General features: G+C 38.1%; 1 protein-coding gene across 1 annotated transcript; it reads right to left on the reverse strand.

The window, feature by feature from the left end:
- Positions 1–61,424: 61,424 nt before the first annotated feature.
- On the reverse strand, positions 61,425–191,661 carry NECTIN3 (nectin cell adhesion molecule 3). Its single transcript, XM_060149048.1, has 9 exons — positions 191,502–191,661; positions 149,469–149,810; positions 140,111–140,407; positions 136,878–136,995; positions 132,664–132,815; positions 113,403–113,541; positions 111,165–111,249; positions 63,028–63,090; positions 61,425–62,237 (listed from the first exon to the last, which is right to left on the reverse strand). Exons 1-9 carry the CDS (start codon positions 191,659–191,661, stop codon positions 62,058–62,060), a joined length of 1,536 nt encoding a protein of 511 aa, XP_060005031.1. The 3' UTR covers positions 61,425–62,057.
- Positions 191,662–211,724: the final 20,063 nt, after the last annotated feature.

Here is a 211,724-nt window from a genome sequence, read left to right on the forward strand (position 1 = left end):
TGGTAGAATTCTCCAGTGAAGCTATCTGATGCTGGGCTTTTCTTTGTTGGGAGGTTTTTGATTACTTAACTCATAATCCTTACTGGTTATAGTTCTGTTCATAATTTTTATTTCTTTGTGAATCATTCTGGAAGGTTATAAATTTCTGGGAATTTATCCATTTCTTCTAAGTTATCTACTTTATTGGCATATCATTGTTCTAGTTTCCCACTATGACATCAATTATAATGTCTACTCTTTCATTTCTGATTTTAGTTATTCAGTCTTCTCTCTTTTTTACATACTCTAGCTATGAGTTTGTCAATTTTATTGATCTTTTCACAAAACCAACTTTTAGGTTTGTTAAGTTTTTCTATTGTTTTTCTACTATTTGATTTATTTACACTCTAATCTTTATTATGTCCCTCCTTCTACTAACTTTAGGTTTAGCTCTTCTTCTAATTCCTTGAGGTATAAAATTAGGTTGTTTATTTGAGAAATTTCTTCTTTTTTAATGGATGTACTTTCCACTATCAACTGATCTCTTTTTACTGCTTTCACTTTATCCCATAAGTTTTGATGTGTGTTTTCATTTTCATTTGTCTCAAGATATTTTCAAACTTTCCTTGTGATTTCTTCTTTGACCAATTGGTTGTTTAAGAGTATGCGGTTTAATTCCCACAAAATTGTGAATTTTCCAGTTTTTCTTCTTCTATTGAATTCTAGTTTCATTCTACTGTGGTCAGAAAAAATACTTGGTATGACGTATTATGACTTTTAAAAGCCAGTCCCCAAAAGCTATATACTTCATGATTCTATTTATATAGCATTCTTGAAATGACAAAATTATACAAATGGAGAACAGATTAGTAGTTGCCAGGAGTGAGAGATGGGGGTGAGAAGGAAGTGAGTGTGCCTGTAAGAGGGTAACAGGAGGGTTCCTTGTAATGGAACTGCTTTGTATCTTGATTGTATCAATATCAATATCCTGGTTATTGTACTGTACTATAGTTTGCAAGACGTCATTGGGGAAATTGAGGAAATGGTATACAGGATCTTCTCTGTTTTATGTCTTACAATTGCATGTGAATCTACCATTATTTCAAAATTAAAGGTTTAATTTAAAAAATCTCTAGAGAGGCAAGTATAGCATTTGAGTTGAGAGTCAAGTATAGAATACAGAGTTTGTTGTCACACAGAACAAGTTTCCAGTCCCAATTCCATCATTAGTAGTTGTTTGATTTTGTCTTAACCTCCCTGAACCAGAAATCCCTCGTCTTTTGAATGGGTTAGTAATAGCACCTATCCCATAGGGATATGCAAGGATTCAATGAATTAAGGTATAGAAAGTCTTATCCCCAAGCCAGGCACATGGTAACTCCACAGATGCCGTTCCTAATTATTACTTCACATTTTCTCTCTCTCAATACAGTCCACAATTGGTGAGTATCATTTTAGGAACACAGGAGAAACAACAAGATATAAAAATAGGAAGACTTTTTTTTTTTACATTGAAGCTGAGCAAAGACTTAGTGTGAACATCTCAAATGCGTAAATTACAATGAGACACAAACGCAGTTATAATTAAACTAAGCTATTTTATTAACTAGAAACAAAGTCACTGCCCAGGTTTATGCATCTCCTTTTTCTTTTTTTATGAAACAGAGAACCAATTAAACAGCCTGAGTAGAAGTTTGAATTAGCATTAAATAGAGGCACAAAAGTGATAAAGATAATTCCTTGCTAGTTCCCCAAATTGCTAACAATAATAACTAAAATCAATTAAAGTTTTCCTAAGATGAACTTTTCCTTGGAAAAAAATTTCTGTGATGTTCACACTTTTATGAATTCAATTGCCCAAGTTTTTGTGCTTTCGTCCTCCAAGGAGTACTCTTTTCAAAATCAGGAGAGGCTGTAAGAGCATGTGAACCCTCTCTTTTACAGAATAGTGGTGGATGGAGATAACAAAGGCAATTGAAGTCCCTTGAAAAAAATGTAAATTTGTCTTAGCAACTATTTTTATCTTCTTCCCTAACAAGCAGCTAACCATCAAACACATGGACTGAACAGCATTTGCATGTTTATTCTGACCTGATCACCAATTGCTAAAAAGGGAGGAAAAGAAACACTCTAGGTCAGGATAAAATTTAAACAGTCTGTAGAGTTGAGGATACCATGCATCCTTTGCACTTTAAATCATCATGGATTCAAGACATCATAGGGACTTCCCTGTGGCACAGTGGTTAAGAATCTGCCTGCCAATGCAGGGGACACGGGTTCAATCCCTGGTCCAGGAAGATCCCACATGGCACAGAGCAACTAAGCCTGTGCACCACAACTACTGAGCCTGCGTTCTAGAGCCTGCAGGCCACAACTACTGAAGCCCACATGCTCTAGGGCCCATGTGCCGCAACTACTGAGCCTACGTGCTGAAACTACTGAAGCCCGCGTGCCTAGAGCCCATGCTCCGCAACAGAAGAAGCCACTACAATGAGAAGCCTGTGCACTGCAACAAAGAGCAGCCCCACTCACCACAACTAGAGAAAGCCCAGAGGCAGGAATGAAGAAGACCCAATGCAGCCAAAAATAAATAAATTAATAAATAATAAATAAAATTTATTTTAAAAAAAGACTTTACAGGAGACAAAAATTAAATTTTAAAACAGAGAACAAAAGAAGCCAGCAAAACATGGAGAATATGATTTTCCTAATGAAGTTTTACTATTGGTGAGGATGACTCTATTACCCTGGTGAAATGAACAGAACACGCACATTGAAATCAGACAAACTTTAGTCAAAACCCAAGCTCTCGAATAGCCAAAGCAATCTTGAGAAAGAAAAATGGAGCTGGAGGAATCAGGCTCCCTGACTTCAGACTATACTACAAAGCTACAGTAATCAAGAAAATATGGTACTGGCACAAAAACAGAAATATAGATCAATGGAACAGGATACAAAGCCCAGAGATAAACCCACGCACATATGGTCGACTTATCTTTGATAAAGGAGGCAAGAATATGCAGTGGAGAAAAGACAGCCTCTTCAATAAGTGGTGCTGGGAAAACTAGACAGCTACATCTAAAAGAATGAAATTAGAACCCTCCCTAACACCATACACAAAAATAAACTCAAAATGGATTAAAGACCTAAATGTAAGGCCAGACACTGTCAAACTCTTAGAGGAAAATACAGGCAGAACACTCTATGACATAAATCACAGCAAGATCCTTTTTGACCCACCTCGTAGAGAAATGGAAATAAAAACAAAAATAAACAAATGGGACCTGATGAAACTTCAAAGCTTTTGCACAGCAAAGGAAACTATAAACAAGATGAAAAGACAACCCTCAGAATGGGAGAAAATATTTGCAAATGAAGCAACTGACAAAGGATTCATCTCCAAAATTTACAAGCAGCTCATGAAGCTCAATATCAAAAAAGCAAACAACCCAATCCAAAAATGGGTGGAAAACCTAAACAGACATTTCTCCAAAGAAGATATATAGATTGCCAACAAACACATGAAAGAATGCTCAACATCATTCATCATTAGAGAAATGCAAATCAAAACTACAATGAGATATCATCTCACACCAGTCAGAATGGCCATCATCAAAAAATCTACAAACAATAAATGCTGGAGAGGGTGTGGAGAAAAGGGAACCCTCCTGCACTGTTGGTGGGAATGTAAATTGATACAGCCACTATGGAGAACAGTATGGAGGTTCCTTAAAAAACTACAAATAGAACTACCATATGACCCAACAATCCCACTACTGGGCACATACCCTGAGAAAACCACAATTCAAAAAGAGTCATGTACCAAAATGTTCATTGCAGCTCTATTTACAATAGCCAGGGCATGGAAGCAACTTAAGTGTCCATCAACAGATGAATGGATAAAGAAGATGTGGCACATATATACAATGGAATATTACTCAGCCATAAAAAGAAACGAAATTGAGTTATTTGTAGTGAGGTGGATGGACATAGAGTCTGTCATACAGAGTGAAGTAAGTCAGAAAGAGAAAAACAAATACCATATGCTAACACATATATATGGAACCTAAAAAAAAAAAATGGTCATGAAGAAACTAGGGGCAAGACGGAAATAAAGACACAGACCTACTAGAGAATGGACTTGAGGATATGGGGAGGGGGAAGGGTAAGCTGTGACAAAGTGAGAGAGTGGCATGGACATATATACACTACCAAACGTAAAATAGATAGCTAGTGGGAAGCAGCTGCATAGCACAGGGAGATCAGCTCGGTGCTTTGTGACCACCTAGAGGGGTGGGATAGGGAAGGTGGGAGGGAGGGAGACATGACAGGGAAGAAATATGGGGACATATGTATATGTATAACTGATTCACTTTGTTATAAAGCAGAAACTAACAAACCATTTCAAAGCAATTATACTCCAATAAAGACGTTTTAAAAAATAAAAATAAAAAAAAACAAGCTCTACCAATTACTTGCTGTGTGACTTCAGACAAGTTATTGGGTTGGCCAAAAATTTCATTCGGTTTTTTTCCATAAGATTTTACAGTAAAGATGAATGAACTTTTTGGCAAACCCAATACTAACCTCTTCAAGCTGCAGGTTTTTCATCTGTAGAACTGGGGTTAAAGTAGCTGTCTTGCTGGTGGCCCTGGAACCAAGTTAGAGCACGTGGACGACACGCCCACCTCAGTCCCTGGCTCACAACAGGAGCTGAGGATAGTGTTAGATCCCTTCTCTCTTCGCTCTTGTATCTTCTGTTTCTTTTGTTATTGTGGCTTATTGTTGGGTTCAAGTTACTCCCCACTACTGATTATGAAACTATTCCTTAAGGACCAAACCCTGACTTTTCATGGCAACACTGAAGGAAAATGTGATGCCTGGCAAGTCTGGATATTCCATTTCCAGGTTATTACTGACAAGTAAATCCTTCTGAATCAATTGCAATCCACACATGCTAAATAAAGTTCACATAACATTCATTCTTTGGAATATTAAAAAGGAGAGAGAAATAGATTAAGGGAATGGGGGTTGGAGAAGAGCTCAACTCCACTGACAGGAGGCACTTTATAGATCCATGGGTTCATTCCCATAATCTTGCAAAGTGAGTGGTCTCTCCCATCACCTCAAGTGAAGGCCCCTGAACTCATGCAGAGGAGCTTGAAGGTCTGCCTCTAACCCAGTTTCAGTGACCAAAAATTCAGAAAATTGATAAAGTGGTTGTCTCCTTGAAAGAGCGAAGTTAGATGGGTCTCTCATGGGCCAAGAAGCAGGAATCTGGGTTTAAGCCAAGGTTGAAATCTCCTTTGATTACTTATCCATTATGCCTTCACTTCCTTATGCCTTAACTTTTTCCTAATTGAATAGAAGCAATGTACCATTGTAGGATGTATTCTGACATGAAAAAATGTTAATAATAATGTGCATGAATTAGTACACGGTCAGAAAACTCTGATCCTTTTGTGTGTCTCTGGTTATCCATCCTGGCATGTATGATACGTTGTTACAATAATGGCCCTAATGAATGACGTTTTCCTGTGTCCACTTCTCTTTGCAGTGTGGCTTGCCACTCCTCCTCTCAAGTAGAATCCACGTCCCCATCATTTGAATGTTAGCTGGGCTTGTGACTTTTTTGGACCAATAGCATGTGGTAAAGTGAGTGTGTGACTTCCAAGGCTAAGCCGGAAGATGCCTTGCAGCTTGTGGAGAGGCCCCATCGAGAGCCAACACCAACCATCAGACAAGCAAATGAGGTCATCTAGGAATGGCCTGGCCCCAAGCTCATCAACCAACTCTCTGAGAACATGTGAATGAGTCCAGCCAATACTAGAGGAGCAAAAGGATTTCCCAGCTGAGTCTAGTCCTGTGACACTATGAGTTATAATAAATTTGGTCTTGGTCTCATGTTTCTGGTAGAGCTCCTAAAACCCTTGGAATTTCCTAAGTGATGAGAGTAACAAAGGTGTCTTTTGTTATGTTAATGAAGTTACACTGGAACTGCACCTAAGGATGGAGGCTGGTTGTGAGGAGAACCAACCATGTTGGTTAGAGGATTAGGACTTTCAGTCCCAACCTCCTGACTTCCCAGGAGGGAAGAAGGGCTGGAGGTTGAATCAACTGCCAATGGCCAATGATTTAATCAAATCTGCTTGTGTAATGAAGCCTCCATAAAAAACCTAAAAGAATGGGGTTTAGAGAGCTTCCCGGTTGGTGAACGTGTGAAGATGTAGGGAGAATGGTCCACTGGAGAGAGCACAGAAGCTCCGTGCCCCTTCCCCATACCTTGCCCTGAGCATCTCTTCCAGTTGACTGTTCCTGAGCTATACCCTTTTATAGTAAACTGGTGATCTAGTAAATAAATGTTTCTCTGAAATCTGTGAACTACTCTAGCAAATCAGTCAAACCCAAGGAAGGGGTCATTGGAATCTTCAACCTATAGCTGGCCCATCAGGAGCACAGGTGACAACCTGGATATGTGACTGGCGTCTGAAGGGGGGCTGCAGCTTTATAGAACTCAGCCCTTACCATGCAGCACATGACCCTATCTCCAGGTAGACAGTGTCAGAATTGAGTTGGCATGTAGGACACCCAGCTGGTGTCAGAGAATTGCTTGGTGGTGTGGGGAAAAAACCCACACATTGCAAATGGGTGTGGAATCATAAGCCCAAATCGCCAATGCATGGAACTGTGATCACATACACAGTTATAGTTTTAAACTACTAATTTCTGGCTTGTTTTTTTACTCAGTAATAGATAACTGACACACTAGGGGAAAGGACCTAGTGTGGCAAACTTTTGATTCAGAATAAAAGTGAAGCACAGGAAACCAATCACCCCCACCTCCCATTTTTGTTACATCCAGTTGCCTTTTTTTTCATTCTTTTTTTTTTTCCCTTGGTAGTTCTGCAACTTTTTTTTTTTTTGCGGTACGCGGGCCTCTCACTGCTGCGGCCTCTCCCACTGCGGAGCACAGGCTCCGGACGCGCAGGCCCAGCAGCCATGGCCCACGGGCCCAGCCGCTCCGCGGCATGTGGGATGCTTCCGGACCGGGGCACGAACCCGTGTCCCCTGCATCGGCAGGCGGACTCTCAACCACTGCACCACCAGGGAAGCCCTCTGCACTTTTAAGATGACTAATCACCCTTATTTTGCGATGCCTCCTGGATTTTCTTCACTACTTTCCTCCCCCGACCCCTGACCTCACAGTCTCCTTCCCCACCACCTTTGCCAGCTTCTTTTTCCTCTAGATTCTCAGCATCCCAGTTCTTGACTCTCTGCTATTCTCTCCCCGTCTCACTCCTTTGATGAGCTCACTCACTCGTGTGGGTTTCCCCGACCATTAACTCTATTCTGAAGTCAAACAAGTATTTATCTATTGCCTGATCTCTGCACATCAATAAGCCCCTGTCAGTTGCTTTTCATATGGACCCATATGGAAAATAAAATACACACATGGACTGTGGATCTCAGAATTATGTTGGACAAAACTGAAAACATCTGAAAGTCTCTTACGTGGTTCTGATTTCAAGAGATTTCCCACCTGACTGTGAAAGTCTGCATATTAAATTCCAGTCCAAATATTTCCCATCCACAATGAGGAAGCCAAAAAAAAAAACACAACAACAAAAAAAAGCCAGTAGGAGTACAACTCTTATTGTCAACCCAAAAACACAAGATGAATGAACGACTCAAGTGTTAAATACTCACATGTCACTCTGGCTGCAATACCTTTTCGCAATCTTCAGTTAAGCACTCAGAGATGCTTCTGCCAGTTCCAAACAGGAATGCACATGTAGCTCTGGGCTTCAAAGCCTGAAATAAAACAGTAACTTCAATGTTACAAGTCCTCAGAGTGAAAACAACTGAGATGTAGCCTTTTCTGGCTGTTGTGTGTTTCAATCCCTGCAGGCCAATTAAGTTCTTTCAAAGCCCCAGCAAGGGCTTGAAGGTTAATTAAAATGTGTGATTTAGGAAAAAGGGGAAAAACCAAACTGAGAATGGTATATAGGCACAAACTCCACCAGCTGCCTTGGAAGGAACATTTAATTAACCAGCAGTGAGGCGCATCACCGGCTTTCTCCCCATCTCTGCACAGATACCAAGGTCTCAGTAGGTGATGTCTGCAAAGACAGCAAATGGAATGTCTCTCCATCCCCCACTCTGTCCCCTCCTCTTAGACAGGGATCTTGCTTTTCAGTGTCTTTATTATCATACTGGGCTGACTTCCTCCCACAAATAGTAGATCCTTCCCCACTGACCCTCCTCCAAAGCCCCACAGAGGAATTTTTCTCATCTCTCCTATTCCTTCCACACACAACTTGCCCATCTATTTTCTGCTTTTCAGAGTAGCAGCTATTTGGTTAATTAGTTAATGGCCTGTTACTATGTTAATCTCTGGAAACACCTACATTTAACTGAAGGGCCCATAGGGCTTGAAAGCCCATCAATGGAAAGGGGTGGCCAGCCTCGGAGAAAGCCCCAATGATGCCTGCCTCCTGGTATGCACACCTGTATGTAATCCCCTCCCACATTTTACCAGGGCTGGTCTGGGTGATCAATATCATATAACAGAAGTAATACTGTGTCACTTCCAAGAGCAGGTTATTTTAAAAAAACCCTTCCTCTCTCTTGTATTACCTTCCTGTAGGGGAAACCACAGAGTAGGAGCCCTATGGAGAGACCTTGGTAGTGAGGAAGTGAAGAGTCCGGTTAGTAAGCTTGGAAGTGGTTCCTTCAGCCCCACTGAAGCCTCAGAGGCTGCATATTTTATTGATTGCTTGGCAGTGACTTCACGAGAGATACTGATCTAGAACCACACAGTTAAGTTGCTCCCAGATTCCTAACCTACAGAAACTGACATAAATATATTGTTGCTTTAAGCCACTACATTTTGGGGTAATTTGTTATGCAGCAGTAGAGAGCTGATACAGGAAGTCTGGATCTTTCCCAAACTTTTCCTACTGAGCAGCACACAGAGGTGACTTGCTGAAGTTGAGTGAGCTGAGCACCATTTTCCGGGTGTTTCTAGGAAGAAAAGAGGAGAGCAGACATTTCGGGAAAAGTGTCACATGGGGAGGGGAGGGTGGGATCGAGAGGAGAGTGTTGCTGGGCAGAGTCAGCAGGTGCTGGAGAAGGAACAGGTGACTGCTCAGGAGTCCAGGTTTTCTCCCTCGTCAGGTTAGGCTTTGAAGCCTCCTCTGTCCCACCATTTCTCTCTTCCTCATGCCTCAGCCACCATGAGGCTGGTGAAAAGCACGTCTCAGGACATGAACCAGGACCCTCTGAGGTTCATGGCAGATGACTGGGGCCAGAGCCAGGACCCAGGGAAGAGGTCTAGGACTGGAAGGGACATCAGTTACTTTGGATGCCAGACTGAGGGTTCCTTCAATACTGAGACTGAGGTCAAGGTAAGCACAAACCAGCTGTCCCTGAAGGGTACAAGCTCAGCTGCAGACTGGCTACATGCTGCTCTCCACCAGCCTGCCTGTCTCCCATGATCCCTGCCAAGGTGTGTATCTCCTTTCTTCAAGGTCTCCTTTGAGGTGATGATACACATCTTGTTCCTTTTGCATGAAATGAGCTTTTGTGTGATGACTGCCCAGTTGTTAGGAGAAAGGATCTGGGGCGTGTGAGAGAGGAAGGTGGCAGTCTTGTGGACTAACTTGCAGAATCACATGGGCATTTACTAAAATGCGGATTGCTCAGTCCTATTCATGCATTCAATCATTTAATACATAGTGGTCAAAAGGTTTCAGGCATTGGTATAGGTGCAAGGATACAGAAGTAAATGAATCAGATATTCCTGGGTGAATGAAGCTTACATCAGAGATTTTGATTCAGGAGAACTGACTCTTCCTTCTGCGGCTCCAGGGTGCAGCCAGGTTGATCAACCACTGGCCTAGTCCAACCTTAGACCCAACAATGTGACTGTCTTTTTTTCAATACTCACTTTTTTATTATGCAATATTTGATACTTACTAAAGAATATAACATACATGTTATAGAATATAATAAGAGAATGAATGCTTGTGAACCCACTACTGACATATACTAGAACATCATTCAAACTGTCCCATCCACCCTTGCTTTCACCTCTCTCCTCCTGCTTCCACCAGAGTCCTTCACCTCCTTGGTTAAGTTTATTCCTAAGTATTTTATTCTTTTTGATAATTGTAAATGGTATTATTTCCTTAATTTCCTTTTTGGAAATAATGAGCTCATTATTAGTGTATAGAAAGGCAACTGATCTTTTTAATGTTGATTTTGTAACCTGCAGGTTTACTGAATTTGTTGATTATTTCTAACAGTTTAGGACCATTCACTGTGACCAAATGCAATTTATCTCTAGGATGCAAGGACTGTTCAACATATACAAATTAATTAATGTGATACACCACATTAACAGAAAAAAGGATAAAAACCACATGATCATCTCGATAGATACAGAAAAAGCATTTGACAAAATTCAACACCAGTTCATGATAAAACTCTCACAAACTAGGTATAGAAGGAACTTACCTCAACACAATAAAGGCCACATACGAAAAGCCCACAACTAACATCTTGCTGAAAACTGAAAGCTTTTCCATTAAGAGCAGGAACAAGATAAGGATGCCCACTCTCACTACTTCTATTCAGCATAATACAGGAAGTCCTAGCCACAGCAATCAGTCAAGAAAAAGAAATAAAAAGGGTTCAAATTGGAAACGAAGTAAAGTTATCTCCATTTACAGATGACATGATCTTATATGTAGATAACTTTAGACTATACACACACACACAAATGTATTAGAAGTAATAAATGAATTTAGTAAGGTTTTAGGATACAAAATTAACATGCAAAAATCAGTTGCATTTCTATGACGTTCAAGTATGATAGATTAGTGGCAGTGGATTCCTCTGATTAGTGGAAGATGTCTTTGGACTGAATCTCAGATAAAGAAAAGTTGCCACCTACCTGTGGTATTTTGTAATTGGTATTGGGTGCAGGTCGTATCTTTTGGGGAGAGGTGCACTGTACAGTAGAAAGAGCATGGACTTTGGAGTCAGACAGACCTGAGTTTAAGTTCTCTTCCCATCACGCCACAGTTTCTGACTTTGTGAAAGCTATTTTCTCTCACCGAGCCTTTGTTTCTCGTCTGTAAAATGAGATTATTAATATTTACTTCACAGACTTATTGTCAGAATGAGATATATGATGTATATGAATATAGAATGCCTAAAATTTAGTAGAGTTTCATAAAATTTGGCTGTGAAAGGTGGCAATAGGAGAATAAGTATAAACAGTAAAAGCAAAAGTATTTATCAAGCACCCAAACCTTATGTAAGAATTCTTCCCTCTGAATGCCCAGACTTTTCAGTCACTCCTCCTTCCTCAAATTTCTCAGAAGCTCTAAACAGAGGAGAGAGTGTGAGCACGTCAGTGTAGAAAGGGGAAAATATCTACTCCCCATGGTGTTCTTAAACTTGGCCAAACCCACAGTAGCTTCCATGTGTTTGTGACTGAGAAGCAATATAGTAGAGTTGGAAAAGCATGTTTTGCCACCAGATCCCTCTAGCTGCAGATGTATTCTCTGCAGCTTACTAGTGGTGTAAGGTGAGTAATTCCTATGAGCCTTGGTTTACTCATCTATAAAATGGGAATTATGTCCAGCTCGTTAGCTTATTTTAAGTAAGACAGTATACATAAATCTCCAAACACAGTTCCTGGAATCTAGAAAATGCTCACCAAATACTGATGTCCTCTCTTTCTGTTCTCCCATCTGAATCATTCAGAGAAACTCTAATAACTCCCAGAGATGTATAAAGAACTCCAGGGTTTATTGCATGATTCAAGAAAAAGGTTATATTATAACCTTTTTGAATGTACAATCACTTCTCAAGAAAGAGGAAATCGGGCTTCCCTGGTGGCGCAGTGGTTGAGAGTCTGCCTGCTGATGCAGGGGACGCGGGTTCGTGCCCCGGTCTGGGAAGATCCCACATGCCGCGGAGCGGCTGGGCCCGTGAGCCATGGCCACGGGGTCTGTGCGTCCGGAGCCTGTGCTCCACAACGGGAGAGGCCAGAGCGGTGAGAGGCCCGCATACCGCCAAAAAAAAAGAGGAAATCATTTGTATGCCCTAATTTTTATATTATTTTTGCTCCACTTCCAGATAATACTTAAAATACACAGGATTCAAATAAATTTATGAAATTATCCAAAGCACAGATGAAGCCTATATGAATGTTTAACTGTTACTTATAGACCAAGAACTAGCTCTATGGAAAAGATTTAGAGATGAAAGGGAACTTAGAGCACATGCAGGCTAAGTGCACACTCCATGTGGGAATCCCAACCAGACCACCTTTTAGAGACAGAACGGTACTGGAATACCTGGATTCAAATCCCAGCTCCGCCCCTAATTATCTGTGTGACCTTGGGCAACAAACTCTCTGAGCCTCATCTCCTCATCTCTAAAATGGGAATAGTTATAGGACCTGACTTTTAGGGTTGTTGTGAGAATTAATATATCTGTATCTAGAGTGAAAAAAGGAAGTACAAAACAGTTTGTATAACCTGTTCACCGTAAAAAATGCAATTATTGTGTGCACTCATATGTATGTACACATAGAAGAAGATTCATTAGAAACTGGTATCATTGGTTCCTTCTGGGGAGAACAGCTTGGCATTAGGGATGGAAGGGACACATGCTTTTCATTATACCCTCTATCTTTTCAATTTTGTAAAGAAAGCTTGTATTATAATGTATATATATGTAATATATGTATGTATCAACAGTGTCTATTTATACTAATGCCTGGTAATCAGTAAATGTAAGTGGTCACTGTCATTTTCAAGTGGCCATTGAGCTCTAGCTTGAAACTTCAGGAAACTCAGCCCCTTACAAGGCAGACCTTCCACTATTTGACAGCACTGGTTCTGTCTTCTGGGACTGAATAAAGCAAGGCTACTCTATCCAGAGAGGCAGACCTCCTGATACTCAGAGGCAGCTAGAGCCATGCTCTGCACTGTGCCTCCTGTCATGAAGGGTTTCCAGACCCTCCATTCCCTGGATGACCTCCTCTAACTGCTCCCAGTTTGTCAGCGATCTTTCTGGAGTGTGTCATGCAGAATTAACTCAGTGCTCCAGATGTAGCTAGTAAAATGGGACTAAGATTTCCATTAACAAAGAGTAACTCTGTACCTTTACCAAGACAGAATCACATTGTGTTAGGGGTTTTTGTCTCTTCGTTTTTGTTTTGTTGTAATATTATAAGGTCAAGTTTATTCGGTACTAAATATAGGTCTTTGTCTCTTGGATTTTATCTTATGAGTAAGATGCCCGTGTTCTATCCTATTAATAACACTTTGAATTCTTTCTATTTTTCCCACTTTTGTGTCAGCTACAAAGCTACAAACCAACAAGAAGCTTTCATCCAAGTCATGTGGAAAAGGGCATTTTCTTAAATTGCTGCTAGTAAGTGAGTAGCACTACTCCATCTCAGCGCGTAAGAAAACAAGGGTAGTGGGCATCTTTTGGACATACTCGTGGATGGTGTGGCCCAGAGGGACGCAATCTCTGCAAGGAGACAAAAGCCGCTGATCACAGAAAAATCAATCAATCGATCATTAAGGAGAGGCCCAGAAGAAGAAATACCCAGGCTAAAATTCACACTGAACAAGAAATGACCAATATTAGATACTCTCTGAGAAAATGGGTTTTTTTTGGAGAAAAGTGACTGGATTCCTAAACAGGGTAGAAAAAAGTTATCCAAAAGAGGAAGCATTCAATGGAAACTTCAATTAATTCACAGTTCAGTGAGCTCTCCTAATAAAAGCAGACTCTCTTTCCTAGACACTTTGGAGGAAAAGGCTTTTTTATCTTGTAGATGAAGACTCTCAGACCACATGATTTACACCTTCCACAAATGCAAATAACTATTAGATACAAAGGACACAGATTTCTTAACTTGAGGAACCTGCTTTACAATTAAGGAGAGTGAATGAAAACATGTAAAGAGAACACAGTAATATTAAACAGCAACAAGAAGCCATGGGAAAAAAATAAAAGGAAAGTGGGAAGGAAACCAAAACATTATTGAGAGCCTATTGTGTGCTAACTGCTTTCCATATATGATCTCTTACATTCCTTCCCAAGATTCTTTAGTGTAAATAACCCATTTTTTGTAGATGAGAGAGGTAATTTTCTCAAGGCTTATAGGTAATAAGAAGCCAAATATGCCTCGAACCAGGTTTGCCTGACTCTAAATCCTGTACTCCCTCAATGCAACACATTGCCTCCTTGGGTTGCAGTCTATTTGGAAAGAGTAGATACATACAAACTGAAGAAATCAAATTATGCCAGCTATCGCTGAACTGATAATTGACAAGGTTGGTAACTTTTGTAGCACAGATTAGAAATTGTTTTGAAGTTCAAAAGCAAAGAAAACCAAAGAAATCTAGAGATGTCAGAGAAGGTGGCTCCACAGAAAGCTTGACCATGTGTTGATCCTTACAAGATGGGTATAGAACTTGACTCGTGGGGAGAGGGTAAGGAAAACAGAAGCCATCGTAGGAAGATAGGAGAACCACTTCTTAAGAAAATTCGTTAAGACCTAGTGTGGTGCATGACATGGAGTGTGAAGAATATAGAAGAAAAAAATGACAACTCCAAAGTGTAATGGTGGTCCCACTGACAAGGGTCAAAAGAAAGTAAGGGGGAGACTTCCCTGGTGGTGCAGTGGTTAAGACCCCATGCTCCCAATACAGGGGGCCTGAGTTCGATCCCTGGTCAGGGAACTAGATCCCACATGCATGCCACAACTAAGAGTTGGCATGCCACAACAAAGGAGCCCGTGAGCTGCAACTAAGGAATCCACGAGCTGCAACTAAGGAGCCCACGTGCCGCAACTAAGACCTGGCACAAATAAATAAATAAATACTTGAAAAAAAAGACAGTAACGGGAAAAGATGCTTTTAGGTGAAAGATGATAAATTCTTTTTAGAATTGTTGAACCTAAGATGACAGTGAATTACACAAACTAAAATCTCAGTAGAGGAAACAAACTAAAACTAGTGAGAAAATTGGGCTTGAAATACATATCTGAAGGGTACTTCACCATTGAGGTAATAATTGAATTTAAAGGTATTATTAATGAAGAGAAGAGCATAGTACAAGAAACAAGAGTACTGCTGAAATTCCATAGTTACGTAATTAGAGGATCCAGTGAAAGGTCCCTGGAAACATTGTAAGAGTCTCAGAAGAGTGTAGAGTCACAAAAGCCAGAGTAAGAGATGGTCTCAGGTGTGATACCCTGAATGGTTGGCTTCAATTCCCTGCATCCAACCTTTGCCACGGGCTCATCAGAGATGAATGTACCTTTCTGCCCCAGACTTTGAGTTTACCCATATGACCTGTTCTGACCAACACTGTGTGGGAACATGTGACAAGGTGGCAGCTCCAAGCCTAGGCTCTAAGAAGTTTTCCATGTTTCCACTCAGCTTCTTGTGTCTCTGCCATTACCGTGAGAAGAACATGCCCCAGCTTGCTCACTGATCATGGGAAGAGGATGGGAGAAATGTGGGGAAGAGCCTCCTTGGCTGACCATAGTGTGCAGCAGAGCTACCCCAGCAGCCACAGCCTGAAGCAAGAGCCACCAGCCAAATCCATCCGCTATCAGCCAAATCCCTAACAGCCTGCAAAATGTGTGAGCAATAATGTCTGATGATTGTTTTACATCGAGTTTGGGGCTGGTTTGTTACGCAGCTATAGCTAAGCATCAGGATAGCTGACTTGAGCAAATATGTCAGAGATGATATAGAGAAAAAGTACTGAGTTTGGAAACAGGGTAGCCCATAGAGATGTTTAAGAATGAATGCTGATGTAGTTTGTAGTATTTGTTTGACAATGAAACATAGTCCCATTAGACTGTAAGGAGAATACAGGCTGGCAGTGTATGAAGACCAGGCTTTTGAGAGGGGCAGGGAGTTGGAATTCAAACATACCATCGGGGTGGACTCTGAACATATTGCTAGCTGAACACATATAGTTGTTGCAGGCTGGATTACCTGACGATAGAGCCTTTTTCATCAGCTATCTTGAATAAAATGTGTCTGTGCTCCTGAATCAGTGCTGTCGGTACAGAATTCTTTAGAAATGCAGAATTATTATTTAAGAGCATATAGTCTAAAATGGCTCTAAAGGAATATCCTGTGATAGACAGTGAAAATGTGTGTCTCTCAAAAAATAAATAAATAAATAAATAAATGATGATGTTTTAGGCAAATTGCAAGTGCAAAAACTAGATTTCAAGGAATAAAGAACAGTGGGAAGAGTTAGGAAATGCACTCATAAGCAGAGATCACTTAGTTGAGAAGCCTTGAGGTTAAAATATAGAGGATAACTATTAGCAGGATATTCAAAGATCACATCCCAATCAAAGTGGCTTGTGCATTATTTGGAAGCACAGGGAAGGAGTCTGTGGGGTGCGGGTGGAGGAGATAGGGAGGCTGGTGTTTGTGGAGCAGGACAGCCTCGATGTGGAGGGAAGGGTCCCCAGACATCAAGAGAGGAACGGTGTACAGCACAGAGCATAAAATAAGTGATTCTGCAATCTCCAAGGGGACACAGTAAAGGAACTGAAGTCAGTTCCTGAATCAACAGGCCACAGATGGAAGGAGCATTTTTTCGGTGAAGTCCTTAGATTGTGTTGCTAGCAATGATGGGGGTGTGAAGGAGTATTACATATTTGCCTGTGAAATTTCTGTTTTCCTTACAGTGAATAGTATTCTGAAGAGTCAAACATCTAACAAAGAGACGCATCCAAAGAGCTCTACAGTTTTTGTGGTGAGAGAAAGAATTTGACACCCTACATAAAATTCAAGACCATGGCTTTGGGTATCTTAGGGTACTTCTCAGTGACCAATCATGATGTCAAATGGGGAAGTGCAAGTTAATGGGGTCACTAGGAGAGAAGAGAAGCACGTTGTCTCTTGGAAGAGAAGTATGACGCACTGATGCTCTGAGCTGTTACTGGACTACCCTAGGCTAACAAGAGTGCCACCATCTTCATGTTCCTATGACCCAGGAGGACATGAGACTTCCTTTCACTGGCCTGCCTTCACAATCTCCAGCCAACTATATGACTGTATCTGTCTGAAGGCCTTTCAACATTACATAATATAATAGGACAATGAAACAGGCCTGAGAGCAATTCATAGATGATGCTGGTTCCGTTTTTGAACACTGGTTTGCAGGATGTGTCCCAAACTAGCTGAGACCAAAGTCTCCAAGCTGTCTGAGCAAATAGGAGCCATTGTCCAAAGATCTATTCCTGGCAGGGCTGCTGCTGACTCACCAGGAGAGGTCACAAGCACCACGGCAACCACGCCATCACCGGCAAGCTATTCTGCCTCATTTCTGCTCTAATGCGGAAGTCAGGACAATACTTACTCTGCCTGCTCTGACCTCCGTGGAGTATTATCAAGGCTTCCCTCCGGCTCAGCACTCCTTGCTTCCCTCCCATCTCAGCCTGTCTGGATGGTCAGGGAAACGCCGAGACCTGGATGCTTGGGGCCACTGGCCCATTGGCTGCAGGCACACCTGCAAGCAAGTGGAGCCAAGGTTATTCCCAGAGCACCTGTCAGGCGTGTGGGGGGGGTACATCTGAGAGAAAGGGATAGTGCAAGAGGTTGGAGGGAAGAGTTTCTTGGGTTTTCCAGTGGAGGAAAAACAAACGCACTGCACTCTGAGGAGGAGGGAATCCAGTGTCTGGCACGCTCCCAGACACGCATTCCAGAGGCACATTTGGAAATGCTACGTGGGACAAAGAAGAAGCCTGTAGGGTGGTTCTAGTGACATGAGCCAGGACACCCACTAGCTACCCTAGGTTCAGATTTTAAAATTTGCTGTTGCAGTATGTCAGGCGGCTTATGATTGGCAGGAATTCCCTAATCAACGAATGCACAGTCCACACTGGATACTGTTGTTGAAAAGCACACCTTTCCAACCTTTCTAAGCTCTCCTCTGTACTGTGGGGATGAGAAGCTCAAGACCCACGGTTCCCAGGCTCCCTTGCCAGTGGACCCAGTTAGATTCAGCCAGTGAGAAGCATTTGCTTGAGACCTTGAGGCAGAAGAGAAGAAGAGCCAGTTAAGCTCTAAGTGGCAGCCGCAGACCAGGACGTGGGTGCGTGTCAGCAGATGACAGACGTGGCAAGGATTTTACGTGGGCTCTCAGGCATCCTCCCTAGAGCCATCCACTTTCCCATGCGGAGGTCAGCTAAAGCCACAGTGAGGGCTTCTTGTAAGCCTGTCTTCCTGGTTTCTAGACAGAAATCTTGCTTCCCTTTACCCTCCCCCCACCCCCAGCCTTCCAACCTAAGGCCTTCCAATTATGCTGACTCCAGTACCATTTATTCAACCTTTTCCTCCTCCAGATACCTGGGGTAGCTTCTGTTTTACTGACCAAACCCTGACTGATACACAATCTATATGCTTCTGATTAAAGAATGTTCGCAAATATTGACATCCCTGGGTCCTTGACCCAGACTAAGCCCCGGCAAGCCACATCCTCATCTGAGTAATAAAAGCATAGAATGAGATGGGAAACTGCTGGATAGTTTCGAGCATGTATTGCTTTCATACTAAGGAGAAAACAAAGAAAACTTCACATCATATGCCATCAGGGAAATTCAAATTAAAACAATAAGAAGATACTACTACACCTATTCGAATGGACAAAATCCAGAATCCTGACAATGACCAAATTCTGGCAAGAATGTGGAGCGACAGGAACTCTCCTTCACTGCTGATGGGAATGCAAAACGGTACAGCCACTTTGGAAGACAGTTTGGTCATTTCTTACAAAACCAAACATACACGATCCAGCGATCACACTCTTTAGTACTTACCCAAAGGAGTTGAAAACTTACGTCCACACCGAAATCTGCACATAGATGTTTATAGCAGCCTTATTCATAATTGCCAAAACTTGGAAACCACCAAGATGCTGTACAGTAGGTCAAAGGATAAACTATGACATATCCAGCCAATGAAATATTATTTGGCATTAAAAAGAAATGCCAATGAAGGCAGAAAAAGACACGAAGGAAACTTAAATGCCTATTACTAAGCGAAAGAAGCTAATCTGAAAATAATAATCTGTATGATTCCAACTATATGAGATCTGGAAATAGCAAAACTACAGAGATGGTCAAAAGATCAATGGATTACCAGGGGTTGTGGGGAAGGAGGGGTGAATACGCGGAGCAGAGAAGATTTTTAGGGCAGTGAAAATATTCTGTACGATACTATAATGGTGGATACACATCTGTGTATATTTTTTCAAACCCATAGAATACACAGCACCAAGAGTGAAACCTAAGATAAATTCCAGACTTTGGATAGTAAAATATGTATCAATGTAGGTTCATCAATTGCAAAAACGTGCTACTCTGGTGGGGGATGTTGATGATGGGGAAGGCTCTGTATGTGTAAATACAGGGCGGTAAATGGAAATCTCAGAACCTTCTGTTCAGTATTGTTGTGGACCTAAAACTGCTCTAAAAAATAAAGTCTATTAAAACATAAAGCATGAGAAAACACAGGCACAGCATTCTATTCTCGAAAGCCACCTGCACTATACTTCCCACTGGCCAACTACTCCTCAGATACAATCTACTGGCTTCTTGGCTTTGGTTTGCAAACACCAGTTTTTGCCATCCTAACAACCTGGGTTATAAAGTGATTATGAGCTGTACACCAAGCTCTTACCAGAATTTTCTGCAAATTGCAAAATAAAGGCTTAGTTCCCCAGATGGCTACACGATAATGTTGGATTTAAGGAGAGGCAAGAGGCTAAAAAATAACAATAACAATGCTAAGAGAGAAAGTTGTACGTAATTTGGCTGAAATGGTTTCCCCGGAAAGAATGCCCACTTCATACTGGAGAATGCCTCATGGAGGGGGCTCCAGCACAACGAGAACACGAGCGCTCCCGCAGCTGCACTCCAGACCCACCACGCTGAGGAAGACATCAAGACAGAGGCATTCTGCTCCAAGGAGCGCACTTCAGGTCTTAAGGGCTGCACACAGATACTGCGCTAAGACAGCCTCGTCCAAGCCTCCAGCACAAAAACAAGCCCCTGAGACAAGCAGCTGAAAGCCAAAGGAGATGGCAAGGAAATGATAAGAAAGGGAGAGGAGGGGACGGGGGAGGAAAGGGGAAAAAAAAGGAAAGGGAAAGGAGAATTAGACTGTCTCAGGTAATACTCAGGGGCTGTAAGAAAAATTCCCAACAAAACAGTGGGAAACAAAGGAGAGAAAATATCTGAGTTTCATTAACTGAACTTCACTAGGACTAACACAAGAGGAATTCCAGCCTGACTTTAGAAACATTTTTAACTAAAAGGATGAGAGAGGTTATTACAGCTTCTATTTGCTGTCTGGTTCAACCAAAACTTTTCCCCAATAAGCTTCTCACCTAAAGCCTCATTTAGGAAAATATCATATAGTCATTTAAAAAAAAAAAAAAAACTTCTAGCTCTATGTAGACATGAAAATTGTACAGCAGAATTCAAAGGGCTGTTAACACACAAACCACCCAAATTTTGAAAAGGCACTCCTGGCTCTAACAGCTCACCTGGTCAAGCTCCTCCTGTCCACCCCCCAACTACACACGCACGCACAATGCACACCACACCCCTTTCACTCCTCCCGTGGCTCTGGGCATCACATATTTGAAATCCATACACAAGCTTGTTGCCCTCAGCTACTTCAGTGCCTGACACAGGTTGAACGGGTGTGTTCAGCACCAGGGTACTCTTGGCCTCAGGTATTGTGTTCATGGCATGACTTGAGAAGCAATGAAAGCCCCCTGTGCAGAAGTGTGGTTTCTGCTCATCTTCTAGAGGTTCTTGCTTTTCAAAGCAGGAGCATGGACCACAGCATCAGCATCACCTGCGAGCTCATTATGAATAAAGAACCTCAGGTCCCACCCTCAGACCTACTGAACCAGAATGTGCATTTTAACAAGAACTGCGCGTGTTCTGTCTGCAAATGAAATTTGAGAGGCGCTGCTCCACAGGGTCCCACATTTTCAGCCGTGCAGAGTTAATCACTCACTAAAGGTACTGCTCTCTTAAGGGTTCAAACTGGAAAGAGGGCTGTGGGACTTCTTCTACTCTTCACTGTGATATCACCTTACTGTGGACTTTAGGCAAGTCCAAGAGATGTAAAGGCAAGCTGCAGAGGTGATTGTACATTTTCTAGTAGCCACATTAAAAAGTAAAAAGAAACAGGTGGAAATAATTTTAACACTATATTTCATTTAACCCAACATAGACAAAATATAATTATGTCAACATGTAGTCAATATAACAACTTATCAAAGAGATGTTCTACATTTTCTTTCCTACTCTGTCCTTGAAACTCAGTGTGTATTTTACATTTACATCTCAATCTGGGCTGCCACATTTCAAGTGATTGACAGCCACCTGTGGTGAGTGGCTTCAGTGTTGCCCTATGTCCCTCACAAGATGGGTGCATATGACTAGATAATTTCTGTGAACACACCTTATAAGCTCTAAATGCTGTCATCCAGATAGAACTCATAGGTTCAAAGACCACTTGAGTCTGTCATGTATTATGCCAACTATCACGGGTTCTATCGCCCAGTAGTACTTTCCTCCAAGACAGTGAGCTGTGATCAGGACACGCTGCCAAGTGTAGTTGTATTTGTCACCACAGTTGTGGTCTCATGGAATGAGCACAGAACGTGGAGTCAGGACACACAGGGTTGAGTTTTTCACCCGTATCTTAGCTGTATGACTTCGGGCAAGTCCAGTTTCACTTTTCAGCCTGAGTTTCCTTAACAGTAGAAATAATATCTCTTCTATGTATACAACAGATAATTGTGAAGACAAATGAAGATGGTATGTGGGAGTAAACTATAACATATCATAAAATGCTGGATATTATCGTTCTTGTATTTACCAAACGTAGCATGCCCGCACACAGCTGTGGACCGGGTACTAGGAACACAGATGATTATAGATCTTTCCAATTTTGAAATAAATTTCCTATTCATTGCCTCCTCTAGGAGAGAGCAACTTTTAAGGTTCGGTGGGCTGGGCTGTGCTCTGATGCGACGCTTGCAGATGCCCCTCTGCCGGAGCATGTGCCCCTGTGTGGACTGTTTCTGCAGTGGGTAAAGGATCGCGAAGGCAAATCCAGGTTAGAGCGATGTTAAGAACAGGTACTGGGGGTCAGAAAGAGCCAGGTGAGAATGCTGGGCCTGCTACTTGCTCTCTGAGTTATTTTCCTTTTTGAAGTCCGGTTTCCCCATCTGTGAAATAAACTATTGCCTAGAACCGTTGTGAGGCTTCCAAGGGAAGACACAGTCAAATACTCAGTACTGTAGTTGGCCCACAGTCTACCCCCATTAATCCACAACTGTTTCTGTCATTATCTCAGCATAGCAGACGCCTGACATGTCATCCTGGAAGAGGGAGGAGCTTCGGTGAAGTTCCAAAGTAGCCTGGCCATTCATCTTGTTGAGGGGTTTTGAGTGGAGGCTGCTGGCAGGTTTGTTGAGCAGGGACAGGCCCTCAGCTGGCACTCAGCTTGATAACTTCAAGCCATTTAGTCACATTCCACCGGACAGACTCATTATTTCTAAAGAGCTAGAGAAGCAGCTCACAAGATTGATGGCTCCAGCCAGTCCAGCCGGCTCCCACGGGGCCACCCTCAGAGCGTTTGGCTTCCCAGGGAGAACCTTTCTGCTAGATTGACTTGGGCAGACTGAGTCCTGCCTCACGAGTTCTCATCCCCGACAGGCACTCAGTGAGTCTATGACAGCCATGGTCATTATTCTGGCTGGATATTTGTAAGAAGTTCTATCAGCCCAAAGGATCTCAAATTACTTTCTAGGAGTGACATAATCCCTGGGTGACAGTGGGAGGACCGGAGAGGGTGGCACAGGGCCAGAGCAGTGACATCTAGCAGGTGTTTATAGTTATAACTAACTGTGCCTTTGATGACAGAAGGCTGGAGGACCAACTGTCCTGGTTTATTGGAGACTCGGGGGTTGCCTTGGCTGCAGAACATTTGCCAGATTACTGAGAAGTCTAGACAAAAGGTCTCCTCCTCGGGCCAACAGGGTAGAGCAGTGCTTCTCAAAATTTAACGCACACGGAGTTGCCTGGGGATCTTGATAAAACGCAGATTCTGATTCAGAAAGTCTGAGGTGGGACCTAAGATTCTTCATGTCTAAGAAGCTCCCAGGTGATGCTGACATTGTCAATTCGTGGACCACACTTTGACCAGCATTAGCAGACCTATAGGAGGCTTGGCCTGGTATCCCGGCCACACCTCTCCTCAAATGTTATTCTTTGAACTTCACTTTCCTCATATGCTCGAACCAGATAGCCCCTGCAGATAAAACTCACTGTCGAGGCTACTCATAATTCTGTGTTTCTGATCCCTAATCTTCAGTCTCCCCATGCAGCCCCTACCCCTTACCGCCTCTTGCCCTTCCCTATTTATGCCAGTGTTCACACCCTCCAGCAGGGGGCACACAATCAAACTCAACAAATGCCAGCTTCCTGTCCCCACTCCTCACACCTTCAGCAGTGGTGATTCCAAGTCAGCACCTGTAAAATGCCCCTCCTCCTCAACCTCACCCACTTCACCCATTTCCAACATAAATGTGGATGACTTGGGTCTGAGTGTGCCTAAGGACATTTAGCCACAAACATTCCTCTCCTACATACAGTCTATTCTAGTTGTAGGTTTCCCCACTATGGTAGGCAGAAATCTAAGATGGTAGAAAGTATTCCTGCCCCTTGGTGTACGTACACCCGTACAACTTCTCCCAGTAATTCAATCAAATGCTAATCTAGGTGCTGCTATGAAAAGATTTTGCAGGTGTAATTAATTCCCTAATCAGTTGACTCTAAGATAGGGAGACTACCCTTGACCGGCCTGATTTAATCAGATGAATCCTTAAAAGAGACTGGGCCCTTCTTGACGTGAGAGATTAGAACTACGAGAGGGATCTGATGTGAGGAAGATTCTCCATTGCTGGCATTGAAGACAGAGGGTGCCATGTGGCAGGGAACTGCAGCAGACTCTAGAAACTGAGACTGGGTGATAGTCAGCAAGGAAATAAAGACCTCAGTCCTCCAACTGCAAGGAACAGAATGTGGCCAGCCACCTGAATGAGCTCGTGATCGGATTCTTCCCCAGAGCCTCCAAATAAGAACCTAGACCAGTCAACACCTTGAATTTGGCTTGTGAGACCATGAGCAAAGGATCCAGTTAATCTATGCCTGGACTTGTGACCCACAGAAATTATAGGTGATAAATGGCATTGTTTTAAGCCCCCAAATTTGTGGTCATTTGTTTTGCAGCAATGGAAAATGAATACACCAATACACCCTCTCAGATTACCAAAACAGGAGAGCAAACGACCACCAGTCCATTTGGCTGGACGCTACCTTGTATGATTTCCCCCAGGAATCAAAGCACACTGGGTCAAAGTATGAGTGAAATGATATGCACACAGCATCTAAGAGAAATGCTTACTAAAGTTGAGAACCGTGATTCCTCTCTGATCTCACCTCTTACCATTATTTTCCTCACTTCCCCTATTCTAGCCATACAGGCCTCTTTGCTCTTCCTCAAATACGTCAAGCGTGTATCTGAGTCAGGACCTTTGCACATGATGATCCTTCTGCCTACATCACTCTCCTCCAGATGGCTGCATGACTCCCTTCCTCATGTGCTGCAGGTCTCCACTCACATGGCTCCTTATCACTCACATTTATAATCTGCATGATTCATCCCATATATGGTCAGGCCTTCCGTGACACTACTTATTTTATTTATTTATTTTTGGCTGCGTTGGGTCTTCATTACGGCACGCAGGCTTTCTCTAGTTGCAGCGAGTGGGGGCTACTCTTCGCTGCGGTGTGTGGGCTTCTCATTGCAGTGGCTTCTCATTGTGGAGCACAGGCTCTAGGCGTGCGGGCTTCAGTAGTTGTGGCTAGCGGGCTCTAAAGAGCAGGCTCAGTAGTTGTGGCACACCGGCTTAGTTGCTCCGCTGCATGTAGGATCTTCCTGGACCAGGGCTCAAACCTTTGTCCCCTGCATTGTCAGGTGGATTCTTAACCACTGCGCCACCAGGGAAGCCCCCTGACACTATTTAAAATAGCCACCCTCTAACCCTTCTGCACCAACACCCAGCAACATTCATACATACTCCCTATGCCCCTGCTTTATTGTCTCTCCTTGCTTTTTTGTCTCTTCCAAGCAGCTATTAATATCTATTTAATTTATTTGTTTGCTTTTTTCTTTGCCTCCATTCACTGGACCATAAATTCTGAGAGAGCAGAGAATTTGTCTATTTGTTCACTCCTACAGCTCCAATGCTTAGTAGATGCCTGACACATGGTAGGCCCTCAAAAACTAATAATAAATGGCTACTGTAAATTGTGTGACATATTAAAACCTTCCATATAAGAAAATAATCACAATTAGCCAGATTAATGCACATATAAACTACCAAAAAAAAGCATTCTGACTTCAAATCCCTTTATAAATTCCTTCTATACTACTTATAACTTGTTTCTGCACCTAAAAATGCCTAGGTGTCTATGAACTGTCACCTGTGTTTGTGGGCACACATTCATACACAGATACATACACACATACACACACACAAAGCTTAATACAGAGTACAAATAGTATGCACCATAAGTGTGTTTTTGCAGGGAGGGAGTGAATTCTCTGTGAACCCTGAACAGCACGGCACCCACCACCTTAGTGCAAAGCAGCAGACACTTCTCCTGCAAGGAAAAGTGGTCCTAGTAACCATGTTTCTTCAAATATCCACCTGACCAACTCAGCTTAACTTGGATGAAATCACCAAATCTCTGTGTCCAGCAGAAAGAGAACAAAGCGTATCTGTATCTAAAAGATGTCTTGACTGTTTCACAATGGCCTTAATTTAGTGCTAATGGTTTAACTTCCAGGTTGCATGTCCTCCCTCCTTAAATAGCACTTAGTGTAATTGACGCCAGGTTAATCACTGTGCCAGCCAAGGGAAGTGTCCACAGGGCAGGAATCACACGCTGTTCTACCTGTGCTTAAAAAGAAACAATGCTGTCTGAGAATAGTACCGAGACTCAAATGAGATCTTTGAGAAAAATAAAGCATGAAGCAGAAAGTGAGAGAGACAAAAAATCACCACTATCTAAGAATTCAGATGAAGTTTAAGGTGTTCATTTTTTCTTCCTTATATTATTAAGTAATTTAATAATTATTAAATAATAATTATTAAGTAATTTCCAAAATTATAACAATAGATGTATATTATTTTATAGCTATTGAAAATATAGTGTTATGTAAAAGAAAAAGATGTATTATAGGGAACACATTCTTAATTTTAATTGGGACTTGTCTTCGTCCATTTGAGTCGCTATAACAGATAATCATAGACTGGGTGGCTTAAAAACAATAGGAATTTACTTCTCACAATTCTGGAGACTGGGAAGTTCAAGAGGAAGGCACTGGCAGACTTGGCGCTTAGTGAGGGCCAGCTTCCCAGCTCATAAATGGCTATCCTCTTACTGTGTCCTCACACAGTGGGTCGGGGAAGCTCTGTGGGTTTTCTTTTGTAAGGATACTAACCTCATTCATGAGAACTCTGCCCTCATGACCTAATCACCTCCCAAAGGCCTTACCTCCTAATACCATCACATTGGGGTTAGGCTTCAACATATAATCTTGGGGGGACACAAACATCCAGTCTATGTCAGGACTACAAAGAACTGTAAGGCTCTAAGGAAGCACACTAAAACGCTAACAATGAATATCTCTGAACAGTGGGATTATTGCTAAATTTTATCCCTCCCCTCTGTGCTTTTTATTATTTTCTAAATTTTTTAGTATGGGCTACCTTTTCAATTTAAAAACAAGTTGGTTAATTCTCTAAAAATTGCTACCATCCTGTTTTTGCAATAACTAAGCATTTTATTTGTTTGTTTGCCTTGGGTTTACTTTAAACAGATTTTGTCTATGATTCCTGGCATTATATACACTAAGAGGGGGAAAGTTTTTGTCCTGGAATGGGAAAGGGAGTGTTCCCCTTAAAGTGTCATCTTTTGGAAGGAATCTTGCCATCCTGCCTTTCCCTAAGATTTCCCCTTCACTAGTGGAAACAGGGCAGGTAAGGAGAGCTGCACTCCTGGCCTTACACTCATCTGAACACACAGCTGCGCGGCCTTGGAGATCAACCGGCACCAACCCCTTTCACAGAGGAGGAGACAGAATTCCTAAGAGGAAAGGATTTACTCAAGGTCACAACGTGTTGGTGACATCATAACAAACCCAGGTCTAGAATCTCAGAGAGAACCTGTATTCTCTCCGTTCTCTGCTTATCCTTTGGACTCAGATATAGAATCCTCATGAGTTCTAAGCACAGTACTTTGTATGTAGTAGACCGTCAACAAATGAAGGCTGGAAGAGTAGAAGAATAAATTTTTAAAGTTTTGAACATTAATGATCAAGACTTTACATGGAGAAAAAGGAGGCTCTGAAAATAAACATCAATTCCTTTTCTTAACTTGACATGAGAAAAGAAAAAGCAGAGACAAAACTACCTTAAAAGTAGAACATCGACTCCTGTCTGCCCCCCATGTTGGCATCAGGTATCTGACTCTGTCCCCAGAGAGAAAGTTAAGATGACTCTGGTGATGGCAACGCACAGGGAGGCCCGCACAGATCCATCTTTGGGTTTAAGGTCCCAAGAAACTGGAAAGAAATGTAAAAATGTCTATCTTTTCCTGGTGGGTAAAGAGAAAACCTCATTCAGTGGCCACAAGGGCGCTCCAGCAAGCAAATGATTGAGGAGCCTCCAAAACCCAACAGAGTATTGCTCAGCTCAGCAAAAACCGAAGTGGCCAACACATGACAAACTTCAGGTACTAAAGGGACGTTTAAATGTAGCTGGAGGCAGTAAAAGGAACAGAAAGAACATTTAGTCCCCAAAGTGGGGACAGTTTTAGAAACAGCACGTTTTCAGGATTTAGTACAGCTTGCTAATAACAATGCAAAGGCTTCTCCAATGACAGGCTGCACATAAAATGCAGGGCTTGCATTTCTTCTGTCGTTCTGTCATTCGAACCAGCTAGATTCTCCTCAGTAGCTTTGTTTACTCTGAGAGGCACAGTCATTTCACACAACTCGGTAAACCACAACATTCTCAGAACACAGCAGCTGCCAGAGTTGATGGAATTTTTCCATCATCCCCATTATGAGGGCTTCCAGTGCTAGTTTTCATATTTTCCCATCTAGAGATGCTTTATCTGAAGATCACCAAATTGTCTTTTTAACCTCAATCTTTGACGCAGGTGAACCGTAAACATGATAACCATGGTATACCAGATATCCTTTCACGGAACATTTTCTCACCCAATTCTGAGATTATGGATTCAAATTTTCTTCATGGGATGAGAAAAAAAAAAGGTCACTGAAAACAAGGATGTGGTATCGCTGTCCTGTGTATCATGGGGTGGGGGCAATGGGCAACGATATGCATGTCGTTCTCATGGAGCTTCAATTTACTTAGATGCTCCCCTTATTGGAAGGTATGCCCCTCTTCTCAAGATAATCTCTACTTCTTTTCCTTTACTAAAACCATTAACTAGACTCATTTGGTAAAAAGATGGCTTTCCAGACAGTGTGGTCCAGGAACAACTATGGAAATCTATCATGGGCTCTCAGCTTTAGAAAAGGGGCTTACATACAGAAGTCCCTTAATATGCATTATTAGATTTAAATAATCTGTGGAAGGCAGAATAATGGCCTCTGTAAAGATGTCTATGTTCTAATCCCTGGGACTTGTGAAAATGTCTCCTTACATAGCAAAAAGGACTTTACAGATGTGATGAACTTAAGGACCTTGTGATGGGGAGATAATTCTGTGTTTTCTTGTGGGTTCAATGTGATCACAAGGCAGGAAGGTCAGAGTAAGAGAAAGTTTGAAGATGCTACACTGCTGGCTTTGAAGATGGAGAAAGGGCCACAAGCCAAGGAAGGCAAACAGCCTTTAGAAACCAGAAAAGGCAAGGAAACAAATTCTTCCCTAAAGCCTCCATAGGGAATGCAGCTCTACTGACACCTTACTTTTAGCCCAGTAAGACCCACTTCAGACTCTGACTTCCAGAACTGTAAGAAACTAAATTTTGTGTTGTTTTAAACCTCTTTGTTTATGGTAATTTGTTACAGCACTAACAGGAAGTTACTACATAACCCAATTGAAAAGGCACATTTGAGAATTACCCAAATTATCCCTCACCCGTTTCTATCAAGAGATGATTAATAGACAGGAAAGCAACTCCAGAGACTTCTGGTGTGGACTCTTCCACTAGCCTCTTGCAGCAAAACAGTGCCACAGTGACCCGCCAACATGAGCACATAAAGCTGTTATCACCCCCACTTTGGCTAATATGCATTTCACAAAGTCATCTGCAATCAGAACAATCAATTTTAAATTACAGAGCTCTGTGCTCTGTCAATCACCTCTCTGGCCTTCTTTCTTCTCCAGATTATAACAAATTCAAATACCTCAGTAGCACATGAACAAAGACACAAAGACATTGCCTAATGTGTAATTTGGGAGGGAATTTAATGATACATCTGTCTGTTTTGACAAAGCACAGTCTTGAAGTATCTACTTAAAATAAAATCAGCAGATTGGCAGCGATTAAAAATGAAAGGCTATAAAAAGTTTAGGGAAAAAAAACATTAAAGTCTAATAGCTTTTGGTTTATGTGCCAGAAGTATAGTAAATATATTTCCAGCACCAAATTTCTCTCCTGAAATCTCAGCATTAGCTACTACAAAAAATACCACCATTAAACACATGTCAAAAAAATCCATCCTTCATAAAGATGAGGCAATGAGTCCACCTGGGATCCAGTAAGACTGGGTATGTATAATGTTTTAAGCAATTTACGGCACGTCGCTGAACTCTTATCTTTCAAACCAGTAAGGTAGGAAAGATATGCTACTACTTTGTATAAATATTGCCTTCAGATCTTTTTGATACTACACTAACCAAGCAATTTTTAAAGGAATTTTGGAAGTTTGTAAGTTTAGGATATTCTAAATGATCATTTGGAAATATAATAACCATATAATGTATTGATATCTGTTCCCAAAAGCTTTAATATAGTTTACATCTTAAAACAATAATGTAATGACAACCAGAGACAGCTACTATCAAAATGTAGTTTTTAAGTAAAGTTAGTCATAGAATCACAGGAATTACCAGTGACGGAATGACACCTGTAAGAACTCTAAGGGTAAAAGCTACTGCATATGCAATAGCCCAGGACACAGAAGCCCACCCTGAATCACACGCCAATGCAGACCTCAGTTCCCTCCAGAGATTAATCTTCCTTTACCTTCTGGCTCCAACTGTACTTAATGTCTCCTTAGGTCACCTGCATACTTTCCCCAACTTATCTTATTGAAACTGTTGGAGATTTGTGAGAATCTAGTCCTAACCTTATAGATCTCTTAGCTGATATAAATTCTCTTGCACAAGCTCCTTATGTCATGGTAAAGCCTTATATGCAGTAACTCTCCCAAGAACTACAATGGGGACTTCAAAATAATTCTATAGCTTTAAAAAAACCTAGTTAATTGTGTAAATGGCTAAAAATGATCTATGGCATGGCATAGGACTGTGCAAACGTGGACCTTTAATACCTCTAGTATTATAACTACTTCCTTAGAATATAGCTGGCCAAAGCTTCTCCAAGAAGAAAATAAAGGCAGGAAAGAATATAATCAAGGAAATTATGTTTATTCATTTATTTGGTAAATATTAAATTTTATAGCTACTATATGCTATGTCTTGTGCTAAGTGTAGAAAATACAACGGGGGATAAGATGGACATGGTTGTGGCCTTTTCCCTCTTGGTCTAAAATGACTGAAAAAGCTCCAGCGATCACAAATGCATTTCAGGTATTTGGATGTAGGAAAGGATGAAGAAGAGCATGTCTTCTCCATTTAAGGGAGGAATTGTTCACAATGTCACTTAAATCTCATTGATAAAAACTTAGCCACATATTCACAGTGCGCTGTAAGGGAGCTGAGAAAAATAGATTCTTAGATGTCTGATCTGTGCCCTGTGTAAAAGCAGTGTTCTTATTTCTAAGGAAAGAGAAACAGATCTTCCAAGTTAACTAGCATATTCTGACACAGTATTTATTTCTTTTATATCCAACAGCATACAGTCTGACTTAAAAGCATGGGAAATTCTCCATTTAGTTTGAATAATAATCAAGTGTGACAATATAAGAAACAGCTTTGTAATCTCTAAAGTGCCACATACATGTAAAATATTATCTTTGAGACAAAAATCAACTAGCTGTTAATTCAGGAAATTGGTACTTTCAAAACCCAGAGCCTGAGAGGTGTTATAGGACAAGACAAAGATCAACCCATAACATACCGAATTTTTTTGTTAACTTTACAGTTTTTTCATTTCAAGTATTTATTTAGTTGCTAAATTAATTATAACTAATAGTTATCTATTTACAGATTGGTTTACTTTTTAAAATATTTAAATATCATTCTTGTATAAAACATCTGTCCTCAGGCTTCTTTCTAGAATGAACTGCATACTCTCCTAAATTATGTAAATGATTCAGAAATAAATTCACTCATTCAACATATGTGTTCTGAATGCCTACTGTGTGGCAGGCACTGTTCTAGGTCCCAGATGATAGAATATACAATAAAAAACAAAAACATGCTTTCAGAGAGCTAGTGTGGGAAGAGAGAAAACAGAGCAAAGAAAATCTTTCTAGCTTTGCAATTTCTGCAAGTGATACAAAAACGAAGAAAGAAACAGAACCATTTAATGCCCCTTTACCTCTATAATGATAAAACAATCATACATGATTGTTAATAAAGACGAGAGAGAGAGAGAGAGAGAGAGAGAGAGAGAGAGTGCAAGGGGGTAATGGGGTGGTGAGAACATTTGCACGGCCGAATGAACCAGTTGAAGAGCATGGCTACTGAGCCTGCGCGTCCGGAGCCTGTGCTCCGCAACGGGAGAAGCCACAACACTGAGAGGCCCGCGTACCGCAAAAAAAAAAAAAAAAAAAAGAGGAAAAGAAAAAAGTTGGTAAATGTTGATGAAAGAAATAAATTCCCCCTACCTTGAGACGTGCCCCACAGGGTTAACAGAAACCGATGACTAACAGAATTTCTTGAGCTTGTCTTACACAACAGCAGATAAGGCAACAGCTTGTTAAAAACCTCTCCGGGGCTTCCCTGGTGGCGCAGTGGCTGAGAGTCCGTCCGCCTGCCGACGCAGGGAACACGGGTTTGTGCCCCGGTCCGGGAGGATCCCACATGCCGCGGAGCGGCTGGGCCCGTGAGCCATGGCCGCTGAGCCTGCGCACTCCGCAACGGGAGAGGCCACAACAGTGAGAGGCCCGCGTACCGCAAAAAAAAAAAAAAAACCTCTCCGCTTACAACGCAACAAAACTGGCTAAAACTGGATTGAACCTATGTGGCCGATCAGAGTCTGCTTAGAATAAGCTTGCTTGTCCAATGGGTAACCTTTTTGACAACACAATCCAAATTTTCCCCACCTGTTTCATACCCGCTCGCCTAAAACTCGTACACGCGACTCACGGAGACCTGAATCACAGGTCTCCTGTGATTGCGCCTGCGCGTTAAGGGAACCTGATTGCGCCTGCGCGTTAGGAGTTCAGCTAGTCAATAAACTTTGGAACCAGCCTCTCTCATCCTTTTTCTTCCTCGTCCCACAACCCTGACTCTTAAATAGCCACATCACTCTGCCATGGGGAGACAGAGTTGAGCCTTGCCTCCTGTCTCCTTGCTTGACCGCCCTGAAATAAAGCTTTTTCTTTTCGCGGAAGGCCTCCACAGTATCTGGCCTCCATGTGTCTTTGGGCAAGGGGCGCTTTGCTCCGTAACAGCCTCTGCACCAACCAATGGTGATAGTGCACAGTGTTTTGCTGATGTGAGTACGACTTGGGATGATGATGATTAGGAACCTTGCAAGTCTCCCCCCGGGTGAAATCTGAAACTGGCGCTCGTACACGGAGGAGATCTCTGCATCCCTGGCCAGACTCTTAAACGTTTACACAAAGGCCTTACCTGGGTTCAGTCACACCTACCATCCAGATGGTCTCAACGCCACCTTGCTCTCTCAAAGCTGCATCCTTGAAAACGGCTCCAGCTGTGGGAAAAGGTGGGCAGAATGTACATTCCAAGGACAGGGGCGGGGGTGAGCGGCCTCCGACTGCCCTGGTCCAGCTCGTGGATCAGCCAACAGTCACGTCCTCTCCGTGACCTCCTCTAACAGATGAGGATGGCTGGAAAGGCAATAGCTTCTTTTCCCCTGTGATATCTTAACAGACTGAAAAGCTCATGGGCCAAGTGAGAGAGGAAGGGCCACCCCAGTGCAGAAGGAGGTGAATTTATCCATTCATTCATCGGGCTGCTGGGGCTAGAGGGGGCAAAATAGACCCAGTCCCTGCCTTCACATGGTGTCCAGTCTAGAACAGGCAAAGAGGAACAAAAAGAAACGTATATTCATAAGTTGTATGTCGTACTCTGAAGGGAAAGTCAGGACTGTGGTGAGAAAATACAACATGTGGTCCTGTGATAAGTTGGGTGTGGCGGGATGGAGGCTGCTGGTCCATGGAAACTAAGAAAGAGGCATCTGAGCACGACAAAAAGGATGCACAGATGTTAGCTGGGGGAAGAGTAGGCTAAATCCAGGAAAGCATTAAACATTGGAGGTTACTGGTGAGAAAATAGGTTTTGGAGATTTAAGTCACCGAAAAACTCCCATGTGCAGATGACTCATTTGAATTTGATATATAGTAAAACATTTTCCGAATTAAATGTAATATATCCCTAGCACTGGTGTGCTGGAGCTAGCTCATACTGGCTCACTAGAGCCTATTGTAAGCATCTCTTCCTGAATCTGCATTTGGTGATGTCAAAATGGTAGCTTGAAATTGGCCGTGATCAGAGTCTTTACATCATGGAAATTGTCAAAGGCTATACATCATGGCATTTTTTTTTCCTTCTAGACAGCTTGCTGTTAAACATTTACCAGCATATCATTGCTCTTACGTCAACTAATGCCAGGATGGCTAGGCAAGAAACACCCAGAGAGAGGCAATGAAAACCAGTAATTTAAGCCATTCTAATTAAAAATCTGATACAGTATTTTGATATTTCTGTAATGGTTTAACGTCTTCATAGAGAAAGTATCAAGGTTATTTTGGGAACAAAATAGAATAAGCACATATTTGCTGTATCTGTAGTAAGTTGCTTAATAACAATGGTTCTAGAATTTACCTAAGTGTGATAATTTCACTTCTGAAAACAAAGTTGGTCATTTTTTGAAAACTACAACACATTTCATTGATTCATATTACTTTTTATCTATTCAACTTGAAAGACTTAAGGGCTTCCCTGGTGGCTCAGTGGTTAAGAATCCGCCAGCCAATGCAGGGGACACAGGTTTGAGCCCTGGTCCGGGAAGATCCCACATGCCGTGGAGCAACTAAGCCCATGTGCCACAACTACTGAGCCCGCGTGCCATAGCTACTGAAGCCCGTACGCCTAGAGCCCGTACGCCTAAAGCCCGTGCTCCACAACAAGGGAAGCTACCACGATGAGAAGCCTGCGCACCGCAGCGAAGGGTAGCTCACTGCAACTAGAGAAAGCCCGCATGCAGCAACGAAGACCCAACACAGCCAAAAATTAATTAATTTAAAATAAAAGATTTTAAACATTCAGAAACCTATTTTCTGATTACTAATTATTGTACCAAGCTCAGCAAGGGAAATGCCAAAGGAAAACAGCAATCCTAGGACTCAGTTTTCAGTGTAGTTGGAAAGAGGAGGAATATTTAAAAATTGGAAGACTACAAATCTTAATGAGCAGTAAGATAGAGAGAGGTAAGCATAGATAAAAATGATGAGGGAGGGAAGATGTCACTGAGAACTTGATCTGGGCTATCAAAGATGTGTGGAATGTCATTTTATTATGATAAGAACAATCTAACATACTGCTGGTTGGAATGTAAAATGGTCTAGCCAATCTGGAAAGAGTATGGAGGTCTCTTACAAAACTAAGTATGTGCTTACCATAAAACCCAGCAATTGCACTCTTGGGCATTTATCCCAGAAAAATGAAAACTTATGTTCACCCAAAAGACTGTACATGCATGTTCATAGCAGCTTTATTCATAATAGCCCCAAACTGGAAGAAAACAAAAACAAAAACCCAGTTTGCCTAACCATTTTCCCTTCAATGGAATGAATGACTTAAAAAAGTGTAGTACATCTACACCATGAAATACAACTTGAAGAGATCTCAAGGGAATTATGCTGAGTTTAAAAGCCAATCTCAAAATGTTAGATACTATATGATTCAATTCCATTTATATAGCATTCTTGGAATGACAAAACTATAGAGATAGAGAATAGATCAGTGATTATGAGGGGTTAGTGAGTGGGAAAAGGGAGGGAGATGGCTGTGGCTATAAAAAGATAGTAGAGAGATCCTTATGCTGGAATTGTTTTGTATCTTGACCATAGTGGTTGTCATATGAATCTATACATGCAATAAAATGATGTAGAGCTAAATACACACACACACACACACACACACACGCACAAAAATGAGTGCATGTAAAAGTGGTGAAATCTGAATACGGCTCATGAATTGTATCAATGTCAATTTCTTGTTTGTGACATTTTACTCTAGTTTTTTCAAGATTTTATTATTAGGGGAAACTAGGTGAAAGATATACAGGGAACCCTCATTGTTTCTTCTGACTACATGTGAAACTATAATTATCTCAAAATAAAATTTTATTTAAAAAGTATAACATAATAGTGAATAGAAATGAAAAAATAATCTCCATAATGTCATCACACCATTAAAACAATAATGGCCGTTTCTTGTATTCTCGTGGGTAGTAGTTGGATAAACACACAGAATAGGATGGGGTTTATTAGAGTATCTCAACTAATAGTACATAACTCTAGTATGACAAAAATATCAGTCAGTTATTCTCTGTTAATATGAAATATGAGAAGAAAACAGTACAGAACTGCATTGCAGACTCAGTTTCCTCTCTTATGCATCCTATTCCACCTTTGATAAATATGTCATCCTGCCTACACCATCCTTGGCTCTTCTGAGAGGATGTTAAGAGTAACATCAGGGCTTCCCTGGTGGTGCAGTGGTTGAGAGTCCGCCTGCTGATGCAGGGGACACGGGTTCGTGCCCCGGAGCAGCTGGGCCCGTGAGCCATGGCCGCTGAGCCTGCGTGTCCAGAGCCTGTGCTCCGCAACGGGAGAGGCCACAACAGTGAGAGGCCCGCGTACAGTAAAAAAAAAAAAAAAAAAAAAAAAAAAAAGAGTAACATCAGATTGTCATTTAGGGCAGAATTGCTGTACAAACTGAAGGTTTCTTTCTTCATCTTTCTTTTAATTTTTTATTATACAGAGACAATCAGTAATTTTACAGCAGAGTAGATCCCAGAGTCTTGGCCTGCTGTTACATTGGAAAGTAAAACTTCAGGCTCAAAATGGCAGTGAAGTATATTTTTCATCTGATAAGGCACAAACCCATGCATGAATCTGTCTGTTTAGCTGTACGCAGACTCACAGAGTTTGGATCTTTATGTACAATACCCCACCACCACACACATGTACACAAAATGTATACATGTTTTAAGTTCTTCTTATAAATGACTATAAAAATTATTTAGAACTTACTGAAGAAACTAAACCATAAATTTGACATTTGAGTGCTCTCTCCTGAGTTACCCCAGGTAACATCCAAAAGCCACAATTTAATTTTAGACCCAGAGTGAAAGGTTTATGACCATGTTATTCAAACAAACACATGTTGCTGTGAAATGCCACTCTGGTCAGGCCATCTGTTTATCTGGGTGAATTCATTTAGTACACAGATCTAAAGGATAAATCAGCTGCTTTTTGGCATAAGAGGGGCCTTCAGAGAAGGCTAAAGTCTGTAATTCAGTTTCTGCTCCTCCCTGGTCAAGCAAGAAGCCTTAATCAGAGTAGAGTGGCAAAGGGCTGATTTGAAACAGCAGGCTCTGGGCTCTATTTTTAAAATCTCTCTTCCTAGAAGGTCCTTCAGGTTAGGGTGGACAATTATATGTGTGTCTCTGGTGCTTGTATGATATGACCAGGTATTATCTTGGGAATGTGAATTGCACTGTTTATCCTTTCAGCTGTTTTTCATGCTATTGCTTTCAAAGCAGAGGTGCTTACGATCGTAGGTTGAAACAGAGTAGTTTGTGTTAACTGACTATTGTTATATTGTTCAATAAAAATTTCATCTGGTAAATTTATTTATTTATTTATTGGCTGCATTGGGTCTTCATTGCTGCGTGTGGACTTTAGTTGCAGCAAGCGGAGGCTACTCTTCTTTGCAGTGCACGGGCTTCTCATTGCAGTGGCTTCTCTTGTTGCAGAGCATGGGCTCTAGGCTCACAGGCTTCTGTAGTTATGGCACGCAGGCTCAGTAGTTGTGGCACATGGACTTAGTTGCTCCACGGCATGTGGGATCTTCCTGGACCAGGGCTCGAACCCGTGTACCCTGAATTGGCAGGCAGATTCTTTTTTTTTTTTTTTTTTTTTGCGGTACGCAGGCCTCTCACTGTTGTGGCCTCTCCCGTTGTGGAGCACAGGCTCCGGACACGCAGGCTCAGCGGCCATGGCTCACAGGCCTACCCACTCCGTGGCATATGGGATCTTCTCGGACCAGGGCACGAATCAGCGTCCCCTGCATCGGCAGGCGGACTCTCAACCACTGCGCTACCAGGGAAGCCCAGATTTTTTTTTTTTTAACATCTTTATTGGAGTATAATTGCTTTACAGTGGTGTGTTAGTTTCTGCTGTATAACAAAGTGAATCAGCTACACAGATACATACATCCCCATATCCCCTCCCTCTTGCGTCTCCCTCCCAATCTCCCTATCCCACCCCTCTAGGTGGTCACAAAGCACTGAGCTGATCTCCCTGTGCTATGCGGCTGCTTCCCACTAGCTATCTATTTTACATTTGGTAGTGTATATATGTCCATGCCACTCTCTCACTTCGTCCCAGCTTACCCTTCCCCCTCCCCATGTCCTCAAGTCCATTCTCTATGTCTGCGTCTTTATTCCTGTCCTGCCCCTAGGCTCTTCAGAATGGTTTTTTTTTTTTTTTTTAGATTCCATATATATGTGTTAGCATATGGTATTTGTTTTCCTCTTTCTGACTTCACTCTGTGTGACAGACTCTAGGTCCATCCACCTCACTAAAAATAACTCAATTTCATTCCTTTTTATTGCTGAGTAATATTCCATTGTATATATGTGTCACATCTTCTTTATCCATTCATCTGTCGCTGGACACTTAGGTTGCTTCCATGTCCCGGCTATTGTAAATAAAGCTGCAATGAACATTGTGGTACATGACTGTTTTTGAATTATGGTTTTCTCAGGGTATACGCCTAGTAGTGGGATTGCTGGGTCATATGGTAGTTCTACTTTTAGGTTTTTAAGGAACCTCCATACTGTTCTCCATAGTGACTGTATCAATTTACATTCCCACTACCAGGGGCAGGTGGATTCTTAACCACTGTACCACCAGGGCAGTCTGGTAAATTTAATAATTATGTATTTTTTTGTTTTCTTTTGTAAAGTTTGTCTTTTTTTATTGAAGTATAGTTAATTTACAATATTGTGTTAGTTTCAGGTGTACAGCAAAGTGATTCAGTTTTATGCTCTTTTTTAGATTCTTTTCCATTATAGGTTATTACATGATATTGAGTAGAGTTCCCTATACAATACAGTAGGTCCTTGTTGGCTACCTATTTTATATATATAGTAATATGTATGTGTTAATTCCAAACTCCTAATTTAACCCTACCCCCCCTTTCCCCTTTGGTAACCATAAGTTTGTTTTCTTTGTCTGTGGGTCTGTTTCATTTTTGTACACAATTATGTATTTTTAAAACTAAAAATCTGAGAACAAAACAAATTTAGATATTGCCTGTGCTTCTTAGTAGAAGGGACACAAATTTGAAATCAAACAGACACCTTTTCACATGTCCACTCTTTCTTGGCCAGCAGTAATTTGGGCAAGTTATTTCACCTCTCTAAATCTGTTTCCTCATTTGTAAAACAGGAATAAGGAAAACTACCCTCAAATTTTATGAGAATTGACCCAATAACTGGCACACAATAGGTGTTGAATAAATTCTCACCAAAGTCTTTTATTGAGATTTTCTTGGGTAACAGATTGCCTTGAGTTGTTGTGAGAATTGGCTCAATAATTGAGTAGGGCCTCAATAAATGCTTGTTCTAGTCCTTTACTGAGATTTTCTCCATAACAGAGTGCCCGTCAATTCAAGGCAGTGCGTGTAAGTGCTGAAGAGTGCAGATGCTGACGCCAGACTGCCAAGCTATGAGCACCAGCTGTAGCACTTTCTACTTAAAAAACCTTGGACAAGTTATTTCATCTCTCTATTCTGCAGAGTCCTCATCTGTAAAGTGTGGATGGTAATAGAACACCTACGTCCTAAGGACTAAATGAGTTAACATAAAGCACGCAGCGCAATATCTGGCACCTGGCAAGGGCTAGATAAGGGTTAACTGTCAGTATTATTATTACCATGGGTTGCTTGAAAACATATTTCATGGCTTGCATTTATTACTTTCAAAGACCATTTTTTTCTCTTGGTTATTTAATAAAACTAATATTTTCCATTGTTTTATATTAAAAATACCTGGGTTGGGCTTCCCTGGTGGCGCATTGGTTGAGAGTCTGCCTGCCGATGCGGGGGACACAGGTTCGTGCCCCGGTCCGGGAGGATCCCACATGCCGCGGAGCGGCTGGGTCCGTGAGCCATGGCCGCTGAGCCTGCGTGTCCGGAGCCTGTGCTCCGCAACGGGAGAGGCCACAACAGTGAGAGGCCACAACAGTGAGAGGCCCACGTACCACAAAGGAAAAAGTAAAATAAAATAAAATAAAATAATAAAATAAAATAAAAATACCTGGGTAAGGGACTTCCCTGGTGGCGCACTGGTTAAGAATCTGCCTGCCAATGCAGGGGACACGGGTTCGAGCCCCGGTCCAGGAAGATCCCACATGCCGCGGAGCAACTAAGCCCGTGCTCCACAACAACTGAGACTGCGAGCCACAACAACTGAGCCCACGTGCCACAACTAATGAAGCCTGCATGCCTAGAGCCCGTGCTCCGCAACAAGGGAAGCCAACGCAATGAGAAGCGTGCACACCGCAACAAAGGGTAGCCCCTGCTCGCCTCAACTAGAGAAAGCTGGCGTGCAGCAGTGAATACCCAGTGCAGCCAAAAATAAAATAAATACATAAATAAATAAATTTCTTAAAAAAAATACCTGGGTAAATCTGGCTCTCTTCCTTCCTGCCTCATCAAGTCTTCCTGGATAACATTATACTTCAAATCTGGGATCAATGACCTTTATAAGTCTCTCCCAGGAGGGGAAGCCAGCTCGAAGTTTCTTTTGAATATCTGAATAAAAGTTTCTTGGTTTTTTTCTTCTGGTAAATCTACCCTCAGGCTTGACATTCTCTAGGGTTCCTTCCTGCATTAAAATTCTGTGAAGAAATCCTTTTCCACTCATGGAGATGATTAGGGAGAAAGAAACAAGTTTATCTAAATCTCTATAGGAAAGAACTGAATAATACAAATGCGACTAAGACATCCTTACTCCCTCCTCTTCTTCAATGATGAGTCCATTAATATATTTCAAGGCAATTCTATCACAATAGCTTGAAAAAAAAACTTCCTTTTTGCTTTCCATTTTTATAAAACAGCATATTTAATTATATTAAATAAAAACCTTAAACCAGAATAATAGCAATGGTCTCCTTTTCAGAGAGAAAGGTGCCACTGCTGTTCTCCAAGGGTAGGACAGATCTTTTGGGTGAATTGACATTGGGGTGACGGATTTGCACTCTTCCTGAATACTCTTACGCTCTGCTTCTCTTCGACCAGGGTAAGATGGCGCCCCAGGCTGGGAACACAGGTTTTCTCCACAGCCATGGCACGAAAGGCAGCTGCCAGGCTGCACCCTGAAGCCCTGAGATGGTGGTGACAATTCTGTTCTTTACTGATCAGCCAAAGATTCAAAGTCAGCATTAGCCAGAGAGGGCAGAAGTGGTACTTCATCTCATTCAGTTTGGCTATCTTCTAAACTAAGGGGGCCAAGACAGGGGACTATCCTTAAAAGAACATCCTGAGATTTTTCTCTTTCTTCCCTAAGAAAAAAATCCTGCACTCTCATCCCAATTCAGATCCTGAGTCACATCACAAGATCCATGGGGCATTGGAACCCTCCCAGAACTTCTGAGAGATAGTTCCCACTTCAGTGAAAAAGAGCTATCTTGGCAGTAAATCCGACCTTATACAGAAGGAGCGCTCACCCACCCAGTGTGGTTCTAGGGGCTGTGAAAAGCCCCCTGAAGTTCCTCCCTCCCTGGCTATGCTCCCATCAGAACTGATTATTCAGATTTGGGGCAAATAATTTGCAATTTGAGATAAATTGTTTGTCTCTCGTTGACCTTTGGAAAAATGAAACTATGCAAAATAAGAGAGGACAGATCTAATTTTTTTTATTGCTTATCAGATGTAGAGACTGTTTTAAAAACTTAGCAGTGAAAATACTAAAGCTCCTTTAGAAATGTTTGGCGATGGCTGCAAACTGCTAGCCTCTTAGTTCATAGGCGGCCAAGTAATTGTGCACAAAATTCTCATGGGACAGGAGCGTCAGCAAGAAGAAAGGGCTGCGTCCCATTTAGGCTGGAGTAGCCTGACCTGGGCTGGAAGGGAGGCTGAGGAAGACCCTGCTGCTTCTCCAGGGCGTCTTCAGAACGGTCAGCCAGAAGTACAGTGACCATAAGAACCAAATGTGCTGGGACAGCTCAATTTCATGCATTTTTTTCCTCAAAAGAGGCATTTTGCTAACTATAACTAAATATGATCTAATTTTTATGTTGAAAAGACTTTTCCAAGACAAATCGGGGAAAAGTGTCCTTATCCCACATATTCTGGTTTGAGGTTAGGAAAATATAGCCTTGATAGTAAGGAATGCATAAGCCAGAGCTGGGCGACTTGGTGACACGGTAAAAGGAGTACGGCTGAGCCCAAGCCAAGGCAGTGCAGGACGGCGGGGTCAGAGCCGTGCCCCGCCCACTGGAACCTGGGAAGGCAAGACAAGGAGTCACGAAGACCACCTGCAAGGCCTGCCACCCAGATCAGGTCTGCTGGAACAGGGAGGAAGGTGGTGAAGCAGCCTTTTACACTACAGCTGCTCTGTGGCCTAAAAAGACACAGCCACATGTGGGACCAGACCAGGCAGGCGGCTGAGGTTTGCGTCCCTCCTCACTGTGTGCCTGACTCCACCCGGCTATCCATCCTCTCCCTCCTCAAGCAAAAGACTTGGGGCAGTTTTTCTAGGAAGCTACTCAAAGTTTGTTTCAGGGAAAAAAGAAAAAAAAAAATTTTTTTTTTTTTTAAATAGAAGACACCCATTGTACTAGGAGTTCAAAATTGCTTTCAATCTTCCTGTATATGTTCTGAGTTTATTGGCATTTCCTTTAGCGAACGTCTCCAGAGCGCCTGCCAGACATTTTGCACCTGGGGAGGGCCCAGCACGTAGGCCAAACCTGCACTCTCCTTTCTGTGACTCCGGCACGAATCACCAGGACACGACGGTAAGTTTAAGTTCCTGCATTTTTGCCGCATGGGGTTCATCTCAACAAACACAAATTTATACCATTATGATTGTCATGCTCCACCCCTTAATTGTTCCTCTTTTCTTTTCTTTTTTTTTCTTTTGCATTACGCGGGCCTCTCGCTGCTGTGGCCTCTCCCGCTGCGGAGCACAGGCTCTGGACCGCAGGCCCAGCGGCCATGGCTCACGGGCCCAGCCACTCCACGGCATGTGGGATCCTCCCCAAACCGGGGTACGAACCCGCGTCCCCCGCATCGGCAGGCGGACCCTCAACCACTGCGCCACCAGGGAAGCCCAATTGTTCCTCTTGAACACGAGAAAATATGAATTCCACACGTCAGCTAAGAAGCTGAAAGGATGTAATTTCTCAAGCAACATGACAGGCAAACTCACTGACATGCACATCACTGTTCTGCTTGAATGACCCTCCTCTCGACGCGGAGGGTGATCCCGGCAGCCCCTCCAGTTGCTGGAAATGTTTACATTGAAATCAGCCCTAACTACCTGTTTTCAATGCTGTTTTTGAGACTATAAAACTAATACATATTTACTGAAATGTAGAATATCTGACAAAACACAAAAACAAATAGAAAAATCTATTTTAACCTCATAAAGGAGTGCTGTTAATGTTTTAATGTATTTATCTCAGCGTTATTTATACAATGTGCACCTACACAAACATTTACACGCCTTACCACCTGTGACGTAATTGAGATTACAGGATATAGTATTTTGAATCTTACTGTTTTCACCCAATAATATATCATTAATATTGTCCTACGTTGTAAAATATTCTTCGAAAACATTTCAATGGCAGCATAATGTTCCACAGAATAAATGTACCATTATATATTAACTTTATTAATGAGTTTTTGTATTTTTTCCAATTTGCTCTTTCAAATAGTAATTTAATAAACATCTTGATACAAGCATCTTTGTCTGATTGTTTTACTATATCCATAGAGTAGATTGCAAAATGGGAAATGATTGAGTCAGAGAGTATGGGCTTTCTTTTTAGAAAAATGTATGTTTATTTTCCTAGAAGCAGTGTATGAGAGTATTATTTCATTATCCTGTTTCCAATACTGAATAGTATGATTTAAAAGTTCTTTATTGCTATAAGGAGTGAAAAATAGCCAAACCTCATAGTTTTTAAGAGGTTTTATTTTTCTAAGAAAAAAAGAAGCGTGATTTTGTGTATGGCATACTTTCTTCACAACATCTATAGCAGTTCTACCCATAGGGCCGTCCTTAACTCTCACAAATGGAACTATTTGGTGGTAACAGTGATATTCTCAATATAGAGTTAAACTCACCAGTCTCTGAGGCTGTGCCTTATGGAATCAACACATCAGAGCACCGGCTGCAGAAAGGAAAGGGAAAAGGGACAGGGCTGAGAAGGGGGCTGTTTTCAAGCTTGGCGCCGAGCAGGAAGGGCAGCCCTGTCAGAGTTGCTGTAGCAGGAGGACTTTGGACACTGGGAAAGGAGGTGCTGGATGATAGAAAAGAATCTTAGGATATGAAGGTATTGAGACAAACACTGTCTAATAACTTGTCTTGTAAGGATGTTCCTACTGAGAGGAAAGCCTTGAGAGGATGCTGGAATGGCAGAAGTCATTAAACACTCTTATAGCCATGGGTGTCAGATGCAGATGCTTGCTAGAAATGGAAGAGGTCAGACCTACCCATCTGGTGGGCAGCCTCCTGTCAAGCAGCACACAGTGGATGGACATCCAGCTAGGAAGGCAGAGCGTGCCATCCCAAGTGGCAGCTCTTGCCCAAGCAGATGGCACTTGGCATTGGGAGTTCCTTGGGTGATCCCTGGTGGATGTCCCTGACCTCGACAGGGATGCAAAGCTGAATACACTGTCAGCTCAAACGTGAGGCTTAAGCAAGGCGTTGCAACAAGCAAAGACAGACCCCCAGCTCTTAACTGTGGTTCGGGGAAGGACCAGCAAAGGTAAGGGGGACCCTGGATGATTTGACAATCTGGACAAGTTAGGTCAGATCCTTGGGCCTAGACGTCCAGACAAGAGGCCAGTTTCTAGAGCTCACATGCAAGGTGCAAGCTGGGCAAAGAGATCTGCAAGAGCTGGGACTCCACGCATTCTTGTGGTGACAGCTGGGATTGAGCCCAGACTCTGCCTCCAGATGTGGTTGAGAGGTCTTAGCTACAGGGACTGGCAGGCGGAGGGGGCAAGGAGCCAGGGAATGGCAACAGAGAAAACAAGCAGAGAGCCCTTGAGAACTCCCCCAATGAAACTCAAAATATTGCATTTCGTTCTCACCATTCAAGTTCATGTACAACTGGATGCTTCAAATGATAAATTGCAAGAGATTCACGGGTGAGGGGAAAAAAGAAAAGTACTTGAAGAGGCCCAGTGGGGAATTAACAAAACCCATAACTGTTAAAGTAGGCTAAAAGGAATGAAATGAGCAACCAAAATGAAGTGTATTGTGACACCAGCAAGCGGGGGGCGCTGAAAAGCAGGAGAAGGATTTGCAGGGAAGCATTTTTTTAAAAAGCCAGCTTATAAATCAAGAGCATGAGACTAACGATGACTTTAAAATGGCTAAGGTATTGAACTGATTTTCTTAATCTGTCTTTAATAAGAGAAATGGAACCAAGCCGCTGTTTCAATTAGGTGGTAATGTAGAGTTTGCAAAAATGTCCACAGCTGGTAAGAAAAACCTGGAGACTGTATAAAATATGCAGCTCAGCAGATCCTGATGAGATTCATCTTTGAAGTGATGCCTGCAAATAATCCACACAATGTGGGGAAAGGGTAGGCAAAGTGGGGAGGAGCCGGGAGACTGGAAAAAAGGAGGGAAGGCAGCTGGTTAGAAGAGTGCCCTGCAGCATGCTGGTGGAGATGGGTATCAGAGAAGAGGTCTGTGAGATGTCCTCAGTACAGTCCTGGGAAGCAGGCATTACAGCGTGTCACCACGCCAGGAAATACTCCTTAGGGTAAATTAGTTAGGGACACGGGGAAGGAGTTGTACGTGGTGGTCAACATCACCATGTTTTCCTGCGTGTCTTTAACAAGTTCAAGACAGTTTGCCACGAAATGCAACGAAAGGCATTTTTTGGAAGAGCTACCCTAGTTTTGAAGTTCATATGTTATATTTTGTTCAATCAGTAAAAATTTGCCAAATACATATTACATGCCTCACCTGTGCTGGAGGGGATGAAGGTGGCAAAAATATATTATATCTACTCTTTGTTGTTTTTTTAAAATGTCTTTATTGGAGTATAATTGCTTTACAATGGTGTGTTAGTTTCTGCTGTATAACAAAGTGAATCAGCTATACATATACATATATCCCCATATCTCTTCCCTCTTGCGTCTCCCTCCCACCCTCCCTATCCCACCCCTCTAGGTGGTCACAAAGCACCCAGATGATCTCCCTGTGCTATGCGGCTGCTTCCCACTAAGCTTATGAACTCATGGAAGTAACCAAACCAAATGAGAAAATAGTGCAAAATGGTGTCAGCTAAACTGTCAGCATGTGAGGTGCAGGACCTGAGGGCCAGGCCCAGGGACAGAGGTGCTCAAGTGGACTTCCCGAATGGGAAGACATGAAGAAGGGGGCACCTGAAATGGGCTTTAAGGAGGGGAAAGAAGGATCTAGGCAAAGAAGAGAGCGTGGGCTTCCCTTGCAGAAGTTAGAATAGCAGGTCCTGTGCGTTGGGGGAATAGTAAATAAGCTGATGGGAATAGAGAGCTCAGCTAGGAAGTAGGAGGGGCTCAAGTACCATAGATAGGAAGAATGCCAACTTGCAAAGGGTTAGAGTCCTCGAAAAAAGAACAGAACATGATTTGCTCAGCAAGGAGTTATTTTGCTGTTTTTGAGTGAGAGAGTGACATGAGAAGAGTGAACTTACAGAAAGAGGTCCAGCCTTGGAGAATTCGGGGAGGATTAGAGCATGGACAGACGGTTAGGAGGGTGTGCCTTCACTATAAACATCACTTTTACTGCCCCCACCCTGATCTAAGCCACACAGCCTCTCAGCTAAATGTTTGAACTGTTCTCTGAACTGGACACCCTACTGGAGTCCTTTCCCTCTTTGGTCAGTCCCAACATGGCAGCCAGAGTGATCCTGTTAACATATAAGCAGAGTATATCACTCCTCTGTTGAGAACCCTCCAATGACTCCTAAACCACACAAGGAGAAGCCCAGTCCTCATAATACCCCACAAAGTATTACCTGATCCAGCGCCTGCCTCCCATTCCTTCTCAGACCTCATCTTCTACTTTTTACTTACTCATTGCTATTCCTTAAACATGGTGGCCATACTCCTGCCACAGGGCCTTGGCACCTGCTGCTCCCTCCGCCTGGATAGTTCTTTCCCCAGATGCACATCCCTCCACCCCCTTCCCACCTTTACTTAAATATCACCTTCTCAGTGAGGCCTTCCCTGGCCACCTTATCTAAAGTTGTAAAGCCTATGCCCCCAACATTTTCTAACTCCCTTCCCTGCTTTGTTTTTCATTCATATGTATCACTTCCTAACACACAACTTTCTCAATTAAACTGTTTCCTGTCTCTCTTACCCTCTACACCCAAGAGGCAGAGTTTTTTGTTTGTTTTGTTCATTGCCATATTCTCAGCACCTGGAGCAGAACTCAGTAGGCACCCAATCACATATATCAAATAAAGGAATGGATGAGTGCATAAATAAACATCACAGAAAGCTGAGGAGCGTTAAGGGTGTAAAGTGGATGGGAGCTCTGGAGAAACGGGGGATAACTATAGAGAGCTATACGAAGGTGCCAGAGGAGGAAATAAGGAAATGCATGTCCTCTCCTCAGAAGCCCTGCTGTTACTCAGAGTGTCTGAACCACGGGCTGATAAGGCCCAGTTTCATAAAGGAGAATCATCTTCGAAGCACAGTGAACATCTGATTGAGACCCATTAAGTGACCTGCTACATGAAAAAATCTCAACCTTTTCTTTCCAGGATATTCCTAATGAGGTTTGGAAACATGTACTTCTCCCCCTCTATCTTTAATTCTGCTTGATATTACTGGGAAAAAAATCCACTTTAATACTGGTCAGAAATCAGTATTAGTATGTTTTAATCAAGAGTTTATTTTTAAAAGAGTATTTTGAGGTTTCTTATGACAAATATTATAATCCATTGTTTTACAATTAGAAGCCTCAAAGAACCTCAGATACGTGGAAATTGAAAATAAGGAAGAAAAAAGATATGAGATGAGTGATATGAAGGAAAGGAGCATGAACGTGAGAGTGAAAAAAAAAAGAGGATAAAAATAAGAAATGGGTGGAGTCAAGCTTTTTCTAAAGTGCCGCTATAAAGAAATACTGGTAGGACTAGAGTTGAGGTTAGATCAACGCGAGCACAAGCCAGTGGGTTTGGGGTTGGTGATGGGGGGTTGGCTTGCTCCCGCTCTGAGATGGACAAGAGAGGAGCTGGAGGGAGGCTTTGCACGAAGGGCCTCATATCCTCTCCACATCCATCTGGTAACATGTGGTCCAGATGGCTAAGGGCACAGAAAGCATGTGTGGAGGGACTGGGAGGCTTAAAGGACCTGAGCAATTAACAGGGTTTGGGGAGGGATGGGGAGACTGACGTGATGGCTTTTCACATGTGCGAAGCAGGGAAGGATCAGTCCCTGCACATAAGAGTACAATAAATATCACATCTCTTTCTTTTTCTCTAGTCAACTTTTTCTAAAACCCTGCTTCCATCCCAACAGGTGAGTTGAAATTTGAAGTTATTCTTGCAACATTCTTCTCTTACCTTTTCTGTCTCAAGGTTATTTCAAAGTCCTGGGGTCTGACACAGTGGTGAGGTGCGGGTAGTGTCTCTTCAGGCTCAGCACTGTGCCCTTCTTTGCCAGGACTAGGACACAGAACAGTCTCACCTCCCATATTTCCTGGGGAACCATTTCCTCCGAGGCTCTGCTACATACACAGAAATACCAGAAACAACATGCATGTCTGTATCTCTTTTGAGACCGACCATCCTAGAGCATCTTTTTTTAGTTTGAGAGAAATTGCCTTTCTCTTCAAACTTTGTTCTCAGAACAATGGTTTTAGGCTTCTGGGGAAAAAACAGAAAAGAAAAAAACAAACCTGCCCTGAGATGAAGAAACTATCCCCTTGAATGGGGAAGAAGAAAGGGGCAGAATATAGAGAGAAAGCATAAAAACTTAAACATTATCTTTCCACTCACAGAGTCTCCTTAGTCCATAAATAAATGAATAGTAACCAAACTAATGAAAGTAATCAGCTTCCTCCAATTTCTCTCTTGGTGTGAGCAGTGGAAAAGCACTACCCACATTCCCTTTCAGGGAAGGACTTTTCACCCCAGCCCTTAGCTCCAGGGTTGACCTGCTGCAAAGGGCCTCCTGACCCAAGAACACGCCCTTTCCGGGCTGCCCACACCCACTGACTGAGGGAGGCTGAGCATGGACACGGGCCATTTCTGCTCAGCTCGGGACATGATGCTTCAGACCCCCCCCGTGGGGTGGATCGATGTTTTGCGGAACTGCATCACAGTCCTAACGTTTCTCTGCCCAATTTTGCTTCAGCCCCTTCCCTTCCACAAGTGCTCATCTCTAAGAAAACACCCTGCACACCCAAATCCATCTCAGCATCTGCTTCCAGAGAACCCAACCTGCAACAGTGCATCCAGGAATGGTCCTAGAAAGTTTATTAATAATATGGGATTTGGGAGCCGAATCACTAGCCACCCGGCAGGTAATGAGGACCCAACTGATGACAGATGGAACACGGGCATCCTCTGGCCCAATGTGACAGTCCTAAGGGAGAAAGAGTCACTGTAAGGACAGTGGGATTACGTGAGTTTTGCTAAGAGCCACTGATACAAAAAAGATAATGGAAAACTGCAGGCAGTTAATAGGCAATGGAAAGTCAAATATGAAAGTCAGAGGATCTCCCTGGTAGTTAACAAAGAGGCTCTCATATCCTTCAGCTGAGGCCCAAGCTCAGGAGTAAATCTAGTGCTGATCTCCAGAGACGGTTAAATACCTAACCAAGCAGACCTGTTACTCACTGGGGGAAAGGAGGTCCTGACACTCGGGATGGGAATATCTAGGAAGATTCCCCTGAAAATTTTGAATCTCCAGAATCGTAGGGTGACCAACTATCCTGATTTCCAGTGACTGAGGGGTTTCCAGGGATGTGGGACTTTCTGTGATAAAAGTGTGACAGTCCTGGGCAAATCGGGGCTGTTGTTTGTTCTCTAATTCCTCTGAATTCTCTGAGCCTCTTAGCACTTCCCTCTTGCTTGGAATCAATACGGACACCACTGCCCCCCTTCAAGCGCCCTACTCAAGATCTACCCCTACCTCTCCTCCTGGCTATTAGGCCTCTAAGGAGGATTAAGTTCCAACATAATCACCCAGGGTCATGTTGGGCCTGTTACGGGAGAAAAGGGACTTGACTCCAAAGAAGCTGCAAGGCCTAGCCAACATCCACTGGCAGACGCAGGGCGGTACCAGTGGGACTGGATTCTGAGGCTGCTTCACTGAGAGGAGCTGGAATGTAAGGCTGGACGAGGGAGAGTTTATCGATTTGGGAACACACCCCAGAGATACAGGATTTACAGTTTGGTAAGAACCCCAGGACATGGTGTCTAGGATGGTACCTAGAAGCATGGAAAAAGCAATGGCCCTCATACTAAGTGAAGTTGGAATGCCAGAATGTCTTGGCAGATTGAGGAGGAAAGAATTAAAGGGCTCAGGATGTGAACATACCACAGTAGCTATATTATATATTATGTGAGGCCTGAAAACCAACGCAAGAAAGGCCTGGAGGAAATACCATGTACCAAGGCCATCAGGAATATGCCAGCGAGGAGCTCTGGCATCACTAAGGTGTCCAGCAATGAGGAAAGCACCACAAATGGGGGTAGGATAGTACTCCACGTGATAGAATCCCACATAATAAAGGGCAGGTGTGCAACTGCCTAGCCAGGCAGGTGGATGCAGTTATCCTAATAAGCAGCCAGGTGAGGTAACATAATGACCACTTCTGCCTAGCAAAGCATCTTTTTGCTTTGCTTTGATTTGAGCTGACAAATACTGGTCAACAGCATCAATCCCACACTGTAACTTGGGGCTTTACCATCAGTAGGAAGGGAAGTGTTTAGAAGCAGAGAGGCAGGAGATTGTGGATAAGAAGGCTGGTTTGTTCTTAATCACAGTCCATGAACTAATGCCAATTTGGAAACATGTGAGACTAGAGTTTCAAAGGGCTAAAAGTCTGAGATATGAACTACTTATTTTCTGGATGATTTGCCATCTAATTTCTCTAGAGCTTTCTTGCAGCAATTTCAGGTGTAGCAGGAATGTTTTCTTCCTTATGTGGTGCTTTTTGGTAAAAGCATAAATCTCAAGTTGAGGCTTTTCCCAGAACCTTTGGGGAGAAGAAATTCAGAGGCAAAACATCCGATTGCAAGAATTCACGATTCTGTATCTAAACGTGAAGACTCATCCGACTTTTTTTTGACTCCCACTTTTGAATTCTTGCCCAAACCATCAGTTTGTGTGGAATATGTCTGCTCTTTTGTTTACCAGCCATTTCCTATCCATTCAACACCCAACTAAATATACTTTCCAGTAAGTTTTCTGGATGGATCGTAACATGTTCCTCTTTGTTGCTCTGAATTCATTCCAACACTTTTTTGACATTCTGGGGAGTGTGCATGTGTACGCACCTAGCTGTCTTGTGGAAATGTGGCCATGATTCCAGAGTAATGAAGGCTGAGAAAGAGTCAAAGGCTATTTGGGAGTCTAATAATATAACAGGAAGGGAGATAGTCTCCCTCCTAATGGTTGTAGGAGTGGAGGAGAAGACCGATGACAGCCAGGTAGATGGTAGCTCTAGTTCCTGATTACTTCATATCGTATGTGCAGTTAGAGACGGTTTACATCAGCAGTGTGCTACAGTCAGCTGGCACCAGCTTGCAGGTGCCAATTGTGTATGTCCCTTCCCAACTTCAAGTTCCTTGGTATCATGTCGATAGCTTAACGCTGGCCATGGTCAGAGTATTTACACCATGGAAATCAACAAATGTTGCAAACCAAGTTTTTTTTTTTTTTAAATCCAGCAAGCCGATTTATCAGTGCCCTACCACATGTATTCTTTTTAATATCCCACATCTCCTTTTAAATGGCTCACACTTTCCTCTACATTCTTTTTTTTAAATAGGATTTACTCTTTTTTTTCCTTAATTAATTAATTAATTAATTTATTTAGGGCTGTGTTGGGTCTTCGTTTCTGTGTGAGGGCTTTCTCTAGTTGTGGCAAGCGGGGGCCACTCTTCATCGCGGTGCGCGGGCCTCTCACTATCACGGGCTCTCTTGTTGTGGAGCACAGGCTCCAGATGCGCAGGCTCAGTAGTTGTGGCTCACGGGCCTAGTTGCTCCACGGCATGTGGGATCTTCCCAGACCAGGGCTCGAACCCGTGTCCCCTGCATTAGCAGACTCTCAACCACTGCGCCACCAGGGAAGCCCCTCCTCTACATTCTTGAACATACAGAGGGTATTTATAATACTGCTTTAATGTATTTGTTTACTAATTCTACCCTCTAGGTCAGAGGTTGGCTACCTGTAGGTCAAATCCAGCCTTCAATATGACCCATGAGCTAAGAGTGGCTTCACATTTTTAATGGGTTGTAGAAAACAAACAAACATCATTGGCAGTCAGGGAAATTAAAATCAAAAACACAACGAGATAGCACTTCACACCTACTAGGATAGCTATAATCAAAAAGAACAGACAACAACAAGTATTGGTGAGGATGTGGAGAAACTGGAACCCTGGAACCCTCATACACTGTTGGTGGGAATGTAAAATGGTGGAGCATCTTTGCCAAATAGTCTGGCAGCTCCTCAAAACGTTAAGCCAGAGTTTCCATATGATTTAGCAATTCCACTCCTAGGTATATATGGAAGAAAAATAAACACGTATGTTCACACAAAGACTTGTACATGAATAATTCATAATTATTTCCAAAAAGTGGAAACAACCCAAATGTCCCTCAACTGATGAATGGATAAAATGTGGCATATCTATAAGATAGAATATTATTCGGCAATAAAAAGAAATGAATGATAAATGCTACACCATGGTTGAACCTTGAAAACATTATGCTAAGTGAAAGAAGCCTACACATTACAGGATTCCATTTACATATAATGTCCAGAACAGGCAAATTCACAGAGACAGAAAGTAGACTGGTGTTGCCAGGGACTGGAAAGGGGATGGAGGAATGGAGGCAGGAGCAGCTGGGAGTGGGTTTCTTTCTGGGGTGATGAAAATATTCTAAAATTGACCTTGGTGACGATTACATAACTCTCTGAATAACTAAAAAGCACTGAGTTTTACAATTTAAGAGGATGAAAATTATGGTATCTCAATAATATGTTTGTTTTAAAATGGTTCCTAGATTTTGAGATTTCACAGACCAATAAAGCACCCATCCCTAGAACAAAATACAGGGATCCATCAGAGATGCCAACTCTTTTTAAAATAACAACATTTAAAAAGTTACCATCTAGCATCGATATCATTTCATAAAAGAAGGGACATTTTAACACCTAAGGACTAATCAGGAATGATGAACAATTCTTTAAGTGGAATAAATTTAGTTTCGTTAAAAAAGTATTAAGTTTTCCACAAGCAATTACAATAATATGTAACTTGTCACATGTTTTAAAAATATTTCTAATACTGTTTGTAGTATAAAAGTACTATTACTATTTTTAAAATCATTTTTTAAAAGGACTCCAGTATAGAAATCTATTTCTATAAAAGGTGTTCTTTAAATCTTGAATTTTACAGTCATATAATTAGGCTATTAATTTTTAAATGTATTTTAATATTTGATTTATTGATAATGAAAAAGTTTAGTTGATAAAAGCTTTATTCAAAACATGTCAAGAACCACATAGTTCAAAACTTCAAAAATAAAAGACAATTTCTGGTAACTTAAAAATAAAGAGTACCTAAAAAAACAACCACATTAACATCTACTATTTATAATACAATCTCAAAATCAAAGCTAATCTTAGAATTTCTATTTCTTGCCACATTTGAGCTAGAATCCTCCTCCTTATCCCACTACATTGTTATGAAACCCTTTCAGTTTTAACACTTAAAATACAATTTGGGTATTTTCTGTATACGATTGATCTCTTCCCATACGGAAAAATTAAAATAGTTCAAATGATTAGAAACTAATTTTCACTTTAAAAAGAAAAAGAACAGTTTAGTAAAACATTTCTTTTGAAAACAATGGGTGGATTAGTAATCTGAATTGAGCTACACAAGAACACATTTCTACCCGAGGACTCTGCAGATTATTCACTACGCATTTATATAGTACAGGACATTTGAAAAATACTTTTCATCATTTTGTTTTTCTTTTTTTTTGTCAAGACTCATAACACCCAGGTGCTGTGAAATAGCAGAATTAACCTTAGTTTATACAGGGAGAACCAAGGCACCATGGTGAGATCTTGCCAGTGCCAGAGTGAGACCTCATTTACCTTCTGACTTATGTCCAGAGCCAGATGCCTCTTTTTGGAGGACATTAATTTATTCGATCATGGAAGTAAAAGCATGTGGGATTTGTTGTGGGATAACTAGTTTTGGCTCTGTAAGTAAAAAGTTCAGAGGATGGACAAGGTAGAGAGGACAATTTCATTGTGAAAGGGGGTAATGGGAAGAAAGTTAAAACCAGGGTACAGACTCTATTCAGACAGAGATCGCTTTTCAGAAATAAAAACAGCAAAACAAGGATAGGCAAAAATATTAGCTATAGAGTTTCTCATTTCTAAGCCAAGGGGCTTTTATAAAATCACTTTAAAAGTAGGAGCTCTCTTGAAGACAACCCTTAAACATCTTATTTTTCCCCCTCCATAAAACCTCTGTGAGGTGGAGAGTACTAACTTACAGGGATGAAACTGAGAAGTAAGGAAGTTAAGAGGTTAAGACCACATGGAAAATGAATAGGCTGGAGCAGATGTTATGTCTTAAGCTTCAGCTTAGAAATAGAAACAGAAGGTAGAGGATAAACAGGAACTTTTCTGGATAGACAAGTGGAATAATCCAGGGATTCAGTAGCAACACCACCTACTTAACATTTTTTTACAAAGGACGTGGAATTTCAAGTACACAGTGAAACCTAAGATGACAAATGCTCTTCTGGGTATTGAAATGCTCAGTTGAAGGGAATACAGCAATAAGTTCTCATGAAACCATGTGAAAAAAAGAGGCATTAATGAGCCACAGTGTGGGTAAGTGCAAACCAATGCATTTAGGACGAAATACTGCTGCCTGTAGTTAAACTATGACGGACATGGAGCCATCAACATGACTTGTGAGAAGAAATTAACTTAGCCTGATCAATGTGTTAGGGTGGATTTAAAAAAAAAAAAAGAAAAGCTGGTCATTATTGGCAAGAATAATGAAAACCAAAATAGTGGTGCCCATGCATTTGGGAATCAGTGGAACCCTGGGCTTTATAGACCCATTGTGAGTTATTAAGGCACATTACGAATGTTTGAAGTTCATTCCTAACCTCTGGAGGAGACACATAAAACATTTCTTCATGAGTGTCAGTCATATTTGTAGCAGGATAAGCCACAGTTCTAAGCCAGTGTAGCCAATCTGATGTTCTGGATTCCCAGGGGGGCTTTCCCTCGAGGCCTCCTCTAATCGACTTTACAGTTCAGTCCTGTGTCATGATAATAAATACAACCGGTCTAGGCCATGATACCAAGTGTCCTGCTGGGCTACAGGGAACCTGATCATAAAAGCTTTAAATGGTAAGGCTGGGAAAAACCTCAAGAAGGGAACTGTTCAGTCTCCTGTCTCTAGATGGGGTAAAACACTGAAACATCTCAGGAAGCTGTTTTTTGTTTATTGAAGATTGTTTGGGATGGCAGTTGTAATCTAATAATAACTTCAAGTCCATTAGTCTATCTCCTTGGGTCCAAAGGACATGCCATGTCAATCATGTGCAAGTGGCAACTGTAAACAACACAGCTCTAGAATGGGAGCACTTAGAGGACATGGTCCTGCCAATCTTTAATTCACGGAGATGCTGCTTTTTTCCATAAATATTCACAACATCTGTTCCCCTCAAACGCAGGCATTTATCCCCATACCTCACAGCTAGAGGTACCAGATACTGCATATAACTAGAACTTTTTGGTGTAGGGAGGTATGTAGGTATGTAATTTGATATATATCATGGCTTTAGCCCCCAAACACTGACTATTCTGGGGAATGGACAAATGGAAGTGATTTATTCCCAACCAATGGAATGGAGAATCCTTTTATTTGTCAGTGGTGGTTTCCCTTCTCCCTGAGATATAGAAGGAACTTCCAAATCATGGTCTCAATTGATAATGTTTGATAAAAAGATGTTTAGTGTCCTCTGAATTTTTGACATTCTCTTTCATTCTAGTCTACTCAGCTCCAAACTTCCACAGTCATACAAACGTGAGTAGAGAATAACTAACCTAATAAGTGGAAATACAGTAGAAATAAACCTAATGTTTTATATATTTCCACTGTCAAGGTAAATATGGCCTCTGTTCCTACCTCTAACCTTTTTACAGAGATAATGCTAAAGTAAAGATAATAAAATGGGCCTGAAATAGATGTTTGTAGATGTGAGGGTTCTGTTGTATGTGTGAACTCCAAAATTTTTTTCAACTGTGAATTTTAAGTCGGCTTCTCTCCCCTCTGCCTGTCTTTCTCTCTCTGATGCACACACACACACACACACACACGTGCGTGCACACACACACGCACACACACACACACACACCTCTAACAAGGTCACTACTAAGGAGAAATGCCAGCAGGCAGCAGGTGGTTCACATTAGAGCAGTGACTATACCTTACCCCAGTGTGAAGGTGTGATAACACAAGGAATCCTTAAGAAATTCTGTTATGTTGAATGTAATTTGAATTATTTTGGCACATGTTAATTGGTCTTAATATACACCCTAGGAGTGTTTAGTTAACATTTAAAGTTTCCTAGTTGGGAATACACCCTCCAAAAGTTGTTAGTTAGCACTTGAAAAACTCAAGTCACTTCAGAGGCTACTACCATAAGAACTCAGCGCCAGAGACTTTGTTAATAAGTGATTTTTTTCAGTGGTCAAGTTAGTGGTGTTAAATGTATGTGGATTGGCCCAAATACCATAGGGCACTCCATCCCTTTCACGAACAGGGCATAAAGTTCTAGCAAGCCCACTAGCCCTAAGATTCCTAGATTACTAACCTGTTCTATGTCTAGAAATTGAACAGAAATCAGGCTGTCTGACACCGAATCTGCTGTAATATTATTGGATTCGTTTCTAGTAACCCTTTTATATAAGATATCATTGGGTTCTCTAAAAGAATGGAGTGGGGACGTTTTCAAGCTTACATGACAGGTTGACTATTACAGGATGTCTTGTTCTGGTGCCTGAGTGTTTATAAAGATGAATGATGCAGACACTGGCTTAAAATCTGATTTCAGTGTAATATACCACCTGGTAAGGTTAGCGGGGAGGAGACATATAGCCCTCACCCAACTCCTACCTACTGAAGGCCACTAAACCACCTAATAATTGCAAGTGACCAAATTGGCAAAGTCCAATTTACAACAATTTTCTTTAATGGAGGGAACACAAGTACCTTTCAGGGGCCATAAGATTCATCCAGGCATAGTCCACAGTTAAGTAGGCTTACAAAGAGCAGTTTCTAGTTTAACAGAAGAACCGGAAGTCCCTGGTCCTCCTAGGTAGTCTGTAAGTGGCCCAAGGATGAAGGGTGTTGCCAGTTCAGCACAGGAACAAGAGAAGCATAGAGCTGAACCACAGACATTTCTACTTTCACACCCTTCCTCCTATTCTTCTGGCTTTCTACCAGAGCCAGCTCTCTTTCCAGATGTCCACTGTAACAGTGCCACCATCCCCTGGGAGTTCAATAAAGGTGAAACAAACTCAAAGGGGCAGTAAGTATATCAAATTACTGAGCTGAGGAAGAGATGTTAGAAGTCTGTGCCCTCTGAGACCGAACCAACTGGGATGGAGTGGCTTTAATTATTCGCTTGGTTATTTTTGCAGAGATGGTTAATCTAATGGGTATGAGACTCTTTACGAGCATTTTGAGAAGTTCGAAAAGTAAGTAAAAACGAGCACATGCAATTGCTTTCTTCTCAGTAAACTTTTTTTTATGGTTTTCTTCCATGTACCCTCTTACACCTCTGTTTTCCAAAAAAATCAAGAAAGCCTCTTCCCTAACAGCACTCCCCAAAAGCAGACTTAAAAGAAGTAACAGCTGACTGATGGTTAGTGTGGTCTGTGGGTGTGCAGCGTAGGAGTGGGAGCCTTTCTGTTCCCACAGGGTCTCCTGGAAGGGGATAAAACAGGAGTTTGGTTCTAGTCAGTGAGATGATTCTTGTAAGGTGCTTGCCCTGGAATCCAGTCCATAGGACACACTCAGTAATGGTAGCTATTATTAGCAGTAATTTGTTAAACAAGAGCAACCACAGGTCAACAGAGCTTAAAAGGCTAAAATCCAGATATCAAGCTTTCCATATGACAAGTGCTTATTATAGAAAAGGGATGTCTTCCACTTGCACTTGGCTATACTCAAATTAGCTCGAAGTGAAATTTTCATCTGCCACTTGGTTCTCCCTGGGGAGACGCTATGGTACTCAAAATGCTGGCAAGGGTGCTGGGAGTTCAGGTTCAATATGCAACAGTAATAGAGTCATGGGTATTTCCATTTGAAGAGAACTTACAATTTCCCAGCCATTATTATCTTCTTTAACTCTCCCCACATTTCTGAGAGGCTGACAGGGAAAGAATTACAATCTCTGCTTTACAGATAGGGGCAACTGATGTCCTAGACAGATTAAGTGGGAGTAGAACCTATTCTTCTGATTCTTGGTATAATGGTCTATCCTCTATGCCCCAGGGAAAAAGAGGCTTGAAGAAAGGCTCTATTGGATATAAAGAACAGCACTGAGAGACCAGCACACTGCAGGGGAAAATTGCACAATGAAAAACAAAATAGTAAATTTTACACTACTGTGAAAGAGGAATTAGGAAATCATTCTCAAAAGATGGATGAAAAAATATATTATCCCTATGAGTAAACAAGGCCATAAAAAATTAATGAGGGGACCAGTTCATTTAGTTTACAGCACATTTCTTTAGTATCTACTAAGTGCATGTTACAGGGAGGCCTAGCACAGGTAAGAATTTTATATTACATGTCCTAAAGAGCACGGACTTCTTCAATTTTAGAACGTATAAGGCGGCCAGGGATAGGGGAGTCCTCATAGAAAATAAATCACTGCCATTTAAGAATTAACCTAAATTCTTATCCCATTATGTCAGAGCAATCCTAACTGGTACAGATGCTTTATTTTAGTGCGGTGTGCAGAGAACCTGGTGATCTCCTACTGCAGCGATGATGCACGCTCCTGGAGCTTGGGCCGCCTACAAAATAGGCATTCAAGGCTGTGTGTTTAAGATGGAGCATGCACACTCCCCCTTGCAACGCAAAACTGCAACCGTAAGTGGAAACACACTCTGGGGATTTATTTCTGTTTCAGTGTGTTTTAATAAACCAGTTATGGGAAGAGTATCTAGTATCAGCTGTGGCTTATATCCTTAAGCCTCACTCACTGACCTTTAGGAGTCTAACTTCCAAATTTAAATGGCCATCGTCAAGTGGTCTAGCCTCCAAATTTAGAGATCAACAGGCTAATTTTGGATGGCATTTTTTCCTTGAGGGGGCTGGCTGATCAAACCCCTTTAAAGCTCCTTTAAAATACTGAGCTCTATTCCACTCAGTATTTAGAACAGATGGGAGGCACCAGGATAAGTAATTATATAGCTTCTGTGACCCATGTAAGGGAACAACAGCTATAAAATCTACTAGTCTGTTAAAGAAATATCATAGCTGACAGAGAGGCAAAGAGGGTATTGAACTAGCTGGCTGTTGAGAGAAGTGTCTACATCCTGAGATTTCTTTTCTATAACTACACTGAGAATGTTAAAAATTGCAATAGTGGCTTCTTGATGGTAGGGAGGGTAGAAGACAGGTCAAAGGGCTCTGAAACTCAGTGCTTCCAACTCTCTTTCCCTAGTGCAAATGAAGACATCTCAACTCCCCTCTAGATCCAGGGTCTACTTTTGTGACACTAATTCAACAACCTGCTTCCCAGCAGCACCTAGAAACCATCCCCAATGTGTAAGACATTTTTAAAGCTCACTAAAGGAGGCAATGCACCACAGTATCCTCCTCTGTAACATCTAGTATGTGTAAAACACTTCCTTATCAAGGAGAGCTCTGACTAGAGTCATGTTTCTGTTGGAAAACAACTGCAAGGATCCCAACACCTTCAGTTTACATTAACTCACTGATGGGATTCCAAGTAATAAAGTCAGATATCTTCTTTCTGTGTCAGCTTGCTAGCAAGGGCAGTACACTAACTCTGAGGTAACATAGTGAAACAGCAATGATGGTCCTTGGAATTTACCCTTTGATTCCACGTAACCATCATCTTTTACAGAATTGCTGGTCACCCAGGTAATGGAGGGGGGTGGTGTATTACTACTGTAGAACAACCTGGATAATTTGTCTGACAAAGCATGGCAACTGAAGAAAGGAAACAAACACACAAGCAAGAACTACAGCCAGCAAAACGTGAATCATAATGTATCTTTGGTATCCCATTAGAAATCTATGTTAATATTCTCCTATTCCCTTGAAGCTTAGGTTGGAAACGTGTACTATTTTATTTTAGTGCTTATGTCACTCTTTCCTAATACATGACAAGTCTGCAGTGTTTTTTATATCTGTGACAGACCCATAATCTTCCAGAACACATAGTAAAGCAATGCTTTTCTTAAGATATGAGGGCAGATGATTGACACTTGCACATGTACCTGTGTTTCTTCCTCTGCTCACCCCACTATAATTGCTATCTTCAAGCTCATCGAGGAGAAGTTGGCAAAGGGAAGTGAGAAAACTCCAGACTGGTAAGTCAGTCACTGTATTATTTGCATTTTAGTATCTCTTTACTCTTATTATTGACCAGTTAAAGTAGGGGAAGAGGGAGCAAGGACCACATGTGGGTTTAGCACATATGCCAAATTAAAGGCACTTTTTGTTTTTTTAGGTTTTCAAATTCTCTAGCTGGGTTTTAAGAGTAGGGGTTATTTCATGGTGATTTTCCAGCAGGCTTTTTTCTGAGGTAGATAAAACACAGACAATAAAAAGTCTGAAGAATGCAAAGGGTAGCCAAAGCCTGTGCGGACAGGATTAGCTTGAAAGAACTTTCAGTAGTGAAAGCTGAGTCTGTCATATACAATACCACAGAAAAGAGGGCTCAAGGCTCAAGGTTGTCCACCATTTAGCCAGGGCTTCTAGAATTTAATAGGTGGGAAATAGGCTAATCTGGACTATAAAGAACAGAACTGTGGGAACAATGACCGAGTAAGAGAAGAACCCTGGTTAGCACACAGCTCATCAAGATCAGGCCGATAATAGCAAGAAATACGCATCCCTCAGGACCTTGGTGATCAGGAAGGAATGCATATTACAATATCACAAGAGTCTAAACGAAACCAACAGACTTGAAGGTCCGAACTGCCTTTTGTTATTGTTTCTGGGATAAACAACAAATTTTGTCTCTTTTCTCAGGCCTCCTGTTTGTAAGGAGGTATTGTAATTGTATTAAGCATGTCAGGAAAAGCCAAATCCCAACTAAATAATTAGTGAGATGGATTTTGAGCTCCTTTTCCTGCCCATTTGAGTTACAGATGAACAGGCTGGTCTGCCTGAGACCCAGTGAGGTTAATACTCCCAGCTGGGGCCTTTCGTTCTGGAGAATCACTGCTGTCATCCCAGGCAGATGCTTTACTTTTAAATGCACATGCCGTTGTAGGCCAAATGTTAGTAGTTAAACACCATCATCACAGAAACACACAAAGCTAGAGCCAAGTTCAAAAACACAGCTGGTGATTAAGAAACTCTTAATGAAAGGAAGAAATGTGCTATTGGCTCCAAGTCATTCATCACTACTTCTGATATACTTAGACTGGGATTGTTTTATACGAGACAGAATAAAAGCATACCTATTGGCCTCAGTTTCTCTCCCTCAATCTAAGAATAAACATTTGTTAGAACACCATTGGAGAAAGAGGACAATCACACGTAATGCTCCCGTGGGTTGATGTAGACTCTCTCCAGGTCACGACTTGGATGATATTTGCCAGGACTCCCGTCTTGGTAGCCCATCTGATTGTAGAGGGGGTACATCTGCTGAATCCCATCTTCCCCCACTGGATTCTCATCTTCGTAGTCAAATCTTCTGCTATTCAGTCCATTCTAAAAATTCAAACATTGCTTACATTATCAGAGCAGCTGTTTGTGTTTTTTCTAGCTCTTGGGTAAAAACAGGCAATAACAGAATTCATTACACACAAGCTATTGAATGGCAAGGTAAAGTTCAACAACTTAATCATTTTCCAGTCACTTGTTGCTTACAATACCTGTACAAGAGTGGTGGCATCTCCTAAATAGAAAATTGTGACTAAGGAGGACTGTGGTCAGTTTCAGGTTTCAAAATTTGGAACTGGTATCAATTAAGGTAAACTGGAGAAAAACAAGGCTGTGAACTGCAGGAGTCTCTCAGCAAGGTTCAAGCTTGCAATCCATGCATGAGATAATAAAGAGAACTAAAACAACCAAAACAAAACCAAAAGAAGCTTCAGGATTCAGCACTGGGGAATTAGGGAAGAGACACAGTGAAATGAACTGGTATTTGACTGTATGCCCAACGTGGCTGAGGATTAAGAAATGCTGTCAAAAAATAGCCTCTTGTCTTGACCTTTCTTCCTCGCTTGACTCTGGGTCACAGCTGACACCATAAAATGAACCTCCCTGATGCTCTATGGTGTGTCTGGTACTGAGCCTCTGTCAGGTTACTGGTTTCGTAAAACTTGATTACTTCTAAGAGGAATAAGCAAGCTCAAGGACTTTACAAAATCACACCACAGATGGTCAGAGAGCAGAGGTGAATAAAACAAAATTTCATGGAAATAAAACAGTATTTTAATAAACATGGTGGTCCCCGGCTCCGCCTGGGCTGACCCTACTAGAGGACCATGTTACTTACAGAGCGCTGGAGACTGCCAGCCTCTCTTCCTTTGAACTGAGTCTGCAGAGGCAAGTGTTCAGTCTGGAGGGAGAAGACAGAAAAAGACATGCACTTTAAAGCTATGATAAGACATAGCAACCAAGACCGCTAAGACTCCTGTTTTTAAAAGAGCCAATCATGTGTTGTTAAATGTCTGCCAACTAAGCAAAATGTTCCACATGAGGATGGGAAAAGCAACTACATTTCCTGAGAGTTGTCTCTCTCTCCTGGCTCCAAACTTCTTGTAGAAGGAAGAAAATACACAGAACATCTGCTACAGAAGCTCTCATGCAAACTTGTTTACATCTTACCTGAGGTAACATTCAGCACAGGTCTCTTGCCTTTTCTCAGTGGAAGAGTCTGATATTTTGAATTGACTAAAAAGGGTTTGGAGTGGCAATGAAAGGTTTTATAGACGTATACATGGTCTGCTTTTGTTTCCTGTTGCTACTCCCTGTCTTCCAACCCCATACAGATCATAAAGGGGTGCATCGTTTTCAAATCTCAGCCTAAGAGAATCTTTCTCGGCTTCCCTTTCGCTTATAAACACATACTTACCCTTCAGCCCCAAGTTCAAATATCATCCCTTTTTAGGAAGTGAGGCACAAAACCCTCAGACAGAGAGCCACTCTCCTTTCCGTGCTTTCACAGCATGTGTTATCACAATTATTTATTTGCTTTCTCCTTCGCTGGATTGAGGGTGTTGGTTGGAGTATTTATAGACATTACCTCATTTAACTTTTATATTAATTCTGTAAAACCAATGTCTTTATTTTACCGATGACTAAAACTGGGGCTCAGAGTGGTTAAGTAAGGTGTCTCCAGTCACACAGCTGGTAAGTGGTAGATGCTTTTTCTCATTCCTAAACCTATACTTTTATACCCATGCTTCTGGCTCAGTGCCTGGAAAACAGATGTTCAATAAATATAACAAAAGAATGCCTGAAAGTCCCAGCATGTAGGCATATCTATCAACACGCTCTTCATTTCACTGTCTTTGCTCATGCTGTCCTTTTTGTCTGGAAGGTCTGCCACTTAACCTCTGGCACTTGAAATACTACCCATCTTGGTCTGAATAAAGTCATTTTTTTTTTTTTCCTAAAAGACTTTTCCACACTACCCACCAAAGTTTATTTACTCCTACTTTTCCTATTGTTCTTGTTTATACCTCCATTATAGGTATAAACAAGCAGACATCATGCTCTGTCAGTTTTATGGTTCCTAATGTCTGTATCTTTCAACCTAGTAAACAGTGAACCTCTTTTGGTCATCCTCCTCCATCCCCACACCCTAGCCTGTGGTTCTGCAACAGTAAGAATTCAACATTTAACCAATAACTTCACTGAAATATGAACTATCAACTCTTGATATTCTATATCATATGCCACGTTATCCAAGTTGTAAGTTATCTGTGACAAATTCATTCCCCCTGTCACATTCTGCATGATTCTAGGGTGCTTCCCACATGACTATTGATACTGACAGTACACACTGGTAAAAGTCCAAGGCAGGGCCTGCTTCATGGACCTTGTATCGCCATCTTGACATGCTTAATTTTTAAACAAGGGGCCCTGCATTTTTGCTTTGCACTGAGCCTCACAAATTACATACATGGTGCTGGTCCAAGGAAAACAGACTCAGAAAAAAAATAACCTAAAATTAAAATTAGCATTTTCTTTTGTTTCTTGGCTATTTTAGATGAGCCATGGCTTTATGAGCAATAACAGCATTGCTAACCTTTTCTCATGGCCTGAGATATAAAATCAGCCCGAAGCGGTACACTTGAAAATACTGGACAAGAAAAGAGAATTCCTAGGGCTGAGCAGAAAGAAATGGTGTCTGGACACCATGAATAGTCTTCACTCGCACTGAATGGACAATTAGCAAATGTTAAGTTTCTTCTTCTCTACCCAATATTGTAACCCTTCATCAATAATCATTATACCTCACATGAGCCCATGAATTTTGTAGTACAATAGTTAATCAAATTCTTTATACAGACAGAAGCCCCACACATCCTAGGGATGGCCCTGCATTAGGGACCAGGGCTATGCAACAGCATGCTGTGCTTGCCTCCGCATTACGTGGCCATTTAGCTTCTGACAAGATACCTAAGGAACTAAATTCAATCTAAATTCCGGGTACCTGTGCTCTCTTTCCGCTAGTCCATAAACTACCCTAAACGTTGCATATTCTGACTTTTTAATAACGTTAATCACCACAGTATACAGAAAAGGGTCTTGCATGATACCTTTCATATGGTTGGTGCTTGGTATATATAAACTGAATTACCTACAATACTTTAACTGATGGATACATGATATATATTATTCTATTATTCTTGTGGTTTTTTCCCAGAAAGCCTTGGGATACTCTGAATCTCTAATACGTATTTTGATTTCCCTACTTACATGTACTGTAACAATTTCTATTGAGCTACAAACCCATATTCACTTTCCTGATTTACTAAAGTCATGCAGACTTTCATTCCTGTCTTCCAAGGTGCTAATGACACTAGTTTTTCAAGTTTTATTATATATTATCTTAATAAATATTTTTACTTTCTCTGACTCAACAAATAAACCAAAACCTCTGCATTTTACTAGGTGTTATATTTTAATCTGTTTCCATATAGATAATATTTTAAAACCCCATAAACAGAGCTTTTAGAGTTACTAAGGTTTATTTTCAGGGACGACAGAACCAAGATTTCAAGTTGCTTTTGTCAACAAGTCTACAATCACCCTGGATACTCTGCTTGCTCTGGCAGTAGAAGAACTTCAAACTAGAGTTCCATTTGGAACCATTATCCCCACTACCAAGTTGGAGTCCTTTTGGTCTTCTCTCTTGTTTCATAATTTCACCCTCAAAATGCTCTGTACTTCCTTCCATGTCTCCCTTTTGCTCAGACTCTTTCATTGTGATCTGTAAACTGTAAACATTGTTCTTGTTAAACACATTCTCCTACCTTCCCAAACTTTTCTCTAAAATGTTCCCTCCAATTCCTAGCCCCAACTGACATCTGCCTCTTCAAGAATTTTCTTAAGCCTGGAGGAAACAGGATTTCTTCTAACTAGTGCAAATCACTCCCACATCTACAATAACTTCCATATCATTCTCTTATTTTTCAACTCTCTCTTTTTTTTTTTTTTTGCCATGGATTCCTACCTCCTGGCATGCAAACATATTCAAGAATCTGCCATCTTAAGAGATAAATGAAAATATCTATTAAAACTTTGTCTTAAATTCTAAAAGGTCATTATTAACTTACCTCTTAAAACCTCCACTTAACAAGATACCTAAAACTCATAACCTGCTGAAGGACCATCCATCTTCCCTCAGTTCCTAAGGTTGTAATAAGGGAAGGTAAACTAAGCACCCCACAACCTCATACCTAGTTTGTAATTGGTCTCTCCTCCATTGCTACCTTCCCAATTCAAGCATCTGCATCACATCCTTGGGTAACTTTACACTGCCACTTATAGCACACCAGACATAGCTAAATATTTTAATGTTCATTATTTTTATAAAACCAGAGAATCTCAGAGTAGAGATTATATGAAGAATGTATGAATAATGAATTTATTAGTAAACTACTATGATTCTACCTGTAATGTCTTGAAAGACACAAAGTTCTTTCTACAGGGAAACTCCAGGCCCTGATGGAATCACTAGTAAATTCTACCAAACATTTAAAGGATTAATACTACTCTTAAATTCTTTCTGCAAATGGGAGAAAAGAGAACACTTTGTAACTACTTTTATGAGATTAGCATCACCCTGATACCAAAACCAGACAAAGATATTACAAAAAAAGAAAACTAAAGTTTTTATTCCTTGTATCCCAAAACCTTAAACCAAAACAGCCCTCAACAGTTGAATGTCTAAACAAATTATGGTGTATTCATAAAATGGAATACTACTCAGCAATGAAAGGAAATTAATTCAAGCAACAACATGGATCTCAAAAATATAATGCTAAAGAAATTGGACACAAAAAAGCATGCTGTGATTCCCTCTATGTGAAATTCTTTTTAAAAAGCATAACTAGTATGTTGTGATAGAAGTCACATTAGTGGTTGCCTGAGGTGTCAAGGAGGGGTGGTCGTGGTGGAGGGTGTGTATGAGAAGTTTTTCAGGTGATAGAAATGTCCTTGATTGAGGTAGTGGCTGCATGAATGTATACAATTGTCAAAGCTTATCAAACTGTACACTTAAAATGGGTCACAGTGTTATGTCAATTATATCTCAATAAAGTTGAGTTTTTTTTTTTAAAAAACTATACCTTTCCATTTTATCACAGTCATTCCGTTTTGGAGGAGCATGCACGTGGAGGTGAATTCAAATGGGAATTCACCAACATAGTCTGGAATCTGGCGTGATGCAAGGACACAGTAAATTCTCAATAAATACTTTATAACAGATTGTCCTTGATGCAGGAGTTTCTCGACTCCAATATTCAATTGCTTACTTGTGTTCTAATGACTGAGTTCCTAATCCATAGATATATGATTTCACCACACTAAAGGAATTAACACATGAATAAATGGTTATCATACATCATTCACTAAGTATGGATTCCTCAAGGCATAAAGGATATTACATTCCTAACCATTAAGTACCTCTCTGAGCCATGACTAAAACTGTGAACCAAAAGTCAATTTTCCCTTTCACTTTTATTAATAGTTGTGAGGGCAGCCAGCCATGTTGTATGAGCAACAACTATAGAGACTGTGTTCTAATCAAGCAAAATTTACAACAACATTAATTAGGCACTTGTTTAATGAGATATATAATTGTTACTGTTCTCCACGATAATTACCGAAGCTACTCGCATGAATGTCTCTTATTATTACAGTAGACCCTTGGCATTCACAGATTTAACATTGCTGGTTTTAACCATTCATGAGTGAATTTTACAAGGTTACGACAGGTTTAATTTGTAACTTTGTTGAGACACAAATTTGAATGAAGACTGAGGAGATTTCTGACATGGAATAGTCATTTAGCTCGTTAATGAGCATAGCAACTGTTAAGCTGTCTCTGTTATTCTCAACTCATATATGAATTCTATAAAAGATAGGGGTATTTAAGAATGTAGGGTTTCTCAAAAGCCTGTGAAGTTTCCTCTGTGAATGTCAAAGGGGTGCTGTTATTAATCAACCTTTTCCTTTCAAATTGAGAATTTTTTTTTTTACTGATTTTTAGTCAATTCTTAGGTTTCTAATATCTAGAATCAATCATGATCAATGCAGATTGCCACTACACATTATACAGATTCGATGTATAAAGTGTACCTGGATGTTATTCCCCAAGACTTGAGATTTTATTTGCTTATAACTCCTCTTTCCCAATTTCTGAGAGAGTAAGGTTCATTTCTGTGTTCCATCCATGCACTCCATCCTATAAATCCTTTCCTGTTAACACTCTAAGAAGGAGACTGGGAGGTTTCCCCCAAACCTCACATGGTGCTATCACAGAGTAGATAGATGTTCAGTGACTCCCACTCTCAGTCAGCGGTCACCACAAAAGTCTTGGGTGCTAGAGTATGTTGTGAAAGCTGTGTCAGTTGGACTAGAAACCCTGGGGTCTAAATTCCTAACTGCAAAGAATAGGGCAGAGTTAGGTCTGAACATGTTCAAGAGAAGGGTGTGAACACCATGAAAATAGGTTCTAGATCCTCAATACTCAGAAATCTATAAAGACTGGAGGAGAGGATCTAAGGTTAAAGGAAGAGAAAAGGGGAACAAAGAAGTTGGCTCAATAATGTCAACATGGTTAAAATAGACATCATTAGGCTCTGTGTAGACAGAAGAACAACTGTAACTTGTAAGGACTGACAAAAGATTCTTCCCCTACTCCTTGCCCCTTAAGGTAGGTGCTGTACAATATGCTTTAAATGTCCTCATATTCTTATATCACGTCCTAAAGGTAATTTTATTATTGTTCCTATAATAAAGATGAGGAAGCTGAGGCTCAAGAGAGTTGAAGCAATGTTCCCAGTTCATAGAGCTAAGATTCACATTTATATTTATGTAATTCCAAAGTCTGTGTCTTAAACCATCACACAAAGCTACCTATCTTCCTACCTTGAGTATATCCACTATCTTCCTAATTTGACTGCAGAAGGGGACTCAAAAGCAAGAACACAATGGGCACTTGAAAGGGGAGAGGGCATAAAACTGAGGGGAGAGACTGCGATGCTCAGTACTCGACAATTTTGCAAGCTGCTCCGAGTTTTCTTCATCTGAACTGGTCAAACAGAAGCTATGGCCTAAGTTACTTCCCCTCCTGCTTGGGCTCCAGCCTCAATGAAAGAAAAACAAAGGCAGGTCTTTTCCTGAGCAGTTTAGGACTCTCAGAGTTTTACCTCTGCCTCAGCCCAGGGCTGAACACATAATGGTCATTTGCTGTAGGATAATACTTTATAAAATTAATTTAGAGGGCATTTCCTCTCCTGTTTTATTGTTTGTCTATACCTTTCAGTGATATATTGATAGTTGGTACCTTGAGAGCAATGTCCAGTCCCCTAATTTATAATGTTAAAGATTGCAATGACGCAATTACAAGCAGAAATGACTACAGAATGTCCTCATGGCAAACTTTTCAAATGTATGCTTAATCATGAGGCTTATTATAAGACAGAAGAATATTAGATATCTTATCCTACAAGGCAGCATTGGGTTTTTCTTAAGTCACCACAGAATTATAACTGCCTAGTTGTTGTTGAAACCGTTTTCTTATCCAAAAGGAAGACAGTGTTCCTTCTTATCACTGGTAAATAAATTTCATTACTTCTACTGAGTATACATTCTAGATTTTAATTTTTCAATGTAAAATTTGGTATGACACATTTTAATGAAATTTCTTATCTTGGCTATGGTCTCACTAATGCTTACCTTAAAATACACAAGAAAATGATACTTCACCTAAATTGTAATATGTATGCAAAGCAAAGTACCTAATTAAGGCAGACAGATGATAAAGATGATGGAAAATTACCTGCAGGCGAATGAGACACCCACATACAATACTAAGATGTCCCCCCAAGCATAAATCCTACCCATTTAAAGGACACAAATCAAATGATTATGCATTCATATGTGCTACTTTCCACAACTAATAAATACCTGCACATGTTAACATCAGAATGCTGTGCTGTCCTTGTCACAATGGGCATCTTTGCTCTTCAACCCCTTGCCTTAACACTGCACCAAATTACCCACGCATATCACTTTATCTCCAAATTTGCCCACAAGGTAAACCTTCAATCCAGAGCCGTTAATGTATTTTCATCCATGCACACAGATGCCCTCAAAGAAGGTGTTAATTACCTCTTCTATATCAGGCACAGTATTGTACTCCAAGCCACTATGTGCAGAAATACTATCTTCATAAACCAAATTCTAATTCCTCTCTAGAAACTATTAATATGAGCCTTCCCAAATCTCATATTTGATCCAACGTTCCTGAACTCATGGCACTGGGAAAAGATACTCTCATAAGAACTTCTTTGTGCTTAATAAGTTACGCTATTCTTAGCAAAAAGATAAAAAAGTAAAAAGAGCCTCCTAAAATCTTTAACACTAAACATATTTTAGATTGTGAAACAAAATGCAGTATAATAAATGTAGAGCACCACTACTCTTATAGTCCTTCCTACTGAAAGGTGAGATAATACAGGAATCATTTCCCTTACCAATAATCTACCGCTTCTATTGAGAGTGTAATTAAAAGGTAGAAAATAAAATATGAATAGGTCTTTATCTGTTTGCTTAATGATTACTAACCCATGAACAATCTAAAGGATCCTTGAATATATTTAGTTAATAATTACATGTATTTTTTCCCTTGGGGTCCTACATTTAATTGAAAGGCATTTTTCATCATTTTCCTGAAAAGAAAAAAGAAAATCTAGGTAACAAACACTATTTCTTCTTCTAAAGGAAGATAACCTAATAACAGTAAAGAAGGCGAGACAGAAGAGAAATCATCTGCTATGGAAAGCTAGTATTAACCTTCAGGGACAGCAATTTTGTAAATATAAAGCCCAAAGTAGGCAGTTCTGTTTGAAATAGAGAAGTAGCTGTAATCCCAGTTTGGCATTTCCCTGCCCACAGGCACTAACGTCTTGAGCAACCTGCCCTAAGGTACCTCGGGCTGGAATCCAGCTCCTGGGTTAAGCATGACCAGAACATGTCAGTGACTGGAACAGAGTTCACAGCACCAGTGGTTTAAGGAGGAGGATGAAGTCGATGACACAAAAGGAGGGGAATCCTTCCAGTGGAGATAAGAAAATGAGTCAAGGATCTTTTGTTTGCCTTCAGTTTACTCAACAGAGTCAGAACTGAGTGTTCAATATATGCTCTTATTAGATGCTGCTCCTCTATCAGGCAAGAAACACTGCTTACTAAAGTAAATGACAGTTAACATAGCATTTTGTCTTCATGCCCACATAGTTTAAATGGCCAAACAAAGCCTGAGTATTTTCTATTAGCCCCTAGAACAGGCTAACAACTACAAATAACAGGTCATCCGCCAAGTCTGGGATCTGTAAATACCACTTCAACTGACATTCCTTCACTGGATACTGAAAGGAGTCGGTCTGTTAGGACATGATCATTTCCATTATTTAAAACAAAGAACTAAATGTGAACTTCTGGGGGAAAAAGCAGAAGGAGTAAATCATATTTTTAAAATATCAACTTAAAAGATATTTAAATTAATTCCATATTAATGGCATTTAAGGTGACATAGTTACCTAGTCCCTGCCCAAGCTGGAATAGCCCTAGGCTGTGGGTGAGCCTGGCTGGAATGGATCTTACCTAGAGGGGCCTCCTTGGGGGCCACCAGCAGGTGCCACTGAAGCAGCAGCAGCTCCTTCCTTAGTCCTGCGTCGTTAGTTCAGACACAGTGTTCGTGAGAGGTGCCATCATGTTTGGGATGCCTGGTCTGAGAGCTGGTGGGGATTTTGGTGCTGCTGTTTATGACAGCTGAGCTCCAGAGAGGTGAACTTCAGTCTTCTCTAAATGGGCTGGAAATCAATAGTCTGTCCTCTGAAATAACCTCATCATTAGTAATACTCTACCAACAGGAATGCCAAAGAACTTACCTGTTCCCCTGCCCTCCAGGAATTTACAACCTTGCTTCACGTGTCTTGTCTTCCAAACAGTTAAACAACAAAGCAACACAGTTTGAATGCAAACCACTCAAAAGCGGGAAACCTGTCTTACGCTTCTACTTTTTCTCTTCTACCACAGTACCTACCATGCCGTAGGTATATAAACACCTACTGATCTAATCTGATTATAACCTCAAAGCGCTACAGATCCACAATTTCTTATCTGAAAGTTTTAGGAACAGACGTACTTTGGAATTCAGAAATTTTTCAGATTTTTAGAAAGGTGATATGCACTTATTCCATATATTTGTAAAACATCTCCAGACCCTTCTGGAGAAGGATCTGGAGATGTTTTATAAATATAAACCCCATACAGAACCCCATAATCAAGCATATAAATATTTCTGCAATGGAAATATGAGCATTCATATTAAGTAAAGAAAGTAATGACTATGTACAGCTTCATGAGAGTCAACAGTTCAGGTCAGATTTTGGTGCAAAATGAGTTTAAAAAAAAAACTTCAGGGGCTTCCCTGGTGGCACAGTGGTTAAGAATCTGCCTGCCAATGCAGGCAACACGGGTTAGATCCCTGGTCCAGGAAGATCCCACATGCCGCGGAGCAACTAAGCCCGTGCACCACAACTACTGAGCCTCCCGCTCTAGAGCCCGCAAGCCACAACTACTGAGCCCAAGCATCGCAACTACTGGAGCCTGCACGCCTAGAGCCCGTGCTCCGCAACAAGAGAAGCCACTGCAATGAGAAGCCTGCACACTGCAACGAAGAGTAGGCCCCGCTTGCCGCAACTAGAGAAAGCCTGTGCCCAGCAATAAAGACCCAATGCCACCAAAATAAATAAATAAATAAATAACTTAGAAAAAAAACTTCAGATGCCTAGAGATTTTTATAAATGTAGATAACAGATTGTGGACCTATAACACACATCATGAGAATGACGGCAATTCAGAGGCTAGAGCAATCAAGATAAGCTGTGGAGAGGTGAAGGTGAAACAGTGAGAACCCAGACTCTATTGATGGGGTGGGAGGACTCATCTGACCGCACTGAGGGTATGGGGGGGGGGTATGACCACAGAGCACCAGGCTGAGAGTCCCAAGCCTCCAGAGCCACCCAGATTCTAGGCTATGCGAGCAACACAGTGAAAGCAGGGCCTGAGAAATATCCATCTAACCAGTGGTGATGATCACGATGATGGTGAGTGTGGCTTTTTAGAGAACAGGAAAATCCAGGATTTGACCACGAATAGCAGGGAGCAGAGAAGGGGAAGTGAGAGAAGGCAGAAAACACCAACAGACCTACAGCTATACACCAAGTCTGCAGATGCTATAAGCATGTACAAAAAGAGAAAATAAGAGGAAAAAAGAATAAACGTAGGCCATGTACTTCATTAAAGGTTTATGGGACAGAAGGTATATTTGTCCATGAAAAGAGAAACAGTGTAGATAATAGCAGAGATTATCACTACAGATTGAGTTGAATCATGAGAAAAATCACATTCTATCCAGGAAAACAGATCACAGATTTAAGAATGATAGTTCTTAAAGAGAGCACAAAGGCTGTAAAATCCCTGGGTGGGGAGTGAGCTGCTCATGTCACAGACATTGAAGCAGTTGTGAGGCTGGGGAGGAGGAGTAGAAGGAAAAGGGCTGCTGTGCCCCCAGAAGATGGGTAACACTTTATGGGCCCCCATGGAAGATTAAGGCAAATCAGAGTTGAATCAAAGAATTCTGACCGAAAGCATCGTGTGTGATTACAGGTGAAAGATCCAGAAGAGGTGAAAGCCGCTGGCCTGACAATGACAAGATGCAACAAAATGGGAGGGGTTACACGTTATCACATGGAGGAAAACACTGCTGCTCGTGTGAAGATGAGCAGCAGCTGCAGGTTCAGAAATAGACCTTCCATGCTCACAGAGATGAAGCATGTTGTATTAAAGAAGAGTGGCATGCACTTGGAAGAGGAGTCGTGTTTTCCTAACAGACTCAGAATGGGTAACAGATCAAACAGAGTAAGCACCATCTGTGTATTCAAGGAAAGGGCATAATGTTTGCTTCTGATTGTAGCCTGTTGTTGTTGTGTTTTTTTTAATGTTGCATTTCTATGTAAGTTGCTTGGAAGAGAGGAGGAAAAGAATATACTCAATATAACTAGATTCAAAAGCTCCAAAAATCTTCTGTCACTTTCCCCCCAAAGAAGCTCAGAGTGCTTTGCTAGAATCTCATTTTTACTTCCAAAAGGATTTGGGGAAACTCAGCAGTAAGGGTTAGAACAGACAAAGGTTCTCTGAGAGACTTATGCAGGGTTTCACAGTAAGTCTAGGTGCTTTATTGTGTTCACAGAACAAATGAGGCCTCCAACCAATATGCATGGTACCTGGCAGATCAAAGGAAAAGGCCAACAGGAATAATGTCCTCCTGACAACAATTTGTGGGTGGAGAATTTTCTAACAGATACCATGGCACCATTAAGGGTGAAAGTTTTACTTCTTATGAACCTGAAGACCCACTTTAATTTTCTCCTTCTAAAATCAATTTTGAATACCATATCATCTTATTTTTAGTATGGTTTGGAGAAATATGAATTTTTAAAAAAAAAATAAATAAAGAAGCTAGGTAATCCAAGTTTCTTTTCTGAGAAATAAAATCCAGGCTAACTTTAGACCCTTTAAATGTGCAGAAGTAGATGAAAAGGATCTAGTTTTTATATTCATCCTTCCTCATCTAGATTTCGGCAAGTATCCAAAAGAAAAAGGAGATGTAACAGTACAAAGTCCTCAACTTATTTATTTTAAAATATCAGTTTAGTTGAATGTGCATTCAGTTCAAAACAAGAAGAGATCACTCAGAATATTTAGATGATTAATGCCAGCAAATGCCTGAATGTTTCCCTATTTTGTGAAATGTTGAAAAAAAAATCTACCTCGAGAACTTGGCTACTTGGTGCGAATGTAAATTGATACAGACACTATGGAGAACAGTATGGAGGTTCCTTGAAAAACTAAAAATAGAATTACCATATGATCCAGCAATCCCACTACTGGGCATATACCCAGAGAAAACCATAATTCAAAAAGACACATGCACCCCAATGTTAATTGCAGCACTATTTACAATAGCCAGGACATGGAAGCAACCTAAATGCCCATCGACAGATGACTGGATAAAGAAGATGTGGTACATATATACAATGGAATATTACTCAGCCATAAAAAAGGAATGAAGTTGGGTCATTTGTAGAGATGTGGATGGACCTAGAGACTGTCATACAGAGTGAAGTAAGTCAGAAACAGAAAAGCAAATATCGTATATTAACGCATGTATGTGGAACCTAGAAAAATGGTACAGATGAACCGGTTTGCAGGGCAGAAATTGAGACACAGATGTAGAGAACAAATGTATGGACACCAAGGGGGGAAAGCGGGGTGTGTGTGTGTGTGTGTGTGATGAATTGGGCGATTGGGATTGACATATATACACTAATATGTATAAAATGGATAACTAATAAGAACCTGGTGTATAAATAAATAAATAAAATAAAATTCAAAAATTCAAAAAAAAAGAATTTAAGATTAAAAAAAAAAGAACTTGGCTACAAACCTCTGCAACAGATCTTTAACAGGGCAAGCTGGATGACGAAGTGAGTTGTTCTGAGAAAATGCATGCACTTCACATTATAGCTAAACTTTTTTCCTTAACTTAGCAGGAGATGAAATATATATATTTCAACTGTTTTTAATTTAAGAGTTTTTCTCCTTATGAGGTTCCACCCATATGTACAGTGGGGTAATGTGACACCTCCTTATAAATAGCTTTCAAATGGCAATATGCACTGGAGTACGGAGCTCTGTTCTGTACAGATGCAAAGGCACCTGATGTGCTGGGAAAGGACGATGTATTAAATTGCAGCAGCTGAGCATCTTCTAGGTACAGTCTCAGAGGCTGTGGGATAACATAGCTGCTAAAGTCTAAGATTGTCCTTAATAACTGATGAATCAGAAGCAGCAGACTGGCTTAGTCCCTTTTATCTGAGGAATTCTAAAATGTTAGTTGCAAGAAGGGCCTCAGGAATTATCCAGGAACAAATGCCCTCCTTTCACATATGAGGGAACAGGGTTCCAGAGACGTAAAGGGATTTCCCCCCAGGTTCACTCATGACACAACTGGGACACAAATCCAGATCCATATTTCTTGACTCCCATGCCAGTGATTTTTCCAGTATTTGTGTGAACTCTCGAGCTAGACTGCCTGGGTTCTAATCTTGGCTCTCATAGCTGGGGACACTGTCAAAGTTATTTAACGCTCTGAGCTTCAGTTTGCTTACATGAAAGATGAGGATCACACTAGCATGTGCCTCACAAGGTTGTTATTATAAGGGGTACATAAATTCATACATATAAAGCAGTTCGGACAATGTCTTGCATTTAACAAGTGCTAACTAAATGTGAGCTCTAATTAGTGTTAACAGGTGTAATCTCAGTTGGTAGGCAGCAAGGAACAACAGAGCCCAAACCTAAGCCCTTCACTAGAAATTACCTTGGGGAAATTAACCCCTCAAAGCCTTAGTTTCCTCATTGATAGAACGGGGAAAATAGTAATTCCTACCTGAGAAGGTGACTATAAGGATTAAATGAGACGGTTCATGTGAAATATTTACAACAGTGCCTGGCACATGAGTAGCACTCAACAAATAATAGATATTATTCACAAACAATAATTCAATGAAAACTTATAACTCTCTATCACCAACCTATTTCCTCCCTACTTAATACTGTCTCCTTCTACCTTTCAACTTTCTCCATCCCTATGCCCAACATAGAAGAAAAGAGTAGGGGATTTATTTTTCAACATTAAATAAGGGAAAAAAAAGTTTAAAAGGATGATTCATTTTATTGGGTTGGTCAAGAAGTTTGGGTTTTGAAAAACCCGAATGAACTTTTTGGCCAGCCCAATATAGAAACAGCCAAATTTCCCAATATATCAGTGCATGAGAGCTGACACTTTGGAGAAAGGAAAAGCTGTATGCATGAGAACATTTTCAACTCACCAGCATACCATTTAGGGCCTTAACAAAGTAGAGCAGTAATTTTGTTAAATACAGAACAAGCTAATAAATGAACTAAAAGACGTGTTTTCCTCTCATATACTATTGGTGGCAGTGTACCTTGGTATAAAGTACAAATCTGTGGCAATAACCATCAAAATAAAAATCCATATACCCATTAATTTCCATTTCTTAGGGAATTCATCTAATAGATATGTTCTAGACCTATAAAAAATATATTTACAAGTTAATCACTGCAGCTGAATGTGAAACTATTTCCCTACTTCTTAGTTCAAGATTCTAGGTATCTCTCCGGTACCTAGTCATATGTACCTATACATTGAGGGTTTTAATGGAAAAGTAATACCTTCACATTAGACTTATAAGTTAAGTAAATGGAATAATCACAAACAACTTTAAAATATGCTCTGGTAACCATACTTATAATCTATTAATTTTCTATGATAGTGTATTTTACTTACCCTTCAGCACAGTTTGCTAGGGGGGAAAATGCTCATTGATAATATCACAATATCATGCTGTATTTGCCAAATATTGATTTTAAAACATCAAACATTTTGGGGAGTGATATCACCAAGATGCTGGAGTAGGAGAACCCAGCCTCCAGCCCCCTACAAAAATCAACAATCAGACAGATAATCACAAACAAAAACAGTTCTGAGAGAGCTCAGGAGTCCACTTAAGAAGCTTTAGCAACACAGTGGAACAAAGAAACCTAAAAATAACTACAGGAAAAGGAAGGAAGAATAATGTCATTTTGCCTGCATCATCCCATCCCCCAGGCTGGCACTGCTCAGGGCCAAGAGCGCACTTCCAGCTAGGAAGAGTTCCACTGACTGGGAAAAACAGGGTGGGGTGAACAACCCGTCTTTTGGGGCACCACGTGAAGGATCCACCTCGGTTTCACCCCATCCAGAGACCAGCACAGCTGAGATGTATGGAGATGTCTAGGAACAAGGAAAAATAGCAGAGGCTGCCAAAAAGAGCCACACAGTGGGAGTAGCCACGGTTCCCTGTAAACCACTCTGCAGAGGAATCCAGCATCTTTTGTCGCTGATGAAACCAACTGTCAACATGGCTGCCATGAAATCCCTGCAGATTTTACCTTTTTTCACCTCAAGGTGTTTGCATTTGCAGACCACCAACTACCTGAGTTCTGCCCTATTCCCTCCCCTCGCTGCCCCCTCTGTAGCCCAGGATCCTCACTAGCAGTCAGCCCAGGCCTCTGTGGCTGCTTGGGTGCAAGACATCAGGCTAGACTCCCTTGGCTGAGTCCCACCACATGCATATGCTTGGGGCCAGCTGTTCTGGCTGTGCACTTGCATGCTGCTAGTCTATGCCCATCACTCGCCTCCACTGCCCTGGATGCACCTGTAGCAAGATCCTGCAGTCATAGAAGCCAAGGGCCCCACAGCTATTTGGGGGACCAGATTCAGCCTTCTCTAGTCACTGGCCTGTACCACTGGGCTCACTTGCAGCTAGCCCTCTAGTTGTGTACCTGCACACCTCCAGTACCTGCCTCCACTGACATGTGCCCATGGCAAGACCCAGTGGCCACAGTAGCACATGCTGACAGCCAAGGTATCCACAGCTGTCAGTGTGCCCACAGCTGGCCCCAATCCTTGCTGGCTGCCTTGGCCCCTGTCACTATGTACGTGTCTGCAACCAGTGTCTGCTACACAGGTACCTGCAGCTGGCCCCCTGCAACCTAGTGTATGCACACTACTTTCTCTGGCCACCACTTCTGCCTGCCCTGGTCCCTAGCTGCTGGACCTAGACGTGTTGCTGAAGACCTCAACACTGCAGATCCCCCCACAGGGCTTGCCAAGGACCACACCGTTGTTGATGCTGTGACCCAAGCAATCTGAGCCAAAGAGACATCACGCCTGGCCTGTATCAGGGCCACAATATGCCCCCACACTTGACACCCTGAAATCAGTGAAATTGAAGGCAGAAATTATTCACTCAGAGGAGCTAAAAATAACGAACAGGAATTGAGAAAGCCTACTGGACTTGTGGAACACCATTAAGGGAAACAATCTGTGCACTACTGGAGTCCCAGAAGGAAAAGAGAAGGAAAAAGAGGCAGAAAACTTATTTAAAGAAATAATGGCTGAGAACCTCCCAAACCTGGGGAGAAATTTGGACATCCAGGTTCATGAAGATAATAGTTCACCCCATAATTTCAATCTAAAACAACTTTCCCTGAGTCACATTATAATAAAACTACCTAAAATTGAAAAGAGAATTTTTTAAAAGCAGCAAGAGAAACAAATTTCTCTCATACAAGGGAACCCCTATAATGCTACAAGTGGATTTCTCAGAAGAAGCTCTACAGGCCAGGAAAGAGTGGGATGATATATTCAAAGTGCTGAAAGAAAAAACAAAACAAAACAAAAAAACCTTACCACCCATGAATACTTTACCCAGCAAAGCTGTCCACCAGAAATGAAGGCAAGATACATGAATATATACATGTAACAGTAAGTATAAAGTCAGATTCAGAATAGTGTACTACTGTAATGTGGTGTGTTAACACTTAACTCTAGTATAAAGGATAAGGACAAAAGTATTAAAAATAGTTACAATAATTTCTTAATGGATTCACAACAAAAAAGAAGTATATTTCAATTAAAATCACAAGATTTGGAACAAGACAAGGGTGCCCACTCTCACCACTCCTGTATAACAGTGTACTGGAAGTCCTAGCCAGAGCAATGCAAGGAAAAAAAGAAAGGCATCCAAATTGGAAAGAAGAAGTAAAATTATCTCTGTTTGCTGATGACATGATCATTTATATAGAAAATGCTAAAGATTCCACCAAAAATCTGTTATAACTAACAAATGAATTCAATCAAGTTTCAGGATACAAACCCAACATACAAAAATCAGTTGCATTTCTATACAATAACAAGAAACTATCTGAAAAAAGAAATACAGGAAATTCCATTTACAACAGCATCAAAAGAAAAAGAAAATATTGATACTTAGGAATAAACTTACCCAAGGAAATGAAAGAGCTATACACTGAAAACTACAAGACACTGATGAAAGAAATTGAGGATGACTCATAAATGGAAAGTTATCCTATGTTCATGAGTCAGAATTAATATTAAAACATTCAAACTACCCAAAGTAACCTACAGAGTCAATGCAATCCCTGTCAAAATTCCAATGGCATTTTTCACAAAAATTTTTAAAAATTCTAAAATTTGTATGAAACTACAAAAGACCATGAATAACCAAAGAACAATAAAGCAAGAAGCATCACACTTTCTGATTTCAAACTATATTACAAAGGTATAGTAATCAAAACAGTATGGTAGGGCTTCCCTGGTGGCGCAGTGGTTGAGAGTCTGCCTGCCGATGCAGGGGACACGGGTTTGTGCCCTGGTCCAGGAAGATCCCACATGCCGCGGAGCGGCTAGGCCGGTGAGCCATGGCTGCTGAGCCTGCGCGTCCGGAGCCTGTGCTCCGCAATGTGAGAAGCCACAACAGTGAGAGGCCTGCGGACCGCAAAAAAACAAAACAAACAAACAAACAAAAAACAGTATGGTACTGATATAAAAATAGACACATAGATCAATGGAATAGACTTGAAGTCCCAGAAATAAATTCATGAATGTATGGTCAATTAATTTTGACAGAGAAGCCAAAAATATACAATAGGGAAAGAATGGTGTTAGGAAAACTGGGCAGTCACGTGCAAAAGAATGAAACTGGACCACTATTTTACACCATACACAAAACTCAACTCAAAATGAATTAAGGACTTGAATAAAACTCCTAGAAAAAAATCATTAGTCTTAACAATGATTTTTTAGATTTGACACCAAAAGCAAAGGACACAAAAACAAAAATAAATAAGTAGGACTACGTCAAACTAAAAAGCTTCTGCACAGCAAAGAAAACCATCAACAAAATGAAAACGCAACCTATGGAATGAAAGAAAATATTGACAAACCCATATCCAGTAAGGGGTTAACATCTAAAATAGAAGAGGTTCTCATATAACTCAACAGCAAAAAGCAAATATCACCTGTTAGGATGGCTATTATAAAAAAGACAAGAGATAACAAATACTGGCGAGGATGTAGAGAAAAGGGGACTCTTGTACACTGCTGATGGGAATGTAAACTGGTACAGGCACTATGGAAAACAGTATGGAAGTTCCTCAAAAAGTTAAAAATAGAATTACCATACATATGACCCAGCAATTCCATTTCTGGGTATATATTCAAAGAAATTGAAATCTGAATCTCAGAGATATCTCCCTCATTCCAATGTTCACTGCAGCATTATTCACAATAGCCAAGATATGGAAATAATCTAAATGTCCACTGATGGATATATAGATAAAGAAAATACAATGGACTATTACTCAGCCTTTAAAAAGAAGGCAATCCTGACATTTGTGACAATATGACTGGACCTGGAGGACATTATGCTAAGTGAAATAAATCAGACACAGAAAGACAAATACTGCATTATCTCACTTATATGTTGAATCTAAAATAGTCAAATTCATAGAAGCAGAGAAAAGAATGATGGTGGTTGCCAGAGGCTGGGGAAAACAGTGAGTGGTTGGTAAAAGAGTACAAACTTTCACTTCAGGTCTGAGGATCTTATGTATAATATGGTGACTATAGTTGATAATACTGTTGCACAACTGAAATTTGCTAATAGAACTTAAGTGTTCACACCAAGAAAAATAAAAAAGATAAAACGTGAGGTGATGAATGCATTAATTAACTCGATGGTGGAAATCCTTTTACAATTTATACGTATATCAAATTGTCTCGCTGTTTACTCTAAGTATTGGGTTGGCCGAAAAGTTCCTTCGGGTTTTTCCGTAAGATGTTATGGAAAAACCAAAACAAACTTTTTGGCCAACCCAATATATTACAATTTTATTTGTCATCTATACCTCAATAAAGCTGAAAAAAATAAAGCTATGAAATTGGAAAAAAAAAAAAAAAGACCACCCTAAAAAATCCTACCTGAAAATAAAAACAAATATATATTTTTATTGTATATTTATATATGATATGTATACTTACATATATAGATACAGATGTAATTTAAGTATCAGAAGAGCTTTTAAAATTATTTTATTCAATACCTTTGTCTATAACTCAGACCAGGCAATTTCCTAAATATTGTTCTTGAAATACAGAGTATATTAATCATTACAAATTCATTATTCCATAACTGTAATCTTCCATTGTACAGCTAACAAGCTTATGAGGTAGTGATGTCTATTCAAAGTAGCCAAGTTAATTATTTGTTTATGTTATTTTTCATTTTACAAGCATGTGTGAAGCATCCAAATCAGCCTCTGGGAAAACCAGAATTTCAAAGGCTTCCTCTGCTTTGCCAATGGCTAGTCTGTCAATTCTACATAACAAACAGGCAATATGGGTCAGGTTCAAACATTTTTTCCATTGTATGTTATTCTGGTTCTTTTAGGAATACCATTTTGAAGAAATCCCTCTCATTCTCTAAGTTGTAAAGATCTAACCAGGAACTTCCCTGGTGGCGCAGTGGTTAAGACTCCGCACTCCCAGTGCAGGGGGCCCGGGTTCAATCCCTGGTCAGGGAACTAGATCCCGCATGCATGCCACAACTAAGAGTTCACATGCCACAACTAAGGAGCCAGCAAACTGCAACAAAGAAGCCCGTGAGCTGCAACTAAGGAGCACACCTGCTGCAACTAAGACCCGGCACAACCAAATTAAAAAAAAAAGAAAGATCTAATGAATTATGTGAACAACTATTTTGCTTGAAAAACTTCATTGGCAAAGATACCAGGATATCCATACTCTGGTATCTTTGCCAATGAATAATTCTTTAAAAGAATTACCTGCTTCCTGATTAAAGTTAAACTAAGCTGTTTTAATAGTAAAAATTTTGATAATGAAAGATGAAACAAGCATGAAATGTCTTGTCATTTAAATATTCCTTTGTGTAAGTCCAGTGCTTGAGTTACATGGTGTTGTGGGTTGAATTGTCCCCCCAAAAGATATGGTCAAGTCCTAATCCTGGTACCTCTGAACGCGACCGTATTTAGAAATAGGGTCTTTGCTGATGTCATCAACTTAGAATGAGGTCATATGGGATTGTGGTGGGCCCTAATCCAATGACTGGTGTCCTTATTAGAGGGGAATCTGGACACAGAGAGGGAGAACGTCATGTGAAGAAAACTACAAGACAAGGAATGTCAAGAATTGCTGATAACCACAGAAGCTAGGAGTGAGTTGTGGAAAGAGGTGCTCCTTTATAGCCTTCAGGCACTTTGCACATACCTTGATTTGGGACTTGTGTGTCCAGAACTGTGAGAGAATAAATTTCCGTTGTTTAAAGACACTCAGTTTATGGTAATTTGTTAAGGCAGCCCTAGGAAACTAATATACATGGACACATACTTCAGTCATAGCTTTTGTTAGTGGTGGGAATATGGGGTAAGAAACCCCCTTTGGAGGCTAACTGCAAAACTCAGGGCAGTACCTGACAGTCTACAGCTCAGAGAAACAAAGCCAAAGGACTCCACATGGGAGACAGGTTTAAGACGTAGCATCTAAATGTTTAGTTAATATAATTTTATTTCATAAAATTAAATATTTAAACTTTTTTTTTTTTTTTTTGGTCACGCCACGTAGCTTGCAGTATCTTAGTTCCCTGACCAGGGATCTAACCCCGGCCCTCAGCAGTGAAAGTGCAGAGTCCTAACAACTGGACTGCCAGGAAGTTCCCTTAACTATTTAGTTTTATATAAATAAAATGTCATGGTAACCAGATGTTTTAAAATGACCAAAAAATGGATACAAGATTAAAAAAATAATAATAAATACAAGGAAAACTAGATTTCAGATGTCTTTCTGGAAACTATGGTATTTTGTTAATTGTCTAATATTCATTCTAGTTTTATTAATGTTTTGATGTCAAGCACAGTCACTTCTGAAATACAATTCCTTTCCCATTTTGTACTTTTGTACTTAAGTTTCTTTTCTGTTTCACAGATAGTAATTCTGTATTCTTATTGGACTTTTTCTCTTTAAAAAAAGATTTACTTCGATAGTATTCCTAGCTTTTATTCCTTCCATTGGGCCATCTTTTCCTGATTTTGAGTTATCCCACTTGTTATACCCATATATGAAAAATAGGAAATACTCTTTCTCAAAATATTATTTATACAAGTAACTACAATCATGATATTGCAAAGGGAAGAAAAAGTCATTGTGACATGGAAATATGAGTTAATGAATTCCCACTCAAATATCTTTTCCTACTTAATTTCTTCTCATTAGCATTAAAATCTTTGCCTTCAGTCTCTCATTGGTCACGAAATGGTGTGACCTTCCAACAATGTATGGCAACTACAATGCAAATATAAGGTAAATAGATTGTAAAGTGACATTACAAGTCTTGCAAAGATTTACATTCCTATGTTGCTATCTAACATTTAGTTTTATATTTACACCCTTCAACAGGCTCTGGATACAAGAGAACACAAAGAAGCAGCAAACTGTATTTTCCAAAAATTGCTGCAACGTTTATTTTGAGTCACACATGGTCTTACAGAATATAGTCCCCCAACAAGAAGTAGAGTCTGCATCACCACCTTGCCTTGTATCCTTGAATCTTGAGCTGCCATGTAGTAAGTCTCGGTGCCCAGAAGCTGCCAAGCTAGAGAGCATGCAGAGAGAATACAGAGGAAGAGAGACAGAGACAGACAGAGACCTTCGGCGGGTGTGGGTGGGGGCAGGAGTATACATTGCTCGGGACCCTGGCTGTTTGAGCCTTCCCAGAGCAGGAACCGGAGCCTTCAAATGTCTCCATCTAAAATCAATGAGGCTTCAGGTGTCGATAGCCAGCCACCATATGCCCGAAACTTTGTGAGAAACCCTGAGCAATAACCACCTAGTGGCACCTAGTCAATCCCAGTAATTAAATGACTATTGTTTATGTAAGCCATTAAATTTGGGTGGTTGGTTATGCAGCAACAGAAAACCAACAGACTTTGGTCCTTGAAAGTGGGGTGCTACTGTAACAAAATCTTCAACATGTGGCAGTGGCTTTGGGACAAAGCTACAGGAAACAGTTAGAAGGATACTGAAGAGAGAGCTAACGAAGCTTGATGGCTTTCAAGGACGCTTTTGCTGTGCACTAAAAGGAAGGTTAGGCAAATGCTATTGAAGCTGAAGGAAAGGGAACCCTACTATATAGTGGGATAAAGTTTAGAAGCACTGCTGCCTGTGATGATGTGGAGAAAAATTATATAATGAAACGGTAGATTTACTTTAGGAGATTTCTAGGCAACATGATGTAAGTGCCAACTATTTTCTTTTAGTTGTTTATAGTGGGTTTTTTTTTTTTTAAGGAATTGCTTAATTTTCTACATCAATATACCCTAGGGTAAACTACTAAGTGTGCCCCCGCACCCTGCAATTGCAAGATTTTGCCAGTTTATGGAGATAGAAACCTTTAGAACCTAGGTGGAAACAGATACTAAGGGTTTTGGATCAGCTAGAAGGAATGTAATGTTGAATCAAACAAAACATGTTTATAAAGATGTACTAAATCAAGATTCTTGATTCAATATATTGAGTAGCTGGTAGTAGCTCTAACAGTCAGGTTAGATGACTGAAATCCAGGCCCAAACGTGGACTACCCTAAATGAAGGTGAAATTCTAGCATTTCCTTGATATATAATAGTGGAAAGTATCCAAAGACTTAAGGAAACCAAATGTTAAGGGTGGGTTTATCATGTAAGACCTGTTTAGCCATCCCTTAACTGTGCACCTCCAGTAGAGTCCTGAGAACATTCTCTTGATCAATTCTGTATGAAATGCATTCAATAGGTAAGCTCTGGCATTACTGAAGAGCTCTGGGGTAGCGATTCTCTGTAAGCCAAGAATGAATGGGTAGTGCTGCCAACGAACTGGCTCTCTGCACTAAATGGAGAAAATGGCATCCTGGGATGGCAGAAGCCAAGTGGCAGCATTTAACCACCAGAAAAAAGTGGGTGTAGTCCCAGACTAACAACCCTTGGGCACCAATTTTTGTTTGAGACTCTAATTACCTCATAGGTATAACACATCCTATGCCACCAGATTGTATCTGGAAAGCTTTACAATCCATACATATTTTATTTTTTCCCCACTCCACTTTTACTCTACAACATCACAGTTTTTCTTACTTTCAAGATTACCAGAGATGCAAGTTCATTCTTTCTCTACTTCTGTTCTCAACATTGCTTCCTGCTATACCCAATTCTAATTTTTTTCTCCTAATAGTTCTAATTTCTTAATCAGAAAGTTTTTAAAATTAGAATATGTGCCCACCGTTTGAAAAATCTACACAGTGTAAAGCATATAAAGTAAAAACAAATGTGACACAAAAAGGCGTTGATGCGGAGCATGGAGAAAATAAGCAGGAGATTGTCTTCAAGTAAGGAGGCATGAATGTTACAATAATTGATTTTGATAATCCAACTAGGTCTTGACATCTCATTCACTCATTCTGAGTCATATCACTATGGCTACCTATTTTTTTCTCACACCAGCTCAGGGCATTAAAAAAATCACAATTTCTTAATTTTTATTGTATTAGTTAAAACATTTGCAATAGGTTGGAATTTTATCTAAAATAAAGGTTAAATATAATGGAGAAAACCATAATTAGGTTAGAAAATCAATATAACTGAAAGGAAGACATTTGGATTGACAGGACTGGCTGTCAAACACACACACACACACACACACACACACACACACACACACACACACACGAAAGCAGACCATTTTAATAGAAGTACAGATGTTAGAAAACAGGAGGTTCAAGTTCATTTGGCACTTACCAATTCTGGACTATTGCAATTTGTTCCAGAAAACATATTTCATGAGAAATATTAAACTAGAATTTTCATAGAGGAGAGGGACCAGAGAGGGAAGATAAACTGTATCATATAAGGAATGGTTAAAAACACTGTAAACACTCAAGTTGGTTTTTAAAAACAGTGAGAGCAAGTCAGAGAACTTTAAATATTGGAAAAAGCTATCAAACAATTCCTGAAGGGTTGTTGTAAGCATTTGAGGTATGTATGAAAAGTATCTGGGGTAAAAGAAATCTGTTCTTAATAGCTGCAGCTTAAAATGCTTAAAAGAATTTTGAGAATTACAGAAGTCAGAATCGGGACTAATTAGGTTGAAAGGTGGCTAGAGATTTCTAATCTTCTAGCAAGGCTGGCCATCAAAAATAAAATACAATGCCTTGGGAGCTAGTAAAATTATTAATGCAAGTGTGGCAAGTTAGGTAACCCATAATATCACATTCCTCATTTTTAAAAACGAGGATCAGAGGCAATTATTTCATTATGGGAACAAACTATCATCAAAAACAGGATTACTCAGTTGTAGAGAACTTTAAAATAAAAATATAAACTTGAGTCACTTCTTGCAGAACCGCATTACCTATTCATTATAAATCCTTGTACATAAGAATCGTAATGAGAGTGAGGGAATACGCTCTGAAACAAGTTTGCCATTTGGACTTTTAATTACATACAGTACTTTGAGATATAAGGACAGAAAATAATAATGAAAATTAACCTAGTAGAGCAAAAATGGAAAATAAATTTAAGTATAAGTTGCTTTTATATAAACTAAACAAATACAAAAGTAGAATTATAAAATTTAAAGTTCCAATTGGCCATTAGCATATCTTCTTTGATGAAAAGTCTATACAGTCAGCCCTTCATAACTGTGGGCTCCCCACATGAGGATTCAACCAACCAGAAATTGAAAAACAATTTGAAAACATTTTCCAGAAAGTTCCAAAATGAAAAATTTGAATTTCCCCACATAATGGTAACTATTTACATACCATTACATTGTATTTACAAACATTTACAAAGCATTAACAGGTACTAGGTACAATGTAATTATAAGTAATTGAGAGATGATTTAAAGTATATGAAAGAATGTGGATAGGTTATATACAAATGCTGTCATCTTTTTTCCCCAAGATAAGCTTGTATTACTTTAATGAATTAATTTTTTAAATTGAAGTATAATTGATATATAACATTATATTAGTTTCAGGTTTACAACATAATTCAATATTTGTATGTATTTTATCTTTTTTTTCTAATTTTTTTTTTTTGTGGCATGGACACATATACACTACCAAACATAAAATAGATAGCTAGTGGGAAGCAGCCGCATAGCACAGGGAGATCAGCTCGCTGCTTTGTGACCACCTAGAGGGGTGGGGTTGGGAGGGTAGGAGGGAGGGAGACGCAAGAGGGAAGAGATACGGGGACAAATGTATATGTATAACTGATTCACTTTGTTATAAAGAAGAAACTAACACACCATTGTAAAGCAATTATACTCCAATAAAGTTGTTAAAAAAAAACAAAAAAAAACTACCATATGATTCAGCTATGCGATATATAAATGACTTGAGCATGTGCAGATTTTCGTGTTTGCAGGGTGTCCTCAAACCAATCCCCTCCACCCCCAACCCATAATGAGGGATGACTGCACACATCTTCTGTCCACTTTTTTAAAAATTGGGTTGTTCGTTCTTTTCCTGTTTTTGAGTTGCAAGACTTCTTTATGTATTTTGGATATAATTCCTTTGTCCGATATATATGCTGCAAATATTTTCTTCCAATCTATGGTTTGCCTTTGTTTTCTTACTGGTGTCTTTTGAAGATCAAACATTTTTAACTTTAACAAAGTCTAACTTACCACTTTTTTCATTTTCTATTCTGTATTTTTGTGTTCTAGTACAATTAATTTGTTTTGAAAATTGCACGTACACACACGTATGGTTTTACAGTTTTACATGCAGTTCATATCTCAGCAAGAAGTAACCACAGCAAAATTTTTCAACTTTATAGCTATCTTTTCTTGAATATAGCCTGCAATTTCTCAGGTTCTAGTTAAGTAAAGCTACTCTTTTACATCATATTTCTAAAGGGATATTTGTGGTTTCCATGGGAACACATACATTAGTATTAAGGCATATAAAATGTTTCAAACAAATACATTTACATGGCATTTCTTTTAATAAACAGGATTGATAGCCTAAATAATTAATGCCCACCAAACATTTGAAATTGAGATTACCTTTGTAAAGTGCCAATGAATTTAAAATAGGAATTATTATAAAGCTAAGTATTTCCTTTCAAAGACCTTCAATTCTCTTTCTTCCAAAGTTACTTATGTACATGAAATATTCTGCAGTTGGCAAGTTCTATATTTCATCTACTATTCACTGTAGTAAAACTACTGTAAAGATTTCATTCAAAGTGTATTTTAAGCTTTAGTATCTATGTGGGCAGTCAAACAGTCATAATTGTAAACCAACGTATAATTTGCATTTTAAGAAGAAAATCTTTTTCTTCCTTAAAAAAAAGGTGTAAAAAATGTTAAGTAAGTTTTGCATATGTCAAATTGCTTTTTATGAAGACTCAATAATACTACATGGAAATAGGTCTTGAAATTACACTCAATGAAAACATGGATAGAATAGAGTCGGTTACCTCTAATGTGACCGCTTTTAGTAACTCATTAACTAACTAATCAATTATATAGTTAAATATTACGCTCAGAATCACACTGAAATATTTATGCAGAACACTGGTCCCAAGTAACACCAATGTTATTTTGCAATCTACCACCAATATTATTTACTCAGGGAAAAAAAGAAAAAAAAAGAATCAAGAGATAGTGTTAGGGGAAACACTGACTGAAACCGCCTGCCCTGGCCAGGCAAAGACAGTAACAATCTGCATGAGTTATTTTATGACAGGAGATGCTTGTAAGGAACATGGAACTAACAAGCCACCACCAACAAGAAGAATACTTGAAAGGTCAAAAGGAGAGAGAGGAGATGCCAGTCCACATGTCCTACCAATCTCCCAGAATCCTCCTTGCTGGAATCTAACTTGGCTGAGCAGTTGTGCGTGCCACCAGAAAGGACCCTGAGTCAGAATGATTGGCCAGAGACAACCCAGAAACTAATCCCATCACAGTAAAAACCGAGACTGCAAGCCACATGGCAGAGCAGTCCTCCTGGGTTCCCTTACCCTCCTACACTCCACCCAGGTGCCCCTTCCCAATAAAGTCTCTTGCTTTGTCAGCACGGGTGTCTCCTCCGACAATTCATTTCAGAGTGTTAGACAAGAGCCCACTCTTGGGCCCTGGAAGGGGTATCCCTTCCTGCAACAACAGGACTAGAATGGGCCTTGAAATTCAATTTTACTTCTAATTCATTAATGCCTCCTATCACATACAACAAAAGACATCAGCTAAGTCCTTTAAACAAGGCAAGTTGGGAAATATGAACTATTAGTTCTTATATCACCCCATTATCAGACAGACCCAACTAATGGAAAGGTCTTCTTTACACTGAGTATTCAAATCTATGTTTCTAAGTCCTTCACCTTCTGGTCCTAGCTCTGTTTTCTAAAGCTACAAAGAAAAATTATACTCCCCAAATTAAAAGAACAATAGGAAATCATAAAGTTGTTCAGCTCTGTGGAAAAAACAGATAAGCAACTATGTAATCATAGAAATGCTAAATGAACTAAAGCTGGGTCTCCTGAAAAACAAGAAATAGACAGAGTCCCTCCCATCAAGCCTCTTAGATGGCCTCATCCACCAGTGGGCAGAGAGCAGAAGCAAGAAGAACTACAATCCTACAGCCTGTGGAACAAAATCCACATTCACAGAAAGACAGACAACATGAAAAGGAAGAGGGCTATGTACCAGATGAAGGAACAAGATAAAACCCCAGAAAAACAACTAAATGAAGTGGAGATAGGCAACCTTCCAGAAAAAGAATTCAGAATAATGACAGTGAAGATGATCCAGGACCTTGGAAAAACAATGGAGGCAAACATCGAGAAGGTACAAGAAATGTTTAACAAAGACCTAAAAGAATTAAAGAACAAACAGAGATGAACAATATAAGAACTGAAATGAAAACTACACTAGAAGAAATCAATAGCAGAATACCTGAGGCAGAAGAACGGACAAGTGACCTGGAAGACAGAATGGTGCAATTCACTGCTACGGAACAGAATAAAGAAAAAAGAATGAAAAGTAATGAAGGCAGCCTAAGAGACCTCTGGGACAACATTAAACGCATCAACATTCGTATTATAGGGGTCCCAGAAGGAGAAGAGAGAGAGAAAGGACCCGAGAAAATATTTGAAGAGATTATAGTCGAAAACTTTCCTAACATGGGAAAGGAAATAGCCACCCAAGTCCAGGAAGCACAGAGAGTCCCATACAGGATAAACACAAGGAGAAACATGCCGAGACACATGGTAATTATTTATATCTACATAAAATAATATATCTACATAAAGACAAAGAAAAATTATTGAAAGCAGCAAGGGAAAAACGACAAATAACATACAAGGGAACTCCCATAAGGCTAACAGCTGATTTCTCAGCAGAAACTCTACAAGCCAGAAGGGAGTGGCATGATATACTTACAGTGATGAAAGGGAAGAACGTACAACCAAGATTACTCTACCCGGCAAGGATCTCATTCAGATTTGATGGAGAAATCAAAAGCTTTACAGACAAGCAAAAGCTAAGAGAATTCAGCACCACCAAACCAGCTCAACAACAAATGCTAAAGGAACTTCTCTAAGTAGGAAACACAAGAGAAGAAAAGGACCTACAAAAACAAACACAAAACAATTAAGAAAATGGTCATAGGAACATGCATATTGATAATTACCTTAAACGTGAATGGATTAAATGCTCGCATGAAAAAGACACAGGCTCGCTGAATGGATACAAAAACAAGACCCATCTATATGCTGTCTACAAGAGACCCACTTCAGACCTAGGGACACATACAGACTGAAAGTGAGGAGATGGAAAAAGATATTCCATGCAAATGTAAATCAAAAGAAAGCTGGAGTAGCAATAATCATATCAGATAAAATAGACTTTAAAATAAAGAATGTTACAAGAGACAAGGAAGGACACTATGTAATGATCAAGGGATCAATCCAAGAAGAAGATATAACAATTATCAATATATATGCACCCAACATAGGAGCACCTCAATACATAAGGCAACTGCTAATAGCTATAAAAGAGAAAATTGACAATAACACAATAATAGTGGGGGACTTCAACACCTCACTTACATCAATGGACAGATCATCCAAAATGAAAATAAATAAAGAAACAGAAGCTTTAAATGACACAATAGACCAGATAGATTTAATTGATATTTACAGGACATTCCATCTAAAAACAGCAGATTACACTTTCTTCTCAAGTGCGCACGGAACATTTTCCAAGATAGATCACATCTTGGGCCACAAATCAAGCCTCAGTAAATTTAAGAAAATTGAAATCATATCAACCATCTTTTCTAACCAACGCTATGAGATTAGAAATGAATTACAGGGACAAAAACGTAAAAAACACAAACACATGGAGGCTAAACAATACGTTACTAAATAACCAAGAGATCACTAAAGAAATCAAAGAGGAAATCAAAAAATACCTAGAGACAAATGACAATGAAAACACAATGATCCAAAACCCATGAGATGCAGGAAAAGCAGTTCTAAGAGAGAAGTTTATAGCTATACAAGCCTACCTCAAGAAACAAGAAAAATCTCAAGTAAACAATCTAACCTTACACCTAAAGGAACTAGAGAAAGAAGAACAAACAAAACCCAAAGTTAGCAGAAGGAAAGAAATCATAAAGACCAGAGCAGAAATAAATGAAATAGAAACAAAGAAAACAATAGCAAAGATCATGCCAATAAAATGGATAACCTGGAAGAAATGGACAAATTCTTACAAAGGTATAACCCTCCAAGACGGAACCAGGAAGAAACAGAAAATATGAACAGACCAGTCACAAGTAATGCAATTGAAACTGTGATTAAAAATCTTCCAACAAACAAAAGTCCAGGACCAGATGGCTTCACAGGTGAACTCTATCAAACATTTACAAAGGAGCTAACACCCAACCTTCTCAAACTCTTCCAAAAAACTGCAGAGGAAGGAACACTCCCAAACTCATTCTATGAGGCCACCATCACCCTGATACCAAAACCAGACAAAGATACTACAAAAAAAGAAAATTACAGACCAATATCACTGATGAATATAGATGCAAAAATCCTCAACAAAATACTAGCAAACAGAATCCAACAACAATATGGGGAGGGGGAAGGGTAAGCTGTGACAAAGTGAGAGAGTGGCATGGACATATATACACTACCAAACGTAAAATAGATAGCTAGTGGGAAGAAGCCGCATAGCACAGGGAGATCAGCTCGCTGCTTTGTGACCACCTAGAGTCGTGCGATAGGGAGGGTTGGAGGGAGGGAGATGCAAGAGGGAAGAGATATGAGAACATATGTATATGTATAACTGATTCACTTTGTTATAAAGCAGAAACTAACACACCATTGTAAAGCAATTATACTCCAATAAAGATGTAAAAAAAAAAAAAAGAATCCAACAACACATTAAAAGGATCATACACCATGATCAAGTGGGATTTATCCCAGGGATGCAAGGATTCTTCAATATATGCAAATCAATTAGTGTGATACACCATATTAACAAATTGAAGAATAAAAACCATATGATCACCTCAATAGATGCAGGAAAAGCTTTTGACAAAATTCAACAACGATTTATGATAAAAACTCTGCAGCAAGTGGGCATAGAGGGAACCTACCTCCACATAATAAAGGCCATATACGACAAAGCCACAGCAAACATTATTCTCAATGGTGAAAAACTGAAAGCATTTCCTCTAAGATCAGGAACGAGATAAGCATGTCCACTCTCACCACTATTATTCAACATAGTTTTGGAAGTCCTAGCCACGGCAATCAGAGAAGGAAAAGAAATAAAAGGAATACAAATTGGAAAAGAAGTAGTAAAACTGTCACTGCAGATGACATGATAGTATACATAGAGAATCCTAAAAATGCCACCAAAAAACTACTAATCAATGAATTTGGTAAAGTTGCAGGATACAAAATTAATGCACAGAAATCTCTTGCATCCCTATACATTAATGATGAAAAATCTGTAAGAGAAATTATGGAAACACTCCCATTTACCACTGCAACAAAAAGAATAAAATACCTAGGAATAAACCTACCTAGGGAGACAAAAGACCTCTATGCAGAAAACTATAAGATACTGATGAAAGAAATTAAAGATGATACCAACAGATGGAGAGATATACCATGTTTTTGGATTGGAAGAATCAATATTGTGAAAATGACTATATTACCCAAAGCAATCTACAGATTCAATGCAATCCCTGCAGTATAAAAAAGCAAACAAACAAACAAAAAAACCAACTAATACTAATCTTTCTTTGGGTTATTTGTATGGAAATATGTTAATATAAATGTTTCAGACAGTACATGAAATTTCTAAAAATCTTATATGTTCCGGTATAATGTTATAAGTCATAATTCTACTTATTACTATAAAATGTATATCTCAGAACTAACTAAATTTCCTTGTCAATTACATTACTATGAACTTTCATCAAATCTTTAACCGCGGTCATTTTTACGTCTTTTGTCATTTACAGACAGTTCTGGGTGTACTCTGATGTTTTTGCAAAAATGTTCCTATAAAAGGGTTTCATCTTCAAAGAATTGATGGAAAAGGCTCTGACAAGTATAGGTTTCTGGTAACTGACTATACTGCTGAACTGAATGAATAAGCATTTTCAGAACTCTAATGGAAAACTGATGAATTCATAAAAGTGCTAACAAAAGATCAAGATGAAAAAAAATTAATTACATGGGACTGAGTGAACTGATGAGGATGATTATAATTTTTGTGACTTTCTCTTTGAATTAAAAAAAAAAGTATCATACACCATGATCAAATGGGATTTATCCCAGGGATGCAAGGATTCTTCAATATATGCAAATCAATCAATGTGATACACCATATTAACAAATTGAAGAATAAAAAAAAAATAGACATACAGGAGGTCATCATAAGAGGCGATCCTGAATATATTACATACATATTTGCTAGTAATCAGCACATAAAGGTAAAGAAAGTGAGTTGTGCATTTTTATAAATATGGGAATGATAACAAGCCTAATGATTTCTGAAAAATATTTGTAAGGCAGCACCAATGATTCAAACCAAAGTACCACTCTGGATAAGTCTTTTCCCCCAACAAGTCTTACTAATTCCTCAGTAATAACATACTGTTTCGTCTGAATTATAAGATTAACTTCTTAATTTATACGCCCAAGGAAACACGTATATCACTTTGGGGCTTATATCTTTTCAGAGTCAGATTCCCAAATAGCAAGCAATACATTAAAAAACAATGAGTCAACAATAGGCTAATTGCTTGCCCTGCACATATTCCTAATTAAGCAAACATCAGTAAAGCAAACAGAGTACATAAAATTGAGGGGACAAACATCTTGGTTTGACAACATGTGCCAAAGAATCAACAAAATAAATCTGGAATCATGCCACAACTAAACTTAACCAGTGGCGACAGCATGTGTCTGGGGAAAGAGAGTGCTAACTATGTCTACTATCATGCCCAGGAACAGGAAATTTGTACTATGGTAGGTTGGTAACTATGGAAACTCATCTGACAAATTGCAAAGGCAGACTGGGTGACAGAGTCCCATACTCATAAAAAAATGGAATAACTTAGTGGCTCTAGGTCAAATGACTAAGGTTAATTCACCCCAGGATAAACTGGGATCTTGACTACTTTATCCAAAACAAAGCCTTTTGAATGTTTTTCCATCTATTAGATTTTTTCAATTTTTCTTAATTTTTGACATTGTAAAGCTTTCTAAACCAAAAAGCATCTTGAATTTAATTTCCAAGTGTTAGACAAGTGTAATACACGAAGTGTAACACAATTTTTTTTAGTATTTCTGATTTCTAACTTGTAGCATTAAAAAAATATATATGGCCTATGCTTTATCGTTGAGGTTTTTTTTTAAAAGAAAAAAGCCAACGGACTATTTAGAAATGTTTAAATTGGCTCATTCAAACATGCTTTCTTCAAATTTAAGAGGTTTCAAACTTAAAATTTTACTTTAATGAAAATCTTGACTCTAATGCCATTTTATTTAAGAAATCTGAATCAACTAAATGAAAGGGTCAATTACCCCATTTTCTGGCTCTTCCTAAATGTATCTTATGTGTTTTCTAGTTACTCTATCATTTTATGAAATAGGGAATAAAAATGAAATATTAAATAAATGATATAATACATAGCAGATCAGAAAATTAGAACCCAGGTTGCTCTCTACCTCTTGAAGTTCTGTAAGATTAATGTCTCCTATTACTTTTGAAAGTGAATATAACTGTGACAAGTTCTTTTCCTATAGTTCACATTGCACATTTTATTCTAAATTAGATATTCTTCTAATTATCTTAGGAATATTTTTCAGATGTTAAGATATAGGAGCCATTTTAAATATAGGAAGAAAGTACTTTGAATTAGAATGATCAGAAATGGAGAAAGAAGCTATTAAGAAATTGGAGAAAAGGCTTGGGAAAGTGCAAGAAGTCTCAAAATTGGGATAGGTGCACTTAAATACATACTGACACTAAAGCACGAATATGTGAAATTAGGACAATCCTGGAAATTCTAGGATACAAGATTGCTGTCCCAATACGTTAGGAATGTTTTGATAATAGTCAATAGTCTGAGTTAGTCTTCCCATAGTGATTTCATGTTAACAGGTAGTAACAGATATCACTAAATTAATCTCTACTAATCTCTCTTATTAATCTCTGTTTATCTCTATTATTATTCTCTGATGGTAAGTCAGGCATTGTGGCAGGCATGGAGGCCGCACTAGCACTGCACACATCACAATATGACAGCTGCTGCCTGAAGGAACACTCCATTTAGGTCAGCTTAATTTAACCAAGGACTCCATAACTGAATCTGCTTAGGAAGAGTCTAAAAAAAAAAAAAAATCACTCAGCATAGTTTACTGTAATTCACTGAATGAATGAATGAACATTATAAGTTTAGCCATATGGGTAACAATTATCTAAAATAATATATTATTTACATTATTCTCTCAAAAGTTCATGTGTGGCCTTTACTAATTTTTTATATTTAACACGTCAAAATAATTTCAAAACAACAATTTGCCAAGACGAAAATTACGACTAAGTATCCAAATTCAAAGTAAAGTTTGCTTGATAATGTCTATGTAAAATTTAATTCACATATAAGAAGTCTATTCTCTGAAAAAAATTTAGTTGCTCTGAACATTTAAAGTAACTCAGCTCTCTGTCTCTGTACTTAAAAAGGAATCTCTCCCAATAAAGGAAATCATGAGCGCTTTTAAATAAAGAATGCTATTAGGTCCCCTAAAATTTGGGAGGAAAGTTCATTGTACTTAGCTTACTGTACTTAACTTCAATAGTTCCTTTACTTCTCATTACTCATGAGTCAATCAAAAGTCACCTCTAATTAAGAATTATAGTTCCCTGGTGGCAGTGTGAATTTAACACAGATCTCAAACCACTCGAAATTGAATATTCTGACTGCGTCTCAGGTATGAATAGCCTAAATTTAATTCTTCAAAAATCAAGGCAAAAAACACAAGTTAAGTAAATTAATGGTTAGGATAATACTTTTTTGCAGGAGTTCCCAAGTAGCACTGAGCCATTAAAACAGTTTTATTCCCTAAAGTTTAGTATTAAATCTGAGTTAATATTTCAGACTCTAACATGGTTTATGAGGTGCTCTAAAAGTATTCTGGTGGTAATGTCAAAAAGTTGAGGTTCATTTCCAGTTATTAGGAGTGTATGGTGATTAAATCTTTGGAAATGATAAGATATTATAGACTGGCACCTTGTTACACCATCTTACTCAAAATTAATGATGGACTGGCTATAAAATTTCCAAGTTGTTTAAAATAAACTTTCTAGGTATTACACAGGCAGAAGGATGAGGTGACACTATTATAGATTCTGCTGTCTTCTTTGTTCCCCCAAACTCATGGAATAACCCTCAGCTAGCTCGGGAAACTGACTTTGCAAACAATTTCACTATCACAGCAACTCAACAACAATTCCTGAGTAGCCTTTGTACAGAGCAGTTTATTAGACACCAAGAAAGGTTACAAAGGCAGTAGTAAGTCATGGTTTCTATTTATAGAAATTTATAATTTATAATTAAGAAAACAGAAAAACAGGAAACTCAGAAATACACATCTATTAAGAACAAATAGTGAGTATATAATTTTTATAATGAATCAGTTCTTATAACTCGTTTACGGATTTAAAAGGAAGAAAAACGATGAGATGTTTATAACATAGATAGGATTTGAAAGGAAGAAAGAAGGTGAGATGTTTATAACATAGACAGAACCAAGTGGAATTTTACTATAAAAAGTCTTACGAAAAGGTGTGAATTAAATATTCTCTCTGGATTGCTCAGAACATCTTAAAAGGCCAACATGTAGTTCTTTTACTTTAATCATCTACTGCTTTTTTTTTGGTAATGACTATTGGTGACTAGGATGAAGCCAGCTCTTTTCTATCATTTAATCTACATAAAATAATATATCTACATATATCTACATAAAATAATTCAATCTGTATTAGAAATAGTTCTGAGGGAAATACTGCATTACTTAATTTTTTTTTCTTTCTTAAGATAGACCTAACTTTCCCACTTAGTTCAGCTACAAATCAGAAACAATCAGAATCGGGGTCAGAGGATTTCAACTCCTTTCTGAAAAATCACAAATAACAAATGCACTGATGCTGGCAAAACCATTTAAAAATACTAAAATGCAATTAAACTCAGAATCTTTATTGCCTAGAAATCATCTCTCCAGGTTCCCCAGATCTGTGCTGGTTTACATGTATACAGTAAATCTGAAATAAAGTTTCTTAAAGTATTTCTATAACTTACAGCAAGTCAAAATAAGTGAATCTGAATCTTCTTAATGATTATAACAAAACTGTTAGGTCCCATTTGATTCTACTGAAAACAAGAGTTATTCTCTGTGCCAACTACTGTTTTTGATATAGAAATGAAGAGAACATATAAAGACATAATGGCTGCTTCAGTACCACGGGCCACAAAATTCTATATACAGAGGCCAAATCTTCCTAATTTCTATATTTCTCAGGTGAGATTAGAATTACTTACACTATGTCTCCTGAGGATACTAGATACTGAAGGAACACTAGTGACAAAGAAAATCTACTGTCTTTGAAATAATTCATTAAATTTCCTAATTGCTGATGCTTATACAGGAAAAATAAAAATGATATATCATAGAAATATATTAACCAAATTAATAGAAACTAATAAAAATCGGTATTACCACAACACACCCACATTCCAGAAAAAAAGCATGGCATTACGTTGCCATCATATAAATCAGACTTCCTCAGAATTAAGAACTGCTCTTCAAAAATCAGTTTAGAGAATGACGACCAAGAGAATGGGAGAAAATGTTTCCAAATCATATTATCTAACAAAGGACTTGTATCAAAATGTCTTATTCTGCTCAGGTTGCTATAACAAATTAACATGGATTAGGTGAAGCCATTTTTTTTTTCGTTTTTTGTGTTTTTTTTTTTAATCTGTCTTAATTTCTTTTTCTTTTTTAAATTGGAGTATAATTGCTTTACAGTGTTGTGTTAGTTTCTGCTGTACAATGAAATGAATCAGCTATATGTATACCTCTATGTCCTCCCTCTTGGACCTCCCTCCCAACCCCCCTCTCCTCCCACCCATTCTAGGTCATCACAGAGCACGGCGCTGAGCTTCCTACGCTTTATAGCATGTTCCCACTAGCTATCTAATTTATGCATGGTAGAATCTATTATACAAAGTGAAGTAAGCCAGAAGGAGAAAAACAAATATCGTATATTAACACATATAGATGAAGCCATTCTTTAAGCAAAGAATAAACACTTATTTCTCACAGTTCTATGGAAGTCCAAACCTCCTATGTGTCTAAGATTTCGGTTCTTGGTGAGGGCCCTCTTCCTAGCTTGCAGTCAGCTATCTTCTTGTTGTAATCTCACACGGCAGAGAAAAGAAAGAGAAATAAGCTCTCCCCTGTCTCTTTTTACTGAGGGCACTAATCCCATTATAAGAGCTCCAGCTTGGTGACCTAATCACTCCCAAAGGTCCCATTGTCAAATACCATCACATTGGTGATGAGGGTTTCAATGTATGAATGAGTGGGAGGGGTACAAACACGCATTCCATAACACAAAACATATAAAGAACTCTCAAAATCCAATAATTTTAAAAAATCCAATAAAAATAAGCAAATATTTGAACAGAGACTTCATTAAAGAAGACAAATCAGCAAATGAAAAAAAGTTACATGTATTAGTAATTAGGGAAAAAACTAAAATAATAATGAACTAACCACACACCTATTAGTACCTAAAATTTTTAAAGTCTGATAATAATAAATGGTAGCAAGGGTATGGAGCAACTCATACATTGCTGGTGGGAACATAAATGGTAAAACCACTTAGGATGACAGTTTGGCATTTTCTTAAAAAGTTACACTTTTTAAGTTACATTTACCATATGACCCAGTGATTCCACATGTACAGGTTTACCCAAGACAAATGAAAGCGTATGTTCACACAAAGACATACATAAATGTTCATAACAGCATTGCTTATAATAGCACCAAACTGGAAATAATGCAAATATCCATCAATAGGTAAATGTATAAACAAAATGTAGTATCTCTACAAGGTACACCTATCTAAAAGGAATAAAGGAAAGACCAAAACAACATGAAGAAATCTCCAAATCATTATGTGGAGTGAAAGAAGCAAGACCAGAAAAGAGAATCTACTGTATGATTGTTACATAAAATTCAAGAACATTTAAACTAATGTATATAGATAGAAAGCAGATTAGTAGTTGGTTCCCTGGGATGTAGAAAGGGATCAGGGAAATGACAAGAGAGGAAGATTACAAAGGGGTACCAGGAAACTTTTGAAAATGATGAATATATATATTATCTTGATTGTGGTGATTGATGGTGGTGTTTCTAGGGTATCTATGTATGTATGTGTTTGTGTATCTGCTGTATGCCAATTATACTTCAATAAAATTCTTTCCAAAAAAAGGGGAAAAAACATCATAGGCATTTACCTATTTGTCACTAAAATGTAAGCTCCATAAAGAATTTTTTTTTTAAATCTTTATTGGAGTATAATTGGTTTACAATGGTGTGTAAGTTTCTGCTTTATAACAAAGTGAATCAGTTATACATATACTTATGTTCCCATATCTCTTCCCTCTTGCGTCTCCCTCCCTCCCACCCTCCATATCCCACCCCTCCAGGCGGTCACAAAGCACGGAGCTGATCTCCCTGTGCTATGCGGCTGCTTCCCACTAGCTATCTATTTTACGTTTGGTAGTGTATATATGTCCATGCCACTCTCTCACTTTGTCACAGCTTACCCTTCCCCCTCCCCATATCCTCAAGTCCATTCTCCAGTAGGTCTGTGTCTTTATTCCTGTCTTACTCCTAGGTTCTTCATGACATTTATTTTTCTTAAATTCCATATATATATGTGTTAGCATACGGTATTTGTCTTTCTCTTTCTGACTTATCACTCTGTATGACAGACTCTAGGTCCATCCACCTCATTACAAATAGCTCAATTTCGTTTCTTTTTATGGCTGAGTATATTCCATTGTATGTATGTGCGACATCTTCTTTATCCATTCATCCGATGATGGGCACTTAGGTTGTTTCCATCTCCGGGTTATTGTAAATAGAGCTGCAATGAACATTTTGGTACATGACTCTTTTTTTTTTTTTTTTTTTTGCGGTACGTGGGCCTCTCACTGTTGTGGCCTCTCCCATTGCGGAGCACAGGCTCTGGACGCGCAGGCTCAGCGGCCATGTCTCATGGGCCCAGCCGCTACGCGGCATGTGGGATCTTCCCGGACCGGGGCACGAACCCGCGTCCCCTGCATCGGCAGGCAGACTCTCAACCACTGCACCACCAGGGAAGCCCATGACTCTTTTTGAATTATGGTTTTCTAGGGTATATGCCCAGTAGTGGGATTGGGTCATATGGTAGTTCTATTTGTAGTTTGTTAAGGAACCTCCATACTGTTCTCCATAGTGGCTGTACCAATTCACATTCGCACAAGCAATGCAAGAGTGTTCCCTTTTTTCCACACCCTCTCCAGCATTTATTGTTTCTAGATTTTTTGATGGTGGCCATTCTGACTGGTGTGAGGTGATATCTCATTGTAGTTTTGATTTGCATTTCTCTAATGATTAATGATGTTGAGCATTCTTTCATGTGTTTGTTGGCAGTCTGTATATCTTCTTTGGAGAAATGTCTATTTAGCTCTTCTGCCCATTTTTGGATTGGGTTTGTTTTTTTGTTATTGAGCTGCATGAGCTGCTTATAAATTTTGGAAATTAATCCTTTGTCAGTTGCTTCATTTGCAAATATTTTCTCCCATTCTGAGGGTTGTCTTTTGATCTTGTTTATGGTTTCCTTTGCTGTGGAAAAGCTTTGAAGTTTCATTAGGTCCCATTTGTTTATTTTTGTTTTTATTTCCATTGCTCTAGGAGGTGGGTCAAAAAGGACCTTGTTGTGATTTATGGCATAGAGTGTTCTGCCTATGTTTTCCTCTAAGAGTTTGATAGTTTCTGGCCTTACCTTTAGATCTTTAATCCATTTTGAGCTTATTTTTGTGTATGGTGTTAGGGAGTGATCTCATACTTTTACATGTACCTCTCCAGGTTTCTCAGCACCACTTATTGAAGAGGCTGTCCTTTCTCCACTGTACATTCCTGCCTCCTTTATCAAAGATAAGGTGACCATATGTGCGTGGGTTTATCTCTGGGCTTTCTATCCTGTTCCACTGATCTATCTTTCTGTTTTTGTGCCAGTACCATACTGTCTTGATTAAGGTAGCTTTGTAGTATAGTCTGAAGTCAGGGAGCCTGATTCCTCCAGATCCGTTTTTCGTTCTCAAGATTGCTTTGGCTATTCGGGGTCTTTTGTATTTCCATACAGATTGTGCAATTTTTTGTTCTAGTTCTGTGAAAATTACCAGTGATAGTTTGATAGGGATTGCATTAAATCTGTAGATTGCTTTGGGTAGTAGAGTCATTTTCACAATGTTGATTCTTCCAATCCAAGAACATGGTATATCTCTCCATCTATTTGTATCATCTTTAATTTCTTTTATCAGTGTCTTATAATTTTCTGCATACAGGTCTTTTGTCTCCTTAGGTAGGTTTATTCCTAGATATTTTATTCTTTTTGTTGCAGTGGTAAATGGGAGTGTTTTCTTGATTTCACTTTCAGATTTTTCATCATTAGTGTATAGGAATGCAAGAGATTTCTGTGCATTAATTTTGCATCCTGCTACTTTACCAAATTTATTGATTAGCTCTAGTAGTTTTGTGGTAGCATCTTTAGGATTCTCTATGTATAGTATCATGTCATCTGCAAACAGTGACAGCTTTACTACTTCTTTTCCGATTTGGATTCCTTTTATTTCCTTTTCTTCTCTGATTGCTGTGGCTAAAACTTCCAAAACTATGTTGAATAAGAGTGGTGAGAGTGGGCAACCTTGTCTTGTTCCTGATCTTAGTGGAAATGCTTTCAGTTTTTCACCATTGAGGACGATGTTGGCTGTGGGTTTGTCATATATGGCCTTTATTATGTTGAGGAAAGTTCCCTCTATGCCTACCTTCTGCAGGGTTTTTATCATAAATGGGTGTTGAATTTTGTCAAAAGCTTTCTCTGCATCTATTGAGATGATCATATGGTTTTTCTCCTTCAATTTGTTAATATGGTGTATCACATTGATTGATTTGCATATATTGAAGAATCCTTGCATTCCTGGAATAAACCCCACTTGATCATGGTGTATGATCCTTTTAATGTGCTGTTGGATTCTGTCTGCTAGTATTTTGTTGAGGAGTTTTGCATCTATGTTCATCAGTGATATTGGCCTGTAGTTTTCTTTCTTTGTGACATCCTTGTCTGGTTTTGGTATCAAGGTGATGGTGGCCTCATAGAATGAGTTTGGGAATGTTCCTCCCCCTGCTATATTTTGGAAGAGTTTGAGAAGGATAGGTCTTAGCGCTTCTCTAAAAGTTTAATAGAATTCGTCTGTGAAGCCATCTGGTCCTGGGCTTTTGTTTGTTGGAAGATTTTTAATCACAGTTTCAATTTCAGTGCTTGTGATTGGTCTGTTTATGTTTTCTATTTCTTCCTGATTCAGTCTTGGCAGGTTATGCATTTCTAAGAATTTGTCCATTTCTTCCAGGTTGTCCATTTTATTGGCATAGAGTAAGACAAGAATTTTTAACTCTGTTTTATTGACTATGTATTCCCAATATTGACATATTAGTACCTAAGAAATATGTTTGATAAATGGATGACAGAGAAAAAACCAAAACGGAACTATGAACGAAAAGATGCAAACTCCATTTTAATTTCATTTCAAGCACTACTAAGCTTATAACAAAAGTATCAATAATTTCGAAAAGCAACATATGCCGAGTTTACATGAGCCGAAGTAGTCACAGTTTTATCCTGCTATTGAAATAATTTCACTGCTTGGTCTCTTTAGTAACTTTCTAAGAATTACATAGCTTCTTTTTAACTAACAATAATGATAATAACAGCAAACACATAGTATTCACTATGTGCCAGGCAGTGTTCTAAGGATGTAGCATATGGTAATTTATTAATCTTTATGAAACCATATCAGTAGGTTTATCTTTTCTCTTTTATAAGATTGATTAGTAGAGCTCTGACTTAGTAAAAATACCAATCCTTTATACTTCAGAGGTTGCACTGATATTTTATTTGAATATATTATTTAGATATTATTCGTTTATAAATCAATATTTCATCCAAGCTTTGTTGTTCACAAAACTTTCTCCCTCCTCAGACCAGAACAGGGCCCTACAATTCTTTTACTACTTTTATCAATAATTACCACTACCTATTAACTGGAGGCAATGGGCAGATGAAAACTTTTTGCTACTCTAGGGCAAAACCATCCTAGAAATACTCAGGACTCATTTACTTAAATATTACACTCAGTCATTTAGTTTCCTTGAATTTGGAAGAAAAATGTTAATTCTTTTATCATCTTCCTCTCTCCCTTCTCCCTGACCCCAAAGACCATAACTACTGATATCTGGTATCTGGAAACACGTTAAAATATTCAGATCCAGGGAGAAAACCAGACCATTAATAATGAGCATAAACAGCTTATCTAAAAATACTATTGGAAACTGGCAGTGATATGTTGGAAAGATGAGTTTTGAGGAGAAATAATGAGAATCTATAAAACTATAAAGAGTAGTAGGGTGAACAGGTTCAAGAAAGCCATAAATGAAATATGGTATGATTAGTAACTGAAATTAAGATACCTGGAGGACATATCTCTAACTCCAGAACTTGATAACAAGTAGGACCACCATGTTTCTAAAGCCACACAATTTGATAACATTAGGGTTCTAGTCATAACATAGTTTCTTAATTTTTCAATCTTCTTATTTTATCACATAAATCTATGGGAATATGAGTCATCTTACTTAACACTGTATAGCACAAATTTAGATACCAATGAACAATGTACATATTATTCATGCTGGAATCAAAACAAAAAATTTTCATATCTATTTATAAAATTTTTAAATAGCACACAAAAGAATGGCAGCTTGCAGGAAAAAAAAATGATCGTTTAAAACTTGAAAAGATGCTGAAACTTGCTAATAATGAGATTGCAAAATTGCAATTATATATTTACTATTTTCCACCTATCAGATTACCAATAATCAAGTGGAATACATATACTGTTGGTGAGAATGTGGAGAAACAGGCACTTTCATACATTACTCGCACGAGTAAAAAACAGTACAATATTTACAGAGGATAATTTGACAGTACTTATAAAAAATATAAACACATTTACTACTTGCTGTAGCAAGATCAAGTCTAAAAATGTAGCCTGCAGATTATACTTGCATAGATACAAAATAGCATATATACAAAGCTATTCACTGCAGCATTATCGGTTTATTAAAATATTTTGACATTGCAAACTATGTAATATACACACATTAGAATCTTAGTAGACATAAGAAAGAATGAGAATGATTTTTACCCCAAAAAGAAAGAGCTCCAGTATATCTTAAGAGGAAATGGCAAGATATGTAACAGTGTATATACGTTACCTTTTATCCGAGAAAAGATAAAATGTGTGTGTGTTTCCTTGTCTATGTTTTACATAAACCATATGAAGACAAACAAGAAATTGATAAAAATGGTTTTCTGTAGGAGGTGGTGGGGGTAGGGTAAGTAGGAATGGAAAATGGTACTAAGACTTTAGAAAATACCCTTTTATACTGTTTTGCATGTATTAGCCACTCAAAAAAAAATGTAGAAACACTCTTCCTCCACAAGACTGCGATGAACATTTACAAAAATTTACTAAAGACTATGATATATGATAATGAATTACTGGGGAAAAAAATCATAATTTTTTCAGATAGTAAATTCTGCTGAAATACTAGCGGATGCAAACTATTATATATAGAATAGATAAACAACAAAGTCCTACTGTATAGTGCAGGGAACTGTATTCAATATCCTGTAACAAACCATAACGGAAAAGAATATGGAAAAGTATTATATAGATACACACACACATATGTATGTGTATGTATGTATGTGTGTATATATATATACACACACGTACGTATAACTGAGTCACTTTGCTGTACACCAGAAACTAACACAACACTGGGAATCAACTATACTTCAATAAAAGTAAATTAAAAAAAAACAGTGTTGTCTTGCTTTAAGAAGAGAAACACAGAACAACATAACAGAACTAAGAGTTCAGAAATATACCTAATATATATGGGAACTTATTTTAGGATAAGAGTGTCCTCAAACCATAGAAAAGGACAGCCAATTCAATAATTTTTGGACAATTGGTTATACCATTGGGGAAAAAACGTAGGTCACTACCTTATATAATAAGCAAACGTAAGTTTTAAATTATTTAAAATAAAATAAAACATCCCATAAAACTGTGAAGAGTTTTGTATGATTTTTTAACATTTCAGATCAGGGAGAGAGGGGGAAATGGTCTTTTTAGATAATATATAACTTCCAGAAACTATGAGGAAAAAGATAAAGAGATTTTAACTACATAAAAACATAAACGTTCTGTATAAGACACTATAAAGTTAAAAAATAAGAGACGAATATAAGACAAAAGATTACTGTCCATATCAAAGAGCTGCTAAAAAATTAACAAGGGAAGTTCAAAAAGTAACTGAAAATTTGAAAAAAGATACAAATAGGTGGTTTACAGAACTACAAATAGGCAATCAATTATGAAACTTCTTCCAGGAATCTATGAAGCTTTTAAATGAACTATTTTTCCAGTTTTATCAAACTGGCAACAACAACAACAGAAGTTCTACTAAACAGTATTAGAGAGGGAAATGGGTTTTAATATACTGTTTATGGGAATATAAATTAATACAGCTACGCTGGCCAGCAATGTGACACCTATTTAAATGTAAAAAATATTCACAGTAATTCTATTTCTTTGCATATATTTTATAAATATATGTGTACAATAAAGTATATAAAAGTACACTCAATGCAGCAATTACTGTAATAGAAAAAAAAAGAAAAAACCTAGGAATATCATTAGGTAATTTGTGGTATATCAACACAATGGAATACTATTACAGCCATTAAGAATGAGACAGAGAAATAGGAATAGTTCTCAAACCTGAATGTGCATTAAAATTCACCTGGTGAGCTAGGTAAAATGCCCATTGTCTCCAACCCCTGGGATACTGATTCAGTGAAACTGAATGTGTGTTCAAGAATCTTCATTTTTAATAACCCAGAGGGTTTTGATAAAGGTGGCAACATTAGTCACTCTGAAAAACATTGGTAGTAGAGTGGAAAAAGCAATTTCTATGACCACATTTATGTTTATAAAGAAACTACTTGTAGATGTAAATATGGATGATGTATACTTCAAAGTAAACTTGTGGAAAAAGTTTGGGAGGATATTTAAATTCCTAACAATGGTGACCTCTAGGGAAAGAAATAATATATTGGGGGATAGGGGGATGAAACAGAACTTTAACCGTTAACTCTAAATTTCTGTAGTATTTGGATTTTTTTGTACCAAAAATATACCTACTTATTACCTATAATGTTAAGAAAAAATGTCCTGAGTTAGTATTTGTTTCCTAAATGAAGACTCACTTTTCTAGGATTATCAACTAATAACATGACAAGCTGGTGGTATTAATTATTCTTTGCCTTCAGGCAAGACATTCTTCTTTTTATTTCCCTCATACTTATGTGTGCCTCCATGCATCTTCTCTGCAGTATGGTAATAGTTCCATTCCCACTCAAGGAAATCACCCCCTCACAATACCAGACCTCATCCTCCTAACTTATATTTAGAGGGAAAATTCTCAGGTATGAGTTTTGGCACTATTATCACAAAAGTAACGGTTAAGCAGGGGAAACAAAAGTTAAGTAGTAAGAACTCTTTCTTTCTGTGGTTTCCCGAGGGTAGAACACTGATGAATAGAACAAGTGGGACTCTCTTCCTTAAAGCCATGGTAATATTTGGGAGCATGGCCTGGCTGTGAGGGCTAGGGACTAATGACTTCAATTAGGAATTACCTCATGAGTTTAAAGTTGACAAGTTATCTACTGAAGCGGAACATTATGAAGGCATTTACTATTACAGCAGGCTATCATTGCATGAAACTAATTAGATAGTAATTACACACTTACAGATTTCTTGGTAACCAGGAAACAGTTCTATGTATTTTGCATTTTGATATCACAACATTAATTAAAACGCAGACAGCCATATAATTAACATACGACATAACACATGAATCATAACAAATTATCTTACTGATGGATAATGATTTTAGCCTCAATTATTCCCAAAATCTTTATAGAATTAAGAATTATTTCATCTCCAACTCAAGTTTTGACTCTCCTAAGCAAAATGACAGCAACCAGCTGACCCTTAGCAATATTTTATAGACTCAGTTTTATAGCTAGAAGAGGGAAACAATCATGTTTTTCACCTGCTGAATTTAACAGATGAGGAAAAAGTCACAATAGTACTAAATGTAAATGGTCTCTGACTCCCAAAGTCCAATGTTTGTTATCCACTGCAGATGCTGTCCCACCAATTTCCTTTCTAAAATTTCTATTACTTTCACATAACTGTTCATTTCCACCTAGATTTATGCTTGTGATTATGCAATTTACTCTAATCAACAACTGAGTAATTTTATCACATGTATCAAAATCCTACTTCCAAAATTGATCCATCCAGGAAGACTTCTCTGACTCCAAGGATAAAAACTGCTGTTTGTACCACTGTCAAGTCATCCAAGAAAAATCTTCCTTTTGTGTTTATTTAGCAGCACTTACATATATAGAAATTATATTTTCTTAACTAAAACCCAGGACATATGATCTGAGCCGAATAATTTTTTTCAATTCATAAGCTTTTATAAATATTTAATTTGAAAATATTAAATAACAAGTAAATAAACTGATTTTAAGGACAAGAATAAAATTGTATGCAATTAGGGTTGTACTAAAAAATTACTAACAACATTCTTAAAAAATTCCCACACCTGAATCTAGAAATCCTCCAGTTAGTGACTAGCTTTGTGGAGGGAGAAAAACAGCTATCCATCTGCAGCAGTTAACACCTTTAGCTAAATATTTTGGTGACATTTCATACTACTTGTCAAGTTAATTTATTTGCCAAAAAAGATGTGAGGCTATATTCTTTATGTGAAAACAGAGTTCTGTAAAGATGACGCATCTTCATCCCTAAGACACCAAACTTGTGCAAGATGACAAAGGTGGTGCCCATTGTCAGTGAGTGCACATGCCACGGAATGCTCCTCCCTGCCCCATGCTCAGGCAGGAGACTGATTATATGGTCAACCTAGGAACAGAAGCTGAGAACATCTTAACAGAAATATTCCTTTGCCTTACTCAAGCTGAAGATACAGGACATAATTTAGGAGAAAAATATTATAGTGTCACAGGTAATAAAACCCCAATACAGGGTTAGAGCCCCAGGAGGCTACATGGGTGATAGAGAAAAAAAGCAAAAACAAAACAATTAAAGTTAAGAATAAAAGCATTATGGCTTAAACCTTCCCAAGTAGAGCATATTAATCTAGATATAGAATCTAAGACAGAAGCACTGAATCAATACTTTCACACGAATTACTGTAAACTGATTCCAAAAGAAATTTTCAATTATCGTTAAGTGTAAAATGGGGCCCAATATTCATGCCCAGAATTTTAAATTGGAATATAAACCTTTTGTTGCTAAATAAAGGAATGCTAAGACTTAGATGCATATACTGAAAATTTTGCATATACTGAAAAATAAACAAAAATAAAATACATATGCCAAGGAGAAAAACCTCTCCATCATAAATTAGACCCTACCATTCAATTTTTCTACCTTTTATTTTATATAAAAATGCATATTTTACAATGGATCGTTACGTCAATAAAACTCTATTAACAATAAGTCTTCAGCCATAAGCTTTTGTAAAAATTTGTACTCCTAATACAGTGTTGATTTGTCTTACCTATACTGGCCATAGCTTCTTTTCTTACCAATCTGTAGACTAAATTTGATCCCTTGAATGTTTCAGAGAAATGATTATATATTATTATGTAATATTTAATGACTAGATAACATTTTGAAACAAATAATATACATTGCTTAATATTTTTTATTTCATTTTATTTTACGTGTACTCGGGAATACTTACCTGATATAGAAGGTCTTTCTGAGGCAAAGGGGGGGACTGTCCTTCATACATAGGAGGTGGTTTATGTGTGGGTGGAAGGTCGATCCTGCATTAAAAAGTTTAAAAAATGTGATTGCCACTTTTAGCAAAAAAAACAAAAAAAAAGGGTGGGTGGGGGAAACACTCAAGATTCGCTTAAGTTTTGAGAATATTTTCCTCATACTAATATTTGTATTAGCATACATGTTTAATTCAGTTCTTACATTTCCATTAATCAATCATAATTGGAACAAAAAAGTGAACTGGTTTTAAAGGTTCTAATGTTTAGGACTACTCTGAAATAAACAATTCTTTGAAAAATCTAAAAAAGCAAATAGAAGTATTTTTTGAACATTATTATTAGGCAAGTAATCTAGTATATGACTAATTAAGTACTGCACATTTTTACATATGACTATGCCTACCAACATTTTAAATATAGTCAAACATGTGTAATGGAAAACACTTTCCTCCAAAGTGTCATAATAGTGATTTAAAAGACTATCTTAAAATGATAATGAAAAAATATGCTTATACTATATTTTGGAAATACTTCCATAATTAGTTTTCAAAAGCCATGGTCATTCTTAGAATATTCATCATGTAAATTAAGATTTTCAATCTACAAACCATTATAAATCTTGGCACCTGAAATAAATGAAGAGACCATTACATCCTTGGGGAATGCATTTATCTTTGCCAAAATGACCTAATCTACTAAAAAAAAGTATTTTCATATATTTTTAAATTGTTGCATTACAACAAAAATAGAATTAAATATACCTTGTAGCTCTCTGCATTTTAGAAAATAATTTTTCATATATTCTCCTACTTTTGAAGATCACAGATAACTAATTTTCAGTAATTGAGATCAGTAAATCAAATAAAAATTTTACCTATATTAAAAGATAAAGAGGATGAAAGCTATAGAGGCCAAAGAAATTACAAATTCTCACTTCTCCATGTGGGCATGAAATAATATTTTAAATGAACAGAATTCAAATAATAAATAAAATGATTACATGGATGTAATTACTAGTCTACTAGTAAATTATCTTTTGGAAATTATAGAAAAGTTTGAGATAATCTGGCAACTAAGATGAAGTTAACCACAAGCTAGATACTCTTGAAATATTAGAGGAATCGGTCTTACAGGTATTAGACTGAAAGGGTATTTTATAGTCCTTTTATTTAAAGTAATTATTTCCTTTAATGTAACAAAAATCACAGCAAATGTATAGCTGCAAGATGCCGTAAGTTATTTAGGTGAGAAAACCAAGGTTCATGGAGGTGATGTGACTCGTTCATGATCATACCACTAATTTGATCGTAATAGAGCTAACACCCAGGTGTCCTTAATCCAAAAAGATCAGTGCTCTAACTGTGCCAGATTAGAGAGGCAGAGACATACACAAAGCATTTATGAAGAGAGAAGAAATACATTCCTTCAGAGCCAGCCTCATGTCCTCATATAAAATCATTAATAACCACACAAGAAATAATGTCATTTGTATAGAACTTCACAGTTCAGAAACATCATCTTATTCTACTCTTATCACAGCCATGTGAGGTAAGCAGGAAAAGTATTATTCACATTTCACAGATGAAGCAACAAAAGCTGCTGATGGAATTAAGGGAACTGGGACTTCGGTCTTTTGATTACACAACAGAGTGCAATTTCTGTTTTGTAAGTCTATCTCATGATTAGGTCCAAAACATTGCTTTCTCTTTAAATAAAAGCACATTTTGTCATTCACCAAAACCAAATTTCTTTAAGATAAAAGCTTTAAAACTCAATGTATTTAATAACTTCTGGCAGTTTAGAGTTAGTTATATCTATACATAAGACAGGCATAAGCAATTTAAAGAAGTAATTTAAACTTCTAAGATTTTTTATATCTGTCTTTCAACCACTTCATGGAAGACCTGCATTTTTATTCAGAAGGCAGGACAACGTAGAGTCATTATGTTACCATTTGGAAAGGTATGTAATATATTGTAGGTTAAAAAGGTGTCTAATATATTTGTCTCTAGCAGCCCCTTGCAACTGTTTATTTACCAAAATGTAGTCAGACTTCCTGACAAAACCAGTCATCTTACAAAGACCTAACAGTATCTTTACTTCCATCCCTCAGACAGTTTTCATATGAGTAGCTGTAAAGATAACGACTGCCACATACTGAATATTCATAGTTGAACACAAGCAAAAAATTTACCTACACTTTGTCAAGGTAGGATGGTCTCTTTTTTCGAGGAGTCAACAGCACAGTCACAAAGATGGCAATGATGAAAAGGGCAAGGACAGCTCCAATTACAGCTCCAGCTACAGCTATAGAAGAGGTCTGCTTAAGTGGAACATCTGTAAAGTAACAAAAATTAGGTTTTTTAAACAATTTTAAGAGTTCTTGAGTTTGTGTCCTCTGATTTCTACAATGTGCAAGGACTGATTAAGTATGTTATCCAACCACAAGTTTAGAAGACCCCAAATTTGATTCGTTACTTTTTGGAGCATTATGCTAACACATTTATTCCTTGCAAGATGTCACCTTAGCACTCCAACTTTACTTTTTTAAAGTGATGAAAAGAATAGTCCCAGTCAGGTATCAGTGAGTGAATCTACTGTCAACGGGCAAAGAATGTCTGAACGAGAAAAGAAGATAGAGAAAAGGATGAAAACTAAGTTCTTACTCTAAAAGGTGATAAAAAAAAAAATTCAGTATTCTTTAATGGAGTTAGCCAACAATGTATTGAATAGATTTTTACCTTTCATTCCATTAAAAGAAATTCTAAGAAACCAAAAACCTTCAAGAAAGGGAAAACAACACTAAAAAACAGAAAATATCCCAGACGTAATAAATAGTCAAAAAGTGACATTGCAAAATCTAAGTTTTTAAAATAGAAGTATTATTAAAACAGTACTTGCTGCAGATAACTTCCTTTAGTTCACACACATTTAATACAAATTACACTTTAAGATAGTGTCTATACTACAAAATTATGTAAATTCTTCCCTGTCTCCTGGCTATAGACACACTCTATCATTTCTGAATACCAATTTCTCTTTTCCAGCCTGCATCACAAAATTTTATAGAAAGGATGTTAAAAACATACTTAGTAGTTAGCATTTCACACAATTCTAAAAAAAATGTCACCCTACTTTATGAACTCCCAATTAAAGGAATTTACTAAAGTTATTTTCAAATATAAGTATTATGGATATGACAAAACCATCAATCCTTATGGGTATTATTTTGACAATTACAGCCATATTAAACCCAATAACTGAATTTTGTGAAGCAACCCATCAGTTACAAAGAACCTTCAATATACATGATTTTATCTTTCTAACCAGTAAGAAAGATATTTAAGGTAACATTCTATAAATGAAGATACTGCTATTCTAAAGTTAAATATTCTGCCCAAGGTCATTCAGTCAATGAATAGGAGAGAACACAGGGTGAAATAAAGCTAGGTTAGGGCAGGATAGAAACCTCCACCCATAAGCTCTTTTTGGGAAATGTTTTTTCGCAACATCTAACGTAGTCTCTCCTTTTGGGTCCCCTATTTGGAAACGCCGAGCTCTTAGTCTTCAATTAAATTGACATTCATATACACCCTTAAATAATTACAATTACTGTTGGAATCCAGACATGGCAAATTTAAATAGAATTAAGCACTATCAGTTTTGAAATATGTTTTACCTACTTACCATCACGGTATTTCCAAATACATACATAGTGTATTTAGAAGCATTTCCCAACTGTTCATATTAAAATGTGATTCATGTGGTGTTTTAGATTGCTAAAAACAACATTTTAGGGCGTCCCTGGTGGAGCAGTGGTTGAGAGTCCGCCTGCCGATGCAGGGGATGAGGGTTCGTGCCCCGGTCCGGGACAATCCCACATGCCGCGGAGCGGCTGGGCCTGTGAGCCATGGCCGCTGAGCCTGCGCGTCCGGAGCCTGTGCTCCGCAACGGGAGAGGCCACAACAGTGAGAGGCCTGCGTAACGCAAAAAAAAAACAAAAAAACAAAAAAACCCACAACGTTTTACTTTCTTGTCAATTATAAAAATCTCTTCAGCAAACTAATGATCTTGTGTTTATTAATGGTTCATTAGCCTCATTCTAGACTAAAAATCTTATACCAATGAGCGCCAAGGAACCCAATCTGATCTTTCAAATACTGAATAGAATCTAAAAATATACAATTATTTTAAACAATATAACCAGCTTCATTGTTCAGGATGTTACCCTCATCTGCTAATACATACCTGGTTTATCTTCCTGTTGTTGCTCATTTCTCTAATCACTACTAACTCCATTTGAATATGTGCTACATGAGAAAAAGATTTGAAAACCAAGCCAGTCAAGTATTACTCTGCTCTTATAAATGTAGAAAAAAGACTTGGGATGATTTAGGGCTAGTCTTATCTTCTACACTATCACTTTTCCCACCATGTAAGTTGTAGTTTTGTATTCGGTTTTTAACAATAGGCCAATTGAAACCTATTAAGATTACATGACCAAGGTTATTTGACAAAGGTCATACACCTTGTCAGTGGCAAAAATAAAAAATCCCAATGTGTCAAGTATGCTACCTATTCTACACTAGTCTAAAGATTTCCTTTTAATGGAATTTTTTCTTTTGCTAAGGAATAAAGTGGCCCTATCACTTTTGCCCAAGTGTGGAGAATTTAAATTTGGGTGTTCTTATTTTGATGATAATGACAAAGTTGATACCATATTTATGTAATACTTCTGAAATTATGTTTCAAAAACTCAGGTTACTCTTTGAATATAATTAGCCCAAATTAAGATTAACAATCTTAACACATTATATATATATATATCACTCAATCCCAACATATCATTATAAATTCTTCATCAAACCTCACACCTCCTACAAGCAAGCCTTTCATATAATCTTAGCAATAATATTTAATTTGGTAGTGTTTTGTAAGTAATAAATCAAAATCAGACTTTTAATATCCTAATGTAATTCCCAACTCTGAATATATACTATTTTTAATATCCTGAAGTAATTCTCAAGTCTATATAAATACTATTCTTTAAACATTTAAATTATGGTCTACTTATCCAATTCTGTCCCATTAGTCTTCTAATTTCTAGCTCTAGAATTCCATAACTGAGAGGTGACTGTATGTATACTGTAACTCTTCCTTCTATTTTAATTTGAGCATATTTATTTCACTTGGTTCCATTCATTCTTTATTCATCTCTAACATTTTTTGCACACCTCTTCTCAGTATTGGAACAGGCTAGTAAGTGCTGAAATGAGGAAGTGGAAGAAAAGTTAGGTAGAGTCCATTTACCAATTGGATATCCTGCTCTACATAGGTAAACTGATTAAGTACATATATGACGTATATATATTTCCTTTTCTGATTCTTCAACTTACTGAGAAAAGAAGAAATAATATATTTAAGAGTATTAAGATTTTAAAAGTATTAATGGGTGATGAACACTAGTATGAAATGCAAAGGAAGAGCTCAAGTTTCTTGCATTCAAGTCAAAGAATTTTGATGAAAATTGAGAATTTAGCCCCAACACTGCCTCCCCACATCCCTGTCCTCATAATCTACATAGACCCTATATTCCAACAAAACCACTACAAGCAGAAAAAAATTTAACTAAGTAAATGTATAAAAATTTGGCATTTTTCAACATTAAGCTAGTTTACTGAGTGACTGACATGAAGCAATATTACCTTACCATAACCTAAGGAGATGTTCTACTAAATCTAATTGTATGCTTACAAGCAGCAGAAAACAAAAAGACAAAAGCATTAAAATATTTAGTATTAAAGGATTCGTGCATGTCTCCCAGAAGACCATCTTTCTGTTATCACAGCTGCTTATTAACCCATATACATTGGAAACTCACCTCCAAAAACAGAAAAACAGCATTCCTCAATACAACCAAAGTACACTATCCATAATTAAAGACACCATGCATATATCTTATGGAGAAAGCTATTAAAAATCAGTTACAAATCATACAAAAAATTTAATACAGACAGGAGAAATAACTTTCATTACTTTTTGAAAAAATATAAATATTATAGATATTAAACTGAATTATAGTTTGTCTTTGTTTTCACTCTGATACAAGTGAATAAAGCCTACGTAAAGGCTATTCAAACATGTGCTCACCTGATTCACACCTGAAACTGAGGCATTATAAAGTTTTTAAAAGTTAAATACTATTCTATACACTAAAATACGTGTTTCTGGCAATTTCCTAAAACCATTTAAAATGGGTGAGTACAGAAATCCATAGTCCCTTTTTACACTTACATTAAAACACCAAATCCCAACAATTGAGATGTTAAGTTTCATCCCTCTTTTTCTTCATTTCCTCCACCCAAACTTCTGTGATGCCATGGATTGATTCACAGCTTAATGTAAAACCCTACGAACTTATCTTCCCAACTTTCATTTGGGATTAAATTCATATATCCCCATGATACATGTTACTGTATTACCAAATTTTCCCCATATGCCCCACTGTTTTATTTTTCAATAGCCGTTTTAATGCTTATCTTTTCAATACAACATCTAAGCCTTTATATCCATCCAAATATTTATCTCACTATTTTTTAATAGAAGTCCTCTATTTGGGTCAGGACAGTCTCCTCAGCTTCTCATCCAACAAATTACCAATAGTAACCAAACATGTGCCAAGCCTTGTGCTAGGAATGCCAAGGATAAATTTTACACAGTTCCTGTCCTCACAATAGAGCAAAAGCCTCAAGGTAGGGTCAGAGAATCCATAAAAATATTTATTTTCCAATGAAGTATAGGAAGAAATCATCACTTTTCTAAAAAAAGAGAGGGAGAGGGCATTTAATAAAAATTACTATTGTACTAGTATGGATTGGCACTGGTAGCCCTAGTTGGTCCATGTGTCAGATGGCACCCTGCCACACAGGGCACCCAAAATTTCCTATAGGAAGTGTGGAGTGGGACAGTTCCAGAATGAAAGTAAGTAAACAGTTACATCTTTACTTGGTTGTCCCTCTCAACATAGCACCCTGTGACAGACATTATTGTGATGTATGGGAGCTCAGCTGAATGAACTAAAAACTTATCTAGATTTAACTAGAAGTCAAAAATGTAAAGGAGGCATGACATGCGTGCTCTTACAGGTGAACATCTGACTCATAAACCAAGTGAGGGTATCAGTGTTAATCCGTGTTATATACTAGTAGGCATTTAATCCAAGTAAATGCCATTCCTGCAAAGAACTGACAGAATGTAAGATAACACCAATAATGTATGCACAAATAACAACAAAACCCCACAAAAATGGCAATGGAAATAACTTCTTCCTAATACATAAACTTTACCAGTTACATTATGAAATAAAACCATGGCAACCTAATCAGATGTGACAAATGAACCCCCCCAATCAAATACATTTAGAAACCAAATAAAACAAATTTATATTCACTCTTATTAACAACAAACCTCACACTAAACCCATACTGTGCTGAAATAGCTAATGTGAGTGGTGATTAGCATGATACTGAAAAATCAAACACCTTGAACATGAAGACTAGCTCTAAAAAAAGTAGCTGGGATGAAAACTGTTAAGGTTCCCAACAATGAACTTCTTTCATTTGAATCTACTTGTTTTTGAGAGGTGGCTTAGCTTTCATACCTAAAAACAAGTGTTAAAATATACTCAACATGCACTTAAAACTTTGAAACACTGAATCAAAAAGTATAAAACCAAGATTAAAAAAAAATGAAGCACAATTATATGGTTTTCTCAAAAATGTTTTAGCAAGAAAAAAAGTTAACTTTTAAAATGAAGCACAATTATATTGTTTACCCAAATATTACTGTTTTAGTGAAAATAATTAGTATTTTAAAATGTTATTTCAGCAGATTAAAAATTTGTTTTTTGTGAATATTTTAAAATGCATATAGCAAAATTCTATGGTAGCACATATATAATTTATAAACATACATATTAGGACTATGAGTACATACTAATCTTTAATTGATAGGCACAGTCAAGAGTATTGAAGAGCACTGATCTAAAGAAGATAGATAATAACTAGAATAAAATGTGAGGTTACAATAGAGGAGATATAAGTTGATAAAAAAGAATTATGAACAGCAAGTATTAATTCTACAGGGAAAAGTTTCATAAAACTATAATTTGAGCTGGACCTTGAATATGGACTGGTTTCCCAATATGGCAAAGGGAGGAAAGGGTATTTCAGGTAAAGGGAGCAGCATGAACATAATTATTAAGACATTAAAGCACATGGTGCGGTAAAAAAAGAGTTAATAGATCTAGAAATTATGTAGGTTCCCTGTTAGTAGATCTAGGCTTTGAGCATCAAATGGCTGCTAATATTGAAAGAAAACGAGGTAAAGACTACGCGCCTTCTGATAGAGGAACATACCACCACTGAAGTAACCTTGCCCCCCAAATTAAACCTTAATCTTATCAAGGCTCTAGATCTGTCAACTTACAGAAAATACAGAGGTGCAACTGGCACAATCCAAACTGGAAAACTGCAGGACAGATGAAGCTGTTTCTTCACCAAAAAAACTGCATGGGAAAAGTGCGGGAGTGGGGAACAGCACACAGAGAACACACAGATTAAAAGACATCTCAACCAACCAATGTATGGATCACATTTGGTTACTAGCTAAAACTGCAAAAATATATGATTAGAAATTTGAACACTCACTGGATACTTGATATTAAGGAATTATTCATTTCTGGTGTAGTAATGAATCTGTGGTTACTTTCTCTAAATGTTCCTTAACTTTTAGAGCTACATACTGATATATTTACAGGTGAACTAATGGCAGGAGGGATTATATAGACAGAAATTTAAATAAAACAAGACTGACCATGAACTGACAATAACTGAAGCAGGTACATGAATATTCATTTCATTATTCTGTCTTACTATTGCATATTTTTTAATAATAATCTGTTTTTTAAACAGGAAGGTCAAAGCCTCTAGGTCTTGTTTCCTCTAGCTTTTAGATCAAACTGTCCCTTCAAGACTTGGTTTTCCCTGAGATATTTCTCATAACTGAGACTGTGAAATCAGGTATCACATCTATGTAGAAGTATTATGCATGAAAGGAAATAAGGCCTTGAATTATTCTCAAGTTTTGAGATTTATACTTTAAAGTTATTCTGCTAAACTCACTTTCACTAGGCTTCATCCATAGTGCCCAGCCAGAACAAAAAGCAGCTATTAACTAAAAGGCAAGTGAAATAAAACATCACAAAATTGAATCATATTTTACCCTTCAAAATTGAAATGAACATGATAAAATAACTATTATCAAGGCTCGAGAAAAGAAATGACCCCTAAGGGTAGGTATATATAGCAAAAGCTTTTGTAAGCAATGTTTGGTTTCAAGCTCTTGATGGAAACCTATCACTACTCATCTCAAAGTAGACATGTACTTTAAAAAAAAAAGTGTAGCTTACTGGAATAGAAGAAAACAGAAATGCATAAACAGAAACAATTTTTAAAAAAAACACCAAAAAGTTGGTATACTCTGTACACTATTCCAAAGATTCTTTCATGCATGAATTTTTATTGGTATAACAAGAATGAAACCAAACTTAATCCAGTCAAATTGTACATTATTTGAAAAAAACTGCTGCTTTCTCTAAAATAGTTTAAAGTTTAGGGGGAAAAAATGTATCAAATTTTAATTTATTTTATCTTAAAATATTTTAGGTTTTATAATACTGTTTGTTTATTTTATTTTTATTTTATTTTATTTTTTTGGCCGAGCCGCGCAGCGTGTGGGATCTTAGTTCCCCGATCAGGGGTGGAACCTGCACCCCCTGCAGTGGAAGCATGGAGACTTAACCAACAGACCACCAGGGAAGTCCCTGTATCATAATTTCAAATGTCAGAAATGAGGAACAGGGAGAAGGTAACTACAAACAATAAGAAACAATGTCATTCCTACTCAAAGCAGCTCACAAGCAACAAGTTAAAAACACTAAATGCCAACTTAAAAAATATTTTATGAAATGTGTTAATTCCAAACTGAAAGCTAATATATAAAAATTTGACTTACGTCAAAGTCACAGCAAACATTTAAAATTTATTTTAACTGCTAGGACTAGAGCTAGAAGATAATTCATGACTGTGGAGAATGTTACTGATGATATGTATATATGAGATAGGAATTATATGATTAATTAAAAGTAAATTTTATAATGGTTAACATGCCAACTTAGATGCTTCCTCAAACTTTATTGAACTGTATCATTAACCTGATATAGTCTTGTTTGGAAAGAGAAATAAAATAGGTTTCTAATTCCACAAAACATCATCAATTAAAGGAAACTAGGTTACACACACACACTCTCTCTCTCTCTCCAGCAAAAATCAAAATGCGGACAAAGAAGGTAATCCAGAGCCATAGGCTTGTTACAGAAATATGCCTCTTAAGAATTTTTTTAAAAAACTTTTATTTAAAGATTTATTGAACGGCTATTGGGGCTACCACCTGATAAGTAACTTGGTTAAAAAAAAAAATCCCTGGTACACATTAAAACTAAATATATCCCAATATAACAAAAATTTGAGAAAAGAGCTTTTTATGGATGATACATTAACAAGTAAATAGGAAAAACAATCCAATCTGTAAATCATTCCCCTGTTAGAATTAAAAAATCAATATGGGTACCATTTCTTCCTTTCTTACACTTCACATTGATTACTTCCACACATTAACAACTTCTTGTTCATACTTTGTTTCAGCAGTATTTACCAAAAGCAAAATCAAACTAAAGTCAGATGTTTTTGCATCTAATATTACTACATTTCTCTCAGTTTTTGCACTTATACATTGTACTTCCTATAGCCCCTTATGCGAACATTCAGCCAGGCTTACCATTATAACTTTCCTATATATGGCTATCAGAAGCAATACCCACTACTGAAAAACCCTAATGGTTTCTTTAATGTTAGACTTATCAAACAGAAACCTTTCAGGCACATGGTAAAATACTGTATCTTTCAACTATAAAGTACTTCTCAGATACCACTTTTAAAGTCAACCCCTAGCCTATTAAAGTTTCAACATATTTTAATAAAAATGCAAAAAAGGGAAAAACAAAGAGTTGAATTCATCTCCACTGTATCACTGAAGTACTTTAACTACTGTGAAAGAAAACTCTAAAGTGAACACAAAAATGAAAAACCAGTTCAAATATAAAGGCAATAAACACGGCCAAAATAAAGTAAAACTATTCTTCCACCTTTTCCAAGAAGAGAGTAGGAGTTCAATACATCAATTAGCTGTGCACATTACTGATACTCAAAAAGTAATTTAAAAAATTGTTTATTAATATGACTATGTTTACAAACAAGTCTCTATGTACAGTAAACATACATAAAGCTCTAATAAACAATAGTGCAATGCTTCAGAAAGTCTTAAGCACTAGTATCATATCATATTCTTAAAATTCTGAAGTCTTTTAGTAGCTTGCCAAATGATTTAGAAAGGATGCAGAATATATCAAATACTCACTTGCAGTGTTCCATGTCACTCCCTACTGCCAAAAAAAAACCCCCAAAAAAACAAACCAACAAAAACTAAACAAAAAACCCTAACCACACAATGGCCACTATTTAAAAGAAAGTTCATGATCACTAAGTAGATATTTATATTTTAAAATACAGTTCTTGGAATACATTGCTAATTTCCTTCGGATTAGAGTCAAATTGTGATTTGTACAATATTCTAAATGGGATTACTCTTCTCAGATTCATATGACACTTCAAACCACTAAAGAGGATGTTTTGCTCAAAAAAGCCACAAATTTACATCTTCCATGGAAAAAAGTTTTAGACTCATCTTTCTTATGGCCATATCATTGCTAACATTTAAATAAAAAAATAAAGTCACTTTGATCATAAGGTATTATCAAGAAAGTTTTTCTTCCAATGATTGGGACCAAAGAGTCTTAGTATTGGTCAGTGGTTAGCCATATTTAAACCAAATATTTTTAACAAGACATCAATGAACTTAACTGTATCCTTAACCAACACTTTACTGTTATACTAAGTGTTTGAGGGAGAGAAATAAAATAGATTTCAAACTTCCACAAAATACTGCTATGTTAAAATAAAGGAAACTAGGTTATAATCACTGAGAATAAAGCCTTCACTACTTGCAAAATTCTATGAACATGTTAGAACTTTGCCTTATAAAAACATTTTTTTAGATTTGATGAGGATTGGGAAGGGAGCAGTTGGGAAGGTGAAAAAAAAGTACCTACTTTGCCGTTTTATTAACAAAATAAGTTATTTAATTTATGATTCTCCTGCTAACTTCTATTTCAACTCCCTGGAAAAACTCCTAAGGCAATTCTACACAGTCCTTTTTTCAAATGAATCATCAACCGATAAAACATATTCTTTGGTCTTCAAAATAGTTGTCATCATTATAATTGTATAGGACTCCACTGTAGAAGCAATTTAATTACCTAACAAAGAAGATCCACATTTGAAGATTTAGGTAAGATTTCTTTTTCAAAAGATACATGATTTTGGAAAGGATATACTTAATTATGTAAAAAACAAAAAACAAAACAAAAAGACCTCATGATGTTTCCAGTTTTAATTGGAAAAACAAAAATCTTGAAACACATACATACATTTAGGAGGAAAAGGGGGATGGTTTGTCAATATCGATCAGCAAGTGCTAGTGATTGGTTCTATAATTCAGATTTTTTCTTGTTAAATCTCAAATTTCCAAGTTTATTCTACTTTTTTTCTATATATTTATCCATTTGAACAACATCAATAATAAATGACTAAAACAAGATGGTCTACAAAATTCTCTGCACAGATTCTTGGCTGAAATGTTTGTCTCATTTCTAAAAATGGTACTCCAATGCTTGTTTTACCCATGGTTTTCCATATACTGAAATGCTCTCTCTGTACTCTATTAAACTATGTACCATCTTTTCATTATTATTATTATATTTAGGACATAAATCATTAAAACAAAACTACCACTTCATGTACCAAAACCTATGTTCACATGACAATATAAGCACTGCCCTCCAGAGATGAAAAGATTGTAGTAATTATCATGTTTAAAAGGCATGTTTTTATTACTCTTGTATGTATTCTGGACAAAAATATTGATCAGCTAATTATGCTCTTCCACACATCATGTTCACTGAGTGTACTACCACAGTTTTTAGTGCAACAAAATACCTTTGAAAAGCCACTCTACAGTAATTATGGCAAGGCTCATTAAAATGCAGAGGTAAAGATTCCATTTGTATAGAAACATAGAAAATAATGTCTGAAAAGAAAAGGTGTTTCATCAGGCTGAATTTTTTTGTATACTAAAAATATATATAAACATTTCTTGAATTAGTTTTATAGTCAATTTTGATGTAGTATCATTTAGTGGTGATAAATTTTGAGAGGTATATGTTTAACAAACATTTTACTTGAGATAATAGTCTTAGGTAAACATTTAATACACAATGCCAAGGTAGTTTCCTTTTTTTTTTTAACTTTTGTACCAAAAAAGTCATTCATTTAATGTTGACATTTCTTCTTACCTGTGTGCCTCAGACCAGTAAAGTACTCTGCATTAAAATTTAAATCTTGAGACAGTAGTACAGCATTGAAAAAAAAACTGTAAAGCAGCTCAGATACACTGAACCCAGATTTTACATTTCTGTTTGTCAAATTAGAATATAAAAAGCTTGAAAATCAAGTTGAAAAGCTTATTATTCCTCGAGAAAAAGTATGAACAATCTGAAAATGATCAACTAGTATGAATGAAACATTGTACATAGTTAAGTCACATTTAGTGGCTGCTAAACATACCACTCCCTCCTGGAAATTACGGAACCATCTACATGTGAAACTAAGTCATCTTCATTTTCATCATACTGTTCATCGCTGACGAACTTCATTCCCATTTTTAGATCTTCATAATAATCCATTGGTCTTTCAAACCTACTGAGATTTTCTACATTGTTCCACTGCGTTTTTTCATGCTCTTCTAAATAGTCTTTCCGTATTAGATTGTTCACTGGATTTTTGTTTTCTTTTTTTACACTGTCTGGGTAAGAATCAAGCTCATCTTGTTGAAGAACATCTATCTGTGATTCTTTTTGCATATCTGATGGCGGAATGTAGTTCTTGGCAAAGTAGTCTCCACGAAACGTCCGTCTTCTCCTATAGCAGAATATTCCAGCCAAAACACTTACAAGTACTACGAAGAGAGCCCCACCCACTACACTAGCAATGATTGTGCCAATTGTGTCATCCTTAATTGTTGCCAAAGTTGACAATGGGAAGGGCAATTTTTTTGGTTCTGTTGCTAGATCCTCGAAGTCAGCAGTTGAGGGATGCCATTGAATGGTGGGCTGAAGGGTGGTAGTAGTAGGAGGATCTAATGGAAACGGTAAAGATAGACAAGACACAGAAAGGCAAAGAATGTCAATGCAGGCTGATTCAGCAGCAAGTTGAAAAGACAGCACAGTTAATGAAAATATATTCATAGTAACAATAGTTTTTCATTCTTAATTTAAGATTAGAAAGTAGTGATACTTCTACATGTAAAAAAAAATAAATCTGACACTTAGTCAGTTACCAATTATGTAAAGGGAATGAAAAATTATGTATGGCATAAATCCTAAATTATTCTATTCCAAGTTTAAGTGTGACACTGTATTCTAAGAAATACTTTTTCTTTTAAATTAAGACTATTATTTAAGTGTCCTATATACAGCTGGCTTAAGAATTATCATTACTAAAAAATTAAATCGAATCATTCAAATGTACATTTTCTTAGCCAGTAGCACAAGGAAATAACAGAATAATAAAAGAATGAAAAAATTAAAATATGTTTTCTTGAAATCCATCTTTACCTAATATAGTTTATTTTTGTAAGAGCTGAACTTATCTTTAAAAGAATGAAAAACTATAGATTCTTGTTAAGTGGCCATAGTATAAGCTGTTGACTTAATAATTCTCTCAAAAATATTTTCCTTAAATAAAGAAAACTCTTTAATTTTTAGAAAGGACATATGTAGTATATACCATTATTTAGTGATTTAAAAAATAAAAAGCACATATTTATGTTAGCCAGATGGGCTATTAACAAATGAGACCAATAGACAAAGTAAAAACATGTTATAAACTATATAGTATTATAAAAATGTCATCATCATGTCTATACTCCATGGGTAAGATATGAACATTAAGGAAACTGAGAAATTTCAACCATGTCTGCAAAATTCAATGTCACATTGCTTTAGGATGGAGTCTCAGAAAGAGCAGCTAATATTTTAGAGAGAACATTCTAAGGATACTTAAATATTAGATGCAAATGATCCTGTGTATTGCCATTAGATTACAGAGTAAATAGCCATTAATATTAAAAAGCAGCTAAACATAAATAGTAAAAATTAAAGATTGGTTAATTATCAATTAAGTGGTATTTGTAGGTCATGTTACACAAAATTCTAGAGTTTGAAGAAAGGATGACTTCAAAAATCTTTAATTTCTTCATTGATAAAAAATAAATGACCCAAATGGTAATCTCTTATAATTAATTTTTAAATGAGTGGTACTGACAGAGCTTTTAAAAAGTGATTGTTAGAAAAATACTAAATCTACATGGGGTAAGTTATTCTAAAATTACAAGCTAAAGAAAAATACTTACTGAAACAGGTTTCATCACGGAATGCCATATGTATAGAATGTAGTAAAACTTTAGCAAGTACAGTGTAAAATGTAACAAGTACATTATAAGTAATTTCCTATGAGTTTAAACCAATATAACAGGCAATCCAGTCAAGTACCTTGAAGTGAATTAGTTATCATATTATATGTAAGTAAATGAATCAAAGAAGAGTTTTAATTTGTGAGAACAAATTCACTAGTTGTACAAATTCAATCTTAAAAAAAAATTGTGAAATTGCAGGATCATTTCTATTATAAAAGTAGTAAAGCCTCATATAATCCAACCTCACAGAACCAGGATATTAAAGAAACAGACTAAAAATTAATCATTTATAAGACAACTCATGTATTTTCTGAGGAGGAGGACTAATGGAAGTTTTACATATTAAATGTCATCTTCACAATGATTCCCAAAGGAAAAAGTATTATAATAAATGGGCATCAGCATGTTTAAACAAAAGCACAAATCACCTAATTAATGATTTAAAATTAACACATTTTTGTGCACATAAAATTTTTAAAGTTTTTGATAGCTCTTGATGAAATGGTATTTTTCTCAGAATAGTACATGTACATCAGCTCTCACCAAATATGATACATAACTGTACATTTTAACGAAGTATTCTTAAAAAGAAAAAATCACTGACATTTATTTCTACTTGTAATGTTCTTTATGTGAACACAAATGGACATCTACTGTGTATTTAACTGAGATTTAACAAAATACAACTTTCAGAAAATCTGACAACAAAAAAAGAGTAACCAAAAAAAATCTATTTAAAAATCTTATTTTGTCAGCAGTTCTAGAAATTTTCAAACCTACCAGCCCCTCCTCAACTAGTGTAAAAAAAACAGCATAGGGCTTCCCTGGTGGCGCAGTGGTTAAAAATCCGCCTGCCAATGCAGGGGACACGGGTTTAAGCCCTGCTCCGGGAAGACCCCACATGCCGGGGAGCAACTAAGCCCGCGCGCCACAACTACAGAGCCTGCGCTTTAGAGCCCGCGAGCCACCACTACTGAGCCTGCATGCTGCAACTACTGAAGCCCACGCACCTAGAGCCCGTGCTCCGCAATAGGAGATGCCACTGCAGTGAGAATCCCGCGCACCGCAACGAAGAGTAGCCCCCACTCGCCACAACTAGAGAAAGCCCGAGCACAGCAATGAAGGCCCAACACAGCCAAAAATAAAATAAATTAATTAAAAAAAATAGCATAGCCTCACTATTAATAAGAGGGACTATTGCTAAACGTTATATTTTGTATCTTAAGCAATGGACATATCATGATTCACATGAGACATTTATTCATGCTTTCCAATTCTTGCTCTGCTCCAAGATAATTACAGTGAGAGTCATTCTTTGTGTAAGGAGGCAGGAGGACAATTTTGTAATCACTAACAGCTACTTATTTATCATGATTTACAAATTGTTCCCATAAATAAATAAGCATTCCTTATTTATTCAGTTGTTATTTTTTAATATTCTTTGCTAAATGTGATAAATATATAACAAATGTAATAAACTAGTAGATTCTGAGTTCTCCACACACAACTTAAGTTTCTTTTTCAAATTAACGAGTTCTGCCAAATAGAAAAACGAACAGTCCAGTAAAAACTCTGTAGCTATGAAGTATATTTTAGCCTAATAATTACTGTGTTAAAAAATGAATGAATTGGTTCCCTTTTCTTTTAGACTATATAAATTGTTTAAATAAACAAAATCTATAAATGTTAAAGTTTTTTTTTTTTTTTTTTTTTTTTTCCGGTACACGGGCCTCTCACTGTTGTGGCCTCTCCCATTGCGGAGCACAGGCTCCGGACGCACAGGCTCCGCGGCCATGGCTCACGGGCCCAGCCGCTCCGCGGCATGTGGGATCCTCCCGGACCGGGGCATGAACCCATATCCCCTGCATCGGCAGGCGGACTCTCAACCACTGCACCACCAGGGAAGCCCTATAAATGTTAAAGTTGAAGGATTGCTAAATTAAGTGCGTCTCATTATGTCTGGATTGAAATTCATTCAAATTATATGATTTGAAATTCAAGATTTGCATAGGAATATACTTTGATTTTTAGGCATGATGTAAGAGGTATCAGGGAAAAAACACACACACCAAAAGCAACTAGAAAAACACAATTTCAAGCAGTCGGTTAGTCCTGGACAAAGAGCCACTGTACCACCATGAGTAATAACTGAAGTTGAATATTGCAATCTTGAATACTGTACCTCTTGCACAATAACTTATGCCAATGTGGGAAAACGTATAACAAAATCTCAAATAACTCAGAGTTGCTAATTCTATTCTGTTGTGGGTAGAACTTTTTAGCCTCCAGTCATAGCATACCTTCCTTTTACAAATATTTTAAAATATCATTTATGAAATTTTAAAATATAAATTTTATTATTGAGATTAAAATGTTTTCCTAGAGGAAAATGGGTACATATAACTCACAATGAAAAAGGTTAACTTTCTGATCATTTACTGTATAAGTTATGGCCTGTTATTGTGATAAAAGCCTACTAGTAGGCTTTAATAGTCTGTTGGGGAAAGCAATTTATATCTAGGATACATTATATACACTAAGAAGCTCGTAGAGGACCTAACTAAACTCAGTACAGTATACTGTATTAAAGACTGGACAGAAAATTAAGTCTAATTCTTGATGATTACTTAAAGAAAACCATCTCATATAATGCTATCTTTTTCTGAAGTACTCAGTGGTAATTAACTGTGATTTTTCATATTTACTCAAAGTTTTGTTTCGACTCTTATAAGACTTAGTAGAGGTTGATTTTAAAATGTGTAAAGTTTATCATCAGCGGTATATTAGTACCTCTGTCAAAAAAAAAATTTCACATAAATGCAGACTGAATTTTTTATTCTTTCCTGATTATTTTCTTCTCAAATGTATTCATGCATGCGACAAAAGTTTACTGAACACTTACTATGTGCTAAAGATTGCTGCAGAGGGTGAGAATACAGTATTGATTAAAGCACACAAAACTCCTGCCCTCTTAGGACATATGTTCTAGTGGGGGTAAAAACAGGCAAGCATACAAATAAAATATGTAGTATGTCACATGGTAATATGTACTGCAGAGAAAAAATAAGGCAGAGAAGAATGACAGACAGTAGTAAATGGGTGAGAAGAGAGAGGTTTCAATTTTTTTTTTTTTTGCGGTACGTGGGCCTCTCACTGCTGTGGCCTCTCCCGTTGCGGAGCACAGGCTCCGGACGCACAGGCTCAGCGGCCATGGCTCACGGGCCCAGCCGCTCCGCGGCATGTGGGATCTTCCCAGACCAGGGCATGAACCCGTGTCCCCTGCATCGGCAGGCGGACTCTCAACCACTGCGCCACCAGGGAAGCCTGAGGTTTCAATTTTAAATATGGCTGTGAAGGTGATATTTGAACAAATACCTCTTTCCTAGGAAAGAGGTATGAGGATATCTGAAGAACATTCTAGGCAGTGGAAACAGAAAGTGCAATGACTCTGAGGTAGGAATGTGCCTGTTCTGTTCAGAGAACAGCAAAGTGGCCAGGGTGGCTGAAGCCAGGTGTACAAGGTATATAATAAGAGGTGAGCTCAGGGAGATAATCTAGGGCCATAACGTGTACAGAGCTTATAAATCACTGTAAAGATTTGGTTTTCATTGTGGGCAAAATGGGAAGTCCATGGAAGGTTTGGAGGAGAGGACCGACATGATCCAACATGCCCTTTAAAAGGATTATTCTGCCTGCTCATTTGATGACAGATTGAAAAGTAGGAAAATTAAATGGCTGTTCTATAGTGAAGTAAGGGTTGCCTGATGGTTTGTGCCAGAATACTGGCAACAAAAGTGGAGAATTGGTAAGGTTCTGTATGTAACATAATGAGAGAGCTCACATCAATTTGTTGATGGATGGGGTGGGGTATGAGGGGAAAATTAAAATCAGGAGTAAGTATCAAGGATTTCATGCCCTGAGCAAATGTAAGGATGGAGCTACCAATAACAGAAAAGGCAAACAAAGACTGCTGGAGAAAGAGATTCGGTGGCAAGAGGCAGAAGAAAGATGAGGAACTCAGTTCTGAATGCATATTATACTTCTACATAGGAGGTTAATGATCACTAAGACGCAGTGGGACGCACAAGTCACGAGTACTGGGAAATGGACCCAGAATACCAAAGATATAAATTTAACATATCACCAATAGATAAGACGCCAAGATTGAGGCTTGATATTTAAATGATTACATAATTAGAACACATTGAGCCTAGGATTTACAAGTAATATCCCACACCAAATTTTGTACAACAGAAATAGAAAGTAATCGGTCCTTAGGTAACCACATTTTAAATATGGATTTCCTGTGGCTTTAAGATTCCTTTTCTTTTTTTTTAAATAAAAAAACCTCTAAGGGAAGAAAGAGAGACTAATATACTAATAGATTTACACCAAAGCACTGCTGTTGGCAGAAAGGACTAGCTAGAGATGTACAAAGCTCTAATCTTCTTGTGAGATACATGCCAAAAAAAATTGTGTATCATGTGCCAGGCACTAAGTGCTGAGTATACAGTAATAAAAAAAAACAAACACACAAATTGTTTAAATATGAGGATAGATAATAGGTAAATAAATAATCATACAACTACAAACTGTGGTAAATATCATGAGAAAATAATATGGGAAACTGTTCTTAGATTAAGTGATCACAGAAGGACTAAGAATGTAACATTAATGCAAGCTTAAAATTTCTCTAAAATCATGAAAAAGAATCTGAAAAAGAATATATATCTATACATATATAAAACTGAATCACTTTGTTGTACACATGGAACATTATAAATCAACTACACTTCGATTTAAGAAAATTTAGTTTTAGACTGAACACAGAAAAAAATCTTAACTACCTATTATCTAATTACCATACAAACCTCCATTTCTCAAGATTCTCTTCCTTTTTCCTCTAACTTTCCATTTGTTAGACACAAAGATTGCTACATTCTTATAGTCAGGAGGGAGACGTTTAAAATATTTATATAATTTTTATAAATAAGCATTCCATTGATAATTTATTATTTATAGCTACACCCAGGAAAAATATATTTTTGGCTCCAACTATGTTTTGTAAATACCCAAATATATACTCAGTCAAATTGATAAAAACATTCACAGTGAAACAAATGGAATCCATAAATTCTAAGTTCTTAGTGGCTTATGGACTGACCATAAAGCACATCTTAAATTTTATTTCATTGGAACATTTTCAGTAGCGTTCCTACTTCACCTCTCAGTAACTCTATATGGTATAGCCTCATATTGAGTGACAATGATATTTAATAAGAGGTTCATCAAAATTGATATCCCATTTTATTTATTAGACACATGTGCAGAGTAGCTTACCAAAAACAAACAAAAAAAATCCAACACTTATTCTTGGTGTAAATACGAAAGAACCTAGAAGGGTACACACTACCAATAAAAAGAATATCTAATACTATTTAACTGAAAAATTAGCTATATGCATAAGGTCTTAAAATGTATATGAACTTATTGCAGAGACGTTTTGACATTTTTTAAGTAATGGAATGCCACTTTACCTATGTATTTCAGGTAGATTATTTGGAAAACCTTACACTGAGGAATATGTATCTTCACAAGTATAAATTACTGCCTAGATCATAGTGTTATTGCTATGATTGTTGTTACAGAAATAATTTAAGTAACTCATTTCGTGAGTAAACAGTAACTTACCTGAAATATAGATGACCTTTTGATCACTTCTTTGACCAAGGGAATTGGTCACTTTACAGACATAAACACCAGAATAATTGAAAGTCAGTGGATGGACAAAATGAAGAGTATTGTCTGAAGCCAATAAACCATCAGGCCACTGTCCATCCAACCTATATTTTAAAAGGCACAAAATTACTTTAAATATCTTCAGATTCTATTCATTGACAGCTATTTAAATAAGATATTATACTTCCTAGTTGTCAGTGAAAGAATCAGTATCCTTTAGGTAAAAGTCACTATGAAATAAAAGCATATGTTATGAATTTTCATTTTAATAGAGATGAATTAATTGATAAAGTCCATTAAGAATACCCATTCTTTCAAAATATCAATTCATATCAATTAATATAAGTGAAGCTAGGCTAACATTAGAGGGAATAGGAGGGAAGGAGAGAAAAAAATATGTGATTTTTAAAGAATTACATTTGGAAAACTGGAAAATTAGAAATATACATTATTTGAAGACATACCCATAGTATCCAAAGAATTAAAATAATTCTCAGTGAATTATGAATCTATACATGATACATCTACAACTTGCTTAATGAAAAGTCATCATTTTAGTACATGATAATGTTTTAGCACCTTCTGTAACATATTTAAAGAGCAACATTTAATACGGAACAAATAAATCTATACTGTGCCCTATCCAAAGATGGTTAATTTCTAAAGCACCAACAAGGGTCTTCTTATACAATAATTTCACTCATAAGGTGAACAACAAAATCTGTGACAACAAAAACCAATGCACCTTTGGTATCAATAATAACTCTTTTTAAATGGTTTCTCTACTAATTGGGTTAAAAGGTCCTATCTGGTGTACACATTATTATAAATCATAATAGGAATAAAATCCCACTACAAGAACTCTAAAACCATTCATTGCAATGGAACTAAGTATACTGTTATACCTCATTTTTCCAACCTTAGGGTATACCCCATGGGGGGGAAAAAACCAATAGGTCTTTATTTTGAAAGTGTTTTTACAGCCCATAAATTATTTTTTAAGATAAGAGGATAAAAAGTGAAGTAAACCCAGGCACTCAACTACTACTACAGTTTGAGCTAAGCAGATTTTCAAAAAGTGCATTCACTCGTTCACTCAGCCATCCATTATTTAATTACTAAGAACTTACTATTTACCATACTCTGCTCTGCTGGTGTTGCTGAAATGCACAGGTAAATAAGATTAGGTCCTTGCTTTCAATGATCTAAGCACATTAGTAGGAGACCAACAACTAATTACAAAGGTAATAAGAACACAGAACAATGAAAAGGTAGAAAGAAGCAAATCAACACTGGAGAACAGATAGAAGGATTTTGGTCTGTGATCTCAAGTGCATAAAAGAACAATCAGTAAAATCTTTTACAGTTGCTATGACGTTAATTTGCATTGAAGGATAAAGGTAATATTCTTACATGGTTTAAAGAACAAAAACAAAAACCCCATATCTTCTTCTTAAGAGGACTTTGGAAAGAACATTTTTACAAGCATCAGCTTTCAAAAGGTAAACCCTTTTTCTAGGAGTATAAGAATGAATATGAAGTCTATGTATCTTATCAGTTAGCTCTGTACTTTGGGCCCAAAATTCTAACCCTTTAATTCTGAGAAATGTAAAAATGGCTTATAATCCTTTAAAGTTGTTTATTCAAATAAGCTAGAAAAATCTAAATATCATATTAAACTCACAACAAATGACAAGCTAAGCACCTTCCATGCTCCTGTACCTATGTTACATGACTTATATTCACTGTCTCTACCCTCACAAAAACTCTGTGGGGTACCATTATCAATGAGGAAACAAAGGATTAGAAAGGTTAAATAACTTATTTAAAAAAGACATCTCCGGGCTTCCCTGATGGCGCAGTGGTTGAGAGTCCGCCTGCCAATGCAGAGGATACGGGTTCGTGCCCCGGTCCGGGAGGATCCCACAGGCCGCGGAGCGGCTGGGCCCGTGAGCCATGGCCGCTGAGCCTGCGCGTCCGGAGCCTGTGCTCCGCAATGGGAGAGGCCACAACAGTGAGAGGCCCGCGTACCGCAAAAAAAAAAAAGACATCTCCCAGTACAGACACCAGGATAAGAACTCAGAATTGTATGACTTTTAGAAATACCCTATCACACATCTTAACCAATGCCTTCTTCCCACATTGAAGAAAGTGTAAATGGAAGGCCTTCTCTACTTTTAAAACTTTATCTTTGCTAAAAGACAATAGATTGACCAAATATACTCTTTCCTTGCACCCACAAAATACCACCTAAAGTAAGATTAAAGGAATGAAAAAACTATTAAAAACCAACGCGGAGAAAGAGAACAGGAGGTAGAATTCATCAGATGTTTCAATAAACTTTTAGAAGACAGAAAACAGATGGGGAAAACAATATATGCTTTAGGCCAATGTTTCCCAATCAGGAGTAATTCTGTCTCCAGGGGACATACCTGGTATGTCTTGAGACAGTTTTGGTTGTCACAACTTGGGGTGGGGGGGAGTATGTGCCGCTGGCTGTACAGAATAGAGGCCAGGGATGCCACTAAACATCCCACAATTCACAAGACTGCCTCCAACAACAAAGATTTATCCAGCCCAAAATGTCAACAGTGCCAAGACTGAAAACCTCTGCTTTTGGCTGAAGAAGTGCTTGCAGGAGGCATATGAATGAGGAAGCAGCTAGTGTGGTCCACTGAACCCAAGATCTGGAGTTTGACTCACTACTGCAGAAGGCCAGAGTGAGGCAGAGGGCTAAAAATAAGATCAGTTGAAAGTTGAAAAAACAAAAAAACAGACTCCTCTCAACTCTGTACAGATACCAGGCATTTATGTTTTAGGCAAAATAATGAAGGTTAATTCAATAAATAAACTGAATGGCCATGAAAAAAAGAATTCTACTCTTCAGTAACTGATATCTGAAGCTCCCCCAGTGAAATAAACTCCTCTCTAGTTGATCACTCGAAGTGGAATCTACCCAGTAGATTTAAGTAACTTTTAAAATAATATGCTGAAGAGTTACCACTCAGCATTTTATTTTAATGCATCACTGTGAAATGACTGGACAACTGAGAAAATTAAGAAATATCTACAAAATGAAAGACCAAAAAAACAAAAAAAAGAACCTGGAGGAAAAAAGAAACAATATGCAAGAAGCAGAAAAAACTCTTCAGAGGAAATAATTCTAGTATCTCTAGGAAGAAACCAGAAGATACTACATCCATAAAATACGAAAAGGATGCTATGAAAATGAACAGAGAATAAGAAAACACTCTTAGAAACTGAAAATATGTCAAAAGAAAATTTTCAATCAGTGGAGCAGAGGGATCGAGGAAATCTTGGGAGAATAACAAAAACTGAAAACTAATAAGAAAGAATGTTTAGTATACAATAAATAGGAATTCCAGTACAAGCAAACAAACAAAAAAAAAGCAGGGTTAATGACCAAGGGAAAAAAAAAAGAAGAAAAGAAAAAGAAAGAAGAGAAGAGAAGAGAATCCACAGTTGACAGATACAATTCTCTAGACTGAGAAGGAGTGAGGCATGGGGGGAGGGGTGCAAACACTGAGAAATAAGAAAGCAAACCTCAGTATAGCAGTTTGAAATTCCACAGATAAAGAGAATTAAGGATATTCAGATAGTAAACTACACAAGTAAAGAGAAGCAATTATTAGCCTCAGGAAAAACAAACAGCTTTAGAAACAAAAGAAAACAAAATTCTAGTATACTACTTAACTCTCAGTAAATAATATTTACCTGTCATAGGAAGGCAACGATTACACAGTTTATTTCAAAGTAGCTTAATTTCATTGGGACGATGAAGGTCAGGAATATGTATATGAGTATGTTTATGTGTGAAGGGGTAGATATAAAATTAAATTTTCATTTTCATAATAAGAAGTCAATAGACAGTGTTAAAGATTAGTAAATTAAGAAGCAGCAGTTTAAGACCAATGATGATAAACACCAGAAGGAATTGCTAACATCGCCAAAGTAGACTCCGAGGAACAGAATCGTGGGGGCTGGAAGGTGGGGAGAGGTGGGGCAGAAAAACACTTAGAAACCCTGAATTTAATTTCCAGCTCTTAGTGTAATCATATATTACACTGATAAAAACTTCCAATATGCATTTAAGAATAATTTTGACTTTTAAATAATTTCTCTTTAGAAGTATCTAACATTATTACCTGCTCCACACAGATTTGAAGGGTGGTGGATTTGCATCAGCATTACACTTGAGATTAACACCTTTTCTTCCTACAAACCAGTTTCCATCATAGCCTGTTACTGAAACCTCAGGAGCGTCTATAAAATAAATGCATTATACAACAGATTATCTTTTGTGAATGATAGATGCAATACACAACGATAAAGCATTAACATAATACACAACTTTAGAAGTGGTGTATTTTCCTTCTCTCATATACGTAAGAAATAAGGAATACAGTACTCAGTAAATACTGGTTGACTAAAAGAATGATTGAATGAATGGACAATGAGCACCAAACACTAGGCAGCTATAAGCATGTACAATTCTAGTTATTATGGACACAGTGTAAGAATATTCACAAACCTATAATCACCAAAAGCAAAATGTAAGAGCCCTGTTATGAAATACGCAGAGGTATATGAACAAAGAAAATATAGTTGGTAATTTGATGAGACATGGCATTTAAGTACCAAGTCACTACATAAAACTGTCTTTAAAGAAATGTTTAATTCAAAAGGAAATATCCCCTAAGAGATACCAATTACAAAAAATAAAATAAAATAAGATTCCTTATATTACAATTAATTAATATCCTTTGGGCATGTAAAGATGTGACAAACTTTCTAAGACTATAATCACAACTAAAGTAAATTATCTGAGGCCTCAACTGTTCTAAAACATTAAATTTTTATTCATGGCCTAAAAGTACACAAAGGTCTTTTAGCATATGTGCAATATAATTAGCTAAATGAGCAATTATCCACATCTACCATCAATATAAATTTATACCTTCAAACTGTAAAATCCAATACTAATCATTCATTCAACCACCATTGTTCAGCTCCTATTAAGTGACAGGCACTGTTTTAGATGTTTAGTATACATGTAGACTCTGTATTCACAAAATTTACATTCTAATGGTAACAGGAAAGATGACATTTTAAAAACTTTAAAATCCGTTATGAGGGCCAAGAAGGAAAAGAATACGATACTAAGAGAAAAGATAAAGAAATGCTATTTATGTATGGTACAGGGACGTTCCACCCTTCTGTGAGCTATACAAGTAAACTAGATAAAGAGTACGTGGCCAGATGGGAAGTTAAAGAGAGACCAGGTCAGTCTTTAACTCTGCAGGGAAGCCTGAAGTCAATCAAGCAAGGTTTACAAAAAAAAGTAGTAAAAAAATTAAACTTTTTATACTAAGGTACAATTACCTTAATAATTTAAAAAAATGTCTGCCTCTTATAAATACAAAGAATTAACAAACATTTTTTCTAACTTAAAATTGGTAATAAAAAATGTTACTGAAAGAACAGTACAGATGTATGTGAGTTTAAGTTATTTTCAAAGGAGGAGAAAATAGGTAGTAAAGTATCCCCAAAGAATACCTCCAAATTTTGAGATATGAATTCTGGATATAAGATTTTATCTCCTTAAGCTTTGTTTACATGTTTCAGAGGGCCCAATTAACAGGAGAAAAGAATACTCTGAGAACATTTTAGGAGTAGGCCACTAAATCTAAACCATAATTATAAAGTTTTACATCAGGAGAAATATTTTTACACATTTAGAATTTCATTCAGGCAAACAAAAAAATAATAGTATAAATACTGAAGAAAATTTCAGTCATTATTAGACACAGGGAAGAAAAAAATATATATGAGAAAAATATTAATGGTACTTAAAACCAGGATGTAAATTTTAAAAGAAAAAGTTAAAAGTATGTAAAAGCAAGAAAGAAAAAGAGGAAAAATTTTATTTGGATTCTCCAAATAAGTGAGGCGAAAAGAAGGTACAGTCAGCCCTCTGTATCCATGAATTCAGCATCTGTGGATTCAACCAACTGTGGTTGAAAAATATTCAGGAAAAAAGAAATTCTACAAAGTTCAAAAAAGCAAAACTTGAATTTGCTGCACACCAGCAACTATTTCCATAGTATTTTCATTGAATTTATAGCTATTTACATAACATTTACATTGTATTAGGTATTATAAGTAATCTAGAGATTATTTAAAGTACATGGGAGGATGTGTGTAGATTACATACAAATATTGATACTATGCCATTTTATATAAAGGATTTGAGCATCCTCGGATTTTGGTAACTGAAGGAGTCCTGGAACCAATCCCTCATGGATACCGAGGGACTACTACTAGGACTGTATTTGCACTCAAGAATACAATGGTAATAACATCCATGTAACACAGCTTCTCAAGTTTAACCCTGTAAATGTTTAAAAAGATCCTTAGAATTAGTTTTAAAAACCATTAATTATACCAAGTGTAATGAATATGTGTAAAATTCCATGAATGTCATATCAAAAAAACAAAACAATAACAACAAAAAACAGAACATTTCCTTCAAAAACCTACCTAGATTTATGATCTGTGCATGGATGGAAATGACCCCAGAAACTAAACACTTCTCCTAATTTTATCTTTAACCTACTTAATTTTCATTATCTTTGCTATATGCTATCTACACCATCACTTTTTCTCTTGCTCAAAATTTTAAAATGCTACACAAAGAATGTATCAAAAATGAGAAACTTTATAGAAGAAGGGAAAGTATATACACACATGTACATATCCACACAAACATACACACAAGAGAGTATCCCTTAACCAAAAAAATAAAAGCACAAGGTGGGCCAGGTTTGAACCTTATCTAAGATTATTATTATCCCAACAATGACTCTGTTTTACCTTTATGAGGATCTTACAACATGATCAATAAAATCAGACTAGAAATAATACTGAAAAAACACAAATTTTCAAACTAATCTAGGAGGTAAAAGATCCTTGCTGAAAACATCATGGGTAGAATCAATAAAAATGAGTAACAGCTAAATTAATTGGATTGGAGAAGGAGCTGTTTTTCGCCAAGTATTGCACATTCTGAGGTATAAATTTCCACAATTCACCCAATCTAGCTTATTTTTAAGGTCTAAAAAGGACAAGGCTAAATAATTTTAAGTTGGACAGCAACTTTAAAATCATTGTCTGTCTTTACAAACATAAATATGTTCTGGTTAAATGGAATTGCCATGAAAATATTCTTTTTTAATTAAGAAAAAATGTCAACAAGGAAAATCTATAACAATATCTGAATATTAAATATTCATACTAAAGACAGCTTGATACAGAATTATGTTAAAGGGAGAAAATAAAATGCATGATGTTTAAAAGGTAAATGTTATTCTTTACTTACACTGTATGTCTAATATGAAAGAATATCGGATGTCCTTTTCCAAGGCTGGATGTTTTACAACACAAGTAATCCGCCTTCCTCTAGCAAATCTGGTAGGAAAAAGCTTGTATTGGCTGACAATTGTTGCTGTTTCATTTGGAAAAGAAGTCGTAGTGGATTCCATTTCACCAAGATCACCTTCCCAATCAATATGTGCAACTGGTTTTCCAGTGGCTGCGATACAAATGGCTGCTACTGTTTCATTTCCTCCATCAATTAAAGAATCTGGCCCTTTTATCAGGCTCACAGTGGGTTCAACTGTTTAAATTTAAAAAAATTAGTTACATTTCAATCAAAAGCGTATTTACTCCTTCCAAGCCACAACTAGCCATATTTCATAAACTTAGAGACAACTGCATATAAAATACACACACATTAAATGCCAACACCAGTTGGATTCTTGGAACGAGAAGATCATGAACCAGACCAAACAAAAAGCAAGACTTTACATAACCATCACAAAGATGGCTCTCCCTGGTAAAGATACACTTTTCTTTACAGGGACAAGTTTTTGAGTTTTCCCCAAAATTAGTATATAAAAAAAATTCCTGCAAATTTGATCATAATTTCCATTAGGAGATTAAAGGTACTACTACTCTGAAAGGAGATTAAAGGTACTATTACTATTACACTACTAAGCCTGTGGCACATGGGCTTAGATGCTCTGTGGCACATGGTATCTTCCTGGACCAGGGCTCGAACCCGTGTCCCCCGAATTGGCAGGTGTATTCTTAACCACTACGCCACCAGGGAAAAGAAAAAGCGGTTTTAATGTATAATGCTTCAATTTGCAGCAAAAATGTTTACAACACATTTAATATAGGTACTGTTAAAATGTAATGTCACTAACAGTTTATTGAAGTGTACATGCTACCTACCTTTATCTGGTATAAGAAAGCTCCTCAGCAGAGGAAGTAACCTTAATGTTAGACCCCTTTAATCTACCCTCCATATGTATGCTAGCTACCTCTTCACATTTTCCAGCAAATTTTATATGCTCCTTTCTGTGTAAATTCCTGAGTACTCACCGTCATGAATTCTTTGGCTCAAGCCTATAGGTTACTGTGTGCATTAACTTTTTAATCTAAAAGACATTTTTGCATTTCCAAAATTTCTAATTGGTTCATTTTTTTAATATTTTTTGTCTCAACTTTCTGCTCCTGAGATTTATTTATGTGGGATCATTTCGCCTTAGATTATTATTTTGCAATTCTTCTTTTTTTTAGTTTTTACTTTTAGATCATTTAGATTTGCATGCAATTGTATAAATTATTAATTTTAACTACTGTATGGTTCATTTACTGTTGGACATTGGTGCTATTTCCTGTTTGGTACAAACAATTTTATAAGAAACATTTTCATTCATGTATCTTGGTATATTTGTATAAAAGTTCCTGTAGTTTATCCCTTGGTACTATGTTTATTTCCATTATTTACCAGATAATGCCAAAAAGCTTTCCAAAGTACCAATTTACTCCCAATCTTAGCACTCTGGTTGGTCCAACATACCCACTACAGTTGATAACCAGACTTCTCAATGTTTGCCAACCTCGTAAGTATGTAACAGCATATCATTGAAACTGTGTTTCTAATTTCTCAGATTATGAATGATGTTAAGGATCTTTTCTTGTTTATGAGCCATTTGGAATTTCTTCTTCTGCAAAATACCTATTAAAGCCAATTGTTTTTTTCTTACTGATTTGGGAGAGTCCTTTTCTGATTATATGTGAAAATATCTTCCACCAATTTAGGGCTTGTCTCTTTACCCTATGGTGTGTTTTTTTTTTTTTTTTTTTTTTTTTTTTTTTTTTTATTTTTTTTTTTTTTTTTTTTTTTTTATGGTGTGTTTTGATGAGCAGAAGTTTTTAATTCAAATGCATAAAATTTATCAGTTAATTGCTTTTATATACAGGCACACCTCATTTGATTGCACTTTGCTGTATTGTGCTTCATAAATATTGCATTGTTCACAAATAGAAAGTTTGGGGCAACCCTGCATTGATCAAGTTTATCAGCACCATTTTTCCAACAGCATTTGCTCACTTCCTGTCTCTGTCACATTTTGGTAATTCTCACAATATTTCAACCTTTTTCTTTATTATTATATGTGTTATGAGGATCTCTGATCTTCGATGTTACTACTGTAAAAAGATTACAACTGGATGAAGACTCAGATGATGGTTAGCACTTTTTAGCAACAAAATGTTTTTTAAATTAAGGTATGTACATTGCTTTTTAAGACATAATACTATTGTATCAAAACTACAATAAAGTATCACCTCACACCAGTCAGAATAGCCATCATTAAAATATCTACAAACAATAAATGCTGGAGAGGGTGTGGAGAAAAGGGAACCCTCTTGCACTGTTGGTGGGAATATAAATTGATACAGCCACTACGGAGAACAGTAGGAGGTTCCTCAAAGAACTCAAATAGAACTACCATACGACCCAGCAATCCCACTACTGGGCGTATATCCTGAGAAAACCATAATTCAAAAAGAGTCGGTACCAGAATGTTCACTGCAGCACCATTTACAATAGCAAGGACATGGAAGCAACCTAAGTGTCCAGTGACAGATGAATGGATAAAGAAGATGTGGCACATATATACAATGGAATATTACTCAGCCATAAAAAGAAACAAAATTGAGCTATTTGTAGTGAGGTGAATGGACCTAGAGTCTGTCATACAGACTGAAGTAACAGAAAGAGAAAAACAAATACCGTATGCTAACACATATATATGGAATCTAAAAAAAAAGTGGTTCTGAAGAACCTAGGGGCAGGACAGGAATAAAGATGCAGATGTAAAGAATGGACCTGAGGACATGGGGAGGGGGAAGCGTAAGCTGGGACGAAGTGAGAGAGTGGCATGGACATACACTACCAAATGTCAAATAGATAGCTAGTGGGAAGCAGCCGCATAGCACAGGGAAATCAGCTCTGTGCTTTGTGACCACCTAGAGGGGTGGGATAGGGAGGGTGGGAGGGAGACACAAGAGGGAGGGAATATGGGAATGTGTGTATACACATAGCTGATTCACTTTGTTATACAGCAGAAACACATCATTGTAAAGCAATTATACTCCAATAAAGATGTAAAAAAAAAAAAGACGACGTAATACTACTGCACACTTAACAGACTATAGTATAGTATAAACATAATTTTTTTTTTTTTTTTTTGCAGTACACGGGCCTCTCACTGCCGCAGCCTCTCCCATTGCGGAGCACAGGCTCCGGACGCGCAGGCTCAGCGGCCATGGCTCACGGGCCCAGCTGCTCTGCGGCACGTGGGATCCTCCCGGACCGGGGCACGAACCCACGCCCCCTGCATCAGCAGGCAGACTCTCAACCACTGCGCCACCAGGGAAGCCCTAAACATAATTTTTATAACACTGGGAAACCAAAAATTCATGTGACTGGTTTACTGTGATATTCACTTTATTGCAATACTACCTTTATTACAGTGGTCTAGAACTGAACCCACAATGTCTCCAAGGTATGTTTGTACTAAGAGTTACCTGTCTACTTCGAGGCCAAATTACTATATATATCACATAGTAATTTGACCTTGAAGTAGACCAAATTTCTTGTTCTCTACAGAAATTTAAGAGATTGACTTATCCCTTCAAATGGTAAGCACTGTTGTTTAACAGTCTGTGTCCGATAATTCCAACATCTCATGCAGGTCTGTTTCTGTTGTCTTGTTTGCGCTGGCTGCTGCTTGTGGAGTCTTCTTTACTTGTATGCCTGGTTATTCAAGCAGATGAATCCTTGAGTTTGAATAATGAAGGTAGAAATAATCTGAGGCTTAGAATGCAGTACCTTTCTTTGTTTTCTTCTGCTAAGCTAGCTCCTGAGAACACTATCCAGTCCAGGATCTCCTTAATTTCAGACTACTCAAGTGATATAAACCAGGCCTAGAAGTCTATAAGAAGACTGGTTTACTACACGTGTACTATTATTCTGAAAACTGTTAAGCATTTGGGTACCAGGAGAATATAAGAAAGGTTATTAGACATCCCATCTTGAGCAGACTTGCATTCAGATATTTGTCTCTCTCACTTCCCAAGGTTCTCGAAATCTTAGTTCATCATCTTAAGTGTCTCTTCTGAATTGTCTAATGTCCCCAAGGTTGAATACAGATTTCAGCTTTCGGTACTAGGTTTATTTCTCTGTTTCCACCTTCTCTTAGATTTGGTCTAGTTATATTCCACACTATGTTGTTATTTCTTTGAAGTTTTCAATGGTTTTTAACATTTCACTTGCCCATCCCCCACCATGGGAGACTTAATGTGACTAACCTGTGCCATCAATAGAGGCTTTTATCTTCGAGGAACTTAAAAAATTACCTTAAAGTCAATTTTAAATTGTTATTTCTACTTCTTCTGAAGGGAATCAATCTCCTGGTTGTACACTTCAGTTGCTTTCTAAAGTTACTTTTCTCATATTCCCCAACATTTAAGTTAACTTCTCTGCACCCTTCCCTGTCTAGTAGTTTTGTTGTTGCTTCCTCTTAAGATGCTACCCAATGCCCTATATACTCTGATTTGGGGGAGCATGAAGTTTTCCCGGCCCTGCATTAATGCCAGGATTGTTAAGCCTACTTCTTTCTGTTGGTTCTTTCATCCACCTCAAAAGTTCCCTCTCACATGCACATAGATCAGTACTAAGCCAAAGACTTCAGAGGGCCATTCTGTAGGTCTCTAAAGCACACACATTCTCTCTTTCTCTCTCATGTTCCCTTCTTTCCAGTATTCTGTTCCACAAATTCTAATCACCTGTCCAATCTGTCTCTTAAACTCAGTGAGACTAGCATTCTCTACCTGAATTCCTTGTCACTGAGCTGTCACTGGAAACTGCCTAAGGAGGAGGCTGGAGCAATTGTAGAACTCATCTTGTTTATTTTCCTTCTTTCAGGGATCATAATCCTACCATGCCTATTAAGTTGCCTAGTTTTTTTGTTGCTAGAGAGAGAAAGGGTCAATCCAGTCCCTGTTACTCCATCATGTGCAGCAGTGGAAATCTTTTTTTTTTTAATTACAAAAGTAATATTACTAAAAATTGGAAAAACAAAGAAAACTTATCCACAACTGTAATATCTTAATACAGTCATTATCATATTCTTCCATTTCCTTCTCTTATTTGTTTCTAGTTTCTATATAGATGTAATCATGGCATACCTACAGTTTTGCGGCTCATTTTATTTTCAAGCAGCAATACTTCTCTTAACTATAATTTTAACAACTATATAATATCCCATATATCAAAAGGAAGTAACCAATTGTACAACTCTTCTGCTATGGGGCATCTGTTGTTTAGTGTTCCCAAAGCTTTTTGCTATATTACATTTCCTTAATTCACTTTCTATTACTACTACTCCTTTGAAACTCTAATGTCACTGCCTAATCTATACACTCAATACTTTTCTTTGCCTGTTCTCTTTGACTGATTTGGTAAAATTTGATACTTAGTGCAGTTCTTCCCAATCAGTTCCAAAAGAATTAAGTTCTAATGCCTTCAGGTATCTGCTGTAAGTAATGAATTAACTTCTGGGCTATGCATTTAGAATGATAGTAGCTACGTGCCAGCCTTCGGAGAACTGATAACATGGTCACTGAAATCACTTTCTGTATGGCTTGATTCTCACTGTGGGAAAAAGCTGCTAGAGTAATCTTAAAAACTTCTTTCTTCTCTTGATATGAATAATATTACTTTGACAGTTTTTCTCAAAGCTATCTATTTGAACACCTCATCTCTATTTCTTCCAATCTCTGCCCTAATAAATACTGAGTCTTAGGCCTTCAGTTACTTTTTATAAGTTTCTTAAAAACTTTTACCTGATAAACACTACTACCTGGATGATCCCTGATTTTATTTGCTTTTGATACAAAGCTTGACTCTATAGTTTCTAACCACCTACCTGGAATTGTTTGCCTATGTATCCTCCAACTCAATAAGCCAAATGTTGAGTTCATCGTCTCATCCTCCCAATCCCCAACATGTTTTTCATTCAGATATGCCCATTTAAATTAATGGTAACATAATTTACTCAATCACTAAGGTTCAAAACCTGTTACTGTTCAAACCTCCCTAGTTTATTATATATAGTCAGTTACAACGTTCTGCTAATTTTTCCTTTGTAGTAGTTCCCTTCCTCACTCAAGTGAAAGAAATTAGAAAATTAACTTCAAGCTTTCATGGCCTCATGGCTGAGGCATTATGATTTCAGGACTCTTCATTTCAATCCATCAAAAACACCAGACTCATCATCTTAAATCACAACTTTCATCACATTACTTCTAAATCAGATCTACGAGTTAGGTATCCCTCTAAGCAAGGTGAGAAGATGGTCAAAGCAGTGTTTCTCAAACTCTACTGTGCATAAAAAGTACTTGCGGATCTTGCTAAAATGTAGATTTATCATTCAACAAGTCTGGGAGGGGTCTGTAATTCTGTATGTCTAACATATGATGGCAGTGGCAGTGATGCCACTGCTGCTGGTTCATGAACCATGCTTTAAACAGCGAGAATCTGGGACTTCCCTGGTTGTCCAGTGGTTAGGGCTACATGCTTCCACTGCAGGGGACACAGGTTTGATCCTTGCTCAGGGAACTAAGATCCCGTATGCCATGCAGTGTGGCCAAAAATAAATAAATAAATAAATAATAAACAGTAAGAATCTGAGAATAAAAGAAGAGAGGTGAGAAGTACAATGCTGTACACTAAGTTTGCATTTCCAGCAATATAAAGCTCAAATTCCCCATCTTAATATTTAGATTACTTTAAAGTGGTCCTGCTCTACCTTTCTAGCCTTTAATTCTTGTATTTTATATAAATCCTTTGAACAATCAACAAATTACTCAGTGGTCCCGCAGAGGACACTTGGCAATGTTGAGAGACATTCTAACTTGTTGAAACTTAAGGAACTGCTACTAGCATCTAGTGGGTAGAGGTCATGGATACTGCTGAACAGTCTACAATGCACAGGACAGCTCATCACAAGAATTCCAGCCCAAAAGTTCAACAATGCCAATTCTGAAGAAACTCTGCCCTAATATATGCTGTTTTCTGCCTCCCTGCGTTGGCTCATTCTCCTCCCTATACTTCTTTCCTTTTTGCCTACCTAAAACCTATCCACCATTCAAGGACTGGCTCAAGTACTTTTCTACATAACATTTCTAATCTACAGAGTTTATTTATCCATTCCTATACCCTACTTAAATAACATTTAGTGTATTACTGCTACATACCAGAAACTCTTACAGGCTTTAGGGATATAAAGTTAAATTTTAAAGTGCACAGTTGCAGTCCACCATAAATTTATAGTGAAGAAGACATACAATAAGCATTATGTTAATTGCTACAACACAGATAAGCTCAAGATACAAAGGCAAAAGAGCAAAAAAACCCCATCAAATTGCAAAGGGGTAGATATTTCAAGAATGGCTTCCAAAAGGATGTGGTTTGGGGCTTCCCTGGTGGCACAGTGGTTAAGAATCCACCTGCCAATGCAGGGGACACGGGTTCAAGCTCTGGCCCAGGAAGATTCCACATGCCACTAAGCAACTAAGCCCGTGTGCCACAACTACTGAGCCTCCACTCTAGAGCCCGCGTGCCACAACTACTGAGCCTGCATGCCTAGAGCCCATGCTCCACAACAAGAGAAGCCACCGCAATGAGAAGCCCGCGTACCATAACGAAGAGTAGCCCCCGCTCGCCACCACTAGAGAAAGCCCGGGTGCAGCAACGAAGACCCAAGGCAGCCAAAAATAAATAAAATAAATTTATTTTTAAAAAAAAAAAGGATGTGGTTTGATGAGTAGTAAATAGAAGAATCTAGAAGAAAGAGACAGGAGGAAAAAGGTGGCAATCCAGGCATAAGAAAACTACACATGTAAAAATATAAGTGTTAATGAAGTGTAAATAGTTAATTATGATTATAAAATTTGGGTTGCTGGGAGAAGTAGAGCAAGGAGTGGAATAGATGAAGTTAGAGAAGAAGACCCAGCTAAAAGCGTGACTAGTCTTATACTACCAACAGTCGAGTTTTAAACCACTGAGTATTGTGTTAATTTAAGGGGAATTACTAAAATTTAAAGCAAAAAGTCTTATTCACGAGTTCTCTCTTCTACATGCGAACTATTTTTCTATTTTTTCTTGACACTGAATTTTTCTGTGACTTTTTTTACCCCAATGGCTTGCACTTGATTTTTCAGATATTTATGCCCTGCCTTCCAATCAAAACAGGTCTCAAAGGTATCAATTTTGTAAACATAAGTTATATTTTTCCCACAGCTCCTAGGGCAGGCTCTTAAACATTAAAGTCTTCAAATATTTAATGTTATTTCTATTTTTAAATAGTATTTCTCAACATGAAAAAATATATAACATATTTGGACAAAATTTCTTTCCTGCACATCAGTGACCCTGAAATCATGCCATTAAATATTAGAGGCTGTGTAGTTATTTGGTTCTCTGGAAGCAGACACTGAGATCAAATGAGGAGTACAAAAGGCTTATTAGGGAACAACATCTGGGAGAAAAGTGAAGAAGGATTGAGTAGGGAAAGCTATCAGCAGACCTTACAAAGTCCCTGACAGGCAAACAGGCAGATTCATAGCAAAGACCACCCATTAAAGGAGTTCCACTCTGGGTGGAAATGGCTACAGTTGCTTTTACTCCTTAATCCTCCTTCTAGTATTATAAAAGTACTCACCAGCTATTCCAAATTGGTTTACCTTTCACTGCAGGTGACTATTTTAATGCTAATAAGCTCTTCCTAAATTCTGCTATAAACTTTAATAGTTTTCAGATAGGAAAAGGCAGAAGATCTTTCAATGCAAGCAACAGACCAAGATTCAAATAGCTATGCAAATCCGCAACAGCAGAAATAAAATCTGATTTGAAAAACAAACATGAGATGTCAATGGCTCTAAGACCACAGTCACTTAAAAAATGGAAAAGCTTATTTAAAGATGGTAATTTAAAGGTTGAAAATTTGAGGGGAAATAATGAAAATAAATGTCAAAGAATCTCAGCACTTAGTATTATAAATAAAAAACAACCTTTCATGAAGAAAGTAAAAGAGTTATAAATTACACAGCTTTATATTGATACACAGATAGGGACAAGATTTAGTTTAAACTGAGAGTCTAGAATCATAGAATTTTATGACAGAACTTGAAAAAACATATCTGAATTATTTTATTTTAAACCTACATTTATATATAATTTCAATTATTTTAAGTTCTTGAAAATACTTTTACAATAATCCTCACCACACCACCAAAATATGCAATTTAAGTACACCTACCTAATACAGTTACAGTTGTAGAGGACTGAGCATTTCCAAGTGGGAAGGTAACAGCTTTGCATATATATTGTCCAGAATCAGAGAATCCTATGTTATGTAGAGTAATTGTTGCATCATTAAGTGAATAGTTTTTAAACAAGACTCTTCCCTGATATTCTCCTTGAACAGAGAATCCATATTGAGGATGATGAACTGCAACAGTCTGTGCACTTTTGCCATGTATCTTCTCCCATAAAATTTGTGTTATAGTTTCATTTCCTTCAATTAAACACTTCAGCGAAACATTCTTTCCCCATACTGCTGTGACATGTGGCTCCACAATAACTGGTCCAGCTAAGGCACCTAAGGAAAAACAAAAAAGCGTAGTTCTTAAAAATGAAAAAAAGTTACATTAACATATTATCAAATTCCCTCCCTTCCTGTTTTCCTCTTCCTTCTTCTCCTTGTGTAAGTACACACACACACACACACACACACAGACACTAATGACCGAGTAACAGGAAGGACTGAAAAGAGCTAGATGTTCCCAGGGCTGGATTTAAGACCCAAAGAATGATTCTCAGGTGAATCAAATAATCACCAATATGTGTTCCAGTGGAAAAGCACTAGATTGGGCCAAGAGTAAGCTTAAGAGCAGGTCCTTCCCCAGTCAAGCCACCAGGTAAGGTCCCAGCCCTAGCTGACATCCTGACTGCAGCCTTGTGAGAGACTCTGAAACAAAGGACCCAGCTGATCTATGCCTAGATTTCTGACCCAAAGAAACTGAGAGGTGATAAATATATGCTGTTTTAATACTATTAAATTTTAGGGTATTTTGTTACTCAGCAACAGATAATTAACACATTTAGGATCTGTCAAACCAAATATAATACCAAAGTTTCTTCCTTTGGAGAGTTCCTCTACCAAAAATCTGTATAAAAGACTTCATTAAAGATAGACCAATTGCCAGAAAACATGAATTCAAAAAACACATATAAATGTGAAATTAAGTTTTTCTATCTCACAGATGAAAAAAAACTATTCTACAAGCAAAAGTTAAAATAAAATGATACCAAACTTCACTTTTATAATAATGATTTCCTTCCTAAAAGCAATGGATGAAATATACATCATTTTTAGGAACATAGGACTAATACTCATGAATACTAAACTCAAGCAAGATGATCTTCACTAACAGGTATATTAGAACATATATAACAAATCCTTGGAGAGTTTACAACTTACATACATGTCCTGGCAAAATAAATGCTCAAACTAAAAAGTAAACCAATATAAGCACTTGAATATAGAAACTGTATAAATACCTTTAAAATTTAGAGTTATGTCTAGTTAATATTTTTAAATAAATACAAAAATGCAGAAAAGTAGCACTTAAAAAGATAACCAAGAAAAATGTGTTTAAACATATTCAACAGTTCTAAACAACAAGACCTTTACACAATATTATTTCCATGAATAATATTTTTTCCTTCTTGGGAAGAAAAAAAACCATAAATGAGTATATTAGATAGATACATACATGGATACATACATAGCTAGATAGCTAGATAAGAGGGCAAACTTTACCACCCAAGAGATGATTGAGGATATTACAAAAAAGGACTGACAATTCACACTGACCATACTTAACAGCTATGGCAGAAAAAGGCTTTCTTTTAGCCACTCCACCAAAAAAGTATCAAGTCCAAAAAATGTACCATCATTATGTAATTATGCTTTACATAATATGTAATTATGCTTTCAAGCATAATTACAAAGCTTTTAAAATTTAACCTAAAACATATAAAATATGAAAGTATTCTAATGCATTTTAACAAGCTATTGTAAGCCTAGTACTATACCCAAAACTATGCAAATGAAAGGGCAATTTACAAATATTGAAAATTTCATATAATATTATGAAAGAACACACAGCTCTTTATTTAAAGAAAAAGACACAATGACCAAGTAGGATATTCAAGAATGTAAGGATATTTTTAAACTATTCATCACACTGAAAGGTCACGTAACTTTCTCATCTGATGCCAAAAAGACATTTAATAGAATTCAATATTCATTATCTAATTTTTTAATTAATTAATTTAATTTAGACATTTAATAGAATTCAATATTCATTATCTAATTTTTTAATTAATTAATTTAATTTTTGGCTGCGTTGGATCTTTGTTGCTGCACGCAGGCTTTCTCTAGTTGCGGCAAGCAGGGGCTATGCTTTGTTGTGCTGCACAGGCTTCTCATTGTGGTGGTTTCTCTTGTTGTGGAGCACGGGCTCTAGGCACACGGGCTTCAGTAGTTGTGGCACACAGACTCAGCAGTTGTGGCTCACGGGCTCTAGAGTGCAGGCTCAGTAGTTGTGGCGCACGGGCTTAGTTGCTCCACAGCATGTGGGATCTTCCTAGACCAGGACTCGAACTTGTGTCCCCTGCATTGGCAGGTGGATTTTTAACCACTGTGCCACCAGGGAAGCCCTCATTATCTGATTTTTAAAAAATAAGTAACAACTGAGAAAAGGAGTCTTAATAATAAAGTAGATTTTTCTCAAATCAATGGCCATCACAACGCTAAAATTTAAAAGGGGGCATGGTTATTAATGAAAGACCAAGACAAGATGGTGCACTGTCATTATCATCATTCAACTTAGACTAGAAATTCCCATTCAATGAGACAAGAAAAGGAAAGAAGGAAGAATAAGAATAAGAAAGGAAAAGACAAAATTATTATTTGAAAAACCTATTACTAGAAAAACCTAAGAAGGCCAAGTAAAGTGCTATTAGGACAAATAATGTGGTTGCTTGCAAACCATGCAAACTGTATACAAAATGTATATTCATCATGCCATAACAAGTGATAACCTTTACAAACTTACTGTAGAAAAAGTCAATATTTGCAAAATATTAACATTTAAAACACCCATGAATAATGTTGTAAAGAATCTAGAAACCTGAGAAATTAACTTGAGTAAATGGAAGATATGTTCCTGAGAAGAAAGACGTAATACCTACTACTTAGACAGCAAATCTCTCCATGTTAGCACACAAATTCAATGCAACTTCAGTAAAAACCATGACAAAACTTATTGAAACTAGAATAGGGACACTATGTTTAAAAAAAAAACCCACAATAGCACAGTAAAGGGGAGAAAGAATACTAAAGTAAAAATAATAAAAACCTTAATGTCTTAAAACAATTCAAAGTACACAAACAGATCAACATATAGAATGGCATACAATATGTAATATGTTGTACAAGTGGGGAAATAATGAATTAGTCAAGACATGATGAAAGGACAAGAGCTAATATTTGGAAATAGATCTACCCCTGCTTTACTAAACACACACACGCACACACGCACACACACACACACAAATCCAGATGGACTGAAGATATAAATGTAAAAAAATGAGCCACATATTCCATATATACTGACAATAATTTTTTATATACTCTGGAAGATAAACATTAGTTACTCTAAGGAGGGACACTACTAAGGATTAAAGAAAGAACTTTTAGTTTTTACTTTGTGTTCTTCTTTGATGTCAGAATCACAGTAAATAATGTTCAAAATAAAAGCAAATAAAAAATACAGAATCATCTTCCTCAGGTGGAAGCAGAAAAAAGATAAAAGAAGTATTATGGACTGAATGTTTGTGTTCCTCCAAAATGTATATATTGAATACCTAACTGGTGGTGGGGTCTTTTTGTGGTAATTAGGTTATATGAGGGCAGGGCCCACAGGCTGGCATTAGTGTCCTCATAAGAAAAGGAAGAGAGAGTAAAGCTCTCTCTCCCTCTCTGTGAGGACAAAGCAAGAAGGTGGATGTCTACAAGTCAGGAAAGGGTCCTCAACACCCTCTGCTTGCACCTTGATCTTGGATTTCTCAAACTCACAGAACTATAAAAAATAAATGCCAGATGTTTAAGCCAACCAGTCTATAGTGTTTTGTTATAGCAATCCCACCTTACTAAGACATTAAGTATCAGAATTAACTTGAAGGGACAGTGCTAATGATATCTCCTTACAACCTTAAGAATAACAGCTTATGGGGTAGCAATACTTTTATCAGGCAGAACAGACTTTAAAACAAAATCCAGAGCAAAAGACAAAGGAGGACATCATATAATGATAAAGGGATCAATCCAAGAAGCAGAGGTAACACTTGTAAACATATATGCACCTAATATAGGAGCACCTAATAGGAGCACCTAATAGGAGCACCTAAATATATAAAGCAAATAATAATAGACACAAAGGAAAAAACTGACAAAATATGGTAACAGTATGGGATTATAATACCCTACTTACATCAATGAATAGATCATCCAGACAGAAAACCAATAAGGAAACAGTGGTCTTAAATGACATATTAGACCAGATGGACTTAATAGATATCTACAGAATACATATCTCATCCCAATACAGAATACACATTCTTTTCAAGTGTACATGGAACTTTCTCCAGGAAAAAACACATGCTAGGCCACAAAAAGGTCTCAGTAAATTTAACAGACTGAAATTATATCAAGCATCCTTTCTGACCACAATGGTATGAAACTAGAAATTAATTACAAAAAGAAAAATGGAAAAAATACAAACACGTGGAGACTGAACATGCTACCAGAAACAAATCACAAAAAAGAACACCACAATGTGTCCATGAACAAATCAAAGAGGAAATCAAAAAATATCTTGAGACAAGTGAAAACAGAAACAAAACTTTCCAAAATCTATGGGACACAGTAAAAGCAGTTCCAAGAGAAGATACAAGCCAACCTCAAGAAACAAGAAAAGTCTCAAACAACCTAACTTTCCATCTAACAGAATTAAAAAAGAAGACAAAGCCCAAAGGTAGCTAGTAGAAGGAGGAAAATAATAAAGATCAGAGCAGAAATAAATAAAATAGAGACCAAAAAAAAAAAAACCCAAAAAAACCCCACCAACAGAAAAGACCAATGAAACCAAGAGCTGGGTTTTTGAACAGAGAAACAAAACTTATAAACCTTTAGTCACAATCTTCCAGAAAAAGAGAGCCCAAATAAAATTAGAAACAAAAGAAAAGTTACAGCCAACATCACAGAAGTACAACAAACAATCATAATACCACAGTTATACACCAACAAATTGAACAACCCCCCAAAAATGGATAAATTCCTAGACATTGCAATCTTCTAAGACCGAATCAGGAAAAAATAAATAGAAAATATGGACAAACCAATTACGAGTAATGAAATTGAATCAGTAATCAAAAAACTCCAAAAAAACTAAAGCCCAGGACCAGACAGCTTCACAGGGCAATTCTACCAAACATTTAAAGAGTCAGTACCTATCCTTCTCAAACTATTCCAAAAAGCTAAAGAGCAGAGAACACTCTGAAACTCATTCTGCAAGGCCAGCTTTACCCTCATACCAAAATCAGAAAAAGACACGACAAAAAAAGAAAACTGCAGACCAGTATCTCTGATGAACACAGATGCAAAAATCCTCAACAAAATATTAGCAAACAGAATTCAACAACACATAAAAAGGACCATACATCATGATCAAGCAGTATTTCAGGATGCAAGGATGGTCCAATATCTGCAAATCAATCAATGTGATACACCACATTAACAAAGTGAAGGGTAAGAAAAGCACATGATCATCTCAACAGATGCAAAAAAAAAAAAAAAGCATTTAACATCTATTTACGATAAACTCTCAACAAATTTGGTAAAGAGGGAACATACCTAAACATAATAAAGGACATTTACGACAAACCCACAGCTAATATCATACTCAATGGTAAAAAGCTAAAAGCTTTTCCTTTAAGATCAGGGACAAAACAAGCATGCACACTCTTGCCACTTCTATTTAACATAATATTGAAAGTCCTAGCCACAGCAATCACACAAGAAGAAGAAATAAAGGCATTCCATTTGGAAAGGGATAAGGAAAACTGTCATTGCAGATGGCATGCTACTATATATAGAAAACACTAAAGTCTCCACCAAAAAAAATTAGAAATAATAGATTCAGTGAAGTTGCACGTTACATAATCAATATACAAAAACTGGCAGATTTCTATACACAATGATAAACTATCAGAAATAGAAATTAAGAAAACAATTCCATTTACAATTGCACCAAAAAGAATAAACACCAGCAGTGCAAGAGTGTTCCCTTTTCTCCACACCCTCTCCAGCATTTATTGTTTCTAGATTTTTTGATGATGGCCATTCTGACTGGTGTGATAATTGATACAGCCACTATGGAGAACAGTATGGAGGTTCCTTAAAAAACTACAAATAGAACTACCATATGACCCAGCAATTCCACTACTGGGCATATACCCTGAGAAAACCATAATTCAAAAAGAGTCATGTACCAAAATGTTCATTGCAGCTCTATTTACAATAGCCAGGAGATGGGAGCAACCTAAGTGTCCATCATCGGATGAATGGATAAAGAAGATGTGGCACATATATACAATGGAATATTACTCAGCCATAAAAAGAAATGAAATTGAGTTATGTGTAGTGAGGTGGATGGACCTAGAGTCTGTCATACAGAGTGAAGTAAATCAGAAAGAGAAAAACAAATACTGTATGCTAACACATATATATGGAATCTAAGAAAAAAAAAAAGGTCATGAAGAACCTAGGGGTAAGACCGGAATGGAGACGCAGACCCACTAGAAAATAGACTTGAGGATGTGGGGAGAGGGAAGGGTAGGCTGTGATAAAGTGAGAGAGTGGCATGGACGTATATACACTACCAAACATAGAATAGATAGCTAGTGGGAAGCAGCCGCATAGCACAGGGAGATCACCTCGGTGCTTTGTGACCACCTAGAGTGGTGGGATAGGGAGGGTGGGAGGGAGGGAGATGCAAGAGGGAAGAGATATGGGAACATGTGTATATGTATAACTGATTCACTTTGTTATAAAGCAGAAACTAACACACCACTGTAAAGCAATTATACTCCAATAAAGATGTTAAAAAAAAGAATATTGTATAGGCAGTTTTATATCTTTATCCAATAAAATGATTCAGAATTTTCAAAAACAAAAGAATAAAACACCTAGGAATAAATTTAACCAAGGACAGGAATTCCCTGGCAGTCCAGTGGTTAGAGCTACCAAGGGCCCAGATTCGATCTCTGGTCAGGGAACTAAGATCCCACAAGCTGCATGGTGTGGCCATAAAATTAAAAAATTAATTTAACCAAGAAGGTGAAGACCTGTACGTTGAAAGCTATAAGACACTGATAAAAGAAATTTAAAAAGATGCAAATAAATGGAAAGATATCCCATGTTCATGGATTGTTAAAATACCCATACTACCCAAAGCAATCTATAGGCTCAATACAATTTCTATCAAAATTCCAGTGGCATATTTCACAGAACTAGAATAAAATTCGTATGGAACCACAAAAGAACCCTAACAGCCTAAGCAATTAAAAAAAAAAAGCTGGAGGTATCACACTCCTTGACTTCCGACTATACTACAAAGCCATAATAATCAGAACACTATGGTATTGGTATAAAAACAGACACATGACCAATGGAACAGAATAGAGAGCCCAGAAACAAACCCACACACAAAAACTCAAAATGGATTAAAGACCCAAATGCAAGACCTGAAAACATAAAACTCCTATAAGAGAGCATAGGCAATACGTTCTTTGAAATTAGTCTTAGCAATATTTTTTTGGATCTGTCTCCTCAGGCAAGGGAAACAAAAGCAAAAATAAACAAATGGGACCAAATCAAACTTAAACACTTTTTCACAGTGAAAGAAACTAACAAAACGAAAAGACAACCTACTGAATGGGGAAAGATATTTGAAAATGGTATGTCCAATAAGGGATTACTATCCAAACTAAACAAAGAACTCATACAACTCAATATCAAAAAACTAAACAACCCAATTAAAACATGGGCAGAGGACCTGGACAGGCATTTTTCCAAAGAAGAAACAGATGGCCCACAAGTACAAGAAAAGATGGTCAACATCACTATCATCAAATACAAATGCAAATCAAAACCACAATGAGATATTACCTCACAACTGAGAATGACTATCATCCAAAGAAACAAAAAATAACAAGTATTGATGAGGATGTGGAGAAAAAGGAACCCTCATGCACAGCTGGTGGAAATGTAAATTGGTACCGCCACTATGGAAAGCAATATGAAGGTTCCTCAAAATATTAAAAATAGAACTACCATATGATCTAGCAATTCCACTCCTGGGTATTTACCTGAAAAAACAAGAGCACTAATTTGAAAAGATATATGCACGCCAATGTTCAAGCAGTATTATTTACAACAGCCAAAACACAGAAATGACTTAAATATCCATAAAGAAGATGTAATACACACACACACACACACACACACACACACACAAATGGACTATTAGTTATAAAAAAGAATAAAACTTTGTCATTTGCGACAAAATAGACCTGGAGGATATTTTGCTTAGTGAAATAAGACAGAGAGACAAATATTATACTGTATGTTTTCTCTTTTATACAGAATCTCTTTATTTGTATCATCATATACAAATGCAAATCAAAACCACAATGAGATATCACCTCACAGATAGAATAAACTAGTGGGAGAGAGGGGAGGGGAGAGAGTTATGAAGCGGGGAGAGAAGGGAAGAGAGATGTGAAGAGGGGCACAACAGGTGAAGGGGTTCAAGAGGTACAAACTACTAGGTACAAAATAAAAAGTTACAAGGATACAATGTGCAGCACAGGGAATATAATCAATATTGCATAATAACTTTGCGGCATATTCTATATCAAATTACTATGTTGTACACCTGAAACTAATATAATATTGTAAGTCAACTATACTTTAATTAAAGAAAAATTTTTGAAAAATAAAGAAAGAAGAACCATGGTTAATGGCCACCATTATTAAAGAGAATATTTGGAGATAGGAAAAAGAAAAAATGGATCCACTGAATCAAAAATGTATTTAAAATATTTTACAATACGTAAACGGGGAAAACCACTCTCAGCATAACAACAAAGACAGAAAAACCACCAAGGAAAAAGTTGATAGATTTGACCAAAAAAACTAACCCTCTAATAATTGAAGAGCCTGAGCAGATATTTACCAAAAAACTATAAATGGCTTTTTTTAACGTGTTCAATTTTACTCATAAACAAATATTAATGTAACTATCAGGTTTTTCTTTTCGATTTTTTTTGTTTTAATTTCTAGGAGATTATGAGTGGTTTTTTACTTTCTAATTTTTCTACAGAAACATTGAGTAGTTTTTGCTTGTTGCAAAAGTCAATTCTGGTGTAAAACTTTTTTGTTTCAACCCTTACTCAAGGCTTTATACTACCCTTTAAGTACTGATAATTTGGCTCTCCCTTAGATTCCATGAGCTTCTAATGACCTATCTCCTTGTTTTTCAGTTAGCCACAGTTAGTTTCTGTTGCTTGCAAACAAAAGTGTCTATTACATTTCCAATCCTAGACTAAACCCAAAAGTTAAAAGCCACTTCTGAATAAGATTTTCCCCCATGGAATCTAAAAACTGTGGAGAGGGCTTCCCTGGTGGTGCAGTGGCTGGGAGTCTGCCTGCCAAGGCAGGGGACACGGGTTCGTGCCCCGGTCCAGGATGATCCCGCATGCCGTGGAGCGGCTGGGCCCATGGGCCATGGCCGCTGGGCCTGCGCGTCCGGAGCCTGTGCTCCGCAGGGGGAGAGGCCACAACAGTGAGAGGCCCACGTACCGCAAAAAAAAAAAAAGTGGAGAAACAGATTTTCCTTTGTGGTTCTTAGACCAAGGTCAATATTAGAATGCCTCACTACTCAAGAGCTCCCAAACATTGAGCCTCTTCTTCCCCCCACTTTCCCATCTGAAGCTTCACTGGAGCATTTGACTGGAGAGCAAAAGTGTACTGGAGAAACAACTGTTTATTACTAAAGATCTAAGTTATTTGAAATATGTTCTTCATTAATGGTGATGTAAAGCCTACAACATAAAGAGGCTAAGAACAGCAAAGAATTGAACCTATCATATCTGGCAAGACTTTAACTTTGTAATATCCTGGCTACTGCACACTCTAGAAGCCAACGAAAAACATGATAAGATACGATGTCCTGTTTCTGCTCTGTGTGTCTATTTGATATAAATCAAATAAAAAGTTTTGTAGTTAATCAACTGAACTTATTATCCTTTCAAAGAGAAAGAGAGAAAGGATTGCTTTTCCCCTACCTGTGGCTCCCATGAAAACACAAGAACCAAGAATAAACAACTGTTCAGAATTTTCATGTGTATTTGTAAAGTCATTCAGTGAGTATTTAGAGTACCCAGAGGATTCAAGTCATCAGGAAATATATATATATTGATCAAGAAGCTTCTAACAGAAAAAAAAATGTATATAGGACTGATGTAACTTCTACGGATTTTTTCAAAACAAAAACAAACAGAAAGACTTGAGATTCATATTAGAGATCACATTAAAGAAAACTGATTGAAACGGAAGTATGAGTAAAGTGGCAATTGTCCAAGAAATGAGCCAAGAACTAAAAGAAGTCATCACAAATCTATCTCTAATACTATCCTTTTTGATATTTTAATATTATCATTTACTACATTTTACTTTTCAACCTACAAGAAATGACAGGCATCTTGGACATTTTAGGTCCCAGGATCTTCCAAGTGTTAGGATCTACAGAATAAGTATATGCAAATAGTATACAAATGAAACATTTATTGATTGTGCTGTGTCCAACTACAAACAACACTTCCAAACATCTCTAAAGTAGGGATCCTTTCAGACTCCTCAAAATTCAGCATAATTTTTTAAAGCAACGACTGAAATACATATACATTTTCAAGAGACTAGTAAAATCAGAGAATCTAGGTATCCTCAACAATTTCAGCACACTGATTCAGTAATTAGTCTGACTGTTTTAGACTGATAAATGTTTGCCACGTCAACTTCAAATATGTAACAAAAGTCTTTTCAACAATATCCCCAAACAACACTCAAAACAGAGATAAGTGCAGACAGAGTAGAGCCAAGTGACTAATAAAATGTGAAAACTATAAGCTGAAATCTCAAATACTATTAGAGTATGAAAGAATCTCTAACTCTGGGATCATAGGAGATCCTATACTCTAAGGAAAAGCTTGGATCACATATCAAAAATGGTTGAGAGAATCCAGGGCATTAATCTATCAGTATGTATTAAGTACGTACTTTGTTTCCAGACACTGTTCTAGGGGCTGGGAATAGTACTGAACAGAGAGATGTCCCTGTCCTTACAGGGTTTACATTCTAATTGGAAAGACAGAATTAACAAGAAAATAAAAAGATACCAGATAGTAAGAACTATGGAGGAAAATAAAGGAAGGTAAAAGGGACGGTTATTACTTTACGAGAGAACCGTAACTTTTTGATCAAAGAGTGATAAAAGAAGGCCTTTTTAAAATAACACTGGAGCAGAGATTTGAAAAAAGTGAAAAAGTGGGAAAAAAGAACCTTTCAGTGTCCCTATAGTGAAGTGAGAGGAAGAATGGCAGGAAATGAGGCCACAGTGGCAGCAGGGGACCAGACTACACATTTGTAGGACTTGGCTTTTATTAATCCTGATAAAATGAAAAACTAGACAGTTTTTAGCAGAAACATGACATATTCTAATTCACCTTTTAAAAGGACTAAACCAAGGATTCCAGTTAAGAATGTATTTTGTTAAAGGAGGAGAGAGAAGACGGGGTCTGGACCATACTAATCAAAGTGGCAGTGTTAAGTAGTGGTCAGATTCTGGATATACTGTATTTTGAAAGCACACCAAATAGGATTTTTGGTGATGGAACCAAATATTGGGTCAAAGATAAACAGAGAAACCAAAATTACTCCAAAGTTATGGCCTGAATAAGTGGGATGGTGGAGTTGCCATTTACCAAAATGAGAATTAGCAAGTGGAGCATTTTTAAGGGGTAGAGTTCAGAAGTGCAGTTTTCAACTTGTTAAGTTTGTGATACCTATTTCACAACCAAATGGATATATTTATAAGCGGCTGAATACATAAAAGTATGCTGTTCTGGAGAGAGTGATGGACTGAGAATGTAAATTTAGAATAATCAACCTATAAAAAGGTATATAAAGTAATTAGGCTGAATGAAACCACTAAAGAGTATTAACAACACAAAGACTAAGAACCCATGGAGCATTCAAACATTTAAAGGTTTGGAAGTTAAACAGAATTCAAGAAAGACGGCAAAGGGTGGCCAGGGAAGAAAGAAGAGGACCAAGAAGTATCCTGCACAATAAGTTAGCAAGTACCTAGAAAGAGAGTGATCAATTACTCCAAATGCTGTATAGGCCAAAAAAGAGGACTGATAAGTAACTAATGAATTTGGCAACTGTCTTTAGTGAGTGGTGAGGATAAAAACTTGATTGGACTAGATGTGTGATAGTATGGACACGCTGATTCTAGCCAAGGAAGAGTAACAGGATATACCCACCTGCTTGAAACAACCATATCAAGACAATAAGCAGCAGGCAACAAAAGAGAATGATCCCCGAGAGACAGCAAACACACAGATGAGCCAGATTACTGGACTCAGCTTACCGCCCATAGTGAATTCCAGAGCCACAACTAGGGAGAGAGAACGTAAAGAACCAGGCAGTCTCCCTGAGTCCTATGCAACCTCATATTGAAGATTCTACCCAGTACAAGCAGCCAAGAAAGCAAAATAAAAGGCATCCAGATTAGGAAAGAATAAAACTGTCTTTACTTGCAGAAAATACAATCATCTGTGTAGACTATCAGATGGAATCTACAAAAAAGCTACTATATCAAGGGTGATTAGCAAGGATGGTAGTAGTCTTATGTAGGACCTAAGATCAATACACAAATATCAATTATATTTCTATGAATTAGCAATGAAAAATTGGGAAGAAATTTTCAACACTGGTGTTTAGCATTAAAAAAAAGATAGGCTAAGGAGAGATCTGACAAAAGCTATGAAAAACTAGTATAGTTAAAAGCTGCAAAATTGGCTGAGAGAAGTTAAAGACCTAAATAAAATAAATGGAAAGGCATACTTGTTCATAGATTAGAAGATTCAATATTTTTTAATTTAATTTATTTTTTATACAACAGGCTCTTATTAGTCATCCATTTCAAACATATTAGTGTATACATGCCAATTCCAATCTTCCAATTCACCCCACCCCTCAATTTCCCCCCTTGGTGTCCATACATTTGTTCTCTACATCTGTTTCTCTATTTCTGCCCTGCAAACTGGTTCATCTGTACCATTTTTCCAGATTCCACATGTATGCGTTAATATATGATATTTGTTTTTCTCTTTTGGACTTACTTTACTCTGTATAACAGTCTCTAGGTCCATCCACGTCTCTACAAATGACCCAATTTTGTTCCTTTTTATGGCTGAGTAATATTCCATGGTATATGTACCACGTCTTCTTTATCCATTCATCTGTCGACGGGCATTTAGGTTGCCTCCACCTGGCTATTGTAAATAGTGCTGCAATGAACACTGGGGTGCATGTGTCTTTTTGAATTATGGTTTTCTCTGGGTATATGCCCAGTAGTGGGATTGCTGGATCATATGGTAATTCTATTTTTAGTTTTCTAAGGAACCTCCATACTGTTCTCCATAGTGGCTGTATCAATTTACATTCCCAACAACAGTGCAAGAGGGTTCCCTTTTCTCCACACCCTCTACAGCATTTGTTGTTTGTAGATTTTCTGATGATGCCCATTCTAACTGCTGTGGGGTGATACCTCACTGTAGTTTTGATTTGCATTTCTCTAATAATTAGTGATGTTGAGCAGCTTTTCATGTGCCTCTTGGCCATCTGTATGTCTTCTTTGGAGAGAGGTCTATTTTGGTCTTCTGCCCATTTCTTGACTGGGTTGTTTCCTTTAATATTGAGCTGCATGAGCTGTTTATATATTTTGGAGATTAATCCTTTGTCCGTTGATTCATTTCCAAATATTTTCTCCCATTCTGAAGGTTGGCTTTTTATTTTGTTTAGAGTTTCCTTTGCTATGCAAAAGCTTTTAAGTTTCATTAGGTCCCATTTGTTTATTTTTGTTATTTCCATTACTCTAGGAGGTGGATCAAAAAAGATCTTGCTGTGATTTATGTCAAAGAGTGTTTTTCCTATGTTTTCCACTAAGAGCTCTATATTATCTGGCCTTACATTAAGGTTTTAATCCACTTTGAGTTTATTTTTGTGTATGGTGTTAGGGAGTGTTCTAATTTCCTTCTTTTTCATGTAGCTGTCCAGTTTTCCCAGCACCACTTACTGAAGAGACTGTCTTTTCTCCATTGTATATCCTTGCCTCCTTTGTCATAGATTAGTTGACCACAGGTGTGCGGGTTTATCTCTGGGCTTTCAATTTTGTCCCATTGATCTGTATTTCAGTTTCTGTGCCAGTACCATATTGTCTTGATTACTGTAGCTTAGTAGTATAGTCTGAAGTCAGGGAGTCTGATTCCTCCAGCTCCGTTTTTTTCCCCACAAGATTGCTTTGGCTATTCGGGGTCTTCTGTGTCTCCATACAAATTTTAAGATTTTTTGTTCTATTTCTGTAAAAAAATGTCACTGATAATTTCATAGGGATTGCATTGAATCTGTAGATTGCTTTGGGTAGTATAGTCATTTTCACAATTTTAATTCTTGCAAGAACATGGTATATCTCTCCATCTGTTTGTGTCATCTTTGATTTCTTTCATCAGTGTCATAGTTTTCTGAGTACAGGTCTTTTACCTCCATTGGTAGGTTTATTCCTAGGTATTTTATTCTTTTAGTTGCAATGGTGAATGGGATTATTTCCTTAATTTCTCTTTCTGATCATTCGTTGTTAGTGTTTAGGAATGCAAGAGATTTCTGTGCATTAATTTTGTATCCTGCAACTTCATTCCAAATTCACTAATTAGCTCTAGTTGTTTTCTGGTGGCATCTTTAGGATTCTCTATGTATAGTATCATGTCATGTGCAAACAGTTGACAGTTTTACTTCTTTTCCTCTCTGTATTCCTTTTATTTCTTTTTCTTCTCTGATTGCTGTGGCTAGGACTTCCAAAACTATGTTGAATAATAGTGGCGAGAGTGGATATCCTTGTCTTGTTACTGATCTTAGAGGAAATGCTTTCAGTTTTTCACCATTGAGAATGATGTTTGCTGTGGGTATGTCACACGTCCTTTATTATCTTGACATAGGTTCCCTCTATGCCCAGTTTCTGGAGACTTTTTATCATAAATGGGTGTTGAATTTTGTCAAAAGCTTTTTCAGCATCTATTGAAATGATCATATGGTTTTTACTCTTCAATTTGTTATGTTAATATGGTGTATCACATTGATTGATTTGTGTATATTGAAGAATCCTTGCATCTCTGGGATAAATCCCACTTGATGATAGTGTATGATACTTTTAATGTGTTGTTGGATTCTGTTTGCTAGTATTTTGTTGAGGATTTTTGCATCTATAGTCATCAGTGATACTGATATGTAATTTTCTTTATTGTAGTATCTTTGTCTGGTTTTGGTATCAGGGTGATGGTGGCCTCGTAGAATGAGTATGGGAGTGTTCCTTCCTGTACAATATTTTGGAAGAGTTTGAGAAGGATGGGTTTTAGCTCTTCTCAAATGTTTGATAGAATACACCTGTGAAGCCACCTGGTCCTGGACTTTTGTTTGTTGGAAGACTTTTAATCACAGTTTCAATTTCATTACTTGTGATTGGTCTGTTCATACTTTCTGTTTCTTCCTGGTTCAGTCTTGGAAGGTTATACCTTTCTAAGAATTTGTCTACTTCTTCCAGGTTGTCCATTTTATTGGCATAGAGTTGCTTGTAGTAGTCTCTTAGGTTGCTTTGTATTTCTGCGGTATCTATAGTAACTTCTGCTTTTTCATTTCTAATTTTATTAATTTGAGTCCTCTCCCTCTTTTTCTTGATGAGTCTGGCTAATGGTTTATCAATTTTGTTCATCATCTCGAAGAACCAGCTTTTAGTTTTATTATCTTTGCTATTGTTTTCTTTGTTTCTATTTCATTTATTTCTGCTCTGATCGTTATGATTTCTTTCCTTCTGCCAACCTTGGGGTTTTTTCTTCTTTCTCTAGTTCCTTTAGGTGTAAGGCTAGATTGTTTATTTGAGATTTTTCTTAGTTTCTTGAGGTAGGCTTGTATAGCTATAAACTTCCCTCTTAGAACTGCTTCTGCTGCATCCCATAGGTCTTGGATTGTTGTGTTTTCATTGTCATTTGTCTCTAGGTATTTTTGGATTTCCTCTTTGATTTCTTCAGTGATCTCTTGGTTATTTAGTAACGTATTGTTTAGCGTCCATGTGTTTGTTTTTTCCCTATAATACATTTCTTTCTCTTTTTTTTTGCACCTCTTTTTTTTTTTTTACATCTTTATTGGAGTATAATTGCTTTACAATGGTGTGTTAGTTTCTGCTTTATAGCAAAGTGAATCAATTATACATATACATATGTTCCCATATCTCTTCCCTCTTGTGTCTCCCTCCCACCCACCCTCCCTATCCCACCCCTCCAGGCGGTCACAAAGCACATTTCTCATCTCATAGCATTGTGGTTAGAAAAGATGGTTGATATGATTTCAATTTTCTTAAATTTACTGAGGCTTGATTTGTGATTCAAGATGTGATCTATCCTGGAGAATGTTCCGTGCACACTTGAGAAGAACGTATAATATGCTGTTTTTGGATGGAATGTCCTATAAATATCAATTAAATCTATCTGTCCTATTGTGTCATTTAAAGCTTCTGTTTCTTTATTTAAATTTTGGATGATCTGTCTGTTGGTGTAAGTGAAGTGTTAAAGTCCCCCACTATTATTGTGTTACTGTCGATTTCCTCTTTTATAGCTGCTAGCAGTTGCCTTATGTATTGAGGTGCGCCTATGTTGGGTGCATATATATTTATAATTGTTACATCTTCTTCTTGGATTGATCCCTTGATCATTATGTAGTGTCCTTCCTTGTCTCTTGTAACATTAAAGTCTATTTTATCTGATACGAGTATAGCTACTCCAGCTTTCTTTTGATTTCTATTTGCATGGAATATCTTTTTCCATCTCCTCACTTTCAGTCTGTATGTGTCCCTAGGTCTGAAGTGGGTCTCTTGTAGACAGCATATATATGCGTCTTGTTATTGTATCCATTCAGCGAGCCTGTATCTTTTGGTTGGAGCATTTAATCCATTCACGTTTAAGGTAATTATTGATATGTATGTTCCTATGACCATTTTCTTAATTGTTTTCGGTTTGTTTTTATAGGCCCTTTTCTTCTCTTGTGCTTCCCAGTTACAGAAGTTCCTTTAGCATTTGTTGTAGAGCTGGTTTGGTGGTGCTGAATTCTCTTAGCTTTTGCTTGTCTGTAAAGCTTTTGATTTCTCCATCAAATCTGAATGAGATCCTTGCCGGGTAGAGTAATCTTGGTTGTACGTTCTTCCCTTTCATCACTGTAAGTATATCATGCCACTCCCTTCTGGCTTGTAGAGATTCTGCTGAGAAATCAGCTGTTAACCTTATGGGAGTTACCCTGTATGATATTTGTCATTTTTCCCTTGTTGCTTTCAATAATTTTTCTTTGTCTTTAATTTTTGTCAATTTGATTACTATGTGTCTCAGCGTGTTTCTCCTTGAGTTTATCCTGCCTGTGACTCTCTGTGCTTCCTGGACCTGGGTGGCTATTTCTTTTCCCATGTTAGGGAAGCTTTCCACTATAATGTATTCAAATATTTTCTCAGGTCCTCTCTCTCTCTTCTCCTTCTGGGAACCGTACATAATGTGAATATTGGTGCAATTAATTTTGTCCCAGAGGTCTCTCAGGCTGTCTTCGTTTCTTTTCATTCTTTTTTGCTTTATTCTGTTCCATGGCACTGAATTTCACCATTCTGTCTTCCAAGTCACTTATCCGTTCTTCTGCCTCAGTTATTCTGCTACTGATTCCTTCTAGTGTAGTTTTCATTTCAGTTATTGTTCTGTTCACCTGTTTGTTTGTTCTTTAATTTTTGTAGGTGTTCGTTTTTTAATTCTTCTAGGTCTTTGTTAAACATTTCTTGCATCTTCTCCATCTTTTCCTCCATTCTTTTCACTATCATTATCTTCACTATCATCTTATCTTCTCTATCATTATCTTCACTATCATTATTCTGAATTCTTTTTCTGGAAGGTTACCTACCTCCACTTTGTTTAGTTGTTTTTCTCAGGTTTTATCTTGTTCTTTCATCTGGTACATAGTCCTCCGCCTTTTCATTTTGTCTATCTTTCTGTGAATGTGGTTTTTGTTCCACAGGATGCAGGACTGTAGTTCTTCCTGCTTCTGCTTTCTGCCCTCTGGTGGATGAGGGTATCTAAGAGGCCTGTGCAAGCTTCTTGATGGGAGGGACTTGTGGTGGGTAGAGTTGGGTGTTGCTCTGGTGGGCAGAGCTCAGTAAAACTTTAATCCACTTGTCTGCTGATGGGTGGGGCTGGGTTCCCTCCTTGTTGGTTGTTTGGCCTGAGGCGCCCCAGCACTACAGCCTATCTGGGCTCTTTGGTGGGGCTAATGGTGGACTCTGGGATGGCTCATGCCAAGGAGTACTCCCTGAAGTAGGCACTCCAGTGCTGGGGTGCCTAACGAAGGCACCCCAGCACTGGAGCCTACCCAGCTCTTTGGCTAATGGTGGACTCTGGAAGGGTTCACACCAAGGAGTACTTTCCAGAACTTCTGCTGCCAGTGTCCCTGACCCCACGGTGAGCCATGGCCACCCCCTGCCTCTGCAAGAGACCCGCCAACAGTAGCATGTTCAGTCTTCCAAGGGGCCAGTGCTCCTTCCCCTGGGTCCTGATGCACACACTACTTTGTGTGTGCCCTCCAAGAGTGGAGTCTCTGTTTCCCCCACTCCTGTCGAAGTTGTGCAATCAAATCACACTAGCCTTCAAAATCTGATTCTCTAGGAATTCCTCCTCCCGTTGCCAGACCACTAGTTGGGAAGCCTGACGTGGGGCTCAGACCCTTCACTCCAGTGGTTGGATATCTGTGGTACAAGTGTTCTCTAGTTTGTAAGTCGTCCACCCAGCAGTTGGGATTTGATTTTATTGTGATTGCACCCTTCCTACCATCTCATTGCAGCTTCTCCTTTGTCTCTGGATGTGGGGTATATTTTTTGGTGAGTTCCAGTGTTTTGCTGTCGATGACTATTCAGCAGTTAGTGGTGATTCCGTTGCTCTTGTAAGAGGGAGTGCTCAGTATATTTAAAACATTAATTCTCTGTAAATTGATCTATAGATTCAACACAATCCCAATCAAAATCCAATCAACCTTTTCATAAAAACTGACAAGCTACTGCTAAAATTAATATGGAAATACAAATGTAAATTTTTGTGACCTTAGCTTGGCAAATATTTTCTTAGATATGTTATCAAAAGCACAATCAGTGGATTTCATAAAATTTACAATTTTCTGTTCTTCAAAAGACACTTCTTAAGACAAGCCACTTACTGCGAAAATGTCTTTTGCAAATCAAATCTGATAAAGGATTTATAGGTGATAAAGCACTTGAATTCAAAATACATAAAGAATTATCAAAACTCCATAAATACAAAGCAGGTCAATAAAAATGGGCAGAAGATTGTAACAGACACATCACTAAATAGCACGTGAAAAGATGTTCAACATCATCTGGGAAATGCAAATTAAAGCCACAATAAGACACCACTACATATCTATTAGAGTAGCTAAAATTTAAAAAGATTGACACCACCAAGTGTTGGAGAAAATGTGGAAAAATGAACTCTCCTACATTGCTGGTTGAACTGTAAAATGGTACCTCCTCACTGGAAGATAATTTGGCAGTTTCTTTAACATACAAGCACCATATCATCCACCAACTTCACTCCTTTATCTTTACTCAGTAGGGGGAAAAAAAGCTTGTGCCTATACAAAGACTTGTACACAAATGTTCATAGCAGCTTCATTCTTAGCAGCCAGAAACTGGAACCAACCCAAATGTCCATCAACAGGTGAATGAATAAACAAATTGTGGTATACCTGTACAATGAAATACTACTCAGCAATAAAAAGGAATACTCAAGTAGGAAGGAATCTTCTTCAACTTGATAAAGAACATTTATTTAAAAAACCTGCAGCTAACACCATACTTAATGGTGAGAAACTAGAAGCTTTCACCATAAGATCGGGAACAAGTCAAGGATGTTCCCACTGTTGTACCTTTTCAACATCATACTGGTGCAATAAGAATAGGAAATAAATAATATACTGATTAGAAAAGAAGAAATAAAACATTGTTCACAAATCACATGATCATCTATGTAGAAAATCAGAAAGAATCAACAAAATAACTCCTCAAACTAATAAGCAATTATAGCAAGCTTGTAGGATACAACTGCTTTCCTATAATATTAATGATAAACAAATAGAATTTGAAATTAAAAACACAGTATCATTTACATTAGCACCCAAAAAATAAAATATTTTGGTATAAATCTAACAAAATATGTACCAGATCTATATAAGGAAAACTAAAGAACTAAATAAATGTGGAATATGCCATGGAATATTCCATAAAATGCTGAATCAATTTTGTCAAGATGTCAGTTCTTCCCATCTTGATCTATAGATTCAACATGATCCTTGCTCCCAACAAATTGCTTTGTGGATATTGACAAACTGATTCTAAACGTATACGGAAAAACAGAAGATACAGAATAGCCAACACAATACTGACAGAAAAGAACAAGGTCAGAACACATGCCATATGACTTCAAGACTGACTATAAAGATATAGTAATCAAGACAGTGACATATGACTTGAGGACTGACTATAAAGATATAGTAATCAAGACAGTGACACTGGTGAAAGAACAGATTGATAGAACAGAGACCCCAGAAATAGATTAATTTTACTATAGTCAATTGATCTCTAAAAGAAACAAAGGCAATGTAATGGAGCAAAGAGAGTCTTTTCAACAAGTAGTGCTGGAACAACTGGACATCCACATGCAAAAATATAAATCAAGACACAGAATTTACATCCTTCATAAAAATTAACTAAAAATGGATTGCAGACCTCAATGTAAAACACAAAACAGAAAACCCCTAGCCTATAACATATGAAAAAATCTAGATGACCTTGGGTATGGTGATGACATTTTAGATACAACATCAAAGACATGTTCCATAAATGAAATAACGATAAGCTGGCCATCATCAACATTGAAAACTTCTGCTCTGCAAAAGACATAATCAAGAAAATGAGAAGACAAGCCACAGACTAGGAGAAAATGTTTGCAAAATACATATGTAATAAAGGACTATTAACCAAAATACACAAAGAACTTTTAAAACTCAGCAAGAAAACAAACAACTCAATTCAAAAATGACCAAAGACCTTAACAAACACCTTACCAAGGAAGATATACAGATGGCAAATAAGTATATGAAAAGATGCTTAACATCATATCATTAAGGAATTGCAAATTACAATAATGAGATATCATTACACACCTATGAGAATGGCCAAAATCCAAACACTGACAACAACAAATGCTAACAAAGTTGTGGAGCAACAGGAACTCCCATTCATTGCTGGTTGGAATGAAAAATGGTACAGCCACTTTGGAAGACAGTTTGGTGGTTTCTTACAAAATGAAATATACTCTTACCATGTAATCCAGAAACTGTGCTCCCTGGTATTTACCCAAATGAGTAGAAAACTTACGCTCACACAGAAACTTGCACATGGGTGTTTACAGAGCTTTATTCGTAATTGCCAAAACACACAAGCAACCAAGTTCTCCTTTAGTAGGAGAATGGATAACTAAATTGTGGTACATCCAGACAATGAAGTATTATTCAGTGCTAAAATGAAATGAGCTACCAAGCCACAAAAAGACACGGAGACACCTTAAATGCATATTGTTAAATTTAAAAAGCCAATCTGCAAAGGATACATATTAAATGATTCCAACTGTATGATATTCTGGAAAAGGTAAAACTATGAAGACACTAAAAAGATCAGTGGTTGCCTGGGGTTAGAGGGGATAGAGAAATGAACAGGTGAAACACAGAATTTTTAGGGCAGTGAAACTATCCTGGCATATTATCATGGTAGATACATGTCATTATACAATTACCAAAACCCACAGAATGTACATTACTAAGCGTGAACCCTAATATAAACTACAGCCTTTGGGTTATGTCAGTGCAGGTTCATTGACTGTAACAAGTACACCACTCTGGTACGGGATGTTGCAGGGAGGAAGGGGAGACACACATGGACCAAGGGGGATACAGAAACTGTACATCCTATTCAATTTTGCTATTAAAAAATAAAGTCTTTTAAAAAATTTTAAAAGGAATACTCATACAACCAAATACTACTCAGCAATAAAAGGAAATAAACTGATATATGCAACAATCTGGATGAATTTCAAAATAATTATGTTGGAAGAAGACAGAAAAAGACATACATAGAGTATGTTTCAATTTATATAAAACTCTAGAAATTGCCAACTACTTTATAGTGACAGAAAGCAGATCCGTGCTTACTTGGGGGAAGAGGGTTAGGAAGGGATGAAATGGATGGTTTATAGGGGACACAAAGAAACTTTTGGGAGTGATGGATAACGTTCACTATCTTCATTGCAGTGATGACTCAACAGTGTATATACCTTTGTTAAAACTTAACAAACTGTACACCTTAAATATGTGAAGCTTATTATATGCCACTTATGCCCAGTAAGGCTGTTTTTATAAAAAAGTGAGAATAGGAGAGGGACTGGAAAACATTTATTATACATGTAACTTTTGTGAGAATCTTTACCATAAGGGCAGAGAAAGAGATCAGACAGCAAGCAGCTCAAGAAAGATGATGGGTCAGGGAGAGTACTTTTTTAATGGGAGATGTTATAGCATATTTTTAAGCTGACTGAAATGACTGAAAAAATTTAAGAGACAAGAGAAGGGACAACTGTTGAGAAGAGGCAGTATGGGGCACGACTAGAAGAGATACTGTTGGCCCTTCATTGTGCATCAGCTATAGCAGGCAGAGACTACCAGTACAGACAGATAGGTTGGTAGATAATGGTGGTGAAAGTTCTTTTCTGACTACTTCTCTTTTCTCTTTAAAACAGAAAGGATTTCATATGAGATAAGAGGAGGTCCTAGAAGCGTAAAAAGAAATAAGGTGTAAAACAATTGTGGGGAAAGAGTAGATAGACTGAAGTAACAGTACCCAAAGTGAGACCCTTTAGATTACCTAAGACCTTTTCTGGTTGTTCATGAAGTCAAAACTATTTTCAGTCATACTAAGATCTTATTTGTCTTTTTCATTCTCATTCTGTCATGAGTATATGGTAGATTTTCCAGAGGCTATAAAACATGATACTCAGCAGGCTGAATGCAGAAGCAGGTATGAAAATCCAGTTGTTGTCAATTAAGATAGACATTAAAGACATTCACAAAGTAAGACACAATGCTACTCTTACCACTAAATTTTTTATAGGAAACACCTATTTTTCATAAAAATATGTAATGGGTTTATTATTTTTGAAGGAATTAAAGCATTTTTAAATTTCTCAGTTTTAATTTTTAACCAAATATATATTGACAGATAAAACCCACATTAAGAAAAGCTCACTGTAGTGCTCAATAATTAAAAAACAATCTTTTTTAATATTGATTTATTTTATTTTTTGGCTGCATCAGGTCTTAGTTGAGGCACGTGGGATTTTTCGTTGCAGCGCATGGGCTCTTCATTGCGGCACATGGGCTTCTCTCTAGTAGCGGCACACGGGCTCCAGACAGCGTGGGCTCTGTAGTTTCAGCGCGTGGGCTTAGTTGCCCCTGGCATGTGGGATCTTAGTTCCCCAACCAGGGATCGAACCAGCATCCCCTGCATTGCAAGATGGATTCTTAACCACTGGACCACCAGGGAAGTCCCCTCAATAATTTTTAAGGGCACAAAAACGTTCCAAGACCAAACAGTTTGAGAACCACTAACTAGGAAAATGTATGATTTCAGAGTAGTACCAAGAGCCACTTGTATTTACTAATCTTGAATTACAGTGACATCAATCAGCATTCAGCTGCCTGACTGGAGAAACTAACAAGGCAGAGAGTAAAGATTTCAGCTAGGTTGAGAGTTTCACCAGGCTAGCACAATTAGAAGAGAGATGAGCAAGCAGTTGATGTGCAGGCAAAGAAATGATTTCAGTGGTAGACTACAGACTTGAAACTAGTCAAGAAGGAAATTACGATTAGAGATTACAAAAACCAATGTAGCTAAATAATTACTGGGATTGAAGTATTAAGTAAAGTGAGGCAGAAAATGGGAGACGGTGGGAAAGTCAATCTTTCTGAGACTCAGTTTTCACACCACGTCATCAGCTTACAGTTGTGTATTCTTGAAAATTATCAAAGCGCTTTTACATACACCATTTCATCTGACCCCCACACCTCATCACCCCTCCTACACACAGAAAAACCACACTGTGAGGTACATAGGTACCTCACATGACAGATTAAGAATCAAAAGGGTTAAAAGACTTACCACAGGTCATGTAAATAATAAGAGTGCCTTTGCTATAGTCCAGAGGATCAGGAAAAGCTTTGCAGGAGGTGGCATTTAAGCTGTGCCTTCGAGGCTAAGATTTTCATTGGCTAGGAAGACGATTCCAGGCTACGCAAAGATCCAGTATGAGGCCAAAATATAAATAAAATAAGACTGAAGGGAAGGCTAAGTCCAAAGTGGGTAAAGGGCAGTAATCAGAAATGACACAGTAGAGAACTAGAACTGAAGTCTTCTAATTATGCTATGGCACAGTGCTTAGCATTTCACAGAACAACTCTGTCCCAGCAGCTAGTCACATGTGGCTATTTAAATTAATTAAAATTAAATAAAATTTAAAATTTCGGTTACACTAGCCATATTTCAAGTGCTCAGCTGCCTCATGTGGCTAGTGACTGTAATACTGAAGACTACAGCTATACAACATTTGCTTCATTGCAGAAAGTTCTAGATGGCACAGTTTTAGAGTGGAATTCAATAAAGGTTAACTTCTAACTACAGGTCTGAGTTTTCTACAAAGCTAAAAAAAATCAGCCCCGAAGAGTTAATTTTTTTAAGGTTTAGATTTCTATAAAAATGATTTATATGTAACCAACACAGGAAGTAACAGGTTCAAGAAACAGCAAACTTCTACTACAGTATTTCCTATACATTAACACTAAAGATAAATTTCATGCCACTGTACATCTTTACCAATCTTTAAGTAGCAATTTCAGCCTTTATAAAATGCTCTTTCTAAAATGCTGTTTCCATCATCTATTCTCAGTCACTACCTTTTAATTTCAAATAAGGAAAATACCTTGATTTAATCAACCCACATAAAGGTTCCCTTTAGTTGAATTCACCTTATGCTTTTAAGTACAGTTCCTTTATATTTTCAGAACAGAAGCACAAAATCTTAGATCAGGAAGAGAATTTACAGGACATCTGATCTAATCTCATTTTACAGAGACTGTGAAGTGATTTGCCCTTATCATATGGCTAGTGGCAAAACACAGACAAGAAGCCTCTTGGCTTTGAAAAGTAATCTTTCCAACTCCATCATGCTGAGCACATTATGAATAAATCCTAAACATTTCACAGAAAGAAAACCTAGAATGGCTATTAATGGAGACAATCAAAAGCTCAGTGACTTTCAAAATAAAAAGTAGAGGGGGGCTGTAGTTCTTAAGTAAGCACTACTTCCACTAGAGGTAAAATGCATGGGAGATGGGTTTTCATAACAATTACTAAGAATCTGCTCTTGCAATTCCCATTTCAAACTGAAATTTTAGCAATTTTTAAACACTAATGAAATTATGAGTTTCAATCACCATTATAAAATGTATTCCCCAAAACACTATAATAATTATATTATCTTAGGCCTTACTGTTATTACAGCAGTAAAAATTTATAATCAACAGTAAACAATTTTCAACCAAGGGAACTGTTTTTTAACCATACTGATGAATTTACTTCTGATCCTTAAATTTACTTTAACCTAATTATAAATGATACATAAAAAGCAGAAGGCCTGTGAACATGTAAATATTCTCAGATAAAGCAGACATTATAAAGAACTAGTGCTTTAAAGACACTGATGTATTATCAATCCTCATAAATGACAGCCTTCTACAATGATACACCTAAAAATTTATACACACATTTACACAACATAATCAAAAAATCTCAAACTTACCATTTTAAAAGAGGTACCTCTAAACAAGTACATGGAGCTTATGGCTAAGTAGTGTAATACTTTTCAGACCTAAGAATAAGAATTAAAATTGCAAATGGTGGAACAGGATGGAATAAAAAAGCAAGAACTTTGGAGCCAGACTAACCTAGATTTAAGAACACACAGACCTCTAAATTATTACCAGTGTGACCCTGGGTACTTGAGAGCCTGTTTTATCACCTATAAAATGGGACTATTATCACCTAATTAACAAGGTTTCAGTAAAATTTAAAAGAAAAAATTCAAACATGGGAGCATGCACTGACTAAACCAAAAAGAGGATTGCTAGAAAAACTGTTTGAGGTCCAGTTGAAGCTAAAGCCTGATTCTTTAGGGGCACGAATCCGCATGGTTATATGATTTTTTTTTTTCTCCCCAAGTCCCACTAGTAGCTGAGAAGTAAGCATAAGAATTTGTACAGCTGAACTGATTTAGAGTGAAGATTTTGCAAGATGTTTCACTTTAAGTGAAAAACACTGGGGCAAGGAATTAGATATTACAAGTCTAGGTTGAAAAAATAAGTGAGCTAATATGGAAAAAATACAAGTATGTATGAAATACAGTAAGAGCTCAAATATTTACTGCATTTCATTCACTGAGTATTAAGTACTACGTATTATAAGGTAGAAAACAGTATAGCCTGAGACTTCCAAGATGTGAGAATCTAGAAGAGAAAATAAGACATGCAAGGCAATGGATGTATGGTAGAGCAATCATATAATTTGTCATCTAAGCCAAAACATTTTTTAGAGTGAAAGGAAGTGGAGGAGTATTATTGATAATTATGCCAGAAAAACAGTTGTAAGCCTAGACTTTCCAAGGCAAACCGGGTTATATCACCTTTATGAAAGTCACCATAGTTAAGGGTGAAAACAGAAAATTGGGAGAACGAATGAGAGAAGCATGTAGGGTGAGAAAAGTTGCATCTAAAAAGTGAAATTTTCCTTCAGCTAAGCCCAAACTAGTGATTCCTAATTTTGTTTGGTAATCTGTGGGAAAATAGTGGAATTTAAGCCGGATCTTAGGCAAGGTGAGTTTTTCCAAGCAGAGAATGGGCACTATGGGAAGAAGTACAAAAGTAAACAGATTCACAGAAACAGAAAATGCAAGGGAAGTTTGGAGAAGAAAAATCTAAGTATTGGTAACAAATAACAGAGATGAAGTCAGAAAGGCAAATTCTTTTTTTTTTGCGGTACACGGGGCTCTCACCGCTGTGGCCTCTCCCGTTGCGCAGCACAGGCTCTGGATGCGCAGGCCCAGCGGCGATGGCTCACGGGCCCAGCCGCTCCGCAGCATGTGGGATCCTCGCGGACCGGGGCACAAACCCGTGTCCCCTGCATCAGCCAGTGGACTCTCAACAACTGCGCCACCAGGGAAGCCCGGCAAATTCTTAATTCAGTTTGTTTGCACATCCGTATTTCTTGCTAACACTTATTTAACACTTACCTGTGTTGACCAGCCTTTATGCTGAGAAAGGACGAAGAGGAGGCACATTCCTTGCCCTCCAGGAGCTTAAAGTCAAGTCAGGGAAAGTGTAAATAAGCAAGAGGGAAAAAATAGGTAATACCGAAGAGTGAAAATACAGGAAGCCAAAAACATTATCTAGAAAAATTAATGTAGCAGAAGTTCACATATTACAGTGGAAAAAATACAGATGCAGAAAGAGCAATTAGGAGGTGTTAACCTGTGAATATGACCTTAGTTGGAAAACTTATAGGCTCAAATGCATGTATAAGAAAAAGAGAAATGCTAAAAATCAATAATCTAACCATTCATTTCAAGAAATAGAAGAATAGGAAATAAACCCTCCAAAAACAGAAAATGTAGAACAGATAATAATGAAACAGAAAACAAACGTAAAGAGCATCAAGAACGAGTCATAGATGGGTTCTTTGAAAAGTCTAATAAAATTGATAAACACCTGGCAAGACTGATCCAGAAAACAAAAAAACAAAATACGAACATGAGGAATGAGAAAGGGGGGCATTACTACAGACCCTCCAGGCACTAAAAAGGTAGTAAGAGAACATTATGAACAACTTCATGTCAAAAGATTTGAAACCATGAAATTGACAAATTCCTACAAAAACTCAATGTGCCAGAACTGACACAAGAAGAATGAAAATCTAGACAGTACCATGATTATTTAATGAACTGTAACTAAAAATCCTTCCCATAAAAAAATTATTTCAGGCTAGGATGGCTCTACCAACTAATTCTACGAAAAAAAAAAAGTACCACTCTTAAACTCTTACACAGGATAGAAAAAGATGCAGCAATTCTCATATTTTTTAATGAGTCTAGCATGACGTTGATACAAAAACTTGGCAAAAGCATCATAAGGAAAGAAAATTACAGGCCAATTTAATTGATAAACATAGATGGTGAAGAAAAATTTTTTTAAAAAGTCAGTTGAATCCTATAATAAAGGATACATTCATCAAAACCAAACTGGTATTATTCCAGAAACACAAAGATGGCTTAACATTTTTTTAATGTAATTCACATTATTTAAAAAAGTATATGATCATCTCAAAATTAAGATAAAGCACTTGATAAAATTAAACTCCATGATTAAAAATTCTTAAGCAAACTAGGAATAGAAATTTTCCTAAACTGATAAAAAAAAGTTTTATTAAAAAAAAAACTACAGCAAACATCATACTTAATTTTGAAATGTTGAACACTTTTTTACCTCTGAGATAAGGAATGAGACAACGATGCCTGCGGTCACCACTTTAATTCAACATCAATAGTGGAGGTCCTAGCCAGTGCAATAAGCAACAGAAAAGGAAAAAAAAGTATAAGGATTGGAGAGAAATAAGGCTTTAATTATGCATAGATTGCATGACTGTACAGATGGAAAATCCAAAAGACTCAACAAAGTATATATACATACACACACAAACAGAAAAGTATAAATGGTAAGTATGTAGTTGTAAGAACTATTACAAAGTAAGCATATCCACAAAACCATCATCCTGGTCAAGAAATAAATCTTTACCAGCACTCCAGAAGCCCCTTTCCCATTACTTTCTAATCACAAATCCTTCTCTCTTCCTTAGTAATAACAATTGACTTCTAACTTCATTTTATTCATTCTTAATTGATGACTTATTCCATTTCTGCCCACAGGTTCTACTACTAAGTCCCAACATCACCCTGCACTCTCAAAGTTTATCACGTAAATCAATAAAGATGAAATCCTCTCCAGAACTTCCCTCTTATACCTGGAAATCCCTCTGTATTTTCACCTATCATTTTCTTTTTCTCTGCCTAGTAGAAAGAAGAGCCCCTCACCATTTCTAAGATTAGCCTCTCTCATCTGTGTTTTTAATGTTTCCACTTACTTTCTGTTCCTGGACCTTGCCATATCAATGTTCTTTTCCCATCCCCCTCCCAAAGACAGAGAAGTCTCATAATAAAAATTAAAAAGCTTTTCTTCAATTTTCTGTAGTGGACAGCCATGGAAAATATATACTCTTGGGCTATGGTAATAACCGTATCTAGTTTCTAAGAGCAGCAATGTCAGTATAATAGGCAAAGCTACACTGTCCAGTGTTTCAAGGGGCAGAAAGCAATGACCTTGACAGACTGCCCCTAGACATTATCTTGGCTATGGTTCTGGATATGTTTCTAGATGCCTAGCCTCCTTTGGTTCTTCATTTCCATACGTGAACCACTCAATATCCTTCAATAAATTTTATTTTAATCAAAGTTAAGTTTGAAGTGTTCGTAATTAAGAACCTTCACTGATGTCTTAGCTCAGGCTGCTATAACAAAATACCACAGACTGGGTGGTTTAAACAACACACATTTATTTCTCACAATTCTGGAGGATAGGAAATCCGAGATAAGCGTGTTAGCATGGTTTGGGTTCTGGTGAGAACTCTCTTCCTGGCTTGCAGATGGCTACCTTCTTGCTGTATCCTCAAAATGGTGGAAGAAGGAAGCTCTGGTGTCTTTCTCTTCTTATAAGGGCACCAATCCCATCATGGGGGCTCTAACCTCATGACCTCATCTAAACCTAATCACCTGCCAAAGAACCCTTTCTAACACCACCAGATTGGTAGTTAGGGCTCTAACATAGGAATATTGGGACAACACATTCAGCCCACAATAACTGATACATTATTCTTCCCCCTCAAATTATTTGCTCATGTTCCTCTTTCCCAAGAGCAGGCCCTACCCTTCTACTTCTTCACTATCCCCTCATTAGTTAATTTTTTGGAATTTGACCCTTTTCCTAACCACTTGTACTAAATTACTAAGTCATCAATGCACTTCTCTTAACTACTAAATGTATTGGTCTATTTATCAAGTAAGAATTTGTTCCCAGATTATTTCTCCCCTCCCTCCTTCCCTCTTATCTAATCAAAGTACCTCAACCTTTTTTTTGTTTGGCTGCGCCAGGTCTTAGCTGCAGCATGCAGGATCTTTTTTAGTTGCGGCACGCGGGCTCTTAGTTGTGGCATGTGGGATCTAGTTCCCTGACCAGGGATTGAACCCGGGCCCCCTGCATTGGGAGCACAGAGTCTCAACCACTGGACCACCAGGGAAATCCCCAAAGTACCTCAACATTTAAAATTTTTTCCAGTCCACTCCCTACTTCCCCTTCCTTCCTTTCTCTCTTCTCTTCTCCCCCCCCACCTCCTCTCTCCTTTAAACAGCTTATCTAATCCAAATACCTGGATCCTGATAATTCCCAATTCCACATCCTCCCCCACTACCCTCTCAGAACAAATTTCCAACTACAGCTCTAAAATATGCCCCAGAGGCACAATTAAAATGCCTCCAAAAAGTTACCAAATCGATTCATCAATCCTTCTACTATACTTTTCTAGTCATTCAAGAGAGAAACATAAGTTCATATCCAACTCTTCTCTCCTCACCTATGATATCCAAACACCACGTTTGGATGGACAACACTATGGACATTATGGACAACAGCAATGGTTTTCCCTTTCACTTGTCTCTCATATCTCCCGTGTATCTTTTACCTTGCTATCAGAGCTATAAAATATTCTCAAATCACTGACAGACAATAGTTACCTGCCTTCAAAAGCTCCTCACTGCCTCCCACACGAAGTCTAATCTCCTCAGTATCAGCAAAGTATTTAAAATCTTTGACTTCCCTCCATAAAGCTCATACTTGAACCACATGGAAACATTAATTCCTTCCGCAGAGTCCTCAGTCCAGTGATCTTTTCAGCCTGGAATGCTCTCTTTTCCACTGACTTCCCTCAGAAATGGAAAACTCTTCCTTCAAGGTTCAGCTAGAAAATTAGGTCTTCTATTAAGTCTTCCTCCATTCCCAGTTAAACTGCTCCTCCTTCTGCAATCTCACAACACTTTATATTTCTAACATGAGACAATTCATTTTCCCTTGCGTTATGGATAGCTGTATTTGTAAAGCACTTTACTGCAGTTTAATAAGGATTTCATTTAATTTTCACAGCAACTCGATAAAGGAGCTATTATTTAGCTAAGTGTATAAGGACTGAAACAGGCAGAAAGCTTAAGTAACTGGGTATAAAACAGACACACACACACACACACACACCCCATTTTCTAATTCCAAATCTGCTAACAATTAAATGTTACATTTCTTAAGGGCAAAGACCCCAAGGGTCCTAGCATAGCCCTTTCTGTGTAACAGGTGCTTTATGTTTTAATAAATATTCTCTCCCCTGTTTGAAATAACCCTGTTTTACCTGTCTGAACTCGAATCATTCTTTAAGATATACCTCAAAAGTTTCAATTCCTCTAATTAGCATTCCCTGACTCTTCCAAGCCTTACTGATCTTCTTAGGCTGTATCATACTACTTGGTATGCTATTACAGATATCTAACACGCAGTTAGTCTTACAAATGGATTTATAAGCTTGGGAGCAGCCATCACATCTTATTCCACTGTGATATCCTCTACACTACCTATCACTTGGTTGGTGCTCTATCTATCATCTGTTCCCTGATTGATGTGCAATAGTCCCCAATCCATCCCCTGCTTCAATCTGTAAACCTTTTATTTTTTGCATTACAGGTATAGATCAACTGTTGTGATTAATTAAAACGTTGTCATATTTTGACAGTAAATATTATTCAACCCACTCTTGAAATTTAAAACACACAAGTCAAGGAAGTATTTTAATCATTTCATGGGAGAAAAGTCAAGAGTGACTATTTTAGATGACTGTAGAGGGCAGCAAAGCAACAGTAGTATCCTCAAAGAAAAATAATGTATTTTTCTTAGGGAACTTCAGATTTGTTTTTATATTTTAACAGATGCTGTTAGTGTTAAAGCTTTTACAAGAGACTTTTTAACGTGTTGTATAAAAGTTTCACCAGCTACTTATGTATTTAAACATTTTCACTATCAGTTATAAACATAACAAAAATATATGAAAGCCCAGATCCTTTTATACACATATGGAAAATAAGTTTGATAAACAATGCATGGTTTCAAAATAGCCACCATAATTGCTACCTCTTTTAAAAATCTTTAAATAAAAGTCGACAATGTTTTTCACTGAAAAATGTAAAAATCTATCTTAAATACAGAAAAGAGTGTCAACAGTCTAAACAGTCTTATTTCTTGCTAGGAAAGATGTTTTCATTAGTATTACTAATTCTAGCCCTGATATACCTTCTTTTTGTCATTCAACTGAAAAGACTATACCAGCTTTAAAAGAAAAATAACGAATCTTTGACACTGTACTAGTGTACAACAAACAGAAGGTAACAATTTAAGAAGAGTTTCTTACTGTTATTTCAAAGTTAAAATTCACTCTGGTTTTAATGTGGACTAGGCAAATGAAACTATGTCATCAAAATAATCATATATTTATAACCTCAGAATTGCTTATAGGAATAGGGAAGCTACTATAAAAGTTGATGTTCAATACATCTGCACTATTTGCATATGTTCCTCAAAGTTTTTGTTGGTGGTAATGTTTTACCTCCTTTAAGTTTAACAAGCAGAAATCAGAGATTTGGATTTACAGTAGCTGCTACAGCAATTAATATATGCAGACTCATGGTTTAGTGAAAAATGCTATAACGTTTTAGCCCTGCCCTCAATGAGAAGGATAGAACTGTTAGCTATGTACCTTCTCCCATCTGAATCTCTTCAGTAAAAAATAAATAAATAGAGAGCCTTTTTAAAAATTGTGCATTTAAAATAAAGGAACCAGGGTATCACTAAGCAGATTTAAATAAAAGATAGACTATTGTCTGACTTAGTTAACATTAAATTGAACTTACAACCATGAATGATTATCTCTAATCTAAATCAAATTAGAAGGGAGTTTGGAGTTCATAATGACAAGGACACTTGTGAAATGAAATCTTAATCTACCCCACAGTAGCTATGACTAAATTAGATATCATATTAATAAGTTTTGAAACCCATGGCCTCAGATATTTTAGTAATAACAATCATGTCTATCATGGATAACTCATAGAAAGAGTCACTATATGAAATTCATCTTACCACAGTTTCCCAGTACTAACATTTATTTCATTAATACTTTTGTATTTCCTCTGAAATGAAGCAATTAGAAGAGTCCAGCACGCTCTTAATTATATATAATGTTCTCAAATGCTAAGTTGGAGTCCTAGCTGTGTATACCTATTTTTATATCTGCCTCTTGATTTTTTCATGTCCTTCCCAATAACAGCACTGGTACACTTCCATTACAAAAGAGAATAGCTATCTTAAATAAACCCACTCTATTCCTAAAACTCAGACCCAGAGTGTGATGTGTTATACATAAAGTGAGGTATATCCCACAGAAGCTGCTTAAACTACATATATCCCGGGGTAAATAATACACCGCTAATTTTGCCATACCAAAGAGGAAGAATTGTATTCCTCCTAGGTCAATTTCGCAAATACCTCAGATTCAAAATGGGTAACACAACGGCGAGTAAAGAGACAGAGATAAAGAAAGCAAAAGGAATTTCTGGAAAAAAGAAAAGCCAACAAAGAATTTTCTCACCAAGTAACGTCTTTAAAGCCTATCAACCTTTTCTAGTTAATTAAATAAATGAGTTATATGTATATTATATATATATATATATATATATATTCATTCCTCCCCTATCTTGGAAGGTACAGATAGAAGCAACGTCAACATAATATCAAATATACAAAGCTCTCTAAGGATGTATTTCCTATAGCATGTCCTGTACAACAAAGCTTCTGCAGCATAACAGGTTGTTTAATTACACTGCAAAAGAGAATATTTTACTAAAGAATTTCCTAAACCATTAATAAACTAATGCACATACTGACTTTCCATGATGGTTAGTTTTTCCCATTCCCAAGTGTATTCAACCACAGTTCTTTCTCCCAAAAACATATCTTCTGAGACTAGTGTTCTATTAAACACTTCGGCAAACATTGCTCTAAACTTAAAAGCATGAAAAAATGAACACAATTTGCTCGAGGGACTAAGGATTTGAAAGATAGCTAGCATCAGATAGGAAATGAAGTCAAATCCAGAAAAGTTTTTGTAGTTACTTATTACAGCTATTATTCTGCATTATTATTTTATTTCAACATGGAAGATGAAATCATAAACCGAGTATTCTCTTGATACCATTTTGTTGTATAGCAAATTTGGTCAATTCCTTAAAGTTATTAACAGGGAAAAAAAAGCAAATGTTTGGGAGCAAAACTTACCACCCCACAACGTCTCTTTGGCACACGATTATTTTGAGCTGAAAACAATCAAGGCCCAAAAGACTCAGGAAGAAACTTTGACCTTCCCCCTAACTGCTTAAAAAAATTTAGATAGTGGGCCTATTCCTGGAATTGAGCTATCACCAGAGATATCTGCAAAAAGTACAGGCTAAGTGTGGTGGGGAAACTCAGCAGGGCCTAGAGATCAGAGTCCACTCTGTGTCCCGTAGTCTCTGCAAGGCCCAGCAAAAATTTGTTTACCAAACATTTGCTTTTCCATCTTCATGTGAATTGCCTTTCTCCCCTTTGAAGTCCCAAATCGCCACCCCCAGTACCCTCTTTTGTCTTCAGCGGAAGTTGGTATTTAAGGTGAGGGTTTCCGGCAGTTTTCCTGGGTCTCTTCCATGTATACATGCCCTTAAACTTTTGTTTGATTTTCTCCTGTTAATCTGTCTCATGTCAATGTAACTCTTAGACCAGCCAGAAGAACCTAGAAGGGTAGAGAAAAATTTCTTCCTCCCTGACATGTTAAAACCTATATAGTTTACAAAAAAACTTGTGTTTATTCTGTGATGCATGCTGATGACATACAGTGAAGCCTGAGGCAAGGTTTTTACTGCAAAGAGCACACACCACAAAACAACTTACAATTAAATTACTAGATAATGAATAAAAAGAGTAACTACTTTATAAAGAAGAAAAGCTCACTGTATGAAAGAAGTGGTAAGGCAAGGCTTTACCGAGAAAATTAATTTTAAACTGGGCGCTTCAGAATGAGTAGGTAGGAAGAGGAATAACATTTTAGGCCTTATGAGTAAGAGCTAGAGAAGGGCATAACCTACTTAGACCTGCACTGTCCAATATGGTAGCCACCAGCCATACCTGACTACTGAGCACATGAAATATAGCTCATCCAAACAACAATCTGTAAGTGTAAAACACATCAGATTTCAAAGACTTCCTACAAAAATAAAAAAGGTAAAATACCTCAATTCTTTAATATCAACTGCATGCTAAAATGATAACATTTTGGTTATACTGTGTTAAATAAAGTATATTAAGATTAGTTTCACCTGTTTCTTTTATCACTTTTTTAATGTGGCACCATAACTTAAAATTATGTATATAGTTCACATTACTTCTATTGGACAGTGCTGGTTTAGACTAAATTTTATTTTTCTATTAAGCACTTGAAATAAAGAAATTTGAGTGCCCACTACATGCCTAGCACATGAGGGTACAACAGTGAACAAAATAATGACCATATCTGGTCAAATCATATATAAAAATGCTGTAAAAATAGCACCCATCCAGGGAAGAAACAATCATCTGAAGATGTCACTCAAAATACAAATGCCCCAATCATCAGGCTCCACTCCCCACTCTCCACTTGCAAAAAATGTTGATCCAGTAAGTCCATAGCGGGGCCTGGAATGTTCTTTTGAAAAAGATTTCCTAGAAACTAGGATCTGAACCTATCCACGTACCCTACATTTGCTGACCTTGGCTAGCTGAGAATAGTGATTTATAGACAACCCTCTTTTAAAAATTTTACTTCTTCTGAAGAAACCTGAGAGCTTAAAGTAAAGAGCCTCTACTGGTACAATAGCCAACCTATCTAAAAGAGCAAGTTTGATTTTTTTTGTACTTTTTCTGGCAGCACCCTGTGGCACGCAGGATCTTAGCTCCCCCACCAGGGATTGCAACTATGCCCCCGGCACTGGGAGCTCAGAGTCTTAACCACCAGGGGACAGCCAGGGAAGTCCCTTTCTTTTTTTTTTTTTTAACTATTAAAGTTAAAAGAAAACAAGTAAAGTTAAAAAAAAAGAAGAAACTATTACAACCTCTCCTATCTATAGAGTCACATGTATAATTTACTATCTTACACCTACAAAATAATCGTCAGAAACGCAGAAAAGCATACTATAAACTCTTAGTCATTTAAACCAGTTATGAGCTGGTATGTTTTTACACATGCCTCAAATTCCAGTTTATGAATATCTACTCATAACGCTACAAGGTACTTCCTACTGATCTTAATTAGCAGAATGAATGTTGGGCAATTAATAGGGTTACAAGAAAAATAACCTCCTTGGATGTTATATTAAAGAGAACATGTAAAAGTCATAATATAAGTATGCAATACAATATCCTTTCCAAAACAACTATAGTACCTGCAATATGGCTGTATCTAGACTTATAGGGGGCAGCCCTCACTAAAATTTTAAATTTTAAATACACAACTTTATTTATGTAAATAATTAAACTATGTCAGAGCCTTACAGAAAAATCATAAGTTTAGGAAAGCATATGGGTGCAAGACAATTTTAGATAAAAATATAAAAGGTAATCAAAAGTATGACATTAATGGTGCTTAGATTTTTAGATCTGAGTTCCTGGTACACAAAATAATTCCATTACTTACTTAAAGGTTATTTGATTTTATCCGACATTTACACAATAGCCATTATTAATCAAATGCCACATCTTTCACAAACCATACAGCCAGTACTGTCAATTTTATGAGGACTTTAATAGATTACAGAATATGCTATAGCAATATATTATTAACTCACTAATTTTTTAAGGGGTAAATTACAGAATGCCAAAATACTATTTTTTAACAAGGGTATCACAGCCAGCTTCTCTTCAACAATTTTCAAATAATAGGCAAGAAGCCGTAAGTTCTATTCCTTAACTATACAGATGCAAAATGTGCATCAGTTGCTGAAATCAGTATATATATATATATATATATATATATATATATAAAAAAGCCTGACTAAACAAGGTAAAACGGTAAATACACACACACCCACAAATATGTAATTGCCCAGTTTTTTCCAATTCCTATTTCTGATTCTGTAGCTAAATGCAAAAAGGAAAATTTGGTCTTTTTTGCGTCCTTTTAAATTTGGTTCACTTTCCAATTATATCTGTTTTGAATGCAGAAAGATTCATATGGGCAATATGTATTACAGGCTCCAACCTGAAACTACCAGTAACTTCATAGGGTAGAAGTGAAATCATGACTCCCTCTTCAACTCCACATTTTTCAATATAACCACTAACATTCTGGGTGATCGTATAGAACTGCCCAGTCCTAAAATGCATTCTACATCATTAAGGGACGATTCAACTAGGTTCCATACAACTACACCATTGAGTTAATTTCACTATATCCTAACATTCTGAAAGTTGGTCATCTGATTATTTACCTGAGGTAAATTTAACAAATATTTAAAGAGCACTGACTAGGCTATACACTGAAAGACATAAAGTACAAATACGGCAAGTCAATCAACTTGAAAACTCAATTATTCAAGTCATCAGCGTAGAATTTAAGAATGACAAATATTAGGTTGGTTGGTTTATAATGTGCAATAAAATAAATGCTAAAATTTGAATGTACATTCCATGCATTCTAAGTGTTTTATTTTATTCTTTCATTTAATCCTCTACAGGCAAGAGGACAAGAACTCTATAGGCAAACTGATATTAACCTTTTTTTGAAAAGACGAGAAACCTTAAGTTTACTGAGGTTAAATAACTTGCCAACAATTCACACAGCTAGTAAGTGGCAGTCATTTTTCAGAATAAAACTGTTTATTTAGCATCTAAATCATAAACTGCAGAGAGAGAGAGCAAACTTATTCCACCTACCACAATGTCTAATCTCAATAAGAAAATCTAACTCAACTGAATTTTTTTAAGCAATTTTTTTTCTCAGTTTACACTAACATCTCTCTCTACCTAATGGGTTAGGTATCCTTCTTCTGGGTAACCCACAGTACACCTCATGCAGATCTCTATCATAAATACTAAGCTGTCCTATCCATCTGTTTACGTTATGTCTATCATACTGCTGTAAGCTCCCTGAAGCCAGGACTCTGCCTCATTCATGTTTTATGTCCTCAAGTTCCTATCAAGCGCCATGAACACAGGGAGTTCTGAAAGTGCTGTTCAATCATCATATTAGATCTTTTTTCCATCACCTTCTAAATATCCATTTAAGATATAGCCCTGTTGAAAATGGAAAAAGTTGGAACTTAGGTCAAATAGTCTACCTTCTCTTTCATCAATACCGTATCCTAATATTCTCTACTCCTCAAGAAAAAATGTTGGAAGGGAAAGTAAGATAAATCTGATCACCTATGAACTGATTATTGCCATTATAAAGAAATATGGACTTCCATAATTAAATAAATGAGGTTTATATCAAGTCAGATAGTGTTGAAAAATCTAGTTCTCTTGACCTTTACACCTAGGACTTTCTTAGGCTTTAAAAAAAAAAACACAAAAAAAACCCAAAAAACCAATCAACCCTGACAGTTGGTTAACCTGTAAAATTCTCATTTTAAAATTTCAGTTCTTCAAATAAGACAGATAATGTACACCCTCAAAACAGCAAATCTGATTAATTTTTTATAGCTTACAGAATATCATGTCTACCAGTTTGACTGCGAGGGTTTTTACAGCAGTAAAATTAACATGACATAAAAATTATCTTGTGCTAATAGATGATATTGCAGAAGTGTAGCATAGTTAAGGCCATGCTAAATGTAAGCATAATATCAAAAATATCAGCAGCAAAAAAATAATAATAATAAATCTGTATGTGGTAAAAAAAAAAGTAAAGCATTCTGATTAACAAATCATATAGTCATCTCTTTAAAGCCTAAAAATCTTCTCAACTCTAAGACTAACAACTCCCACAACATTGTAAATCAACTATACCTCAATAAAATTTTAATAAATAAATAAATAAACAACTCAAACATCAGTACGTGCCAAACCTTGTTAAGTAGTACTATGAATATCAGACCAACGAACAGGTTACAAGAAAATTCCGTTTCCATACTTACTAAGTCTCCATAAATCAGGACAACTATGCCATATTCAAAGACTGAATTCTAAAATACAGGTTGATATTAAAAACTTGTCATAAGGGTTCACAAATTAGGGTGTTATAACACTATAAGCCCAAAAAAAGGAAGCTCTTTAAATGAGCAGTGCACAGTGACACAAAACTAGTGTCTGTCTCTACAACTACAAGCTGAGTTGACTCTAAAAACTTTAATTTACACCTCTCTAAATCACAGTCCATTTGCCTATACTACTTGAATTTTTAGGACTCTAAAATATCAAATCCCTCCAACAGCATATTATTGAAGAGATTTTTTTTAAGTCTTTTCTTCTTCCATGTGAAAACCAATGTGTTCCTTCAAAAAGTAATCAACATTTCACTTGCACATTCACTATGAAATTATTACCCGGGTTCAATTTCCTTGTATTAACTGTACATATTACCTTGCTTCAGTCTTCTACGGGGCTTTGCCTAGCTAGATAAAACTTTACTGGAGATACAAATATTCTCTCAGTCCTTAACACAATCTAAGTCAGAACAGTAAACTGTTAACATCCACTCCCACCTTCCTCCCACCTAACTGTAATCCACAACCCTCCTGAATGGAAAAGAACGTACACAAATTCAATCTAGAATCTCGCATCAATCTAAAGCGGTAACAGCATTAAGACTTATGTAGTGGAACCAAACATCTGGGGAGAGGGACTACAGAAACAATGTAGATTAGTTAACATGCCATCTATCATGCTATACTCTGTAAATCAGAACGTGTCATTACAGTGCTTGAAACGTGACGGTGATTTGGTAGTGGAAATTCTCAGCCTATAAGAGGCACTCAATCTTTTGAAAATTTTGCCTCCCTCATAACCAGCTAGCCTGACACACCTACACGGTACAGGGGTACAGGATTCTCTTTCTTCTAAATCACACCATCCAATAAATCCGCACACATCTCTCCTTGTAGTAAATACTGGTAAAACTCCTGGTTTCATTTAAGATTTCATTAAACACTGATATCCAACGCAGACTTAGGTACAAGTAAAAATGTCTCAGGTAAAACACGCTTTGAGCAAGCCTAAGTTTTCCTTCTGCACTTTCCTCACCAAGTAAGAGTCATCGAATGAATAACGTCCTGCAGTGTTCCGGTATTACCAAAAGACAGAGCCAGTCCCCAAAGACCGGTGGCCTTACTTTCCCACATCGCCGCCTTCCATTAAGGATCACTTAAGTCCACCTCTCTTGCATGAAACGGAGATCTTTCTTTTTCTGTTTTTTAAAGCTATTCTTAACAAGTAGGCTTCTAGTCTCTGATACCTAGGAAGTGAACTTACAAAGACACTACCTCCCAAATATGACAAAACTGTAAGACAACGTGGGAAGAAAGGGAAGAGGCGTGGGGCTTGTTTTCATCGGAACAGCTGGGGCACGGTCAATGCAATCAGGTATTTTACACATACATCGAAGTCCTGAGGACAAATAGCGTTTGCTAAAATAAACACAGTGAGACAGACGTCCCACAAACTGGAAGGCAGCGACGGACTCAATGCAAAGCGATCCAGAGGCTGCCAGGGCAGAAAGTGGCCGGAGGACCGAAGAAAACTGTAGGGGATGCTGCAGCGTGGGCTAACATGGTGCTTCTCCAGGGTGGAAGGCGATGAGGTGTGGGAACCCGAAGGCTTCATTCCGTCGAGCTCTGGTCCCTAAAGGTATCCTGGCTCACAGCTCAAGTTTCACCCGGGAAAAAAGGAGGCGGCAAACGTGCATCTCGTCACCTTAGCCCCAGCACATAAGTCCGCGCTCTCGGCTTCCTCCGCGAATAGGCGAGGAAGTAACGGTCCCCGGAGCAAACACGGAGGAGCCACGCGCACGAAGCACTCGGCGTCCGGGCGGAAAGCGCCGTCGCCGAACCCCAGCCCGCAGCGTGGGGAGCGGCGCGGCCGCGAGCGAGGAGAGCGGGCGGCCGGCGCCGCAGTCGCCGGCCCCGGCCCTTCCCCGGCCTCGCCCCAGGCGCGGCGAAAAGTTTCCAGCCAAAGTCCGCGGCACCCGCTCGCGCAGCCAACCGCCGAACACAACCGCTTCCCGCCCGGGAGAGCGGCCCACGCTGGCCCGGCCGCGGCCCCGGGACCCTCGGTCGCGCCTCCCTCAGCCCGCACCGGCCGCCGAGGTTCACCTACCACAGAGCCGGGAGAAGAGCAGCAGCGGGAAGAGCAGCAGCAGCAGCGGCGGTGGCGTCGGGGGCGGCAGCAGGAGCCCGGCCCCGGGGGGAGAAGCGGAGGAAAGTTGTGCTTTGCCGCCTCCGGGACACAGCGGAGCCGGCCCCAGGGTCCGCGCCATCCCCCACCCTCCCCCCGGCCAGCTCGCTCTCCGGCCCCCCGGCTCCCCGGGCCCCGGCGCCTCTGGCTGTGGGCGGCGGCGGCGGAAGGTCCGGTGCGCGCGTCCCTAACTGCCAGTTCTTGAGCCGTCACCGCCGGCTGACACTCTGCCGAGCACTCGCGGCTGCTTCAACTCCGCCGTCGCCGACGCCACTGCAGAGGCTGAGGCGGGAGCCGCCCGCCGCCGCCGCCGCCGGCACCACCACCGCCACTCCCCTCCCCCCACCGGCACCCGCCCGCCTCGAACTCCTGGGAACTCGGAACGCACCACCCCGCCCGCATGGGAGGGGGAGAGGAAGCCGACCCTCAGAGCGCAGGGACTCGCCCGCGCAACTCGCGCTCACGTCTGATCCGGGCGTGAAAGCCCGACTCCTCCCACCCCGCCCTCCTACACACGCCCCTCCCCTTTCAAAAAAACCCAAAATCTCTTTTCTCCTCTTTGATAACGGGGTTTCTCCGAAAGCAGGGCTTTAAAGAGGACAGGAAAATCTGGAATAGGTTAGTAGGCCCCGCCCCTCGCGTTCCTGCTTCGTCCCCCTTCCCAGCGTTTCCAATGGTCTCGCCCACTCCGCCCCTTGCTGGTCCACCGCGGCCCCTGCTCAGACCGAGGCGGAGGGCGGTGGGACGGTCCAGCTCGCAGCGAGGCTCCCCCGAGCGGCGCTCTCCCTCTGGCGGGGACCGGACGAGAGGCGGGGGAGGGGAAGGCACGATGGGGCTGTCTTTCCGTTGCCCATGCTAAAGGTTCCTGTCTGGGAAGCTGGACATAGTGTGCCGGACTAGTCATCTCCCTCCTCGCCGAGGGCTGAAAGGAGAGACTTTCTCCTCCTTCCTGCTTCCCGGGACAGCTGAGCTCTCCGAATCCCTCCTTTCTTCCCAGCCCCACTTCCCCCCCAGTCTGCCGAGGCACGTTTGCACAGCCGTTTTTCTTGCCCCTTTCTCTGGGTGGGCAGTTTGGTGAAAGGGTCAACGGAGCCGGGAAAGGAGAGGGGCCCCAGAAGGTTTGCTTTTCTCTCTCTCGCTTCTTTGACCGCCAGGCTGTCCGCTATCCTCCCCCGGCGACTGGCAACAGGAGGCCTGGATTTCCCCGGTTGGAGTGCCTGTAGTGCCGTGGTGTTTTCCTTTGGTTTTGTTTCATTTGCATGTTCGCACGTGTAATTTTATTTTCACTGCCTGTTTTCCTATGAACTGATCGCGGGAAAGCGACCTCGGGAAGTGCTAAACACGTGCCCGTGAGAGAAGCGTCCGTGAACCACCACGACCGTCCTTCACCCCGGCAGCTGCTCGCCTTGACCTCTTCATTTGCCCGCCACGCACAGCCCTGGTGGCTTAACCTTGGAGCCACAGCCATCGGCGGTTCTGCGGGGGTGGTGGACAGTTTCGACTGTCCTGAGAGGGGGCTGGAGGCAGAGGACACAGGTTCTCAGTCCTGACACCATTAATTTTATGTTGGTCCTGCCGTCGCCTCCAGAGAGCCACAAATGTGCTCCAATAGGAAGAAAGTCAAACAAGGATTTAGCCGCCTGTCGCAGCTAAACTAATGCTTGTCTGCCACCAAGATCACGCTGTCCTCCCCCTTCAGTCACTAGGGTCTCCCCGACCTCCATCCACTGACTGACAATGTTTTACTCATCTCCAAGGCTACACACAGTTCTACCCCCTGCCCGCCGCTCTTTTTTCTTTCTTAATTTCCGCCTCCCAACCTCTCTTCCAGCGCTGGGTTAAAATACCTCTTTTCCTCCACCCCTTTTTTTTCTCTCTCGCAGTCTATGCCTGTTGCCTCTGTCGTCCCCTAAGCCTGTCTCCTGCAACCACTCCTTTCCATCACCTAGTTTCAGGATGCACTTAAGAAGAAACCTAGTCCTGCGTTGCTCCTAGAGATGCCCTGATGACGATCATACTTGACGAAATGTAGCTATTGTGACATTCCTCAGCTGTGCTGACACCACCGTTTCCCTTGAGAAAATTTCTTTTCCTATTTTCGCATTCCCTAAACCTAATTTCACAGTTAAATTTAGACAGAGCCCACTGCGCAGCGAGTAGCTAATTATCTGTTTAGATAGCACTTTAACACGTTGTTGATACTCAGTTAAATGTTAAACAACCAAAATTTTAATGTCCCTAGCAAATTTCATTACCGTAGCCTTCCCCTGATGGTTCTAGTCTCCAGGAAAAAAGTAATTTAGCCAACATTTGAAAAGGTGCCAAAGGCTTAATATGGGGGCCATAATGCAATTGCTACAGAGACCCTGAGGGATTAGCAGGTTTAGTGCTTCTCAAAAGGATGATATGGAGCTTTAAAGAATATATTTCCTCCATATTTTGAGAATTGGATTAGTGGCATGCTATTCTCCTCTGACCTAAAGTGAAGAGTGCATGGAAGAGCAGTATTTATACATGTTATATGAGCATGAAAAGAACACCACGCTGGTGTTTTACGTGCATGCATGCATTATGTTTTAATAATAATAATTTGTGTTAATGTATCATCTTCAGCCAGAGAAGTCAAAGCAGGAAATTACTATTATCCCTACTTGACAGCCAGAGGAACCTAGGTACAGAAGTTAAGTGCAAACACTACAAGCCATGTGTGGTGGTCTCGCCGCCAGAACCAAGTTCTTGCCTTCCAGTAGACACCACTGACCTCTCAAGATTCCTTTTAAAAAGTTAAAAACAAGTTGACTGAGTTAACTCAAACTTCTACTTTCTAAGTGTCCAGTCTCAAATTACATTCTCCTCAAATGAAGACATACCCACCTCAAGCTTTCCTGTAGGAAATTATTACTAGCTACAGAAAAAGATTTTATATTACGTGGTACAACTCACTTTCTTCAAGGGCCAGAATTATTGTTGTTTTTTTAAAAGGCTTTAACATGAGAGTATAACTGGGTTATACCATTTTCAGGCATCTGACTTACAGATAAGTTCACCTTTATTGTTTGAGTGACAAATTGGTTGAAGGAAACTTAATCATAGCTAACATTAATATTTCTGGCACCATTGAACCCAAAGTATGCACGTATTTTCCAAGAAAAAAAATTATCTGAACAAAAAGCAACATAATCCTAATGCCAACAGTGATTTCATTGTTTTGGGTTAAAAGTACTGATGGTGTCCGTCCCACTTTATGCCTTAAAGACTGTTGGCCAATTATTGAGTTTCATTAGCTCAACTAAAAAATGAAGGTCGACATCTCAAAAAAGACATAATTATGTACAGTTTGGGGCATTTTACATTTACTCAAATAATCCAAATTAAAGGTTTGAGGCTACTAGAATTTCATAGCTGACTCTAAAAGAAGTATTTTTTAGTAGAGGTGGACTATTATGTATGTACTTCAGCTAGTCCTTTTACCATCAGCAATTTTTTTTATAACCTGCTACATGAAGAAGTATAGCTTTTCCCTCAGTGGAAGAGATGAGCAATGCTTTGTGGAATGTTTGAATTGGCACTATATTTGACAGTAAGTTGATGTTACCCAGCTAGAATCACAGTCTTTTATAGCAGAACTATGCAAATAGTTAAAAACAAACTGTAAACCCACAAAAAAGTCCACCCACTTTAATCAAATACAGCTATTTCCTACTGAAAAGATCTTCCCCCATATATTCATACTGCTTTCTCCATCTTATTTCCTTTGGGTCTTTGCTCAAATTGCATTCTATCATTGAGATCATCTATGACTACCCCATATGAAAGAGCTGTCCCCATCTCCAATCCCTATTTCCCACACACACAACTTGCTTTATTATCTCCATTGCACTCACCATGTGACACATTATATCTTTATATATTGTCTGTTTTCCCTTCACTAGAAGGACAGTTCCCCAAAGATGGGCAGGGACCTATTTACTTTTTCACTGTTGAAACCCAACCACCTAGAACCGTATCTGCCATATAGCTCCCAGATTGGATGATTAAATGATAATTGTAGTGACATAGCATACTCCAGTGCATATCTAATGGAAGACAGACTCAACAGAAGAATATTAATTTTTTAAGGTCTTGAGTATATGATCATGTTGAATTTTTCAAGCTGCGAGATGGTTACTCTAACTGACCATGGCTTAACACTCTTGATTTAATTGCTCTTAGTGCTACTTATTAAGCTATAATCTCTCCACTCCATATTCACTCTTAATACTGGGACTGGGGCTGTGCAAACATATGTCTTCTTTGCCAGTTATTGATAGGTTCGATCAACAGAAGTCATTAGAGGGAGGGTGGTAGGTAGGGGTTGGGGAGAAGACATTTGTTCCATCCTGTTTGCTTCCTGCTATCAGCATCACCTCAGTAGCAATAGCCCTTCTTCCTGTCATCAGCAGTTGGCTCCAGCCTCCCGCTTTTACATTGTAAGAACCAGACTCATCACAACACATCAGTTACCAGCACCAGCTAGGCTATGCCTACTTCTCAAAGACCCATGCCCTAGCCAGCGAGATCTGTCCTCTGAGTTTCTTAGTTCTAATAACCCAAAATTTTCCCTTTGTTTCCCTAGCCTTAAGGTGGTAACGGCTTCCTACGTTACATATCTCTGAATCACCTCAGTGTTCCCCTTTTTGACATGGAGCCTCCCCTTCATGCCCTGTGTAACAATACCCTATTATTAAGTTCCCTAGGTGACATAATATAGTTCTGTTTTCCTGATTGAACTTTGATTGACGCTGTATTTTTCGGTGACTATTTCCCAAAACTTTCCCTTATAACAGTTATTTTTCTGTAAGTCAAACTGTTTAAAATCACAGAGCCCACATCAGTCTGTCAATTAATAGAAATAAAAGCAATAAGGCAAATGAGCAAAATTTGTTCTATTTCATTGACAATAATCCAAGTTAAGCAGAGGCGGGTTTGAAAGAAGTAAATTTGGAGGTAATTAGGCTGGTGTGTTAGTCATATATGCGTATGATTTGGGTGTTTTTTGGTTGATGTTCCTGATCTAGATCATGGTAAAGGCAAATAGAAATTTGAAATATTAGGTTGTTTAGATTTATTTTACAGACCTTGATTGCCCTTGAGAATCATTATGAAACTAAAAGATAAGAGGATTACTTGGGGACTTCCCTGGTGGCGCAGTGGTTGAGAGTCCGCCTGCCGATGCAGGGGACACGGGTTCGTGCCCCGGTCCGGGAAGATCCTACATGCCGCGGAGCCGCTGGGCCCGTGAGCCATGGCCGCTGAGCCTGCCCGTCCGGAGCCTGTGCTCCGCAATGGGAGAGGCCACAACAGTGAGAGGCCCGCGTACCGGAAAAAAAAAAAAAAAAAGAGGATTACTTGGGAAAAGAAGAATTGAACTTCTCTCTTAAACCTACAATGAGAACATACATCACATAGCTATCTAAAGGCTAACTCTATTTATAATATACAACTCTTTGTAGGGGCACTAGAGTTCCAAAGAATACAGTTTTAGGCACTGATATTCAGGTAGGTTAAATAAAAGGGTAGGGCAATCGAGCAAAGATGATTGAGCTCTTATGTGCTGAAGTTTACGTAAGGTGTTGGGAATGGAAAAACTCAAGTCCTGACCCCAAATACCAATAATAGTATTCTTTTTTTTTTTTTTTTTTTTTTTTACTGTACGCGGGCTTCTCACTGCTGTGGCCTCTCCCGTTGCGGAACACAGGCTCCTGTCGCTCAGGCTCAGCGGCCATGGCTCACGGGCCCAGCCGCTTGGCGGCATGCGGGATCCTCCCAGACCGGGGCACGAACTCGGGTCCCCTGCATCGGCAGGCGGCCTCCCAACCACTGCGCCACCAGGGAAGCCCCAATAATAGTATTCTTGCAGACAGTGGAGGGATGTACAATATAGCAAAGAGCAGAAGATGAGTCTCAGGTCTGCCTAAAAGAGACTGAGAAACCCTAACAGCAAAGGTAACACTTGAACAGTCATTTATTTTTTTGTCTGTGTTGGGTCTTTGTTGCTGTGCGCAGGCTTTCTCTAGTTGTGGAGAGCGGGAGCTACTCTTCGTTGTGGTGTGTGGGCTTCTCACTGTGGTGGCTTGTCTTGCTGCAGAGCACCAGCTCTAGGCACGCGGGCTTCAGTAGTTGTGGCTCGCAGGCTCTAGAGCTCAGGCTCAGTAGTTGTGGCGCATGGGCTTAGTTGTTCCGCGGCATGTGGGATTTTCCCGGACGAGGGCTTGAACCCTTGTCTTCTGCATTGGCAGACAGATTCTTAACCACTGCGCCACCAGGGAAGCCCCCCTTGTTTTTTATTTAATTGAGGTAAAATTGGTGTATAACATTATATAAGTTTCAGGTGTACCACATTATAATTTGACATCTGTATACACAATAAATTGATCACCACCAAAGATCTAATTACCATCCACCACCATGCATTTTTTTTTTTTTAGATTCCATGTATGAGTGAAATCATTTGGTATTTGTCTTTCTCCATCTGATTTATTTCACATAATGTAATACCCTCAAGTTCCCTCCATTTTGTCACAAATGGCAAGATTTCATTCTTTCTTAATGGCTGAGTAGTATTTGAACAGTTTTAAAGAATAACTAGGAGTTTGCCATATGGATGGCATGAAAGCAGCTGAGGGGATATAAGAATGACAATTGGAAGGTTACAGAGACATGACAGAGAATGATGAAACCACAAGTATTTCTGTGCTGCCAGAGGGTAACATGCAAAGGGAAGTTAGGGGAAAAGGTAAAAATGAAGTTAGGTAGGTAGGAAGGAATTTTTTTAAACCTTATAAAGAAGTTTGGATTTTATCTGGTATGTCATGTGAACACTTGAAGAACTTCGAGTAGGGGAATGACAAGGTTAGGTTTGCTAGGAAAGTCATAGAACAGTGTAAAGGTGAGGATGGATGGGTTGTCAGGGGATTTAGGAGAGGTAGAAGCAGAAATTTAGTAAGGAAGTTGTAGGGAGAAGAGAGAATGAAAGTGTGAACTTGAGCAGTGATAAAGTGGATGGAAAGGAGAAAATGAATTCAGGGGAATTTTAGTATTTTAGAACAAAATAGTTTCTTCCCCCAGTGGTTTGAATGTGTGCTAAAAGATAGTAACATAGGAAACCGAGGGAAACAGGAGGTAAAAGACACATGAGTAAGAGGATGAAAAGGGATGGAAAGAGAAACACTCAAAAAAAGTAATGAAAATATGGGTAGAAGCAGAGGGGTATTAAAAGAAGACAGAAAATGGAGAAGAAAATGTGTGGGCGAAGATCAAATGGCAAAGGTTGAAATAACATAACTGACTTTTTAAATTATTGGGCAAATTTTATAATTTACTTCCACTTTATATTATTCCTTTGATTCTTATGGATGTGTCTCAGGTTGCTGAAATATCCAGTACCATTTCTTTTATATTATCATTAATCAATAAATAATTATTGAATGGAAGGGAGGGAAAAGAGTTGAGTTGTATGAGTTGCCCATTCTTCTTACTTGGTGCCCTGCAGTAAAGCCTGTACTTTCCTTCACCACAACCTGGTGTTAGTAGATTGGCTTTGCTGCATAGTGGGCAAAAATGGTCAGAGAGATACAAAGTTACTGGCTTTATAGATAGAGGAAAGGGACAATAAGACAAGGCATTTGGCAGTGCTTGGAAGATGGAAAAGATAAAGACATGGATTCTCCCCTAGAGCCTCCAGAAAGGAATGCTCATGCCTTGATTTTAGCCAGACCTGTGCTCTACTCCTGATGTAGAGAACTGAAAGATAATGAATTTGTGTTGTTGTAAACCATTGAGTCTGTGGTAATTTGTTACAGCAATAGTAGAAAACTAATTGTGACATAATGAGAAATACACATTTGTTCTTCTCTCCAGTTCCTGGCACAGAGGTCCTGTAATGCTTGGAATTTCCTGAATGACATGGGTGAGAGGAGTGCTTTTTTTTTTTTTTTAACATCTTTATTGGGGTATAATTGCTTTACAATGGTGTGTTAGTTTCTGCTTTATAACAAAGTGAATCAGTTATACATATACATATGTTCCCATATCTCTTCCCTCTTGAGGAGTGCTTTTTGTTATTTATAATAAGCCCCTTTCAACCATTAGTGTGCTTATGCTAATGAGGTGACTGGGGGATTTGGGCTGGTTGTCAGAGAAACCAACCCAGTGATTAGAGGGTTGGAAGTTTCAGTCCCACCCCACTCCCAACCTCCAGGATGGGGAGAGAAGCTGGAGACTGACTTAGTCATCAATGACCAATGATTTAATCAATTATGTCAACTTGTAACAGGGAAGAAAAAAATCTGACTCCATGTTCGATCTGTTTCTCTTACTTTAACCTTTGCTGTCAGTTGCTTTTTGTTACTATAATCACTAAAGGGGTGCTGTCTATAGCTATAAGCATACATAATGGCCTCCCTCGGGGAACCCTGCCCCTGTGCCTAAATGTTAAACGAAAGTGCCCTTTTTAGCTCACAGGGAAACATTCTGACCCTGCCCACCTGTGAATGGCTGCAAGAAAGAAGAAATTAACACATCCCCTCCCTGAGGCTGGCCAAGCCAGGAGATGTTTTGCAAGACATATGGCCTTTTTACTTTATTTCCTCACCTCCTCCCCATCTCTGTTCTGTAAAAGAAACTGGCATCCAGGCCCCAATAAGATGGTACTCAAGGACATTAGTCCTCTATCTTCTCAGATGACTGCCTTTCTGAATAAAGTCACTATTCCTTGCCTCAACACCTTATCTCCTGATTTATTGGCCTGTTGTGCGGCAAGCAGAGCGAGCTTGGACTCGGTAACAAACTTAATGAAACTTCTATTGAAAACTCTAAACTCAGGCTTCCCTGGTGATGCAGTGGTTGAGAGTCCGCCTGCTGATCGATGCAGGGGACACGGGTTCGTGCCCCGGTCCGGGAAGATCCCACATGCTGCGGAGCGGCTGGGCCCGTGAGCCGTGGCTGCTGAGCCTGCGCGTCCGGAGCCTGTGCTCTGCAACGGGAGAGGCCACAGCAGTGAGAGGCCCGTGTACCGCAGAAAGAAAACAAAAACAGAAACATAAACCCTCTAAACTCTGAGAGCTTCCATGTTGGTGACCATGTGAAGGTGCTGGGAGGGTAATGTACTCAGAGACAGCATGGAAGTTCTGTCCCCCTTCCCACAGATCTTGCCCTATGCAACTTTTCCATTTGGCTATTCCTGAGTTGTATCCTTAAAAATAAAGTAGTAAATTCTATTAAGTGTTTCTTCTGAGTTCTGAGAGCCCTTCTAGCAAATTATTGAACCCCAGGAGAGGGTCATGGAAATGCTCAATTTATAGCTGATTGGTCAGAAGTACAGTTGACCACCTGGAACTTGTGATGAGCATCTGAAATGGGGGCTGTCTTGTGGGGCTGGGTCCTTAATCTTTAGGACCTATGCTAACACCAGGTAGTTAGTGTCATAATTGAATTGTAGGAGTTACTCTGGAAGGTTGGAGAATTGTTTTGTCTGGGAACCCCCCACTTCTCCACCACCACACTTGATGTCAGAAATTGGTGTGAGTAGAGCAGAGAGGAAAAAGAGTTTTCTTTTATTAATACAATTCCCCATCACCTTACCTTAATTCTTTTGACCAACATTCAAAGACCTTAACATAAAACTCAGCATTACTTCTAACCACCTTACCTAGTTTCCCTAACACCACCCTAGGCTCACTCCATTCCTGACCAGTCTGTTCATTTTCTTCATGAGACTCTTTAGGACCCCTGTTCCATCATGAACTAACATCCCCATATCCTTACTTTTAATACTTCTACCTTCTTGAACTAAATAAAACATAACTTTTTCTCTAAAGTTTAAGATTCTTTGCATCCTCTTCTATAGAAAGCTCTTTTTTTTTTCTGCTTCTTCAACCTGTGCTACCTGGAACAGGGCTGGGTGTATCTACTTCTAGATCATTGTGCTATAGACATCATTTAACAACCTGTCTTCTTTTGAATTTCTGTGTACACTTTTTCCATTCTACTACTTGAGGACCTTGACAACATCAATACTTTCCAACCTCCTGTGGACCTCCAGTCTCAGTGGGAATTTCTCACTGAAGAGCTTTTTCTAAACTAGCTTACTGTTTTCCTACCAGTTTACCATCATTATTGAATTGACTCTTCATCTTCCAAGTTTTGTTTTCTAACACTTATCTCCAAATCCATTACTCTTATTCTGGCTTTTCTGCCTTCCTATCCAGACTGGACTCCATGGTAAATTTCTCAATAATGCACTCACCAGCCTTTGTTTGCTTCGCTAGCCCTCACTAACAACACTCAGCATTCTTGCCATCGTGTCACCGAAGTACTGCTCACCACTCGAAAGCCAATACTCAAGAGACAAGTGTTGGTTGGAAAAGGAAAGATTGCTTTATTGAGGAGCCTAGCAACCTGGGGAGAAGGTGGACTTGTGTCCAAAAACCAACTCTTAAGATTCTGCTGGACCGTGAAAGTTTTTGAAGGGACAGTCATTTGGGGAGGAGGTCACAGTCTTCATTATCTTCCACTGTGTGCAGACTTCCTTCTGATTGGGTGGTGGTGAGGTAACAGGGCGGTGTTCCAGGAATCTTGTGCTCAGGCTGAAGTTACCGTCCTCCACCTTGGTGGGGGCCTTAGTTCCTGCAGAACTCAAAGATAAATGTTATGTATATCCCTTGAGGAGGAACCAGGACCCTGTCCCATTCCTGCACTATTGTTTCTTGACTGCTCTTCCTTTCTTTCTACATTCCCTCCCTTCCCTGATAAGCAACTGTTTGAATCTGCTCTTTGGAGCTCAGGGAAGGTCAAGGAGGCTGAATGCAGCCTATTTCCTACAAACAAGAAATGGGGGAAAGGGAAAGGATTTGTAGTCAGGAGAGCCCCAGAGGGTCCTGCTCCATTTCAAGAGATCAGGAGTTGCTTGATAAAATCTCAACAGGGCACGAGATACAATTCCTGAAATTTCATGGTATCAAACTTCCCCTTGAGTTCTCAAAGCTGTTCAACAGTCTTATAATCATCCTCATTGAAACCTTTACATTGATCGCTCCAATGTTTTTCCTTTATCCTCAGGCCTCCATCCCTTTCCTTAGCCTAGGCATTGTCATCGGATAACGTTGCTTATTTCCCTGAAAAAAAAACTGAAGCTCTCCTAGATGAATTGTATCAGTCACCTTCCAGTTTAACTTGTTTTGTGACCCTTTCCTCTCCACAGCAATAATTTAAAAGTTTGTTGACAGTAACCTCATCTCCTCCCGCCCCCACAGATGGAACCTATGGATTGTTATACTGTAAGCAGCTGAGGATGGAAGAGTGTAAATACGACTCACCTCTTAGAAAAAGATCAAACACTTTGAGTATTAGAATTCTTAAAATCCAGTTTCAGAAACAGGAATCCAGCTTTAAAGATAACAGACGGCTGATAACTCTGCTGCCCTTTTGTACCCTACAGTCTTTCTGTTATGGGAATAAAACGCCAAACAAAAGTGTTGACCTAATGAGTGGAACTAAATTAGAAAGCTACAAGCCAGTTTGTCAAGAAAAATCAGCTCTATCCCTTTCATGATCAAATACTTTAATTCTAAGCTGTTCCCATTCAGTGTTTGAAAATATTATTTTGGTATAAAATGTATGTGAATATTTGGGTAAATAAATGTTTTGATGTTGTTTTCATATGTGATTCTATAACTAGACGGCTAGAACCTCAAGATTGGAGGGGGAATCTTTATAATTTTCTTTTTTTTTTCTTCCCTCCCTTCTTCTGCTTTATAATTTTCTTTGTTTATTTTTTACTCTGTCTTTTGTACATTTCATAGAAATTCCATCTATTTAATTCCTTAATTTGTCATTTTTTAATCTAATTCCATAACTATCTCCATGGTACTTAAATTACTGTGAAATATACTACATTAAAAAGATATATATATTACATTATTGAAAAAGATCTAGGCATTCATACTTCTATTCAACTCACCTAGAGAAACTAAAATGTCATTTCTGCCAAACTCTGTATGTATAACAACATGAGAGAAATCCCTGAGAAACTGACCCTTTGCCTAATGATAAAATAATCTTTCAGAACTATTAAATATTTTATCCTAGAGCGATTATTGACAATGAATGAAGGAACTACCCTTTCAAATGCTATGATAGAAGATATATTTCAGTTATTCAGTAAATATTTATTCAGATGATCTGTACTCCATGCAATGGAGAGGTATCAAAAAAGAAGACATAGAAGTCCTTTTTTTCCAAGGATTTTTTGGTTTAATAGGAGATTTTTTGGTTTGGTTTAATAGATATTAAATGAAAAATTATGCAATTTTTTGGTGACAATTTTCTTAATGTGAGGAAAAGTACAAGTTGCCTGAGAGTATATAATAGGGGACCCAAATCAACATGTGCGGTGAAAAAGACCTTGATTGGTGAACTGTTATTTAAGCTGAGACCCAGAAAATAAATTGGTATTAACCTTATGAAAACCATATGAATGTGTATGTGTGTCTTGAAAGGGTTCGGTGTAAAGCCCGCATGTGCCAATTATTTGTGTGTAGCTCTTGGCTCCATTCCTGACCTTCTGTGTTCTCTAAATCACAGGGGCTGGAAGCCAGAAAACTACATTTTGCAGACTCCTTTTTCAGCACATTTCCTGTTCATTTCTGATACCATGCAGCATTGGTAGGACATTTAGAGTAGCAGAAATGAAGAAGCCATTTTTTCTGCTTCTGGTGGAGCCTCTGGTAGCAGCAACAGAAGTGGTAGTAGGCTCTGGGCCCTAGTAGTCAGTAAAGGTTTTAGCAGCATCTACAGAAAGACAAGTGCCTGTTTAGTTCCAACCACAGTAGAAACAGGTTTAATATCTCCAGTGTATCAAAGAGAAGTGAAGACTGGTGGGCTCCAGACCAGGGAAGAGAGCAGCTTCCTGATTTTCAGGTAATATCTCACCACTATAATGATCCTTGGGTTTTGTTTTTCTGGCTATATACTGACTAATACAGAATAGGAGAATGGTATAAGGGGTTAGAGAGATAGAAAGGGCCCAGGTAAAAGAGATTCTAATAGAGACAGTTTTTATGGACTGGGTAATTTCAGAGGCTAAGGAGTGGGAGGATTATTCCAGCTATTTTGGGGAAGGGGCAGGGATTTCCAGGAATTGGACCACTGCCTACTTTTTGTCCTTTTATGGTCAGCCTCAGAACTGTCATGGCGCTGGTGGGTGTGTCATTTAGCTCCTAATGTATTACACTGAGTATATAATGAGGCTCAAGGACTACTGGAAACTTCCGCCATCTTGGGCCTAGTCAGTTCTAACCAGTTTATGTCTGATCCTCAAAGGCTATGTCATTCTTTTAAATGTTGTGCCCTGCCCCCTTCCCTCCTGTTTCAATAGGAAGAGATGATCTCTGTCAGTTGGAGGATACCCTAAGAATGGGTAATTAGGGGATTTCCCTGCTGATGCAGTGGATAAGACTCTGTGCTCCCAATGCAGGGGGCCTGGGTTCCATCCCTGGTCAGGCAACTAGATCCCACATGCATGCTGCAACTAAGGAGCCCACATGCTGCAACTAAGGAGCCTGCCTGCTGCAACTAAGACCCAGTGCAAATAAATAAATAAATAAAATATTTTTTAAAAAAGAAAGAATGGGTAATTAAGCTGCCTGGAAATGCCACCCCAGTAGGGATAAGTACCATTTTACTATTTGCCATCATCTGTCAAACAGAGACAAGAACAAATTTACAAGGACTTGCTTACACAGAAGCAGCACAAATTCTATTTGATTTTCTTCAGTTCTCAGAAATTTTGTGAGATTCTGACTGTTTTAAGCTCCATCTATAAAAAACTCTAAACAAGTTGTCAGCTTAGTGTAAACTCTTTTTTACTTATTTATTACTCATGTTAAATCCAGTATAATATGCATCTGTTTTGAGAGGTTTTTAAAAGGAACTTAAAAAGGAGTAGTATACTAAACCGAATCTTTATTCTACCACCATTTAAGCCAAAATTAGTAGTAGAACTATATCCTGAATCATGATGATTTGTAACTATTGAACTGTTAAGAGCAGAAAGACTGTGTGTATTAGCTATTTTTGACATATTAACCTGTTAAAAAATTGAGCCCACAAAAGTAATAACACATTAAGTTTTTCAGCCCAAATATTATACTCTGAAAAATTCTGCTCACTAGAATTGTTTTTTTAAAATCCAAATTTTTAAGATTGAAAATAAATGGAATTTCTCAGGAATTTAATCTTCAGATGGAGCTAAGACCCTTCTATCATTTAAAACTCTTTTTAAAAAATTAATTAATTAATATTTTGGCTGTGGTGGGTCCTTGTTGCTGTGCACAGGCTTTCTCTAGTTGTGGTGAGCGGGGGCTACTCTTCATTGCGGTGCACGGGCTTCTCACTGCGGTGGCTTCTCTTGTTGCAGAGCATGGGCTCTAGACACGCGGGCTTCAGTAGTTGTGGCTCGCGGGCTCTAGAGCGTAGCCTCAGTAGTTGTGGCGCATGGGCTTAGTTGCTCAGCGGCATGTGGGATCTTCCTGGACCAGGGCTCAAACCCATGTCCCCTGCATTGGCAGGCGGATTCTTAACCACTGAGCCACCAGGGAAGTCCCATATCATTTAAAACTCTTAAAATTATGTGTGAGAAGACAATAGTTTTTGTTATGATAATATAGTCTCCTATTGAAAATAAGGTAACATTCACTCCTTGCAAGTGTGTTGTTGCAAATCTACTTCAAAAGTGCTTTTAAAATCCCTTACTTTCATTCTTTTGCCTAGGGAGATTGTTCCTTTTCAAAGACCAAGTGTGACCTCCCAGTCATCTTTATATAGTCAACAATAGAAAGACTTCTTTGAAGTTGTCATTGGAAAAGGTATTTTCTTTGTGCTGGGCTCAGAGTAAGACCCTAATTGATAGGCCTTTTGTAATTAAGTCTTAGTCCTCTTAAAATAGATACTCTTCTGTGATAGGCCAATAGTTATGCGTCTGTATGGGAAAGTATAAATCATGCATTTTGGCCTTCCATATGAGTCCAGTGGAATATTCCCATTGCATCGACTAGGACCCACACTTGTGAAGAATTATGAAAACACAAAACAGTTTGCATTAAAATGATATAACCATTTAAACACAAAACAACAGCAAAATATGTTTAAAATATGTACTGTTTCATATCTCCATAGCACTACAAAGATAATGCTATTTATAAAATTGAAAACAAAGTGAGAAATGGGTACAGTATCTTTTTATAAAAATTTGTTTCTGAATACAATAAGGCCAATGAACTTTTTGAATCGAGAATTCTTAGATCTAAAAGTGTTCAACCTTCTTACGTTTTATACACAAAGAAACTTAGGTTCAAACCCTTTAAGCAACTAGCTCAAAGCTACACAGTGTTATCAGTTGAATACTTTCAGCTGCACATTACAGATAATTTCAGGTACAGTAGCTCAAACAAAGAGGGATTTACTTTCTCATATAATGGAAAGGCTGAAGTAGCCAATTGCTGATGTTAGTTCAGCTAATTAACAACATCTAAGGCCTAGGTTCTTTCAGTCTTTCTTCCATGGTCTACATAGATTTCTGCCTTTTCATCCTCATAACCTCAATGCTTGTGGTCACAAAAAGGTTGCAACAGCTCCAGGCATTACAGCCAAATTAAAGGCAAGAAGAAGAGAGAATTGGAAGTGAACAACATCTCTTCAACAGTATACTGAAACTCCTCCCAAAACCCTTCCAAGAGACCTTCCTCATGTTTCTTTGGCTAGGACTGGGTCATGTATAATATCTACTCTTGGGATGGGCCTTTTAGCCTTCTGTAAGAATCATTTTTAGAAATGATTGTAGGGTTGGTCAACCAACAACATCAGTCAAGCATAGCTATTGTGATTTTAGAAAATCATTTTTCGTAAAATTAGAAATTGGCTATATTCTACGTAAATACTCTGGGATGAAAAATAATTCAAGGATGCTTAAGTTGCCTAAAGTTGAATTGTTTCAGAGTGGAGACAAAATAAGTAAAAGTGTCCTATTTTCCACATCACTATTATTATATTACTATTACTGTAATTATTATCATCTTGCTTGAAGGCAGGAACTTGGTTTTCTTTAAATATTGAAATTATTGGGACACACCTACCTCTTTTTAGGATTTTAGGTCTCTAAAGAGCAAATCAGGCTTGTGAAGAACACTTTCCACTAAATATTGTTCTGGGAGGAAAAGTTCTCAGCATGCTTGCAAGTTCTCACTCTGCTCAGAGACCTCTGTCCTCTTTCTTTTGCATCCTCCTTTCCAAAAGACACTCATGGCAGAAATGAATCTATGAGTCTCAGGTGTGGATCTCATTTGAGCCAAGTTTGCTTCTGCAGGCGCCAGTCACAAGTGCCTCAGAACCATGTTAACAGTGAAGATATATCTGCCCCTTTGCTTTTGAATGCGAGGTCCTTTAATGGGTCTCTGAAGAAAGCTAGGATGAGATGAGGTTGTGACACCTTGCTCTCCATGAAGTGACATGGCAGAAAGTATGATTGTCCAACTGCCATTTTACTGTATGAAATCTGTCTGTCACTCCTCTCGGGACAGAGTCAGAGACTCTGATTTACAATAAGGCTTAGCCGTGTAAGTCAGCACCAAGGCCACAGGCTTTGGTGTCAGAAAAATCAAGTTTTGAAGCTCATTTTCCCCACTCACTAATTCACTATATGCATATCACCTAACTTCTATTTCTTCTTTAAAATGGGGATAATAATACTTTCTTCAAAGATCTGTTTTGAGAATCAGGTGGTATGTTAATTAACCATTTTATAAATGAGAAAGCAAGTTATAAATGCGTTATCTTGTTAATTCAGTAATTTCATTGAAGGTGGGTCCAATTGTGGGCCTACTTTGAGGCAGACTGTATTTCATGGATTTATAACAAAGTTCTAAAGTTTAACCAAGATAGTGTCTAGAAAAACTCCTCCTTCATGTTTGTATGTTCTTTCCATCACAATTGCTTGCAAAGGTGTAATCAGAGAAGGGTTTAAGTCTGTTTATAGTATTAAGCAGATTCCCTCTCTCATTCATATTGAGATTTTAAATTCTTTCCTTACACATCTAAGTACATCTGGTTCACTGCTTTTACCTTTACTACTCTATTTAGTAAGCCCCACTGACATCAAATAAAGAACTATTTTTATCTGGGCCCTTCTCTCATAATACTAGAAAAATGCAAGTTTGCTGGATAAAACCAGTTTAAATTCTAGAAAAATGAATAGACCTCTACTTACAAATAAATATTCACAACTTTCCATGACATTTATTTCGCAAATATGTAGATATGCTCAGGGATATTTTTTAATATAAGATTTAGGAGAATACTTTGTCCAGAATATCTAGAATCATCAAATATTTTTCATGTTTCATATGATGTTACTGTTCATATGATGTTCATAAGTGTTACTCCCTCAGAGAAGCCTTCTCTGACCCTCCATCCTAAATTAGTTACCCCTGGTTATTCTTTACATAGCAAATATTTATCTGATTTAATGTTATAAGAGTATAAGCTTCATTATGACCTTGTCTATTTGGTTGACTACTACATACATACCCAGCACTTAGCTAATATATAGATGCATTCAAAGAATATTTGTTAAATGAACAAATGAATAAAAGCAAAGAACAGATAATGCTTTTAGTGAATATATTCCATATTTATTCACATATTTCCCTCTTCTATAAATTGGGAGGTAGAAAAATGGTAGAGAGAGAAGGGAAAAAGAGAAGAGGAAAAGAGCAATTTAAAAAGCGAAGTTCAGGGACTTCTCTGGTGGTCCAGTGGTTAAGCCTCTGTGCTTCCAATGTCAATATCTGGTGGGGGAACTAAGATCCCACATGCCACGCTGCATGGCCAAAAGATTAGGAAAAAAAAAAAAATTAAAAAGAGAAGTTTCAGATCCCAAACCTAAAAATCTGGTCCAGAGAAAGTGGTGTCAAGGAGTTCTTGAAAATCCAACTTAATTATCCAGTGTTTGTGGCAAGGTTAGAGATATCTTTTTGCTGATCTATGCAAACAGTCCAAGTTTAGAAGGAAAAGACACATAATGCAAAAACAGTCTTAAGAGGCATCTGGGAAGCAGGTGGAAGAGTGAGTGCTGACTAATTCTCCGCTCCCTGCTCTTCCATGGAGAACAGGCTGGCTCGCTCTCATCCTCTCTATTCAGCTCCCTTTGTCTGCCCTGGTGAGAACAGGGGCACCTTCTACCTCATACAAAGTGGTCCCCAGAGAAAGGTGGTGATGCTAACTATGAAACTGATTGATGCTTCTGAGGTCCCCAAGTAGCCTGTCCTGATAGCTGTGGTTATTACCTTGAAATATTAAAAAAATAAGTGTATTTGAAGGAGTAGTTTTTTGATTTTTTTTCTCTTAGAGTACATGCATGTGTGCACATGTATATTGAACATGTGGAGTAAGTAGAATTAGTAATATTTTTGCAAATGTGATTTCTAATTGTATAAACCATACTCTGAGTTACTCTCCTAGGTTTAAAATAAACTACCTCAGATATGTTAACCATTATTGGGATTCTGTTTAACAAATGAGTTCTAGATATTCGAGGATTGTACCTCCCATTTTATTTTGTCCCTAGGATACTGGATTTCCTGTTACACTCTACAAAGATTATAATACTTGATGTTTGAGGCATGTCTTTGATCTTAAAAATTCCTGCTCTATGTAGTCATTGGCTCGGGGAATAAAGAGGAAAGTACAGGTACCCAAAGGTCTTCTCATAAGGCAGGACAGCCCACAGTGATCCACTATGTCACTAATCTTCCCAATTCAAAGAGGTGCACGGAGAAGTTAGAGCCAGAGGTTAGAAGCCAGGAATTGCCTGTTGGCCACAGGACAGCAGTTCAGCTCCTGGCAGTTTGTCTTTCTCAAAACTGGAGAATATATTGAAAAGGAGTCTTCCTTATATGAGGGGGAATATAAGCCATGGAGTTGAGGAAATACAAAAGAAAGAGTGACTTACCAATTTTTCTAAAGCTTCTCCAGGATCTTTCTCCCAGGCTGAAAGGAAAATGTGATCTAATTATCCCCATTGAGAGAAGTAAGACACCCATAAAGAAGCTATTTAATTTGTACAAAGGGAGTTATCTAAAACTATACTCACATGAAGTAGGAATGATGGCTCCAACAGCTACTAACAGCTTGAATGCTCTGGAAACAAGCAGAGCTTCAAGATTGGGTATTTATGCCAGTGTATGTATTTTGTTAACTAAAAACCCTTCTCCTAAGGAAGTAGTTGGGTGTAAGGTGAAAGGTGGTAGGCTAGTCTACTCGCAAAATATGAGACATCGTGAGAGCCTTCCAGTGTCTGCCGTGACATACAAGGTGACCCTAGAAGTCATTTTTGGGACCAGGTACAGTCTAATTTCTATAGGCATGCCAGATCAAATGTATTCTACTTCCTTGTTTGCTTTACAGTTAAAGGAAAGGGGTGTGGGCAGAATTGGAACCAAATACTACTACCTCTTCCCCAGACCCACTCCCACACATGGAAGCACAGTTCCCTGGCTGATAGAATCTTAGATCTGGAAGGGACTACAGAAATCATCCCATTTTAACATATTTGCTTTTTTGTTGACACAGGCCAAGGATGCACAGAACTGAATCAATTGACCTAAGTTAACGAGCTGTGAGAGGAAGGATGCTGTACAGGATAGGAGAAATGGATTCAAGTCCAGGACCTATACCTAGAGAGCTTGGGCAATTTTTTTTTTTTTTTTTTTAAGCAAAGCTGGTTTTTATCTCACCTTAGTGTTGCTCTCGTGCCACCTGCTAGAGACACACCACTGGTCTTTTCATTAAAATAAAATTCCATCCACACCCTGTGGCCTGAGTTCAAGATCTGACCCCGAGCCTGGCAGAGGAGCTGTGGGCGGCCATCAGGCTTGAAGCACCTTGTGGAGGTTTTCTGAGGCTGCTCCCTGCACAGTGACCGTTTTCTGGCTCTGAGGAGGGACGCCCGACTCCCAGGCACCTCCAGTGTTAGAGCTGTGGTTTCGGCGCAGTGGGCGTGGCCTCAGAAGGCAAGGGTGCCGCGATGCCCTGGCAACTTCACAGCCACAGGCT

Source organism: Lagenorhynchus albirostris, chromosome 5 (genome assembly GCF_949774975.1).
Source record: "Lagenorhynchus albirostris chromosome 5, mLagAlb1.1, whole genome shotgun sequence".
In the NCBI taxonomy this organism is placed as follows: Eukaryota; Metazoa; Chordata; class Mammalia; order Artiodactyla; family Delphinidae; genus Lagenorhynchus; species Lagenorhynchus albirostris.

What these genes read in the sequence shown, in the direction of transcription:
- NECTIN3 (XM_060149048.1), bottom strand. Translation starts at nt 191,661, where the DNA reads ATGGCGCGGACCCTGGGGCCGGCTCCGCTGTGTCCCGGAGGCGGCAAA. An exon ending in TTTCATATTAGACATACAGT is followed by an intron (nt 136,996 to 140,110) that starts GTAAGTAAAGAA and finishes TTTATTTTATAG; the next exon opens with ACGCTCCTGAGGTTTCAGTA. An exon ending in AAAGGTCATCTATATTTCAG is followed by an intron (nt 113,542 to 132,663) that starts GTAAGTTACTGT and finishes GTTACTTTACAG; the next exon opens with ATGTTCCACTTAAGCAGACC.